The 280,706-nt window shown below is 54.4% G+C and overlaps 4 protein-coding genes and 1 long non-coding RNA gene across 22 annotated transcripts in view; 2 read left to right on the top strand and 3 right to left on the bottom strand.

Moving 5' to 3' along the window:
• Positions 1-723: 723 nt before the first annotated feature.
• On the top strand, positions 724-57,843 carry CA9 (carbonic anhydrase 9). Of its 4 annotated transcripts, XM_074953841.1 has the most exons (13): positions 726-956; positions 23,996-24,025; positions 35,568-35,738; positions 39,144-39,286; positions 40,623-40,715; positions 41,256-41,322; positions 41,891-42,048; positions 42,301-42,442; positions 49,203-49,277; positions 55,869-55,892; positions 56,667-56,702; positions 57,035-57,128; positions 57,501-57,843. In XM_074953841.1, the coding sequence occupies exons 1-13, from the start codon at positions 854-856 to the stop codon at positions 57,565-57,567; spliced, it is 1,203 nt and encodes a 400-aa protein (XP_074809942.1). In that variant the 5' UTR covers positions 726-853; the 3' UTR covers positions 57,568-57,843. The 4 variants fall into 4 exon arrangements, with proteins under 4 accessions (XP_074809945.1, XP_074809943.1, XP_074809944.1 ...); XM_074953842.1 differs by lacking the exon at positions 55,869-55,892 and having other exon boundaries at positions 725-956; XM_074953843.1 differs by lacking the exon at positions 49,203-49,277 and having other exon boundaries at positions 725-956.
• Positions 57,844-59,894: 2,051 nt separating this feature from the next.
• LOC141987129 (gamma-secretase subunit Aph-1b-like) lies at positions 59,895-86,940 on the bottom strand. 2 transcript variants are annotated; one of them, XM_074952184.1, is made up of 7 exons: positions 86,741-86,940; positions 79,612-79,782; positions 65,128-65,201; positions 64,731-64,853; positions 61,099-61,226; positions 60,345-60,468; positions 59,895-60,026 (listed from the first exon to the last, which is right to left on the bottom strand). In XM_074952184.1, exons 1-7 carry the CDS (start codon positions 86,851-86,853, stop codon positions 59,989-59,991), a joined length of 771 nt encoding a protein of 256 aa, XP_074808285.1. In that variant the 5' UTR covers positions 86,854-86,940; the 3' UTR covers positions 59,895-59,988. The 2 variants fall into 2 exon arrangements, with proteins under 2 accessions (XP_074808285.1, XP_074808286.1); XM_074952185.1 differs by lacking the exon at positions 79,612-79,782.
• A 1,140-nt stretch (positions 86,941-88,080) lies between these two features.
• Positions 88,081-108,051, top strand: LOC141987131 (uncharacterized). Its single transcript, XR_012639450.1, has 3 exons — positions 88,081-88,281; positions 91,463-91,687; positions 105,561-108,051. It is a non-coding gene; the product is annotated as an uncharacterized LOC141987131 (long non-coding RNA).
• Positions 106,469-136,536, bottom strand: TPM2 (tropomyosin 2). 13 transcript variants are annotated; one of them, XM_074952176.1, is made up of 9 exons: positions 136,379-136,536; positions 135,151-135,276; positions 119,943-120,076; positions 114,795-114,912; positions 114,106-114,176; positions 112,582-112,657; positions 112,306-112,368; positions 111,152-111,221; positions 106,469-108,496 (listed from the first exon to the last, which is right to left on the bottom strand). In XM_074952176.1, the coding sequence occupies exons 1-9, from the start codon at positions 136,490-136,492 to the stop codon at positions 108,417-108,419; spliced, it is 852 nt and encodes a 283-aa protein (XP_074808277.1). In that variant the 5' UTR covers positions 136,493-136,536; the 3' UTR covers positions 106,469-108,416. The 13 variants fall into 13 exon arrangements, with proteins under 13 accessions (XP_074808277.1, XP_074808275.1, XP_074808283.1 ...); XM_074952174.1 differs by lacking the exon at positions 112,582-112,657 and adding an exon at positions 113,547-113,622; XM_074952172.1 differs by having other exon boundaries at positions 106,476-106,791.
• Positions 136,537-191,465: 54,929 nt separating this feature from the next.
• Positions 191,466-280,706, bottom strand: part of TLN1 (talin 1) — a 129,356-nt gene continuing 40,115 nt past the window's right edge. The window contains exons 2-58 of one of the 2 annotated variants that reach the window (XM_074952186.1): positions 279,157-279,320; positions 258,412-258,509; positions 257,992-258,121; positions 257,402-257,554; positions 257,015-257,157; positions 255,255-255,382; positions 254,753-254,813; positions 251,046-251,150; positions 250,603-250,758; positions 250,085-250,186; positions 249,273-249,349; positions 248,111-248,291; positions 246,957-247,070; positions 246,267-246,375; positions 245,553-245,761; positions 245,354-245,452; positions 245,058-245,108; positions 243,373-243,540; positions 242,400-242,694; positions 241,729-241,895; positions 240,289-240,417; positions 239,776-239,889; positions 236,907-237,020; positions 236,506-236,640; positions 236,264-236,392; positions 235,958-236,060; positions 235,277-235,485; positions 234,960-235,079; positions 234,097-234,294; positions 233,091-233,230; positions 228,155-228,248; positions 227,804-227,893; positions 226,576-226,698; positions 225,642-225,785; positions 224,942-225,103; positions 224,630-224,770; positions 224,117-224,298; positions 223,135-223,267; positions 222,114-222,215; positions 221,821-221,991; positions 220,783-220,932; positions 218,286-218,387; positions 217,951-218,070; positions 217,468-217,614; positions 216,709-216,875; positions 215,048-215,231; positions 214,768-214,893; positions 213,918-214,034; positions 213,167-213,352; positions 212,442-212,549; positions 206,256-206,361; positions 201,920-202,044; positions 201,386-201,511; positions 195,266-195,328; positions 194,483-194,665; positions 192,968-193,096; positions 191,466-191,988 (exon numbers count right to left, since the gene is read on the bottom strand). In XM_074952186.1, coding sequence (XP_074808287.1) covers positions 191,857-191,988; positions 192,968-193,096; positions 194,483-194,665; positions 195,266-195,328; positions 201,386-201,511; positions 201,920-202,044; positions 206,256-206,361; positions 212,442-212,549; positions 213,167-213,352; positions 213,918-214,034; positions 214,768-214,893; positions 215,048-215,231; positions 216,709-216,875; positions 217,468-217,614; positions 217,951-218,070; positions 218,286-218,387; positions 220,783-220,932; positions 221,821-221,991; positions 222,114-222,215; positions 223,135-223,267; positions 224,117-224,298; positions 224,630-224,770; positions 224,942-225,103; positions 225,642-225,785; positions 226,576-226,698; positions 227,804-227,893; positions 228,155-228,248; positions 233,091-233,230; positions 234,097-234,294; positions 234,960-235,079; positions 235,277-235,485; positions 235,958-236,060; positions 236,264-236,392; positions 236,506-236,640; positions 236,907-237,020; positions 239,776-239,889; positions 240,289-240,417; positions 241,729-241,895; positions 242,400-242,694; positions 243,373-243,540; positions 245,058-245,108; positions 245,354-245,452; positions 245,553-245,761; positions 246,267-246,375; positions 246,957-247,070; positions 248,111-248,291; positions 249,273-249,349; positions 250,085-250,186; positions 250,603-250,758; positions 251,046-251,150; positions 254,753-254,813; positions 255,255-255,382; positions 257,015-257,157; positions 257,402-257,554; positions 257,992-258,121; positions 258,412-258,509; positions 279,157-279,286 — 7,680 coding nt within the window. In that variant the 5' untranslated portion in view covers positions 279,287-279,320 and the 3' untranslated portion in view covers positions 191,466-191,856. The remainder of the gene's footprint in view (positions 191,989-192,967; positions 193,097-194,482; positions 194,666-195,265; positions 195,329-201,385; positions 201,512-201,919; positions 202,045-206,255; positions 206,362-212,441; positions 212,550-213,166; positions 213,353-213,917; positions 214,035-214,767; positions 214,894-215,047; positions 215,232-216,708; positions 216,876-217,467; positions 217,615-217,950; positions 218,071-218,285; positions 218,388-220,782; positions 220,933-221,820; positions 221,992-222,113; positions 222,216-223,134; positions 223,268-224,116; positions 224,299-224,629; positions 224,771-224,941; positions 225,104-225,641; positions 225,786-226,575; positions 226,699-227,803; positions 227,894-228,154; positions 228,249-233,090; positions 233,231-234,096; positions 234,295-234,959; positions 235,080-235,276; positions 235,486-235,957; positions 236,061-236,263; positions 236,393-236,505; positions 236,641-236,906; positions 237,021-239,775; positions 239,890-240,288; positions 240,418-241,728; positions 241,896-242,399; positions 242,695-243,372; positions 243,541-245,057; positions 245,109-245,353; positions 245,453-245,552; positions 245,762-246,266; positions 246,376-246,956; positions 247,071-248,110; positions 248,292-249,272; positions 249,350-250,084; positions 250,187-250,602; positions 250,759-251,045; positions 251,151-254,752; positions 254,814-255,254; positions 255,383-257,014; positions 257,158-257,401; positions 257,555-257,991; positions 258,122-258,411; positions 258,510-279,156; positions 279,321-280,706) is intronic. The other variant, XM_074952187.1, reaches the window with a different exon arrangement.

Raw genomic sequence — 280,706 nt, forward strand, 5'->3', positions numbered from 1 at the left:
GGGCTCATGGAGGGTCGGTCCCAGGCCCCGTTGCTATGGGAGAGGAGCTGTGGTTATGGGGGGGTCAGTCCCAGGCCCCATTGTTATGAGAGGGGAGCTGTGGTTATGGGGTTCACAGAGGGTCAGTCCCAGGCCCCATTGTTATGAGAGGGGAGCTGTGGTTATGGGGTTCACAGAGGGTCAGTCCCAGGCCCCATTGTTATGAGAGAGGAGCTGTGGTTATGGGGCTCATGGAGGGGTCAGTCCCAGGCCCCACTGGTATTGGAGGGGAGCTGTGGTTATGGGGATAATGGAGGGTCAGTCCCAGGCCCCATTGGTATGGGAGGGGAGCTGTGGTTATGGGGTTCACAGAGGGTCAGTCCCAGGCCCCATTGGTATGGGAGGGGAGCTGTGGTTATGGGGCTCATGGAGGGTCGGTCCCAGGCCCCGTTGCTATGGGAGAGGAGCTGTGGCTGTGTTTGAGCTGCATTGCTGGTAGGTTGTCTGAAAAGGAAACCCTGTTCAAGCTCCGGGAGCGTCCCTTGGCTCTAGTCCATGTTAAGGCTCAGTGTATGCACACCCTGGTCCCAGCCCAGACCCCCAGCTGGCAATGACATTGAACTTCAGGCAAGCTCCCAATGCAGCATGTATTTCACCCTTCACCTGCCCCGCAGACTTTGCCTGCAGTCTCTATAAAAGGTAAAGGCTGGTGACTCACTGCCCCCTCCCGCTCCTGCCCTCTCTCTCTCTCCCTCTCACGTAGACACAGTTCAGCTCCAGCCGCCCAGCACAGCTTGCTGCGGCTCTGGCAGCCAGAGGCAGGCTCTGCAGTGGAGAAGTGGGGCCGTCCCACTGAACTGGTACTTGTTAGAGGATGAGCTGCACCAGGCTGGGTCTCTCTCTCCTGCTGCTGGCTGCCCTGGGCTGGACTGAGGACGAGCATGGCTCAGAGCATGTTTCTCACCCCAAAAAGAAAGGTGAGTAGATCCCAGACCCCGTCTCTGGTTCCCTTGGCCACACACAGCTCTCTGGTGTCTGGCTGCTCAGTCTAGGGAGAGATGGGACACAGGGTATATGGTGATGGTTCTGCTCCCCACAGGGCTGGCTGGTGTCTCCCTGCTGGTTCTCTAACACATCCCAAGAGGGCTGAATGAAGCATGTCCTGTTTGTGTCATGAGGCAATTGTCTGCTAGGAGGGCAGTGTCACTGTTGCCTGTCCTCAGGCATGGATCAGCCTTTCAGCTGCAGGACCTCTTGCCTGCACTTGTTCTAAGGTAGCTCCCTGCAGCTCCGCATGAGCCATTCACAATCTTACTCATCTTGGCCAACGAGAGCCCTGCTGGAGGAATGCCCCTGCACAGACAGTGCTTCAGTTCCTGCCCCCAGTCCCCCAGCCCAAATCCTAGATCCGCTTCCTGTCTCTCAGCATCTGCTGGACCAGCGCACGCAGCCAGGGCACCCATCACAGCAGCAGCTAAACCCCTGGGGACTCCCACCAAAAATTGAGTCAGTGGGGATGGAATTTCTCCCAGCTTCACCTTGACACCCACAAATGGCACCACAATGCAGGGAAGGTTGCCAGCTGTATTGACCCTGGAGAACCCAGCAGACCTGCAAACTGGAATAGCCTGGTTAGGTGTAACCACAGCAACATCTCCCCACCAGGCATTCTGCCAATTAAACAAGCATTTGTGTACACAGCCGTACTGACCCTCCACCCCCTTTGGCTGAGACCCCATGACCCCCACCATGTATAGATCCTGTGCCCCCTTTCGCTCACCCACCATGTATAGATTCTGTACCCCCTTTCCCTCACCTTAGTCCCCTCCTTATGTGCACAGACTTATAGGTCTTAAAGCCACAAGGGACCATGATAGTCATACAGGCTGACATCCTGCCTAGCACATGGTCCCATTCTTCCCACCATGTACACACCCCTCATCTCTCCTGCTCACCTCGCCCGCTCTCTGCATACAGCTCCTGAGCCATCTCCTGCAGCCCCCCCTTTCTCCTCGCTGGGCCCCACACCCCTTTCCACACATTAATTCCTTTTTCCTTCAGTTCAAAGGGATTAATGTCAACTTGGCAGTTACAGCTCTAACACTCAGGGGAAAGCGATGGCATGTGACTGGTATGGTCAGCAACTCAGACGGCGGCTGGCACAGCTGCCTGGGCAGTGAGGCTGTCAAGATTTATGGCACAGCCACATGGGCAATAAGGTGCTGGGGGGAGGAGAGGCATATGGGGATGGACCTGAAACAGCTGCATGGATATTCCAATGCTGAGCTGGTTAATGGTGCTTTTCATCTGTAGCGTTGGTCTGTTGGCTGTGAGCTTGCTCAGATACACTGCTCCAATAGGGTCAGAGCAGGGCTACCCCCAGGTGCCATTTCACACACACGTCTATGGCCCCTTAGTGCAGTGCTGGGCTATCACAGAACCTGCCTGAATCCCCTGAGAAATCGATGAGGCACCTGGGGAGCAGGAGAGAAAAGTGCAGTGATGTTTTTTTCCAAACAGCATCAGTCATGCTCTGTTCTGCTGGAGGAATAAATTCAGCCACATCTCAGTGCAAGGCCTGGAGGCTGTGATACAGCGGAAGGGCTGTGGTCATGTCTCAGTGATGGAGGCTCTTAGGGACTGTCACACACTTCAGTTCAGTAAGACTTGATTGTCATGACTCACTAGACAAGTGCTGCAAAGTGCAAGGAAGAAACAGTCCACTGCAGTCTCTGTTGGAGGTGGGGATACGATTCGCCCAGGTCAGTGCTTCATGTCTTTGGGGTTTGATCCCCTGGGTCCATTTGTTGTTCCTGCCCATCCCTGCCCCAGGGCAGGTGGTTCCATAGAGTGGGGCTGTTTCTTTCCATCTCCAGGGTTCAGCAGTTCTTCACTCTGGTAAGATATTGCTTAGGATTCCTGATAGTTGGAGTCTAATTTCCGTTTGTTCCTTTGCTGTGAGACATTGGACTAGAAAGTTTCTCTTTCTCTCTCTTCTCTAAAAAGAAAAGGAGTACTTGTGGCACCTTAGAGACTAACCAATTTATTTGAGCATAAGCTTTCGTGAGCTACACTCAATGAAGTGAGCTGTAGCTCACGAAAGCTTATGCTCAAATAAATTGGTTAGTCTCTAAGGTGCCACAAGTACTCCTTTTCTTTTTGCGAATACAGACTAACACGGCTGCTACTCTGAAATCTCTCTTCTCTGTCCACTGGCTGGACAGTCACTGCTCTGTGAGTTTGGCATATGCTTTGTGCCACCTTGTCCTCACCCCTGGTTTATGGTCATTGAGTCTGTGTTTGGTGAGGGCTTGTCTATTTCTGCACATGTAGCTGCAGTGATGTCTGTACCAGTGTGATTGTTCTGTGCAGGGATCTGGGGCTGTTTTGGATTTGTTTTCCCTCGCTGCCCAGTGTATGTTTGCATTCTAGGTGCTGGGCTTGTGTCTGGCATGTTTTCTGGCTGTGGATAAGGGTCTTTGCTCTATCGGTCAGGTGCTGAGAGGGCTGGTGCTGAGCCCAGGGAGTGGGGATGCAGAGGTGTCAGTGCTGCAGGGGGCACGGAGGGGTACTATAGCTGGGGGGTGCTGTCATGTTTCCAGGCTGGAAGTTCCCAGGGGGGTGTCAATACAAGAGTGAGGCTGCAGTTGTGTTGTCCATGTACAGGGGTTTCCTGGGAGCTCAGAGTGCGGCAGCTCTAGATGGGTGAGAGCCAGGCGGGCACTGAGTACACAGCAGTGAGTGCAGTTGGAGAGCCTAGGCAGACTGAGCCATGGGCACAGAGTAGTGAGTCCTGGGCAGGATGCTGCAGGGTGCTGTGCAGTCAGGATCTAGTACTCCCCACATTGTCTTTGTCGCTGTCTCACTCCAGTATGACCCCCCCCTCACCTCTTCGTCATCTTCCCCTCATCACCCCCTGTCACCCCCACCTCATCTCAGCCCCCTGCTGACCCTCCATTGCACCCCCTTACTCCCAACTGGTCCCTGTGTTGCCTCCAGCACCAAGCCCACACCCAGCTCTGTGGCTGGACTAGGCTGCAGCCCCAGGGTCTCTGCATCCTGCCTCTTGTCTCCTAGCACATGCTGCTGGTTGGAAGTGCTGCTTGCATCAGGGCTGGGGTGACTCAGGGGAAGCCGCGGCATGTGGTTTAGTTTTATAGGGTTGTGCTAGCACTCGAGGGATCTGCACAGGCGGCGTCCCGGGGAGCGATTACTCTCCGCAGGTTGCATCATTTCCTCCTACAGTGCCAGGAGATGCACTGAATCGGTGTGGTTTGTGGACGGGATGGTGGGAAGAACCCTGCCCACTGGTGTCAGAGGGGCAGGTCTGGGGCTCTGGGTACAGTGTGTGCTCCAATGGTCAGTGCCAGGGGGAGCTTCAGGCTGAGTGCTTGTAAATCTGCTGCTAAGATCTTGGGGGCAGGATGTGTGTCTGTGCAGAGACCCCACCCTACCTGGGACCACAGTGTGTCTGCTGAGGTCCCCCATCTCAGCGCTTGCTCCATGGGGCAGGAAAGGGCTGAGCTGGGCTGGAATTTGCTGTGGCAAAGGAGCAAGCACTGCCAGGTGCCCTGTCTGTCTCTGGGAGGGGGCTTGGCTCAGGGCTCTGTGTTACACAGTGTAGCAATCTTGCGGGAGGAAGGGGTGCCCTCCTCAAAAGGTATGGCTTGGGAGAGTCAGCTCTGACCTGCCTCCCTGGAGCCTCTGCCAACTGGTCTGAGAGTTCAGTGCTGGAGTGCGAGGAATGCCCTGCAGAATGGATGGGCCCCAGGCAGCAGGGTGGGAAGCTGCAGAGCAGGACCCCTGGCTATGGGGAGAGGGGATGGCTGTACCCACAGCTGAGCAGTGGTTATTGTAGCAGACTGTGCTGGCAGCATGAGCTCTGCCAGGGTTCTTCTCTGCCCCCCCCCCATATACACACACACAGTGCGGGCTCCTCAGCTGGGCTTACCCTGTGTCTGGCCAGAGGCCCCCGTGCAGCTCCCCAGCCCTCGGGGCCCTTCCTGCCAATCCCTCGCCTCTCAGGCATGCAGCCACCTTGCCTATGCCTGGCACAGAGACCTTGGCCCTGATAAAATGGGCAGGGTTGTTATCAAGAGCGATAGGGAGAAATAGCATTTCCCTGGGGGAAGGAGAAGGAGAATGAGATTCCATCTGGGGCCTTGACCCCTCCCACCCTGGAGAGGCTCCCCACGAAGTCTGTCCCGGGACAGTGTTCACCTCCCTCTGTTACCCGCTCTCCTTCTCATCCTGCACCTCCCCTAGGCCCTCCAGCCCCATGTCAGTCCCACTGCAGCTATCCTAGTCCATTCCCCTCCCCATTCCTATCTCCCTGCCCAGACCTGTCGCTGTCCATTCCCAGCTCCATTCCTGGTCACCTTCCACCCCAGTCTTGTCTTGGTGCCCTCTCCCATTTCCCTGCTGGTGCAATCTCCCTCATGCTCACACCTGCAGGAGCAGGGGGCTCCGTGGCTGTCTGGGGATGGGAAAAGTACCTTGGGGCTTGCCAGCCCTCTGCCACCTTCCTCCAGAGAAGCACAGAGGCCGCTGTAGGGAATTGGCTAAATTCCCAGGCACCAGGACCTGTGCCCTCCACCGCCCAGGAACACAAGGAATGTTCCCTGCAGCAGCATGAGCTGCCAGCTGCGGATTAGAGACTGTCACAAAGGTTTGCACTAAAGCAAGATTTCTAAACATGGCCGAGGTTATTGCGCAGTCAGAGCTCAGTCTGGGAAGGAGCGAGGCCTACGTGGGTGGTGCCCAGGGTGTGCACCGGAGAGCCATGCCTATGGGCTGTGCCTGCATGAAAGGGCAGGGGATCCTGGAGAAGCTGAATCTGAGCCATGTGAAGGTGGAGGGGCCAGTGAGCAATGGAGAAGCAGCACCAGATATGGGGGATATGCAGGGAGGGGCCAAGGAACATCAGATGAATAGTGTCTATGGGGCATGTGCCAGGACAGAGAGGTGGAGGGCAGCATGCCCACAAGGAGGAGGAGGGTGGGAATCTGGGAGGTCAGAGCTCCTCATTTTTGGGGAGCGACTGTACAGGAATGTGCCCTGGCCTCAGGGCCAGGCACCCTGAGGGTGGGATTTGGGGATCCCTAGCATTGTCTGTCACTAATGGAGGGGATACGGGGATCCCCTCAGTTACTGGGTGAGAGGTCTCTGGGTGGAGCTGAGGTCTGGGGGGGGTCTTGTGCCAGGGTAACCCAGGTTCAAGTGCTGTGCCTCAGAGCAGGGGGCAAATGGAGTAGAGGGGGACGGGGCTCTGTGAGGGTGGGAGGGCAACAGAGCAGGTACGAGCCAGTCACTGACCTGAGGACGCATGTACCACACCAGCCACCAAGGCCTGGTTTCCGGCACAAACAGGCTGGCTGTTTGCCAGGAGCTCCTGGGAACTGGGGGCTTCAGCTGTTCCATGGTCAGCAGCTTCTTTTCTGCACAGGACTGGTTCTAACCCACAGCCTTTGCAGCACCTCCCCTGGCAGCAAACTGGCTCTGCTTGCACTCTCTTCCTTGCTGGAGCAGTGTGGACATGCAAAGCTGCCTGCCTTTAATGGCAGCTCCTGCCCTAACTTAGCAGTAAGGAAGGAACAGATCGGGCACTCTCTCAGGCACCACCATGATGAGCATCCTCAAAATGCCAGATAGAGAGAGATTTCTGGTGGCACTTGGGTGTGTGCAGTGACGAGGAGAAAGTGGCTGAAATTAACACAGAGGAACTTTAGGCTGAATCTCAGGCTGCCAGAGGAGGGTCTCCCTGGGCAGGGCCCTGTCTTCTGCAGCATTTCTTGCTGGGCTTGACAGAAGCCTAGAGAATGTGCAGGTGGCTGGAGTCTGCCTTGGCTCTGGGGATGGGCTGGGACAGAGTGACAGGCTGTCTTGTTTCTGTGATTCTTTGAGCCCAGTGGCAGCTCAACATGCCTTGTGTGCAGCTCTCTCTGCTGAGTTCCCTGGCTGGGATTCTCACCACAGCAAAATCTTGGCCCTGCCAGTTACCCTGTGAATGTGGTGACCTAACCCGTGGGTGGCCAGTTGAACATTCACTCAAGGCTTTTGAAGTTATCACCACTGAAGCCTCACTCTTCCTGAGAAATAGGTAATGGATAGTCAGTGATCATGTCACCCACCACTGAAATGTGTCCTCCTCTGGTGTGGTACATGGCAGCTGTTCAACAGTGAATAGCAATGCTACTCAGCCATTTCTGACTGGAAGAAAACTGTACCCGACTGCAAGTACAGGGGGAATTTAGGTGGCAGGCCATAATTACCTGCACAGGAATTGGGCCAGGGCCCCAGTGTTACCATCCCTTGTGCAAAGTGCTGGGGGATTGTTAAAGCCCACAAGTGGTCAGGACCTTGCTATTACAGCCTCTCCAGCAGTGCCTCTTTGCCCCACACTGGGGCACTGGGTCAGTGTGGAGGCAGAGAGAGGAGCCCCAGTCACCCATGCCACGATGGGCAGTACCTAGGTGTTCCGTTGAGGTGCCTCATGCAGGTGCTGATCAGGCCCAGCTCTGCATAAGCTTGTGAGAGCTGATGGGATCACAGCACAAGGTGGCCTGGCCAGAGGCTGTGGGAGTTGCCAGATGATGGTCTCCAAGTGAGATCAGTTCTGCTGGTCTGAAGGGACAGGGTGGTAGAGCTCAGGGAAATGCTTATTGCCAGCTAGGAAACATTTTGCTTTGTGGGGGCTGAACAGAAAAGTGTGTTCTGCCTGAATCTCTTTGGCTAAGAATAATTCCTAGGTGCACCTGGAGAACGGCCTGTCGGGCAGAGTCCATCCACCCCCCGCCCAGCACAATGGGGTGTCTGTGTGAAGCCCTTTAGGGACAGCAACCTGTGCTGGGGAGCGTTGGCCTGTGAGGAGCTGGGCAATGGAAATTCCTAGGCTCTCTGCCCGGGCTCCCCCTAGTTCGGGGGGGGGGGGGGCAAACTTTTTGGCCTGGGGGCCACATTGGGGTTCTGAAACTGTATGGCGGGCCGGATAGGGAAGGCTGTGCCTCCCCAAACAGCCTGGCCACCGCCCCCTATCCGCCCCCTCCCACTTCCCGCCCCCTGACTGCCCCCCTCAGAACCCCTCACCCCTCCAACACCCCTTGCTCCTTGTCTCCTAATCGACCCCCCTGGACTCTGCCCCCTATCCAACCCCCCCACTCCCTGTCCCCTGACTGACCCCTGCCCCTTATTCAACCCCCCTGATCCCTGCCCCCTTACCATGCCGCTCAGAGCACCGGGACTGGCAGCCATGCTGCCCAGCAGAGCCAGCCACACTGCCGCGCAGTCTAGAGCACCAGGGCAGGCCGGCGGCTCTCGCAGCCCCGCTGCCTAGCAGGAGCTCGCAGCCCTGCCACCCAGAGCGCTGGCAGCACGGTGAGCTGAGGCTGTGGGGGAGGAGGGACAGCATGGGAGGAGATTGTGGGGCAAAGCTGAGTGAGTGTGTGTGGAATAGACTCTTCCGGGAGCAATGGGAATGCAGCCTCCTGGCCTCTGCCTCCATCACATCCCTGAGTGACTATAGGGCCCAGTGCTCATTGCCAAGGCAACTGGAGCAGGGAGACCTGATTCTTCTCTTTGTGTATGGGCCAGGCAGGGGCCTGGGGGAAGGAGCACAATCATCTCAGGGCACTAGCAGTGAGCAGGGAGGGGCTCGGAGAGAGGACGGGGGCAGGAGAAGGCAGCGTTGGAAGAGTTCTCTAAAAACATCCGCTCAATGTGCAGCGGCAGTCAAAAAAATTAACAGACTGCGAGGAACAGGTAGGAAAGGGAGAGATAATAAGACAGAAAATATCATAATGCCACTATATAAATCCATGGTGCCCTCACACCTTGAATACTGCATGCGGATCCATTCACTCCATCCCAAAAAAGATAAATTGCAATTGGAAAAAGTACAGAAAAGGGCAGCAAAAATTATTAGGGGGATGGAACAGCTTCTGTATGAGGAGAGATTAAAAAGACAGAGACTATTCAGCTTAGAAAAGAGACGGCTAAGGGGGAGGTCTGTAAAATCATGAGTGGTGTGGAGAAAGTGAACAGGGAAGTGTTCTTTACCCCTTCACACAAGTATTTCTTCACACAATGCACAGCCAGCCTGTGGAACTCCTTGCCACAGGGTCAGTGTGGGGAGCAGGGACTGGCAGCTGGGGAGACACTGGAACCTCTCAGTGGAGGGAGTGGTTTGCGTTGTGGCTAAGCACAGCCCTCCAGCATCCCCTGTGGTGAGTTCTATTTAATTTGGGTGGGCTGGGTACCAGGCCCTGGTACCACTGTGGATGGTGACAGGACTGTGCCCTGTGCCTGGAGGTGTTGGATGCTCAGGGCTGAGTTGTGCAGGGGTGAGTGCCTCTGTGTGCTCCTGATGGTGGCTGTGTCTTTGCAGCTCGCTGGGAAATGGCGACGGGTGAGAGAGCTGCCTGTGTAGGCCTCACTTTGTTTCCCATCAGAATGGCTGGGACAGGCTGACGTGAGGCCAGAGGACAGCAGTTAATGGGCCAAGATACCATGTGGATAAGCACAGTGCAAATGCAGGGCGAGTGAACTGCAGGAGCAAGGCAGAAAGAGGGGAGAGAATGCGGAGAGGGGAGAGGAAGGAGCGTGAGGAGGGAGATGCAGATGCAGCTGATACACTGACCCCTGGTGACCCACCCAGGCTCCGCAAACAGCATTTGCAAAAAGAAAAGGAGTACTTGTGGCACCTTAGAGACTAACCAATTTATTTGAGCATAAGCTTTCGTGAGCTACAGCTCACTTCATCGGATGACTTACTGTGGAAACTGCAGAAGACATTTGGACACCCAAGGCCAGACTTTTCCTCCCTTATACATGCTGAAGTCTCTGGGAGCACTTATAGAGTAAGGGTAGCAGAATAGGCCAGAATGAATTACCTTCCCCCTGCCTTAAGAGCCTGAGTGGGATTTCAGAGTTTGGCTCAGGCCCATTGCTCTGAGGGATACAGAGGAACCATTTTGCCTACTATGAAATACAGTCCCCCCTGAGTCAGGGCATGGCAGCTGAGTAACAGCCACACAGCACTCTACACAAGAGTGACGAACAGGAAATGGAGGGGTGTGATGCAGCAGGGAGGGGGGAGTGTTGACCTGGGAATGTGGCAGGGGAGTTTCACTGGGAATGGGAGACCTGAGAGCCTGTAACCTGAGCCAGGAGGGGGAGGGGGAGGTAACACCTCTGCCTGGGAATGTGGAAAAAGGCTGCAGGAGAGAGCCTTGGGGGGCGGGGGTGTTAGTTTCAGTTTGGTGCTGGGTGGTGGAACGCAGGGAACCCCAGGGCTGGGGTCTAAGCTCCCTGCCCCCCAGAAGGACTTGACTGAGGGGTCCTGGGTGTACCCACAGCTCTGTTTTAGACTGTGTTCCTGTTGTCCAATAAACCTTCTGTGTTACTGGCTGGCTGAGAGTCTCAGTGAATCCCAGGAAGAGGGGTGCAGGGCCTGGACTCCCCCCACACTCCGTGACAAGGGGAATCCTGGACTCAGTGAAACTGTAGGCAGGAGCAAGGAATGCGGGACAGGCTCACCTAAGCAGGGACGGGTTGGCAGCAGACATGCCAAACCCGTGAAAAAAATGCAGAAATTGGGCTTGTTTTTGGCTTAATTGGCTTGTGAGTTCCTTGTTGGCTAGTTTTTGGCTTTTAACTTTTTGCTTCTTTTTTTTGATCGGATCCTGGCAAGCAGGGGCAACGAGGAGCAAGCAAGGGCAACGGGGGGAGAGAGTCAGGGGTGTACAGTGGGCCCACCCAGCACGCCGGAGGGATCTAGTCACATAGAGTGTTGGGGTTCTTAGGGATTGGCTTGTTTTGGCCTTGTTTTGAAATGGGATTAGTTTGATTTTTGTCTTATTGTGAAAGTCGGGGTGCTTATTTACAGCGTGAAAGTTGGCAACTGTGGTTGGCAGGCCGTGCTGCTGCCTGGGCAGTTCTGCTGGGGCCAGTGCTGTGAGCCCCGTATCTGTGGCTCTTAGTCTGGTTTCTGTGCAGGCAGCGCCAGGATGAGCTGTGCAGCAAGATGCCTGCCGAACAGTCATCATCTGATAGCAGATAGGAAAGATTTATGTGGGAATTGGACTCTTCCTGGGAGCAGAGGTGAGGGGGAGGTGCCTGGAAGAATGAGGAGAGGGGTCGATGGGGGACTCTGGCAGAGCTGCAGAGAAGAGCGAGGGCCCTGTTCAGTATGGCACGGGGGGACTGATTGGCCTCTGAGGCTGGGAAATTCCCTGGGGAGCCCCAGGCCTCAGAGGCCACCTCTAGCCCAGCAGCTTTAGGGCTGACTCTGCCCTGGGCTAAACATGGCACACATTACATGGATTAAGAACTGGCTAACTGATAGGTCTCAGTGTAAGTGTAAACAGGGAATCGTCATCGAGCAGTGCTGGGGATTGATTCTTGGCCCTATGCAATAGAACATCTTTATCAGTGACCTCGCAGAAAACATTCATTCATCACCAATAAAGTTTGCAGATGGGAGTGGTAAATAGTGAAGAGGGCAGGTCATTGATACAGAGCGATCTGGATCACTTGGGAGGCTGGGCACAAGTAAACAACAAGTCTTTTAGTACAGCTAAATGTAAGTGTACCCATCCAGGAACAAGGAATGCAGGCTATATTTACAGGATGGGGGACTCTATCCTGGGAAGCAGTGACGCTGGAAAAGATTTGGAGGCTGTGGTGAATAATCAGCTGAACAAGAGCTACCGGTGGATTGCTGTGGGCAAAAGGATTAATGCGATCCTTGGATGCATAAACAGGGGAATCTCAAGTAGGAGTAGAGAGGTCATTTTACCTCTCTATTTGACACTGGTGCTTTAATGCTGTGTCCAGTTCTGATGTCCACAATTCAAGAAGGAGGTTGATAAACTGGAGAGGGATCAGAGAAGAGCCACGAGAGTAACCAGACGATTAGAAAACCTGCCTTAGTGACGGACTCCAGGAGCTCAATCTATTTAGCTTAACAAAAAGCAGGTGAAGGGGTGACTCGATTACAGTCTGTAAGCACCTGCTTGGGGAACAAATATTTAATAATGGGCTTTTCAGTCTAGCAGAGAAAGGTCTAACATGATCCAATGGGTGGAAGGTGAAGCTAGACACATTCAGACTGGAACTGGGATGTACATTTTTGACAGTGAGAATAATTAATCATTGGAACAGTTTTCCAAGGGTGGTGGTGGATTCTCCATCTCTGTCCCTTTTTAAATCAACATTGGATATCTTCGAACAGATCTTCTCTGGGAATTATTTTGGGGAAATTCTCTGGCCTTTGTTCTACCTGAGGTCAGACTAGATGATCACAGTGGTCCCTTCTAGCCTCAGACTCTATGAACAAAGTTGGGGGGTAGGGAAGGGTGACAGTCAGGAGCTGCTGGTCAGCAAGTGAGACTAAAAGCTCTGCAGAGCTTTCTCCCCACTCTAGCAACATCACCTGTGTGCAGCCAGCATAGCTGCACCGAATAGATTCCTGCACAGGGAGTGTGGAGCCAGTGCTTCGGGCGGAGGCAGCGCACGGAGCCCCGTGGCCCTCCCGCCTAGGAGCCGGACCTGCTGGCCACTTCTGGGACGCAGCGCAGTGCCAGCCAGGACAGGTAGGGACTAGCCTGCCTTACCACCACAACACTGTCAACTGGACTTTTAACAAAAACTGTACACCTGGTCACCCTCGGTCAGACTGGTCCTAGGGCCTGTGCTGTGCAGGGGGTCAGACTGGTCCTAGGGCCTGTGCTATACACAGGGTCAGACTGGATGGTCACACTGGCCCCTTCTGGCTTCACAATCTGTATTCCATGTCCTCCTTGCAGCCCAGGCCCAAGTACCCCTCCAGCAGAGCTGCTTTTAGCAATTGTGGTGGTCTGATCCAGTCAGATATCTGCACACTTGTGCTGTTTGAGTCCTGCCCACAAGCCGCCAGCCCTGGGCCCACACTACAGAGGGAAGCAGTGGTGGGGCAGCAGTGCCACTGCAGCTATATCTACACTCTAAGCTAGGGAGTGAATGCCCTGCTTCTGTTCACGTACTTGTGCAAGCTCTGCTAGAACGAGCGCATGGAATCACTGCCCTTATACATGGTGTAATGATGCAGCCTTTGGCGGGACGCTACTGAGAGTATCAATCCAGGACAAGTTGCTTAGAGCAGGGCAGTCACAGCCCAAGGCTGGGGTTCCTTTGCACACCAAGCCAGCCAAACAGAGAAGACTTTGGTTTTACCCACTGGCTAACCAGAAGTCATACAAGCAATTCCCTTAGACACTCCAGTTTCCCAGTACCACCAGCAGCACCACTTCTTATGGGGACGAATGGTTATGAAAACCAATACCCAGTAAAAGAAAAAAGGTTCTCCCGATCCCAAAGAGCCAAGCCTCAGACCCAGGTCAATATTCAAGTCCAATCTGACCCACAAATCACGCTGTTGCCAATCCTTTAGAATCTAAAGGTTTATTCATAAAAGGAAAGAAATATAGATGAGAGCTAAAATTGGTCAAAGTAATCAATTACATACAGCAATGGCAAAGTTCTTGATTCAGGCTTGTAGCAGTGATGAAATAAACTGCAAGTTCAAATCAAGTCTCTGGAAAACATCCACAGCTGGGATGGGTCATTCAGTCCTTGGTTCAGAGCTTCAGTGTAGCAAAGTTCCTCCAGAGGTAAGAAGCAGGATTGAAGACAAAATGGAGATGACGCAGCAGCCTTTTATAGCCCTTTTGCCATGTGGAAGGACCCCTTTGTTTTTACTGTGGAAAATCACAGCAAGCAAGATGGAGTTTTGAGTCACATGAGCAAGTCACATGTCCATGTGTCATAAATATAAAGGGAAGGATAAACGCCTTTAAAATCCCTCCTGGCCAGAGGAAAAACCCTTTCACCTGTAAAGGTTTAAGAAGCTAGGATAACCTCACTGGCACCTTACCAAAATGACCAATGAGGAGACCAGATACTTTCAAAGCTGGAGGGGGGGGAGAAACAAAGGCTCTCTCTGTCTGTGTGATGCTTTTGCCAGGAACAGAACAGGAATGGAGTCTTAGAACTTAGTAAGTAATCTAGCTAGATATGCGTTAGATTCTGTTTTGTTTAAATGGCTGATAAAATAAGCTGTTCTGAATGGAATGTATATTCCTGTTTTTGTGTTTTTTTTTGTAACTTAAGGTTTTGCCTAGAGGGATTCTCTATGTTTTGAATCTGATTACCCTGTAAGGTATTTACCATCCTGATTTTACAGAGGTGATTATTTTACTTCTATTAAAATTCTTCTTTTAAGAACCTGATTGCTTTTTTCATTGCCCTTAAGATCCAAGGGTTTGGGTCTGTGTTCACCTATGCAAATTGGTGAGGATTTTTATCAAGCCTTCCCCAGGAAAGGGGGTGTAGGGTTTGGGGAGGATTTTGGGGGGAAAGATGTTTCCAAGCGGGCTCTTTCCCGGTTATATATCTGTTAGACGCTTGGTGGTGGCAGCAATAAAGTACAAGGGCAAAAGGTAAAATAGTTTGGACCTTGGGGAAGTTTTAACCTAAGCTGGTAAAAATAAGCTTAGGGGGTTTTCATGCAGGTCCCCACATCTGTACCCCAGAGTTCAGAGTGGGGAAGGAACCTTGACACCATGCATGATTCAGTTCTTTACAGGTAGAGCAGCCATTGCTCACAGGCTGCCTTGAACATTCCCAGGAAGGCTTCCCATATGTAGATTGGAGTCTCCCAAGGTCCACTGTCAGTGAAGTGTTTCTTGATTGGGCACTTAATCTGAAAATTCCTTTCTCAAGAAGAAAAGGAGTACTTGTGGCACCTTAGAGACTAACCAATTTATTTGAGCATAAGCTTTCGTGAGCTACAGCTCACTTCATCGGATTTCTCAAGAAGCTGACCACATGCCTCACTAATGCTACTAAGAATCAAACACATTGCGATACAAGTACAGAGCCAATATTCATGACTTCAAATACAAAAATGATACACACATACAGACAGCCCTAATTATACCCAGCAAATTACAACCTTTCCATAGACACCTTACTTGACTTCCTTTGTACAAGATTTGGTGCAACTGTAGGGCCTTGGCTGCCACAATGATCTATATGTTCACAGTTTATGTCCATAACGTCATGCATGATGACATGGGTAGTAGCACCGGAGGCACAGTGGGGCCGTGCCAAATACATGCCCCCCATTTCAGGCATGTTTGTACTCAACACAGCTAAGCCAGGCTCTGCTGCCGTTACCCATGCTACCAGCGCTATGCTGTTATTTATGTATGCTTATGAACAGCAACTCACACCCAGCTCATAGTGTAGACATACCCTAAGACAGCCCCTGAGTCCTCTGTAGAATGGGGAGGGTTCTCCCCCCTCCCCCCACAGCAGTGCCATTGGGTCTCAGGGAAATGAACAGCCTCAGGGCTGGGCCTGGGAAAATCGATCTTTCTCATCCATAAACTCACTCTATTAATATCAGGTGTCTTTCCATAGCCATTGCCAAGGGTGGGGCCAGAAAGCAGCGCTGTCAGCCCATCAGGCTCACCTCCTGAATGGGCCGAGTGTGACAACACCACTGCCAGGCTCCCGGCCCTGCTCAGAGTCAGGGCCATGGAGACCCCAGCTACAAGAGCTGTACCTTGTGGGAAGGGGGTGTGACGCAGCAGGGAGGGGGGAGTGTTGACCTGGGAATGTGGCAGGGGAGTTTCACTGGGGATGGGAGACCTGAGAGCCTGTAACCTGAGCCGGGAGGGGGAGGGAGAGGGGGAGGTAACACCTCTGCCTGGGAAACTGGACAAAGGCTGCAGGAGAGAGCCTGCTGGGGGGGTTTTGTTTTCAGTTTGGTGCTGGGTGGTGGAACGCAGGGAACCCCAGGGCTGGGGTCTAAGCTCCCTGCCCCCCAGAAGGACTTGACTGAGGGGTCCTGGTTGTACCCACAAGCTCTGTTTTAGACTGTGTTCCTATTGTCCAATAAACCTTCCATTTTACTGGCTGGCTGAGAGTCACAGTGAATCCCAGGAAGAGGCGTGCAGGCCCTGGACTCCCCCACACTCCGTGACAACGGGTTGTTCTCCGCCCCAGGAATTGGGGACTCCACTGGCCCCTTTCACTGCCCTCCTCTCCAATGTTTGTGTCCCCAGATTCTCTGAACCCACTCACCCCAGCCCCCACATTGCTGCCTTTCTTGTTCCAGGGTCTGCTTGCCCATTTCTAAACTTCATCAACCTGGAGAGAAATGCATATTAGAACCAGCATGGTACATGTCACTGTGATCAGAGCAACTCCCCACCAGGGAATCCTGCCCCTCAGTGACATAAGAACAGCCATACCGGGTCAGACCAAAGGTCCATCTAGCCCAGTATCCTGTCTTCCAACAGTGGCCAATGCCAGGTGCCCCTGAGGGAATGAACAGAACAGGTAATCACCAAGTGATCCATCCCCTGTCCGCTCATTCCCAGCTTCTGGCAAACCATCCCCAGCTGGGGAACAGGGGCCTTGCACCAGGCCTGAACCTCAGCACCCCCAAGGTCTGCCTGCCTGAGATTGGGAGTGAATTCGAGAGGGGAAGACATCCCACACCCAAGATCCTTCAGAATCAGAGGGTTAGAAGGGACTGCAAGGGTCCAGACCTAAGGATGCTGAGTAAGAGCAGGTTAGCTGAGTTCAGTGGCCTATTGACCTCCCCTTTCCTACCTCCCCCCCACCCTTCTGAAGGGTTGCCAACCCTTCAGGATTGCCCTGGAGTTTCCAGGAATTAAAAATTAATCTTTCATTAAAGATTATGTCATGTGATGAAACCTCCAGGAATATGTCTAACCAAAATTGGCAACCCTACCCCTCCTGGAGCTAAGCCGTAAGGCACCTACCTGCTCCTCCTTAAGATCCAGCTCTGCTCCAGGGCCTAAGGGAAAGTGCCAATGGCTCAGGGCTAAGCAGAAGAGCCAGTGGAGAGAGCTGAGAATGATTATCTTGTAGCAGGCCTAGGTAACTCTGCAGTCTTAGCCCTGCTCCCCTCCTCCCTGCATTGTGTTTCTCAGGCTCACTCATTTCTCTCGAGCTCTTTGGGGTGGCTCAGTACCTGTGAGCACTGAGCGTGTCTCTGGGGCAGTACGGTGCTCCAGAGAGGCTCCCTTGCAGCAAGCAGCTCATAGATCTTAAGGCCTGTTGGGAACATTAGATCATCTAATCCGACCTCTTGTATACCACAGGCCAGAGACGTTCATCCAGTTACCCCTGTATTGAGCCCAATCGCGTGTATTCGAGTAAAGCTTTTCCAGAAAGGTACCAGTCTTAATGTGAAGACAAGAGGTGGAGACTCCACTCTAGGAGTTTGTTTCAGTGCTTAAGCACTGTTACAAATTGTGCCTTATTTCTAATTTGATTTTGTCTGGCTTTAACTTGTAGCCATTGGTTCTTGTTTTGCGTTTCCTGCTAGGTTGAAGAGCCCCTTATTACCAGGTATTTTCTCCCTAGGAAGATCCTTGTAGGCTGTAATCAGATCATCTCTGTCTTCCTTTTGATAAGCTGAAGAGATGGAGCGCCTTAACTCTTTCAGTCTAAAGCATTTTTCAGCCCTCACATAATTTTTGAGGCTCTACTCTGCACCCTCTATAATTTATCAACAGCTTTTTAATAATGTGGACACCAGAATTCATCGCAGTATTCCAATATTGGTCTTGCCAATGCTGTAAATATAGAGAGGTAAAACCACCTGCCTAGCCTCCTCCCTACTCCCCTGTTTATATGCCCCATGAGCACATGGTCTGGAGTTTCTTCATCTCATTAGGAATGTAGGGGAAAGTGTAGCCTTCCTGCTAAGCCAAATGTCTTCAGGCTTTACTCTTTGAGAGCACTGACCCAGAAGAGGTAGGGGTGAGGGGTTGGGCTCTGGGAGGGAGTTTGGGTGCTGGGTGCAGGCTCTGGGCTGGGGCAGTGGGTTGGGGTGTGGGCGGGGGGTGAGGGGTGCAGGCTCTGTGAGAAAGTTTGGGAGCAGGGTGCGGGTTATGGGCTGGGGCAGGGGGTTGGGGTGCGGGAGGAGTCAGGGGGTGGCATTTACCTTGGGCGGCGTAGCTCCCAAAGTGACCAGCACACCCCTCTGGCAGTGGCTCCTAAATGGGGGTGTCTTGGGGGGTCTCTGCACACCGCTGCCCGCAGGGGCCACACTTCCCGGCCAATGGGAGCTGTGGAATTGGCGGTTGGGGGGGGCAACACGCAGAAACAAACACACACTGCAGGGCTGCTCCTGAAAGCGGCGTGGAGAGAGGGAGGCAGCGTGGTCAGGGAGTTGCCTTAGTATAGCAACCAGGCAAGGTACTAACAAACTTCCACAGGACTTTATTTTTAAAGTGGAAACCTCATTACAAGCTGCTGCTGCACCCTCGGTAGCTCTCACTCTGCCTCCTCAACTTCCCCCGCCCTTTCCTGTCCTTTCAGACTCCCAACAGCCAGTGCTCCCAGTTCTAATAATTACAAGCAGCATCTAACCACCACATTCCCGCCTCTCTTAAGAAACTCTCCCAATTAAAATAAACATTTTTGTTCTAACCACAGGAACAAATATGAAACAAGACACTATACTGTTGGCAGAAATATTACACTGAAAACACCGTAGATACTATATATCATAGTCTCTAGTCCAGACAGGTGGTCATCTGGGTCTGACAGGCCGTCTCTCAAGCCCCGGTTCCAGTGCAATGTCTTGTTGTGTTGGTACTACAGTGAAGTCATCCCATGCAGACCGGGTGTTGGCATAATCTCCTCTTGGTGCATAGGCAGGTGCAAGATAAGAAGCATTCCATACTCACCCATCAGAAAGTCGATAGGTGTAAGGTCCCTTCTTCTCTATGATTTTAAGAGGAGCTGTGAATTTATGGTCCCCTTTGCGTAAAATTCCAGGTTTTTGTATTCTAACAAAGGAACCGCACTCAAACTTTGGTTCCTTAGCTTGTCTGTGAAAGCCTTATACTTTGCTTGGTTCTGTTCAACTGTTTTTCTCACATCATCCTCGGTTGGGGCATCCGGTCGTGCCTTTAACAATCCAGCAATGTTCAGTTTAGTATTCATCTGTTTCCCATGCAGTAACTCTGCGGGCGATCTTTGCGTGGTGGTATGTCGTGTAGCCCGGTATGCTTGCAAGAAATCAGTAGTGAAGGTTATCCACAATCGCCCTTCCAGTTTAGCTGTTTGCAAAATCTCTTTCAAACTTCTATTAAACCACTGGATTTCCCCACTGGCTTGAGGGTAATATAGGGATGACCTTCTGTGTAAAATGTTCCTCTGTGCTAGAAAAGTTTCAAACTCCAGGGAAGTAAATTGACTACCATTATCTGAAACCAGTTCTTTGGGGTTACCTTCCCTGCTAAAAACTGAAGAGAGGAACTTAATTACTGTAGCAGAAGAGATTTGCGATGTAAACACTACCTCAGGCGATTTACTGAAATAGTCTATTAAAGTGATGGCATAATGGCAGTCACTTGGAGCAGTATCAAAGGGTCCTACAATGTCAATCGCCACTTTTTCCCATGCAGATTCAGGAAGAGGAACAGTCTGTAATGGAGGGGTACATGTCACTGCTGTCTTATCATGCATTTGGCAAGTGACACAGGATTTTAGTCCAGCCTGTGAAATTGTATGCCCCAGAAAGGAGAGCTCAGTTTATCTAAATTTGCATTTGGACCTATTAAGCTTGAGGCCTGCTTTGCTGATGCAGTTTAGTACAGACTGCAGGTTATTGTCATGCTCCTCAGAAGTATTTCCAAACACGATAATATCATCCAGATAGCACTGAACTCCATGTTGATTCTTCAGAATCAATGACATCATTTTTTGGAAGGCACTTGGGGCAGATGCGAGACCCTATGGAACACCTTTAAAACGAAATAGTCCCTCATGTGTAATAAATGCTGGGAGGTCTCTGCTATGTTCATGCAACGTAACCTGGTAGTATGTGCTCTGCAAATCAAGAGTAGAAAACATCTTTGCTCCATGGAGTTCTGTAAATGCTTCTTCTATGTGAGGAAGAGGATGGCTGTCAATCACAATAGCTTTATTTGGCTCCCTTAAATCCACACAAAGGCGAATGCCTCCACCCTTCTTCTGCGTCACTACGACAGGTGAAACCCATTCTGAGGAGTCAATCTCTTCAATAATGTCCTTTTGAATAAGTTTTCTCAGTTCCTCTGAAACAGCTTCCCTGACTGAAAATGGTAAGCTCCGTAACTTCTGTTGAACAGGCATCACATTATTCTATATTTTAACTTTATGCAGAAACCCATAAGCACAGCCGAGTTTCTCCTCAACCTGGTGTTGGGTCCCAGCTGAAACTGGTGTGTGTACCGCAGGAGTGCTTTGCTGATGAAGATCAATTCGTCCATTAACTACCCTGAGATTTAAAGCAGCCAATAAATCTCTGTCAAGGATAGGAGTGCCTTTGTGGACAATGTAGAACTCTGCAGTTACACAGCAATCACCAAAAGTAACTATTGTTGGCAGGCAGCCACATATTGGAATATGGTTTTTCAAAAAGCACACCAAGTGAAGTTTGGGTTCAGTAAGAGGCACATCTTTAAAGTAATGCAAATAGATGGAATCAGGTAGTATAGATACTGCTGAGCCAGTGTCCACCAGTAGCTGAATAGGGTGTGGTTTGCCTGAGGGTATGGCGGAAACGTTTACAGTGCACTTTATTTGTTCTGGAATATGTGCAGTAGTGATTTTGTCCATGCTCAGCACAGTAACATCTGGTATTGTAACTGTATGCACCTGTTGATTGAACTGGCTGCTGTGACATACTTTAGCAAAATGTCCAATCTTTTTGCAATGATTGCACTGAGCTACTTTTGCTGGACATCCTGTGTAGCTTGCAAGGTGTTGTGGGGATCCACAGTGAAAGAATGCTTTTACTGTATTTTGAATTTGCTGATTTGGTGGTTTTTCATTAGTTTTTCTCTTGCAATTGTATGTCTGCAGCGATAGTGAACTTTTCTGCAAAGGAGTCACAGTCTGGACTGTGCCTCCTGTATCCATGCTCATCATTTTGGCTTCAGCTGTAGCTGACTCGATCTGAGTAGCAATGGTTATTGCTTTTTCTAGTGTAAGTTGTGGTTCTAGAAGTAAGCGTTCTCTTACACAAAGCATGGTTGTTTTCTCAATGAGCTGGTCTCTAATCATCTCATCTGCCATATTCCCAAAGTTACAAGTTACAATCAGACTCCTCAGGGAAGCAATATACTGCATTATAGTCTCCCGTGTTTTCTGCTCACGCTGGCGAAATCTGTAGCGATTAGCTACTACATTCAGTTTTGGCACAAAAAAGTTCTTTAATGCAGTGAGTGCAGTCTCATATTTATCATCTGCAAGGGGAAAAGTGTAAAATATACGCTGCCCTTTTGCTCCAAGGCAGTGGATTAGCAGAGCACACTTTCTTACTTCAGAAATCTCTGTAGCACTGATTGCAAGCAGATAAGTCTCAAACATATGGATCCAGGCAGTAAAAGCAATTAGAGGCTCACCTGGGCTTTGCAGAAAGGGTGCAGGTGGGTTCAGAGGCAGAAGATCCATCCTTGTCGCCAAAATGTTGTAGCAACCAGGCAAGGTACTAACAAACTTCAACAGGACTTTATTTTTAAAGTGGAAACCTCTTTACCAAGCTGCTGCTGCACCCTCGGTAGCTCTCACTCCACCTCCTCAAGTTCCCCCCCCCACTTCCTGTTTCCTGTCCTTTCAGACTCCCAACAGCCAGTGCTCCCAGTTCCAATAATTACAAGCAGCATCTAAACACCACACTTAGCTCTGCTGTGCTGCTGCTGGTACGTCTCTGCGCCCCTCTGGGGGGCGAGGGGCAGTGGGTCTCCATGCACAGCCTGGGGAGGAGCAGTGCGTGGAGTCACCTCCGCCCACCAGGGACACGCAGAGATGTGCCAGCCTTCCGGGAGTGGCGTAGGGCTACCAGCCACAGAATACAGGCAGCCTGCCTGCCTGAGCCCTGCTGCACCACCGGCTAGGACTTGGGGGCTGGTTGTCAGATGAGATTTGTCCTGCATTTTGGGGGCCCCCCTATGTAACGATGATGGCTTTGGTGGGACCCAACGGAGAGTGCCAATTCAGGATAAATTGCTTAGAGCAGGGCAGATACAGCCCAAGGCTAGGGTTTTTCCACCTCTAAGGCAAACCAAACCAGCCAAACAGAGAGGACTTTGGTTTTACTCCACTAGCTAACCACAAGTCACACAAGCAATTCCATTAGACACTCCAGTTTCCCAGTATCACCAGCAGTGCCACTCGTTATGGGGACGAATGGTTATGAAAACCAATACCCCAGTAAAAGAAAAAAGGGTCTCTCAATCCCAAAGGACCAAGCCCCAGACCAGCGGTGGGAACACTTTTTGGCCTGAGGGTCACATCGGGGTGCGAAACTGTATGGAGGGCTGGATAGGGAAGGCTGTGCCCCCCAAACAGCCTTGCCCCCACCCCCTATCCACCGCCTCCCACTTCCCAGCCCGACTGCCCCCCTCAGAATCCTCGACCCATCCAACCCCGCCTGCTCCTTGTCCCCTGACTGCCTGCTCCCAGGACCCCCCATCCCAATCTTCCCCCCCTGGGACCCCACCCACAATCCAACCCCCCTGCTCCCTGTCCCCTGACTGCCCCCCGACCCCTAGCTACACCTCCACCCTGTGACAGGCCCTCCCGGGACTCCCACGCCCTATCCAACCTCCCCTGTTCCTCATCCCCTGACCGCCCCCCCCCAAACCTATGCCCCATCCAACTACCCCCGATCCCTGTCTGCTGACTGCCCCCAGGGACCCCCTTACCCTATATCCAACACCCCCTGCCACTGCCCCCTTACCATGCCACTCAGAGCAGCAGGCGCTCGCAGCCAGCCACACTGTCCGCAGGGCGAGCTTAGGCTGCGGGGGAGGGGGGACAGCAGGGGAGGAGCCGGGGACTAGCCTCCCCGGCCAGGAGCTCAAGGGCAGGGCAAGGACAGTCTGGTGGGCCAGATATGGCCCGCGGGCTGTAGTTTGCCATCTCTGCCCCAGACCCAGGTCAATATACAAATCAGATCTTACCCACAAATCACGCTGATGCCAATCCTTTAGAATCTAAAATCTAAAGGTTTATTCATAAAAGGAAAAACATATAGATGAGAGCTAGAATTGGTTAAATGGAATCAATGACATACAGTAATGGCAAAGTTCTTGGTTCAGGCTTGTCTCAGAGATGGAATAGGCTGCAGGTTCAAATCAAGTCTCTGGAGAACATCCACAGCTGGGATGGGTCATTCAGTCCTTGGTTCAGAACTTCAGTGTAGCAAAGTCCCTCCAGAGGAAAGAAGCAGGACTGAAGACCAGATGGAGGAGCTGCAGCAGCTTTCTATAGTCTCTTGCCATGTGGTCTCTGCTTTCTTTGTCCCAAAGACAAGCTGTCCATCCCATGGCCTGGAAACACCTCAGAGTTCTGTCCATAGGCCTGTCCCTGCACACCTTGCTGAGTCCCAAGGCGTATCTGCCTTCTCTCAATGGGTCACTTGTATAGCTGATGGTCCTTAATGGGCCATCCAGCAGGCTAGGCAGAGCTGACACCAGCTTGTCTGGGGTGTCCCCCAGAAGCACAGCACAAGTTTGAACTACAGACAGGATAGAGCCAATACTTAAAATTTTAAATACAAAAATGATACACGCGTACAGACAGCATAATCATAACCAGCAAAGCATAACCTTGTCTGAGACACCTTATTTGACCCCCTTTATACAAGATTTGGTGCCACTACAGGATTTTGGTTGCAACAATGATCTATACTGTCCCAGATTATGTCAATAACGTCACACCCTGTCATTGGGGGCCCCATGCCACTGCACTGTTTGTTTCATGGTAAATCCTCTTCTGCCTGAGTGAGAGGAGGGGGAAGGGTGAGAAACTGGGAGGGAACTGGGAGCAAGTGTGGGGCAGTCCAGCTGGGCGGGGATTGGAGGGCTGCCTGGAACTGGTTTGTTTGCTGCCAGCTCATGGCTTCCACTCATTCTCTCTCTCTCTCTCTTTTCTTTTCAAGGTCCTGACCACGGTCACTGGAGCTATGCAGGTAAATACACTATGGTTACTCTTACCCTTTCATATCCCGCAGCAGGCCCTGGGCCCGTGCCAGCTAGGGTTAATTATTACAGGGCTGCCTTGCTCACTCCCATGCTCTGCCTTGCCCTGCCCCTGTTCAGCAGCAGGGAGGGGGTCTGTACCAACCCCAGAGGGGCTCACAAGCATTTCTGGGGCCTGACAGGCCCAGGGAAAGGTGGGAGCTGCTCAGATTCAAATAAGAGAGAGTGACCCTGTCGGAAGCCATTGTTGGGCCCCATCCTGCCTATCTGTTCTGTGTTCCCACAGGCTAAAAGGTTCATTCACTCACTGAGCTGGACTTCACACACACACACACCCCCGGGGGTCACTGGGAGAACCAGGTTCCATGTTCTCCTTCCTTAGAGGTTTTTAAGGTCAGGCTTGACAAAGCCCTGGCTGGGATGATTTAACTGGGAATTGGTCCTGCTTCGAGCAGGGGGTTGGACTAGATGACCTTCTGGGGTCCCTTCCAACCCTGATATTCTATGATTCTATGATTCTATGATTCACACAGACCTAGGGTTGCTTCCTCTGCTGGAACATCGACCCCTGGCTTAGAAGCACCTCCTCTCTTATGGGGTATTGACTCACCAGTCCTGTGTCCCCCTGCCATATGCACCCCGCTTTGCAGCGAGGCTGGCTGTGCAGCTCCCTGCCCATAGGGAGGTGGCCCAGGGCACAAGCCAGGCTCCTGACCCTGTGCCTGCCTGGTGAACTGGCTGTTCTGCTGCCCGCAGGCACAGCCCAGCTGGATAGAGAGTTCCTCACATCACTGGCATCCCACACCCCTGGGGCCTTTAACTGGGGCTGGGACTGGAAATCTCAGCTGTGCCTACAGGATCTTTGCTTTGCTCTTTGAGCTTCCTGGCTCTCCTGACTCCACCATGCTGGGCTCCTCTGCTTCCTTATTTTCCTTCCATGCTGGGTTTCCCTTCTTCTCTCTCCACCCACCCCATGCAAGCTGCTGTCCTCCCGACATTCACACCAAGGCCCAGGTCACCATTATCCTGAGCCTTGTGTCTCATTTGCCCTGTAAATCAGCGTGGGGACACCTTACGCTCACTTTGCACTGGTGTCAGTGACAACACAAGGTGCAGGGGACTGGTGAATTAGGCCCCAAAATGTGAATTGGGCCCTAGAGAAAGGTCTCACTCAGGGTATGTCTACACTACGAAATTAGGTCTAATTTATAGAAGTCGATTTTTTAAAAAGTGATTTTATACAGTCGATTGTGTGTGTCCCCACTAAGCACATTAAGTCGGCGGAGTGCATCCACAGTACCGAGGCTAGCATCGACTTTCGGAGCATTGCACTGTGGGTAGCCATCCCACAATTCCCCCAGTCTCCGCCACCCATTAGAATTCTGGGTTAAGTTCCCAATGCCTGATGGGGCAAAAACATTGTCGCGGGTGGTTTTGGGTAGATGTCGTCAGTCGCCCCTCCCTCCATGAAAACAACAGCTGACAATCATTTCATGCCTTTTTTCCGTGCGGGCGCCATACTGCTTTCAGCAGACGGTGCAGTAGGTCTGCAAACCGTCGTCATCGAACCACCGCTTCTGCTGCCACTCTGCTCTCCTGCTCTCCTGATGCTATGAATCCACCTCGCAGGTCCTCTACATGACCATCGACATCCATCGCTTCAGCTGCCACTCTGCTTTCCTGGTGGTCTTGCAGAGCCGCTTCCACTGCAACTCTGCTCGGCTGCTCTTGTTGTGCCATACCACAGCAAGCATGCAGCCTGCTCAGCTATTGTGTCCTGGCAGCAGATGGTGCAGTAGGTCTGCAAAACTGGTCATCCAACTACCACCTCCCCTGCAACTCTGCTCTCCTGCTCTCTTGCAGACGCCATATCATGGCAAGCATGGAGCCCGCTCAGATCACTGCGGCAGTTATGAGCATTGTAAACACCTCGCGCATTATCATGCAGTATATGCAGAACCAGAACCTGCAAAAGCAGGCGAGGAGGCGACGGCAGCATGGTGACAAGAGTGATGAGGACATGGACACAGACTTCTCTCAAACCACCGGCCCCGGCAATTTGGCCATCCTGGTGGCAGTGGGGCAGTCTCATACCATGGAACGCCAATTCTGGGCCTGGGAAACAAGCACAGGCTGGTGGGACCGCATAGTGTTGCAGGTCTGGGATGATTCCCAGTGGCTGCAAAACTTTCACATGCGTAAGGGCACTTTCATGGAACTTTGTGACTTGCTTTCCCCTGCCCTGAAGCACAAGAATACCAAGGTGAGGGCAGCCCTCACAGTTCACAAGCGAGTGGCGATAACCCTGTGGAAGCTTGCAACGCCAGACAGCTACCGGTCAGTTGGGAATCAATTTGGAGTAGGCAAATCTACTGTGGGGGCTGCTGTGATCCAAGTAGCCAACGCAATCAGTGAGGTGCTGCTATGAAGGGTAGTGACTCTGGGAAATGTGCAGGTCATAGTGGATGGCTTTGCTGCAATGGGATTCTCTAACTGTGGTGGGGCGATAGATGGAACGCATATCCCTGTCTTGGGACCGGATCACCAAGGCAGCCAGTACATAAACCGAAAGGGGTACTTTTCAATGGTGCTGCAAGCACTGGTGGATCACAACGGACGTTTCACCAACATCAACGTGGGATGGCCGGGAAAGGTTCATGACGCTCGCATCTTCAGGAACTCTGGTCTGTATGAATAGCTGCAGGAAGGGACTTACTTTCCAGACCAGAAAATAACCTTTGGGGATGTTGAAATGCCTACAGTTATCCTGGGGACCCAGCCTACCCCTTAATGCCATGGCTCATGAAACCGTACACAGGCAGCCTGGACAGTAGTCAGGAGCTGTTCAACTACAGGCTGAGCAAGTGCAGAATGGTGGCAGAATGTGCATTTGGACGTTTAAAGGCACGCTGGCGCAGTTTACTGACTCAGTTAGACCTCAGTGAAACCAATATTCCCACTGTTATTACTGCTTGCTGTGCACGCCACAATCTCTGTGAGAGTAAGGGGGAGACGTTTATGGCAGGGTGGGAAGTTGAGGCAAATCGTCTGGCCGCTGATTATGTGCAGCCAGACACCAGGGGGTTAGAAGAGCACAGCAGGGCGCGCTGCGCATCAGAGAAGCTTTGAAAACCAGTTTCATGGCTGACTAGGCTACGATGTGACAGTTCTGTTTGTTTCTCCTTGACGAAAACCTGCCCCCTTGGTTCACTCTACTTCCCTGTAAGCCAACCGCCCTCCCCTCCCCCCTTCGATCACTGCTTGCAGAGGCAGTAAAGTCATTGTTGTTTCAAATTCATGCATTCTTTATTCATTTGTCACACAAATAGGGGGATAACTGCCAAGGTAGCCCAGGAGGGGTGGGGGAGGAGGGAAGCACTGGGTGGGGTGGTGGAGGAGGGGAGGAGGGAAGGACAAGGCCACACTGTACTTCAAAACTTATTGAATGCCAGCCTTCTGTTGCTTGGGCAGTCCTCTGGGGTGGAGGCCCCTCCCACCCCCCGCATTCTTGGGCATCTGGGTGAGGAGACTATGGAACTTGGGGAGGAGGGCGGTTGGTTACACAGGGGCTGCAGTGGCGGTCTGTGCCTTTCCTACACCTCAACCATACGCCGGAGCATATCATTTTGATCCTCCAGTAGCTTCAGCATTGCATCCTGCCTCCTTTCATCATGCTGCCGCCACCTTTCCTCTTGATCCCGCCACCTCTCCTGTTGCTCCCGCCACCTGTCCTCTCGCGCTTCCCTCCTGTCCTCGCGTTCATTTTGTGCTTTCCTGGACTCTGCCATTGTCTGCCTCCATGCATTCTGCTAGGCTTTTTCAGTTTGGGTGGACTGCATGAGCTCAGAGAACATTTCATCGTGAGTGCGTTTTTTTCTCCTTATCTACGCTAGCCTTTGGGATGGAGATGCTAGTCACAGCGTTGAAACATTTGCAGCTCCGGGAGGAAAAAAAGGGAGATTAAAACTGAAAAAGACACATTGGCCATTTAAAAGGAGGGGCTGATGTTTTTGGGTTATAGTGCAGCACAAACCCAACTAACTCCCACCCCCAATTCTCTTTGATGATCACTTCACCCCTCCCCCCACCGCACGGCTAACAGCGGGGATGATTTCTGTTCAGCCACAGGCAAACAGCCCTGCAGGAACAGCCTCCTCTGAATGTCCCCTTAATAAAATTCCCCTATTTCAACCAGGTGACCATGAATGATATCACACTCCTGAGGATAACACAGAGAGATAAAGAACAGATGTTGCTTGAATGCCAGCAAACACACACACTGCCATGCTTTGTTTTGCAATGATTCCAGATTAAGTGCTACTGGCCTGGCGTGGTAAAGTGTCTTACCATGGAGGACGCAATAAGGCTGCCCTCCCCAGAAACCTTTTGCAAAGGCTTTGGGAGTACCACCAGGAGAGCTTCATTGAGATGTCCCTGGAGGATTTCCACTCCATCCCCAGACACATTAACAGACTTTTCCAGTAGCTGTACTGGCCACGAATGCATCCCAAGTCTTCAGGGCAAATTAATCATTAGAATCATAGAATCATAGAATATCAGGGTTGGAAGGGACCTCAGGAGGTCATCTAGTCCAACCCCCTGCTCAAAGCAGGACCAATCCCCAACTAAATCATCCCAGCCAGGGCTTTGTGAAGCCTGACCTTAAAAATATCTAAGGAAGGAGATTCCACCACCTCCCTAGGTAACGCATTCCAGTGTTTCACTACCCTCCTAGTGAAAAAGTTTATCCTAATATCCAACCTAAACCTCCCCCATTGCAACCTGAGACCATTACTCCTTGTTCTGTCATCAGCTCCCACTGAGAACAGTCTAGAGCCATCCTCTTTGGAACCCCCTTTCAGGTAGTTGAAAGCAGCTATCAAATTCCCCCTCATTCTTCTCTTCTGCAGACTAAACAAACCCAGTTCCCTCAGCCTCTCCTCATAAGTCATGTGTTCCAGTCCCCTAATCATTTTTGTTGCCCTCTGCTGGACTCTTTCCAATTTTTCCACATCCTTCTTGTAGTGTGGGGCCCAAAACTGGACACACTACTCCAGATGAGGCCTCACCAGTGTTGAATAGAGGGGAACGATCACGTCCCTCGATCTGCTGGCAATGCCCCTACTTATAGAGCCCAAAATGCCATTGGCCTTCTTGGCAACAAGGGCACACTGTTGACTCCTATCCAGCTTATCGTCCACTGTAATCCCTAGGTCCTTTTCTGCTGAACTGCTGTCTAGCCATTCTGTCCCTAGTCTGTAGCGGTGCATGGGATTCTTCCGTCCTAAGTGCAGGACTCTGCACTTGTCCTTGTTGAACCTCATCAGATTTCTTTTGGCCCAATCCTCCAATTTGTCTAGGTCCCTCTGTATCCTATCCCTACCCTCCAGGGTATCTACCTCTCGTCCCAGTTTAGTGTCATCTGCAAACTTGCTGAGGGTGCAATCCATACCATCCTCCAGATCATTTATGAAGATATTGAACAAAATCGGCCCCAGAACCGACCCTTGGGGCACTCCACTTGATATCGGCTGCCAACTAGACATGGAGCCATTGATCACTACCCGTTGAGCCCGATGATCTAGCCAGCTTTCTATCCACCTTATAGTCCATTCATCCAGCCCCTACTTCTTTAACTTGCTGGCAAGAATACTGTGGGAGACCGTACTTCCCCCGATCGCCATGAGTTTTCAAAGATAATGGCCAATGGCTCTGCAATCACATCCGCCAACTCCTTTAGCACTCTCGGATGCAGCGCATCCGGCCCCATGGACTTGTGCTCGTCCAGCTTTTCTAAATAGTCCCGAACCACTTCTTTCTCCACAGAGGGCTGGTCACCTCCTCTCCATGCTGTGCTGCCCAGTGCAGTAGTCTGCGAGCTGACCTTGTTCGTGAAGACAGAGGCAAAAAAAGCATTGAGTACATTAGCTTTTTCCACATCCTCTGTCACTAGGTTGCCTCCCTCATTCAGTAAGGGGCCCACACTTTCCTTGACTTTCTTCTTGTTGCTAACATAACTGAAGAAACCCTTCTTGTTATCTTAACATCTCTTGCTAGCTGCAACTCCAGGTGTGATTGGCCTTCCTGATTTCACTCCTGCATCCCCGAGCAATATTTTTATGCTCTTCCCTTGTCATTTGTCCAGTCTTCCACTTTTTGTAAGCTTCTTTTTTGTGTTTAAGATCAGTAAGGATTTCACTGTTAAGCCAAGCTGGTCGCCTGCCATATTTCCTATTCTTTCTAGAATTAAACATGCTTGCTTTTAAACTGTGTATTATATTTACAAAGGTACACTCACCAGAGGTGCCTTCTCCACCTTCAAGGTCCGGGAGCCCGGGCTGGGAGGGTACTGTCTCCAGGGTGATAAACAGTTCCTGGCTGCCAGGGAAAATGGTTTCTCCACTTGCCTGATGTGTACTATCTTCAACCTCCCCCTCCTCATCATCTTCCTCGTCCCCAAAATCCTCATCCCTGTTGTGTGAGAGTCCCTTGCAGGACTCCACGTACAGGTGTGGGGTAGTTGTAGGGGCACCCCCTAGAATTGCATGCGGCTCATCAACAGAAGCGGCATGTCTGGGGCTCTGACCCTGAGTGGGCGTTTGCCTCTTGGGTTTTTTGGTAGGCTTGCCTGAGCTCCTTAAGTTTCACGCGGCACTGCTGTGGGTCCCTGCTATAGCCTCTGTCCTTCATGCCCTGGGAGATTTTTTCAAATATTTTGGTATTTCGTCTTTTGGAATGGAGTTCTGATTCATCTCCCCATACAGTGATCAGATCCAGTACCTCCCGTTCGGTCCATGCTGGAGCTCTTTTGCCATTCTGGGACTCCATGGTCACCTCTGCTGATGAGATCTGCACAGCCACCTGTGCTGATCAGTTTGCCACGCTGGCCAAACAGGAAATGAAATTCAAAAGTTCGCGGGGCTTTTCCTGTCTACCTGGCCAGTGCATCCGAGCTGAGAGTGCTGTCCAGAGCAGTCACAATGGAGCACTGTGGGATAGCTCCCGGAGGCCAATACCGTCTAATTGCGTCCACACTAATCCAAATTCGACCCGGTGACGTCGATTTCAGCGCTAATCCCCTCGTCGGGGAGGAGTACAGAAATCGATTTTAAGAGCCCATTAATTTGACAAAAATGGCTTCGTTGTGTGGATGGGTGCAGGGTTAAATCAATCTAATGCTGCTAAATTTAACCTAAACTCATAGTATAGACCAGGGCTCAGACATGCCAATGGTCAGATCTGCCCTCCTGAGGCCCAGCGATGGGCTGGAGGTGGGGGTCCAGTACCTCTTATATCAGGATTGTGCACCAGCCCAAAGAAGGCTAAATGCATCCCTGTGTCTCCACCCATCCTGTTAGCCCATTAGCGCTAAGGGGGGGCGTTCGGCACGGTGCTGAGCCGTGTTGGCCAACGCCCCGTTAGCGCTAAGGGGGGGCGTTCGGGGCGGCGCCGAGCCGTGTTGGCCAACGCCCCGTTAGCGCTAAGGGGGGGCGTTCGGGGCGGCGCCGAGCCGTGTTGGCCAACGTCCCGTTAGCGCTAAGGGGGGGCGTTCGGGGCGGCGCCGAGCCGTGTTGGCCAACGCCCCGTTAGCGCTAAGGGGGGGCGTTCGGGGCGGTGCCGAGGCGTGTTGGCCAACGCCCCGTTAGCGCTAAGGGGGGGCGTTCGGGGCGGCGCCGAGCCGTGTTGGCCAACGTCCCGTTAGCGCTAAGGGGGGGCGTTCGGGGCGGCGCCGAGCCGTGTTGGCCAACGCCCCGTTAGCGCTAAGGGGGGGCGTTCGGGGCGGCGCCGAGCCGTGTTGGCCAACGCCCCGTTAGCGCTAAGGGGGGGCGTTCGGGGCGGCGCCGAGCCGTGTTGGCCAACGCCCCGTTAGCGCTAAGGGGGGGCGTTCGGGGCGGCGCCGAGCCGTGTTGGCCAACGCCCCGTTAGCGCTAAGGGGGGGCGTTCGGGGCGGTGCCGAGCCGTGTTGGCCAATGTCCCGTTAGCGCTAAGGGGGGGCGTTCGGCAGGGTGCCGAGCCGTGTTGGCCAACGCCCCGTTAGCGCTAAGGGGGGGCGTTCGGGGCGGCGCCGAGCCGTGTTGGCCAACGCCCCGTTAGCGCTAAGGGGGGGCGTTCGGCGCGGTGCCGAGCCGTGTTGGCCAACGCCCCGTTAGCGCTAAGGGGGGGCGTTCGGCAGGGTGCCGAGGCGTGTTGGCCAACGCCCCGTTAGCGCTAAGGGGGGGCGTTCGGGGCGGTGCCGAGCCGTGTTGGCCAACGCCCCGTTAGCGCTAAGGGGGGGCGTTCGGGGCGGCGCCGAGCCGTGTTGGCCAACGTCCCGTTAGCGCTAAGGGGGGGCGTTCGGGGCGGCGCCGAGCCGTGTTGGCCAACGCCCCGTTAGCGCTAAGGGGGGGCGTTCGGGGCGGTGCCGAGCCGTGTTGGCCAACGCCCCGTTAGCGCTAAGGGGGGGCGTTCGGGGCGGTGCCGAGCCGTGTTGGCCAACGCCCCGTTAGCGCTAAGGGGGGGCGTTCGGGGCGGTGCCGAGCCGTGTTGGCCAACGTCCCGTTAGCGCTAAGGGGGGGCGTTCGGGGCGGTGCCGAGCCGTGTTGGCCAACGCCCCGTTAGCGCTAAGGGGGGGCGTTCGGGGCGGCGCCGAGCCGTGTTGGCCAACGCCCCGTTAGCGCTAAGGGGGGGCGTTCGGGGCGGTGCCGAGCCGTATTGGCCAACGTCCCGTTAGCGCTAAGGGGGGGCGTTCGGCGTGGTGCCGAGCCGTGTTGGCCAACGCCCCGTTAGCGCTAAGGGGGGCCGTTCGGCGCGGTGCCAAGCCATGTTGGCCAACGCCCGGGTGCATGGCTTTACTCCTGCTTCACACCACCAGGGTTGTACTGAGCTATTTGCAAACAGCGACAGGCTGCGATGTGCTGCCACACCCTAGGCTTGTGAATACCCTGGGTATTGATCCTAAACCAGTCCCCTGGTCTGCTCACTCCATGTAGGGGAGAAACATGTAAACGCTGTCTCATGAGTCCGTCCTACCACTCTTCACTGTGCTCACGCGAACTGCACCTCTCTGAGTGCTCTGCCTGAACCGGTCCCCTGTCATGCCCCCCTAAATATTTCCTCCCTGGATACTCACTCTCAAATTCTCCTAACACAAACCCCAGGCTCTTCCCTACATGCTCATCCTACCCTGTTCCCTGGGTGCTCCTGCTGAACATCTCCCTAAGTGTCCACCCCAAACTGCTCGGCCCTTAATGCTCTTCCCTGGGTGTCCATTGTAAAGCTCTCTTCTCAGTGCGCCCCTAAATGGTTTCACCCGACATTGTTCCTCTCTGGATGCTCGCCATACCTGTTCATTGACGGTTTGCCCTACACTGCTCCTCTCTTGGTCCTTGCCCTAAACCATTCTGTGAGTGTTCACTCTAAATTGCTCCATCTCTGGGATTCACTCAAAAACCATTCGTCCAGCGTTCACCCTAAAGTGCTGCTCCCCACATGCTCACGCTGAATTATTCCCTGGGTGTTTTCCCTTAATTGCTCCTCCTTGGGTGTTCACCCTAAACCAAGCCATTGGTGTTCATCATAAACCTTCCCAGGTGTGTGCCCTGACCAGTTCCCCGGGCACTCACTCTAAGCCACTCTGCCTAGCAATACGCACCATGAATTGTGCTCTGTGGGTGCCACCCATCTCTACTCCTCTCCCAGTGCTCACCCGAAGTGTCCCCCAGGTGCTCAGCCTAACCTGTTCCTCCTTATGAGTTCCAGCTTAAACCTCTCCTGGGGTAACTAGGAGCCAGCTGTGACACACCAGTACTGCTGTTTCCAGCTAAAGCCCTGCTCAGGACTTTTGAATATCCTGCTCCCTCTAGCATGGCAGCGGGTCCTGTGGGACCTGTGGGATCCCAGTCCCTCTGCAGGGGTCTACCAATAAGGAAAAGAGCCCATTCACTGAGCTCAGGCAGGGAAACCCAGAAACCTTTATAGGCACTCAAAATACAGGAATAAGGAACAGCGCAGCCTAACAGGCCTTAAAGCAGACACGTGCCTGGGGAGGAGCTATGTGGGCCAAGGGTCCCCCAGAAGTGATGATGCACACACGCACATGTGTCTTCGGTCACAGCCCCCGTAGACGCACACGCGCACGTGTGTCTTCGGGCACAGCCCCCATAGACGCACACGCGCACGTGTGTCTTCGGGCACAGCCCCCGTAGACGCACACGCGCACGTGTGTCTTCGGGCACAGCCCCCGTAGACGCACACACGCACGTGTGTCTTCGGTCACAGCCCCCGTAGACGCACACGCGCATGTGTGTCTTCGGGCACAGCCCCCGTAGACGCACACGCGCACGTGTGTCTTCGGGCACAGCCCCCGTAGACGCACACGCGCACGTGTGTCTTCGGGCACAGCCCCCGTAGACACACACGCGCACGTGTGTCTTCGGGCACAGCCCCTGTAGATGCACACACGCACGTGTGTCTTCGGGCAGAGCCCCCGTAGACACACACGCGCACGTGTGTCTTCGGGCACAGCCCCTGTAGATGCACACAGAGACTTGGCTCTGTCTGTCTCGGTCTCATGCACACACAAGGGCTTCATGTGTACATGGACACAGGTCCCTGTGTTGCCCAGCTGCGTGGAAATGGGAGAGATGGGACTTGCTCTCTGAGGTGCCGCCTTTGAGTTCCTGGTGCTGCTCACTGTGCAGTGAAGTCCTGTTGCCCACAGGGCTGCCAGCATGTTTCCATTCATGGCCGTAGCTCTGCTGCAGGTCTCTCCCCCCGCCATGTGACTTGCATTAGCAGTTTTGCCTCATGTCTCTGAGCTGGCAGCCAGGCTGCCTCTGAAAGGGCCATGAAGGGCAGGGCAGCAAAGCGTTCCCTTAGTGGCAGAGAGGGAGCAGCACAGCTGCGCCAGGAGCGTGTCTCTCCCTGCCAGGATCAGGCTGTAACTCGTCTTCTCACAGCTTGTCCAGCTGCTCCTTAAAATAGATGCTCCTGGCAGTGCACAGGGGACAGAGCCCTGTCCTGTGACAGCTGCCCCAAGATTCCAGCAGCTTCAGAGCCCAGCACTGTCTGCTGGCAGAGCAGGCCCTGGCCATCGGCTGCTGTCTGGGCAGGAAGCAGCATCGCAGTGCTGCGCCTGAAAAGGCTTCTGAGCAAACCTGGAGGGAGCTAGAGCACAGGGCAGGAGCCCCCCCAATGCATTGTGCTCAGGGCAGGTACCATGAGGCGGGGCAAGAGGGTGCTTGCACTGTCCGTTCCCCGTCCCCCCCACCGCTCCGGGGTAAAATTCAGGGGTAAGTGGCCATCAGTGAAACGGACTGAGTGTGACTAAACACACTGCGCTGCACCCAGGCCAACACAATCCCTGTGGCACATGCTTGTCAGGAGGGAGCAGTGTTTGCAGCTGCGCTCCCCACAGGCCCTCTGGTCTGCTCAGACCTCTGACATCACCATCCTGTGAGTGCTGCAGCCTCTGCGGGTGGGCCCGGAGCCCCCTGCACATTCCTCCTCCCCGGCAGGCTCCCTCACCCACTTGTCTCTCTTTTCCCCGCACAGATAAGGCCCAGTGGCAGTTGGAGTCCCCCTACTGCGGTGGGCAGATGCAGTCTCCCATCAATATTGACACCAATTCCACAATCTTCAGCCCTGAGCTGCAGCCTGTTGTGCTGGCAGGTTGCAACCTGGACCCCAGTGAGCAGCTCAGCCTAATGAACAACGGACACACAGGTCAGTGGCGGGGCTGAGTCGTGTGTGCTGGGCTCACAGGGCATGGAACTTGCTTCACAGGGTGCTCAGACGAGACGGGATATTTTGAGACATTTCCCATAGATTAGTCCTGGCCTCTTCCAGCAGGGGGCGTTGTGTGGAGTGGGGCAGGAGCACTCACTGTGGGACTCACAGCTACTCCAGCCCCAGCCTCTCCCAACAGGGGGCACCCTAAGGAGTGGCGCAGGGCACTGGCTGTGGGGGGAGCTCCTGGCTGCCCCAGCCTTTCCCAGCAGGAGGAACTGCAGGGAGTGGGGCAGGAGTGCTGGCTATTGGGGGAGCTTAGGGCTGCCAGGTGTCCGATTGTTGACGGGAATGCCCGGTCGAAAAGGGACCTTGGTGGCTCTGGTCAGCACCACCGAGTGGGCCATTGAAAGTCCAGTTAGCGGTGCTGCTGGGCTAAAGCAGGCTTGACCCTACCTCTCCTGGCACCACGCTGGGCCCCAGAAGCAGCCAGCAGGTCCAGCTCCTAGGCAGGGGGGGCCATAGGGCTCCACGCGCTGCCCCTGCCCCGAGAACCGGCTCCGCACTCCCATTGGCTGGAAACCAAGGCCAGTGGGAGCTGGGGGAGTGGTGCCTGCGGGCGAGAGCAGTGAGTGGAGCCTCCTGCCTAGGAGCCGGACCTGCTGGCCACTTCTGGGGCGCAGCACGCTGCCAGGACAGGCAGGGAGCCTGCTGACCCACATCGCGCCACTGACCAGGAGCCGCCGGAGGTAAGCCCTGAGTCCCAGCCCTGAGCCCCAACCCCCTGCCCCAACCCTGAGCCCTCCCAAACCAGAGCCCCCTCCTGCACCCCAAACATCTCATCCCTGGCCCCATCCCAGAGCCTGCACCCCAAGTGAGAGCCCCTCACCCCCTCCCACACCCCAACCCCCTGCCCCAGCCCTGATCCCCCTCCTGCACCCCAAACCACTCATCCCCGATCCCACCCCAGACGCGCAACCCCAGCCAGAGCCCGTCACCCCCTCCCACACCCCAACCCCCTGCCCCAGCCCAGTGAAAGTGAGTGAGGGTGTGGGAGAGCGAGCCACTGAGGGAAGGGGAATGTAGTGAGTGTGGGGGCAGGGCCTTGGGGAAGGGGCGGGACAGGGGGCAGGGCCTTGGGGTAGGGGTGGGCTAGGGTGTTCAGTTTTGTGCAATTAGGAAGTTGGCAACCCTAGGGGAGCTTTCAGCTACTTCAGTCCCAGCCTCACCCAGCAGAGGCGCTGTGGGGAGCAGGGGGGCAGGAGCGCTGGCTGTGGGGGGAGCTCCCGGCTACTCCAGCCTGGTCTCTCCCAGCAGAGGGGACGCTGTGGGGAGCAGGGGGCAGGAGCGCTGGCTGTGGGGGGAGCTCCCGGCTACTCCAGCCTGGTCTCTCCCAGCAGAGGGGACGCTGTGGGGAGCAGGGGGGCAGGAGCGCTGGCTGTGGGGGGAGCTCCCAGCTACTCCAGCGTGGTCTCTCCCAGCAGAGGGGACGCTGTGGGGAGCAGGGGGGCAGGAGCGCTGGCTGTGGGGGGAGCTTCCGGCTACTCCAGCCTGGTCTCTCCCAGCAGAGGGGACGCTGTGGGGAGCAGGGGGCAGGAGCGCTGGCTGTGGGGGAGCTCCCGGCTACTCCAGCCTGGTCTGTCCCAGCAGAGGGGACGCTGTGGGGAGCAGGGGGCAGGAGCGCTGGCTGTGGGTGAAGCTCCTGGTTTTACAGTTCCAGTCTCCCCCAGCAGGCCCCACTGGGGTGCCAGGTCTGGGTAAGCTCTGGGCTCACTGTTCTGCCCCTCCCAGTGAAGGTTCCCTGACTGTCCTAGAGTTTCATAGATTCCTGGATTCCAAGGCCAAAAGGGACCATCAGATCCCTAGTCTGACCTGCTCTGTAGCACACGCCCTTGAATCCCACCACAGTCCCCTGCACTGAGCCCCAGAACTTGTTTGGCTAAAGCAGCTTCCAGAAAGGCAGCCAGGCTTGAAGATGTCAAAGAGTCGGGGAGTCCAGCACTGCCTCTGGCAGTGTGCGCCAGGTGTTAATCACGTAAAAACATTCTTCCAAATTTGTGCCTAATTTCTCATTTGAATTCATGTGGTTTCAGCTCCCAGCCATCGGTTCTTGTTCTGCCTTTCTCTGCTCGAGTAAAGAGCCCTTGGAACCTGTTATTTTCTTCCCAGGAAGGTACTTAGGGCTAAGGTACTTAGGTAAATAAGGGTTTGTGTACATGGGGACACACAGGAAAATTAATCTGAATTAGCCAAAGGTATGAATTTAAAGTGGATTAGTTAAACTGTCTTGAACTCCTGTGTGGATGCTCTTATTCAGAATTAGAGTGGCCTTTTTTCAGTTTTGTTTAGTTCACTTTAATTCTGATTCAGAGTATCCACATAGGGGTTTAATATGATTTAACTAATCCACTTTAAACGTTAGTTTCCTGAGTGTTCCTGTGTTGTAGACAAACTCTACACCATAATCAAGTCACCTCTCAATCTCCTTTTTGATTAAACAGATGGAGGTCTCTCACTAGGAGACATTTTCTGTAGCACTCAACTCATTTTTATAGATCTTTTCTTCACCCTCTCTAATTTTTAAATGTGGACCCCAGAACTGGGTGCAAGTTCCAGTGTCGGTCTCACCAATGCCTTATACAGGGATAAAAGCACCTCCCTGCTCCTCTGCTAATCCCCTATTTATACCCCCAAGGATCTCATTAGCCCCTTGTGCCACAGAGTTGCCCCGGGAGCTCCTGTTGCATTGCTGGTGCACTTTAACCCCTAAATCCTCTTCTGAGTTGCTGCTCCCCAGGACGTAGCCCCCAGTCTGTAAGTGCAGCCTGGACTCCTTGTTCTTACATGGAGAACTTGGCATTTGGCTGCATTAAAGCACATTTTGTTTGAATGGGCCCAGCTTACCAAGTGATCCAGATTGGTCTGTGTGGCTGCCCCGTTCTCATCCTTATTGCTCTGCCGATCTTTGTGGCATCAGCAGTGACTTACTGCCAGAGCATTAGTGAAACTGTTGAATAGTGTCAGGCCTTGAACTGATCCCTGCAGAACCTCACTATAGACTCCCCTGATCAGTGAGGATTCCCCATTGGCAGCTGTTTTTTGAGAGCTGTTGGTTAGCTGGGGCATAATCCATTTAACGTGTGCTCTGTTTCTACTGTATAGTGCTACGGTTTTAACTTCGTGTTGTACTGTACTGAGTCTCAGTATGTTACATCTCTACCGTTCCCTCTGTCAACCAAACTCCTAATTGCATCAAAGAATGAAATCAGTTTGTTTGACAAGACCTGGTTTCCATTACACCACATTGACTATTTTCGATAACACACATCTCCGCCTGGTGCCAGCGCATGGATCAGAGCCCACCTCTGACTCCTCTCACCCTTCACTCCCTCTCTCCTGCAGTTGTCCTTCAGCTCCCAGGCTCTCTGACTATTGCCAGCGGCTACCCCCAGGAGTACAGAGCAATGCAGCTGCACCTGCACTGGGGCTCCCCGGAAGGGCCGGGCTCAGAACACACCGTGGACGGACGCCGCTATGATGGGGAGGTAAAGATCCGTCGTGGACCTTCCCCTCTTGCCTGCTGCTCCCCGGGTGTGCCTCAGTTACTGGCGATGATCACATCAGTCCCACCCACTCCAGCTGTCTGCACAGGGTGAGGGCTAGTGCCCTGAGGCGGTTGTGGCACCCCCAGGTCACTGGCTGCCCTTTGTCCACACTGCAGCTCCGTTGGCGGGGAGGTTGCCACCCCTGCCCTCAGTGGAGTGCTCCGACCACGATCTCCGCTCTTGGCTCAGACCCTCTGAGGGCACAGGTCAAGTGCCCAGTGCCCAGCAACCCAGAGGGAGGAATCGTGCGCTTCGGGCTGAGCAACTGAAATCAAAGCAGAGTTTATGACACAGCCTGAAACATGGAAGCAGAGGGGAAGTGAGGCAAAACTCCCCCATGGAAGGGACATTGTGCCAGCAGGGTGCGGGTGGGGAGAGAATAGCCTGGAGCCAGGCACCCGGTGCACAGCGCAGGGTCAGACCCACACGGGGAGCACTCACTCTGCATACAGGATAAACAATCCATACTGCTCTGCAGCCAGACTGCCCTGGCACTAACCAGGTGCTCGGGCCACAGGGAGCCCACCCCCACCTAAGTCCAGGGCCCATCACAGCCCCCTTTAAAATTGCCCGAGAATGTGCCTGGGGGGCACAAGCTACCCCAGGGGACCCAGGCCCTAAGGAGGGGGCAACGCAGAGCTCCCCAGTGCAGGCTGCCCTGTGCTGGAGGATGATTCATCTTTTCCCCAGAACTCTGGCCCACTTCTTGGCATGTGAGGGCCGTGATATTCTCTGGGCCTGGGAGTGGGGACAGCTCGCTGTGCCCTCGTCCTTGGCACCAGCCCAGAGCTGTGTGGTCACAGAGATCCTGGGGCTGTTTGCCGCCTGGGTCTGGTTCCTAACTGGTTCTACCCTCCCTCCCCCATTGCTGTTCACACGGAGCCGCCAGGGCCCAGTGCATCAGGGAGGACAGGAGTTGGAGCTGGCTGCCAGCATGCTGCTGTCCCAGCGAGAGGGGCACCAGGGAGACGACCTTGAGCCCTGCCCCATGTGCAGAAAATGGGGGAGGCTGGTGGCAGGGTGGGCTCTTGGGACAGCAGGGGCTGGCAGCAGCAGCAGTATGCTCAGGTCACCGTAAATGGTTTGGGGAGCTTGCCTGGTGCCAAGTGGTGGGCTCTGGCCAGGTGACCAAGCCCCAGGCGCTGCTAATGGAGAGGCCCTAGTGCTGGGGCTGGCCAGACCTGGTTGGGTCACCCTGGGACCAGTGCAGGTCTGGGTGGTCCAGCACTCACCATGGAACAATGGAGCCTCAGGGGGTTCTGTGCTTTGATTCCAGATCCATATGGTTTATTACAACCCCAGCTATGAGAGCATCAAAGAGGCAATGAGGCAGCCCGGTGGCCTAGCAGTGCTGGCAGCTTTCCTGCAGGTGATGCCAATGGGAGCAGTCACTGGGAAGGTGGGGTGGGGGCAGTGCCAGGCAGGGATGTTCTGATCACTGGGCTGGGCGTGGCAGGGTAGGCGAGGACTGAGAGCATAGGCAATTCTGGGGTGGAGGGGAATAGGGGCAGTGGAGGGCAGGGGCTCTCCAGGAGGGAGGAATGCCCTGTCAACTGGGCCATGCCAGTGCGGAGATGGGACATGCCCCGATCACCAGGCCATGCTGGTGGTGGGAGGCAGAATGTGCTCTGCACACTGGTCCAGGTGAGGTTAGGGGATGCCCTAATCGCTGGTCAGTGGTAGGGTTCATGCTTTGATCCTGGTCAGGGGGTGGAAGGGCCATGCTGGGGGATGCCCTGACCCCAGCCAAGTCAGTCAGGGAGGTCACAGGTCGCTCCTCTGCCTGTGAGAGTGATATTAGTCCCATGTTCGGAGCGATGCTGTGACCCAGCTGCGGGGGCTCAATAGGCAGGAGACTTGCCATTCCTGGTGCCTGTGCTCTCACACCGGCTGAGTCTGTGTGTTACAGGTTGGGCCGGAGGACAATGTGCACTATCAGCCTCTGCTTGAGCAGCTGGATGAGATCCAAGAGGAAGGTAAAGCCTTTGCGTGCCTAATGCCCACCATGGGGACAGCCCAGGGCAGCGAGTGAGCTGCCTGCTGCACGGAGAGGCTTGTGCATGCCAGACAGACAGAGGCAGGCAGCTCCTGTGAGACAGACAGGCAATGAGTGGCCAGCTCAGCAAAGGCCTTTCAGGGATTCCCGCTCAGCACTTGCATGCCTGTCTCATCCCTCGGGATTCTCCGGGCTCCCACTCTGCACCTGTCCCAATGACATGACTTCCCTGGTGCCTTAGGCTCGTCCATCCAGGGCTTGTGCAGACTGGCTGTGCCTGTCCAGCGCATTGTGCTTCTGCAGCGAAGCCAGGGGCAGTTCCCATGTGGCGGAGCAGTGACCGCTCACCGTCTCTGGGGGTTGGCTCCTGGGGACGTGCTGACCAGGATCTTGCTGTCCTGATTCGGATCCCCAGGGGCCTGTGCAGTTCTTGATTGTTGCTGTGCTCTAGTCCGTAGAGCTGTGCTGCTCTAGATCGTGCTGTCTCTCTGTTCTAGAGCATGGAGACATGCTGCTCTAGAGCACCGGCAGTATTTTTTCCCTTCTAGGCAAGGAAACGGCAGTGGCTGGGTTCAATATTGAAGGGTTGCTGCCCGCCAACCTCGGCCGCTATTACCGCTACAGCGGCTCTCTGACCACCCCTCCCTGCTACCAGACGGTGAACTGGACTGTCTTCAACCAGACGGTGTTGCTGTCCAAGGAGCAGGTCCGTCCGGGGGGTGAGGGCCTGCCTGTTCTGCTCTTGGGGGTGGGTGGGGCTGCCCGCAGGTGGCTCTGCCATGCCTGTCACACTAGGAGCTGCGAGCCAGCACCAGCCATGGCAGGGGTGGCCCGTAGGCAACCGGAGACTACCTGAAGCCAGCCCCCCTTGCACCAGGGCACTGAGTGCTGAATCCTGGCTGCGTTCATGAGGCTCCCAGGGGCAGCTTAGTGACTCCGTTCAACCCTCCCTCTCCAGATCTCGCTGCTGGAGACCACGCTGCAGGGAGACGATGACAAGGATCTGCAGAACAACTTCCGGCTAACCCAGAGCCTGCACGGACGGAAAGTCCTGGCGAGTTTCCAGGCAGCCCTCAGCCCGAGGCAGGTCCCGCTTCCTGGTAAGGAGCCGTGGGATGTGGCTGGGTGGTTCTCTCCTGCATGCCACCTTGACACAGACAAGCCTGGCAGAGCAGAGCAGAATCAGGATGCTGGTGTCCCAGGAAGGAATAGCTCACGTAAGCTAGTATCAGTGAGCGCTGGGCCCACAACAATGCAAGGGCCTCTGTGGGGACAGGCAGCTTGGTCTCCAGGGCCCACTCTGTCCTGGCCTCACAGCTGACATGCCAGCAGGGCACAAAAGGAATGTGTCTGAACAAATAGTCACAGCAAGTTGTTTGCAGTTTTCGCCAGCTCACTTTGGGACCCAGGCATTTGGGTGCTTCTCTGTGTGTCCCCAGCCCTGCTAGCCAAAGCCAGGCAGGAGCTGCAGGGGAGCCGGGCTCTTTGAAATCCCAGACCACACCCTCCAGGGGTATTTTGTTACTCCCACTTCTGGGCCTGGCTATGCCTCTGCCCCACTTCTGAAAGAGCTTGGTCAGTTCAGCTTCTTTGAACCCTTCCCTGGAACACCCCTTCCCCAGCTTAGGTGCTTGTTGAGCTTCCTGACCCATCAGTGGTCTAGGAAAGCCGCAGTCTCACTGCCCCACTTCTGAAGCACTCAACGACTGAGGCTGGGCCAAGCACGTGGGCCAAGCCCCGGCATGTCTCTGTGTCTCACCCACAGACAAAGCCACCCTGTGCAGGATACAGCTGGTGTGTAACAGGCGATAACAGAACCATTAACAGCCTGTGATACCGCATTGGGTAAACATTTGCCTGGCGGAGCTCCATAATGTGTCACAAAGTCCTAGTGTTTTGGGCCCAGTTTCAGTTACTGCCTGTAGAGCAGACGATTAACCCACCACCAAGCCGCGTGTGCTGGTGGACGTGCCAGAGCCCTGGCAGAGGCCTTGGAAATTGCAGTCACTGAGCTCGCCCTTACAGCACGTTATGCAGGTGAGGGTGGGTTTCAAGGAGACACAGTGCAGGCGCCCTAGAAAGAGGGATCACATGCTGTGGGCTCAGCAAGCCCTGGGGATGTCAATCCTGCTGCTGCCCAGCGTGAAGGAGGAACCAGGCTCGCTGGAGAAGAACATGTCCCTGACTCTGCCCCACAGGCACCTTGATGTATCTGCACAGACGTAACACGGCTCCCTGAAGCAGTGAGGAGAGGCAGGTCTGGGTGTCCCACCTCCACAGGGGGATATGATCCCCTCTGTCACATGGGGCAGCACGAAACCATCAGTGGGCTCTGGCCAGAGCTGCTGCCCCAAACCAGGATGAGCTGAGCCCTTCTCTAACCCCTTAGCTGGGGCTGCTGTCCCAGTGCCTCCCACACAGCAGCCTGGGTGCCCCAGGGAGACAGTGTGATTGTGCCAGGACAGCAGGAGGGGACAGGGTGACACGCTAACGGGCTGTTCTTCCTCTGCCATCCCAAACATTACCGGTTAAAACAGGCTCTGGAGGGAACGGAGGCTGGGACTCGCAGCCTGACAGGGAGTGGGGCAGAGGAGGGGACTGTAGCACTGTGAAGGGGCTGGCACTATGATGGGCCACAGTGCCTCCTTGCCTGCAGTGACCATGGTCTGGCAAGAGCCTCTGCCTTTGGGCAGATGTGGGAAAGGAAATGGGCTGCAGGCCAGGCCGGGGCTGAGCTGCCTCCGGCTGCATGTGAGACCAGGCAACTCAGTGGTGGCACTGAGCATGTCGGCCGTACCAGGAGGCCCCGGCGCTGCACATTATAAGGGCGGGGCTGGCAAGAGCTGCCCCAGCCATGGCTCCTGGGGTCTGCCCACCCCTTTCCCAGCCAGACTTTGAGTACCCGGGGCACAGTGCGAGTGATTCGTCTTCCACACCCTGGTCAGAGCTTGGCTGCTGCCTTGGGGAATGGCAGAGGACCCTGCAGCTCTGTCCCTGCTAGGTGCTTGCTGGAGTGGGGCGGGGGCGGCTGTCTCTCGCGGCCACACCAGCTCCCTCTGTAAGTGCCCTGGTTGAGGGGGCTCGAAGGGCCCCTTGTGATGGTGTCTTGGGGGGAGGGGGGGAGTGATGGTTAGCACAGGGCAGTGCGGGTGCCGTTGGGCCCCTGCCACCCTCCTGGCTGGGCTTGCTCTGCTCGCTTTGCTGTAGGCGCTGAACCTGCAGTGAGAGCTGAAGCCATTGGTAGCATGGCAGAGGGCCCATTTCCTGTGTGCCTCTTTAATTTCTGCTGGCTGGGCATCCGGGGTTTTGGCCCTCCTGGGGTGGTGCTCATGAGCTGGCACCCTGGTGCAGCATGCACCCACGGGCCAGGGCTCTGCTGGAACAGCTCAGATCCACTGACCCACTCTTGGGCCTCTATGGCTCCCAGAAGTTAAAGGTCCCTGGAGGTGGGGGAGGGAAGTGGCTAGGCCCAGCTAATGCGTCTCTGTTGTCTTTGGGGCAGGTGATGCAGCTCAGAGGGACAGATTCCCTCTGGCAAGTTCCTGGCCCACTGGCTGCTGGGTGGAGAGGTCCCCAGGCTCAGTGGGAGGAGGCCCTCCCAGAGCAGCATCCTCTGACTCCGGCCTAGCCCTGGACATCTCTGTCAGGCTGTAGCAGGGCGTGGAACTTGGCTTGGGGTTGTGTATGCGGGAGGAAGGTGGCACTTGCTGCAGTGTTCAGGGCTTTCTTCGTGGCAGCCTGCAGTTCAGCATGACTCCTCCAGCCAGGCTGGGCCCAGGTCCCTGATCTGAGCCAGACCCCTGTCTCTGCCACCCAGGTGCTGTGGGCAGTGCCCAGGGCAGGGGTGGGCAAACTATGGCCCAGGGGCCACATCCGGCCCTTCAGATGTTTTAATCTGGCCCTCAAGCTCCTGCCAGGGAGTGGGATTGGGAGCTTGCTCCCCACAGCTCCAGGAAGCAGGGGCATGTCCTCCCTCCGGCTCCTACACATAGGGACAGCTAGGGGACTCCACACACTGCCTCCGCCCCAAGCACCGCCCCTGCAGCTCCCATTAGTCAGCAAACGGGGCCAATGGAAGTTGCAGTGGCGGCGCCTGCAGGCAGGGCAGTGCGCAGAGCTGCCTGGCCGCACCTCCACGTAGGAGCCAGAGGAGGACATGCCGCTGCTTCTGGGAGATGCTTGAGGTAAGCGCTGCCCAGAGCCTGCACCCCTGACCCTCTCCCGCACCCCAACCCCCTGCCCCAGTCCGGAGCCTCCTTCTGCACCCTGAACTCCTCATTTCTGGCCCCACCTCAGAGCCCATACCCCCAGCTGGAGCCCTCACTCCCTCCTGCACCCCAACCCCCAATTTTGTGAGCATTAATGGCCACCATAAAATTTCCATACCCAGATGTGGCCCTCAGGCCAAAAAGATTGCCCACCCCTGGCCTAGGGGCACACGGTCCCAAAGGAAGCCAAGTCCCCGGCAGGGAATCAGGTGTAACCCTTCTGCCTGTCAGAGCTGGCAGCAACAAGGGCCGGGTTCAGTATCTAGGGGTTCCATTCCAATAACACAATGCAAAACCGGCTCGAGCCCCCACCCAGTGACCTGGGACAAATATATACCAACCCCGCTGGGCGCCTCCAAGAGGCAATACTTCCCCTGTCGCAAGCACATAGTCTGAGTGTAGCAAAAAGCCTTTTAATAACAGAGAGAAACAATATGACATTATGTTGAGGAAACACCACCAACAGGATTCATAACACGACCCACGAGCAAAACCCACCCCAAGCAAATTGGGGCATGTCCTTTCCCTTTGGTTCTTGAGTCCAGCAACCCAAAATCAAAGTCCCAAAAGTCCAACGACGCAAAAGTCTCTGTCCTTGGTCAGGGCAGCCCCAGAGTTCAAAAGTTTATCTGCAGAGTTTTAACCTCCCAACCTGGGTGGAGATTGGCAGGGGGCGGTGTTAAGGGGCACCTTACGTGGTCCAACACTGATGGCCCCACCTCTCCATGGGGCTCCGCTCTGCCAGCCGCTCTGCTCTGGTTGCCGTCCCGCAAACTGAACTGCTCCACCAGCCGCTCTGCTCCGCGTCCCGCAAACTGCCCCACCAGCCGCTCTGCTCACCGTGCTGCAAATGGCTCTGCCATATGGCTTCAGGCTGCCCCACTGCTCAACACAACACTCCGTGATTTCAGCTCTTTTGTGATTTCAGCTTGTAGTAGGGGAGCCTCAGTGCTGGTGCACCATTGGCCCAAAGTGAATTCAGCTCAGCAGCCTGTAACTAGACTCCTAATGGAATCAACATTAGCTCTGATATTCCACAGCAAAGAGAGGAGGAAGTGCAAGTAGCATGTAAGACCCTCACCCGGGGGCCCATACCACCAGGTATTAATACCTGTCCCCAGCCTCTCTCAATTCATAGAGTTTTGGAACCCATGTCCCTTGCCTAGCGAGTGCTACTTAAAAAGAAAAGGAGGACTTATGGCGCCTTAGAGACTAACCAATTTATTTGAGCATAAGCTTTCGTGAGCTACAGCTCACTTCATCGGATGCATACTGTGGAAAATACAGAAGATGTTTGTTTTTATACACACAAATCATGAAAAAATGTGTGTTTATCACTACAAAAGGTTTTCTCTCCCCCAACCCCACTCTCCTGTTGGTAATAGCTTATCTAAAGTGATCACTCTCCATACAATGTGTATGATAATCAAGTTGGGCCATTTCCAGCACAAATCCAGGTTTCCCCCCCCCCACACACACACAAACCGACTCTCCTGTTGGTAATAGCTTATCTAAAGTGATCACTCTCCTTACAATGTGTATGATAATCAACGTGGGCCATTTCCAGCACAAATCCAGGGTTTAACAAGAACGTCTGAGGAAGGGGGGCAATATGAATAAGAGGCTGCTCGGCAGCTCTCCAACACCACTTTCTACAAGCCATTACCCTCTGATCCCACTGAGAGTTACCAAAAGAAACTACAGCATTTGCTCAAGAAACTCCCTGAAAAAGCACAAGATCAAATCCGCACAGACACACCCCTGGAACCCCGACCTGGGATATTCTATCTACTACAGTTATTCTGAAACCTGTCAGAGTGCTACTTAGTTGATGGTGAGTCCCTCCATCATAACAAAAGGACAAGTGCAGTTCCACTGTCCTTGATTCCCATAATCAGGGTAATAACAATTTATTCTTCCTGCCCCAATAACAGAGACACTGGGGATCCCACAGCAGCCAAAGTGACCATTTGGGCAGCTATGGCCTCATTCTAGGTGGGGTGGGTGTGCCTATGCAAATGAGATCAGCCCCTGAAGTTCTTTTCCACAACTTAGAATCATAGAATCATAGAATATCAGGGTTGGAAGGGTCCTCAGGAGGTCATCTAGTCCAACCCCCTGCTCAAAGCAGGACCAATCCCCAATTAAATCATCCCAGCCAGGGCTTTGTCAAGCCTGACCTTAAAAACTTCTAAGGAAGGAGATTCTACCACCTCCCTAGGTAACGCATTCCAGTGTTTCACCACCCTCCTAGTGAAAAAGTTTTTCCTAATATCCAACCTAAACCTCCCCCACTGCAACTTGAGACCATTACTCCTTGTCCTGTCATCTTCTACCACTGAGAATAGTCTAGAACCATCCTCTTTGGAACCACCTCTCAGGTAGTTGAAAGCAGCTATCAAATCCCCCCTCATTCTTCTCTTCTGCAGACTAAACAATCCCAGTTCCCTCAGCCTCTCCTCATAAGTCATGTGTTCCAGACCCCTAATCATTTTTGTTGCCCTTCGCTGGACTCTCTCCAATTTATCCACATCCCTCTTGTAGTATGGAGCCCAAAACTGGACACAGTACTCCAGATGAGGCCTCACCAATGTCGAATAGAGGGGAACAATCAGGTCCCTCGATCTGCTGGCAATGCCCCTACTTATACATCCCAAAATGCCATTGGCCTTCTTGGCAACAAGGGCACACTGCTGACTCATATCCAGCTTCTCGTCCACTGTAACCCCTAGGTCCTTTTCCGCAGAACTGCTGCCTAGCCATTCGGTCCCTAGTCTGTAGCTGTGCATTGGGTTCTTCCGTCCTAAGTGCAGGACCCTGCACTTATCCTTATTGAACCTCATCAGATTTCTTTTGGCCCAATCCTCCAATTTGTCTAGGTCCCTCTGTATCCTATCCCTGCCCTCCAGCGTATCTACCACTCCTCCCAGTTTAGTATCATCCGCAAATTTGCTGAGAGTGCAATCCACACCATCCTCCAGATCATTTATGAAGATATTGAACAAAACCGGCCCCAGGACCGACCCCTGGGGCTCTCCACTTGACACCGGCTGCCAACTAGACATGGAGCCATTGATCACTTGCCGCACCTCACCACCAGATGTCAGGGTGGAGCTCATCCTGACTCTGCTTACACAGGCAAAGCCGAGCCTAACACAGACTTGTGCTGAGCACACGGGGCACAGCAGTCAGAGCCCTGACTTTACCTGCCTGGCCCCTAATGCAGGGTCCTGCCCCATTAGTGAGGGCTTCGGGCTGGGGCGAGCATTCTAGAAAGAGCCCAAAGCTGCCTGCAGGGTGGTCCCAGGGGCAGGGATGGCATGGGCACAGGATTTGGAGTGTCCTTGCCGCAGGAGTTTGAATTCAGTGAGTCTCTGGGCTGCTTACGGGATGAGGGAGAGACTGTGAGGGTTCCTGGGACATTTTTGGATGCGGGTGCGGGGCCAGGGTTGGGCTGTTCCTGGCTTCGGTGCAGGCATTCCAGGGGAGTTGCTAGGTATACCTGGGCTGGGGGGGTGGCTGAGGGGTGATCACAGGGGGTGCTGGGAGGCCCCTGGATCATGCGTGTTTGAGTCCCTGTATCTCACCACAGACGGTGGAGTTCCCCCCATGACGCCCGCCCCTGACAGTGCCACAGAGGGAAGCACGGACGAAGCTCCCGGAGCAGGTATCGCTTGCCTCCTGGTGGCTTTTGTTATCCCCTCGGGGCTGGTTCTGGCTGTGCCCTGTCCGTCTCCCTGCAGCCAGCACAGCTGGGGGGGGGGGGGGGGGCTCCACCTTGTCTGGGCAGAGTCAGAGCCTCTGCTGGGGCTCTGGCCAGAGGCTTCGGGGCTCTGAGGGGCAGCGTGGCCTGACTCTGCTGGTGGCTGGGTGCGGCTGTGGATCTGTGCAGGTTGAGTGCTCCTGAGGGGCAGGGGCTCGGGACTGTCTCAGTGGCTGGCTGTGGGGGATGGATGGCTCTGCTCTGGGGGGGGAGGGGCAGGGGCGGGGTGCTTGCTGGAGGGAGGGGTGTGGGTGGTCTCAGTGGCTGGCTGTGGGGGATGGATGGCTCTGCTCCGGGGGGGGGGGAGGGGCGGGGGCGGGGGGTGCTTGCTGGAGGGAGGGGTGTGGGGTGGTCTCAGTGGCTGGCTGTGGGGGATGGATGGCTCTGCTCCGGGGGGGGGGGGAGGGGCGGGGGCGGGGGGTGCTTGCTGGAGGGAGGGGTGTGGGGTGGTCTCAGTGGCTGGCTGTGGGGGATGGATGGCTCTGCTCCGGGGGGGGGGAGGGGCGGGGGCGGGGGGTGCTTGCTGGAGGGAGGGGTGTGGGGTGGTCTCAGTGGCTGGCTGTGGGGGATGGATGGCTCTGCTCCGGGGGGGGGGGAGGGGCGGGGGCGGGGTGCTTGCTGGAAGGAGGGGTGTGGGGTGGTCTCAGTGGCTGGCTGTGGGGGATGGATGGCTCTGCTCTGGGGGGGGAGGGGCGGGGGCGGGGGGTGCTTGCTGGAGGGAGGGGCGTGGGGTGGTCTCAGTGGCTGGCTGTGGGGGATGGGCTCTGCTGTACTAGGTATTCCCAGGGGTCTTTTTGGAGGGTGGGGGGATGGGAGTGTCAGTACCTAGTTTGTCCCCTGTATCTCAGACTCTTGCTGGCTGGGGTGTTTTGTTTCTTTTAAACACCGTACGGGGGGGTGGGGGGAGAGAGATAGGCCATGAAGGGCCTTGAAAGGGAAGCAAGGAAGCAAATGTTGGATGTGCTAGAGCCGTGGTTCTCAGCCAGGGGTCCGGGGCCCCCTGGGGGGCTGCGAACAGGTTTCAGGGGGGCCGCCAAGCAGGGCCAGCATTAGACTTGCTGGGGGCCAGGTCAGAAAGCCGAAGTCCCGCTGCATGGGGCTGAAACCCACAGCCCTGAGCCCCGCCACTCGGGGCTGACGCTGAAGCCTCAGTAATGTAGCTTTGCAGGGGCCCCTGTGGTGGGGGGCCCCAGGCAAGTGCCCGGCCTGCTCCCCCCTAACGCCGGCCCTGGCTTTTATGTGCAGAAAACCAGCTGCTGTGGCACAGGGGGGCCGTGGAGTTTTTACAGCATGTTGCGGGGGGGGTGGGGGGGTGAGAACCCCTGAGCTAGAGAAGAGGGTGGCAGGGGAGGGATCTGTGGCCAGAGCGACAGGCTAGGAAATTAGCTTTGCAACAGCATTCCCCATGCATATGAGACACGCATCAAGACTGGTGCAGTAATGGAGACATGAGCGGACGTGTTCTAGCTTGTGGTTGGATACGAAAGGTCGTATCTTAGTGATATTATGCAAAAAAAGCTGCAAGACTCAGACTCAGTCTGGATGTGAGGAACTAGAGAGTGCTCCATGTCAATGATGACACCCCAGTGACAGGCCTGAGTGACAGGCAGGGTTCTGTTGCTGTCCACTGTGGTCAGGAAAGGAGGTAGTGGACTTGTGTTTTGGGGGAGATTAAGAGCTCTGGTTTATAGAATCATAGAATCATAGAATATCAGGGTTGGAAGGGACCTCAGGAGGTCATCTAGTCCAACCCCCTGCTCAAAGCAGGACCGATCCCCAATTAAATCATCCCAGCCAGGGCTTTGTCAAGCCTGACCTTAAAAATTTCTAAGGAAGGAGATTCCACCACCTTCCTAGGTAACGCATTCCAGTGCTTCACCACCCTCCTAGTGAAAAAGTTTTTCCTAATATCCAACCTAAATCTCCCCCACTGCAACTTGAGACCATTACTCAACTTTCAACTACTTGAGAGGTGGTTCCAGAGAGGATGGTTCTAGACTATTCTCAGTGGTAGAAGAGGACAGGACAAGGAGTAATGGTCTCAAGTTGCAGTGGGGGAGGTTTAGGTTGGATATGAGGAAAAACTTTTTCACTAGGAGGGTGGTGAAACACTGGAATGCGTTACCTAGGGAGGTGGTAGAATCTCCTTCCTTAGAAGTTTTTAAGGTCAGGCTTGATAAAGCCCTGGCTGGGATGATTTAATTGGGGATCGGTCCTGCTTTGAGCAGGGGGTTGGACTAGATGACCTCCTGAGGTCCCTTCCAACCCTGATATTCTATGATTCTATGATTCTATACTCCTTGCTTTGTCATCTGCTACCACTGAGAACAGTCTAGAGCCATCCTCTTTGGAACCCCCTTTCAGGTAGTTGAAAGCAGCTATCAAATCCCCCCTCATTCTTCTCTTCCATAGACTAAACATCCCCAGTTCCCTCAGCCTCTCCTCATAAGTCATGTGTTCCAGTCCCCTAATCATTTTTGTTGCCCTCCGCTGGACTCTTTCCAATTTTTCCACATCCTTCTTGTAGTGTGGGGCTCAAAACTGGACACAGTACTCCAGATGAGGCCTCACCAATGTCGAATAGAGGGGAACGATCACGTCCCTCGATCTGCTGGCAATGCCCCTACTTATACACCCCAAATGCCATTGGCCTTCTTGGCAACAAGGGCACACTGTTGACTCATATCCAGCTTCTCATCCACTGTCACCCCTAGGTCCTTCTCTGCAGAACTGCTGCCGAGCCATTTGGTCCCTAGTCTGTAGCAGTGCATTGGATTCTTCTGTCCTAAGTGCAGGACTCTGCACTTGTCCTTGTTGAACCTCATCAGATTTCTTTTGGCCCAATCACCAATTTGTCTAGGTCCCTCTGTATCCTATCCCTACCCTCCAGCGTATCTACCTCTCCTCCCAGTTTAGACTCTTCCCCCTCATGTTATTCTCCCAGGGGATCCTGCCCATCAGTTCCCTGAGGGAGTCAAAGTCTGCTTTTCTGAAGTCCAGGGTCCGTATTCTGCTGCTTTCTTTTCTTCCTTGTGTCAGGATCCTAAACTCGACCATCTCATGGTTCATGCCTCCCAGGTTCCCATCCACTTTTGCTTCCGCTACTAATTCTTCCCAGTTTGTGAGCAGCAGGTCAAGAAGAGCTCTGCCCCTAGTTGGTTCCTCCAGCACTTGCACCAGGAAATTGTCCCCTACACTTTCCAAAAACTTCCTGGATTGTCTGTGCACTGCTGTATTGCTCTCCCAGCAGATATCAGGGTGGTTGAAATCTCCCATGAGAACCAGGGCGTGCAATCTAGTAACTTCTGCGAGTTGCCGGAAGAAAGCCTCGTCCACCTCATCCCCCTGGTCCGGTGGTCTATAGCAGACTCCCACCACAACATCACCCGTGTTGCTCACACTTCTAAACTTAATCCAGAGACTCTCAGGTTTTTCTGCAGTTTCATACCGGCGCTCTGAGCAGTCATACTGCTCCCTTACATACAGTGCAACTCCCTCACCTTTTCTGCCCTGCCTGCCCTTCCTGAACAGCTTATATCCATCCATGACAGTACTCCAGTCATGTGAGTTATCCCACCAAGTCTCTGTTATTCCAATCACATCAAAATTCCTTGACTGTGCCAGGACTTCCAGTTCTCCCTGCTTGTTTCCCAGGCTTCGTGCATTTGTGTATAGGCACTTGAGCTAACCCGCTGATCGCCCCTCATTCTCAGTATGAGGCAGGAGCCCTCCCCTCTCACGCGCTCCTGCTCGTGCTTCCTCCCGGTATCCCACTTCCCCACTTACCTCAGGGCTTTGGTCTCCCTCCCCCAGTGAACGTAGTTTAAAGCCCTCCTCACTAGGTTAGCCAGGCTGCTTGCGAAGATGCTCTTCCCTCTCTTTGTTAGGTGGAGCCCGTCTCTGCCCAGCACTCCTCCTTCTTGGTCGAAGAATCCAAAGTCTTCTCTCCGACACCACCTGCGTAGCCATTCATTGACTTCCACGATTCGACGATCCCTACCCCGGCCTTTTCCTTCCATGGGGGGGATGGACGAGAAGACCACTTGTGCCTCAAACTTCTTTATCCTTCTTCCCAGAGCCACGTAGTCTGCAGTGATCTGCTCAAGGTCATTCTTGGCAGTATCATTGGAGCCCACGTGGAGAAGCAGGAAGGGGTAGCGATCCGAGGGCTTGATGAGTCTCGGCAGTCTCTCCGTCACATCACGAATCTTAGCTCCTGGCAAGCAGCAGACTTCTCGGTTTTCCCGGTCAGGGCAGCAGATAGATGACTCAGTCCCCCTGAGGAGAGAGTCCCCGACCACCACCACCTGCCTCCTTCTCTTTGGAGTGGTAGTCATGGAACCCCCAACCCTAGGACAGTTCATCTCATGTTGGCTGTGTGTGTGGAGGTCTCTCCCATGCTGGAAGGGCCCTGGGCTCTGGCAATGGCTAGTGGGGGGATGGGACAGTTTCTCTGGAGTGGGAGGGGCTCTAGGTACATGGGCACTGGAAGAATAAACAACATTCATATTTTGTCCATGAGGCACTTTCAGGCTGTTTGGGCTTTCTGGGCTCTGGGCACTTCCCCTGCACAGACCCCGAGTTCCAGTGCCTGGTGCCACACACTTGAACTCCTGGTCTTGGCCTTCAAGGCCCTTTATCACTTGAAGGACTCAGTGATTATGGCAGATGTACACTGGCACAGGAGTGCCCAGCGTGATGGTAGCAAAACCTGATCCTTGCCTGCCGGGGGGGTTCTATTACCTCTGCATATGGCATTGCTGAACACTGTGTCCTGCTCCGGAGGCCGCACTTCAAAGGGAATGTTGAAAAATAGGAAAAGGTTCAGGACAGAGTGGTGAGTGTTCAAGATTTGGAAAAGCTGCTTTAGAATGGAGACTAAATAAACTCCATCTATTTAGTTTAGCCATGAGAAGGCTAAGAGGTGACCACATTCTACAATTACCTCCATAGGGAAGAGATGTCTGCTAACAAAGCGCGCGTAATTCTACCAGACAAAGGCAGAACAAGCTCCAATGGCTATCAGCTGCAGCTAGACAAATTCAGACTAGAGATAAGGCACAAATATTTAGCAGTGAGAGTGATTGTGCCACTATTTAATGGTGTGTGACTGTTTGAAAAGGTTAAACAGAATGACCCGGGTAACAACAGGTTTGTCAGGCTGATGTTGTTCCTGGACAAAATAATGGGACAGCTGATATGGGACTTGATTAATAAAGAATTAAAGGGGGTGGGTGTAATATAATTAATGCCAACCAAAATGGGTTTATGGAAAATAGATCTTGTCAAATAAATGTGCTATTTTTTGATGAGATTACATCAAAGGTAAGTACTGATGATGCAATAGCCAGACTTCTGTATGGGATTTGACTTGGTACCACAGGACATTTTGATTAAGAAATTAGAATGATATACAGTTAATATGGCACACGGCTGGATTAAAAACTGGTTAACTTTTAGATCTCGAAATGTAATTGGGAATCATCAAACAGGTGGGTTGTCAGTGGGGTCCTACAGTCATCAGTTCCTGGCCTTATGTTATTTAACATTTTTATCAGTTACCTGGAAGAAAATGTAAAATCATCACTGATAAAGTTTGACACAAAAATTGGTGGGACAGTGGTAAATAGTGAGGAGCACAGGTCACTGACACAGGGATCGGGATTGCTTGGAACCTGGGCACAAGCAAACAGTATGTGTTTTAATATAGCCAATGTAAACTTATACATCTAGCAACAGAAAAATACAGGATCAAAGACTGCAGCCTGTACATACGGGACAGGGGCCTCAATCCTGGGAAGCAGTGACTCTGGAAAGCCTTGGGGTTGTGGTGGATAATCAGTATTTCCCAAGCTGTGTTGCTGGCTGGGTTTTGGCACAGTTCCTGTATGGATGTCCAGCATCCTGTGTGGGCAGCGGGAGTCTCTCGGGAAAGGAGGAAGGGGGCTCTGTGCTCTGTCAGAGGCTAGATTGGTGATGGTCATGGCCAAAGGACTGTCGACCTCCCCTCACTCCCCCAAGGCGGGGGCGGGGCCGAGGGTCTCCCAGTGCAATTGTGTGTGTGACGGGGGCATCGCTGAGGGTGAGAGACGCTGCTGGTTGGGCTCTGGGTTTTCCTGAACTGGAAACTGGTGGGGTGCGGTTAACAAAGCACCGGAGACCCAGGAAGAAATGGAGCAGAGGCCAAGCCCCAGGGAGCAGCTGAGCCATGCTGAAGGACTGACTAGCTGGGTTTAGAGCAGCTGCGTTGCTGGGGCTGGTTCGGTGCAGAGTGGGCGAGTGTCCCTGTTGGAGGGGGAGGGGCAACCATGGGGGGCAGGCATTCGCAGCTCTGCTGGGGGCAGGGGCTCTTCAAAGTTGTTTTACCAAAACCAAATAAAAGGGGGCAGAGGCGCTGTGATGGGACACGCCTGCCCATTGCTGCAGTCAGCCCCCTTCTCTCTCTCTCTCACCGCCCTCCCCCACGGCCAGCTCACCATGTTGCATCTGTTGCAGGTGCTGGCTGCCCACCATGCGCAGGTAAGAGCTGGACCCAGGCCCCACACCCCAAGGATGGGGCAGAGGCGAAAGAATTGGCAGACATCCCCTTAACACCAGCTTGTCGTGGGAGGGCACCAGGGTTAGCCGCCAGGCCAGGGCAGTGCCAGTATGGGGGGTGGTACCTGCTTCCTTAAGGCACACCATGCTGGGAGGGGTTGGGGGAGTGGGAAATGTGTCCACGGGGTGACATGAGTTTACATTTTGGGGGGTGGGGGGGGAGTTGGCTGTGTGCCAGGAAAGAGCCTGGCACTGCACATGGGGGTGGGGGGTACACACACAGATTGGGTGGGTGGGTGCAGATTTCAGTGACCACATGCTGGGATGGGTGGGGGGGGCAATGTTCCCTCTAATTTTTGACAGGCCATATGCACAAAAAATGTCTTATGTGCAAATTGTTGTGCTTCTATGCAAATGTTTGTGTGCATGGTATCTCGCTGTGTGCACGGGGTTTAGTATCTGTGCGCGCGTGCACCCATGCACAGCTTAGAGTGAACGGGGGGGGAGTGGGGGGCTGCACACTGGGCTAGAATGGGGATGGGACAAGGCTGCACACTGGGCTCGGATGGGGGGGCAGGTTTGGTGGCTGCATGCTGGGATGTGGGGATACAATGGTGGGACAGTGGGCTGGGGCACAGGGGGGTTGTACATGGGGAGGGTGGGAGGGGCACGGTGGTTGCTGTGGCATTGGCACCTGTCCCCGCCCAGCCTCACCTGCTGTCTCTGTGTCCTCCCCCCCGAATGTTTCATGTTTAGATTCAGAAAACCAGCTGGGCCTCTCTCTGCAGACAGGTGAGTGCTGCAGGATGGGCTGCCCTGGCCTTCCTGCCAATTCCTTGCCCTAGGGCCACCCAGCTTCTGCTGCCTCGACCTCCTGCCCCAGGCCACACAGCCTCCCCCAGCCTGGGGCTACCTAGCTTCTGTCACCTCCATCCCTTGCCCTGGCTCTCCTGGCCTCTCCCTGCCCCTGTGCTGTGGCACCCCAGCCCTGCTCAGGGCCACTAGCTTCCTCCTCCCCTCCCTGGGAGCATCGCTTGGCTTGGTCCCACTCTCCCAGGCCTTGAGCTCTCCCTCCCCATCTGTGTCTGGTGCCTCACCCCCCCCTTGCTCTCCTGTGTCTGCAGCGGACGTGCTGGCCGGTCTTTTTGGGGTTCTCTTTGCAGTCACGGCTCTGGCCTTCCTCATCTACATCCACAAGCAGCGTAGCCAGAACACAAGGTGAGAGCTGGGAGCCACCGGCATGCTCCACGCCCCGTGCCCTGGATGCAGGAACCACACCCCAACCCTTCTCCCTCCCTCTGTCCTGAAACCCCATTCAATTTATGATTCTCCCTCGCTGCCCCCCCCCCCCCCAGCCAAATTCCCCTTCCCCCCGTGCCCTACCCTGCAAAGGCTGGGAGAGTCACAGCTCACCTGGCACAAGCCACTCCCGTGTGTAGGGAGAGAGTGCCCAGAGGCCGGGGGGGTGTGAGTGGGGAGCACCTGCCCCATGATGCAGAAGGGGGGGCTGCCAGGGAGTTGCAGGCGATCGGTCCTTTCTCAGCTCATTCCAGGGCTCCCTGACACCCCAGCGTTCTCCCTTCCCTGCAGGCCGGACTCTCACCCCAAGCCCAAAGTCATCTACACAGCAGCCACCACAGACGAGAACGCGGTGTAAGCACTGCCCCTGCTGCCCAGCGAGGGCCTCTGGCACATGGAACGGAGACCAGCACACGCATCCTTGGGCTCTGCTGGCTGGACCCTGCCACCCACGGCCAGCCAAACACGCCTTTCCTCCCCATCAAGGGGCCAGAGCAGCAGGGGCCCCTCCTCTGGGGCCTTCACTCCTTGAGGCCCGGTTACCTGCACTGAGGCTCAGCAGAGACTGAGGGGAAAAACTCTGCCCCTTTCAGAGATACTTTTTTTTAAAGATACAATAAAATAAAATGAAATAGAAACCTATTGCTATGCCAGCCCTGCCTCTGCTGCAGGAGCTATCGCCCCTGGGGGCCAGGGCCCCTCCCACCATTGCAGTGATGGCCCTGCCTCTGCTGTGGGATCACCCCAGGCAGATACACCAGGCCAGGGCTAGGAAGCACCCCTGTGTGGGACCAGCTGCCCTCAGCAGCACAGTGGATGGCTCCAGCTAGAGCAGCCAGGAAGCCCCAGATGTGGGAGTTAGCAAGGGGTGCTTGTTACAAGCAAGCAGGGGATGTGTCCCCCCGCTGGGCTGGGGATGCAGGAACCAGAGTGTAGGTCCCATTGCCTGTGCTTAGTGAAGAACCAGTAGGACGTTCCCCAAAGGTCAGGGTACAGGCTCCAGCGGCCTGGGCTAATCCCAACACGGGGGACGCTGCAGCTGGGCTTTGCCTTCCTGTCCCGCCCTGAGCACTCATGTAGCTACTCTGGCCCACACCCCCGCCAGCGGATTCGTTCTTAGTGCACCTTGGGCTGAGCAGCAGGAGAAGTCATTGCCATGGGGCCTGTCACAGATGGGGGGGGGGGGTTCCCATGGCCACTGGCCTGCCCCCAGGGGCTCAGCAGCCAGACACCCTGCATGCAGCAGTAGAGGCTAGAGAGCCACTGCCCAGCTTCCTGTGACCCTCCAGCGGGGTTCGTTACTGTGCCAGCCTGGAGCCCAGCATCCACCTGGCAACATCCAACCAGAGCCCCACTCACCCACTCGATGCCAGTGCCACGGTACTGGCTGACGCCTAGTGGCCATGTGGAGTCCCTGCACCATTTCTGTAAAACAAGGACCCAAGGGAAACAACACACACACACAGTCTACAAACCTCCCCTCCCAAGGACAGTGGCAGTGTGGTCCAGTGGATACAGCACTGGACCAGGGCTCAGAACAGCTGGGTTCTGTTCCAGGCTCTCCCACTGGCCTGTTGGGTGACCGTACACAAGTCAATTCCACGCCTGTGCCTTGGTTTCCCCAGCTGCAAAACAAGGATAATGACCCTGCCCCTACCCATGAAATGCTGCATACAAGCTGGGTATCACCCCAACTTCCCACTCCCAGCATGGCAGATGCACCGCATGTGCAGGACCCATCCCATCCCCCACAGCCACACACAAATTCTCTCTGAGGCTGGTATTTCTCTTTATTGATATAAAAGCCCATTACAAACTCAGTCAGTCCTGGCTCTCTGCCCCGGTGCCGCTGCATGGCTTCCAGGGTCCCTGCTCCCAGTTCCACCTCACATCCCCAGGGCTGGTGCCAGCTCGGGCACCTCATATCCACCCCCACCAGAGAGATGGGCAGGGTCACTGATCCCGCCCCGGATAAACCTCTGCCACCGCCCCTCCTCCCAGCATGTCTGCACGAGGCATGCAGCTACCAGCTGCACTGTGCCAGCACCACCTGCCCATCCCCTTCCCGTACCAGCATCAGCCCTTTGGCACCACTCATCCCCTCTCCATGCCAGTGCTGGGCATCCAGTCAGCCTCATCCTTTGCCACCCACCTGTTCTGCATTTCCCATTGAATGCCACCCACCATCCTTCTCAGGCCAGTACCTGGCAGTCTGTCCCATACCAGCAGCCAGGCACTTGGGGCCAGGGCTGGGAATTCAGCCCCCTGGTACAGCCACTCCTGGGCAAGGGGAAAGGACGTTGCAGCTCCTTAGTGCCTGGCATCCCCAGCTCGGCGCTTTGATGTATCCAGGCAAACTGCTGGCCAGACCACAGACTTCCTGGGGCTGAGAAGGACTCTCCCTGTATGTGCAGAAAGAGCCCACCACACCCACACACTGGTTCTGGAGCAGGCACAGCGAGTTCTGGAGAACCCCTCGCACCATGTTAAACCACGGGTCTTTCAAGGGTGGGCTAAAAACAGTCCAGGTCCACAGCATGGAGAGACAGGGGTTGGTAGGACAGGGTGAGCAGCCCTCAGCTATCAGACATTCTGCTGGCTACTCCCTGGCTGCAGGAGCCCCCAGACACCTGCCTCCGGCAGGGACTGATCGGGGGACTCCCATTCCAGAAGAGAGAAATGATATTGCAGAGAAGGCAACTGTAGGTCCCAGCTGACAGCACCAGAGGGAGGGCAGGGCAGGCAGAGAGCAGCTGAGGGGAGAGCTCCTGATGGACCCTCAGGATCCTGGCTGGGGGCCTGTCTCGCTCCGCTGCCCTATGGAGAAGCAAAGGCAAGGGGATGAGTTCAGGCACCCAGCTCACAGGGTTCCAGAGTAGGTCATTTCCTGCCCCATTCTCACAGAAAAAGGGCAGCACCCTGAGGAATAGCCCCAGATTGGGGTGTTTCCCCACCTGCTAGTGCTAGGAAAGAGTTAACGTCACTGCTGAAGGGGCTCAGATCAGGGCATTCCCCCTGCCCCAAAGCAGGCCATGTCCTCCCCCAATACTGGGGTAGCCCCTCCCAGCATTCCCCTCAGAGGCATGGCCTCGGCAGGGCTCCTGCTCTGGATGTGGGGCTGGAGCAGATACTCACCCCGCAGGGACCGGAGCAGGTTCCGAGTGCAGCCTCCTGACAGGATGTAGGCCCATGCCGCCGTGGCAAACATCAGCAGGTAGGAGGGAACGAGGCTGCCCACGTACAGGGGGTTCCAGAACGTCTGGGAGGAGAGCAGCAAACAGGGTGAGAGCAGGGGAGGAGCTGGGGGAGTCCCAGAGGCAGTTATGCCAGAGCTGGCCTCCCCCCGAGCCCTGGCCTGCTGGCTCAGGCCCCCTCGATGCTCTGATCTCCTTCCCTGACACTCCTGGCTCCGCACCTGGCTGGGGCACGGTGCTCTGAGGGGTATGGGGCTGGTGTGCCCAGGGCACCGGGGTGTCTCGCTGGTCTGCAGCAGGACGGCACTGCCCCATGGAGCTAGTGGGTCCTGCAGACTCCTCTGGAGCATTTGGAGTTTGAGGTTCAGGGGTGCTGCATCTCTCACTCACAGGCTTCAGTACCTGGAGGCTGCCTCTGTCCGTTCACACTCATGCAGGTCTCACAGGTGACTCCCTGGAGCAATGGTCATGGGGAACACCCAGTTCTCCTGGGGGCAGGGACTGTCTTTCTGCATGCGGCACCCATCCTGACAGGGCCCACATCCTGAGGGGTCCCTCGCACACCTACCAGATAGTAATTCCTGGCCCAGAACCACCCACCCAGTTCCCTGCAGCACTCAGGCAGCGGTGACCCGGTGGTGTGGGAGCAGCCTGCCCAGCCGCCCACATCTCCGGTTTGCCCTGCCCACGCTTACCGATCCTGACACAATGAGGTGAGTGAGGATGACGGCCACCATCTCCCACCAGTGCTGGGTCTCACAGCCGTGGAAGAAGAGGATTCCCCAGAAGGTGTGAAGGAAAATCATCACCATGGTCATGAAGGCTGTGAGGAGGAGCATAGACGGTCACAGCTAGGCTGGCAAGGCTGTCCACCAAGCAGAGCCCCGGGCAGAGTCAGGGCCCCCATCAACAGAGGGTGAGGAGAACTGGCTTTACCTGAGGGGCAGCGTAGGGCACTGATGTGGAGAGCCGTGCTGGTGAGGGGATGGGTGGGGTGTGAGCAGGATGTCCGTGGGTGATGGGGGGAGGGGGGCGGCAGTGGGCAGGCAGTTTGAGGGGCTGTGGTAGTGGGGTGCCTTAAGGAGGAGGCAGGGATGAGGGGCAGTGTGGGTGAGAAAAGGGTCGATGGTGGTGTTAGTGGAGACATGGCAGGAGTGGGGGAGCAGACTAGGGTGAGGAAGGGATGGGTTGGGTGCAGTGCGGGAGGGGCAGGGGCTGCTACACCTGTTGCTTAACTGAGATCAGGAAGCAAAGCTGCAAACCTCTGTTGTGTGTGTTCCAGTTCCAATTCTAACAGATCTTTTTCAAGATGGGGCAACCACATCTGCAGGCAGTATTCAAGGTGTGGGCGTCCCATGGATTTATATAGCGGCAACATGATATTTTCTGTCTTATTATGTGTCTTTTTCCTAACGATTCCCAATATTCTGTTCACTGTTTTGACTGCCACTGCACTTTGAGCGTATGTTTTCAGAGAACTATCCACAGTGACTCCAAGATCTCCTTCTTGAGTGGTAACAGCTAATTTAGACTCCATCATTTTATATGTATAGTTGGGATGATGTTTTCCAATGTGCATTACTTTGCATTTATCAACATTGAATTTCATCTGCCATTTTGTTGCCCAGTCACCCAGTTTAGTAAGATCCCTTTGTAGCTCTTTGCAGTCTGCTTTGGACTTAACTTTATCTTAAGTAATTTTGCATCGTCTGCAAGTTTTGCCACCTCACTGTTTACCCCTTTTTCCTGGTCATTTATGAATAAGTTTAATAGGACTGTCCCAGTACAGACCTCTGGAGGACACCACCATTTATGTCTCTCCATTCTGAAAACTGACTATTTATTCCTACCCTTTCCCATCTTTTAACCAGTTACTGATTCCTGAGAGGACCTTCCCTCTTATCCCATGACAGCTTACTTTGCTTAAGAGCCTTTGGTGAGGGACCTTGTCAAAGACTCTCTGAAAATCTGAATATACTATATCCACTGGATCACCTTCATCCACATGCTTGTTGACCCCCTCAAAGAATTCCAGTAGATTGGTGACGCAGGATTTCCCTTTACAAAAACCATGTTGACGCTTCTTCAACAGATCGTGTTCATCTAGGTGTCTTACAATTCTGTTCTTTACTATAGTTTCAACCATTTTGCCCAATACTGGAGTCAGGCTTACCGGCCTGTAATTGAGAGGATCCCCTCCGGAGCCCTTTTTAAAAATACGCATCACATTAGCTATCCTCCTGTCATCTGGTACAGAAACTGATTTAAATGATAGGTTACAAACCACAGTTAGTAGTTATGCAATTTCACATTTGAGTTCCTTCAGAACTCTTGGGTGAATACCATCTGATCCTGGTGACTTATTACTATTTAGTTTTTCAATTTGTTCCAAAACCTCCTCTAATGACACCTCAATCTGGGACAGTTCCTCAGATTTCTCACCTAAAAAGAATGGCTCAGGTTTGGGAATCTCCCTCACATCCTCAGCTGTAAAAAGACCGATGCAAAGAATTAATTTAGTTTCTCCGCAATTGCTTTATCATCCTTGAGTGCTCCTTTAGCACCTCGATCATCCAGTGGCTCCACTGGTTGTGTAGCAGGCTTCCTGCTTCTGATATACTTAAAGAATTTTTTGTTATTACTTCTTGAGTGTTTTTGCTAGCTGTTCTTCACATTCTTTTTTGGCCTTCCTAATTATATTTTTACACTTCATTTGCCAGAGTTTATGCTCCTTTCTATTTTCCTCATTAGGATTTAACTTCCACTTTTTAAAAGGATGCCTTTTTGCCTCTCACTGCTTCTTTTACTTTGTTGTTTAGCCACCGTGGCACTTTTTTGATTCTCTTACTATGTTTTTTAATTTGGGGTATACATTTAAGTTGAGCCTCTATTATGGTGTCTTTAAAAAGTTTCCATGCAGCTTGCAGGGATTTCACTTTTGGCGCTGTACCCTTTAATTTGTGTTTAACTAACTTCCTCATTTTTGTGTAGTCCCCCTTTCTGAAATTAAATGCTACAATGTTGGGCCACTGTGGTGTTTTCCCTGCCACAGGGATGCTAAATTTAATTATATGATGGTCACTATTACCAAGTGGTCCAGCTATATTCACCTCGTGGAACAGATCCTGGGCTCCACTTAGGACTAAATCAAGAATTGCCTCTCCTCTGGTGGGTTCCAGGACTAGCTGCTCCAAGAAGCAGCCATTTAAGGTGTCAGAAACTTTATCTCAGTATCCTGTCCTGAGGTGACGTGTGCCCAGTCAATATGAGGATAGTGGAAATCTCTATTATTGAGTTATTTATTTTAATAGCCTGTTATAAATATATAGGGAAGGGTAACAACCTTTATGTATTCAGTAATATAACATTTCTCCTGGCCAGAGGTTACCTGTAAGGGGTTAAAAAGCTCAAATAACCTAGTTGGCACCTGACCAATGGGGAAGAAAGATACTTTCAAATCTGGGGCTTTGTTGTGCTCTTTGTTTGTGTGGTTTTTTAAGGAGAGAAAGAAACTAGCCCCCCCCCCCCCCCCAAAAAAAAACCCCATCTCTTAAGATCCTGCCTAAAAAGCATCCAAAATTACTAAAACAGTAACTAAAGCCAGAAAAGGCGTCAGATTATTTTTTGTTTTAGCTTGTGAATTTTCCTATGCTGGAGGGAGGTTTATTCCTGTTAAAACTAAGCCTAGAGGGGGATTCTCTGTGTCTTAAATCTTTTTATTTTTCCCTGTAAAATTGCCTTCCATCTTGATTTTACAGGGGTGATTCTTTTACTTTTTTTAAATAAAATTCTTCTTTTAAAAGCCTAATTGATTTTCAGTGTCCTAAAGACCCACAGGTTTGGTCTGTGCTCACCTGTACCAATTGGTGAGGACATTATTCTCAAGCCTCCCCAGGAAAGGGGGGTGTAGGGGCTTAGGGTGATATTTTGGGGGAAATAGGAACTCCAAGTGGTCCTTTCCCTGAATCTTTGTCTAAATCACTTGGTGGTGGCAACATACCATCCGTCCAAGGACAAGGGATTTGTGCCTTGGGGAAGTTTTAACCTAAACTGGTAAAATAAGCTTAGGGCATCTTTCATGCGGGTCCCCACATCTTTACCCCAAAGTTCAGAGTGGGGAGGGAACCCTAACATAGCCTCTCTAATCTCCCTGAGCATTTCACAGTCACTATCACCATCCTGGTCAGGTGGTCAGTAGTATCTCTCTACTGCTACATTCTTATTATTAGAGCATGGAGTTACTATCCCTAGAGATTCTATAGCACAGTTTGGCGGGTAGATGGTGCAGTGGGGAGATGGTGCAGTGGGTTGTAGGCCCATTGCTCACCCGAGGTCAGGAAGTAGAGCTGTGAGTCTCCATGGATTCCCACAGTGCCAGGCCCCAGGGCATCTGCCAGGAGGTTAATCATGGAGAAGGCGCCACTCATGAGCCCAAAGCCCAGGCCAGCTACTGTGGGACAGAGAAAACACATGTTGCTGAGCCCAGGGACGTCAGAGGCAGAGACTCTCAGAGAGACTCCCTGACCTGTCTCCAACCCCCAGAGGCCTCCCCCACAGCCCTGCACAGGGACCCCACAACACTTGCTTCCATTCTGAGGGATCCCTGGTGAGAAATCTCCTTTTCCCAAGAGCCCCCTCCCCTCCTCTATGAGATGCCACCTCCACTCATCTCATATACCCCATCACACAAGCTGGAGTCAGCCCTGCCCCATTGAGGAACATACCATATGCCATCTGCTGGATGGAAATCGGGGAGCAGCCATCTTCGCTGAGGGTCACCAGCCCTTCGACTGCCTTCCTGGACAGAGAAAGGAGAGAGTCCCAGTCACACCCCAGTGTACGGCTGCCCATGATGGGATTACTAGGCTGGTTGATAACAGTAACTGTGTAGACGTACTGCACTTGGATCTTTGCAAGGCGTTTGATTTAGCACTGCACGATAGTCTGATTAAAAAATTACCTCTACGCAATACCAATGAAGCATAAATTAAACAGATTTAGAACTGGCTGACAGATCTCAGAAAGGAGTTTTGAGAAAGTAAGAATATTTTGTTATATTTTTATGAGTCCTGTGAGCCCATTTCCCCTGTGTGCTGCATCATTGCCAAATGGGTGGAAAAGCCGCTATCTGCTCTCAGGACAGGCAAAGAAACAAAGGAGTGGGTGTCATCGAACTGTCTGGGCTTTAGGCCCCACGTCAATGTAGCATCTGAGAAGACAGGGCAAATCCAATCCCTCAGACATTAACACCCAGTGACCAAGGCCCCAGAGGGATCGGATTTCCCACCTCTCAGCAGAGAGGCTGAGCAACTTTCCCCAGCTGGAGAATAAAGGACTGGGGAGATGGGAGATGTGAGATGGGGGGGGGGGGGGCGAAATCAGAGCTGGCAGCTGGGAGGAGCCGGGCTCTCACCTGGAGTCTGACCAAGGAGGTCAGACAGAGACAGATCTTGAACCAAGGGGTTCTCTACAGCTTGGCTGGGTGCTGGGTTGGCCAGACTGGATGACGCTCTAACTGTCAGTTCTCTGGGCTACTCTAAGGGCTCCCTGTACTGTGTCCAGGTGACTAATAAAGCCAACTGTTCTGGCAGTGCTGTGAGAGTGTCACTGCAGATGCTGGGTGAGATGCATTAATCCCTGCAGAGTGGGCAAGTCTCCATCAGGGTCTGTCTCAGTGGGACTTGCTGAGCAGAGCTCACGGGGTGAAGCAGGGGGGCTGCAGGCCCAGAGGTCCAGTCTCAAGAGGTGGTCACACTGGAGAAAGAGTGAGACCCCCCCCAGGGGGTCTGGCCCACTGATGGGCTCTTCCCAGAGACTGTTCCATGGCTCTGTGACAGCTGTTAAGAGGGAATCATAACTGAATGGGGCATTTCTGGTATGGTTCTAAGCCCGATGCCATTCAATTTTTTCATCAAAGGATCTGGAAGTAAATATAAATATCACTGCTTATAAAATTTGCTGATGACAAAGACTGGCAGAATGGTAAATAATGACAAGGACAGGGCAGTCACATAGTATAATCTGGATTGCTTGGTAATCTGGGCCCATTCAAACAAAATGCATTTTAACACAGTCATATGGGAATGCACACCATACCTACAGAATGGGGGACTGTATCCTGTAAAGTAGTGAATTAAAAAGGATTAGGAGTCATAGGGGATAAGCAACTGAACTGAGCTCCCAGTACAAACCTAGAATGATATAAAATTAACATGACCCACATTAAACAAATTAAAAACTGGCTAACTGATAGAGAATCATCTCTAAACAGGACTGTTTCCAGTGGGGTCCCACCAGAACTGGTTCTTGGCCCTATGCTATTTAACCATTTTTCAATGACCTGGAAGAAAACAAAATCATCACTGATAAATTTTGCAGATGACAAAAAAGAATTGGGAGAGTGGTAAATAATGAAGAGGACAGGTCACTGATACAGAGCAATCTAGATCACTTGGTAAACTGGGTGCAAGCAAACAGACACATTTTAATATGGCTAAACGTAAATGTATCCATCTAGGAACAAGGAATGCAGGCCATACCTACAGAATGGGGGACTTTATCCTGGGAAGCAGTGACGCTTGAAAATATTTGGGGGGTGTGGTGGATAATTAGCTGAACATGAGCTCCCAGTGCGACGTTGTGATCAAAAGGGCTAATGCGATTCTGGGTGGCATAAATAGGGGAATCTCGAGGAGGGGCAGAGAAGTTATTTTGCCTCCATCTTTGGCATTATTGGAACCACTGCTGGAATCCTGTGTCCAGTTCTGGTGTCCTCAATTAAAAAAAAATGAGGATAAATTACAGAGGGTTCAGAGATGAGCCAGGAGAATGATTAAAGCATCAGAAAACCTGCCATATAGTGATCGACTCCAGGAGCTCAATCTATGTAGCTTAACAAAGAGAAGGTTAAGTGGGGACTTGATTCCAGTCTCCAAGCACCTACATAGGGAACAAATAATGGGCTCTTCTATTTATCAGAGAAAGGTCTAACTCGATCCAAGGGGTCGAAGTATAAGATAGACAAAGTCAGACTGGAAAGAAGGTACAAATTTTTTAACAGTGATGTTAAACAACCATTGGAACAGTTTACCAAGGGCTGTGGTGGTTTCTCCATCTCTGACAATTTTTAAATCAAGATGGGATGTTTTTCCTCACAGCTCTGCTCTAGGAATTATTTCAGGGCAGTTCTCTGGCCTGTGCTCTGCAGAAGGTCAGACAGATTCACAGATTCTAAAGAGAAGAGTGGACCACTATGGTCATCTATGTATAAACAGGTGATTAGTGAGGAGGAAGTGATTTTAGCTCTTTATATTGCATTGGTTAGGCTGCTACTGCATCCAGTTGTGGGGTTCACATTTTTAAAAGGATGTTGAAAAACTAAGCAGGGTGCAGAGAAGAGCCACAAAAATAATCCAGGAGCTGGAAAAATGCTTTACAGCGAGAGACAAAGAAAGACTGAGAGGAAACTAAAGACCCTCATGGGGAGAAAATACCAGGTACTAAAGGGCTCTTTAATCAAGAGGAGAAAGGCAGAAAAGAACCAATGGCTGACAGTAAATGGCTCAGCACAGGAGTGACTGGATGACAGTAGTTGGCCTGTGCTCTGCAGGGGGTCAGACTAATGATGCCTTCTGGCTCAAACACTATGAATCCTGGGTTCTAGGCCTGGCTTGACACTACCTCGCTGGGCCATGCAGTTTGAGCCCAGGCATGAAAGGGTTTTTGATACCAAACAGGGAGATGCTGTAGTACAGGGTTACTGTGTTTAGAGCCAGCCCTGGCCCCTCACTGCCACCTGGTTTAGGCTTATGAACTTGGCCACATTTAGCAAGATTCCCTGTCCTGGGGTGATCCATCCCCCGTTCCCCCCCCCCCCAACCCCGCTTCTGGCAGTTGGAGGCTTAGGGTGACCCATGGGGTTGCATCCCTGACCATTTTGGCTACTAGCAATTGATGGACCTACCATACTTTTCCAGTTCTTTTTTGAGCCCAGTTATAGTTTTGGCCTTCACAACATCCCCTGGCAAGGAGTTCCTCAGGTTGACTCTGCATTGTGTAAAGAAGTACTTCCATATGTTGGTTGTAAACCTGCTGCCTGTTAATTTAATTGGGGGACCCCTGGTTCTTGTGTTACACAATGAGGTAAATAACACTTCCCTATTCATTTTCTCCACATCAGTCATGATTTGATAGACCTCCCTCGTCTCCCCCCTTAGTCACCTCTTTTCTAAGCTGTACAGTCCCAATATTTTAAATCTCTCCTGGTACAGAAGCTGTTCCATACCCCTAATCATCTTTGTTGCCATTCTCTGAAGCTTTTCCAGTTCCACTATACCCTTTTTGAGATGGGGCCACCAGAACTGCACACAGTACTCAAGGTGTGGGCAAACCATGGATTTATATAGTGGCATTATGCTATCTACAGTCTTATTTTCTATCCCTTTCTTAATGGCTCCCAACATTCTGTTTGCCCTTTTGGCCTCTGCTGTGCACTGAGCTAAAGAGTTCAGGGAACTACCCACGGTGACTTCAAGCTCTCTCTTTTGTGAGAAGTCACAGCTCGTTTGGACCCCATCCCCGCCTATGTTTAGCGGGTACAGATGTATATCGACCACGAGCAGGTCACTTCCTTTCACTGTGCCCCTCTTTGTCGGTTTAGACAGTCAGCTCCTTGGGGCAGGGACTGTGTCTCAGGCTGTGTGTAGCACTGAGCACAAGGCCCCATTCTCATAATCCAAAGGAGGCAGCTTTGTGGCCTGAGAGGCACCTTTGTCCAGCAGGCGGCATTAATCCTTGGTGCCCTCCGACGCCCTGAAGGTAAATGGGAAATAGCATCATAGAACTGGAAGGGACCTTGAGAGGTCATCTAGTCCAGTCCCCTGCACTCAAGTATTATCTAGACCATCCCTGACAGGTGTTTGTCTAACCTGCTCTTAAAAATCTCCAATGATGGAGATTCCACAACCTCCCTAGGTGATTTATTCCAGTGCTTAACCACTCTGACAGTTAGGAAGTTTTTCCTAATGTCCCACCTGATCAGGTGGTTCCACAGTTTCTTTGAGAGTGTGTGACAAGCTGTCAGCATAGTCTGTGTGGTATGCAGATTGTAATGGAGTGGAAATCTATCAACTTCATGAAGAAACTTGTACAGATACAGACAGACATCATCTTCCTTTCCAAATGCAAACAGATGGACATCATACCAAAAGGACTGAAGGTAAAAAATCCATTACAATCTACATACCACACAGACTATGCTGACAGCTTGTGCCACACGCTCTCAAAGAAACTGCGGAATCACCTGATCTACATCCTCTACAGCAAACAGGGAAAGATTAAGAATGAGCTCTCAAAAATGGATACTCTCATAAAAAACCAACCTTTGACAAAAACTTCCTTGTGGCTGGACTTTACTAAAACTAGACAAGCCATTTACAACACACACTTTGCTTCTCTACAAAAGAAAAAAGGACACTAAATTATCTAAACTACTACATGCCACAAGGGGCCACAGCAATGGTTCCCTTAACCCACCCAGCAATATTGTTAATCCATCCAACTATACTCTTAACCCAGCAGAAGAATCTGTCCTATCTCGGGGCCTCTCCTTCTGCCCCTCCACCCCTACGAACATGATACAGTTCTGTGGTGACCTAGAATCCTATTTTCGACGTCTCCGACTCAAGGAATATTTCCAACACACCTCTGAACAATATACTAATCCACAGAGACCTTCCTACCAACACTACAAAAAGGAGGATTCTAGGTGGACTCCTCCTGAAGGTTGAAACAGCAGACTGGACTTCTACATAGAGTGCTTCTGCCGACGTGCACGGGCTGAAATTGTGGAAAAGCAGCATCACTTGCCCCACAACCTCAGCCGTGCAGAACACAATGCCATCCACAGCCTCAGAAACAACCCTGACATCATAATCAAAAAGGCTGACAAAGGAGGTGCTGTTGTCATCATGAATAGGTCGGAATATGAACAAGAGGTTGCTCGGCAGTTCTCCAACACCACTTTCTACAAGCCATTACCCTCTGATCCCACTGAGGGTTACCAAAAGAAACTACAGCATTTGCTCAAGAAACTCCCTGAAAAAGCACAAGAACAAATCTGCACAGACACACCCCTGGAACCGCGACCTGGGGTATTCTATCTGCTACCCAAGATCCATAAACCTGGAAATCCTGGGCGCCCCATCATCTCAGGCATTGGCACCCTGACAGCAGGATTGTCCGGCTATGTAGACTCTCTCCTCAGGCCCTATTCTACCAGCACTCCCAGCTATCTTCGAGACACCACTGACTTCCTGAGGAAACTACAATCCATCGGTGATCTTCCTGAAAACACCATCCTGGCCACTATGGATGTAGAAGCCCTCTACACCAACATTCCACACAAAGATGGACTACAAGCCGTCGGGAACAGTATCCCCGATAATGTCACGGCAAACCTGGTGGTTGAACTTTGTGACTTTGTCCTCACCCATAACTATTTCACATTTGGGGACAATGTATACCTTCAAATCAGCGGCACTGCTATGGGTACCCGCATGGCCCCACAGTATGCCAACATTTTTATGGCTAACTTAGAACAACGCTTCCTCAGTTCTCGCCCCCTAATGCCCCTACTCTACTTGCGCTATATTGATGACATCATCATCTGGACCCATGGAAAAGAAGCCCTTGAGGAATTCCACCATGATTTCAACAATTTCCATCCCACCATCAACCTCAGCCTGAACCAGTCCACACAAGAGATCCACTTCCTGGACACTACAGTGCTAATAAGCGATGGTCACATAAAACACCACCCTATACCGGAAACCTACTGACCGCTATTCCTACCTACATGCCTCCAGCTTTCACCCAGACCACACCACACGATCCATTGTCTACAGCCAAGCTCTATGATACAACCGCATTTGCTCCAACCCCTCAGACAGAGACAAACACCTACAAGATCTCTATCAAGCATTCTTACAACTACAATACCCACCTGCGGAAGTGAAGAAACAGATTGATAGAGCCAGAAGAGTACCCAGAAGTCACCTACTACAGGACAGGCCTAACAAAGAAAATAACAGAACGCCACTAGCCGTCACCTTCAGCCCCCAACTAAAACCTCTCCAACGCATTATCAAGGATCTACAACCTATCCTGAAGGATGACCCATCACTCTCACAAATCTTGGGAGACAGGCCAGTCCTTGCCTACAGACAGCCCCCCCAACCTGAAGCAAATACTCACCAGCAACCACATACCACACAACAGAACCACTAACCCAGGAACCTATCCTTGCAACAAAGCCCGTTGCCAACTGTGGCCACATATCTGTTCAGGGGACACCATCACAGGGCCTAATAACATCAGCCACACTATCAGAGGCTCGTTCACCTGCACATCCACCAATGTGATATATGCCACCATGTGCCAGCAATGCCCCTCTGCCATGTACATTGGTCAAACTGGACAGTCTCTACGTAAAAGCATAAATGGACACAAATCAGATGTCAAGAATTATAACATTCATAAACCAGTCGGAGAACACTTCAATCTCTCTGGTCACTCGATTTCTGACCTCAAAGTGACTATCCTTCAACAAAAAAACTTCGAAAACATACTCCAACTAGAGACTGCTGAATTGGAATTAATTTGCAAATTGGATACAATTAACTTAGGCTTGAATAGAGACTGGGAGTGGTTGAGTCATTATACTAAGTGAAACTATTTCCCCTTGTTTATTCCCCCCCCCCCCCCCACTGTTTCTCAGACGTTCTTGTTAACTCCTGGAAATGTGTGGAAATGGCCCACCTTGATTATCACTTCAAAAGGTTTTCTCTCCCCCCAGCCCACTCTCCTGCTGGTAATAGCTCATCTTAAGTGATCACTCTCCTTACAATGTATATTTTTTTCATGGTCTGCGTGTATATAAAATCTCCTCACTGTACTTTCCACTTTATGCATCCGATGGAGTGAGCTGTAGCTCACGAAAGCTTATGCTCAAATAAATTGGTTAGTCTCTAAGGTGCCACAAGTACTCCTTTTCTTTTTGCGAATACAGACTAACACGGCTGCTACTCTGAAATTAATCATTTTTGTTGCTCGTCTGTACTTTCTTCAATTTGTCCACATCTTTCCTGAAATGTGGCACCCAGAACTGGACATAATACTCCAGTTGAGGCCTAATCAGCACAGATTAGAGTGGACGAATTACTTCTCGTGTCTTGCTTACAACACTCCTGCTAATACATCCAGAATGATGTTTGTTTTTTCTGCAACAGCGTTACACTGTTGACTCATATTTAGCTTGTGATCCACTATGACCCCCAGATCCCTTTCTGCAGTACTCCTTCCTAGACAGTCATTTCCCATTTTGTGCGCGTGCGCAACTGATTGTTCCTTCCTAAATGGAGTACTTTGCATTTGTCCTTATTGCATTTCATCCTATTTACTTCAGACCATTTTCTCCAGTTTGTCCAGATCATTTTGAATTTTAATTCTATCCTCCAAAGCACTTGTAACCCCTCCCAGCTGGGTCGTTCGCAGACTTTATATGTATACTCTCTATGCCATTATCTACATCATTGATGAAGATTTTGAACAGAACCAGACCCAGAACCGATCCCTGTGGGATCCCACTCGTTATGCCCTTCCAGCATGACTGTGAACCACTGATAACTACTCTCTGGGAATGGTTTTCCAAGCAGTTATGTACCCATCTTATAGTAGTTCCCATTTAGGTTGTATTTCCTTAGTTTGTTTATGAGAAGGTCATTGAGACAGTATCAAAAGCCTTACTAAAGTCAAGATATACCACATCTACCACATCCCCCCTACCAACAAGGCTGGTTACCCTGTCAAAGAAAGCTACCGGGCTGGTTTGACACTATTTGTTCTTGACAAATCCATGCTGACTGTTACTTATCTCATTATCTTCTAGGTGTTTGCAAATTGATTTCTTAATTATTTGGTAATTCACTGAGGGCAGGGCCCAGAGACTTTACCCAGATCAGGGCTGTGCTGGCAGCTGGCCAGGGATCTGAGGGTTATACCTGATTTTCAGTGCAGGTTCAACTGCCTGTGAACATGCATAAGAGAACAGCAGCTCCTGGCGTCTGGGATGGGGGGGAGAGTGGGGAAGGTGTCTCTTTAAAATAGGGTTCTTGCGCCTCCTCCATCCTGCAAATCAATGTGAATTTGCCTGAAGCCTCCTCTGGATTCTCCTGTCAGGGAGTGTCTGGAGAGGATGAGGCCAGGCAAGCCACATGAGAGTTGCACTGACTGGAAGCTGTTTATGAGGCCCAGAGCTGAAGGCTCCCAGGGGCTTTGAGATGCACAAATGCAGGGACTTTCTGTACAGATTATACAGGAGGCAGGATGGCCTTCAGGCTAAAGCCCAGGAATGGGAGTCCGATATGGGGTCTGTTAGTGGCTGTGCTCTGACACACGCTTCCTAACTCAGTTCCCCATCTGCTAAGACTGGCAGTTAATAGTGCCCTGCTCCGAGGGGCCGCAAGGCTGAGTTCAACAGCGTTTGTGAAATGCTTCGAGAGCCTTGGATCCGCTGTACTAGAGTCAGGGAAAGAACAACTGGAAGAACCGCAGCGCTGACCTGCTCCATCCACATAGGGAACCAACCCTGCAGAGCCCAGGAAGCAGCACCAGTTCCTGACAGTTTGCCAACAGGGAACAGACATTTGGGTTTTATGCAGGAATCACTGGGCGAGGCTCGCTGGCCTGTGCTATGCAGGAGGTCAGACTGGATGATCATAATGGCCCATTCTGGCCTTGCCTTACCAATCTCTGACTAAACAAAGGGAGGGACCCAATTCCCAGAAGAGTGACTCTGCGCTTCCGGGCCAAGGCCGGGAGAGCCTTGTGCAAACAGGATCAAATCGTTTGCAATCAGAACCCAATCTCCACGGAGCAAAACATGGAACTTTTGTAATACACAATCACCACCTACTGGCTACTGTAGGGAATGCAGTTCAGGAACCTGAGAACCACGTCCTGATGCACACATCTGGGTGTCAGATCAGGTGAAGTGAGGGGCTGCCCCTGCCCACCCTCACCCCAGAAAAATCTGAAGAGACCTTCTATAAAAGTTTCTCTTGGGCTGAGCCCAGCAGAAGTGTGCAAGCAAGTAGAGTTGTGAACCACCAAGGCCATGGTATCGGCCCCTCCAGAGTGGGAGTCATAGGAGCATCTTGGACCCAAGACCAGAATCCAAAAAACATAGAAACTGTCTGCTGATGAGATCCGATCCCAAACTTCTAAGTAACTGCCTCATTGCTCTTTACCTGGGTCTGAGCCTTTTAGTTCAGAATGAGCACAAATGATAACAGGTGGGCATAATACCATCTCAGACATTGCTTGTCACCTCTACAAGCTCAGTCAGGACTTAAGGCAGAGCCCTGAAATCACCTTCAAGCCGTCCCCCCCACTCCATGCTTTTGTTCTATGTACAGATCTGGGCCTGGATTCTGCTGAGCTTGGAGGGGAGAGGAAGTTGGCTGTATACAGCCTTTCCAGTCCCCTGAGACTGGGACTGTCCAGGGATCATAGAATACCAGGGCTGGAAGGGACCTCTGGAGGTCATCTAGCCCAACCCCCTGCTCAAAGCAGGACCAATCCCCAACTAAATCATCCCAGCCAGGGCTTTGTCAAGCCTGACCTTAAAAACTTCTAAGGAAGGAGATACCACCACCTCCCTAGGTAATGCATTCCAGTGTTTCACCACCCTCCTAGTGAAAAAGTTTTTCCTAATATCCAACCTAAACCCCCCCCCCCACTGCAACTTGAGACCATTACTCCTTGTTCTGTCATCTGCTACCACTGAGAACAGTCTAGATCCATCCTCTTTGGAACCCCCTTTCAGGTAGTTGAAAGCAACTATCAAATCCCCCCTCATTCTTCTCTTCCGCAGACTAAACAATCCCAGTTCCCTCAGCCTCTCCTCATAACTCATGTGTTCCAGTCCCCTAATCATTTTTGCTGCCCTCCGCTGGACTCTTTCCAATTTTTCCACATCCTTCTTGTAGTGTGGGGCCCAAAACTGGACACAGTACTCCAGATGAGGCCTCACCAGTGTCGAATAGAGGGTGTTGGCAATGCCCCTACTTATACATCCCAAAATGCCATTGGCCCTCTTGGCAACAAGGGCACACTGTTGACTCATACCCAGCTTCTCGTCCACTGTCACCCCTAAGTCCTTTTCTGCAGAACTGCTGCCGAGCCATTCAGTCCCTAGTCTGTAGCGGTGCATGGGATTCTTCCGTCCTAAGTGCAGGACTCTGCACTTGGCCTTGTTGAACCTCATCAGATTTCTTTTGGCCCAATCCTCTAATTTGTCTAGGGCCCTCTGTATCCAATCCCTACCCTCCAGCGTATCTACCTCTCCTCCCAGTTTAGGGTCATCTGCAAACTTGCTGAGGGTGCAATCCACACCATCTTCCAGATCATTTATGAAGATATTGAACAAAACCGGCCCCAGGACCGACCCTTGGGGCACTCCACTTGATACCGGCTGCCAACTAGACATGGAGCCATTGATCACTACCCGTTGAGCCCGACAATCTAGCCAGCTTTCTATCCACCTTATAGTACATTCATCCAATCCATACTACTTTAACTTGCTGGCAAGAATACTGTGGGAGACCGTGTCAAAAGCTTTGCTAAAGTCAAGGAACAACACGTCCACTGCTTTCCCCTCATCCACAGAGCCAGTTATCTCGTCACAGAAGGCAATTAGATTAGTCAGGCATAACTTGCCCTTGGTGAATCCATGCTGACTGTTCCGGATCACTTTCCTCTCCTCGAAGTGCTTCAGAATTGATTCCTTCAGGACCTGCTCCGTGATTTTTCCAGGGACTGAGGTGAGGCTGACTGGCCTGTAGTTCCCAGGATCCTCCTTCTTCCCTTTTATAAAGATGGGCACTACATTAGCCTTTTTCCAGTCGTCGGGGACCTCCCCCGATCACCATGAGTTTTCAAAGATAATGGCCAACGGCTCTGCAATCACATCCGCCAACTCCTTTAGCACTCTCGGATGCAGCGCATCCAGCCCCATGGACTTGTGCTCGTCCAGCTTTTCTAAATAGTCCCGAACCACTTCTTTCTCCACAGAGGGCTGGTCACCTCCTCCCCATGCTGTGCTGCCCAGTGCAGTAGTCTGCGAGCTGACCTTGTTCGTGAAGACAGAGGCAAAAAAGCATTGAGTACATTAGCTTTTTCCACATCCTCTGTCACTAGGTTGCCTCCTTCATTCAGTAAGGGGCCCACACTTTCCTTGACTTTCTTCTTGTTGCTAACATACCTGAAGAAACCCTTCTTGTTACTCTTAACATCTCTTGCTAGCTGCAACTCCAGGTGTGATTTGGCCTTCCTGATTTCACTCCTGCATGCCTGAGCAATATTTTTATACTCTTCCCTGGTCATTTGTCCAATCTTCCACTTCTTGTAAGCTTCTTTTTTGTGTTTAAGATCAGCAAGGATTTCACTGTTAAGCCAAGCTGCTCGCCTGCCATATTTACTATTCTTTCTACACATTGGGATGGTTTGTCCCTGTAACCTCAATAAGCATTCTTTAAAATACAGCCAGCTCTCCTGGACTCCTTTCCCCCTCATGTTATTCTCCCAGGGGATCTTGCCCATCAGTTCCTTGAGGGAGTCAAAGTCTGCTTTTCTGAAGTCTGCTGCTCTCCTTTCTTCCCTGTGTCAGGATCCTGAACTCGACCGTCTCATGGTCACTGCCTCCCAGGTTCCCATCCACTTTTGCTTCCCCTACTAATTCTTCCCGGTTTGTCGAGCAGCAGGTCAAGAAGATCAGACCAGTCCCTGGCATAAATTCAAGCTGCCTGAGGCCTGCTCTAATTACACCTACTGACCATGATGCAAAGGGCATCAGGAATAGCTGAAGAGGAGAGGTGCTCTGGCCACGTCCCTATATGGGGTCCAGCATAGAGCCACTGCACTTGTGCGTCACCCAGGAATTCTCCTCCTTGTGCAGGGGGGTGCCAATGTAGCCAGTTAAACCAGAATTAGGGGGCGTAAGAACCAGGCCCCAAGTGTGTGCTTTGAGCAAAAGAATCCTGGTGAGCCAAGTACCCAGGGCACCATTAGCTGCTCAGCGCTCCAAGCTTCGGGATGAAACATAGCACTATGGAAGCGTCACAGCCGGGAGTTGCAGCAGACACTCACACAGAGAAGAAAGTGGCCTGTTTCAAGATTGCTGTGGGAATATGAAGAGTCCCTTTAGGAGAAGTCCCCGCCCAAGCTGTAACGTCCACCTCCACTTAGCCGCTTCTCCCCAAGCGCCTCCGCCCTTTCTTCGGTGCGTCTCCCCTTCAGACCTGGGGAGGTCAGCGGTGGGGGGGGGGTCCCTGCAGGACGGGGGGAGCTGGCAGAGGGCAGCGATTTGCTCTCGTCCAGTTACTAGATGGATGGATTCCAAAGCTGGATGGGTGCACTGTAACAGGGAAAAGCAAAACTCCCCACCCCAGCCACATGAGGACATCAGAATCAGCCCCAGCTTCTCAGATGTTCGATACACTTTACCATGTTTACAAAGCTGCGCAAATAACGGTTCCAGCACCTCCCAGCAATGGAGTAATCCACCCGTTCTTGCCACCATGACCTGAACAGTTCCGCCCCTCCCACCCTTACTGCAACACGTATATCCAGCTTCCTCCCTGCGGCGTCCGGCCTTCACCCACCTGCACTCAGCATGCCTAGGCCCAGTACTGAGATGGAAGTTTGCCTACCCTGGGTAGGCCAGGGAGGTGGCCCGTACCATTAGGGAAGCCGTACAATAATCTACATATCAGAGGTCTTGCCTACATATCAGGCAAGACCGCTGTGGCCAGTGCTTGGGATGTAGCATCCTGGCCTGTGACTCAGCCAATCCAACCCTGATCCCTTATTACCCATCACAAATGGTCCACAACAGACTCTGACCTCTTCCACCAGCCCACTGGGAGCTGCATACCGCCCGCTGCACCGTTCACCCTCCCAGTACTGGACAGAGATCACGCGCTCAAGGCAAAAGCGGAGACCAGCTCTCCCATGTCTGTCCTGAATGCACCGGGACAGTCAGCAGCCCCTGGTGAGATAGGCCAGATTTTCACAAGAGCTCAGCTCCCAGGCAGACACCTAGATAATGGTCAATTTCAGGCACACACAAGCACCCAACATGCTGAGCTCTTTGTAACTCCGGCCCAAGGGCTCTCACAGGACTGTACCTACCACAGGCTGGAGATGTGGGGGCAGGTGATACGTAGATTGTACAGCTACAGAATGAGGAATGCACCTCACTGCTGTAGTAGGGAAGCTAGCAGGATTCAGAGGAGTGCTGGGTCGGGGTTGGGTCGTGGCTTGGAGCAGGATGCAGCGTAAGCATTGCCAGATTCTCAGACACACTGGATTTTCCCACTACGCTAATTTCTTGGCTTTCCCCCTTTGTGGTAAAGCAGCACTCGTAAGAATGTTGCGTTAAATGAACGGGAATCAAAAAGACAATGGAGAGGTGACTTGCTTACAGTGTGTCAGTGCCTTCCTGGGAAAGCAATGCCATGTACCAAAGGGTTCTTTAATCTAGCAGAGATGGGCTGAACAAGACCCAACACTGGAAGCTGAATCTGGACAAATTCAGGTTAGAAATTAGGCACAAATGTCTAACAATGAAGCTGATGAACCATTGGAAGAAAGTCCTATGGGCAGTGGTGGATTCTCCATTTCTTGGTGTCGGATCAAGCTTGGATGTCTTTCTGGAAGCTGCTTCAGCCAAACACAAGTTATTGGGCTCCACGCAGAGGGAACTGGGGAAAATTCAATGGGTTGTGCTACACAGGAGCTCAGACTAGATTATTTAATGGACCTTCTGGCCTTAAAACTAGATGAATTTAATCACAGTTATGATTCTATTTACTATTAGTATTGCAGGAGCACCTAGGGGCAGGAGCTCAGGGCTCCTTTGTGCTGGGCACTCTAAACACCTGTAACAAAAACAAGAGAGACAGTCCTTGCACCACAGAACTCACAATCTGAATACGTAATGAGAGACATCAGGTGGATCAAACAGACAAGCGGGGTGGGGCAGCAGGGTGAGTGTAAAGTCCTGGCTTGTGCAATAAGCAGTGCAGTTACAGTTTGGACTGACAGTCTAGAAAGGCAGGTAGTGTGAGGCACCCCACACCACTCCTTACCTGAGCAATTTGTAGTAGAGAAATCGAAAGGCCTCCTGTAGGAGCACGGAGAACAGGACCCCGAATATTAGGAGGCCCTTCTGCAGTGGCTCATCTCCTGGGTCACTGGCTTTAACCGCAATGAACCAGACTAACGATGACAGGAGCAGGGAGACCAGCCAGAAAAAGGCCCTGAAAGAGAGACAGGCCATTTTGGAACGTGCAGCACCATACTGCCTGCCTGCTTCAGACAGCCACCCAGGCTGGGCAGTGTGGAAAGGGCCCCACTATCTGCACATCAGTGGGGTGCAGCTCCAGGCCTGGTCAGGCTCAGCAGAGCTAGGGGTGGGGAGAGGTGTGGATACCTGTGGCAGGACTCTCAGCTGGTGGAAATCTGTGACTCCCATGCACCAGCCCAGAGAACGAATCTGTGCCGACATCTCTCTGAGAGAGCATGACGGATCATGTGCTCGGCCCCTCCAGACAGAGGAGTGGTGCTCTCCTGCCACCGTCCACAACAGCCCCTCTGAGAGCACCAGGATGCAGTGCCCACACCAATGTGGGGCCCAGAAACATGGGAAGTGGCAGAAAAACCCTACTGCTAACCCAACTCAAGATCCTGCAGTGCATGGACAGAGAGCCCCCACATCTGGTGTCCACCCCATGACAGACACACCACTCAAACCACTGAGTGCGCAGGGACTGCGCCCTTAGCAGCAGCTCCAAAATGAGGCCCTTGTGCTCCTCAGCCAGGGAGCAGACTGGGGCAGTTAGTACCCCACCTGAAGCACACGGCACTCAGCAGAACATAGCAAACGTCTGGAACAGCAAGTGAAAGACACGCAGCCCCCATCACTGCAGGTCTCAGGCACGCTGGGTGCAGCAAGGGGAGCCAGGTCCCAAGGCAGCTGGCCCGCAGAGCTGAGGCCTGCGGCCAACACACACAGCACCATACCTGTTAGAACAGAGGGGGGCAAACTACGACCCATGGGCCAAATTCCGGCCCACGGGACCGTCCTGCCCGGTCCTCGAGCTCCTGGTTGGGGAGGCTAGTCCCCGGCCCCTCCCCTGCTGTCCCCCCTCACGCGCAACCTCAGCTCGCCGCGCCACCAGCGCTCTGGCCCGTTGCTCCTGCCAGGCAGTGCAGTGGCGTGGCTGCGAGCTCCTGCGGCTCTGAGCGGCATGGTAAGGGGGCGGGAGGGGGAGAGGTTGGATAAGGGGAACAGGGTTCTGGGGAGCAGTCAGGGGACAAGGAGCATGGGGGGTTGGATGGGTTGGGGCTTCTGGGGGGGCAGTCAGGGGGCAGGAAATGAAGAGGGGGCGGATAGGGGGCGGGGGCCAGGCTGTTTGGGGAGGCACAGCCTTCCCTACCTGGCCCTCCATACAGTTTGGCAACCCCGATGTGGCCTCGGGCCAAAAAGTTTGCCCACCCCTGAGTTAGAGGAAGAGCTGGATTAGGTCCCAGCAGCCACGTCCTCAGGCACGGCCAGGAATGTCTCACTTTGTCTAATATGCCAAACAAAAGGGCTCTCAACATTTCCCTTCCACAGCCACACTCCCCATCCTGTCCATGCGGTACAGAGCGACTCATTCTTCCAGCTCCGATCTTCACCACCCAACATGGCATCGGTGTCTCTTGCTGCCATGTCACCTGTCTGCCCCACACCCTGCTCTCTCGCTGAATGCTACTCTCTCCTGCCCACCGGGACTGGCACTGGAGTTATTTCCCCTCCCACCGCACCCCGGCCCCCAGCTGCCTTTTCCAAGCTGAATCTTTATTTTATTTCCTGCCAATGTCTGCCCTGCCCAGTGCTGCAAAGAGAGCGAATGCCGACGGACAGCATGGCACATGTTTGCACTGCTGTAAATGACAGCACAAGGGAATGGTGACTTGTCCCACAGAGCATGCCCCATGATGGAGCAGTCTGCATCTCCAGTGGTGTCCGGTGGAGCTGCTGTAGGGCTCAGCCCCTGAAATCTGCAGAGGTGCTCAGCTCCTGTTCCCTGAGCTCCCGCATTCTCTCTGACCCAGGCTGCCCCAGATCTTTCTCTTGGGGCACAGGGGACTGTTGCTGGTCTGCCCCATAGAAAATATACCCAGACCTGAAAACTCCTTCTCTCAGGTCCTGCTTTGTTGATCTACCTGGCCCCCATTGTGCACACCTCACACTCTTTAGTGTACAAAAATTAAACAATACACAACAAATGGAAGAAAGGAGAAGGGGATGGCAATGGATTTAAATCAGAAGTTAGGAACTGTAGAACACTGAAACGGGACACAAAGAGAAACCTGTGGCCAGCAGAGATAAGGACAATAAGAGTGTTTAAAATATGTTTGAAAGAACCAGAATCCTGACAATGGATTGGTCTATTACTAGATGGAAGTAGTAGAATTATCAAGAATAATAAGAAAAGGCAGAGAAGTTCAGTAACTATTTCTGTTCTGTTTGTGGGAGACAGATATTGTAGGCTCATCATATGACAATATAACTCTTTCCATTCCACTACTTTCTCAGGAGAATGCCACACAGCAGCTCCAACAGTTAGATGGTATTTTAAAACAGCAGGTCCATATAACCTGAACCCAAGAGTTTTAGAAGGGCTGGCTGAGGCGCTCGTTGGACTGTTACTGCTGATTTTCAAAATGCCCTAGAACGCTGGGGAAAGGTACAGAAGGCTGGAAGAAAGCAAATAGTATGCCAATATTTTGAAAGGGTAAACAGCATGACCTGGGTAATTATGGGCTTGTCAGCCAGACATCGATCCTGGGCAAGATAATGAAGCAGCTGATATGGGACTCTAATAATGAAGAATTAGAGGAGGGTAATATAATTAATGCCAATCAGCATGGGTTTATGGAAAATAGATCCTGTCAAACTAGCTTGATGAGACATGGTGGGTGAGGTAATTTTTTTCTTGGACCAACTTCTGCTGGTGAGAGAGACAAGCTGTCTTCACTCTCAGTACCTTTCCCAGACCTGAAGAAGGGTTCTGTATAAACTCAAAAGCTTGTCTCGCTCACCAGCAGAAGCTGGTCCAATAAAGGATATTACCTCACCCACCTTGTCTCTCATTCCTGGGACCAACATGGCTACAACACCATTGCAAACTAACTTGATATCACAGTTACTATTAACAAGGGGGAAGGAATGCAAACCAAAATAGGGAAAGAATAGATTCAAGACTATTTAGATAAGTAGATGTATTCAAGTCAGCAAGACCTAATGAAATTCATTCTAGTTCCTACTTACAGAACTAGCTGAAGCAATCTTTGAGAACTCCTAGAGGATGGGTGACATCCTAAAGGATTGGAGAAGGGCAAACATAGTACCTATCTTTAAGAAGAGGAGCAAAGAGGACCACGGAATTACAAACCAGTCAACCTAACTTCAATACCTGGAAAAATACTGGAAGAAATTATTAAACAGATCAATTTATAAGCATCTAGAAATAAACAGGGTTATAAGGAACAGCCAGCATGGATTTATCAAGAACAAATCATGCCGAACCAATCTCATTTCCTTCTTTGACAGAGTTACTGGTCAAGTGGATATGGGGAAAGCAGTAGATATGATGTATCTTTATTTTAGTAAGACTTTTGACAGTCCCATGTGACATTCTCATAAGAAAACTAGAAAAATGTGGTCTAGATGAAATTACAATAAGGCAAGTGCACAACTGGTTGAAAGACCGTATTCAAAGAGTCATTATCAATGGGTTGCTGTCAAACCAGGAGGGTGTATCTAGCGGGGTCCTGCAGCGGTCAGTCCTGGGTCCGGTACTGCTCAATTTTTTTCGTTAATGACTTGGGATAATGGAGTGGAGAGCATGCTTATAAAATCTGCAGAAGACACCAAGCTGGGAGAGTTGGAAGCACTTTGGAGAACAGAATTAGAATTCAAAACAACCCCGACAAATTGAAGAATTGGTCTGAATTCAAGGAGATGAAATTCATTAAAAACAAGTGCAAAGTACTTCACTTGGGAAGGAAAAATCAAATGCACAACTACAAAATAGGGAACAACTGGCTAGGTGGGAGTACTGCTAAAAAGGATCTGGGGGTTAGAGATCCTGGGGATCACAAATTGAATATGGGTCAACCACATCATGTGGTTGCAAAAAGGCTGGTATCATTCTGGGGTGTATTAACTGGAACTGTGTATGAAAACCATGGGATGCAATTGTCCTGCTCTCCTTGGCGCTGGGTGAGGCCTCAGCTGGAGAGCTGCGTCTAATTCTGGGCACCACCTTTTAGGAAAGGTGTGGACAAATTGGAGAGAGTCCAGAGGAGAGCAACAAAAATGATAAAAGGTTTAGAAAAACCTGGCCTGTGAGGAAAGGTTAAAAAACACTGGCCTGTTTAGTCTTGAGAAAAGACAACTGGGAGAGAGGCCCTGATAGCAGCCTTCAATACCTTAAAGGCTCTTATAAACAGGACTGTGATCAATTGTTCTCCATGCCCACTGAAGGTGGGACAAGAAGTAATAGGCTTAAACTGTCACAAGGGAGACTTAGGTTAGATATTAGGAAAACTACCCTGATAGTTAGGAAATTTAAGCTCTGGAACAGACTTCCAACGGAGGCTGTGGAATCCCTATCACTGGACATTTTTAAGAACAGGTTGGACAAACCCCTGTCAGGGATGGCCTAGGTTTACTTGGTCCTGCCTCAGAGCAGGGGGCTGGACTTGATGACTTCTCGAGGTCCCTTCCTGCCCCACATGCCTACGATTCCATGATTCTATTATCTTTTTTTGAGATTAAAAGGTTGGTTGCTAAAGGCAATAGTGTTTTTGTAATAAACGCTGATTTCTGTAAAGTGCTTGGTACTGCACACCATTCTGATTAAAAAACTAGAATGATACATGGTGCACATTAAATGGATTAAAAGCTGGCTAACTGTAGACAGGGGTTTATAGTGGAGTCCCGCAGCAATCAGTACTTGGCCCTATGCTATTTAACATTTTTATGAATGACCTAGAAGAAAACAAAAGTAATCAGACAAAGTTTGCAGATGACAAAAAAATTGGGGCAGTGGTAAATAACAAAGAGGACAGTCACTGATTCAGAGCGATTTGGATCGCTTGGTGAATTGAGCACAAGCAAACAACATGCGTTTAATATGGCTAAATGTAAAGTTCTACATCTAGGAACACAGAATGTCGGCCATGCTCACAGGATGGGGGACTCTATCCTGGGAAACAGAGACTCTAAAAAGCTTGGGGGGGGGGCATAGGTGCTGGAACTAGGGGTGTAGGGGGTGCTGCAGCACCCCCTGGCTGGAAATGGGTTTCCATTATATACAAGCTTTACAGTTTGGTTCAATGGCTCTCAGCAGCCCCACTATACAAAATTGTTCCAGCACCTTGGGGGGGATGGATAATCAGCCAAACACGAGTTCCCAGTATGCATCCGATGAAGTGAGCTGTAGCTCACGAAAGCTTATGCTCAAATAAATTGGTTAGTCTCTAAGGTGCCACAAGTACTCCTTTTCAGTATGACACAGTGGCCAAAAGAGCTAATGCGATCCTGGGATGTATAAACAGGGGAATCTTGAGTATGAGTAGAGATTATTTTACCTTTTTATTTGGCAATGGTGCAACTACTGCTGGAATACTGTGTCCAGTTCTGATGTCTGTAATTGGTGATAATTTGGAGAAGGTTCAGAGAGGAGCCATGAGAATGATTAAAAAATTAGAAAAAATTAGTGATAAACTTTTAACAAAGAGGTGGTTAAGGTGTGATTTGATCAGGCTATAAGTACCCACATGGGGAACAAATGTTTAATAATGGGCTCTTCAATCGAGCAGAGAAAGGCATAACGTGATCTAATGGCTGGACATCGAAGCTAGACAAATTCAGACTAGAAATAAGGTGTATGTTTTTAACAGTGAGGGTAATTAACCATTAGAACAATTTACCAAGGATCATGCTGGATACTCCATAACCTGACAAATTTTAAATCAAGAGCAAATGTTTTTTGAAAAGCTCTACTCTAGAAAGTATTTTGGGGCAGTTCCCTGGCCTATGCTGTACAGGAGGTCAGACTAGACCTATAACCAGTGCTATAATCCCAACTGTACATACAAAATGACCGGATCTAAATTAGCCATTACCACTCAAGAGAGAGATCTTGAAGTCATTATGGACAGTTCTCTGAGAACATCCACTCAATGTGCAGCAGCAGTCAAAAAAGGTAACATAAGAACGGCCGTACTGGGTCAGAGCAAAGGTCCATCTAGCCCATTATCCTGTCTTCTGACAGTGGCCAGTGCCAGGTGCCCCAGAGGGAATGAACAGAACAGGGAATTATCAAGTGATCCATCCCCTGTTGCCCATTCCCAGGTTCTGGCACATAATTTTGGGAATCATTATGAAAGGGATAGTTAATAAGATAGAAAATATCATATTGCCTCTGTATAAATCCAGAATATGCCCACACCTTGAATACTGCGTACAGATCTGGTCACCCCACCTCAAAAAACATATATTGGGATTTGAAAAGGCACAGAAAAGAGCAACAAAAGTGACTGAGGGTATGGAACAGCTTCCTAATGAGAAGAGATTAATAAGACTGGGACTGTTCAGCTTGAAAAAGAGATGACTAAGTGGCAATGTGACAGAGGTCTATAAAATCATGACTGGTGTGGAGAAAGCAAATAAGGAAGTGTTATTTACTCCTTCTCACAACACAAGAACCAGGAGTCACCCACGGAAATGAACAGACAGCAGGTTTAAAACAAACAGAAGGAAGTATTCACACAACGCACAGCCAACCCGTGGAACTCCTTGCCAGAGGAGGCTGTGAAGGCCAAGACTATAACAGGGTTTAAAAAAGAACTAGGTAAGTTCCTGGAGGAAAGGCCCATCAATGGCTATTAGCAGGGACGGTGTCCTTGGCCTCTGCTTGCTGGACGCGGGCAAGGGGCGACCGGGGATGGGTCACTGGGGGATTCGCTGTCCTGTTCGCTCCCTCTGGGGCGCCCGGCCCCGGCCCTGACGGCGGACAGGACACGGGGCTGGATGGACCCTTGGCTCTGACCCCGGGGCACACAGGAGGTCCGCCCGGGGCTCCGCCAGGGCCCCCCCCGGGGCCGGGGCCGGGGCCGGGGCCGGGGCCGGGGCCCCCCCGGCCGCTCCCGCGCACTCACCCGGCGACGAGCACGATGACGCGCAGCGGGTCCCGCAGCACGGTGAAGAGGAGCAGCCCGAGCGCCGGCCCGAAGGCGATGAAGCTGCAGCCGAAGAAGACGGGAAGGGTCATGGCGGCCCGGGCGGGGGCCGGCCCGGGCGGGGGGCACCAGGGCTCGGTCAGTCGGTCCGTCTGCCGCTGCCGGTCCCGGCCCCGGCCCCGGCCCCGCCCCTTCCGGGGGCCTGGTGACATCACGTCCCGCAGCCCGGCCGCGTTAAAAGGGCAACGCCGGGGCTGGCGCTGGGCCCCTCCGCGGGTCGGGCCGCGGGGCCGCTCTGGTGACCCCGATGCGGCTGGAGCCCCCGAGCCCCGCCCCGCCCCCTGTCCAGCCTGGGGCTGGGCGTCCCTGGGCCGTAGCGCGCGCCCCGGGGTGCGACGGACGCGCTCAGGCCGGGGGCCCCGCCCCTGTGACCCTCCCTCCTGCCGGGGCCGCGCGGGCTCCCCGGGGGGCGGGGCTTCCTCTGCCCTGCCCGGCACGCGCCTGGGTGCTGGGTGGAGGAGCCGGGTGCTGCCCTCGGGGAGGCTGGGGTCGGCTGTGGGGACGAAGGGCGGGGCAAGGCGGGGCGGGGGGGAGTCTGGGGTCGGCTGTGGGGACGAAGGGCAGGGCGGGGGAGGGGGAGTCTGGGGTCGGCTGTGGGGACGAAGGGCGGGGCAAGGCGGGGCGGGGGGGAGTCTGGGGTCGGCTGTGGGGACGAAGGGCGGGGCAAGGCGGGGCGGGGGGGAGTCTGGGGTCGGCTGTGGGGACGAAGGGCAGGGCGGGGGAGGGGGAGTCTGGGGTCGGCTGTGGGGACGAAGGGCAGGGCGGGGGTGGAGTCTGGGGTCGGCTGTGGGGACGAAGGGCGGGGCGGGGGGGGAGTCTGGGGTCGGCTGTGGGGACGAAGGGAAGGGAAGGGCAGGGCAGGGCGGGGGGGGAGTCTGGGGTCGGCTGTGGGGACGAAGGGCGGGGCGGGGGGGGAGTCTGGGGTCGGCTGTGGGGACGAAGGGCAGGGCGGGGGGGGGAGTCTGGGGTCGGCTGTGGGGACGAAGGGCGGCGCGGGGGGGGGAGTCTGGGGTCGGCTGTGGGGACGAAGGGCAGGGCGGGGGGGGGAGTCTGGGGTCGGCTGTGGGGACGAAGGGCGGGGCGGGGGGGGAGTCTGGGGTCGGCTGTGGGGACGAAGGGCGTGGCGGGGGTGGAGTCTGGGGTTGGCTGTGGGGACGAAGGGCGGCGCGGGGGGGGTGTCTGGGGTTGATTGTGGGGACGAAGGGCGGGGGAGAGTCTGGGGTCAGTTGTGGGGACGAAGGCCAGGGTGGGGCAGGGTCGTCTGGAGCCAGGCCTTTTGGATCCTTCCCCCCAGAGCAGAGCACTGAAGCTCCCTCCCTGAGCTCAAGGGAAGGGCAGGGTGGGAGCTCCAGGAATGAATTTGGCCTGCCAGGAAGCCGGGACACCAACCCTGCCGCAGGCACAGAGTTCAGTCAAGCCAAACCACGTGCGGAGCACAGAGGATGCACCTGTTTCCTGAGGTGGGTGGGTCTGATCAGCTGCTTGGCCAGGCCCTGCCGCTCTGACACCTCAGGGCCGACCCTGCCATGGACCTCACAACCCGAATCGGACATATCGCAGCAAGGGGGCCAGCCAAGAAAGGAGGGAAGCAGCATTTAAATCAACACGGCTGCCCTTCCCACTTTTACAGGGAGATGATTTCCCAGTCTGATATAGTGCCTGGCAGGGAGCTTCCCTGAGATTGCCCTGATTCCTCCATTCCCCCAAGTTAGCACGCCCTGTGAGCCTCCCTGAGTTCCTCTTCCCGCCCCTGCCCCCTCCACAAAAGTTCAGTGTGGACAAATAGTTTGGCCAACTCTGCTCTAGCCTGGCTTTGTCTACACTGAACTTTTATTGGTCAAACTTTTGTCATTCAGTGGTGTGAAAAAAACACACACACCCCCCAATGACAAAAGTTTTACAGATGGAAAGTGCCAGTGTGAACAGCGCTTTGTCGAACAGCGGCTACACTGCGCACCTTTTAGCGGCATGGATGTAGCAGCACAGGTGCCTAGTGTAGACATACCCTGTGTTTACTGTCTGCCTTAGCCAGGAGGCTTAGGCTAAACCTTCTCCCTGCTCTGTCCCACCCAGAGGGCCACAACTTCCCTTATAGGCTGTTAATTGCTGTCTTCCCCGGCCTGGAGACTCTGGGCTAAAGACTGCTTACTGCTCTGCCACGCCCAAGGGGCTAGAGCTCCAGACCGCTAATGACAGGTTTCAGAGTAGCAGCCGTGTTAGTCTGTATTCACAAAAAGAAAAGGAGGACTTGTGGCACCTTAGAGACTAACCAATTTATTTGAGCATAAATAAATGAGTGAGCTACAGCTTATGCTCAAATAAATTTGTTAGACTGCTAATGGTCATTTGCCTCTGCAGGGAGGCTGCGAGCTACAACCTGCTGACTGCTCGGCCCCACCAGCAGGACCCAAGCCCAAGTGCTGCTGCCTGACGTGGCGAGGTGGGGTGGCCTCCCTCCCCACTTGACAGCGAGAGACCACTACAGTCCTGGTCTACGGAGAGCTTGCTTCAGATGATGAGGACGGGGGATTGGGGGTAGTTTGAAGGCCAGAAGAGGAGGTTCAGGAAAAATTTTCTTTCAGGTCCCCATCAGGTTGTAGTCTGATGACATGCCATATGGGTTCCAATGTGGGGTGGTAGGTGACAACTGGGGTGTGCAGTAAAAGGGGTTTTTATTTCTGTGTGGAAGCAGGTTCTCTCGGAGTATTAGCGTGGCTCATTCCATGATGAGATCTACTGCTCTGGTGAAGTGTCCTGGTTTGGTGAAGGCTGTTTCACGTGTGTTAAGGTGCACGTCCTGGACTTTCTCCTCAGAGCACATGCTTTGCTAGCTGAGTGAGACACTGGTCAGACATTGGCGTGTTGTGCCGGCCGAGGCATGCCTGTGTCACAACCAGTTGGCCTGTTGCTGGGTTTGATATATTCTTCCCAGTGACTTGGCTACTGGTGCTGTGTTGGCATACGGTATGTTTGCTGGTCAGGGACTCAGCGTTACTGAGCACAGGAGCAATGATGTGTCAAGAGGAATGGAGCATGTTTCTATTTGGGTTTAGTGTCTGACCCCCTTTGGGTGGGGGTGGGGTTGCTGCTTTAGAAGAGGTGGTCCCAGAGCTGAGTCAGCTCCGTTTGTTGAGTGTCCGGGGAATTGGTCCAGTTCTTCCCAGCAGCTGTCAGCGCTGCATCTCCCACACACAAGGTGCATTCGTGTGAGGTGTCTATTGGGGTTTTATCCCAATCAATGAACCAGTTCAAGCTGGGCCCCAGACGTCACTTGTGCAGAATGGGCTGGACTGTCCCATAGGAGGGATTCACCAAGGTATTTAGGCACCAGGTTCCAGGTTTGGCTCCACTGCAATTCACAAAACTCTGCCCTGTTACCTGCCTGTCAGCATTTGCACTCTTGCCCCACTCTGGGCATCAGGATGCCCCAGCCCTAGAGCAATTCACAAGCCAGGGAGACGGGCAAATGCATGCCTAGCTCACTGCAGGGCCTGATCCCGTAGGGGTGCTAAGAGTCTGCTGACTGGATTGCAGCACTTTCAGAATCCGTCAGGAGGAGATGGTGGAGCTGCCACATTATACCTTCTACCCCAGTGATAGAACCTGTCTGGGCTGTGGGAAACCTAGGAGTCAGTTCCCTCCTGTCTGCCAGAACCTGGGCTCCCACATCTAACCACTGGGCTAAAAACTATGAGAGTATCTCCTCCTCCAGCTGCTGTGTGGTATGAGGCCCCTGCCTAGCTCACTGTCACAAAGCAGCCTGACTCCAGGAGATGGTTTCTGGCTGTGTGTGCCTGCAGCCCAGGCCAAGGCACCAAACTCCCTGAGAGGGATGGGGTATGGACAAATCCCTGTTGTTGGCATCTCCCATTGTTTCAGCCCTGCTCAAGCCCCAAACTCCGGCAGGTATGCTCCATGGGGCTGAAGCCTGGAGACCCCCCTCCCCATTGGGCAGAAGACCCAGCTCCCCGCAGCCAGGCAGAGGACCTGAGCCTCCCCCCACCTGCCCCCATAGGTGGAGAATGGGTGGTGATGTGGGGGGCTCTGTAAGCTTCACTTTACCTGTAAAAGAGCCGCATGTGGCTCACAACCATGGTTTGGCCACCCCTACTCTAGAGCTCTGGCCCTTTGGGGGCAGGACAAAGCAGGAAGCAGGCTTTAGCCTAACCTGGCTAAGGCAGCCAGCAAATACAGTCTGGAGCCTACAGTCTTCTGGTTTGGCCAAGCCACAAGCAATGCACAGGCCTTCTGGCCTTGGAGTGAATAGGCTGCCACCCTGGGATTGGGGTTGGCAGCAGAGGGTAGGGGTTCCAGGCTTACCTTACTCCACAGGGTCCCAGCCCAGAGCCATAACAGTGGTGAATGATTTTACCACTGGGTCAGTGGGGATCCTACTGAAACATGCCGATTCCTTCGGGGGGAGGGAGAGCTCAGTGGTTTGAGCATTGGCCTACTAAAGCCAGGGTTGTGAGTTCAATCCTTGAGGGGGCCGTTTAGGGATCTGTGGCAAAAATTGGGAATTGGTCCTGCTTTGAGCAGGGGGTTGGACTAGATGACCTCCTGAGGTCCCTTCCAACCCTGATATTCTATGATTCTAATAAAACCGGACTAAAGTCTGTTTCCCTTGGGTTACTTCCATAGGTGCTGGAAGTAGGCGTGCTGGGAGGGCTGCTGCACCCCTTGGCTTGAAGTGGTTTCCATCATACGCAAGGTTTGGCTCAATGGCTCTCAGCACCCCCGCTATACAAATTATTCCAGCATCCCTGGCTACTTCGTACCACAGTCTGGGCAGGGGGTTCCGTAGTCCAAGGTCCTCTGTCTCCTCGGGGTACACTGCAGATGGCAGTCCCGGCAACTCCTCTCCAGGTCAGTCTTCCCTGGGGTCAGGGTGCTGCACAGTGCTGGTTCAGCTCCGGAGTTCTGCAGTGGACTGGAGACATCTGTCTCTTTCCCTGGTAACTGAGCTGCAGGGCCCTCCCTTTATACTTCCTGTCCCACCCTGGTACTTCCGATGCAGGTTTGGCTCTGCCAACCAGGGGAAGTGTAGTGGTGCCTTGCTCTCAAGTCCAGAGGGAGGCCATTCCACCACATTACACACCCCACCCCCTCAAGTCCATCTCTAGGAAAAGGCAAAGAGATGGCAAAGTCCCCTTCTCCCAACCAAGAGAAGAAATTGGTATTGGTGTGGTCCCTACCAGTCCGATGACACACCGTGAACGTGTAGGGTTGCAGGGTGAGATACCAATGCATCAGTCAGGCAGACATTTTCTTGACCATGTTCAGCCACTTTAGGGGAACAGTCAGTCAGAAGCACAAAGGGGGTCCCAGGAGCTAATATCTCAAGGCACTCATGGCCCACTTGACTGCCAGAGCTTCTTTCTAGATAACCGAGTAGTTCTTCTCTCAGAAGAGCAACTTGCAGCTGATATATAATATGGGGTGCTCTTCCCCGTTTACCTCTTGGGAGAGGATGGCTCCCAGTCCCACTACTAAGGCATCTGTCTGTAAAAGGAAGTCCCAGTTGAAGTCAGGACTGAACAGCAGATGGCAGTCCTTGACTTTAGCAAAGCTTTTGACATGGTCTCCCACAGTATTCTTGCCAGCAAGTTAAAGACGTATGGGCTGGATGAATGGACTATAAGGTGGATAGAAAGCTGGCTAGATTGTCGGTCTCCACGGGTAGTGATCAATGGCTCCATGTCTAGTTGGCAGCCGGTATCAAGTGGAGTGCCCCAAGAGTCGGTCCTCAGGCCGGTTTTTGTTCAATATCTTCATAAATGATCTGGAGGATGGTGTGGATTGCACCCTCAGCAAGTTTGCAGATGACCCTAAACTGGGAGGAGAGGTAGATACGCTGGAGGGTAGGGATGGGATACAGGGGGCCCTAGACAAATTAGAGGATTGGGCCAAAAGAAATCTGATGAGGTTTAACAAGGACAAGTGCAGAGTCCTGCACTTAGGACGGAAGAATCCCATGCACCGCTACAGACTAGGGACCGAATGGCTCGGTAGCGGTGCGGCAGAAAAGGACCTAGGTGTTACAGTGGACGAGAAGCTGGATATGAGTCAACAGTGTGCCCTTGTAGCCAAGAAGGCCAATGGCATTTTGGGATGTATAAGTAGGGGCACTGCCAGCAGATCGAGGGACGTGATCGTTCCCCTCTATTCGACATTGGTGAGGCCTCATCTGGAGTACTGTGTCCAGTTTTGGGCCCCACACTACAAGAAGGATGTGGAAAAATTGGAGAGAGTCCAGCTGAGGGCAACAAAAATGATTAGGGGACTGGAACACATGACTTATGAGGAGAGGCTGAGGGAACTGGGATTGTTTAGTCTGCGGAAGAGAAGAATGAGGGGGGATTTGATAGCTGCTTTCAACTCCCTGAAAGGGGGTTCCAAAGAGGATGGCTCTAGACTGTTCTCAGTGGTAGCAGATGACAGAACAAGGAGTAATGGTCTCAAGTTGTAGTCGGGGAGGTTTAGGTTGGATATTAGGAAAAACTCTCACTAGGAGGGTGGTGAAACACTGGAATGCATTACCTAGGGAGGTGGTGGAATCTCCTTCCTTAGAGGTTTTTAAGGTCAGGCTTGACAAAGTCCTGGCTGGGATGATTTAGTAGGGAATGGGTCCTGCTTTGAGCAGGGGGTTGGACTAGATGACCTCCTGCGGTCCCTTCCAGCCCTGATATTCTATGATTCTATGAGCACTGGCTCTTGGCACAGATGGTCTTTGAGGGTCTGGAAGGCCCGTCCACACATCGGGAACTGTCTTTTTTCAGGAGCCACAACCAAGGCAAAATTGGGGACAAAGTAGTGGTAATATTCTGCTAACCCCAGAAATTGCCACACCTGTCTTTTTGTGGTAGTGGCTGAGTAGGCCTGCAGACCCTGGAGCTTTCCCACTAGGGGCCATACTTGGTCTTGCCACAGGATGTATCTCCTGCCACCCAGTCTTGCACTTCTTGGGGTTAGCAGTCAGCCTGGTGGTGCGCAAGGCTCTATAGACAGTGGTGACCTGGTTGAGGTGGTCTTCCCAGTGGCTGCTGTAAATCACTGTCTCATTGAGATAGGCAGCGGTGCAGGCATAATGGGGTTGTAGGATCCAGTCTATCAGCTGCTGGAAGGTGGCCGGGGTGCCATGGAGATTGAAAAGCATCCAGGTGAATTGGTACAGCCCGGTCAGGGTAGTGAATGCAGCCTTCTCGCTAGAGCTTGGCTCCAGTGGAATTTGCCAGTACCCTTTGGTGAGATCCAGGTTGTTCCTGGGCATCACTGAGGGAGTCTAGCTGCTCATTGATCCATGTCATCAGATAAGCATCGAATTTAGAGATGGTGTTGACTCTCTGGAAAATTAAGGCAGAACCCAAGGGTCTCATCAGGCTTAAGGACCAGAACCAGGAGACTCCGCTGGTTGGGAGGCATGAGATGCACTGTCCTGAGATGGGGGGGTTCCACAACCACCTCTCCCAAGAGAAGGAGGCGGGTGGTGGTGGTCGGGGACTCTCTCCTCCAGGGGACTGAGTCATCTATCTGCCGCCCTGACCGCGAAAACCAAGAAGTCTGCTGATGCCAGGGGCTAAGATTCACGATGTGACGGAGAGACTGCCGAGACTCATCAAGCCCTTGGATCGCTACCCCTTCCTGCTTCTCCACGTGGGCACCAATGATACTGCCAAGAATGACCTTGAGCGGATCACTGCGGACTACGTGGCTCTGGGAAGAAGGATAAAGGAGTTTAAGGAGCAAGTGGTGTTCTCGTCCATCCTCCCCATGGAAGGAAAAGGCCAGGGCAGGGACCGTCGAATCGTGGAAGTCAATGAATGGCTACGCAGGTGGTGTCGGAGAGAAGGCTTTGGATTCTTTGACCATGGGATGGTGTTCCATGAAGGAGGAGTGCTGGGCAGAGACGGGCTCCATCTTACGAAGAGAGGGAAGAGCATCTTTGCGAGCAGGCTGGCTAACCTAGTGAGGAGGGCTTTAAACTAGGTTCACCGGGGAAGGAGACCAAAGCCCTGAGGTAAGTGGGAAAGCAGGATACCGGGAGGAAGCACAGGCAGGAACGTCTGTGAGGGGAGGGCTCCTGCCTCATACTGAGAATGAGGGGCGATCAGCAGGTTATCTCAAGTGCTTATATACGAATGCACAAAGCCTTGGAAACAAGCAGGGAGAACTGGAGGTCCTGGTGATGTCAAGGAATTATGACATGATTGGAATAACAGAGACTTGGTGGGATAACTCACGTGACTGGAGTACTGTCATGGATGGTTATAAACTGTTCAGGAAGGACAGGCAGGGCAGAAAAGGTGGGGGAGTAGCACTGTATGTAAGGGAGCAGTATGACTGCTCAGAGCTCCGGTACGAAACTGCAGAAAAACCTGAGTGTCTCTGGATTAAGTTTAGAAGTGTGAGCAACAAGAGTGATGTAGTGGTGGGAGTCTGCTATAGACCACTGGACCAGGTGGATGAGGCTTTCTTCCAGCAACTCGCAGAAGCTACTAGATCGCACGTCCTGGTTCTCATGGGCGACTTTAATTTTCCTGATATTTGCTGGGAGAGCAATACAGCGGTGCATAGACAATCCAGGAAGTTTTTGGAAAGCGTAGGGGACAATTTCCTGGTGCAAGTGCTAGACGAGCCAACTAGGGGGGGGAGCTTTCCTTGACCTGCTGCTCACAAACCGGGAAGAATTAGTGGGGGAAGCAAAAGTGGATGGGAATCTGGGAGGCAGTGACCATGAGTTGGTTGAGTTCAGGATCCTGACGCAGGGAAGAAAGGTAAGCAGCAGGATACGGACCCTGGACTTCAGGAAAGCAGACTTCGACTCCCTCAGGGAGCGGATGGGTAGGATCCCCTGGGGGACTAACATGAAGGGGAAAGGAGTCCAGGAGAGCTGGCTGTATTTCAAGGAATCCCTGTTGAGGTTACAGGGACAAACCATCCCTATGAGTCGAAAGAATAGTAAATATGGCAGGCGACCAGCTTGGCTTAATGGTGAAATCCTAGCGGATCTTAAACATAAAAAAGAAGCTTACAAGAAGTGGAAGGTTGGACATATGACCAGGGAAGAGTATAAAAATATTGCTCGGGCATGTAGGAATGAAATCAGGAGGGCCAAATCGCACCTGGAGCTGCAGCTAGCAAGAGATGTCAAGAGTAACAAGAAGGGTTTCTTCAGGTATGTTGGCAATAAGAAGAAAGCCAAGGAAAGTGTGGGCCCCTTACTGAATGAGGGAGGCAACCTAGTGACAGAGGATGTGGAAAAAGCTAATGTGCTCAATGCTTTTTTTGCCTCTGTCTTCACTAACAAGGACAGCTCCCAGACTGCTGCGCTGGGCATCACAACATGGGGAGTAGATGGCCAGCCCTCTGTGGAGAAAGAGGTGGTTAGGGACTATTTAGAAAAGCTGGACGTGCACAAGTCCATGGGGCCGGACGAGTTGCATCCGAGAGCGCTAAAGGAATTGGCGGATGTGATTGCAGAGCCATTGGCCATTATCTTTGAAAACTCGTGGCGAACGGGGGAAGTCCCAGATGACTGGAAAAAGGCTAATGTAGTGCCAATCTTTAAAAAAGGGAAGAAGGAGGATCCTGGGAACTACAGGCCAGTCAGCCTCACCTCAGTCCCCAGAAAATTCATGGAGCAGGTCCTCAAGGAATCAATCCTGAAGCACTTACACGAGAGGAAAGTGATCAGGAACAGTCAGCATGGATTCACCAAGGGTAGGTCATGCCTGACTAATCTAATCACCTTCTATGATGAGATTACTGGTTCTGTGGATGAAGGGAAAGCAGTGGATGTATTGTTTCTTGACTTCAGCAAAGCTTTTGACACGGTCTCCCACAGTATTCTTGTCAGCAAGTTAAAGAAGTATGGGCTGGATGAATACACTATAAGGTGGGTAGAAAGTTGGCTAGATTGTTGGGCTCAACGGGTAGTGATCAATGGCTCCATGTCTAGTTGGCAGCCGGTGTCAAGTGGAGTGCCCCAGGGGTCGGTCCTGGGGCCAGTTTTGTTCAATATCTTCATAAATGATCTGGAGGATGGTGTGGATTGCACTCTCAGCAAATTTGCGGATGATACTAAACTGGGAGGAGTGGTAGATACGCTGGAGGGCAAGGATAGGATACAGAGACCTAGACAGATTGGAGGATTGGGCCAAAAGAAATCTGATGAGGTTCAACAAGGACAAGTGCAGGGTCCTGCACTTAGGACGGAAGAACCCAACGCACAGCTACAGACTAGGGACCGAATGGCTAGGCAGCAGTTCTGTGGAAAAGGACCTAGGGGTTACAGTGGACGAGAAGCTGGATAGGAGTCAGCAGTGTGCCCTTGTTGCCAAGAAGGCCAATGGCATTTTGGGATGTATAAGTAGGGGCATAGCGAGCAGATCGAGGGACGTGATTGTTCCCCTCTATTCGACACTGGTGAGGCCTCATCTGGAGTACTGTGTCCAGTTTTGGGCCCCACACTACAAGAGGGATGTGGATAAATTGGAGAGAGTCCAGCAAAGGGCAACAAAAATGATTAGGGGTCTGGAACACATGAGTTATGAGGAGAGGCTGAGGGAACTGGGATTGTTTAGTCTGCAGAAGAGAAGAATGAGGGGGGATTTGATAGCTGCTTTCAACTACCTGAGAGGTGGTTCCAGAGAGGATGGTTCTAGACTATTCTCAGTGGTAGAAGAGGACAGGACAAGGAGTAATGGTCTCAAGTTGCAGTGGGGGAGGTTTAGGTTGGATATTAGGAAAAAAAATTTCACTAGGAGGGTGGTGAAACACTGGAATGCGTTACCTAGGGAGGTGGTAGAATCTCCTTCCTTAGAAGTTTTTAAGGTCAGGCTTGACAAAGCCCTGGCTGGGATGATTTGATTGGGGATTGGTCCTGCTTTGAGCAGGGGGTTGGACTAGATGACCTCCTGAGGACCCTTCCAACCCTGATATTCTATGATTCTTGTAAGCTTCTTTTTTATGTTTAAGATCCGCTAGGATTTCACCGTTAAGCCAAGCTGGTCGCCTACCATATTTACTATTTCGACTCATAGGGATGGTTTGTCCCTGTAACCTCAACAGGGATTCCTTGAAATCTCCTGGACTCCTTTCCCCTTCATGTTAGTCCCCCAGGGGATCCTACCCATCCGCTCCCTGAGGGAGTCGAAGTCTGCTTTCCTGAAGTCCAGGGTCCGTATCCTGCTGCTTACCTTTCTTCCCTGTGTCAGGATCCTGAACTCAACCAACTCATGGTCACTGCCTCCCAGATTCCCATCCACTTTTGCTTCCCCCACTAATTCTTCCCGGTTTGTGAGCAGCAGGTCAAGAAAAGCTCCCCCCCCAGTTGGCTCGTCTAGCACTTGCACCAGGAAATTGTCCCCTACGCTTTCCAAAAACTTCCTGGATTGTCTATGCACCGCTGTATTGCTCTCCCAGCAAATATCAGGAAAATTAAAGTCGCCCATGAGAACCAGGGCGTGCGATCTAGTAGCTTCTGCGAGTTGCTGGAAGAAAGCCTCATCCCCCTGGTCCGGTGGTCTCTAGCAGACTCCCACCACTACATCACTCTTGTTGCTCACACTTCTAAACTTAATCCAGAGACACTCAGGTTTTTCTGCAGTTTCGTACCGGAGCTCTGAGCAGTCATACTGCTCCCTTACATACAGTGCTACTCCCCCACCTTTTCTGCCCTGCCTGTCCTTCCTGAACAGTTTATAACCATCCATGACAGTACTCCAGTCACGTGAGTTATCCCACCAAGTCTCTGTTATTCCAATCACGTCATAATTCCTTGACATCACCAGGACCTCCAGTTCTCCCTGCTTGTTTCCAAGGCTTTGTGCATTCGTATATAAGCACTTGAGATAACCTGCTGATCGCCCCTCATTCTCAGTATGAGGCAGGAGCCCTCCCCTCACAGACGTTCCTGCCTGTGCTTCCTCCCGGTATCCTGCTTTCCACTTACCTCAGGGCTTTGGTCTCCTTCCCCCGGTGAACCTAGTTTAAAGCCCTCCTCACTAGGTTAGCCAGCCTGCTCGCAAAGATGCTCTTCCCTCTCTTTGTAAGATGGAGCCCGTCTCTGCCCAGCACTCCTCCTAATGGAACACCATCCCATGGTCAAAGAATCCAAAGCCTTCTCTCCGACACCACCTGCGTAGCCATTCGTTGACTTCCACGATTCGACGGTCCCTACCCAGGCCTTTTCCTTCCACGGGGAGGATGGACGAGAACACCACTTGCTCCTCAAACTCCTTTATCCTTCTTCCCAGAGCCACGTAGTCCGCAGTGATCCGCTCAAGGTCATTCTTGGCAGTATCATTGGTGCCCACGTGGAGAAGCAGGAAGGGGTAGCGAGGAAACAAAGGGTAGAAATAAATGGTCAGTTTTCAGAATGGAGAGAGGTAAATAGTGGTGTCCCCAAGGGAAGTTCTGGGACCAGTCCTATTTAACATACTCATAAATGATCTGGAAAAAGGGGTAAACAGTGAGATGGCAAAATTTGCAGATGATACAAAACTACTCAAGATAGTTAAGTCCCAGGAAGACTGCGAAGAGCTACAAAAGGATCTCACAAAACTGGGTGACTGGGCAACAAAATGGCAGATAAAATTTAATGTTAATAAATGCAAAGTAATGCACATTGGAAAACATAACCTTAACTGTACATACACAATGATGGGGTCTAAATTAGCTGTTACCACTCAAGGAAGAGACCTTGGAGTCATTATGGACAGTTCTCTGAAAACATCCACTCAATGTGCAGTGGCACTGAAAAAAAACGAACAGAATTCTGGGCATCTGTAACGATGCTGGTTCTGGCAGGACCCAACTGAGAGTGCCAATTCAGGACAAATTGCTTAAAGCAGGGCAGTGCAGCCCAAGGCTGGGGTTTTTCCACCTCTAAGGCAAACCAAACCAGTCAAACAGAGAAGACTTTTGTCTCACCCCACTGGCTAACCACAAGTCACCCAAGCAATTCCCTTAGACACTCCAGTTTCCCAGTATCACCACCAGTGCCACTCGTTATGGGGACAAATAGTTATGAAAACCAATACCCCAGTAAAAGAAAAAAGGTTCTCTCGATCCCAAAGGACCAAGCCCCAGACCCAGGTCAATATACAAATCACGCTGTTGCCAATCCTTTAGAATCTAAAATCTAAAGGTTTAGTCATAAAAGGAAAAAGATAGAGATGGGAGCTAGAATTGGTTAAATGGAATCAATTACATACAGTAATGGCAAAGTTCTTGGTTCAGGCTTGCAGCAGTGATAGAATAAATCAAGTCTCTGGAGAACATCCACAGCTGGGATGGGCTATCAGTCCTTGGTTCACAGCTTCGGTGTAGCAGAGTTCCTCCAGAGGTATGAAGCAGGATTGAAGACCGGATGGAGGAGCTGCAGCAGCTTTTTATAGTCTCTTGCCATGTGGTCTTTCTTTCTTTGTTCCAAAGACAAGGTGCCCATCATATGGCCTGGAAAAACCTCAGAGTTCTGTCCATCATCAGGTCCCTGCATACCTTGCTGAGTCACAAGGCATGTCTGCCTTCTCTCAATGGGTCAATTGTATAGCTGATCGTCCTTAATGGGCCATCAAGCAGGCTAGGCAGAGCTGACACCAACTTGTCTGGAGTGTTCCCCAGAAGCATAGCACAGGTTTGAAATACAGACAGTATAGAGCCAATATCATAACTTTAACTATAAAAATTATAAACACATAGACAGCATAATCATAACCAGCAAACCATAACCTTGTCTTAGACACCTCATTTGACCCCCTTTATACAAGATTTGGTGCCACTACAGGACTTTGGTTGCAACAACGATCTATATGGTCCCAGCTTATCTCAATAACGTCACAGCATCATTAAGAAAGGGATAGATAATAAGACAGAAAATATCATATTGCCTCTATATAAATCCATGGTACGCCCACAGATGCGTGCAGATGTGGTCGCCCCATCTAAAAACAAAGATATATTGGAATTGGAAAAGGTTCAGAAAAGGGCAACAAAAATTATTAGGGGTATAGAATGGCTTCCATATGAGGAGAGATTAATAAGACTGGGACTTTTCAGCTTGGAAAAGAGGTGACTAAGAGGGGATATGATAGAGGTCTATAAAATCATGAGTGGTATAGAGAAAGTAAATAAGGAAGTGTTATTTACTCCTTCTCATAATACAAGAACAAGGGGCCACCAAATGAAATTAATAGGTAGCAGGTTTAAAACAAAAACAAGAAAGTATTTTTTCATGCAACGCACTGTCAACCTCTGGAACTCCTTGCCAGAGGGTGTTGTGAAAGTCCATACTATAACAGGGTTCAAAAGGGAGCTAGATAGGTTCATGGAAGATAGCCATTGATGGACCTATTAGCCAGGATGGGCAGGAATGGTGTCCTTAGCCTCTGTTTGCCAGAAGCTGGGATTGGGTGATAGGTTATCATCAAGTGATCCATGCCCTGTCTGTTCATTCCCTTTGGGGCACCTGCCATTGGCCACTGTCAGAGGACAGGATACTGGGCTTGATGGACCTTTGGTCTGACCCAGTATGGCCATTCTTATCTATTCTCTGAGATGCATGGGATGGATATTGAGGATTGATGGTGTCGCATCCTTCATGGTGTCTTGGGCCGGGCCTGGGTTAGTTCCTTTGGCTCTGGATCCTCTCTTCTCTGGCGCTGGCCATCATCAGGGCCATTGGCCCCAACAGCAGTCTCTGCAGCCAAAGAGCCCTCCATGAAGGCCATGGCTGCACTCAAGGTTGGCGGCCAGTGGCAAAGGCCCCAGGTTCTTCCTTGCACTGGGAGGACATGTATGACCTGCTCAAGGATGACTTGTTCAGTGACTTCGGCACCAGTACGCTCTTAGGGCTGTAGGCACTGCCAGCACACATCCTTTGGCTGTTGGGCTACAACCCTCGGTTAGGCCTTGGGCGGGTAGGTCTTCTCCTGGAGTTGCTGCCAGAATGTCTCTGGTGTGATCTTGAACGCATCGAGAATTGCAGGCTTCAGCTGACCTGAGTCTTGGGCTTCCCCTGCCGAGAGCCCCCAGTAGGCATCCTGAGCCAGGCCCGTCACATAAGAGGCCAAAAGGGTGGCCCACTGCTTAAGAGGCCACTTAGCTGCCGAGGCGACCCTCTCAAAGGCATTGAGGAAGGCACTGGGTTGTCCTCAGGGCCCATTTTTGCCAAGCACACAAGCACAGCGAGGTCAATTGGGGCCACTGCTCCCCTGGGGTTGGAGCCCCCAGGGGTCAGTATGAGTGCATCAAGCTGATGCGAGCAATGCAGTTGTCTATAATGGTGTTGGGCCCCTGGCTCTCAGACCAAGTGCTGTTGCTGATTCTCAGCTGTTGCATTTGTTGTTGCTGCCACTGGAGCTGCGCTGCCCGCTGTTGCTCCTCAGCAAGCCATTTGATCAATTTTTTTTACCTCCATCCTTTCCAGACCAGGTGAGAGGGGGGCCGATTTAATGCTGTCCTTATCTCAGGGCATGGATGATGCCCGCATTCTCCACCAAGTGTTGTGGTCTCTCATGCACAAATGGGAGAGGGAGGCCACCCTGCCTCGCTGCATCAGACAGCAGCACCTGGGCTCCTGCTGGCAGGGCCGAGCCATAAGCAGTTCACAGGTCGCAGCCTCCTCGCAGAGGCAAACAACCATTAGCAGGCTGGAGCGCTAGCTCCCTCGGGCAGCGCAGGGCAGGAAGCAATCTTTAGCCCAGTGTCTCTGGGCTAGGGCTGTCACCAATCAAGAGTCTGGGTTCTGGCCCTCTAGGTGGGGCAGAGCATGAACAGTCTTTAGCTTACAGTCTCCAGGGGTGGGCAGACAGAAATCAACAGTCTATCCAGGCAGCTCTGAGCCACTGGGCGGGACAGAGCAGGGAGCAGGCTTTAGCCTAACCTGGCTACAGCAGCCAGCAAACACAGTCTGGGCCCACAGTCTCCTAGCTGGGACAACACACAAATAATGCACAGACCTTCTGGCCCAGGGGTGAATAGGCCAGCACCCCAGGGGCCTGGGCCCACCCTATTCCACCAGGTCAAAGCCCAGGGCCCAAACAGCAATGAATGGTTCTACCACTGGGTCAGTGGGAATCCTACATCGGGTTTCCCTGGACTACTTCCTACCACAGTCTGTGTCCAGGAAGTAGTCCAGGGTCCTCTGCCTCCTCATGGTACAATGTGGATGGCACTCCCAGCAACTCATCGCCAGGATCGGTGTTCCCAAGGGGCAGGGTGCTGCACAGCACAGGTTCAGCTCTGCAGCAGGATGGCAACATCTGCATCCTTCCCTGGCTCCCACCCAACCAAGTTGCAGGGCCCTCCCTTTATACTTCCTGTCCTGTCCCAGTACTTCCTGCACAGGGGGTGGGGCAGTTTTGGCTCCACCCAGCAGCGGGAGTGTAGTGCTCTCTTGCTTTCAAGTCCAGAGGGAGGCCACTCTGCTGCACTACAAGGACACACCAGATCCTGCCAGTACAACAGATGCCAAATCTGCAGACATATCACCACTGCTACAATGATGAACACCAACCCAACACACCTTTCAAGATCCATGGGTCCTACACAAGCCTTTCACAACATGAGGTGTACCTTATCCAGTGCACTAAATGCCCCAGTAACAACTACGTGGGTGAAACCAGACAATCACTATGTTCTTGATGAACTCTCACAGGAAAACGATATGGTTGAACGTGTTTCACAAAGTGATCACTCAGGCCTTAGTCTCAAAGGAAACCTGCACAATATTTTCAACAGATGAGCATGAGAGCTTAAATTCATAACTTTGCTAGCCCCTAAAAATCATGGACTGACCAAAGACACTGGATTTATGGCTTATTACACTAATCTGTAATCCACTAACACCCACCCCACACAGAACTTCCTTCTTATCTCCCCCTTTCCTTTCCCCCCCCAATTAATGGGCCACTTCACCATGAAGGTCCCTTGAAATACATTACTACTTACGCTAAACAATTTCTTCCACCTTATATTTAGCTGTGAGTTTCCCAGACCTGAGGAAACTCAGTGTAACTGCGAAAGCCTGTCTCTCTCACCAACAGAAGTTGGTCCAATAAAAGATATTACCTCACCCTTCTTGTCTTGCCCAGCTTTGCAATACTTGACCAAAGGTGTGGGGGAGGGTCACATGTGGTTTTTGCCAAAAGCTAAGCACTAGCTGATCGTCGTGGTTATTGCCAGACGTTTCCATGGGAAGTATTTTAGGAGCTCTGTAAAACATAGGATCTGAGGTTCCAAACAACTGGAGCTGAAGCAGGTGACCTGGGATGGTTTGATAAATGAACAGGGGGAGGGTAGCTTCCTTTTATGGACCCAGACAGCCAGTTAGCTATAAAATCCCTCTTGGTAACTGTTCTCTACTTGCTTTACCTGTAAAGGGTTAAAAAGTCTGACTGCATGCATAGGTAAAAGGAAGTGAGTGGGCATCTGGCCAAAAGAGCCAATGGAAAGGCTAGAACTTTTTAAAATTGAAACAAGGCTCCCCTTTTGTCTTTCTGTTGTTGTTCTCTGGAGGGAGGAGGCACAGAGCAGGAACAGGGCTGAACTATGCTGTAGGAAGCTTTAAGCCAGGTATGAAAAACCATCAGATCATACCTAGAGACTACTTATCTGAAACCCCAGATATGTAAATAAATCAGGGAATGGCTAGGAAGACGCGATTAGGGTTATTTCTTTTATTTCTTATTGGCTTGTGGCCTCCTCTGTGCTAACCCCCAAATGCTTTTGTTTTGCTTGTAACCTTTAAGCTGGACCTCAAGAAAACCATTCTTGATGCTTAATTATTATATTTGGTCTTTTAAAATCTAGCAATAGCCTACGTTCCAGATGGATTTTCCTTCTTTTTGTTTTTAATCAAATTTACCTTTTTTAAGAACGGGATTGGGTTTTGGGGTCCTAAGAGGTTTGTGCACATGTTGTTTGATTAGCTGGTGGCAACAGCTGATTTCCTGTGTTTTTCTTTCTCAGCTCTTCCCCAGAGGGGAGGTGAAAGGGCTTGAGGGTACCCCACAGGGAGGAATTCCCAAGTGTGCCTTTCTGGGTTCTCAAAAGGGGGTTTCTGCACTTGGGTGGTGGCAGCATCTACCTATCCAAGGTCAGAGAGAAGCTGTAACCTTGGAAGTTTAATACAAGCCTGGAGTGGCCAGTATTAATTTTTAGAATCCTTGCGGGCCCCCACCTTCTGCACTCAAAGTGCCAGAGTGGGAATCAGCCTTGACAGGTGGGTTAGGGCTCAGCTAACGCAACCAAGAGTGAGAACACCCAGCATCTGTCAAGCCAGCCCGGTCCTGGGTTTCCATCTGACCCATACACAGGCCTGAGCAGTGACAAAACCAAAAGAACCCCAAGAAAAGACTCTGAGCAGAGGACCCTGAGATCTGTGCTGAAGTGAATGAAACGCCCAGGTTAGGAAAAGAGCCCAAACCTCTGGGACTGTCCAAGCGAGGAAGCAAGGGCACAAGGCGTTAGCATTATGGAGGTGACACCTTGCCAGTATGCATCTCATGGAAAGTGGACCCAGCTCTCTGGCCTGGACAGGCACTGTGTGGACTGATTGGGGGGTTAGAAATACTTAAATAGACAGGACAGGCACTTGTTAATAAGTAAAGGCCACAGACTGGGTTTTATTGCTTTTCTTTTACCTGTAACCTTATGTTTCCAAAGCCTTTTACTTACTTTTATTTGAATCTTTATCTCAAGCTCCATTAAATAAACTTCAAATTTGTTTTACTAGAGCCACGCCCCAGAGCTTTGTGCTGAGGCATGTATCGAACTGGGTGAAGCCTGTGACCTGGGCTGCCCTGCTTCCACAGAGGCAGTGGATCGGTGGACGTTGCAGGTGTCCAGAAGACAAGGAAGTGAGCATGCGACTGTAACAAGGTGGGCTGGGTAAATTGCTAGCCTGCAGCAGGAAAGAGTGGGGCTTGCAGTATCCCAGAGTGGATCACCTGTATTGCCTGCAGCCGGTAGCTTTGGGAGAACTTCCCCTGGTGGGCACAGACAAGACGCCCTCACACCATAAGCAGGTGGTAGCAAATCACCCTGGACACCTTCATTAACCCTGAAAAGTGTCACACTGGCTCCAGCTCCCTGCACAGAATGATCGTGGAAGCACAGACCTGCAGAATTCTGGCAGCCTCTCAGCAAATCCAGACTCAGAGACTGTGCACTGGGGGTGGGCTGGGGAGGCACAAAGCACAACAAGCGAGGAGCGACAGCGCAGCCAAGGGGACAGAGAGATTCTAGCCCAATGTCCCAGATGTGACGGAACAAGATAAATTTATTTGCTCAAACTACCAGGAATCCGAAGTGACGTCTCTTCAGAGTGAGAAGGAAAAACTCCCTGCCTTTGGGAGATGGAGAGAGATGGCTCCGTGCTATGGAGGTGCCTGCTCTGGAGCAGGGACAGGCAGCAATGACAAATTGACGCAGGAGATCAAACCCCGAAGACAGGAAAGCCCTGATGTGGGCAAGTCCCCCCCTCCCCTCAGCAACAGAGACTGGAGGGGGCTGGCTCCTATACTTTGGCAACATCTGTCTACCCAGTCAGGCCAAGAGCCCTACTGAAATGAGCTGGGGAGGGGGGCGCAGAGGCTCCCAGCTGTGGGCAGCTTCTCCCCACCCCTGACCCCCCTTGGCTAAGGACCAGACACATCTGTCTATCTTGTTAAACTTGCTTTAATATTTGGACATGAAGACAGGACAGAGCCGATCTGGCTGTGCACAGACAAGATGCCCCAGGGCCAGGGTATGGGCCGCAGGGTTTCCCTTCTCATGGATGTGTGGCTTTGGCCATGACGCAGTTCACTTGGTGACCTCCAGAGGGTGCCAATGGGGTTCAGGTGCAGGGGCAGGTGGATAGAGTGGGGCTCTTCAAGCGGCTCAGAGGTTGTTCAGCTCCAGCAGGGTCTGGTCTAGAACTTGGTGAATGCCAACGTTCTCCTCTTTGGCACTGGCCAGATTCTCTGTAAACACAAAGGACATCCAGACACACATCCAGACAGACAAACGCAGATGCCAGCCACACGTGATCAGCCACACGGATGGACAGACAAACGGACACAAATCACACACAGACAGACACGCATGGAGACAGGCCCACCCATGCACAGGGACAGACCGACCGAGCCACCCGCCCAGACAGACCAAGCCAAGACACACACACGGAGACAGACCCATCCATACACAGGGACAGACAGACCAAGCCAAGACACACACACGGAGACAGACCCACCCATGCACAGGGACAAACAGACCGAGACAGACAGGATCAAACCCAGACACACAGACACAAATGGACATTTCAGTGTCGCTGGGGAACAGCATTTCCACACAGCACCATAACGTACCCCAGCTCCAAGCCAAGGCCCTACCAGGGACACGGCCCGACCTCACAGAGTAGCAATAGCTCAGAGGCCAGGTAGGGTGCTTAGACCAATCAGATCCTGGCAGCCTAACTTCACACCCACGGCTTCTGCCTGTGCTCCCTGCAGGGTGCTACTGCACATGGGGCTGTCAGATGGCACAGCCCCATTTCCACAGCCATGTGCTTCCAGCAGAGCCAGGTCCATCCCCAGAGAGTCCTGCCCACGGACCGATGAAAGGTGCATAGCACTGCCCAGCTGCTCTGTGACTCAGCTGGGAGCGGTGATCCATGGAGCGGTGGCAAGGCAGCAGCTCAGGAGGAGAGAGGACAGCACAGAGGGAAGAGAGACCAGCACTAACGAAACTGCAGGAGCCAGTTCTTCCAGCCCTCGTGTACAGAACATGCTACAGGGGAACCTGCCCACAGCCAGCGCTTCTGCGCTGTCCCCTACATCACTTCCGCTGGAATGAGACTCGCCATGACACCCTCAGCTGGGAGCTCACCCTTCCAGTGCCTCTGTCCTGCTGCCTACCGGAGCCTTTGCTGGGACAGGCGTTTCCATGAGGTCCACCTGCCAATGCCGCTGCCCTGCTGCCTAGAGCACCTGCTAGGAGAGGCTGGGGCCGGAGTAGCTGGGCTCCCGCCCTGGTCCTTACAGTTCCTGGAGCTGGAGAAGCTGGACCTGCAAGAGCAGTATCCAGACGGCCTTTGCCTGCAGCAGTTGAGTGGTTTAGGAAGAGTGGTTTCCTGGTAGAGCTGGTGGGGGGCTGGCTATCCCCTTGCCTTGAGGAGCACTACAATGTAGGGAGGGAGTAGGCAGGGTTCAGGTGGCTCAGCCCATCACATGGGCACTCCCTCCCCAGCCTGGGCAGCTGGCGCTGGCTCAGCAGTGCCCCTGTGGGGAAGGTGGGGGCTCTGGGTCGTGATGGCAGCAGGCTGCCCCCTGGGCAAAATCAACCAGCTCAGGAGGCAGGAGTCTCCAGCTGTTCAGAGCAGGCTGGTCACTCTGAACTGCAAGGCCAGGGGGTGAGGGTCCATGTGCCAAGTACCCAGCAGCAGGGTGAGGGCAGGGACTCCCCAGGCCCAGCTGGCCTGGTGGAACCTGTTACCAGGACTCGGAGCTGCAGGGAATGTCCTGGGCAATGGAGGGGGCGGGCGATGGGGCTGGAACACCCCAGGAGACACAGGCTACATGACATAAGCAGGGCATGGTCTGAGGCTGGCTCAGTTGTTAAGTTCGTTAAGGATGACCCGCAGTTCGTTAGTGAGAATACGGTTTTTCTCCGCCTCCTGCTCGGAGCGCGCTATAGAAAACAGACGTCAGCGGCAGCAGAGGGAGAGAGAGAGAGAGAAAGGAGAGAGTTAGTGCAAAGAGAAAGTCAGGTCAGCACAGAGACGCTATCAGCGTAGCTGAACCCCGGGGGCGCATGTCCCGAAGCCCATCTGCCCAGTGCAGGAAAGAGAAATGAACTCAGGTCTACAGGCAGAAGGGGAGCAGGCTCTGGTCTGGCTAGGGGATGGTGCAGCAAGGAGGCCATTTGAGAAGGAAAGAGGACATGGTTCCAGGAGCTGGGGAGATTTGTAGCACAAACTGGGGTGAGTTCTGAACCAGAAACATAAGGCTCTTTGAAGGGGAAAGTCAATCAACCTCCAGGAAGGAAAGTGCTGCCCTACTCAGCTACACACCAAGCCAGGAAGCCAGGTCAGGGCTGTGAAAAGGTGTGTGCGCTGGGGCAAGTCCAGGCAACGAAAGAGAGACAGGGTCGGATCTAGCTCAGTTCAGGCTGGGACCCAAAGCCCGAAAGAAGCCCAAGGACCAGGAGAACTTTCCTCTCAAATGGAGCTAGCCGTGCGTTTGTCCCTCTCCCTCCCCCGATGCACCGGCAGGGCTGAGCTCAAGGACTTCCCACAGGGTCTGTCCAGGTTCTTATGCTCGGCCCTTCCCTGCAGGGTCAGAGCACCTGTGGCTGTCTGTGCTGTAGAGCACACCTGGTGGGAGAACTCCCCATAAAGGGCCATGTACAGGCATGAAAATGAGACATGGCTAGAAAATGAGTGTGAAGGTGAAAAACCAAAGCAGCATGAAGAAAACAAAGGCGAAACCAAGGAGAGAAAATGCTTTATTGAGACCAACGCATCGACCCAGAAGGACAGAAAAGAAAGTAAGTCATGAAATGTGAACTCAAGAGTAACGTGCGAAGGACAGGAAGAATGCAGAGCAGGGACTGGGAAGCAGTAAGGGCTGCCAAGCCTCCCACGTGTTTTCCTTCCACCCCATGGGAGTGACCCTCTCCTCGCCTCCTGCCCTCAGCTTTGGAGAGGCTGCTTCCAGCTGGGAGGAATCCCCTCCAGGGGGGTGTCAATGGGGAGCGGAGCCCAGGCAGATTTGGTCAGAGGACGTGGAGCCCACGCTGTCCCTCCCAATCCCAGCACTAGCTACTCCCTTCTTGTTCCCAGCAGCTGGGCTAAACGCGCCTGTCTCTTGGGACCCGACATAAGTAAAGCTTCCTTTGCACCAGGGCACGCCCCTCCGTCTCCTCCCCCTGAGGCCTGGGGTCCTGGCCCGACAGCTGCCATCTTCCCCGGGCGTGTTAGAACTTGGCAGCCCTTTGACACAAAGCATGCCCCATGGAGCAGGTGAGGCAGAAGGGAGCCAGACGGCTGGTACCCTGGGGAACCCTGGCTGCTTCTCCTGGGCTGCAACAGGAGCTTTTCTCTATTTTACCGTCTGCACCAACTGCTCTTAAGGAAAGAGAGAAATCCAAATCTGCAGCCGTCCCCCCGCCCATGCCCACGGAGCAAGGATCAGCCCAGGCCAGCAGACAGAGACCCAGCATGTGGGGTGAGATGGGACCATGCACCTTCCATCCTCAGACCCCACCCCCAGGCAAGAGGTCAGCCCACTGTGTAACTGGACACTTCGCTGCAGCTCGGCAGATCAGGCTAGCTGGCCACACGCAGCACCCGAGCAAGGCCTATGCATGGCACATGGCAGACGGGCTGATCCCGGACCAGGGATGCTCCCCAGTCTGGGTTATGGGCTGGTCCCTGCTCAGGGACCCTCCTCTTCTGCAGCTTTCACTGAGCAAACTACAGCCACCCAGCAGCACTGGAGCTTGCGGGGACAAAGAGGGGAATGGACAGACAGACAGAGGTGGTGGGGAGCAGAGACCAAGGGATAGATGGAGGCAGGCAGACAGGGGCAGCCATGGCGACTGAGGTCACAAGCAGGCAGGGTGGGAGGGGGTGGGCAGACAGCATGAGTGGAGTGCCATGGTGCTGGGACCGCTCAGGGGCTCAGAGGGAGGTGATGTCGTTAAGTGCATTGTCCAGCTCCTCACTGATTGCCTTATACTTCATCTTCTGAGCATACACTTCGTCTGCAGGCAGGAGGGTGTGCGGGGGGCGGCCCGTGGCAGAGAGCAGAGCAGGGCAGTGGGGGGGAGGGAGAAAGAGAGAGTGAATGTGAGAGAGAGAGAGAGAGACAGACCTTGCTGCCATGGGAGGGTGCCGGGTAGGGTTCACACAGGTGCATGGGCCTCTGATAGGCCAGACTGGTTCCTCCCACCCCTGCCCTTACCTCATTGCTCCAGGGTTTCGCTTGCCCCTTCTCACCAAGGGACTCTCCTGGCCCAGCCTGAGCTCCCTGGCCACTCTTCCTCCCCTCCCTGGCTATTGTGCTCCTGGCCAGCCCCTTGTCCTGGGACGCTTCCTGGCCCATGCCCATCGCACAGTGATCCTGCCTCCCCTCCCTTCAGACTGGGATTCCCACCTGGGGGACAGCTCGTTCTGTGAGACCCACCCAGGCTCCCTGTCCCTCCCTCCTCTCCAGATCCCAGCACTCAGCCACAGCCCCACGGCCGGAGGTTTCGGCTGAGCAGACCCTGAGGCACGTCCTGGGCCTCCTAGGCTGGCTGTGCTCTGTGGGGAGGGGGGCAAAGGGCAGGTGGGGTCTCTACCTTCTAAGTCGTCAATGGTTTTCTCCAGCTTGGCCACGGATCGCTCAGCAAACTCCGCTCGGGTCTCAGCCTAGGGTCAGGAAACGGGGCGTTAGCTATGGTACCGACTGTCTGATGGAGAACCGGGCAGGAGGTAGCATCTCCTGGGCCAGAACTCTCCACAGGCAAAGGAGGGCCAGATGCTACCCTGCTTGGCCCCATGGAGGCCCCCTTACTGGAGCTGGGACATGGCGAGCTGCCGAACCTCCTGTTGGACTCACTCCCCCAGCATTTCTGCAAGGCTCAGCTGGCCTACCTGTCAGCTGCTCTGCAGTGACTCCAGCCCTGCAACACGGGGCCCAGGCCATGGCTGGAGGAGCAGCAGCATTCAGAGCCATGTGTCTGTCCAAAGCAGAATCTGCCTTTGTACTGCTAATTTCAGCTCCGCTCCAGGAATGACTGTCTCTGCCCCACCCCTAGCACCCCGGGGCCCCTTAAGTGCATCAGAACCACATAGCTGGGCAGGGGAAGGGCAGTGGGGACTGCTCAGGTTTTGGGGCAGGGTGTTAGGGGAAGCCGGCCGTCTGCACAGTCCTGGAATCCTGCCCAGGCTGATGGTGGCTTTAGCCATTCAGGGGAGCGGGGCAGTAGACTCAGAGTGGGTCAAGGATGACCCCAGGGGTTGTGCCCACAGAACAGGTGCCGACTCTCCAGTGTGCCGGGGGGGTGCTCGACCCCCGGCTCTGCCTCACGCCCTGCCCCCACTCCACCTCCCCCAACTCCCCACCTCCGCCTCACCTCCTTCTGCACCCCGCTCCACCCCTACCTCTTCCCGCCCAGTTCCGCCCCCTCCCCGAGCACGCCACAGCCTCGCTTCTCCCCCCTCCCCCCAGTGCAGTGAAACAGCTGTTTGCGGCGGGAGGGTGGGGGAGGCGCTGATCCGTGGGGCCTGCCAGTGAGGGGAGAGTTGATGGGGGGCTGCTGGTTGGTGCTCAGGACCCATCATTCCCCCCCTGGCTGCTCCAGTCCCAGAGCACCCACGGAGTCAGCACCTGTGGCCCACAGCCAGTCCCACTCTGACGGGTGGCAGCAAACCTGTGTACCCTGTAGAGGACGGGGCGATTACACAAGGCCCTGCCCTCCTGTCAGGGTCCCTGATTCTGGGCGTCTCTCACCTCCTTCAGTTTGTCTGTCAGCAGCTTGATCTCCTCCTCGTACTTATCTTCCTTGGTGGAGTACTGTGAAGAAAGACAAGTGAGTCGCTTCCCAGTCCCTGCAGCACCCGCTGGGACCCTCTCATAGTGACAGGCTGGCAGGCCCACCCCTAGGTGCCCCACTATTGCCCAGATCCCAGGGCATCTCCCAGGAGAGCAGCACTCTGCTCTGCTCACTTCTCGGGCCCTGCTCCTTGCCAGCCACAGGGCCAGGTGCTGCACTCCTCCAGTTCCTACCTTATCAGCCTGGGCCTCCAGGGACTTCAAGTTGTTGGTGACAATTTTCAGCTCTTCCTCTAGGTCCCCACATTTACTATTCCCAGCAGGCCAGGGCGCGCGGAAGAGAGAAGGGTGCAGGGTGGGGGGAGGAATGAAGGAAAGGAGAGAGAGAAAAAGCTCAGGAGAGAGAAACAGCAGTTCAGATGGAGAGGAAGCAACAGCGAGCCTGGCCCGTGGCCCATGACCTCAGGCAAGCCACCATCCCTGCTGACCTACCCCGGTGGCAGTCACACAGCTCCTAGGAGAGTCCAGCTGGGACGCAAGAGGCAGGCTCAGACCCCCAGACTGTGCCCAGGCAGCGAAGGGGTAGAGTGAATCACCTGCCTGAGCAGGCTCGGCAGGTAACTGGACCTAAATAAGGGCCAAAAGTCCAGAGCAGAGATGCCAGAGTGAGAGGGCCACCCAGCCCAATTTGCCTCTGCCAGCTCAGCCCCACCTGGGGCCCTCACAGGACCGCGAGAACTCCTCCTGCAAGCAGCACAGTGGGAAGTAATTGGGACAGAGACTCTTGCGGTGCTGAGACAGATGGAGACAGGGAGTGGGAGAAGTCTCACTCCCCGCCAGGGCCTGCCTCGCGCCCGCAGGGCCCTGGCCCCGGCCAACGCTCAGCTCACCCTGTGGCACAAGGAGTGGCCCTGTGATGCAGGCAGCCAGGGAGAGGTGTGGGTCGAACCAGGCAGCAGCCAGACCAAGGGCTGCCCAGCTCGCCTCCAACCCCAGCCCCTCAGTGCATCGAGCCCCATCTGTCTCAGCCCCAGAACTAGGACCAGACCCAAAGCCGCACAGGATGGTGAGGGAAGAAGGAGAGGGCTCAGAGTCATCTCATAGGAACGATGGAAAGGAGACAGCACGTCCAGAGGGTCAGAGAGGCGGAGAGGGACAGAGAGGAAGCTGCGAGTCTCCCCAGTTCCCTGCCCCAGTACCTCTTCCTCTGAGGCCATCAGGGATTTGAGGGTTTGGTCCATGGTGCGCAGCTCCTCTTCCAGCTGTCTCACTCGGCTGGGGGGGTGAGAGGGGGCATCCCAGGGGGAGTGTTCAGCCATGGGAAACCGAGCAGAGAACAAGATCAACCATTCCCATTCCTTGCACCCCCACCCACCTGGCTGGGCCCGGTAGGGACAGGGGACAGTGACTGGGCAGGAGCCGGCTGCCATTCAGCCTGATCAGAGACAGAGAGCCAGGGGCCCCCCTAGGATTGGACCACCTGCTCCGTCAGCCCCATAGAAACCTCACCGCGCTGCACCTGAATTCTGTGCCTCTAATGGGGTCAGTGTTGCCCCCTGCTGGAGAACCAAGGGAAGGGACTCACCCCAGCCATGGGCTCTGGCTGCCCGCTGAGTGCCCTACGTGGCTTAGCTCCCCGAGGGCTGCATCCCAGGTCAGCCTCATCTGGGGGTGGGGGTAGAAGCAGAAAGTAGGGGCCCAAGAAACCCCATCCCCATGCCCTCCCCCAGTTGCCCGGAGGGTAGAGACAGTACTCACCTTTCTGCAACCTCCGCCCTTTCCTCCGAGCGCTCCAGCTCCCCCTCAATGATCACCAGCTTACGGGCAACCTGGCAGGCCCGGCAGAGGAGAGACTGTCAGCCTGGTGCAGGCCCCGCAGGGTGGCAGCTGCGGGAACACAGCTCGGCAGCAGCCCCCTGCACTGCGGTGGTGGCTGCAGAGAGGCGCCTCGGGGTGGGGGGGCGGGTAGCCGGCAGAGGGACCAGCTGGGAGGTGGATGGTGGCCCCTGCATGTAGTGGTGCTGGGAGGCAGAGGACATGGCACGTGGGGTGCTGCCCAGTGTGGCATCAGGCAGGGGGTGGGGTGCTCCCCAGAGCCAAGTGGCAGCAGGGAAAGAGCCTGGTGGGGGGGCACCCCCCCAGGGTGGCAGTGGCAGCTGGCAGAGGAGATGCCCCCCAGAGACAATGGGAGCAGGCAGAGAGCAGAGGGTGGGCAGGGGCCGCAGCAGCAGGACCCACTTGCTCATGCTCCATTCTCCTGGGACCTCTCCTACGAACGGGGGTGTTGCCAGGAGCTGCCAGCCCCCAGAGGCATGCACCCCTCCCCCATGGCAGTGCTCCAACGCACTAGGCCATCCTCGGTGTGAGCCAGCCAGAGCGTTGGGTGCTCCTGGGGGTGTCAGCAGGAGCCCCAGGAACGATGGTCATTGGGAAGGGCTGGTTCTCACCTCCTCGTATTTGCGGTCGGCCTCCTCAGCTATGTGCTTGGCCTCTTTCAGCTGCATCTCCTGGAGCTCCATTTTCTCCTCATCCTTCATGGCCCGGTTCTCGATGACTTTCATGCCTCTGAAGAAAATCCAAACCACAGTGTTACGGCTGAGATCTAGACTGCCCCGAAATTCAGGTATGATCTAGAGCACCCAACTTGCGTCACAGCAAGCTAGAGCACCCCAGCTCTGCCCCACGCCAGAGCGTCCCAGCTCTGCCCCACGCCGGAGTGCCCCACACCTGCTGCAATCTGGCACATGCGCCCTCTCTTTTTGCAGCCCTGCGCACCCCACCCCTCCCAGTGAATTAAATCATTCCCATGTTCCAGATCATCTTCCGGTCTTGGGAATTAGCCTCACACTTATCCCAGTGCCCATCCTGCCACATCCCTCACCCCTCTCAGATCATTGCCACATGGAGTCATATACTCCTAGCATTGAGCTAGCAGCCCCCTTCAGCCCCATCCTAGCTCACACTCAGCGCTAGTTCTGCACCCTCTGTGTTAGGTATCTGTCCTGCCACCCATCACCACAGCATCTGAGTGCCTCCTTCAGAGTCAGTAGTAAGAGCGAAACCACTAGTGGACATGGGCCCCTCTGGGACAGTGCAGATGACAAAGCCCAGCCCAAAGCTTGGGAGAGCTGGGAACACAGCATTCTCCATCAAGGGAAGCCAGCTGCAGAAAAACCTCCCAGTGGAGATCAGGCAAATTCAGTCTGACCATCTTCAGGACACCCTTACACCCTCCTCTCCCCCACTAGTGATACTCACCGCCCTGACACCCCATCTGCCCAAATAGCGCCCACATAGTACACAAAAGCTTACAGCAAAGGATCAAATCATCCAAACGGGCTGGGAGCCCATGGAGGGACAGGAGCAGGGGCCCCCTGTGCAGACAGCCAGCAGTAGCCCTCAGCTGTGAGCCTCTGAGCCAGGTTGACAAGCTCGGGCTCCTGGGGCCCCTGATACACTCTCAAGTTGCAGCTCGGGCTCTAGTACGGGCTCAAAGCCCAGCCCCACCCTAGGTTTCAGAGCCCGAGCTCCAGCCGAGCCACGTCGACCGGCTAGTGTTAGCAGGTAGCGCAGGCCCTGCCAGCTCAGTCTGTCGACTCGGATCAGCAGCTCACTGGTGTGGGCAATGCAGACCAGTGCCTGGACCATGGAGAAGGCAGGCAGCCAAGGGAGCTACAGTGACCCAGCCTTGAGTGATGGACACAAGGGTCATCGGGCCCAGGCCCTCGGCCAGGGGGAAGGGACAGAGATTCCTAGTGAACTGGAGGTGAAATAAGGCATTTTTAGACAGCTACTCCCTGGTTCCCCAAAACTTAACAAGGAGTCAAACAGGACCCCAAGGCTTTGCACAACTCTGGTGAATGGAAGGTGGGGACAAAATCTTTCCAACAGCATCACTTTGGTCTTGTCTGGGGTCTCCAGCTGCAAGCCAACTGCCCTCCATCCAAGAACCGATCTCTGGGACGTACTGTGAGTGACATCTTAGTCGTGGTGGTGGCTGCATCGGTGGTGAACTAGTAGATAGTTGAGTGTCGTTAGCAACTGAACCCTGGTGTCTTCCTCTGTCTCCCAGTGGAGTCACGTAGACATTGAGGAGAGGCCTCATGGAGCAGGTCCTCAAGGAATCAATTCTGACGCACTTAGAGGAAAGTGATCAGGAACAGTCAGCATGGATTCACCAAGAGCAAGTCATGCCTGACTAATCTAATTGCCTTCTATGACGAGATAACTGGCTCTGTGGATGAGGGAAAAGCAGTGGAAGTGTTGTTCCTTGACTTTAGCAAAGCTTTTGACACAGTCTCCCACAGTATTCTTGCCAGCAAGTTAAAGAAGCATGGGCTGGATGAATGGACTGGAAGGTGGATAGAAAGTTGGCTAGATTGTCGGGCTCAACGGGTAGTGATCAATGGCTCCATGTCTAGTTGGCAGCCGGTATCAAGTGGAGTGCCCCAAGGGTCGGTCCTGGGGCCGGTTTTGTTCAATATCTTCATAAATGATCTGGAGGATGGTGTGGATTGCACCCTCAGCAAGTTTGCAGATGACACTAAACTGGGAGGAGAGGTAGATACGCTGGAGGGTAGGGATAGGATACAAAGGGCCCTAGATAAATTAGAGGACTGTGCCAAAAGAAATCTGATGAGGTTCAACAAGGACAAGTGCAGAGTCCTGCACTTAGGATGGAAGAATCCCATGCACCGCTACAAACTAGGGACCGAATGGCTAGGCAGCAGTTCTGCGGAAAAGGACCCTAGGGGTGACAGTGGACGAGAAGCTGGATAGGAGTCAACAGTGTGCCCTTGTTGCCAAGAAGGCCAATGGCATTTTGGGATGTATAAGTGTAGGGTCATTGCCAGCAGATCGAAGGACGTGATCGTTCCCCTCTATTCGACATTGGTGAGGCCTCATCTGGAGTACTGTGTCCAGTTTTGGGCCCCACACTACAAGAAGGATGTGGAAAAACTGGAAAACATCCAGTGGAGGGCAACAAAAATTATTAGGGGACTGAAACACATGACTTATGAGGAGAGACTGAGGGAAATAGGATTGTTTAGTCTGCGGAAGAGAAGAATGAGGGTGGATTTGATAGCTGCTTTCAACTACCTGAAAGGGGGTTCCAAAGAGGATGGATCTAGACTGTTCTCAGTGGTAGCAGATGACAGAACAAGGAGCAATGGTCTCAAGTTGCAGTGGGGGAGGTTTAGGTTGGATATTAGGAAAAACTTTTTCACTAGGAGGGTGGTGAAACACTGGAATGCGTTACCTAGGGAGGTGGTGGAATTTCCTTCCTTAGAAGTTTTTAAGGTCAGGCTTGACAAAGCCCTGGCTGAGATGATTTAGTCGGGGATTGGTCCTGCTTTGAGCAGGGGGTTGGACTAGATGACCTCCTGAGGTCACTTCCAACCCTGATATTCTATGATTCTATTATTCTAAGCCTTCGGAGCTACCCATCACCACTCCCCAAGTCCTGCTGGAGAGGAATGATCGCTCACTGGAGTGCTGGGCCATCGGCTCCTCTGTCACGTAGGTGAGTTAGTACCTGTGGTCCACTGCAGTGCGGCAGCATGAGCATGGTGACCTTACCTGCATCCATGGCCCAAGGCAATCTCTCAGCGCCACTAGAGCAGTCTCTGTGTTGTGCACTAGTCTGAACCCAGAATCCCGTGCATCCACAATCACGGTGCATGTTGGAGCCTTGATTATTTTACCATGGAACAGGAGGCTGGAGAGGTCTTCAGGGTTCACTGGTGGCTTCTAGAGGACAGGGCAGACTACTGGGCTTTCCAGGAGACTACCCTGCGCTACACTAGTGCTGAATTTGCATATCTGACCAGTTCCCTGCTCTCCACGCTGGTTTCCCATAGGAGAGAGAGTCCGGCTTTGGTCCTTATTTCCAAGATGCTCAATGGCCTGGGTCCAGCATATCTAAAAGGACCTAAAGCTCCAGGATGAAGCCCTGATCACCAATTCTGCTCCTTGGCACAATGGGACTCTCCCCCTGGAGGCTACAGTGCATCTGGGTGCGAGACAGAGCTTTCTGGGACCAGCTGAGACTGTGAAAAGAACTCCCTCAGGAGCCTAGTACCATCACAAACTCCCCACCTTCCAGTCCCAGGGCCAGTGTGCTTCTCCAGCTCTCCTTTGCTGACACAGACACTGGGCAGCATGGACGTGTTCAAAAAACCTAATAGCCCTACCAAAATCAAGCCCTGCACTGCACAACTGGGTCCTCACCTGGGGAGAGGACAGGCACGCGTGACAGATGTTAGCCACAGGGCTTAACGCGCAGCTGGAAGGTGCCAGAGACCTCAGCAATCAGCGTGGGGAAAGAAAGAGTTTCAGGACTGATGAGCCCTGCCTGAGACAACAAGTATCACCTAGAGCAGGACTGTCACTTGCCCCCTGGGGAAGGCCTAAGTCCCCTTTTAATTATGGCCCGCAGGCTGGGTATATATTCTGAACTCTAGACACTCAGCCATGAATGGCGGAGCCCACTCAGGGGTCACTAAGAATTTGCATAGAGCATGGGGGAAACTCTATTTGTTATCTGCTCAGCACCTTACAGCCACACCCAGCATCACCCAGCGGGAACACGCTCCCCTTCAGGACCATTTCTGGGAGCTGTTTCTGTCCTCTGCGTCTCCCTTCCCCAGCCACGTTTGCCATCCGCTCCCTTTCACTACCTTTGTGTGTGTGTCTCCGCATTACCTCCCTTCTGCCCCCTCCTGAAGGCCAAACGATTAGCAACTGACTAATTAATTAGGACATTGCAAAAGTGTTATCATTAGGCTTTAGAGTCAACACCTTGGTGAGGTCCCCAGCATGTGGGGCAGTTCACACCTCCCAGAGCTCCTGTCCCAGTCGCTGTGATACTTGAAGTCTAGAGAGCTAGACCCTAGCTTTTGAAAAGCCCCATGAAATCTTAGTGCTGGCACAAGCTGAGCCTGCTCCAGGGGCCACGTGACCCTGCCGAGCAAGAGAGAAGAGGCCGGAGGTGCCCCTGTTTGAGAGCAGTAACTGGCACTTTCAACTGTCCAACATACCGCTCATGGCAACCGAGAGCACAGCCGGCCTCGGGCAGGCTGCTGTCGTGCTGCAATCTTATCTGCAGCCTGATCTCCTGCCCCAAACTGCCCCCGTCCAGGGATGCCAAAAGGGGCAGCTAGGGGGCCATGGCCCCTGCACTTTTAAAAGTGGGAGGGCTAAACACTTCCCCTAAGAGCGAGAGACGGGGGAGGAGGCCAAAAGGAGTGGAGAAGAGCAAGCGGGGTGTTGGGGGCAAGAGGCAGCATGGGAGCGGGGCCTTGTGGGAAGGGGCGGGGCCTTGTGGGAAGAGTGCCTGTGGGCCCTCCACCTTCAGGGCGCTTCCACCGCTCCTGCCCCCATCTCGCCCTGACATGGAGCTTAGCATGGGGCCCAGCTGCCCGTTGCTGTCTGTGACACCAGCAGGACCCCACTTCCATGGGACGGGGGCTTGGAGCAATCCCGGAGCAATCCCATGGGGGCAAGCGGCCACATCCAGGCCAACCCGCGCCCTCCCCCCGCAGCTGCCAAGCCCCATCCCCCTCCATACTCCTCCCTTCCCACCAACCACACACCTCTCGCTCTCATCAGCTGCTTTCTCAGCCTCCTCCAGCTTCTGCAGCGCAGTGGCCAGGCGCTCCTGGGCTCGGTCCAGCTCCTCTTCCACCAGCTGGATACGGCGGTTCAGGGAGGCCACATCAGACTCAGCCTGAGGGAGAAGCAGCACCAGAGTCAGTCCCACCCCAGAGCTGGAAAAGGGCCGAGAGCCACTGAAAGTGCGTGAGCCCTTCAGCACTGGGACCCTGCGCAGAGGCCACAGGAATCACTGCCTGGATCAGCCAGGGGTCCATCCTGCACAACCGCCGGCCTCTGAGAGGGGCCAGCATCAGATGCTTCAAATGTTCGTGCAAGATGCCCACAGTAGGGAGAGGTGGAGTAATCTGCCCCCACACCAAATCTTGTCCTGGTCTCGAATTCTTTGAGATTGGCTCAAGCCCCTGAAGCACGAGGTTGAGTATACTTGCCAGAATTTATGGTAGCAGTAACTAGGATAGCCCTGGATATTCTTATCTATATAAGGATCCAATCCTTCTTTGAATTGGGCTAAATTTTGGCCTGAATGTCTTGTGGCAGTGAGTTCCACAGGATAATTATGAATTGTGTGACAAATCATTTCCTTCTGTTACTTTTTAATTTGCCACCTTTAAATTTCTTTCACTGACCCTGGGTTCAGGGACAGCAGAAGTTCCCAATCTACATTCTCTAGATCAGCAGTTCTCATATTTTTGTATTGGTGACTCCTTTCACACAGCAAGCCTCTGAGTCCGACCCCCCTTATAAATATTTAAAAAGTGTTTTTAATTTAACACTATTATAAATGCTGGAGGCAAAGCGGGGTTTGGGGTGGATGCTGACAGCTCGTGACCCCCACATAATAACCTCGCGAGCCTCTGAGAGGTTACACCCCCCAGTTTGAGAACCCCTGCTCTAGACCATTGATTGTTTTAGATGCTTTTGTCATGTCCCCCTCTTATTTGTCTCTCTAAGGTAACAATCTTGATCAGTGCACTCTCCCCTCACAGGAGTTTTTCCAGGCCCCTGATCATTCTCATCGCCCTTCTCTGAACCCCTCTAATTCTGCAATATCCTTTCTGAGACAGGGTGCCCAAGGGAGGCCAAACCATTGATTTACATAAAGCCATTCAAAATTCTCCATCTTACTCTCCATCCTATTCTGTATTCCTGACATCTCATCTGGGTTTTGGACCACACAATCTAGCCAGCGCTTGAGTCCAGTGAATCCTGCACCTCTCCCCAGAGTCCAGCTCAGCCCCAAGGAACCGCCCCCAGTGGACCCTGCACCGTCCTCCCAGACATAGGCGCTGACTTCTAGTTTTCCCGGGTGTGTGTGGGGGGGGCACTCTCCATCCTTGCTCCGCCCCAAGGCCCCGTCCTCACTTCGCCTCTTCCTGCCCCTGCTCCACCCCGAGGCCCCACCCACCTGCTGCTCACTGCTCTCGGCCCTCCCCCAAGCCTCTCCCCCAGCCATCAAACAGCTGTTTGGCAGTGCTCCTGATTAGCTCATCAGAGGCACTGCCAAACCACTGATTGGCGCTGGCGGCACTGAACAGCGGGGGCTGGCGGGTGCTGAGCACCCTCTATTTTTTTTCCCGTGGGTGCTCCAGCCCCAAAGCACCCCCGGAGTCGGTGCCAGTGCTCCCAGAGTCCAGCCCCGTCCTAAGAACGGATAGACAGACGGATGGATGGACAGATAGACACACACCCCCACCCCAAGCCAAAGCCCAGTCCGGTCAGCATGCCAGCCTGGGCAGATAGACTTGTGCGAGCAGGGCCTTCACACCCGGCCGATGTTGGCTCTGAGCTCAGGGGGCCGCAGTCTCCACACTGCTCGTTTAGTGCCCAACCTCGGGCCCCACCAGCGCACGACTGTCCCGGGCTCGGAGGCTGGCTCCCCGCTGCAGGGCAGACACAGCCCAGGAGCCCCCCCACATGCCCCTGTGAGCCAGAGCCCAGCCCGGTCAGTCCTGGCTGGCCCCCACCGGCCCGCTGAGCCCGGCGAGGGAGGTGGCAGTCTTCCCCGGCAGGGTGGTGCGGGGCAGCGTTTGGGTTTGCAGAGCGGTGAGTAAAGGAGCAGGAATGCCCGGCACAGATTCGCTCCCAAAAAGGAGATTGGAACAACTTGTGGGTTTCCTGTTTACTGAAGCCAGCAAGGCTGCCCGTGCGGGGTCCCCTCCCCCACCCCGGCTGCCGGAGGCAGCACTGGCTAGGCTGGGGAGGGGACCTCGAGGCTGGGGGGCCTGCGGATGCCCTCGGGGCCCCGGTCACTCTCTGCCACCTCTGGCCGGAGATTGGCTGGGCTCCTCAGCCAGGGGGGGCAGAACTGGGCCAGGCCTGAGCCCTCCCTGATTTACAGTCCCCAGGGACGGAATCCGGCAAAGCGCCTCCATGGGGCTGGCCCACAGCCAAGGCCAGGCTGCAAGGAGCCCCAAAGGCCAGAAACCAGCATATTCCCAGGCTCCAAGCACCACCCCTTCCCCACAGGCTGGGTTCCCTGGGGTGAAGGGAAGGGGGTAGGCGAGCCAAGGCAGAGGAGACTGGGGTGGGGCGGGGCGGGGCGGGGAGTGGGATGAGAGCATGGGCAGTGGGGGGCGGGGGGAAGAGAGGCCAGAGAGAGCTCTTGGCAGGGGGTGTGGGGAGTACAGGCACACTCCTGCAGCGGGAGCCAGAGCGTGGACTGGGAGACAGACCCCTGCCGGCCCCATGGACAGACCCCCCCCCCCAGCCCCGCACCAGCCTCCCATGCCATATGCCAGCTCCCCAGCCCCACGCTAGCTCCCCCAGCTCCATACCACTCCCCCCTCCCCTCCCTCCCTCCAGCATCTGACCAGCTTTTCTTTCCATTTGGTAACTCTCGCCTTGCTCCTACTCTCGGAGGCCTGAGCTCTGCCCCGGAAATGCCTCCAGCGGGTGCAACAGCCCCCAAGCGCTGAACTCTGCGGGGAGAGGAGAGCGTGGCTCAGTGCTACTCAGCACCCCCCAGGGCACAGGCCACCAGGCACCGTCACCCCAGCACTGGCTACTGAGTGCCCTGCCCAGGAGGCTGGGATCTGCGCACCAGGACCCAGAAAGCAGAGCACACAGAACAGGGGTGAGCCTGCAGAGTTAGGGACACCCCCTCATGCCATCATGACCCTGCCCTATGTCCCCTTCCCTGGCCTCCCATGTCCGCAGGAACACCCCCACCACCAGGCAGGGGTGCTGGAACTAGGGGTGCTGGGGGGGCACACCCCCAGCTTGAAGTGGTTTCCATCCGTACAGGATTACAGATTGGTCCAATGGCTCTCAGCACCCACACTATGCAAAGTGTTCCAGCAGCTCTGCCCTCAGGGACAGACAAACCCTCCAGAGACCTTGCCCCCTCCCCAGTTACAGGCAGACCCAGACCTGCCCTTCGCTGGCTGTAACTCCACAATGCCACCTCCTCCCCGGCCAGACACCAAGGCAGCAGGGAAAGGGGGTGGGCTTGGCTTTAGAAGGGGCTTTGGGCAGAAGGCCCCAGGGAGCCCACAGTGGGCTGCTCTCCTACCCCAACCCTCTCCCCCTGGAGCACTGTGCTGCCATGCTGGGGTCCGGGCTGGGTTCGCTGGCTCCACATCATGCCACAAGGGCTGGGAAGGCTCCCAAAGAATAGTCCCTGCCTGGCACAAGGCACAGCAGTGATGGGACTCCAGTGGGGCCCCCCCAGCACCAGCAGGTGTTAGCCAGGCCACAGAAAGCTACCTGACCCCACAGGGCCTGCAATAATGTACTTGGCCTATGTTGGTTACAGGGACTCAGGGGGTGGGCAGAGCCCCCTTCTCCCGACTGGGGCCCCCTTCCCCTCCAGCCATGCTCACTCCCCGGCATGCCAGGGTTTCCCTGCAGCATGGTCATAGAACAGAGGAAGCCAGGAACAGGGCAGGACTTAGCACACACTAGTAGGGAGATCAGAGGAGACAACCTCCCCACCCCCACCCCCCACCTCCACCTGGCCAGGTTCAGCCCTTGGGACGCGCAAGCCAGGACCGGGCCCTTCCAAACCGAGGTCCCAGGTCCCTTCCCTCCTGGAGTCAGGGCAGGAAGCCACGCAGCGCAACTGCTCTATTGAGAGTTTCCGGTGGCTCCTGGCCCTCAGCCAGGCCCAGCGCTGGAATGACCTGCCAGGCTCTCTCCTAGAGATCATGTTACTGGGCAGGGCGGCCCGGCTTCCCCTGCAGCCAATGAGCACCACAGCGTGAGCAGACTGGGGCTGCGGGAACAATAGGAAAGCTCCCTGCAGGGCACCCTGCCCAGGAAGCTCCTGGCAGAGTCTGCTCCACCCAGCCTCAGGTACACGATCCCAACAACACAGCCAGGAACAGGAGCACTTGGGCCTGCTAGTGCTGCCCCAGGAAAGCAGCCTCTAGCCCAGCCGCACCCAGCCAGGGAATGCCCTCCTCTGCCCAGCTGAACTCCTCCCAGAGTCAGATCAGATCAGCAAGGCCCAGTCCTGCATGTGAAGTTCCCTGCTGGGACCCCCTCCCAGGGGACTCTGCCCAAGACACCCGTAACCCGCCTATAGGGCTCTCTCTCTAACCCACCGATAGGGCTTTCTCCTCTCCTCTCCTCCTCATGCTACTTATGGCAGGAGCAGCTTCCCTGAAGAAGGCCTCTCTGCTATGGCCTGAAGCAGGCCAGACTCCTGATTATCCAGACTTCCTCTGGGAACATGAGCTCCCCATGTGATGCTGTGGCGAAAAAGGCTATGGCAATCCCTGGATGTATAAACAAGGGCTAGCAAAGGGAGTAGGGAGGTGGCATTAGCGAGACCATTCCTGGATCCCATGGCCAGTTTCGGGGGCCACACTTTGCTGACAAACTGGAAGGGTTCAGAAGAAAGTTACAAGGATGATGCGAGGTCAGGCAAGCTAGCCCGACAGCGAGAGACTGAAGAAGCTCAATCTAAGAGAAGTCAAGAGGTGACTTGACGATGTTCTACAGCTACCTACACGGGGAAGGGCTGCCTGGTAGCACAGGGCTCCTGCCCCTGACACACAAAGGCAGAGGGAGAGCCAGCGGCTGGCAGCTGAAACGAGACACATTCAGACTAGAACTAAGCTGCAGTTTTTAACAGTAAGGGCTCGGTGGGTTCTGGATTCTCTCTCCCAGACCCACCCCACTGGAACGGATGGGCTGGAGGTGGCAATCGCTGGGTGACATTCTCTGGCCTGTGCTCATAATGGCCTCTTTGGGTCCCCACATCTCTGAGTGTCTGAGTCTAACCCCTCTCCTGGCAGGCAGCCCTGCACTCCCCAGCAGTGGGGATACCATGGAAAGTATTTGAGGCACCTGTCGCTCTGGCATCCGGGAGCGCATTACAAATGGAGTGCCTTTTCCGCACCCCCCCCGCCCCCCCGGCACTCAGCTACTGCCCTTACAGGGCAGGGCTAGGGAGAGCGCTTGCAGCCAGCGGAGGCCTGGACACCTGCGTCTCACTGCTCTGGAAGTGGCCAGGCTTGGCCACACACATATTTCCATTGGTGAGAATCCCAGAGGCAAGGACGCCACCCCGAGAATGGTTGACACCCCTCCTGCAAGTCCCTGCAAGAGAGGGGGCCTCTGAGATCACTGGGGCCTAGGCCAGCTAGTGCTTTTGGATCCTTGGGGGTCTTTCTGAGCAGAACCAGTCCCAAGCTACCCCTTCCCCCATGGCTCGTCCCTACAGCTGAGTGCAGCACCGAGGGGGCGGTGGAGGCGAAGGCTGCTGGGAGAACCAGCAGTGTCAGCAAGGGCGGCCGATCTGTCCCTTGCTGTGAAACGACAGAGCTGGCCACCAAGCCTACCGCCGTTCCCAGGGACGAGGCCTAACTGATCTGGGTCGAGCACAGAGCCCTGGATGGGATCATGTGCTGCTGGAGCTGGTCCACTCCCACCCGACTCAGGGCCGGGTCAGGCAGTTACACCAGCGTTCGAGGATGGCTTCCCAGGCCAGATCCAGCCCGACAGGCTTTCAGAGCTGCCTGCCCCTTGCCCCCCTTAGGCGGCCCAGCACTGCCCACTGCCTGTCCCCAGCCCCACAGGGCAATGAGCCAGCTCCCAGGGCCTCTCGAATCCCTGCTCAAGTAACTGGCTGTGACTCCACCGGGGAGCACAGTGGGACTGTCCCTTGGGCTGCCCTGAACCCTGGGAGCCAGTTGACACCGAGAGCCGGTCGGGTCAGCTTGGGTTAATCGGGGCCGCACAGATGCGGCGCAGCAAGGGAGAAGGCAGCCCCTTCAGCTGTACCACTGCTCCTGCACCCGCCCCACGTCATTGCCAATCATCCAGCCCCCACTCCCACCAGCAATGCCTCCGGCTCTTCCCCTCACCTCCTCTGCCCCAAGGCAAGGGGAAGCCACAGTGAGCCCGGAGGGAGGGAGGGGTAGATGGGGACACAGCTCTGCATCCTGTGTACCATCCCGGCGGGGCCAGGACAGCAGAGGCTGCAGCCTCAGCTTGGAGCAGATGTTCCCTCCCCGACAGAGAGCCCGCTGTACCTCCAGCCAGACCCAGAGCACGGCCAGTTCTGGACTCGGGGCTCAGCAACTGACTGAGGTGAGCGCGTGGTGCAAGGCCTAGGCAGTGAGTCAAAGCTGCCGGAATGGGCACCCAGTCCACCAGGATGGTCAGTTGGGGCAGCCAGCGGTAGGCCTGAAACTGACGCCACAGTGATGGGGACCCCAGAAGCACCCAGGGTGCAAGAAGGGCTTCATCCCTACTGGGGGGCACTTTCCCAGCTGGGTCTGGCCACTGTCCGAGATGCAGGCGCAGCCCGTAGCTGGACAGAGAAACTGAGCCACACAGGGCCTGCTAAACCCACAGCCAGGTCAGGGGGCACATGGATGGGGATGGGCTTTCCTGGCAGCCAACTGCATCCAGAGTGCCATGAGTCTGGCACTTGGGTCATTCTTGGCTGTTGCCCTGCCCTGGCATCACCACAGGGACAGGCACCGGATACCCACCTACTAGACCACACACCTGGGACCAGCCCATGGGGAAAATCCCCCCACACCCAACTCTATGTAACCCCCAGGCCTGAATTACAGCACCAGGCCCCATCTCCCAGCTACTTCCCAGACCCCTCCCCCCGAGTCCTAACCTTTCCCTGGCTGCATCCTTGACCCAGTCTGCTCCCCGCCTTCCCCAGCTAAACCCCAACAGTGTACACCCCGGCCCCTCACTGGGTGCATCCCAGACCCCCATCCCAGCTCTCCCTGCTGCAGCTCAGGCCCTACAGCCTGCTGCCCCGGCGGCTGGTTCGTTCTGCCTGGAGCAGGTGAGGAAAGCCCTGGCTGAAGAAGTTGGGAGTAAGTGGATCTGAGCGCCTGGCCGCCCTTTTCTTTTCCTCTTGGTCTGCCCCACCCTCCCGTGAGGGATGAACGGAGAAACCTCCAGTGCTGCCTCAGACTCTGGCTGGCTCTGAAACCCTTCAGCCCCCACCCCGGAGCCCTGAGGCAGGTGTGATCCCTGCTGGGGGGCCCTGTTTGCATCGGTACCCGGAGAATTGAATCCACGCATGCTGGGGGCTCCTGGGCCCACTGCACAGCCAGGGTAACCCTTGGCAGCCTGGGTCTGATCACCACAGACACTGCAGTGCCCAGGGCTGGGGTCACCACACAGAGCCAGCGGGGGGGGGGGGGGGGCGGTATTACTTGCGGGAGACAAGGAGAGCAGGGGGACAGGCGGGTGGTGGGAGGCTGGGATTGGGCCAGATGGGGTGTGAGTGCAAGGAGAAGCTCCCTGGATGGGGAGTCCAGCATCAGGCAAGAAGGGTGCCCGGTGAGCCCAGCAGGGCTTGGGGTGGGGCTGACTGGGCCTGCCAGGCCCTGACACCACAGGGAGTGGAGGGGACGTCAAACCCAGACTGGCACCCAGGCCTCTGGGGGAGCGGGGCAGGAAGGGCATTGGGAGGAGCTGGCTGGGACCTTCAAGCCCTGGACCGCCTTACCCGCTCCCTGGCCTGTCTCTCAGCATCCACCTCCCTCTGCAGATGCTCCGCACGCTCCTCTGCCTCATCCGCCACCTGCTGCAGGCTCTGGATCTTCTTCTTCACCGCATCAATGGAGGTGCTCCCGGCCATCGTCCACCCCGGGGCCACGCCCAAGGAATGAGGCCTGAGGGTGCTGCTTGGGGACCTGAGCAGGACAGAGGCGTCCCCGGCTTGCCTGGGGCAGGGTCTGTGGCCTGGGGCGCAGTCTGAGCTCCAATGCAGCCTGGTTCCAACCCACTGGGTCCTGCTGGCTGTCCCTAGCCAGCTGCGTGCTCCTGCCTGAGCTCGCTGGGTCACTGACTCTGCCGGTGACAGCTCCGCGGCAGCCTCCCCAGCGCACTGTGCTTCAGCCCTTTGTGGGACTACCACTCCCGCTCCAGCAGGAAGAGCTCAGGATGCGAACTCTCCCCTCCCTGCCTTCATCCCCTTTCCTGCTCCTCCTCCCCCTCTCCTGCATCTCCTCCTCAGGAAACCCAGTGTCAGAGCTTGCACACTTCCCTCCTCTTAAAGAGGCAGCACCAGGCATCCAAGCTGCTTTTCCCACTGCAGCTGCGGGGCTCCCCTCCCTCCCCCAGGGAACCAGCCCTCACCCTCCCCACGCCCAGAGAGCGTTGCAGCGGGGTGGGCCCACAAGCGCCTGCTCTGCGTGCCTGTGTGTCCCAGGGAGCAGCTTGGCCTGCAGAGCCCAGAGAGGAGTGCCCAAGCAGGGGCTCTGCTGTAGGGGTTTGCTCTGTCTCTTTCAGGTGGGGCTGAGCAGAGAGGCCCCTTTTTGCATTTGCCACTGCTGTAGCCATGGGCATGGTTTCTGGACCCTACTTCTGCTCTCCATGGAGTCAGGGGGCTGGGAAATTGGGAGGGCTCCTTCCTGCCCCCTGGTGGGTCCTGCGCACAGCACTGAGGCCCTGGGGGGTGCAGGAAGGGGGAGCCGGGAAGTGGCGAGAACAAAGTTTCCCATAAACATATGTCCGTGAGTCAGGGTTTGTGATGTGTAAGAGAGGAGCAAAGCCCGAGCAGGGGGGACTGGAATGAAGGCCCAGGCGCAGAAGAAGGGAGACACATCAAGGGAGCTCCTGGAAGAAGCAGCACCTCCTTCCCCTCATCCAGGCTGCTATCGCTAGTATCTTTCTGAAAGGTCTCTAGCTTGCCCAAAAGTGAGGGGCTGAATGCAGGAGTCACCGGGTCAGATCTCTGGCCTGGAGGGTCCTCCTGGGCCCTATGAAATCATTGCAGGGCCTCCCCATCCGACCAGGGGCTCTGACCTTAGCCATTAGAGGGGCTGCTGAGACTGCAGCCCCATGGGGGTTCTCAGACACTTCGCATTCATTTCTCGCTGGGAGCTGTGCACCCTTGGATGATCCTGGCCGGCTGCAATGCATCAAGTCCAAGAGCCAGAGCCAAGGTGCGTGGCTGCTCCAAATGCCAATGGAAGGGAAGGGTGTCTGGGAGGTTTAAGCCCCATTTGCCCCAGGTTCCAGCACTATTTCAGCATCCCTGCACTGTGGAACAACTGGAGTAGAACCCCGCGACAGGCAGGAACCACGGGGCCTGCGGACGTGAACCGCACGACAGCCTGCTGCATGCAGTGACTCCTAGAGCACAGCTGGGCCTTTAGGGTCAGCAGCCAGATATGAACGACTTGAGCTTCTGCCTGTGCTTGGACCACATCTCCATGGGAAAGGGTCTCCAAGCCCCACGGTCCTGATACCATCCACCCCCTTGCCTGGGATCTGCAAGCCCCTTGGACAGACCTGTGGATTTCATGTCTGCAGCACCGGTCTCTACTCTGCACAGGATATAAGAAATCGCACACACAGCTCCCCAGTGCTCAGACACATTTGCTATCTTCATCCCTGCTTGTCTTGGAGTGCATCACTGATGCTATCTGGTGTCAGGGGATATGCCCTGGTGTCCCATGCTCTGGGACATGGTCTGATCCGTTACAAGGAGAGCCCTCCTGGAATTACACTCAATCCCTCCTTAATGAACAGCGACAGACAGCAGGCAGCTCAGCTGCACTTCACGCCTGCATTTAAAGAGCTCTGCCAGCACAAGGATTCCTGGGCTCCATATGCAACAGCTGAGCCCAGCCGCTGACCCCAGCCAGCACTTGAGGGACCCCAGCAGGGCCTATGTCTTCACTGCTGAGAAGTCTGTTTTCCTTGCAGGCTAACAGGCAGGTGAGCTGTCCCGGCTGCACTGTACCCCTGCCTGGGGCTGAGCTCGGCTCATTTACCTCAGGGTACAACCCAGAGCCTTGGCTCCACTCGCTCACGCATTAGTCACCCCTGGTCCTCAGCCGTGCAGGCAAGGCCTATGCAGAGCCCGGCTGCAGGCATAGCACTTTCACACCAGCCGCAGGACAGGGCAGGGAGTCAGGGCCTGGCTGTCAGGAGTGGGGCAGGTTCAGGGGCCAGAGAGACAGTTCTTTGAGCAGCTGCTCTGCTAAGTGGCCTCTGCTCTAGCCACACCCTGGGACGCCAGCCAGCTCCCTCCCACTGGCTCAGGGAATCACCAAATAAGAGCAAAGTCTGCACTAGGAGGTGGGCTGGGGCGGATCCTGTCACAGCCTCACTGGGAACTTTCAGGATCACAGTCCTGGAATCCAGCAGCTTCTTTCTCGGCACTCTCGGCCCCAGAGACACACACCAGCTCTGCTACTGCAGCTCCTGGCACAGCCCGCTTATGGGCACCCAGACCAGCTCCTGCCCCAGGGACTCGGAAATGGGAGAGACTGGAGCAGCAGCTGGGTGCCTCCCACACAGCCAGTTCCACTGCAGGTTATTGGGCTCGCAGTGTTAATTACAGAGCAGGCAGGAATAATTCCCTCCACGGCCAGAGTCACTGGGTGAGGTTCCCTTGCCCATGCTATGCAGGAGGTCAGCCTACAAAAATCTATGAATCAGTGCTCCCGCCCTGCACCCACAGCGCCTCCTGCTGGGAGAGGCTGGCACTGGAGAAGCCAGGCACGGCCCCCCCAGTGGCCAGCACCCGTACACTGAGCTCTGACATGCCCCGCTCTTGGGATTGGAGAAGTCAGCCCCCCCCAGCCAGCACCCCTAAACCAAGCTCTGACGCGCCCCACCGTTGGGATTTCAAGGACCTGCGAATCCCTGAGCCTGCCACACTTGGATTTATGCTGGAAGCTGACACCCCTCAGCGGGGTGTGCAGGACGGGGCTCACATTAACACCCATTAGCACAGACCCAATTACATTAGCATGTCGCAACCCCATCTGCAAGCAAGCCGCACTCCCGTCTCCAGACAGGCTTGACAGCTCAGGCTGTGGGCCAGGGGCACGTTCCCATTGTCCCCAGACGAGCACTAGAGAGGGTTAGTTATTTTAATGTATTTGTCAATATTTCTACAGAAAGCAGCTGCCTCTCTGGCTATCGGGGCCCAGGGAGCTGGGAGCAGCCCTGTATGGGTCAGGCGCTCCTGTCTTGCCCTGTTAGACTCACAGGAACGGAGCATCTTTCCATCTCCGGAGGTGCAGGCTCCGCAGGCTCCAAGGGAGGAGCTGTTCCAGATTCTCAGCCTGGAGGTTTATTCTCCTCCTTTCCCAGGTGCCCTCCAGCTCCTGCTGCACCTGCCCCACCATCTCCTAGCACCATCCTGCCCTTGGATTCACTCGCTGGTGATTAGGCAATGAGAGATCCTGGAAATAAGCTCCAGCAGTTATGGAACAGAGTCCTCCCCTGGAATGGGGCTCCCCCAGAACAGAGCTCCCACAGAACAGAGCTCCTCAGGGGCTCCCAGAGAGAGATCCTGTTCAGACAGGCTTGGTCCCTGCACTTCATTGTCCAGGGTTCTGGTCAGTCCCGAGCAGTGGGGCTCCCAGCCCCTCGCTGGGACACAGGTCCCCAGCCAGCTTGGTCCATCTCTAGCACCCATCACCGCAGGGCCTCCACTCTTCAGCTCACTCCCGGCAAGTTTTCCCCAATATTTCTTTCTGTTTTTCCTTTTCTGAATGGGACCCCATTCCTCCTGGTCTCTCCCTCTGGTCCCTGAGCAATTCCCGTCCCTCCTGGAGGGTCACATCTCTCAGATATGTGGAGAGAGGTCGCAGGACTCCCCCTCGCCCCCGTTGTCAAACTAGGTAGGTTTGTCCAGCCCTCCTTGAGCCTTCCTGTTACTCTTCTCTGAGCACCCGCCAGTTTGCCAACACTAAGCACAATATTTCAGGGGTCGTCCCAAATCAGAGCCACATAACGAGGGACTCCCCCTCCCCCCAGCCGCGCGGAGCATGCACTGCACATCACGCTGCAAACTACACTGCGAACTCTGCATCCGCCCAGGCCTCTGACATCCCCTAGGGCCATCCCCTTTGCACTGCCACCCATCTGCAGCTCAGTTGGACTCCCAGCCATTTGCACTCCGCGCTAGTCCACACCACGGGGTAATCTACATGCAAATTTGCAAAACTTTAGTTAAAGCAGTGCTAACCCCTCGGTGGACACTTAGGCTGCATCTACACGGAAGACCCCCCAAAACCCTGCAGCGGGAAATTTCAGAGCCCTGGGCCACAGCCTCTGGCTCACGGGGCTCCTGCTACAGCTCGGCCCAGAGTTCGGGCTCTGAAACCCGGTGAGGGGGGTGGCGCTCAGAGCCCAGGCTCCAGCCTCAGGGGGAATGGCTACACGGCTATGTCTAGTGCCCTGCCTACAGGCTGAGTCTGTAGATCTGGGTTTGAGATGCGCTGTCGTGGGGCTTTATTTAGTGGAGACTTACTTTAAAAACTGCTCTTAATCTTCACCAGCCAAACTGAAACAAGCCTGTTTGGAACCAGAGTGTCTGTACACAGGTTTCTCCACTGGCTTAACTAAATCAGCATACAGACAAGCACCAGGCCCCAGGCAGACCCATGTTCCGGAGGCCCCTTCCCCCTTCTCCGCCAGAAGAACAACTGATTAATAGATTCCTAAAGTTTTAGGCCAGAAGGGTCCCCTGTGGTCACTTTGTCTGCCCCCTGTGGAACCCAGGCCAGAGAACTGCCCTGCATTAATTCCCATTTGAACTACAGCAGATAGACATCCCGTCTTGATTTAAAAACTGCCAGGAATGGAGAAGCTGCCCCGACCCTATGTTCCAGTGGTTAGCGACTGTCACTGTGAGCAATCTGCCCCTTAGTTCTAGTCTGAACCTGTCTAGTTTCAGCTTCCAGACTTTGGGTCGGGTTAGATCTTTGTCTGCTAGAGACGGACGAGCCCATTATCAAATATTCGTTACACACTGGGATCAGGTCACCCCATAACTTTCCCTTTAAGCCAAGCAGACGGCGCGCCTGAAATCAATGGCAAAACTCCCATGGACTTCAGTGGGCCCAGGATCTCATCCCAGGACCACCCCAGAACAGCTGCCTCAGATTAAAGGGAGGTAGAGGCCAAGAGGAGCTTCTCCTCGTCTCAAGTGCCTGGTTGCAGATTTCGCCCCCAGTTCTGCTGGGCTCTGATGCAGGGTTTGGCTCATGCTCCAAATGGAGCAGACCGTCCCAGAGCCAGAACAGCCAGAGAACAGGGAGGAGGTAACAGCCTCCTCCATGCCGCCTTTGTACCTGGAGCGCTCGCGGGGACCAGGGCCACTAGGCCACCACCCTGCAGCCCTCCTGGCGAACTAGCACCAGTGCCTTGCCTGTACGGACTCCGCCAGCTAGTGCTGGTTCGAGTGACAGGAGTAGGTGCAGGGCACTTGTGCGCTGGGACTGTAAGCTCTTTGAGGCAAGGTCCGTCTCCCTGCATGTTTATTCAGAGCCTCGCACAGTGGGGCCCTGATCCTGGACTATCAATATGTTTGTGGGATGGGAGAGTCCTTCTGCCTGAACTCAACCAGGGCTTTTTGCTGCTCCTGGGAGTGGGGGAGGGGACGTATCGCCCTCCCACAGCCTTGTCCTTCTCCGGACTCCCCTGTCCTTGGTGGCTGCCTCGGAGATTGGACACATCTCCCCCATTTAGCTCCACAGACCAGCTGGGATTGAATTTTTGCTCTTGATCCTAAAAAGCTTGGCCCTTCCCCCACTGGCTGTGCTCCAGATGGCTCCCTTCAGCTTCTCTTCCACTTGTCATGGGTGGTTTTCATCAAAGAAGGGCTGGCTATGAAAAGGAGGATTTATTTATAGGGTGTCAAATACCCTGGGTGGCACAGCGGGTCACTACACCCCATTCCACTCCCTGGAGCAGCCGGGGGCTGCACACAGCTGTTCCTCACTGTGCCCTGCCCCGACACAATGTCTTCCCCGAGGCAGGAGCTGCTGTCTCAGGAGAGAGAGAAAACCGCTCCAGGCCTGTCCTTCCGAGGGGCTGGGATGGAGCCCTCAGCCCCTGGTGCTCATGGAGGAAAAGGATTTCCCCAAGCCCAGCTACAACCTCCTTCCTTCCAGCCAGCCACTCTCCAGCCCCCCCTCGTCCCCCCCAGCCCTGGGTTTCTTTCAGACGCACAGACACGAGCGGTGTCTGATCCCTCCCCTTGGCTCCCGGCTCTCCTCAGCTTTCCCAGAACAGGCTAACAAGCACCCTGGAACTTTATGGGAGGCCGATGAGCTGGTCTGTGTCCCGCAGATACCAATTGCCGATTTGAAGATACTCAATATCGGCGGGTGCCGTGACCGCTCCAGTCCTGGCAGGGCCGTACCACTACTAGAGAGGTGGGCCCAGCCCGCTGGAACGGCAGAGGCCTGCAGAGCTCCAAGCGTATCTAGTGTTGTCAGCAATGCCTTCCATCCATGAGCAAACTCCAAACAGCGTCTCACCTCCCGCAGATCGGAGCTCACTGCCCCCCATCAAACTGCACCCCTCTGCCCCTTGCCCCTCCTGACTGTGCCCTTACCTCCCTATCGCCCAGCAGACTGCACCTCAAACTGTCTCCCCCATCGCCCGCCAGACTGCACCCCAAACTGTCTCCCCCGCCCTCCGTCTCCTGCCAGACTGCACCCCAAACTGTCTCCCCCGCCCTCCGTCTCCTGCCAGACTGCACCCCCTCGCCCCATCCCTCCCATCGGGCTGCACCTCCCCACTCCAGGGGTCAGGCCCCTATTGTCCATTTTCTAGTGTTTAGTCCAGTTTAGTGTAAGTGTCCCAACTGATGGGATTTTGACTGCTTCCACCAGGAAAGGTTTCTCAATGGGGCTCCCACCCCTTAAACCCCCCGTGACAGGGCCCCACCCCTCCCACATGAGATGCTTCCCCGTCTCATGGGGAGAGGGGCTGGCAGTAGGTACGTACGTCTGCTGCCTTCTTCTCCGCCTGTTCCAGCTTCTCCTGGGCTTCTTTGACGGACTCGGAGTATTTATCCACCTCATCCTCAGTCCCCTTCAGCTTCTTCTGCAGGGCCTGCTGCTCCTCCTCCAGCTGGGAAGGGGGATCAGAGCAAGGGGGTTAGGGGCCCGGACAGAGGTTCAGCGGGAGCCAGGCAGCATGCTAGATAACAGGAAAGGGGCAAGGCGAGCTTGGGTGGCATCCCAGAGTGACTGCCCCAGGACTGGCCCCAATACAGAGCTCGGTTCTTGGCACCCGAGGCCAGTGGGAGAGTGCTGGGCAGAGTCTCCAGAGACAGTGGCTCCCAGGATTGTCTCCTTGGGCTTCCAAGAACCAGGGGAGCCCAGGGCAGCCTCTCCCCGGTCCTGGCACAGACGTGGGGAAGTGATGTTCTCGCCCCACATTTCTGGTGAACCCGCTGCGTGGAGGAGAGAACCCCAGACTCAGCCCGAGATTCTGGCTCCATCCCAAGGGCCTGAGCTGGTAAGACAGGCAGTGTCCAAGGGGGGTGGGGCAGGATGTGCCCAATGCCTGGATGTGCGGGGGGGGGGGGGGGGGGGGAAGGATGCCTGTTTGCAATGGGTCCCCTACAAGTCTAGCTCCAGGAAGGGCCAACGTGATACCTGGTCAGGGGATGGAACTGGGGGTTCCTGAAGTGGTCCCCAACAGTGCAGTGACTTGGTCCTCACCCTATCAATGGGGGTTTAAGGGGGAGGTGCCCTGAGGGAGGGGGGTATCGGTCCTCACCCTGCTTAATCTGTCACTGGATGGGGATACTGGGCAGGGTTAATCCCAGCTGGGGGGCTGAACAGGGGGCAGCCTGGAAAGTAGAGGGGCGCTACTCGGGGGGGGCACTGGAGGGGGCTGCCCGGGTGTGTGCGGGGGGGGGCTTCCCAGGGACTGGGGGGGGGAGCTGGAGGGGGCTGCCTAGTGACTCAGGAAGGCTGCTGCCCAGGTGTAGGGTGGGCTGGGGAGCCTGGGGACTCGGGGAAGTGTTGGGGCTACCTGGGGACTGGGGACAGTACTGCCAGGGTGCTGGGAGGGGCCCCGTTGGGGTTGCTGCCCAGGGACGTGGGGAGCATGGGGGGGGTCCCAGGTCTTCCTGGAACTTGGGGGGGGGTTGCCTGGGAACTGGGGGGCTGCCTGGGGACTCGGGGGGGGGGCGCTGACGGGGGCTCCCGGACACCCCCCACACCTGCTTGCAGCGATCCTCCGCCTGCTTCTTGTCCGCCTCCGCCTGCTCGGCGCGGTCGATCGCGTTCTCCTTGTCCAGCTTCAGCATCTGCATCTTCTTCTTGATGGCGTCCATGGCTGCGGCGCGGGGCGGAGACCGGGCTGGGAGCGGGGCTGGAGCGGGCCGGGCGGAGCGGGGCCGAGCGGGGCTGGAGCGGGCCGGGCGGAGCGGGCTCTGGGGCTCGGGCGCCGCCGCCGCGCCTAAAAGCCGGGGAGGGGACGGGAGGAGCCGCGGGACCCGGACCCTCCCCCGCCGGCCGCCGAGCACCTTTTAGGGACAGGCTCGCGAGCCGAGCCGCGGGGAGGGCGGGATCGGCGAGCAGCGGCAGCACCCCGGGAGGGACCGGCCCGGCTGCGCCCCAGGGGCCGGAACCGGAGACACCCCCCTGCGCTCCCACCCCAGGGACCCCACCCCCACTGCACCCCCAGAGGGACCCCACGCCCACTGACTCCCCAGAGAGACCCCCAACTCCACAGAGATTCCCCAACCCCACTGAATCACATTGATCTCCCGCGAGACCCCCCTAATCCCACTGAAATGCTCTGCACTCTCCAGAGGGACCCCCAAACACCAGAGACCCCCATCCCCAGAGACTGACTCTGTTAGCCCCAGAGATTTCCATTTCCCAAATACAGAGGAAGCTACTTAAACAGAAATCAAAAGGAAAAGGCATGAGTGCAATGCCTGGAAGCTGCATGGAAACTTTAAAAAAACACCACAATAGAGGCTCAAATTAAATGTATACCCCACATTTAAAAAAATGATACCATGGCTCAACAGCAGAGTAAAAGAGGCAGTTAAAGGGGAAAGGGCATCTTTTAAAAATTGGAAGCCAAATCCTACTGAGGAGAGTGGAAAGGAGCATCACTCTGGCAAGGGAAGTGTAAAAGTGTAATTAGGCAGGCAATAAAGAATTTGAAGAGCAACTAGCAAAAGACACAAAAACGAAAAGCAATTTTTGTTAATGGCATCAGAAGCAGGAAGCCTGCCAAACAATCAGTGGGGCCACTGGACAATAGAAATCCTAAAGGAGCACTCAGGGGAGACAAGGCTGTCGTGGAGAAACTAAATGAATTCTTTGCATTAGTCTTCATTACAAAGGATGTGAGCCATACTTTTAGGGGATAAATATGAGGAACTGTCCCAGACTGAGATGTCAGTAAAGGTGGTTTTGGAACACATTGATAAATTCAACAGTAATAAATCACCAAGACCAGATAGGATTCACCAAACAGTTCTGAAGGAACTAAAATATGAAATTGCAGAACTAAGAACTGTGGTATGCAACCTTATCATTTAAATCAGCCTTGGAACCAGATGATTAAGGGGGAGGAATAGCTCAGTGGTTTGAGCATTGGCGTGCTAAACCCAGGGTTGTGAGTTCAATCCTTGAAGGGGCCATTTGGGGAAAAAATGGGGGATTGGTCCTGCTTTGAGCAGGGGGTTGGACTAGATGACCTCCTGAGGTCCCTTCCAACCCTGATACTCTATGATTGGAGAATAGGTAATGTGATGCCAATTTTTAAAAAAGGTTCCAGAGAAGATCCTGGCAATTATAGGCCAGTAACCCTGACCTCAGCACTGGGCAAATCGGTTGAAACTATAGTAAAGAACAGAATTGTCAGACACATAGATTAACATGGTTTGTTGGGGAAGCATCAACACAGCTTTTGAAAAGGGAAATCATGCCTCACCAAGCTATAAGAATTCTTTGAGGGGGTCAACAAACATGTGGACAAGGGGGATCCAGTGGGTACAGTGTCCTCAGATTCTGAGAAAGCCTTTGACAATATCCCTCATCAAAGACTCTTAAGCAAAGTAAGCTGTCATGGGATAAGAGGGAAGGTTCTCTCATGGATAGATAACTGGTTAAAAGACAGGAAACAAAGGGTAAATGGTCAGTTTTCAGAATGGAGAGAGGTAAATAGTGGTGTTCCCCAGGGATCTGTACTGGGACCAGTCCTATTCAACATATTCATAAATGGTCTGGAAAAAAGGGTAAACAGTTAGGTGGCAAAGTTTGCAGATGATACCAAAACTACTCAAGATAGTTAAGGTCAAGGCTGAATCATAGAATATCAGGGTTGGAAGAGCCCTCAGGAGGTCATTTAGTCCAATCCACTGCTCAAAGCAGGACCAACACCAACTAAATCATCCCAGCCAGGGCTTTGTCAAGCCAGACCTTAAAAACCTCTAATGATGGAGATTCCACCACCTCCTGAGGTAACCCATTCCAGTGCTTCACCACCTTCCTAGTGAAAAAGTTTTTCCTAATATCCAACCTAAACCTCCCCCACTGCAACTTGAGACCATCACTCCTTCTTCTGTCATCTGCCACCACTGAGAACAGCCGAGCTCCATCCTCTTTGGAACCCCCCTTCAGGTAGTTGAAGGCTGCTATCAAATCCCCCCTCACTCTTCTCTTCTGCAGACTAAACAATCCCAGTTCCCTCAGCCTCTCCTCATAAGTCATGTGTCCCAGCCCCCTAATCATTTTTGTTGCCCTCCACTGGACTCTCTCCAATTTCTCCACATCCCTTCTGTAGTGGGGGGACAAAAACTGGACACAATACTCCAGCTGTGGCCTCACCAGTGCCAAATAGAGGGGAATAATCACTTCCCTTGATCTGCTGGCAATGCTCCTACTAATACAGACCAAAATGCCATTGGCCTTCTTGGCAACAAGGGCACACTGCTGACTCATATCCAGCTTCTCGTCCACTGTAATCCCCAGGTCCTTTTCTGCAGAACTGATGCTTAGCCAGTTGGTCCCCAGCCTGTAGCAGTGCATGTGATTCTTCCGTCCTAAGTGCAGGACTCTGCACTTGTCCTTTTAACCTCAGATTTCTTTTGGCCCAATCCTCCAATTTGTCTAGGTCCCTCTGTATCTTATCCCTACCCTCCAGCGTATCTACCTCTCCTCCCAGTTTAGTGTCATCCACAGACTTGCTGAGGGCGCAATCCACGCCATCCTCCAGATCATTACTAAAGATATTGAACAAAACCGCCCCCAGGACCAATCCCTGGTGCAGTCCGCTTGATACCGGCTGCCAACTAGACATCGAGCTGTTGATCACTACCCATTAAGGCTGACAATCTAGCCAGCTTTCTATCCACCTTATAGTCCATTCATCCAAACCATACTTTTTTAACTTGCTGGCAAGAATACTGTGGGAGACCGTATCAAAAGCTTTGCTAAAGTCAAGATATGTCACGTCCACCGCTTTCCCCATATCCACAGAGCCGGTTATTTCATCATAGAAGGCAATCAGGTTGGTCAGGCATGACTTGCCCTTGGTGAATCCATGTTGACTGTTCCTGATCAGCTTCCTCTCCTCCAAGTGCTTCCAAATGGATTCCTTGAGGACCTTCTCCATGATTTTGCCAGGGACTGAAGTGAGGCTGACTGGTCTGTAGTTCCCCAGGTTCTCTTTCTTCCCTTTTTTAAATATGGGCACTATATTTGCCTTTTTCCAATCATCCGGGACCTCCCCCGATTGCCAAGAATTTTCAAAGATAATGGCCAATGGCTCTGCAAACACATCAGCCAACTCCCTCAGCACCCTTGGATGCATTAGATCTGGACCCATGGACTTGTGCATGTCCACCTTTTCTAAATAGTCCTTAACCTGTTCTTTCACCATTTAAGGCTGCTTACCTCCTCCCCATACTGTGCTGCCCAGTGCACCAGTCTGGGAGCTGACCTTGTCTGTGAAGACTGAGGCAAAAAAAGCACTGAGTACTTCAGCTTTTTCCACATCATCTGTCACTAGGTTGCCTCCCCCATTCAGAGTAGCAGCCGTGTTAGTCTGTATCCGCAAAAAGAAAAGGAGTACTTGTGGCACCTTAGAGACTAACCAATTTATTTGAGCATAAGCTTTCGTGAGCTACAGCTCACTTCATCACTTCACTTCAGCTCACGAAAGCTTATGCTCAAATAAATTGGTTAGTCTCTAAGGTGCCACAAGTCCTCCTTTTCTTTTCCCCCCATTCAGTAAGGGTCCAACACATTCCCTGACCTTCTTCTTGTTGCTAACATACCTGTAGAAACCCTTCTTGTTACCCTTCACATTCCTTGCTAGCTGCAACTCCAATTGTGCCTTGGCTTTCCTGATTACACCCCTGCATGCTCGAGCAATATTTTTATACTCATCCCTAGTCATCTGTCCAAATTTCCACTTCTTGTAAGCTTCCTTTTTGAGTTTATACTCACCGAAGATTTCACTGTTAAGCCAAGCTTGTCGCCTGCCATATTTGCTATTTTTTCTGCACATCGGGATTGTTTGTTCCTGCACCCTCAATAAGGCTTCTTTAAAATACAGCCAGCTCTCCTGGACTCCTTTCCCCCTCTGTCACAGAGTCCCCGGGCGATGCTCTGGAACTGCTCCCTACGAAGCCAGGCAGGACTCTGGGGAAGTCTCCTATCTGTGAGCAGACTGTCTGTAGAGCAAAAAGCTCACACAGCTTCCACCTTCCTGGGTCTGACCTCGGAGCATTCAGCATCCTCTGCCCCTCCCTGCGCTTCCCACAGCGAGTCCGCTCAGGCGGGGTCCTGGGGAAGCCAGAGGGTCCTGCTCCCCAACTCCGCAGTCAGACGGGACTCTCACCCAGCCAGTAAAACAGAGGTTTATTAGATGACAGGAACATGGTCTAACACAGAGCTTGCAGGTGCAGAGAACAGGACCCCTCAGCCGTGTCCATTTTGGGGGGCAGTGAGCCAGACAACCACGTCTGCACTTCACTCCATCTCCCCAGCCAGCCCCAAACTGAAACTCTCTCCAGCCCCTCCTCCTGTGGGCTTTGTCCCTTTCCCTGGCCAGGAGGTCACCTGATTCCTTTGTTCTCCAACCCTTTAGCTCTCACTTTGTAGGGGGGAAGGGCCAGGCCATCAGTTGCCAGGAAACAGGGTGTCGGCCATTCTCTGTGTCCAGACCCCTGCACACTCCTGCCCTCTAGGGCTCTGCAATGATCATACACCCTTACCCCACCCCCTAGATACTTAAGAACTGCCTAGGGGAAACTGAGGCACCCCCACAATATTCAGAGAAAACATTAAGAACAGACCCACTTTGTCACACCCTCATATTAGCCTTCCAGGGGATCCTGCCCATCAGTTCCCTAAGGGTGTCTAAGTCTGCTTTTCTGAAGTCCAGGGTCCATATTTTGCTACTTTCCTTTCTTTCTTTTGTCAGGATCCTGAACTCGACCATCTCATGGTCACTGCTGCCCAGGTTGCTACCCACTTCTACTTCCCCTACCAATTCTTCCCTGTTTGTGAGCAGCAGGTCAAGAGGAGCACGGCCCCTAGTTGGTTCCTCCAGCACTTGCACCAGGAAGTTGTCCCCAACACTCTTCAAAAACTTCCTGGATTGTCTGTGCTCTGCTGCATTGCTCTCCCAGCAGATGGCAGGGTGATTGAAGTCTCCCATGAGAACTAGGGCCTGCGATCTAGTAACTTCCATGAGTTGTCCAAAGAAAGCCTCGTCCACCTCTTCCCCCTGGTCTGTAGCGCACACCCACCACGACATCACCCTTGCTGCTGTCGCCTCTCAATTTGACCCAAAGACTCTCAACAGGCTGTTCTCCAGTTTCAAACTGGAGCTCTGAGCAATCATACCGCCCCCTTATATACAGTGCAACTCCCCCACCTTTCCTCCCGTCCCTGTCCTTCCTGAACACTTTATACCCTGACTGCGAAGAGTTACAAAGAGGAGAGTCTGCCGAGACTCATCAAGCCCTCGGACCACTACCCCTTCCTGCTTTTCCACGTGGGCACCAGTGATACTGCCAAGAATGACCTTGAGCGGATCACTGCAGACTACGTGGCTCTGGGAAGGAGGATAAAGGAGTATGAGGCGCAAGTGGTGTTCTCGTCCATCCTCCCCGTGGAAGGAAAAGGCCTGGGTAGGGACCGTCGAATCGTGGAAGTCAACGAATGGCTACGCAGGTGGTGTCGGAGAAAAGGCTTTGGATTCTTTGACCATGGGATGGTGTTCCAAGAAGGAGGACTGCTAGGAAGAGACGGGCTCCACCTAACAAAGAGAGGGAAGAGCATCTTCGCGAGCAGGCTGGCTAACCTAGTGAGGAGGGCTTTAAACTAGGTTCACCGGGGGAAGGAGACCAAAGCCCTGAGGTAAGTGGGAAAGCAGGATACCGGGAGGAAGCACAGGCAGGAACGTCTGTGAGGGGAGGGCTCCTGCCTCATACTGAGAATGAGGGGCGATCAGCAGGTTATCTCAAGTGCTTATATACGAATGCACAAAGCCTTGGAAACAAGCAGGGAGAACTGGAGGTCCTGGTGATGTCAAGGAATTATGACATGATTGGAATAACAGAGACTTGGTGGGATAACTCACGTGACTGGAGTACTGTCATGGATGGTTATAAACTGTTCAGGAAGGACAGGCAGGGCAGAAAAGGTGGGGGAGTAGCACTGTATGTAAGGGAGCAGTATGACTGCTCAGAGCTCCGGTACGAAACTGCAGAAAAACCTGAGTGTCTCTGGATTAAGTTTAGAAGTGTGAGCAACAAGAGTGATGTTGTGGTGGGAGTCTGCTAGAGACCACTGGACCAGGTGGATGAGGCTTTCTTCCAGCAACTCGCAGAAGCTACTAGATCGCACGCCCTGGTTCTCATGGGCAACTTCAATCAGCCTGATATCTGCTGGGAGAGCAATACAGCGGTGCACAGGCAATCCAGGAAGTTTTTGGAAAGTGTAGGGGACAATTTCCTGGTGCAAGTGCTGGAGGAACCAGCTAGGGGCAGAGCTCTTCTTGACCTGCTGCTCACAAACCGGGAAGAATTAGTAGGGGAAGCAAAAGTGGATGGGAACCTGGGAGGCAGTGACCATGAGATGGTTGATTTCAGGATCCTAACACAAGGAAGAAAGGAAAGCAGCAGAATACGGACCCTGGACTTCAGAAAAGCAGACTTCGACTCCCTCAGGGAACTGATGGGCAAGATCCCCTGGGAGAATAACATCAGGGGGAAAGGAGTCCAGGAGAGCTGGCTGTATTTTAAAGAATCCTTATTGAGGTTACAGGGACAAACCATCCCGATGTGTAGAAAGAATAGTAAATATGGCAGGTGACCAGCTTGGCTTAACAGTGAAATCCTTGCTGATCTTGAACACAAAAAAGAAGCTTACAAGAAGTGGAAGATTGGACAAATGACCAGGGATGAGTATAAAAATATTCCTCGGGGATGCAGGAGTGAAATCAGGAAGGCCAAATCACACCTGGAGTTACAGTTAGCAAGAGATATTAAGAGTAACAAGAAGGGTTTCTTCAGGTATGTTAGCAACAAGAAGAAAGTCAAGGAAAGTGTGGGCCCCTTACTGAATGAGGGAGGCAACCTAGTGACAGAGGATGTGGAAAAAGCTAATGTACTCAATGCTTTTTTTGCCTGTGTCTTCACAAACAAGGTCAGCTCCCAGACTACTGCCCTGGGCAGCACAGCATGGGGAGGAGGTGACCAGCCCTCTGTGGAGAAAGAAGTGGTTCGGGACTATTTAGAAAAACTGGACGTGCACAAGTCCATGGGGCCGGATGCGTTGCATCCGAGAGTGCTAAAGGAATAAAGGCTAATGTAGTGCCAATCTTTAAAAAAAGGGAAGAAGGAGGATCCTGGGAACTACAGGCCAGTCAGCCTCACCTCAGTACCCAGAAAAATCATGGAGCAGGTCCTCAAGGAATCAATCCTGAAGCACTTACACGAGAGGAAAGTGATCAGGAACAGTCAGCATGGATTCACCAAGGGAAGGTCATGCCTGACTAATCTAATCGCCTTCTATGATGAGATTACTGATTCTGTGGATGAAGGGAAGGCAGTGGATGTATTGTTTCTTGACTTTAGCAAAGCTTTTGACACGGTCTCCCACAGTATTCTTGTCAGCAAGTTAAAGAAGTATGGGCTGGATGAATGCACTATAAGGTGGGTAGAAAGTTGGCTAGATTGTCGGGCTCAACGGGTAGTGATCAATGGCTCCATGTCTAGCTGGCAGCCGGTGTCAAGTGGAGTGCCCCAGGGGTCGGTCCTGGGGCCGGTTTTGTTCAATATCTTCATAAATGATCTGGAGGATGGTGTGGATTGCACCCTCAGCAAATTTGCGGATGATACTAAACTGGGAGGAGTGGTAGATACGCTGGAGGGCAGAGATAGGATACAGAGGGACCTGGACAAATTGGAGGATTGGGCCAAAAGAAACCTGATGAGGTTCAATAAGGATAAGTGCAGGGTCCTGCACTTAGGACGGAAGAACCCAATGCACAGCTACAGACTAGGGACCAAATGGCTAGGCAGCAGTTCTGCGGAAAAGGACCTAGGGGTTATAGTGGACGAGAAGCTGGATATGAGTCAACAGTGTGCCCTTGTTGCCAAGAAGGCCAATGGCATTTTGGGATGTATAAGTAGGGGCATAGCGAGCAGATCGAGGGACGTGATCGTTCCCCTCTATTCGACATTGGTGAGGCCTCATCTGAAGTACTGTGTCCAGTTTTGGGCCCCACACTACAAGAAGGATGTGGATAAATTGGAGAGAGACCAGCGAAGGGCAACAAAAATGATTAGGGGTCTGGAACACATGACTTATGAGGAGAGGCTGAGGGAACTGGGATTGTTTAGTCTGCGGAAGAGAAGAATGAGGGGGGATTTGATAGCTGCTTTCAACTACCTGAGAGGTGGTTCCAGAGAGGATGGTTCTAGACTATTCTCAGTGGTAGAAGAGGACAGGACAAGGAGTAATGGTCTCAAGTTGCAGTGGGGGAGGTTTAGGTTGGATATTAGGAAAAAATTTTTCACTAGGAGGGTGGTGAAACACTGGAATGCGTTACCTAGGGAGGTGGTAGAATCTCCTTCCTTGGAAGTTTTTAAGGTCAGGCTTGACAAAGCCTTGGCTGGGATGATTTGATTGGGGATTGGTCCTGCTTTGAGCAGGGGGTTGGACTAGATGACCTCCTGAGGTCCCTTCCAACCCTGATATTCTATGATTCTATGATTCTATGAATTGGCGGATGTGATTGCAGAGCCATTGGCCATTATCTTTGAAAACTCATGGCGATCGGGGGAAGTCCCGGAAGACTGGAAAAAGGCTAATGTAGTGCCAATCTTTAAAAAAGGGAAGGAGGAGGATCCTGGGAACTACAGGCCAGTCAGCCTCACCTCAGTCCCCAGAAAAATCATGGAGCAGGTCCTCAAGGAATCAATTCTGAAGCACTTAGACGAGAGGAAAGTGATCAGGAACAGTCAGCATGGATTCACCAAGGGCAAGTCATGCCTGACTAACCTAATTGCCTTCTATGATGAGATAACTGGTTCTGTGGATGAAGGGAAAGCAGTGGATGTATTGTTTCTTGACTTTAGCAAAGCTTTTGACACGGTCTCCCACAGTACTCTTGTCAGCAAGTTAAAGACGTATGGGCTGGATGGATGCACTACAAGGTGGGTAGAAAGTTGGCTAGATTGTCAGGCTCAACAGGTAGCGATCAATGGCTCCATGTCTAGTTGGCAGCCGGTATCTAGCGGAGTGCCCCAAGGGTTGGTCCTGGGGCCGGTTTTGTTCAATATCTTCATTAATGATCTGGAGGATGGTGTGGATTGCACCCTCAGCAAGTTGGCAGATGACACTAAACTAGTTGGAGTGTTAGATACGCTGGAGGGTAGGGATAGGATACAGAGGGACCTAGACAAATTAGAGGATTGGGCCAAAAGAAATCTGATGAGGTTCAACAAGGACAAGTGCAGAGTCCTGCACTTAGGACGGAAGAATCCAATGCACCGCTGCAGCCTAGGGACCGAATGGCTCGGCAGCAGTTCTGCAGAGAAGGACCTAGGGGTGACAGTGGATGAGAAGCTGGATATGAGTCAACAGTGTGCCCTTGTTGCCAAGAAGACCAATGGCATTTTGGGGTGTATAAGTAGGGGCATTGCCAGCAGATCAAGGGACGTGATCATTCCCCTCTATTCGACATTGGTGAGGCCTCATCTGGAGTACTGTGTCCAGTTTTGGGCCCCACACTACAAGAAGGATGTGGAAAAATTGGAAAACGTCCAGCGGAGGGCAACAAAAATGATTAGGGGACTGGAACACATGAGTTATGAGGAGAGGCTGAGGGAACTGGGATTGTTTAGTCTACGGAAGAGAAGAATGAGGGGGGATTTGATAGCTGCTTTTAAGTACCTGAAAGATGGATCCAAAGAGGATGGATCTAGACTGTTCTCGGTGGTAGCAGATGACAGAACAAGGAGCAATGGTCTCAAGTTGCAGTGGGGGAGGTTTAGGTTGGATATTAGGAAAAACTTTTTCACTAGGAGGGTGGTGAAACACTGGACTGCGTTACCTAGGGAGGTGGTGGAATCCCCTTCCTTAGAAGTTTTTAAGGTCAGGCTTGACACAGCCCTGGCTGGGATGATTTAGTTGGGATTGGTCCTGCTCTGGGCAGGGGGGTTGGACTAGATGGCCTCCAGAGGTCCCTTCCAACTCTGTTATTCTATGATTCTATGATATCCCAAAACTGGGTGACTGGGCAAGAAAATGGCAGATGAAATTCAATCTTGATAAATGCAAAGCGATGCACATTGGAAAACATAATCCCAAGCATATCTACACAATGATGGGATCTAAATGAGCAGTTACCACTCAAGAAAGAGATCTTGGAGTCATCATGGACAGTTCTCTGAAAACATCCACTCAGTGTGCAGTGGCAGTCAAAAAATCTAACAGAATGTTAGGAACTATTAGGAAAGGGATAGATAATAAGACAGAAAATATCATGCCTCTAGCTAAATCCGTGTTATATCCACACCTTGAATACTGTGTGCAGTTCTGTTTGCCCCATCTCAAACAATATATATTAGAAATAGAAAAATACAGAGAAGGGCAATAAAAGGATGGAACATCTTCCATGTGAGGAGAGATTAAAAAGGCCGGGACTTTTCAGCTTGGAAAAGAGATGAATTAGGGGGTGTATGAGAGAGGTCTTTAAAATAATGACTGATGTGGAGAAAGTGAATAGGGAAGTGTTATTTACCCCTTCACATAACACAAGAACCAGAGGTCACCTAGTGAAATTAATAGGAAGCAGGGTTAAAACAAACAAAAGGAAGTACTTTTTCACACAACGCACAGTCAACCTGTGGAACTCACTGCCAGGAGATGTTGTGAAGGCCAAAAATATAACTGGGTTAAAAAAAGAACTAGATCAGTTCCTGGAGGACCATCAGTGACTATAAGCCAAGATGCTCAGGGTTGCAATTCCATGCTCTGGGCGTCCCTAAAGCTCTGACGGCCAGATACTGGGAATGGGCAACAGGGGATGCTGGGCCCAGCACTGCTCTGGAGAGTCCTAAGGGGAAAAAGCAGCAGAAAAAGCCTTTAAAAACAAACTAAGCAGTCAACCCTCCCTGTGCAGCGTGAAGCAGCCGAAAGGCAGCCAGGCTTTGCCTTCACATCACTGCTTCAGGGAGGGATGCAAACCCTGAACTCAGCAACAGAGCGCATATTCCAATTCTCACCCCGAAAGCGGTTAACACCATGAGCTGACTATCTGCCCTTGTACTCCTCCTGCAGTCCACCTCTCAGAGACCCCCCCTGCTGCCAGTGTGGCCCACAAGGCTCACTGCACAGCGCTCCGTGGCTGCATTCTGCTGTGGACATGCTTCCCAAGGCAGTACCGATGCCGCTGCTGTGGTTCACCGACCCACCCATGTTCTAGGACTGTGCTGAACTGCAGCAGGCAGTAGGTTGGCAGCTCTCCTGCACTCCAGACACCCTGCCCCACTCCCTCACCCTGCAAGGGCCAAGGCACCCTGAATGCATTCTGCTCAAAATCAATCATATGCAACAGGCTACACATGTAAAACCCCCAGACACAAGAACTTCTAAAAATCACACACACTGAACAGCTCATAAATGTGTCCAGTGTGAGCCAGGACAAGCCAGTGCTTGGGCCGTGTGGGCGCGCAAGGAGGGGCTGGGGCCACGGCAAGAGAAGAGGAGCTGGGTGGGAGGCTGGAGGGCGGGACATGATGGGGCTGAAGAGTTATGGCAGCGCTGGAGTGGTTGCTGGTGGAGTGGGCTGAGTGGGGGTTCCCCAGGCATGGATGGGTTAAGAGAGGACAGCCAGGGTGCAGCCATTAGGGATGGGAGTGGGGTGGTGATGCATTAAATGCAGCTAGAGTGGGCGGGGAGAGAAGCTGTGACGGGGTTATGTCTATAACTGGTGTTTGTGATCATAGAGCAGGAATAGCCCTGCCAGGTTCCCTCCAGCCCATCTCCAGGGCCAGGGCAGGAGTCTTCCCTACAATCCATTTTCCAGGGCTCTGGCCAGTCCTATGCTGTGGGGTGCCCCACCTGGATCCACCCCCTCACCCCACAGGGAGCAAGGGGCTCCTGACCCCTCCCCGGAAGATGATTCCTTAGCTTGATACATGTCGCTGCTGGGGAATGTGCCCTAAGATTCTGCCTACAGGTTCATTATTCACTTTTAATTTCAATTTAATTCCGACCCCTTGTACCAATCATGCCTCACCCTTCCCCAGGTCCCTGCCCCTCTGCTCCAGAGTAACCCTGTCCCTTCAGTTAGCTCAGCTACCAGTATTTACCTGCCCACAGCCTGCGCAAGGAGTGCCCTCCCAGACCAGCATGCCCTTACCGCCTTCCAATACCTCCTAAAAAGTCACGTCTGCCACGAGGGCCACAGGGGAAGGAATTAGAATTAAATTATCCACTGAGCAGCACATAAGACACTCCAGTCACTGCACTGTCTGATGTGCAGCCCATCCCACCCAAACCCGCCTGGGCTGTGTTCTCCCTCGCTTGGGCTATGTCTAAAGGCCAGTTCCTCCTGGCACACCTTTGGGTGCAGCACAGAGACGGAAATCCAGGATTGGTTCCAGTCCCAGCATCATGTTCGTTGCTGTCTGAATTCCTGAATTCTTCGCCAGGTGTTCGCAGGCTTCTCGTACGGAACCGAACATTGTGTTCAGGGCAATCATCACAAACCTGCATGCCTGGGGGCTATCAGCAACAGTCTCTACAGCAGCAGCTCCAAAGCAATAGCAGGCTGCAGACTCCGGCCTCATTTGCTGTCCCCTCTGCTCAGGCACACGGAGAGGGGTGGGCAAGAGAGACGCTGTTTCCCTGGCTGATTTACTGGCATTCAGTTGCCCAACAAGCTGCCAACATTTCTTACCTTGCCAGGTCCCTTTGGATCATTTCTCTCTCCTCAGCGCTGACCACAGCTCAGCCCCGCCTACCAGCATCCGTAAACTCCATTGTGGTGGTGGGTCCCCACCTGTCCTAGCTCATTGCTACACACGCAGTGGGGGGGAGTGGGGGGGCTGGCTGCCAGGGCTGCAGAGGTAGCGGGGGGCTGCATTTTCAGGCAAGATGCGTAGGTGGTTGGGGGGGAAGTACAGGACAATGAAAGATGGGGTGATAGTGAAAGAAGCCTGAGCTAGTGCTGGGCCCATGCACAGTGCAGACTCAGGGCTGACGGGTTATTGTGGTCAGAGCAAGCAGGCAGGAGGAGGGGGTGGTAAATAGGGAAGCTTCACACCACTTCACACATTTACAGTCAGACGGTGAGGGAAATGATCCAGGATATTGCTGTGCAAAAGGAGGAAGCCGTCTCCTCCAGAGCTCTGCAAAGAAAGAAGCGTTGGGGCGGGAAGGTGAGCAGAGGAGCCGATTTTAAGAAAGGGATGGAGAGTGCTGGGAAAGCACTAGAGGAACTGGAGCAGACAGAAAAGGATGACTAGTGGCACCTTAGAGACTAGCCAATTTATTTGTCTCTAAGGTGCCACAAGTCCTCCTTTTCTTTTGGCGAATACAGACTAACAGGGCTGCTGCTCTGGAGCAGACAGTGAGAATAGTGCAAGGAGCAATGGGGATGGACAGACGCATCAGCCTGTCTCATTGCTGCCAGGCCTGGCAGCTCCCTTCTGATCCCCAGGGAGTTACAAAGACCAGGGGCTCAGGCTGGAACTTGTCACGCAGCAGGAGCCCGGAGACTCACACGAATGCGAGCTCTCTCGCCCATTAACACCCACGCCACCGGAGTGCCCAGAGCAGGTGCACTGGAGGGCTGATACCGTAGGGATATTCCCACCCCTGGCGTCTCGCAATACAGCAGCCTGCCCAGAGCAGAGCCCCCACGACTCCGGCTGCTGCCCGGATGGAACTGCAGGGTTATTCTCAGCACGGGAGCCCCAGAAACCGAGCTTTCAACAGCACCACATTTGTCTGGAAGCTCCAGCTGGCTGTGGCGATCATGGGGTTGCAAGGGCAGCTGGGATTTCTGATCCTGGTACATTCCTGCTCTTGCTGTAGCAGCCATTCACAGGCTGGAGTAAAAGCTGCTCTGAAGGCCAGTCAAAGGGGATAACTGAGAATGACCTGGGGGGTCCTTCCCCCCACACACAGAGCCTGATACCCGAGCCCCTGCCAGCTCAGGGAGAAGTCAGAAGCTGGGGTGGGATCCTTCCCCTTCCGCCACAGGACCACCAGAGACAGGGGCTTGCAAACTACTGGTCTTCAAAATAATCAGTACACGGAGGTTGAAAGGGACTGATGCAGGCTCTGTGCGTGCACCCGCACCCCCACCCCCACTGTGCAAACACGCACGTGCACAACCTCCCTCCCCACACGTACTCCGAACAGTGCAGCACAATTCAAAACTTCACTCTTCAGAGAGACACAGGACCAAGGTTTCCAGAAGTGGGGCCTAAAGTGAGGCTGCGTGGCCCATATTTAGGTGCCTGACAGCTGGTAATCAATAGGGACTTAGGAGCCTAACCTGAGGCACCTGGATTGGAACATCTTGGCCACTGCAGCTATTCAAACCCGCCCACAATTCACGTTCGCTCAAGTGCGGGAGCTTTACGGAGATTCAGCTGTAGCCGGAATGCAGCATTTGCAGTGGATGGAAGGGCAGCTTGTAGCAAAGTCTTGTCTTATTTCCTGGCTGCAGTGTTCTTGTAACCATGTTGGCCCCAAGATACTAGAAACATCAGAGAGACAAGGTGAGTGAGGTCATATCTTTTACTGGACCAACTGACCTCACACCCTCCTTATCTTCTTTACTGTAATGTATTTATTCCTGTTTCCTTATGGTGCCCAGCCCCATAATCTCTGGGTTCACTGGACAGAGCCGAGCATCTGAGTGACATAGGTCCAGTGCCCGTGGGTAGAGAGCTAATCCCCAGGTAGCTGTAATGGACAGACAAAGGGTTCGCGGAGAGCAGCAGGGGGAATTGGAGGCAGCCTGTGGAAAGCCTGGGCAGAGCAGCCACTCTGACAGCACATGGCCAGATTGGGGTACAGGTGGATTGCTGGGGTGCTGAGCTCCAGAGGGGACAGTGCTCTGGCGCTGCTTCCCGTGAATGTCCCAGCTGCTCATTCTGCCAGACCTGTTCTGTGCTGCCCATTCCACACTCTTTGCCCTTGGTGCCGTGGGACGGCACAGAGATCGCAAGGCCAGCAACAGCCCCGCTCATGTCTGAGGCATGTGTCTATTACCTGGATGACACCCTGACGCAGCGTCAGGGCAGAGCAGATTGCTGGGGACAGCTGGGGAGCGCTTGGCATTCCTGACCAAGAGGAAAAAAATCCTTCCTGCAGCCAGGCCCCTGGAGAGCGTCCCTCAGCTCTGACAGGCAGGAGGCCACGTCAGCCCTGCTGTGCCTCCCAGGGACCAAACTGGGGAAGGTCAGGGGGTGGAGAGGCACCTTAGCTCCCGACCTGCCCCCCATCCTGCCTGTGGTTACCTTCCCTTGCCTGGGACCATTACGCTGCCGTGGCTGCAATGCTCAGAGCAGAGGCACATGGTGGCAGCCTGTCAGAGGCTCCCTCTCCTGCTTGCCCGGTTTAGATGAGAACAGTCGCCATCCCCCTGGCATGCAGACCATTGACTATGTGACGACTGTGTCGGCTCCGGGCAGCTCCAGCTTCTGCTGCCAGTGCAATGGCTGCAGGGCAGACTTACCGTCTCCTCGTTTAAAGTCCCACAACAAGGTCTGGGAGGCCAGAACCCCCCTGCTCCTCTCTCCCCAGAGGGGGTTAGACGGACTCCTCAGTGCTCGCCCCCCACAACAATCCCATTCCCTGTCTCCCTGTGCTTGGGGTGCAGCATGCCTCCTTGCTACGGCACCTAGCCCTGGTGCTGAGGTGCAAGTGGGTGGGGGTCGTCGGGCAGGACCAGCCAAGCCTCCAGCTGGCCTGCTCCGCTCTTCTACCGACAGATCTCTGGCCGCGGTCGGGCTTTGTTGACGGAGTTGTTTCTCCAGGCCCAGATTTAGCTGCCTTGGCTCCAGACCCCCATCCCCGGCTGCATGTCAGCTGAGGGGACAGCTGAAAGACGAATCTTTCGCTGCCAGGTTAACTGAACGCCCAAGGGGGCTGGTTCAACCCTTGGTTATGTCTAAATGGGAGATCTGGCCTCTAGGCAAGTCCAGGAGCCATCTGCAGCAGCAGCTCCCATTCAGCTGGGCATTTCAAGGGGATGTTCTCGCACCTTGCCTTCCCTTCACCCCCTTCTTCCGCTCTAGCCTCCTTCTGCACCACCCTGTATGCCTGGGACATCAGCCTCCACCCTCACCTCCTCCCACCCACCAGCCACTCGCTTCTGCAGTATCATGGTCTATGTGGACCAACCGGGTGGGACTCAAGGACCTGGACTGGTGTGTGTGTGGGTGGGGGAAATACTAAAATCCATCACTAGTCAGCCCTTCCCCAGATCATACGCTCTGTAGGGAGTCAGCTTCTGACTTCTCCTGGTTCCTTTGGGGCTAGGAAGGTGTCTAGCGTGGCCCTGGTTGCACTGCAAATGATAATTAATTAATACAGCTTCCTCTGGGGCAGTGCTCCTCCCCAGCTCTCTGGCTGGACACAGCCCCACTCCTGCCTGGGAAAGGGCCCAGAGCAGGGTGAACAATAACACTGCACCTCTGCACCCAGGAGTTCACACCTGCCAGGGCAAATGGGAGACAGGTCTGCTGGCTGCAAGCTGCCCACCAGACAGCCCTGGACTATGCGGGGGCTGGGGTCGCAGTGTGTCAGGGTGTCATGGAGTCCCTGGGCGATGCTCTGGAACTGCTCCCCATGAAGCCAGTCAGGACGCTGGGGAAGTCTCCTCTCTGTGAGCAGCCTGTCTGCAGGACACACAGCTCACACAGCTTCCACCTTCCTGGGTCTGACCTCGGAGCATTCAGCCTCTTCTGCCCCTCCGTGCGCTTCCCACAGCGAGTCTGCTCAGGCGGGGCTCCTGGGGGGGCCAGAGGGTCCTGCCCCCCAACTCCTCAGTCAGACGCGACTCTCAGCCAGCCAGTAAAACAGAGGTTTATTAGACGACAGGAACATGGTCTAACACAGAGCTTGTAGGTGCAGAGAACCGGACCCCTCAGCTGGGTCCATTTTGGGGGGCAGTGAGCCAGACAACCACGTCTGCCCTTCACTCTATGTCTCCAGCCAGCCCCAAACTGAAAACTCCCTCCAGCCCCTCCTCCTCTGGGCTTTGTCCCTTTCCCGGGCCAGGAGGTCACCGGATTCCTTTGTTCTCCAACCCTTTAGCTCTCACCTTGCAGGGGGGAAGGGCCCAGGCCATCAGTTGCCAGGAAACAGGGTGCTGGCCATTCTCTGCGTCCAGACCCCTGCACACACCTGCCCTCTAGGGTTCTGCAATGATCATACACCCTTATCCCACCCCCTAAATACTTAAGAACTGCCTAGGGGAAACTGAGGCACCCCCACACTATTCAGAGGAAACATTAAGAACAGTCCCACTTCGTCACACAGGGTTCCTTCCCCACTCTGAACTCTAGATGTGGGGACCTTCATGAAAGACCCCCTAAGCTTATTTCTACCAGCTTAGGTTAAAATTTCCCCAAGGCACAAATTCTTTGCCCTTGGAGGGTACACTGCCACCACCAAGTGATTTAACAAAGAATCAGGGAAAGGACCACTTGGAGTTCCTATTCCCCCAAAATATCCCCCCAAACCCTTACACCCCCTTGCCTGGGGAGGCTTGAGAATAATATCCCAACCAATTGGTTACAAAGTGATCACAGACCCAAACCCCTGCGTCTTAGAAAAATAGGGAAATCAGTCAGGTTCTTAAAAGAAGGATTTTATTTTTAAAAAAGGTAAAAAATCACCTCTGTAAAATCGGGATGGAAAAATAACTTTACAGGGTAACAAAAGATTCAAAAACACAGCAGAACTTCCTCTAGGCTTAGTTTCAAAGTTACAAAAAACAGGAATAAACCTCCCTCCAGCAAAGGAAAAATTCATAAACAGAACAAAAGATAATCTAACACCTCTGGCCTGGCTTTTACTTACAATTTTTGTAATATGAGAGACTTTTAGGATGGTTTATAGGAGAAGGAGTTTTCTGACCTGATGCTTCTCTGCTTCCCAAGAGAACACACACAACAAAGCCTCCCCCCCCCCGAGATTTGAAAGTATCTTCTGTCCCCATTGGTCCTTTTGGTCAGGTGCCAGCCAGGCTATTCGAGCTTCTTAACCCCTCACAGGTAAGGAGGGGTTTGTGGCCACCCTCAGCTGTAGGGTTGTGACACAGTGTGTGGCCCATAACGGGCGGGGGTATTGGAGCTAATCTGTGCCTGATGGGCCCAGCGAGGAGGCATTGGGGGGAGGCCCCAGGGTCAGAGCAGAGGGGGGTTGGCAGATAGGGAGTCGGAGAGGTCAGAGCAGAAGGGGGTTGGTAGATAGGGAGTCAGGGGGGTCAGAGCGGAGGGGGTTGGCAGATAGAGGGTCGCGGGGTGGGTCAGAGCAGAGGGAGGATGGCAGGGGAAGAAAGGGGGTTGTTGGGGGGGTCCAGAGTCAGAGCAAAAGGGGGCTGCAGGGGGGAGCTGGGGAGCCCTGTGGTCAGAGCGGAAGGCGGTTGTAGGGGGGAGATGGGGGGTTTGTGGGGGGCCCTGTGGTCAGAACAGAAGGGGGCTGCAGGGGGAAAATGGGGGGTCTGTGGGGTGGCCCTGGGGTAGAGAAGAAGGGGGCAGAAGGATGGAGATGGGGGCTGCAGGGGGGGCCCTGTGGTCAGAGAAAAAGGGGGCTGCAGGGGGGAGATGGGGGGTCTGTGGGAGGGCCCTGGGGTCAGAGCTGAAGGGGGCTCCAGGGCGGAGATGGAGCCTGCAGTGGGGGGCCCTGTGTTCAGAGAAGAAGGGGGCTTCAGGGGAAAAATGGGGGGTCTGTGGGAGGGCCCTGGGGTCAGAGCAGAAGGGAGTTGCAGGGGGAAGATGGGAGCTGCAGGGGGGGCCCTGTGGTTAGAGAAGAAGGGGGCTGCAGGGAGGAGATGGGGGTTGGTGTGAAGGACATGGGGAGGGTGCAGAGGGCGGGTGGCAGACCGACAATGTGGAGGGAGTCCAGAGATGAGTGGCAGAAATATTCCGGGGGCAGGGACCTGCGTTCCGAGGCAAGATGAAAAGAGCTAAATCTGTCCAGCTTGGCTAAGCTGTGGCTAAGGGGCGGGGGGTTAGACCAGTCTGCAAACATGGGAAAGGTGCAAGCCCCGAGGGGGCAGGGCAGATGTGGGGGATACTTAGGCCTGGGCTGGGCTGGAGTCAGCAGGAGATACCTGGGCAGCTGGCACAAAGAGCTCTCCAGCTGTGCCGTGTACCAGACTGGGGAGCAGCCTCCCGGGGGAATGGATGGCATGCCAGCTCGGGGCAGTGTGTCTCCTGGGGGCGAAGGGACAGCACTGGGAATCCTCTGGGCTGTGGGGGAATCATCCCAGGGGTGGCCCCATCGCTGGCGGATCAACGCCCAGACTGAAGGGGGAGGGTTGCTGGCAGGAGTCCTGCTGCTGGGCCCTGGACAGGACCATGGCAGGTGTGCTGTGGAAGTGCTCCCACCCAGTACCCTAAGCCACCTGCGGGACGGGCGGGAGCCACTCCCAGCCCCGTCTGCCTCAGCGCCCTGATCCCGCGCCTATCAGCTGCCATCCTTTCCCCCGGGCAGCTAACCACAGCCAGGCCCCCGAGCTCTCTGGGCAGCCTGGCAGGCCAGGACCCCCGCAGTGCCCACGGAGCCCTGTCCCACCCCGCCGAGCGGCTGGACGCAGGGATCCGTGGTTGGGTTTGGCTCTGGCTCTGCAAAGGCCAGGTTGGGTGGGCAGAACCGTCCTGCCGGCCTTAGCACCATGAATCTAGGCCGTGGCATGGCTGAGCGTGGCCTGTTGGCTGGTCTGTGACCAGTTGGGGGGGTGTCAATGGGAGGGGTGGGCAGTGGCTAGCGGGGGGGGTGTCAATAGGAGGGGTGCGCCACTGACCAGTGGGGAGGAGGGGGTGTCAATGGGAGGGGAGGCCCGGTGACCAGCAAGGGGGGTGTCAATGGGAGGGGGCGGTGACCAGTTTGGGGGGGTGGGCCAGTGACCAGAAGGGCAGGGGTGTCTGGGGGGGCGGTGACCAATGAAGGGAGTGTTAATGGGAGAGGTTCCGGTGACCGGGGAGGTGTCAATGGGAGGGGGATTGCTGACCAGGGGGGCGTCAATGGGAGGGGGGCACAGTGACCAGCGGGGGGCTGTCAATGGGCGGGGTGGGCTGGTGACCGGGGGGGTATCAATGGGAGGGGGGTGCAGTGACCAGCAGGGGGATGGGCACTGTCTGGAGGGGCCATTGCCCAGCCCTGGGCTCTGGTCAGGGTGATCCTGCTGCCAGCCTCGGCTGTATTTGCAGCTGCCCTGGGGTGGGGGCATGGCTGAGAGGGACCCCGTCCGGAGGGCAAACTCCCAGCTGCTCCCCAAAGCCTCCCCGGCAGAGTGAGCTGCCCGCCTGCCCCCGCTCTGACCCCTGGCAGGGGGTTCTCCTGCCCCCAGGCCTGGGGTGGCTGGTCCCTGCGCCGCGGAGGGGGCACATCGGCAGCCAGCTCCCCAGGACACAGGGTCCAGCCCCTTCGCTCACGCCCTAGGGCAGCGTTGACTCCAGCCCGGGTCCCCCTCCGCCGCACCCCCAGGGGCCTGGGCTCAGCTCAGGAGGTACGGCCCAGCTGTCCTGGGTGCTCACTGCCAGCTGCCCCCTTCGCAGGCCCTGCCCGCCCTTCCTCCTGTCATCCTCCCTGCCCCCCTGTACGCCGGGGGGGAGTGTCTCCCTCTCCACAGCTCCCGCTCCCCAGGGCCAGAGCCGCCTCCCTATCTCCTCACGTTTCCCACCCAGCGGCTACCTGCGCGGCCCCCCCCCGCCGCACCCCCCACCCTCCAGCAGCAGCAGCCTGGGACCGGCAGGCCCGAGCGATGTGGGGAACTCGCCTTCCTGCCTCCTGTTCCCTCTCGTTCCCCAGTGACAGGGTGGGAACAGGTGCCAGGGAGCGCTGCCCTTTCTCCGCAGCTGCCGGCCGTCAGCTTGGCCCCTGGGCTCTATTTCTAGGCGTGAGATCAGTGCAGGCAGCTGGGGCCGCGCTGGCCCCACATTCCGGGCCCCTCGCAGGCCACGTGGGTCCGTCTCGCGCGGCGCTGGCCCTGGCTGGCTCGGACCCGCACTTTATTTAGACACAACAGGCCAGAGTCAGGGGGAGGGGGGAGAAGTGGAGCCCGCCTGCTCCCCTCCCCCCCGCAGACAGAGGGGCCCGAGCGGGGCCCGCCTGCTCCCCTCCCCCGCACAGACAGAGGGGCCCGAGCGGGGCCCGCCTGCTCCCCTCCTCCTGGCAGAGACAGAGGGGCCCGAGCGGGGCCCGCCTGCTCCCCTGCCCCCCGCAGATGGAGGGGCCCGAGCGGGGCCCGCCTGCTCCCCTGCCTCCAACGCGGGGAGGAGCTGGAAAACAAGGGCCCAGTGCCTTTGAAATTAAACACACAGGGGGAGATTGATGATCCTGGGCTGTGCCGAGTCCAAAGATGGAGCTGCTGCATGGGGCGGGGCTGGGGACGCAGGAATGCAGAGCCAGAGTCCAGCTAGGGATCCTGGCAGCCGCTCTCCCACAGGGCTGGAGACTGGGGTGATGGGCACACAGAGAAGACAGAGACAAGGGAGACTGGCCCCAGCACTGTGGGCAGCTGGGGGGATGAAGCTGGGGAGAGGGGCCCTGAGGGAGCCTGTAGCTCCATTCCCGTTGGGGAGGGGGCCAGGGTGGGGACGGCCCTCTCCAGTCCCAGCTCCCCCGTTCGAGGGTGGGAGGCTGCCGGACAGGGAGCGGTTACTCCCTCCTCGCACTTACCTCACTCTGATTCACGGCCTTTCCGCTGGCACCGGCGCCGACTCTTGCACTTTCCTGGCTCTGCCTGCACCAGGCAAGGCGGGCACTGAGCAGGGGGCCCAGCCCGCTAGGTGCGCACCCCTGGGTCCCTGTGATCTCTGCAAGGCACCTGGCTGCCAGCCAGCGAGGTCCAGGGCCTCGCACGCAGGCCTGGCTGGAAGGCTGGGCAAAGTGTGGGGCACTGGACATGAGCTGCTGTGCACAACTGCCGCTGGGGCTGTCGAGACCTCCCAAACCCACCCCAGGTAGAGCCGCAGCCAGCACTGGCCAGTGCACGGGGGGGAGCAGGTGGGCCCCTGTCAGGCCCCTCTCTCTGCAGTGGCAGGTGGTCACAGTCACTTGGGGCGAGGGAGGTGGAAGGTGAGTGGGTGTGCAGTGGGGATATGTCTAGTGTGCCAGCACCAGGGTGAGTATCCACACACCCAGCATAGTCAGTTGGAACTGCAGTGAGCGGGCTATGGTGAAGGCCGCCCTGTTCTGGCCCTGCAGTCAGGCTTGCTGGGCTCAGCTCATCTGCCCCCATGGTCTAGGAAACAGGGCTGTAAGGAACAGCCAGCCTGGCTTAGTCAAGAACAAATCATGTCAAACCAACCTTGTTTCCTTCTTGGACAGGGGTACAGGCCCATGGCTTGGGGTGTGTGCTGGGCTATGCACCCCAGCCCAGCCCTGGGAGGGTTAATGACAGCCTGAGACACCAGTTTAGGTGACCAGGCATGACCTGTGCGAAGGGTTAACTGAGAATGAAGCACTAAAAGCAGGAAGCTGAGGGCTGCAGGGAAAGGGGGCAGCAGGCACTCCCTGGGAGGAGGCTGGCTGGCTGGCTGTGAGGGGCGAGCAAGCTTTGGGTGCCTGCCCTGGAGTAGGGCATCTGAGCCGAGGGTAGGAGGGGTGCAGTAGCCACGGGGATGGAGTAAGCTCCCGGGGGGCTTGGTAAGAAGGGCCCAAGGGAAACAGGGAAATGGGGACAGAGGAACTGGACTGTTGGTGACAGGGACCCTGGACTGGAACCTGATGTCATGGGTGGGCCTGGGTTCCCCTGTCAGCCACTGATATAATGGCACAGAGCCCGAGCTGGGGCCAAACGCCATCTGGAGATGGCATGTGGACAGGGGTTCACGTTACCGGAAGCAAGGCTATTGCAGAGCGAGCAAGGAAGAGCAAGGGGACACCCGACGCAGCGAGAGCTCCAGTCCCCGACTTAGCTGCAAGGAGGCGTGCTAGTGGTGAGTGGCAATGCTGTTACTGGGGAAGCTGGAGATGGGGGGTATCTTGATTGTAATAAGGCTTTTGACGCATTCCCATGTGACATTCTCTTAAGTAAAGTAGGGAAATGTGGTCTAGAGGAAATTACTATAAGGTGGTTGCACAACAGTTATCAATGGTGTGCTGTCAAACTGGTGGGGTCCCCTGGAGTCAGTCCTGGGGTGGGCACTAGTCAGTATTTTCATGAATGACTTGGATAATGGCATGGAGAGTCTGCTCAGAAAATGTGCAGACGACACCAGTCTGGGAGGGCTGGAAGCACTTTGGAGGACAGAATTAGAATTCAAAACAACCCCGACAAATTAGAGAATTGGTCTAAAAGCAGTTGGTTTGGCAAAATTTGAAGATGATACAAAAACTACTCAGGATAGTGAAGTCCCAGGCAGCCTGCGAAGAGCTACAAAGGGATCTCACAAACCTGGGTGACTGGGCAAGAAAATGGCAGATGAAATTCAATGTTGATAAATGCAAAGTGATGCACATGGGAAAACATCATCCCAACTAGCCATACAAAATGATGGGGTCTAGATTACCGGTTACCACTGAAGAAAGATCTTGGAGTCCTTGTGGACAGTTCTCTGAAAACATCTGCTCGGTGTGCAGTGACAGTCAAAATAGCTAACAAAGTCATTAGGAAAGGAATGGATAATAAGACAGAAAATATTATAATGCCACTAGACAAATCCATGATAAGCCCGTATCTTGAATAGTGCGTGCAGTTCTAGTCATCCCATCACAGAAAAGATCTATTGGAACTGGAAAAGTTTCAGAGAAGGGCAATAAAAATAGTTGGGGCATGGAATGGCTGCTGCATGAGGAGAGATTAATCAGACTGGGACTGGTCAGCGTGGAAAAGAGACGACTCGGGGGGGATGTGACAGAGGTCTGTACAATCGTGACTGGTGCGGAGAGAGTGAAAAGGGAATGTTATTTACCCCTTCTCATAACAAGAACTAGAAGTCACCAATGAAATTTACAGGCAGCAGGTTTAAAACAAACAGAAGGAAGTATTTCTTCACACAATGCACAGTCAACCTGTGGAACTCACTGCCATGGGATGTTGTGAAGGCCAAAAGTATAACTGGGTTCAAAAAAGAATTAGAGAAGTTCCTGGAGGATAGGTCCATCAGTGGCTATCAGTCAATATGATCAGTGGCTCAACTTCATTCTCCGCGTGTCCCTGAGTCTCTGATTGCCAGATTCTAGGACTGGACGACAGTGGGTGGATCATTTGTTGATTACCTGTTCTGTTCATTCTCTCTGAAGCACCTGGCATTGGCACTGTCGGAAGACAGGATACTGGGCTAGGTGGACCTTTGGTTTGACCCAGTACAGCCGATCTTATGTTCTTATAAAGAGGATGGTGATCAGTTGTTCTCCACTTCCACTGAAGGTAGGACAAGAAGCAATGGGCTTAATCTGCAGCAAGGGAGATGTAGGTCAGATATTGGGAAAAGCGTTCTAACTCTCAGGGTAGTTAAGCTCTGGAACAGGCTTCTGCTGGAGAATGTGGAATCCCTGTCACTGGGGTTTTAGAGAAACTGTCAGGGAATGAACCGGATGACTTCTCAGGGTCCCTTGCAGGCCTACGTTTCTGTGATTCTTTCCCCCGTCAGGCCCATGCACAGAGAACACCCAGTCTCACTCTGGGATGGGCTGCAGCACCCGGGGAGTTAGCTGAGTGGGCAGGAATGGCCCGATGGAGCAAGGGCTCAGCCTTCTCCCTAGGCCCAGGCCTGATGCTGGCCCAGATGCACAGGAAGGGAGCTGGCAGAGGCGGCGAGTGCTGCTGGCCTGCTGTTTCTCAAGCTGCCACGTTCTGCGTGTTGGGATTTCCAGGCTGCCAGCCCCAGGGGCAGAGTCCCAAAGCTCTAGCCAGGGCTGCAGGGACACAAACAGCCAGACCACTGGGCTGGGCTAGATCCTCTCTGGGGGAGGGGGTCCTGGCCTGGAAAGAGGCGTCTGGCACAGTTGTTGTTTTCTGGGCTGTCACAGAGTCCCTGGGCAATGCTCTGGAACTGCTCCCCATGAAGCCAGTCAGGACTCTGGGGCAGTCGCCTTTCTGTGAGCAGCCTGTCTGCAGGACACACAGCTCACCCGGCTTCCGCCTTCCTGGGTCTGACCTCGGAGCATTCAGCCTCCTCTGCCCCTCCGTGCGCTTCCCCCAGCGAGTCCGCCCAGGCGGGGTCCTGGGGAAGCCAGAGGGTCCTGCCCCCCAACTCCGCAGTCAGATGGGACTCTCAGCCAGTCAGTAAAACAGAGGTTTATTAGACGACAGGAACATGGTCTAACACAGAGCTTGCAGGTGCAGAGAACAGGACCCCTCAGCTGGGTCCATTTTGGGGGGCAGTGAGCCAGACAACCACGTCTGTACTTCACTCCATGTCCCAGCTAGCCCCAAACTGAAACTCCCTCCAGCCCCACCTCCTATGGGCTTTGTCCCTTTCCCGGGCCAGGAGGTCACCTGATTCCTTTGTTCTCCAACCCTTTAGCTCTCACCTTGCAGGGGGGAAGGGCCAGGCCATCAGTGGCCAGGAAACAGGGTGTCGGCCATTCTCTGTGTCCAGACTCCTGCACACACCTGCCCTCTAGGGCTCTGCAGTGATCATACACCCTTACCCCACTCCCTAGATACTTACGAACTGCCTAGGGAAAACTGAGGCACCCCCACATTATACAGAGGAAACATTAAGAACAGTCCCACTTCGTCACATGGGCGTCTGGGATCAGCACTTTGGGCTTCTTTGGTGAGCGGAGGGCAGGTGCATAGAATCATGGAATCATAGAATATCAGGGTTGGAAGGGACCTCAGGAGGTCATCTAGTCCTACCCCCTGCTCAAAGCAGGACCAATCCCCATCTAAATCATCCCAGCCAGGGCTTTGTCAAGCCTGACCTTAAAAACTTCTAAGGAAGGAGATTCTACCACCTCCCTAGGTAACGCCTTCCAGTGTTTCACCACCCTCCTAGTGAAAAAGTTTTTCCTAATATCCAACCTTAACCTCCCCCACTGCAACTTGAGACCATTACTCCTTGTTCTGTCATCTGCTACCACTGAGAACAGTCTAGAGCCATCCTCTTTGGAACCCCCTTTCAGGTAGTTGAAAGCAGCTATCAAATGCTCCCTCATTCTTCTCTTCCGCAGACTAAACATCCCCAGTTACCTCAGCCTCTCCTCATAACTCATGTGTTCCAGTCCCCTAATAATTTTTGTTGCCCTCCGCGGGACTCTCTCCAATTTTTCCACATCCTTCTTGTAGTGTGGGGCCCAAAACTGGACGCAGTACTCCAGATGAGGCCTCACCAGTGTCGAATAGAGGGGAACGATCACGTCCCTCGAGCTGCTGGCAATGCCCCTACTTATACATCCCAAAATGCCATTGGCCTTCTTGGCAACAAGGGCACACTGTTGACTCCTATCCAGCTTCTCGTCCACTGTAACCCCTAGGTCCTTTTCTGCAGAACTGCTGCCGAGCCATTCGGTCCCTAGTCTGTAGCGGTGCATTGGATTCTTCCGTCCTAAGTGCAGGACTCTGCACTTGTCCTTGTTGAACCTCATCAGATTTCTTTTGGCCCAATCCTCCAATTTGTCTAGGTCCCTCTGTATCTTATCCCTACCCTCCAGCATATCTATCTCTCCTCCCAGTTTAGTGTCATCTGCAAACTTGCTGAAGGTGCAATCCACACCATCCTCCAGATCATTTATGAAGATATTGAACAAAACCGACCCCAAGACCAACCCTTGGGGCATTCCACTTGATACCGGCTGCCAACTAGACATGGAGCCATTGATCACTACCCGTTGAGCCCGACAATCTAGCCAGCTTTCTATCCACCTTATAGTCCATTCATCCAGCCCATACTTCTTTAACTTGCTGGCAAGAATACTGTGGGAGACCGTGTCAAAAGCTTTGCTGAAGTCAAGGAACAGCACGTCCACTGCTTTCCCTTCATCCACAGAACCAGTTATCTCGTCATAGAAGGCAATTAGATTAGTCAGGCATGACTTGCCCTTGGTGAATCCATGCTGACTGTTCCTGATCACTTTCCTCTCCTCTAAGTGCTTCAGAATTGATTCCTTGAGGATCTGCTCCATGATTTTTCCAGGGACTGAGGTGAGGCTGACCGGCCTGTAGTTCCCAGGATCCTCCTCCTTCCCTTTTTTAAAGATGGGCACTACATGAGCCTTTTTCCAGTCGTCCGGGACTTCCCCCGATCGCCATGAGTTTTCAAAGATAATGGCCAATGGCTCTGCAATCACATCCGCCAACTCCTTTAGCACTCTCGGATGCAGCGCATCCGGCCCCATGGACTTGTGCACATCCAGCTTTTCTAAATAGTCCCGAACCAGTTCTTTCTCCACAGAGGGCTGGTCACCTCCCGCAGTGCACTGTGCTGGGGAGAATCTGCAACAACAGAGATCCTCCCTGCCATGCCTGCCCTGGCCACGGGGCTGCTGCCCCTGTCATCCACATCAGCATGAGGGTCCGGCTACATAGCTGGCAGGACAGCGTGCAGGGCATGCCTGGCATAGTTTCCATGCTGTCCAAGCACTGGTGGATCATTCGTGCCCCTCCACCCACCCTGCATGAGGACAGTCTCCTATAAAGCCACCCCTGGTGCTGTAGGGGAGAAGAGAGCCTGGGGGGAGGGGGGAGAGTGGAAATGTGATGGGGGATCAGGTGCATTTCCCCACACACACACCAGGGAGAGGATTTCAGTGGGGGACCCCTGTGACGGGTTGGATCACAGAACCTCCCCGGGAGCTGCCACCTGAGGTGCCAAAACTACTTCTACCCCTGCTTTCCTGCCCAGACAGCTTAGGACTTCAGTGCCCTGCTTGGTTTGAGCCAGACCCGCTAGCCTGCTGCAAACCCACACCCAAGTCTGAACCACATCCCCTAACAGCTGCAGGCTTAACTGAAAGCAGCTTACAGAAGTGTGCCTGTCTTTAACACTCAGATGCCCAACTCCCAGTGGGGTCCAAACCCTAAATAAATCTGTTTTACCCTGTATAAAGCTTATACAGGGTAAACTCATAAATTGTTTGCCCTCTATAACACTGATAGAGAGAGATGCACACCTGTTTCCCCCCCCCCCCAAGTATTAATACATACTCTGGGTTAATTAATAAGTAAAAAGCGATTTTATTAAATACAGAAAGTAGGATTTAAGTGGTTCCAAGTAGTAACAGACAGAAGTGAATTACCAAGCAAAATAAAATAAAACACGCCAGTCTAAGTCTAGTACAGTAATAAAACTGAATACAGATGTAACCCTTCTGCCCGTCAGAGTTGGCAGCAACAAGGGCCGGGTTCAATATCTAGGGGATTCATTCCAACAACACAATGCAAACCGGCTCGAGCCCCCACCCAGTGCCCTGGGACAAATATATACCAACCCCGCTGGGCGCCTCCAAGAGGCAATACTTCCCCTCTCGCAAGCACAGAGTCTGAGTGTAGCAAAAAGCCTTTTAATAACAGAGAGAAACAATGTGGCATTATGTTGGGGAAACACCACCAACAGGATTCATAACACAACCCATGAGCAAAAAAAACCCACCCCAAGCAAATTGGGGCATGCCCTTTCCCTTTGGTTCTTGAGTCCAGCAACCCCAAATCACCCAAAGTCCCAAAAGTCCAATGACCCAAAAGTCTGTGTCCCTGGTCAGGGCAGCCCCAGAGTTCAAAAGTTTATCTGCGGAGCTTTACCTCCCAACCTGGGTGGAGATGGGGCGGGAGGTAAGAGGCACCTTACATGATCTGAAGCTGACCGCCCTGCAGCTCCATAGGCCTCCGCTCCGCTCTGCTCCACCAGCTGCCCCACAAACTGCTTTGCTCAGCTCCGCTCCGCGGCCCACAAGCAGCTCCCGCCATCCCACGAACTGCTCCACCAGCCAGTCCACGAACTGTTCCACGTCCCACAAGCAGCTCCCACCATCCCACGAACTGCTCCACCAGCCTGTCCACAAACTGCTTCGCTCGGCTTCGCTCCGCGGCCCACAAGCAGCTCCCGCCATCCCACGAACTGCTCCACCAGCCAGTCCACAAACTGCTTCGCTCGGCTTCGCTCCACGGCCCACAAGCAGCTCCCGCCATCCCACGAACTGCTCCACCAGCCAGTCCACGAACTGTTCCACGTCCCACAAGCAGCTCCCGCCATCCCACGAACTGCTCCACCAGCCTGTCCACAAACTGCTTCGCTCGGCTTCGCTCCACGGCCCACAAGCAGCTCCCGCCATCCCACGAACTGCTCCACCAGCCAGTCCACGAACTGTTCCACGTCCCACAAGCAGCTCCCGCCATCCCACAAACTGCTCCACCAGCCTGTCCACAAACTGCTTCGCTCGGCTTCGCTCCACGGCCCACAAGCAGCTCCCGCCATCCCACGAACTGCTCCACCAGCCAGTCCACGAACTGTTCCACGTCCCACAAGCAGCTCCCGCCATCCTATGAACTGCTCCACCAGCCTGTCCACAAGGCACTCCAGCCGTCCCACAAACTGCTCCACAATAGCTCTTCAGGCTCCCCCACTACTTAACACAATGCTCAGTGATTTCAGCTCTTAGTCAGTTCAGCCCTTTGGTGAATTCAGCTTGTAATAGGGGAGCCTCAGTGCTGGTGCACCATCAGCCCAAAGTGAGCTCAGCAGCCTGTAACTAGACTCCTAATGGAATCAAAATTAGCTCTGATATTCCGCAGCGGAGAGAGGAGGAAGTGCAATTAGCATGTAAGGCCCTCACCAAGGGGCCCATGCCACCAAGTATTAATACTTGTCCCCAACCTCTCTCAATTCACAGAGTTTTGGAACCCATGACCCTTGCCTAGCGAGTGCCATTTAGTTGATGGTGAGTCCCTCCATCATAACAAAAGGCCAAGTACAGTTCCAAGCACAGTTCCCATAATCAGGGTAATAACAATTTATTCTTCCTGCCCCAATAACAGAGACACTGGGGATCCCACAGCAGCCAAAGTGACCATTTGGGCAGCTATGGCCTCATTCTAGGCGGGGTGGGTGTGCCTATGCAAATGAGATCAGTCCCTGAAGTTCTTTTCCACAACTTGCCACACCTCACCACCAGATGTCAAGGTGGAGCTCATCCTGACACTGCTTACACACATAAAATCTCACCCTTAGAGATGTTTCAATAAGATTCTTTCACAGACTGGAGCTGGACACCTTCCTAGTCTGGGCACAATCCTTTCCCCTGGTACAGCCCTTGTTCCAGCTCAGCTGGTAGCTAGGTGATTCCTCATGATGGCTTCTTCCCTTGTTCTGTTCACCCACTTATATATCTTTTGCATAAGGCGGGAATCCTTTGTCCCTCTGGGTTCCCACCCCTCCTTCTCAGTGGAAAAACACCAGGTTAAAGATGGATTCCAGTTCAGGTGACATGGTCACATGTCCTGTGAGACTTTAAGCCTTCATCCCTCCCAGTCTGACTCACAGGAAGGCCTGCCTGCAAACAGAGCCATCCACAGTTAATTGTCCTGGCTGCTGGGAGCTATCGGAGACTCCAAACCACTATGAATGGCCCACACTTTGCATAACTACAATAGGCCCTCAGAGTTATATTTCGTATTTCTAGTTTCAGATATGAGTGATACATTTATACAGATAGGATAACCACACTCAGTAGATTATAAGCTTTGTAATGATACCTTATAAGAGACCTTTTGCATGAAGCATATTCCAGTTACATTATATTCACACTATATATATAGAGGGCGTCTCAACCCCCATTCTCAGCTGTAAGGTTCAGAGAGCCCTGGTGGCTCCCCTATGCCGTGTGAACAAGCCTGATCCCTGAGGCTGCATGCCGATAACAGACAGTCTGTATGGCAGAAGCACAGCCCTCCGGCCGGGCCTGGACAGAGTCCTAGAAGCACCGGGCAGGGGCTGCAGGAGCCAGCATCTGTCACCGTGTGTCCTGTGCAGGAAGGGGAGGGCTGGGCTGGGCAGCCTGGGCCAAACCCCTAGCTCCTCCTGCTATAAAGGAGACAGCTCTGGCCAGGGCAGGACCAGCTAGAAAACTGGTAGTAAGGTGCCACGGAGTATGGGGGAGTCAGGGCCCTGCACCCTTCTCTTCCTGCAATTCACCATGACTCTCAGCCAGCCAGTAAAACGGAAGTTTTATTGGAGGACAGGAACACAGTCCCAAACAGAGCTTGTTGGTACAACCAGGACCCCTCAGACAGGTCCTTCTGGGGGGCAGGGAGCTTAGACGCCAGCCTTGGGGTTCCCTCCGTTTCCCCAGTCCACTTCCAACTCAAAACTCCCTCCAGCTGACTCACCGCCGCGAGTCCACCCAGGCGGGGTCCTGGGGAAGCCAGAGGGTCCTGCCCCCCAACTCCGCAGTCAGACGGGACTCTCAGCCAGCCAGTAACACAGGTGGTTTATTAGACCACAGGAACATGGTCTAACACAGAGCTTGTAGGTGCAGAGAACAGGACCCCTCAGCTGGGTCCATTTTGGGGGGCAGTGAGCCAGACAACCACATCTGCCCTTCACTCCATGTCCCCAGCCAGCCCCAAACTGAAACTCTCCCCAGCCCCTCCTCCTCTGGGCTTTGTTCCTTGCCGACTCACTGAGCCTCCCCCCGGCTCCTCCTCCAGCCTTTGTCCAGCTTCCCAAGGCAGAAGGTGTCACCTGGCCCAAACCCCCTCCTGGCTCAGGTTACATGCTCGGGTATTGTCCCTCCAGCGAAGCCATCCCCTGCTATCCCATCCCCAATGCAGACAGTCCCAGTAAAACTCCCCTGCGGCATTCCCAGGTCCATCTGTCCCACTCCCTGCTCTGTCACATCTCTCCCCGCTTCGAGACTGAACTGAGCAGGGTCACTCTGACCAGTGACCTGGGGAAGTTCAGGGCCCCCTCTCCGGGACAGCGCATCCGCTATCAGGTTGGCATTTCCCTTCACGTGGACCACGTCCATCTCATAATCCTGCAGGAGCAGGCTCCACCTCAGGAGCTTGGCGTTGGCTCCTTTCATCTGCTGCAGCCAGGTCAGGGGAGAGTGGTCGGTGTACACGGTGAAGTGTCGCCCGAAGAGATAGGGCTCTAGTTTCTTGAGGGCCCACACCATGGCCAGGCACTCCTTCTCGATGGCCGCGTAGTGTTGCTCCCAGGGTAGCAACTTCTTGCTCAGGTACCCGATGGGGTGTCTCTCCCCCTTTTCATCCTCCTGCATTAACACCGCCCCCAGTCCCATGTCTGAGGCATCGATGAACACTATAAAGGGCTTGTCAAAGTCTGGGTTTGCCGGAACTGGGCCCCTGACCAGAGCCTCCGTCAACGCACAGAGCGCCTTCTGGCACTGCTCGGTCCAGACCACCTTGTCTGGCTTCCCCTTCTTGCATAGTCCAGTGATGGGGGTGGCTGTGGTGCTAAAGTGGGGCACGAATCTTCGATAGGACCCCGCCATCCCAATAAAGGCTTGGACCTGCTTTTTGGTTTGGGGAGCAGGCCAGTCTCTGATCACCTCCACCTTAGCTGGTTCCGGCTTTATGCAGCCGCTCCCCACCCGATGGCCCAGGTAAGATACTTCAGCCATCCCCACCTTGCACTTCTCCGCTTTTACAGTCAGCCCAGCCCCCTGGAGTCGGTCCAGCACTTGTCTAACCTGGGACACATGGTCCTCCCAGGTCTGGCTAAAAACACAGATGTCATCAATATACGCCACGGCAAAACTCTCCATCCCCCTCAGTAGCTGGTCCACCAGGCGCTGGAAGGTGGCCGGCGCTCCCTTGAGGCCGAAAGCAGGGTCAGGAACTCATAGAGCCCCAGAGGGGTGATAAAGGCCGATTTCAGCCGGGCATCTGCATGCAGCAGCACTTGCCAGTAGCCCTTTGTAAGGTCCATGGTGGTAAGGTACCGAGCTCCTCCCAGCTTGTCTAGGAGCTCATCTGACCTGGGCATGGGGTAGGCATCCGATACAGTGTTGGCATTGAGCTTCCGATAGTTCACATAGAACCGGACCAACCCGTCCTTTTTGGGGACCAGCACCACCGGTGAGGCCCAAGGGCTGGCCGATGGCTGGATCACCCCCAAAGCCAGCATGTCCCGGACCTCTCTTTCCAGGTCCTGAGCAGTTTTCCCCGTGACTCGGAAGGGGGAGCATCTTATCGGCGGGTGCGACCCTGTCTGCACCCGGTGGACAGTCAGATTAGTGCGTCCAGGCTGGTTGGAAAACAGCTGTCGGTACGGAGGCAGCACCCCTCTGATCTCAGCTTGCTGGGCAGGGGTTAGCTGATGAGAGAGGGGAATTGCTTCCAGGGGGAGCCAACTCCTGTCTCAGGGAATATATTTACCAAAGGGTCGTCTCCCTGCTCCTCCCACTGTCCACTCACGGCCAACACCACATTCCCCCTGGCATAATATGGCTTCATCATATTCACATGGTACACCCGGCGGCGGTCGGCCCGGTTCGACAGCTCCACCACATAGTTTACCTCATTTAGCGGCTTGACAACCTTGAAAGGGCCCTCCCAGGCGGCCTGTAGTTTGTTTTTCCTCAGGGGGACGAGAACCATCACCAGATCCCCGGTGGCGTAGGCGCGGGCCTGTGCCGTGCGGTCATACCAGACCTTCTGCTTCTTCAGGGCTCTGGCCAGATTCTCCCTGGCCAGGCCCATGAGTTCAGCCAGTCTCTCTCGGAAGATCAGGACATACTCCACCACTGACTCTCCATCGGGAGTGGCCTTCCCCTCCCATTCGTCTCTCATCAGGTCCAGGGGGCCCGTCACCCTCCTTCCATATAACAGTTTGAAAGGCAAAAATCCGGTAGACTCCTGGGGCACCTCCCTGAATGCAAACAGCAGGTGAGGTAAGTACTTGTCTCAATCCTGCGGGTGCTGGTTCATAAAGGTTTTCAGCATCATCTTTAGCATCCCATTGAACCTCTCCACCAGCCCATTGGACTGGGGGTGATACGCTGAGGCCCAGTTGTGCCGGACCCCACATTTCTCCCGTAAGCACCGGAGCAGAGCCAACATGAAGTTGGATCCTTGGTCTGTCAAGACTTCCTTGGGGAACCCCACTCGGCTGAAAATGGTCAGGAGCGCATCTGCCACGGTGTCTGCTTCAATGGAAGCTAAGGGCACTGCCTCGGGGTAGCGGGTGGCGAAATCTACCACCACCAGAATGTATTTCTTCCCCGACCGGGTCATCTTGCTGAGAGGCCCCACGATGTCCATGGCCACCTTCTGGAAAGGTTCCTCTATGACAGGCAAAGGTCTCAAAGTCTCTTTCCCCTTGTCCTGGGCCTTCCCTACCCTCTGACAGGGGTCGCAGGATCGGCAATACTGCCGGACAGTGGTAAAGACCCCGGGGCAGTAAAATATATTTTCTGTAGCAGCCTCTGCCTGGTGCACCAGATGGGTGCGACCTAGTTACAGGGCCATTCTCCTGAGCAGACACTAATTTAGGACCAGTCCCTTCCTGGGCTTTAGCTGAATCTAGAACCAGCTCTGAGACAACTGCACTATTCTCAACAGTCACAGGCTGAAAGGCCCCTTCTGTCTGCTCCACAGACAAAGAAGAGCCGGACACACTTTCTCCTTTCCCAGACACCCAGCTTGGGATCTCATTCCCCTTGTCCCAGCACACAAGGCTGGTCACAGACAACTGCTTGGAGACCAGGGTAGCTCCCTCCATAGGCAAGTCAATACCCCTGACAGACACAGGCACATTTCCTTCACTGTCCCAATTCTCCACCCAGCTAACAGGTTAGGTCGAGGGACACTCATCTTCCACTCTCCTCGCCTTCCCACCCTGCTGACTAGACAAAGCCATCAGCTCACAAGGCTGCCTAGGTTCAGATGTGACGAAGTGGGACTGTTCTTAATGTTTCCTCTGAATATTGTGGGGGTGCCTCAGTTTCCCCTAGGCAGTTAAGTCTCTAGGTGGTGAGATAAGGGTGTATGATCATTGCCCATCCCTAGAGGGCAGGTGTGTGCAGGGGTCTGGACACAGAAACTGACTGACACCCTGTTTCCTGGCAACTGATGGCCTGGTCCTTCCCCCCTGCAAGGTGACAGCTAAAGGGCTGGAGAACAAAGGAATCCGGTGACCTCCTGGCCCGGGAAAGGGACAAAGCCCAGAGGAGGAGGGGCTGGAGGGAGTTTCAGTTTGGGGCTGGCTGGGGACATGGAGTGAAGGGCAGACGTGGTTGTCTGGCTCACCGCCCCCCAAAATGGACCCAGCTGAGGGGTCCTGTTCTCTGCACCTGCAAGCTCTGTGTTAGACCATGTTCCTGTCATCTAATAAACCTTCTGTTTTACTGGCTGGCTGAGAGTCACGTCTGACTGCGAAGTTGGGATGCAGGACCCTCTGGCTTCCCCAGGAGCTCGCCTGGGTAGACTCACTGTGGGAAGCGCAGGGAGGGGCAGAGGATGCTGAATGCTCCGAGGTCAGACCCAGGAAGGTGGAAGCTGTGTGAGCTGTGTGCCCTGCAGACAGACTGCTCCCCGAGAGGAGACTTCTCCAGAGTCCTGCCTGGCTTCGTAGGGAGCAGTTCCAGGCTGTCACCCGGGGACTCTGTGACACCCCAGGCCAGTAAAAGTTCTGTAGCAACCTCTGCCGGGTGCGCCGGATTCCCTGGTGCCCTGCGAGGGGGATGTCATGGGCCAGGTACAGGAGCTTGCGGCGATACTTCTGGGGGACCCCCAGCTGCCTCCTGATCCCACAGGACTCCCCTTCCCTTGGGGGAGCCCATTCTCGGTACAGGAACCCCTTCTCCCACAGGAACCTCTCCTGGCAACCTCTCCTCATGGTCCGTACCACACTGAGGTCGGCCAGGTCCCTGAGCTTCCGCAAGGAGGGATCTTTCCTTAGCTCGGCCTGGAACTCAGCGGCTGGGGAAGGTATGGGGACCGGCTCCCTCTCACTGGCCGGGTCTGAGGCCACAGCCTCTCTGAGCCATGCCCCTCGGCGCTCCCTCCCCACCAGAGTAGGGTCCTGCGCCTCCGGTCTGGTACCCTCCCCAAGGTTGGGGCGCAGTGCCCCTCGCCGGCTCTGGCTATGGGTCACAACCAGGGCGGTCTGGGTCTTGCTTGGCCAGTCCTCTAGGTCTCCCCCCCATCAAAACCTCAGTGGGCAAATGGTGGTGTACCCCCACATCCTTGGGGCCCTCCTTGGCCCCCCATTTCAGGTGTACCCTTGCCACGGGCACCTTGAATGGGGTCCCGTCCACCCCCGTCAGGGTCAGGTAGGTGTTGGGCACCACCCGATCTGGGGCCACCACCTCGGGCCGGGCCAGCGTCACCTCCGCGCCCGTATCCCAGTATCCATTGACCTTCCTCCCATCCACCTCCAGGGGAACAAGGCACTTTCTCTGCAGGGACAGCCCCGCACCCACCCTGTAAACCGAGCACCCTCAGTCCAGTGCATCCAGCTCCCCAGAGGAGCTGGCCTGGGAAACTCCTCCCTCCTGAGCAGGTGGTAAGCTGGCAGCCCCCCTTGCCTGGGTCGTCTGCCCCTCGTCCAGCTGGGTCCCAACCCAGTTAACCCTGTGCGGGTTCGGTCTGCTCAGTCGGTCCTTGAGCTTGGGGCACTGGGTCTGTATGTGGCTCTCTGGCCACAGTAATAGCAGCTCATGTCCCTTCGGTCCCCTCGAGCTGGTCGGTTGGTCCTGAAGCCGGATGTTCCCCTTGGAAGGGGGTTTTCCATGTTCCCCCTTTGGGAGGTGCCAGGGTGACTCTTTCTCTGCATCATGTTCTTTTGGGACTCCTCCCTGCCACCCCCGACTGGCTGGTCACAAACTCGTCGGCCAGCTGCCCTGCCTGTCGTGGGTCCTCTGGCTTTTTGTCCACCAACCACAGCCTGAGGTCGGATGGGCACTGTTCATACAGGTGCTCCAGTACAATTAGGTTAAGCAGGTCCCTTTGAGTCTGAGCCTCATCTGCCCACTTGCGGGCACATCCCTGCATCCGGTTGACCAGTTGTAGGTAGGTGACCACAGGGGTTTTACGCTGACTCCGGAACCTTCTCCGGTACATCTCGGGGGTCAGCCCAAACTCACGGAGCAGGGCCTGTTTGAACAGTTCATAGTCCCCTGCCTCCGCCCGTCATTCGGCTGTACACCTCCACGGCTTTGGGGTCCAGTAAGGGGGTGAGAAACTGGAGCCTGTCTGCAGGGTCAACCCTGTGCAGCTCACAGGCATTCTCAAAGGCATTCAGCAAGTCAGCTATGTCCTCTCCTTCCTTACACTGGGCCAGAACGCACTTATCAAAGCTCCTTGCTGTCCTGACTCCCCCCGCTCTCACCACAGCTGGGGCCTCACTGCTCCTCAGCCTGGCCAGCTCCAGTTCATGCTGTCTCTGCTTCTCTCATTCTTCCTGCTCCTCCTTTAGTTCCTGATGCTTCAACTCTAGCTCTTTCAGTTTTATCTCCCTCTCCCATTCCAGCTGCCTCTGCTCCAGAGATGGGGAGCTCCGCCGGGAGGATACCCTGGTGGCAGCGGGGTCACGGTGCCCTCGGTATTCGCCGGGCTCCTCCCAGCCCTTCCCCTAGGCATAGGTAGGAGGGGTCCCAGAATGCCCTCGGTAGCTGTCTGAGCACTCCCAGCTGGGACAGACACTGGTGCCCACCTTGCATCTGCCGGGCTGCTTCCCTCAGAGGCAGGGATCGGTGCATCCGAGCGATCCTCCTCCTCCAGCTGGGCAATCAGCTATTCTTTGGTGCACTTCGCACTGTGCAGCCTGTGACGATGTGACGCAGCAGGGAGGGGGGAGTGTTGACCTGGGAATGTGCCCTGGGGACGGGAGACCTGAGAGCCTGTCACCTGAGCCAGGAGGGGGAGGGGGAGGTGACACCTCTGCCCAGGAATGTGGATGGAGGCTGCAGCAGGGAACCTGCTCGGTGGGTTTAGTTTTCAGTTTGGGGCTGGGTGGAGGAACACAGGGAACCCCAGGGCTGGGGTCTAAGCTCCCTGCTCCCCCAGAAGGACTTCACTGAGGGGTCCTGGGTGTCCCCACAAGCTCTGTTTTGGACTGTGTTCCTGTTGTCCAATAAACCTTCTGTTTTACTGGCTGGCTGAGAGTCTCAGTGAATCCCAGGAAGAGGGGTGCAGGGCCTGGACTCCCCCACACTCCGTGACAACTGGTGGCAGCGGTGGGATCTACTGCACCCCGTGAACGGCGCTTCCTGCAGTAAGTGACTGGGGAACAGTAAAACGAAGGGGGATTGACGGGGACCAGGCGTGCTGAAGATTCAGAGAGAGACGGTTTCAGGGGGCGGTTAACCCCTGGGAGTGTGTCACCAGAGAGAAGGACTTTTGCAGTAACAGGGTCCCCCGGGGGATTGCAGCGAGCGGTCCCAGGGGCGGAGGAGTCTGCAGCTCGACCCTGGCAAAGAGGTGGTGACCTCAAGAAGGACTGGCACACTAGGGGCTTTTCCTGGAAACCGTGGACAGCTGCCCGGCCTGCGAGTGGCCAGCCGGGAGATGTACGCTAAACGCCTTAAGAGCGACCTGGTGGAGCTGTGCAGGCAGAGGGGGCTGCGCATTGGGAGGTCCACCAAGGAACAGCTGATTGCCCAGCTGGAGGAGAGGGATCGCTTGGATGACCCGATCCCTGTCCCTGAGGGAAGCCGCCCGGCGGACGCAGCGTGGGCCCTGGGGCCTGACCAGGCTGGGAGGGGTCAGACTGCTGCCCAGGACACCCCGAGACCCTTCCTACCTATGCCTGGGGGAGGGGTTGTGGGAAGCCCAGCGAATACCGAGGGCCCCCTGACCCCAGCAGCCAGCAGGGGATCCTCCCAGCGGAGCTCCCCATCCCTGGAGCGGATGCGGCTGGAATGGGAGAGGGAGAGGAAAATGAGGGAGCTGGAGGATCATGAAAAACAACGTCAACATGAGGAGAAACAACGTCAACATGAGCAGGAGGAGAAGGAGAAACAACGTCAACATGAGCAGGAGGAGAAGGAGAGGGAACGTCAGGAGAAGGAGAGGGAGCGTCAGGAGAAGGAGAGGGAACGTCAACATGAGCAGCAGGAGAAGGAGAAACAAAGACAGCATGAACTGGAGCTGGCCAGGCTGAGGAGCAGTGGGGCCCCGGCTGCGGTGAGTGAGGGGGGACCCAAGACTGCAAGGAGCTTTGATAAGTGCTTCCTGGCCCAGCGGAAGGAGGGGGAGGACATAGATAGCTTCCTGACGGCCTTTGAGAATGCCTGCGAGCTGCACAGGGTTGACCCTGCAGACAGGCTCCAGTTCCTCACCCCCTTACTGGACCCCAAAGCCGTGGAGGTCTACAGCCGGATGACAGGGGCAGAGGCAGGGGACTATGAACTGTTCAAACAGGCCCTGCTCCGTGAGTTTGGGCTGACCCCCGAGATGTACCGGAGAAGGTTCCGGAGTCAGCGTAAAACGCCTGAGGTCACCTACCTACAACTGGTCAACAGGATGCAGGGATATGCCCGCAAGTGGACAGCGGGGGCCCAAACTAAAGAGGACCTGCTTGACCTGTTTGTACTGGAGCACCTGTATGAACAGTGCCCTTCCGACCTGAGGCTGTGGCTGGTGGACAAAAAGCTCGCGAACCCCCAGCATGCAGGGCAGCTGGCCGACGAGTTTGTGAACAGTCGGTCAGGGGGTAGCCGGGAGGAGTCCCAAAAGAACAGGCCCCCCCCGATGCAGAGAGAGAGTCACCATGGGGCCTCCCAGCGGGGAAATAGGGAGAACCCCCTCCAAAGGGGAACGCCTGGTGTCGGGCCCCTCCGACCCGTTCGAGGGGACCAACGTGACCTGAGCTGCTATCACTGTGGCCAGAGAGGCCACGAACGGGCCCAGTGCCCCGGGCTCAGGGACAAACTGAGCAGACCCAACCTACCCAGGGTTAACTGGGTAGGGACTCAGCTGGACGAGGGGCAGGCGACCCAGGAAAGGGGGGCTACCAGTTTGCCACCTGCTCAGGAGGGAAGAGTACCCCCAGCCAGCCCCGCCAGAGGGCTGGAGGCTCTGGACTCAGGGTGCTCGGTTTACAGGGTGGGTGCGGGGCTGTCCCTCCGGAGAGAGTGCCTTGTTCCCCTGGAGGTGGATGGGAGGAAGGTCAATGGATACTGGGATACGGGCGCGGAGGTGACGCTGGCCCGGCCCGAGGTGGTGGCCCCAGATCGGGTGGTGCCCAACACCTACCTGACCCTGACGGGGGTGGGCGGGACCCCATTTAAGGTGCCCGTGGCAAGGGTACACCTGAAATGGGGGACCAAGGAGGGCCCCAAGGATGTGGGGGTACACCACCATTTGCCCACTGAAGTTTTGATGGGGGGAGACCTAGAGGACTGGCCAAGCGACCCCCAGACCGCCCTGGTTGTGACCCGTAGCCAGAGCCGGCGAGGGGCACTGCGACCTGACCCTGGGGAGGGTACCACACTGGAGGCGCGAGACCCTACTCGGGTGGGGAGGGAGCGCCGAGGGGCACGGCTCAGAGAGGCTGCGGCCTCAGACCTGGCCACGGAGGGGGAACCGGGCCCCATCCCTTCCCCAGCCGCTGAGTTCCAGGCCGAGTTGAGGAAAGATCCCTCCTTGCAGAAGCTCAGGGACCTGGCCGACCTCAGTGAGGGACGGACCATGAGGAGAGGCTGCCAGGAGAGGTTCCTGTGGGAGAAGGGGTTCCTGTACCGAGAATGGGCTCCCCCAGGGGAAGGGGAGTCCTGTGGGATCAGGAGGCAGCTGGTGGTCCCCCAGAAGTACCGCCGCAAGCTCCTGTCCCTGGCCCATGACATCCCCCTCGCAGGGCACCAGGGAATCCGGCGCACCCGGCAGAGGTTGCTACAGAACTTTTACTGGCCCGGGGTCTTTACCACCGTCCGGCAGTATTGCCGATCCTGTGACCCCTGTCAGAGGGTGGGGAAGGCCCGGGACAAGGGGAAAGCGGCGTTGAGACCTTTGCCCATCATAGAGGAGCCTTTCCAGAAGGTGGCCATGGACATCGTGGGGCCTCTCAGCAAGACGACCCGGTCGGGGAAGAAATACATTCTGGTGGTGGTAGATTTCGCCACCCGCTACCCCGAGGCAGTGCCCTTTGTGACGAAGTGGGACTGTTCTTAATGGTTCCTCCGAATATTGTGGGGGTGCCTCAATTTCCCTTATGCAGTTCTTAAGTATCTAGGTGGTGGGGTAAGGGTGTATGATCACTGCAGAGCCCTAGAGGGCAGGTGTGTGCAGGGGTCTGGACACAGAGAATGGCCGACACCCTGTTTCCTGGCAACTGAGGGCCTGGACCCTTCCCCCCTGCAAGGTGAGAGCTAAAGGGTTGGAGAACAAAGGAATCAGGTGACCTCCTGGCCTGGGAAAGGAACAAAGCCCAGAGGAGGAGGGGCTGGAGGGAGTTTCAGTTTGGAGGCTGGCTAGGACATGGAGTGAAGTGCAGACGTGGTTGTCTGGCTCACTGCCCTCCAAAATGGACCCAGCTGAGGGGTCCTGTTCTCTGCACCTGCAAGCTCTGTTTTAGACCATGTTCCTGTCGTCTAATAAACCTCTGTTTTACTGGCTGGCTGAGAGTCCCGTCTGACTGCGGAGTTGGGGTGCAGGACCCTCTGGCTTCCCCAGGAGCCCCGCCTGAGCGGTCTCGCTGTGGGAAGCACACGGAGGGGCAGAGGATGCTGAATGCTCTGAGGTCAGACCCAGGAAGGTGGAAGCCGTGTGAGCTGTTTGCCCTGCGGACAGGCTGCTCACCGGAAGGCGACTGCCCCAGAGTCCTGACTGGCTTCATAGGGAGCAGTTCCAGAGCATCGCCCGGGCACTCCGTGACACCCTTAGCTTCCATTGAAGCAGACACCGTGGCAGATGCGCTCCTGACCATTTTCAGCCGAGTGGGGTTCCCCAGTGAAGTCTTGACAGACCAAGGCTCCAACTTCATGTCGGCCCTGCTCCGGTGCTTGTGGGAGAAATGTGGGGTCCGGCATGACTGGGCCTCAGCGTATCACCCCCAGTCCAATGGGCTGGTGGAGAGGTTTAACGGGACGCTAAAGATGATGCTGAAAACCTTTATGAACCAGCACCCGCAGGATTGGGACAAGTACTTACCTCACCTGCTGTTCGCGTACAGGGAGGTGCCCCAGGAGTCTACCGGATTTTCGCCTTTCGAACTGTTATATGGAAGGAGGGTGAGGGGCCCCCTGGACCTGATGAGAGACGAGTGGGAGGGGAAGGCCACTCCCGATGGAGAGTCAGTGGTGGAGTATGTCCTGACCTTCCGAGAGAGACTGGCTGAACTCATGGGCCTGGCCAGGGAGAATCTGGCCAGAGCCCAGAGGAAGCAGAAGGTCTGGTATGACCGCACGGCGCGGGCCCGTGCCTACGCCACCGGGGATCAGGTGATGGTTCTCATCCCCGTGAGAAAGAACAAACTACAGGCCGCCTGGGAGGGCCCTTTCAAGGTTGTCAAGCAGCTCAATGAGGTAAACTATGTGGTGGAGCTGTCGAACCGGGCCCACCACCGCCGGGTGTACCATGTGAATATGATGAAGCCATATTATGCCAGGGGGAATGTGGTGTTAGCTGTGTGTGGTCAGTGGGAGGAGCAGGGAGATCACCCTTTAGTAGATCTATTCCCTGGGACCAGAGCTGGTTCCCCCCTGGAAACAATCCCCCTCTCGGATCAGCTCACCCCTGCCCAGCAAGCTGAGGTCAGGGGGGTGCTGCATCCGTACCGACAGCTGTTTTCCAACCAGCCTGGACGCACTAATCTGACTGTCCACCGGGTGCAGACAGGGTCGCACCCGCCGATAAGATGCTCCCCCTTCCGAGTCACAGGGAAAACTGCTCAGGACCTGGAAAGAGAGGTCCGGGACATGCTGGCTTTGGGGGTGATCCAGCCATCGGCCAGCCCTTGGGCCTCGCCGGTGGTGCTGGTCCCCAAAAAGGACGGGTCGGTCCGGTTCTGTGTGGACTATCGGGAGCTCAATGCCATCACTGTATCGGATGCCTACCCCATGCCCAGGCCGGACGAGCTCCTAGACAAGCTGGGAGGAGCTCGGTACCTTACCACCATGGACCTTACAAAGGGCTACTGGCAAGTGCCGCTGGATGCAGATGCCCGGCTGAAATCGGCCTTTATCACCCCTCTGGGGCTCTATGAGTTTCTGACCCTGCCTTTCGGCCTCAAGGGAGCGCCGGCCACCTTCCAGCGCCTGGTGGACCAGCTCCTGAGGGGGATGGAGAGTTTTGCCGTGGCGTATATTGACGACATCTGTGTCTTTAGCCAGACCTGGGAGGACCACGTGTCCCAGGTTAGACAAGTGCTGGACCGACTCCAGGGGGCTGGGCTGACTGTCAAAGCGGAGAAGTGCAAGGTGGGGATGGCTGAAGTATCTTACCTGGGCCATCGGGTGGGGAGCGGCCGCCTAAAGCCGGAACCGGCCAAGGTGGAGGTGATCAGAGACTGGCCCGCTCCCCACACCAAAAAGCAGGTCCAAGCCTTTATTGGGATGGCAGGATACTACCGAAGATTTGTGCCCCACTTTAGCGCCATAGCCACCCCCATCATTGAGCTATGCAAGAAGGGGAAGCCAGACAAGGTGGTCTGGACCGAGCAGTGCCAGGAGGCTTTCCGGGCGCTGAAGGAGGCTCTGGTCAGTGGCCCAGTTCTAGCAAACCCAGACTTTGACAAGCCCTTTGTGGTGTTCACCGACGCCTCCGACACGGGACTGGGGGCGGTGTTAATGCAGGAGGATGAAAAGGGGGAGAGACACCCCATCGTGTACCTGAGCAAGAAGTTGCTACCCCGGGAGCAACACTACGCGGCCATCGAGAAGGAGTGCCTGGCCATGGTGTGGGCCCTCAAGAAACTAGAGCCCTATCTCTTCGGGCGACACTTCACCGTGTACACCGACCACTCTCCCCTGACCTGGCTGCACCAGATGAAAGGAGCCAACGCCAAGCTCCTGAGGTGGAGCCTGCTCCTGCAGGATTACGACATGGACGTGGTCCACGTGAAGGGAAGTGCCAACCTGATAGCGGATGCGCTGTCCCGGAGAGGGGGCCCCGAACTTCCCCAGGTCACTGGTCACAGTGACCCCGCTCAGTTCAGTCTCGAAGGGGGGAGAGATGTGACGATGTGACGCAGCAGGGAGGGGGGAGTGTTGACCTGGGAATGTGCCCTGGGGACGGGAGACCTGAGAGCCTGTCACCTGAGCCAGGAGGGGGAGGGGGAGGTGACACCTCTGCCCAGGAATGTGGATGGAGGCTGCAGCAGGGAACCTGCTGGGTGGGTTTAGTTTCAGTTTGGGGCTGGGTGGAGGAACACAGGGAACCCCAGGGCTGGGGTCTAAGCTCCCTGCTCCCCCAGAAGGACTTCACTGAGGGGTCCTGGGTGTCCCCACAAGCTCTGTTTTGGACTGTGTTCCTGTTGTCCAATAAACCTTCGGTTTTACTGGCTGGCTGAGAGTCTCAGTGAATCCCAGGAAGAGGGGTGCAGGGCCTGGACTCCCCCACACTCCGTGACACAGCCCCCTCTGCCTACACAGCTCCACCAGGTCATTCTTCACATACATCTTCCTGCTGGCCACTCGCGGGCCTGTGTGCTCGCAGCTCCCCACGGTTTCCAGGAGAACCCCTAGTGTGCCAGCCCTTCTCCAGGTCACCACCTATCTCCCAGGGTCAAGCTGCAAACTCCTTTGCCCCGAGCCAGCTCGCCGCAGTCCGTTACTGCAACAGTCCTTCTCGCTGGTCACACACTCCCAGGAGTTAAGAGTATCTCCTCTGCTCCCCAAAACTGCTCCTCTCTGACTCCTCAGCCCGCCTAGTCCCCATCAATCCCCCTTCATTTTACTGCTCCTTAGTCACTTACTGCAGGAAGCGGCGTCCACGGGTTGCAGTAGATCCCACCTCTGCCACCAGTTGTCATGGAGTGTGGGGGAGTCAGGGCCGTGCACCCTCGTCTTTCCGCGATTCACCGTGACTCTCAGCCAGCTAGTAAAACGGAAGGTTTATTGGACGACAGGAACACAGTCCCAAACAGAGCTTGTTGGTACAACCAGGACCTCTCAGTCAGGTCCTTCTGGGGGGCAGGGAGCTTAGACCCCAGCCTTGGGGTTCCCTCCATTTCCCCAGTCCACTCCCAACTCAAAAGCCCTCCAGCCGACTCACCCAGCCTCCCCCCAACTCCTCCTCTAGCCTTTGTCCAACTTCCCGGGCAAAAGGTGTCACCTGGCCCCAACCCCCTCCTGGCTCAGGTATCGTCCCTCCAGTGAAGCCACCCCCGCTATCCCATCCCCAATGCAGACAGTCCCAGTAAAACTCCCCTGCGGCATTCCCAGGTCAATCCACCCCACTCCGTCACATAAGGGCAGTATTGTCAACCCCAAATGTGCACAAATCAGGAGATGGGCTTTAAAATCATGAGATTCTATAAAGTATTAGATGTGGGGCTCGATTGCCTTCTGCTTTTTGAGCCTTCAGGGTGCCCTGGGGTCCCATCTGGAAGCTTTCTCCATGGCCTTGGGGACTATAAACTTACTTTTTCTTTAAGAACAACGGTTGAAATCATCACAGACCCACAGACACCAGGAGCTGGGGCTTTATGGAAAACAATAATTATTATGAGAATAGGTAACACTGTGGAAGTGCAAGGCCAGGGGGGAAGCCTCATTTGTGGCTCTGGGGTGAGAGCTGGGGGGCAGAGGGCACTGCTCCCCTACAGGGCTGGGGGTGTCTGTTAGACTGGCAGCTGTTCTGCAGTGAGGAGCCCTCGGGTGCTGCTTCAGGGGATTGGCAGAGCTGTGCTTTCTACTCTGGATGTAAAAGGTGTCATGTCACTGGAAAACTCATAACGCACTGCTCATTAACAGTCTTGCTGGATGTACATACAGAACAGTATGCAGCTGGGCTGAAATTATGTGACTAAATGGTGCTTAAATCAGGCATGTCGGGGAGTCCAGAAATAGATTTTCTTCAGATACAGGAAAGAGGACAATACCTCAACCGCAGGTGACCAAGTTCCATGCGTTACTGCAGGAACAGCTGGTGTCTGTTGTAAGCAATCCCACGTGGGGAGAAGACAGCCTGCAGTCTCCACTAGGCCGCCTGGCCGCCACCGCCGGCAGGGAAAAGGAACGTGGCAGGGAAACATTTCAAAAGACACCGTGCAAGCGTTCACTGGAGTGAGCTTTCACCCGAGGAGAGGAGGAAAACCAGCTCCTTGGTCTCTGGGGGACCTCGCCTAAAAGCTCGCCAGCCATTGCTGGCAAAGGGACATTGCTCACGGCAGGGTCCTCACCAGGCCCGAGCTTGCCTTAGCTTCCCCAGCATGGTTTTGTTTTTGTTTGTAACCCTTTAGTCTTTATACCTCAGCCCACTGCAGACCTGGCTTCTTGCCTGAATGAACCTGTTTGACTTGTATCTGACCCACCCCCTGCATTGAGGGGATTGGATAACTCCAGTCAAGAGAACCACCTGCTGTTTCTGCCTCTTCAAAGCAGCGGCAAACTTACTAACTTCTGCGTGTTCCTGGAGGACGCTGGGAGACAGTTTAAGGCAGGGGTGGGCGAACTACGGCCATGGGCCACATCCAGCTGGTTTAATCCGGCCGAGCTCCTGCTGGGGAGCGGGGGTGGGGGCTGGCTCTGCTCATGTGCTACAGCCAGGGAGCGGGGTTGGAGGTCACTCTGTGTGCACGTGCCGAAGCTCCCAGAAGCAGCAGCATGTCCCCCCTCCAGCTCCGACGTTTAGGGGCATCCAGGGGGCTCTGTGGGCTGCCCCCGCCCCAAGCGCCACCGCTGCGGCAAATGGGAGCTGCAGGGGCGGCGCCTATGGACGAGGCAGCACGCAGAGCCGCCTGGCCGCACCTCCATGGAGGAGCTGGAGAAGGTACATGCTGGTGCTTCTAGGAGCTGCTTAAGGTAAGTGCTGCCCAGAGCCTGCTTCCGACCCCCTCCCATGCCCCGACCCCCTGCCCCAGCCCTGATCCCTCTACCACACCCCAAGCCCCTGCCCCAGCCCGGAGCCCCCTCCCACACCCTGAACACCTCATTTCTGGCCACACCCCAGAGCCCACACCCCCAGCCAGAGCCCTCACCCCCTCCTGAACCCCAATCCCAATTTAGTGAGCATTCATAGCCCGCCATCCAATTTCCATACCCAGATGTGGCCCTCGGGCCAAAAGGTTTGCCCATCCCTGGTTTAGGGGAATCCTGGGACTGGGAGCGTCTCAGTGTCACTCTGCAAATGGTAACTGGGCAGTGGGAGCCAGGGTGTGACTGTGCATGGACATTGGCAGGCTGCTGGTGTCCAAGCTGTGAGCCATGGCAGCACAGCATCGAAAGCACCCAGAGGTGCAGGGCAGGTGGCGACACAACCTCCCACTGGTCTGGGTTCAACCCCAGAAGAACAACTGCCAAGGATCGCACCAGCCTTTTGGCCATGGTGTCACACAGGGAGCTCACGTCCAGGTAATTATCCACCCCCAAATTCTTTTCAGAGTCACTGCTTCCCAGGACAGAGTCCCCCAGCCTGTAAGTGTGGCCTACGTTCTTTGATCCTAGAGCTGTGCAATTAGCAAAACACAGTCTTTTCTTGTTCCCAGCTTACCAAGAGATCCCAATCACTTTGTATCAGTGACCTGTCTTCACTATTTACCGGCCCCCAAGTTTCGGGCCATCGGCAAACTTTATCAGTGATGATGTTATGTTTTGTATCAGGTACAATTATTAAATAGTGTAAGGCCAAGAACCAATCCCTGTCACCAGGGACATCGAAGGGGTGGGCCTTGAAAAGGGGACGCTTGTGCACACCATCATCTGCTCCAGCCACCACCAAAGGGCTGAAATTACCAATGGCAGAAGTGTGATCACCTTGTCCAGAGGATGTTGGTCTGGTATGTTTGCTGACACCCACCATAACTCGAGTGGCCTCAGACGAGTCCTGCGCGTTGCACCACATAAGTACAAGACACAAGGTGCCCCAGAACCTTCAAGCAGTTTCCTGCCATGGTGATGGGGGAATCTCTCAGACCATTTATGAGATTTGATGACTCTGAATCAGCCTTCCGGGAGGAAGGCTCTGGTCCGGCTCGAGTTGAGAACTGTCCCTGTGAACTCTGTTCTCTGAACTGGTGAAAAGGTGGACTTTTGCGTATTTATCAACAGCCCCAGGTTCTGAAAGGCTGCCTGTTCCAGTTGTATATGTGCCTCCGCCTGATCCCTGGATCGACCTTTGATCAGCCAGCTGTCCAGGCAGGGGTACACCTGCACCCTCGGCTCCTGAGGCAGTGAACACCCAGGGGACGGCTGACCGGCTGAAGGGTAGAACTGTGAACGGATAATGTTTGTGGCCTACTACGAACGGTAGGTATTTCTGTGTGTCCCTGAAAGGTGGCGATGCTCTTTAAGTCGAGGGCGGCGTACCAGTCCCCTGGATTCAGAGAGAGAATAATCAAGGCCAGGGAAACCATGTGGAACTTTATCCTTTCCATGGGTCTGCTGAGGTTTCGCAGGTCCAAGATTGGTTGAAGGTCGCCATTGGCTTTTGGGATTAGGAACACCCAGCCCCTTGATTCCAAGTGGAACCTCCTCCACTGCTCCCGCCCTTAGGAGCGACTGCACCTCCCGGGCCAGAAGACTCTCATGAGAAGGGGCCCTGAAGAGGGAGGGTGGGAAAGAGGGAACTGGAGGGTGTATCCAACTTCTACCATGCGAAGTACCCAGCAGTCCATAGTAATGTGAGCCCACGCACAACAGAAGTGGGACAAGTGGCCCATGAATATAGGGGAGATAGGATCCGGAAACTGTCCTGGTATGCCATCCTTGTGTATAATCTTAAAATGCCTGTTTTGAGCCTGTTGCATTCCTTGAAGGGGCCTGTGTCTGGGACGATGCAGAGTGAGTCGGACGCCTCATCTTGTAGCCGGTTTTTCCTGCTGCCATACTTCTGTCTTGGTTGTGGTGGATAGAATCGGCCCAACAGCTGTGGCTTATAATGTTTCTTCCCACGGCTGGCTTATGCAGACCCAAGGACTTCAGGATAGCCCTTGAGTCCTTCAAACTGTGGAGCTTTGAATCCATTTGCTCCAAGACAAGAGAGCCCTCTTTGAACGGCAGATCCTGAAGGGCCTGTTGGACCTCGTAGGGCAGCCCTGAAGCCGTGAGCTCCATCTCACGGGGAGGTTGGGGGAGGTTTAGGTTGGATATTAGGAAAAACTTTTTCACTAGGAGGGTGGTGAAACACTGGAATGCGTTACCTAGGGAGGTGGTAGAATCTCCTTCCTTAGAAGTTTTTAAGGTCAGGCTTGACAAAGCCCTGGCTGGGATGATTTAATTGGGGACTGGTCCTGCTTTGAGCAGGGTGTTGGACTAGATGACCTCCTGAGGTCCCTTCCAACCCTGATATTCTATGATTCTATGATCTCATAACCACCACGGAGGCCATGGATTGGGTCAGGGTATCCAATGCATCTAAAGCTGCCTGGAGGGAGCTATCTGGGCCACCCTGCATAGAAGTTCTTGATGCGCCACATCACAGGCGCGGACTTCACAAAGTGCCGGGGGTGCTCGCCCCCTGGCTCTGCCCCAGGCCCCACCCCTTCCCCCGAGGCCCCACCCAGCCCCCACCTCCTCCCGCCCAGTTCCGTCTCCTCCCCCGAGTGCGTCGCGTCCGCGCTCCTCCCCCCAGCCCCCTGCACACCACGTAACGGTGGACTGTGGTGGGCGGGAGGCGCTGATCCACGGGGCCTGCCAGTGGGCAGGAAGCGCTGGGCGGTCGGGGGGCAGCTGATAAGGGGGTGCTCCAGCCCCAGAGCACCCACAGAGTCAGCACCTATGTGCCCCATAGTCGTCCTGTGTGGGCGCTATAGTGGACCCTGCCATCTTCCTCCTCGTCCAGGGAGGAAGATGGCAAGGCTTGTACTGGCACCGGGTCCTGGACTGCCTCCTCTGCCGGTGGGTCCCTTGGTGGTATGTCCTGCCCCTCAGTACCCACTTCGGCATCGGGGACCGATCCCTGTTCTGAGGGGCACGGTGGGGGAGCTCGGCCTCTGATGCTGCCGGAAAGGAATGCCACGATTGACACCGCAGAAACTGTTGGAGCCCCCAAGGGTTACACATTGGCCAATGTCTTGGCATCTGCCGTTGTACTGGCGGCCGTGGTGTTGGCACCATACTTTGCACTGAATCCGCTGCCCAGTATCTGTGGTCGGATCGATGTTTACTCCTATGAGGTGCAGGGTTCTACCTCCGAGTCTGTCTCGCATCTGGATGAGCACAGTGGTGCTGTGGCGGTCGGTGCCGTGCAGAAGAGCAATGCTGCACAGGAGAGGAGCTGTACCATGCCATCACGGCCAGCTTGCCCCTTGCAGGTTTTTGCTTTGGTGCCGAGGTACCCGCGGAGCCGGAGCTGCTGCTGACAGCTCACGGCCGGCTGGAGATGGTGGCATTGGGAGGAAAAGGAGGTCCCTCCCCCCTCGAACACCTCCATGGTGTGGCCAGGATGGCACCAGCCTGGTGGCTCTCTCTGTGGGGAGAGTCCACCAGCACTGGACTCGACAATACCCTTCCGGGGGCTGGAGTCAATGGTGCCATGTGTGCCGATGGTGTTTCCGAGTGGTCTGGCACGGGCCGTGTTCTCTCTGTGATCCTATTACTCACTGGTCTTGGGGTCCGTGAGTGTTCCCGGTCCATCTGCCGTTGCTCCTTCTTTGGCACTGGTGATGGTGAACAGTGCTCAGGAGTCAGTGCTGGAGTCGTCTTCCCATGCACCAGGGAAGAATGATGGTAACCTTGCCTTTGGCGCGGAGTTTTTCCTTGGCGCTGGGGAGGCAGAGCGGCACAGTGCCTCTCCCAGTGACAGCAGGGCGCTCCTGACCGAGACCAGAGTGCTCGGTGCCGCCTCCATCAGAAGGAATTTTAATGTTGTCGTCCTGCTTTTTGGTCTTGGGCCTGAAGTTCTCACAAATGCGACACCGTTCTTGTACATGTCTCCCCCACAGGCACTTTAGGCAGCTAGCAGGCAGGTCACTCACTGGGATGGGTTTGACATGCCACACACAGTTTGGAGCTCTGCGACCGAGGTATGCCCTGGAGCCCAGGGTGGATTAGCCCCACGGAGCGGGGAACCTACTAACTAACTACTTAACTACATCCTAACTTAACTCTAAGATAACTATATACAATTTATTGACAGAAAGTCCACTGAGAACAATGCTTGCAAGCACAAGAGAGCAGTAATATGCCAGCGACCGTCATGGGCAGTAAGGAACTGAGGTGGCGGCGGGTCAGCAGGTCCCTATATACCACGCCACGAGGGCGCCAATCCAGGGGACACCAGAGCCAACCCAACGGATACCACTGCGGGAAAAACTTTCTGGAGAGGGTGCGCGTGTACACACGCCAGAGCGGAATGGACATGAGCAAGGCCTCAGAGAAGAGCTGAAGCTATTCAGGAAATTCAGGCAAGGCACTGGTGCTAGTTCTCTGGGAGGGCTGCAGGGTGGTGGCCTTGTGACCTTGTTCCCACGAGCGCTCTAGGCGTACAGGTGGCGTGGAGCGAATCTGCTTCCTCCTCCCTGTTCTCTGGGACGCTCTGCTCTCCAGGCCTGGTGCCTGCTCCATTTGGAGCGTGAGCCAAACCCTGCATCAGAGCCCAGCGTAACGGGGGGCGAAATCTGCAACCAGGCACTTGAGACGAGGAGAAGCTCCTCTTGGCCTCTGTCTCCTTTTAACCTGAGGCAGCTGTTCTGGGAGGGTCCTGGGGTGAGATCCTGGGCCCACTGAAGTCCATGGGAGTTTTGCCACTGATTTCCACAGAGCCCGGAGTTCACCCTGGTGGCTCTTGGCAGAGGCTCCCCTGGGCTTTGGGCAGCTGGAGCCAGGCTGTGCAGCATTAAAGGACTGGAAAACCTGCCTGATCATGAGAGACTCCAGGCGCTCCATCTGCTTGGCTTAAAGGGAAAGTTATGGGGTGACCTGATCCCAGTGTGTAACGAATATTTGATAAGGGGCTCGTCCGTCTCTAGCAGACAAAGATCTAACCCGACCCAAAGTCTGGAAGCTGAAACTAGACAGGTTCAGACTAGAACACGCAGATTGCTCACGGTGACAGTCGCTAACCACTGGAACAACTGACCTTATCTGCTCTAGTTCAAACCAAGTAATTCGGGGAAGTCGCACAACCTGTGTTCGTCCAGGGGTGAGACCAGATGATCAGGGATCCATTCTGGACTTACGACGCTAGGAAACTGGGTAGTGACAAAACAAGGGCCCATTGAGGCTACAACCCATGGCAGAGACTAGCCAGGCTCTAGCCGGCTCACAAACAGCTGTGTGGGTGTTGCAGCTCCAGCAAAGGCTCGGGCTAGCCACCACTGACCACGGCTAGTGCAAGCTGGTCTACCCAGGCTGGGAGGCTGTTTCCTGCAGCAGGGCAGACATACCCGCAGGCCCGCCCAGGGTGTCACCCCCAACCCAGCATCCCAAGTTCCCACTGTCCAGCGGGTGCTCTTGCCCTAAGCACTGGACACACGGCCAGCTCAGAGGGTGACGTCCCAGCACGGCGGCACCACCAGGGTAGGACGGCCATTCAGGGTCTAGGCCCCTCACTGCAGGGCTGTCTGCACTTGGACCTGCACCCTCCAGCAGCAAGTCCAGCCCTGCTCTGGCCCAGCACCTCCCTGCCCAGCCGGGGGTGGGGGTGGGGGAGTGCGACTCCCCGGTAGGTGTGGGCACAGAGCAGCTCTTTGGGGGAGCGGCCAGGGGCTCAGGTTCAGCTCAGCAGATGGAGCACATGGGGGAGGCCTCACTGCATCAGGGGTGAGGGCTACAGCCAAGCGTCAGCACCTGGCAGCATCGAGCTGTGCCCTGGGGAGACACAGGTCGAGGGAGCAGCCCCTGGGGAGGCTCTAGTCCATGTTAGCTAGGGGAACGGCTGTGGGGTCTGGCGAGCTGATGGGACAGGTGCCAGAGGGGAGGGGGCAGTTTAGGGCCAGGATTCAGGGAGCTCTCTGTGAGATGTGGTGGGAGGGGTTTGGGTGATGCTGGACAAGGACCCACATCTTCACCCATGACTCGGGTCATGCCCTGCCTTGGACCAAGGGCTGGTCCTTGCCCAGAGCAGGCTGCGGAGCTGGGAGGCAGGGATGTGGGAGCCCAGTGTTTGCTCCTGGCTGGATATAGCCTCTTAGGTTGCTGTTCCTTCGAGGGGGGGGCTGCCTGCGAGCTGAGGGGGAAGAGGGAAAGCAAAGGTGGTGGCCCTGCCCTGGGCACTTTGGCCTCACCCCTCTCCCCGCACAGTCTGAAGGGAGATGGGGAAGGCCCCAGCTGGTGCAGGCTTGGAACCCACAGGCCAAGCTCAGCCCAGCCCCTGGGAGAAGAATGAATATTGGGCTGGTGGCAGGAGAACCTCCCAAGCAGCAGGACCCTCCCAGTGATGGGCCAATGCCCAACAAGCAGGCAGGCTGCTCCAAGGGGCTGGTGCGAGATCTGTGCTCAGAGCCGCGTCGGCTGCTCCTTCCTCTGCTTCCTTGGCTGAGAGCAGCTGGCTGGGGGCTTCAAGGGCAGCACGGGCCCAACTGCCTGACAGGGAGGGAAATTCAGTCCCCACTCTGCTAAAACCAAAGAGCTGCTTCTTGTTCTGGCAGGATCGAGACCCGGCAGCCTGTGTAAGGTCACCCTAGTCTTGGGCCCACTGAGCTTTTCAGAGGGGAAGGTTTATAATGGGGCAGATTGAGCACCAAAGGGTCTGAAACTCTGCCACCTCTATGCTTTGGCTCTAAAAGCAGTGGGGAAGGAGGGGGCACCCAGCAGAGAGGAGTGCCCAGAAGAGGCCCCTGGGATCTCACACACAGGGAGGGAGCAGCTGCCCCCAGCAGAGAGGAGTGTCTGGACAAGGCCCCTGCGGTCTCTCCCAGCAGCCTGGGGAGAGCGGACTCAGCTGAGTTGTGGCCACTGATGCAGACCAAAGAAGCAGGAAAGCTGGTTTTATTGATGAAGAATCCTTTGCAAGGAGCTGTCCCATTCCCCACCCCGGGAGTGGCAGGGCAGCCGCTTTCCCTTCATGATTAAGAGTGGAAGCTCAGAGTATCAAAATAAGAGAGGTGAGAGAAGCCTCAGCGAGTGCAGGGTTGGGGGGTGGCGTTCAGGGTCCCAGAGCAGAGGAGGGGGAGGGGGATGCAGGGCTTTGTGGCCCAGGGCAGGAGATGCTGGGGGAGGGGGGTTAGTGGCTGGGGGAACAGGCGAGTAAATGAGCTTTGAGACCTACAGACTCAATACTTCCGAAATTCAACACTACAAAAATACTGGCAATCTTGGATGCACACCCGCAGGCACTTGGGAAGAAGGAGCAGCAGGGGGCGCTGGCTGGGGGCTGCTCCAGGGGCAGGCAGGTCCCTGCAAGGAGGCAGCACAATGGGGCAGGGGGGGCAAACCTAGAGATTAAGCCCTTGCACCCTGGAGCAGACACACTGGGTGACAGGGAAGGTGCAGCCAGCAATAAGGCATCAGAGGTGAGGGGTGGTTTGGTGCAAGAGTCACCAGGGAAGCAGTTTCTGTCCCCACATTGCACGACTGGCCCCAGAGTGGAGCTGGGTGAGAACCGTCTCCACGCTTGACACCCAGAGACGCGGAACCCACAAAGGCACAAAGGAAAACGCCTGAAAGGTGTGGGTGGGTGGGGGAGGGGTGGAGGGAGAGCTGGGGGAGGTGCAGCCCCAGCCCTGCAGGGCTCGAGGCAGCTGCATAGGTGAGCCCCAGCCCAGGCCTGCAGAGCGCCAGCCTCCTCCTGGCCACGGAGCACCCGGCACTGTGCCCGTGCCCCAAGCAGAGTTCAGAAGCGTGTGCCCGTGGCGCTCCGGCTGCGCGGTGAAGCGGGGAGTTGCTGGTGCAGCCCCCCTGGCGGCAGCGGGGGGCAGTGTCAGACTCGGCCCCAGGGCAGCAGGCCAGTCTGGGTGATCCAGGCAATCCTTGCTCAGGGCAGGCCTGTAGTAAACAGGAGGTGGGGGCAGCAGTCTCTGCGGTGAGTGGGGGTGGGCAGGCTCCGCTCATGGCCACGCTCCCCTCAGTTCTGCCCCTCGTCCCGCAGCTCTGAGGGCAGGAACTTGTACTGCTGCTGCCGGATCATGGCCAGCTTCTTCCGGGCCTCCTCCAGCTCCCGCTCCTTCCGCAGCATCTCCTCCTGCGCTGCAATGATCTGCCAGGGAGAGACACAGCTGAGAGCCCGCCCCGCCCAGGGGCTCCGGGGCCCTGCGGGCACCGGCTGCAGCCCGCCATCCCCCAGCTAGTCAGGGCCACACTAGAGGTGTGTGACTGCTGCCTTGCAGCTGAGGGCAGCGGGCTGGCCTCTTATTCCCGCATCCTGGCCCCAGCATCAGATGCAGGGCTACGTGGTATTCCCTGGTTTACGCTGAACCTCTGACTCCTCCACCTGACCCCGTGCCCCATGGCCGGAGTCCCCCATGGGGACAAACATTCATTCCATGTTCCGGGCATCCTGTGAGAGCTGAGAAGCGGGTCTCCCCGCGGGCCCCGCAGAGCCGCCACCCGGGCTGGGGTCTCTCCCTGCGGGCCCCACAGAGCTGCATTCAGGCTGGGGAGCCAGGGTCTCACCCATGGGCCCCACAGAGCTGGCTCTTGGTATGTAGCTACCACAGATATCCAGCTACAACAGTTACTGCTAACATTCTGGCAGGGATATTCAATCTCATGCTCAGGGCTGGAGCCAAACTCCAATGGTCAGAGCCCAGGAGGCCTGATGTGGGGCAGATTTCTTGCACCCGCCTCTGAAGTGTCTGGTGCTGGTGCTCCAGGCACGACAGGACCCCAGGCCTCACCCTGTCTGTCAATTCCTGTCCTAACATCCAATGCCATGTCTCGACCCCAGCCTCATTATCAGCCCCCGCAGGGGTGCAAGCAGCGTCTCGCCACAGCAGAGACGTTTCCAAGGGGGAAGGCAGAGGTTTGGGCAGCTCTTGGCCCTGAGGCTGCGAGGGAAGCATACTCTCTGGCTGTATCCACTTAAATAAGCAGCAGTGACACAGTTTTAAGGGATAGGATAGAGTTGTCGTTAGGTTTCAGAGGCAACACTCCCTGGAAGGAAGAGGGCATTTCTCCTGCTCAGGGCTGCTGTTTCAAGCTGCCTGCAGACTTCAGGCGTGACCCCCACTCCTCACCTGCGCAATTCCCCCGACCATTTTCTCCTTCACCACCACCGTCTCATTCTCCTGGTCCTGGAAGGCGGCTGCTTTCTGGGCTGCCTTCACCAGATGGTCCGATGCCCTCTTCACGGCGTTGCCAGCGGCCTGGGCAGAGAGAAAGGGAATGTGGTGCAGACTCGGCAAGGGACATGGTTCTGTGACCTGCGAGTGGGCAGCTACCACCCAGGATGGCAATAGCAGGGCTTACTGGGCTCCTGGGGGAAGGTTGGGGTAGGCTGGCTAGGGGACACGACGGGGGCCGAGGGCTGGTGGGGGCATGGTGGAGGCTCCAGGCGTCAATGAGGGGCAATAGGACCCGTGCTGGTGGCTGAGAGGATGGGGCAGCCAGTGGGATGTGGTGACTGCAGGGGGGTGTGGGGAGGCCAAGCTGGGGACTTCCTGCAAGCACACGGTCAAGGCAAAAGGCGGTGGCCTGGGCACCGGGGGCTGCTGCCGTGAAGGTGGCTCTGCTCTCGTGCCTGGGCCCCCGAGCTGCGGGTCGTGCAGGTGCTGGGAGCTGCCAGGGATTCCTCCGTGTGGCCAGCAGCGCAGAGCGGCGGAAATGCTGCTCATGGCCATTTCAGGGCCAAAGCCAGGCGGAGCCGGGCCCCGAGTGGGGGCTGGGCAGGACAAAGGTCTCTGTACTCTGGGAGGGGGCTGGGGTGACAGGGCTGCCAGGAAGGCCTCTGAGCTGGACAACAGGCACCCCATGCCCCCGCGCCAGGGCCTTGCCCCCCCGTAACTCCTTGAGCACCAGAGCCAGGAGCTGCCTATGAGCATGCCCCCCGTTAGCCTCGCAAGTGCCAGAGCCAGGGTCTCCCTCGCTCTCCCCAGTAAACCCTTTGCGTGCTGGAGCCCATGTCCTCCCCCACACAGCTAACCTTTCCAGTGCCGCAGCCTGAGGGTTTGCACCCACCCCTCTCTGCCCCCGCATTAACCTCGCATCCTATGCTTGCTGGAGCAGAAGTGCTCCAATTCACCCAGTCATCATTAACTCTTAGGGTCCTAGACAGCGTGGGGGTAAAGCGGGCGTCACCCCAGCCCTGGTAACCCTGGAGTCCGTGCCGTGGAACAGGTGACCCAGCACAGCCCAGTGCAGCTGGGAAGGGAACTGTTCTCAGTTGCTGGCAGCAGCCTTGGGTTTGGTGCCCTGGGGGTGTTAATTCCCCCAGGATGAATCATGCCTTATAAAGACACGGGCAGGCCAGGTTACAGTGCGGCAGGGCTGATATTTCACACCCCACTCCTAGGCCCAAGACCTGCCCCACCGCCCTCAGCGCACAGGCCCTGACAGGGTGGGGAGCACCACTCACCCCACGCCCTGCGGTGGGAAGGGCCCTGCCAGCACCAGGACACCAGCCCTGCTTGGGATGCCCCATCCTGTGCTGTGCATGCGCCCCAGCTCCAGAGAGCCCCCTGCTGTCCCCGGGGAGCCAGCCCCCCCGACCCAACCCAGGGGGCCCTTCCGGGGCAGTGGGCTCAGGGACTCACCTGCAGCCGCTTCATGGCCTCAGAGTCCTGGTCAGCCTTCACCTTACAGGCCACCAGGAGCTGCGCCGTGGAGGCAGCCACCTGCTTGGCGGAGGAGATGAGTTTCTCCTCGCTGGCGTGGCCCTGCACCGCTGCGTTCGCAGCCTCACACAGGTTGTTGGTGGCAGCAGCCACCATGCGGGCCTGGCAGGGAGAAGGAGATGGAGTGAGTGGGGAGGAGCCTGGAATGGCAAGATCCTGGGAGAGAGCAAGGAAGGGGCGGGGCACATGGAAGGGCGAGGTCCTGCGGGGGGGAGGGGACAGGGTATGTGGGCGGGTGGCAAGGTCCTGGGGGGCAGGGTGTGTGGAAGGGCAAAGTCTAGGGGGGCAGGGTGTGTGGGGGGCGAGGTCCTGCGGGGATAGGGATGAGGCTCGTGGGGGGGGGCATGTGGAAGGGCGGGGCGCGTGGGGGGGGCAAGGTCATGGGGGGGGTCGAGGTCCTGCAGGGGAAGGGATGGGGGGGCGGGAGCGTGGAGGGCAGGGCATCTGGAGGGGTCCCAGGGTGGGGGGCAGATGGGAGGAGGGAAAGGAGTGACCTCTGTGCCCTACTACAGCTGGTTTGAAGAAGGAAGGGGAGGAAGGGGAGCAAGGGGCAGGATCTCACGAGAAGAGGCTCCCCACAGAGAAGGAGATGGCACCCCAGTCCCAGGGAGGGAGAACATCAAGCAGGGAGGAACCTTCCCCCCACCCTGGGGCAGGGCCCGGGGACAGTGACCTCGATACTAAAGGGCCTTTGATACTCACGGCTGAAATGAGCCCCTGGGACCACTGGCCATCGTCCACTGCATTGGCAGGGATGGCACCCACCTGCGGGAGCAAGGACAGGTGAGTGAGCCCTGCTGTGCCCGGCCCCCTGCCAGCCACGGTAATGGCGCAGGGTCCAGCGAGCATGCAGCCCTTCTCTGTCCCTGGCCCCAGGACCCCATGGGCACAGGAAACCCTGGGCCTTGACCTGCTCTCCAGAGCATCCAGCACTCAGGGAGGGGTACCTCTGCGGCAGGGCACTCCAGGGCTGTCTGCCCCCTCCCACTGAAGGCACCGGGCCTGGACAGCGACTCAGAGCCAGACACTCCAAGGCCAGATGGGACCATTGTGAGCATCTTGTCTGATCTGGATACCACAGGCTATAGGACTAGTCTGACCCCCTGCATAGCACAGGCCCCTTACAGGGCTTCCTTGGATTAATTCCCGCTTCAAAGCCAACTACCCACACCGGCACCTTATTGCTGGCTTCAACTTCCATCCACTAAATCTTTTGTCGCTAGACTGAAGAGTCCACTGTGACACCCAGGCACTCCCTTATTCACCACGGTCAGATAATTAGGATATGTTCTGCACAAACTGTGCCTTTTGAAGTATCATTCTAAAAGTCTGGATCAGCTAGACAGTAATATCTGGTTGGATTGTATGTGCCATCGTTGTATGTGAAGTTATGAAGTTTGGCTTTGTATGTGTTACTGGAACACGTTGTGAGGTTGAAAACACCCACAAGCAGCCTTTCAGGTACAACAGTAAAAAGGCCAAACAATGTTAATGGCTTAAAGGTTAATGGTGTAAAAATATAATTAGGAAGGCCATAAAAGAATTTGAAGAACAGCTAGCCAAATACTCAGAAATACTAGCAAAAATTTTTTTTAAGTGCATCAGAAGAAGGAAGCCTGCTAAAAAACCAGTGGGCCCTCTGGACAATCAAGATGCTAAAGGAGCACTCAAGGATGATAAGGCCGTTGTGGAGAAACTAAATGAATTCTTTGCATCGGTCTTCATGGCTGAGGATGTGAGGGACATTCCCAAAGCTGAGCCATTCTTTTTAGGTGAGAAAGCTGAGGAACCGTCCCAGATTGAGGTGTCATTAGAGGAGATTTTGGAACAAATTGATAAACTAAACAGTAATAAGTAGGGCTGTTGATTAATCGCAGTTAACTCATGTGATTAACTCAAAAAATTAATTGCAATTAAAAAAATTAATCTCGATTAATCGTACTTTTAATTGCACTGTTAAATAAAATACCAATTGCAATTTATTAAATATTTTTGAATGTTTTTCTACATTTTCAAATATACAGATTTCAATTACAACACAGAATACAAAGTGTACAATGTTCACTTTATAGTATTTTTATTACAAATATCTGCACTGTAAAAATGATAAACAAGGAAATAGTATTTTTCAATTCACCTCATACAAGTACTGTAGTGCAATCTCTTTATTGTGAAAGTGCAACTTACAAATGTAGATTTTTTTTGTTACATAACTGCACTCAAAAAACAAAACCACGTAAAACTTTAGAGCCTACAAGTCCAGTCAGTCCTACTTCTTGTTCAGCCAATCACTAAGACAAGTAAGTTTGTTTACATTCACAGGACATAATGCTGCCCACTTCTTATTTACAATGTCACCTGAAAGCGAGAACAGGAGTTTGCATGGCACTTTTGTAGCCAGCATCGCAAGATATTTACGTGCCAGATATGCTAAAGATTAGTATGCCCCTTCAAGCTTCGGCCACCATTCCAGAGGACATGCTTCCATGCTCATGATGCTTGTTAAAAAAATAATGCGTTCATTAAATTTGTGACTGAACTTCTTGGGGGAGAATTGTGTGTGTCTCCTGCTCTGTTTCACCCGCATTCTGCCATGTGTTTCATGTTCTAGCAGTCTCGGATGATGACCCAGCACATGTTGTTCATTTTAAGAACACTTTCGCGGCAGATCTGACAAAAGAAGGTATCGATGTGAGATCTCTAAAGACAGCTACAGCACTCGATCCAAGGTTTAAGAATCTGAAGTGCCTTCCAAAATCTGAGAGGGATGGAGGTGTGAAGCATGTTTTCAGAAGTCTTAAAAGAGCAACACTCCAATGCAGAACTATAGAACTGAGCCACCAAAAAAAGAAAAATCAACCTTCTTTCTGCTGGTGGCATCCGACTCAGATGATGAACATGAACGTACGTTGGTCCGTACTGTTTTGGATCATTATCAAGCAGAACCAGTCATAGGCATAGATGCATGTCCTGCAGGAGGGTGGTTGAAGCATCAAGGGACATATGAATCTTTAGCACATCTGGCACGTAAATATCTTGCGATGCCGGCTACAACAGTGCCATGAGAATGCCTCTTCTCACTTTCAGGTGACATTGTAAACAAGAAGCAAGCAACATTATCTCCTGCAAATGTAAACAAACTTGTTTGTCTGAGCGATTGACTGAACGAGAAGTAGGACTGAGTGGACTTGTAGGCTCTAAAGTTTTACATTGTTTTATTTTTGAATGCAGTTATTTTTTGTACATAATTTTACATTTGTAAGTTCAACTTTCATGATAAAGAAATTGCAACACATTATTTGTATTAGGTAAATTGAAAAATACTATATCTTCTGTTTTTTACTGTGCAAATATTTGTAATCAAAAATAATAATATAAAGTGAGCACTGTACTCTTTGCATTCTGTGTGGTAATTGAAATCAATATATTTGAAAATGTAGAAAACATCAAAAAATATTTAAATAAATGGTATTCTGTTATTCTTTAACAGTGTGATTAATCGTGCAATTAACCGCAATTAATTTTTTTAATCGCTTGACAGCCCTAGTACTAAGTCACTAGGACCAGATGGTATCACCCAAGAATTCTACAGGAACTCAAAATGTGAAACTGCAGAACTACTAAGTTAGTTTGTAACCTATCATTTAAATCAGCTTCTGTACCAAACGACTGGAGGAGAGCTAATGTGATGCCAATTTTTAAAAAAGGCTCCAGAGGTGATCCTGGCAATTACAGGCCGGTAAGCCTGACCTCAGTACTGGGCAAACTGGTTGAAACCACAGTAAAGAACAAAATTGGCAGACACATAGATAAACATAATTTGTTGGGGAAGAATCAACAGGGCTTTTGTAAAGGGAAATTGTGCCTCACCATTCTACTAGAATTCTTTGAGGGAGTCAACAAGCACGTGGATCCAGCAGATAGAGTGTACTTAGACTTTCAGAAAGCCTTTGACAAGGTCCCTCACCAAAGACTTTTAAGCAAAGTAAGCTGTCATGGGATAAGAGGGAAGGTGCTCTCACGGATTGGTAACTGGTTAAAAAGATAGGAGACAAAGGGTAGGAATAATTGGTCAGTTTTCAGAATGCAGAGAGGTAAATAGTGGTGTCCCCCAGGGATCTGTACTGGGACCAGTCCTATTCAACATATTCATAAAGGATCTGGAAAAAGTAGTTAACAGTGAGGTGGAAAAATATGTAGATAATACAAAACTATTCAAGATAGTTAAGTCCCAGGCAGACTGCGAAGAGCTACAAAAGGGTCTCTCAAAACTAGGTGACTGGGTAACAAAATGGCAAATGAAATTTAATGTTGATAAATGCAAAGTAATGCACATTGGAAAACATAATCCCAACTATACATATAAAATGATGGAGTCTAAATTAGCTGTTACCACTCAAAGAGATCTTGGAGTCCTTGTGGATAGTTCTCTGAAAATATCCACTCAACGTGCAGCGACGGTCAAAAAAGCGAATAGAATGTTGGGAATGATTAAGAAAGGGATAGATAATAAGACAGATAATATCATATTGCCTCTATATAAATCCATTGTATGCCCACATCTTGAATACTGCGTGCAGTTCTGGTAGCCCCATCTCAAAAAAAAAAGATATATTGGGATTGGAAAAGGTTCAGAAAAGGGCAACAAAAATGATTAGGGATATGGAACGGCTTCCATATGAGGAGAGATTAATAAGACTGGGACTTTTCAGCTTGGAAAAGATGACTAAGGGGGGATATGATTGAGGTCTATAAAATCATGACTGGTGTGGAGAAAGTAAATAAGGAAATATTTACTACTCCCCATAACACAAGAACTAAGGGTCACCAAATGAAATTAATAGGTAGTAGGTTTAAAACAAACAGAAGGAATTATTTCTTCACAATGCACAGTCAACCTGTGGAACTCCTTGCCAGAGGATGCTGTGAAGGCCAAGACTATAACAGGGTTCAAAAAAGAACTAGATAAGTTCATGGAGGATAGGTCCATCAATGGCTATTAGCTGGGATGGGCAGGGACGGTGTCCCTAGCCTCTGTTTTCCAGAAGCTGGGAATGGGCAACAGTTGATGGATCACTTGATAATTCCCTGTTCTGTTCATTCCCTCTGGGGCACCTGGCACTGGCCACTGTTGGAAGACCAGATACTGGGCTAAATGGACCTTGGTCTGACCCAGTCTGGCCATTCATATGTTCTTACTGAGGAAATACACACACTCACAAGGATTACCCCAGGAACTGCATACAATGGAAACCTCTCAGACATAGCACCACAGAATGGGAACTGTTGACCCAGGTCACAGCAAAAGATCTTTCCAGCAAGTTGGAAAAAGATATAAAAGGAGGGAGTGACCTCATGACAGGACCTCACCCCCCCCCAGAAGAGAACACCTGGAAACTGATAGCTGCTTTCAACTACCTGAGAGGTGGTTCCAGAGAGGATGGTTTTAGACTATTCTCAGTGGTAGAAGAGGACAGGACAAGGAGTAATGGTCTCAAGTTGCAGTGGGGGAGGTTTAGGTTGGATATTAGGAAAAACTTTTTCACTAGGAGGGTGGTGAAACACTGGAATGCGTTACCTAGGGAGGTGGTAGAATCTCCTTCCTTAGAAGTTTTTAAGATCAGGCTTGACAAAGCCCTGGCTGGGATGATTTAGTGGGGATCGGTCCTGCTTTGAGCAGGGGGTTGGACTAGATGACCTCCTGAGGTCCCTTCCAACCCTGATATTCTATGATTCTATGAAACATCCAAGAAACAAAGACTGAACTGGGGGAAGTGCTGGTCCCAGGCAGGAAAGGAAGTCTGTCTGTGTAGAAAACCTTGGTGGACTGTTTAAACTATCTAACAGGGCGAGACACTGCTTAATTCAAATCCTATCTAGTATATTAGGCTTAGATTGTGGTTTTATTTTATTTCTTATGGTAATCTTCTTTGATCTGTTTGACCACTTAAAAGCTATCTTTCTGTAGTTAATAAACCTCTTTTATATTTTACCTAAAACACTGTTGTCTGAAGTGCAAAAGGGATAAATCTCAGCTCATGAACAAGAGCTAGTGCACCTCCACTTTCCTTTGTAGAAGTGGTGGACTGGGTAATAAATTCACACTGGTCAGGTTTTGACCAGAGCAGGACGGTACAGCTCTGGGGTCCTAGGCTGAAGAGCTGGGGAGTATTTTGGCTGGAGCCTTTCCACTGTGGGTTCATGAGTGGCTGGCCAGAGCAGTCATGAACACAGCTGGGTGGGGTCCCTGCTTGTGGATGTTGGAGAGAGTCCAAGCTTGGAGGGCTTTGCAGTGTGTCACGACGCCACAGTGCAAGAGAGAACCCAGGTTGGTAAGGCAGAGGGCTCAGCTGTACCCCAGTTCCAGGTGGCACCCCGAGGGGACCTATCACACCCTCAGTGATCAAATATTGGTTCTTTCTGGAGGTCCTGACCCGCTGTGGGGGAGTCACCCCATAACCTGGTTGAGAGGCTAAACAGACTGAGTCCTCTGAGCAGGTTTGCTATTCCTTGGATCATTCGCGTGGCTCCTCTGAGCCCTCTGCAATTTATCAACATCCTTCTTGAACTGTGGGCACCGGAGCTGGGCACAGGATCAGTATTGGTCTCACCACTGCTGTGTGCAGAGGTAAAATTCCCTCCCTGCTGCCCTGTTTGTATACCCAAGGGTCGCACTAACCCTTCGTACCCCAGCATCGTGCTGTGATTGTGCTTGGAGAGGATGTTTGTGCAATACCCAGAGCGGGGCTCCGAGCCTGGCCGGGCTCCTCGAGTAGCAAGTGCCACAGGTCTCATGGCCTCTCCCCCACTCGGCAGCATTACCTTTCCTTGAGCCACCAGCTCTCTCTGGGCCGCTGAGGCTGCCTTCACTAGGGCACTGGTTGCAGCAGCGATGGATTTTGCAGCCTCCAAGATCTGCTCCTCAAAGTTGAGACTCTCGTCCGCCTGCTGCAGATGGAAACAGAGGATGTGAGCCCTGGTGGAAGAGGAGGGGAGCGTCGGGGACAGGTGGGAAGGGAGCTGAGCTGAGAGGTGGGAGGGGACAAGCAGCACACAGGGCAGAGAGCGGGCATGTATACAACACGGATGGATGGAGAAGGAACAGGCACCACTGTGACCCAGGGAGGGAGCTCCGTGGTGCCAGGCAAAGGGGCAACGGGAGCAAGTGACACTGGAGAGCTCTCCCTGGGGAGGGGGTGGGGCCCAGCTCTCCCCACAGTGAAGGCCTTGGAGCCACAGATATTGATGGGGGAACCCTTGGCCCGGTCAGGGCACAGCAGCCTCCAGGGGGCCTGGCAGGGACTGGCGGATCCTGGTCTGCTAAGCCTGGCGCAGGTAGGGGCAGGGCAGCCGTACCTTGGGTTTGGCCCTCGGCTTCAGCTGCTCCAGTTTCTTGGCTGCAGCCTCAATGGCAGCTGCTGCTCCCAGAAGCTCATTCTCAGCAATGACCGTGGGATCCTCTGGGTCGACCCACTCGGTTCCTGTGGTGGCGAGAACCGAGATGTGGGACTGAGAAACCATTCCTGAGAACACAAGCCAGACCCCACAGCACCAAGGGCTGGAGATAGGACCCCAGAATCCTGGCTCCCAGCCCCCTTGCTCTAACCCACTAGATCCCACTGCCCTCCCAGAGCCGGGCATAGAATCACAGGAACATAACAATGGTCACACTGGGTCAGACCAAAGGTCCATTTAGCCCTGTCTCCCGACAGCGGCCAATGCCAGGTGCCCCAGCGGGAATGAACAGAACAGGGAATCATCAAGTGACCCATCCCCTGTCGCCCATTCCCAGCTTCTGGCAAAGAGAGGCTAAGGACACCATCCCTGCCCATCCTGGCTAATAGCCATTGACGGACCTGTCCTCCATGACTTTACCTAGTTCTTTATTGAACCCACTTATACTTTTGGCCTTCACAACATCCTCTGGCAAAGAGTTCCACAGGCAGACTGCGTTGTGTGAAGAAATACTTCCTTCTGTTTGTTTTAAACCTGCTGCCTATTCATTCCATTGGGTGACCCCTGGTTCGTGTGTTACAACACATCCTTATTCACTCTCCCCACCCCAGTCATGATTTTACAGAGCTCTGTCACATTCCTCCTTACTCGTCCCTTTTCCACGCTGAACAGTTCTTCAGTCTTCATATGGAAGCTGTTCCATACGCCAATTATTTTCCATTTCTAATGTATCTTTTTTGAAATGCAGCGACCAGAACTGTACACAATATTCAAGGTGTGGACTTACCATGGTTTATATAGAGGCATTATGATATTTTCTGTCTTATTATCGCTCCCTTTCCGAATGGGTCCTACAATACTCTGTTCGTTTTTTTGACTACCACTCAACACTGAGTGGATGTTTTCAGAGAACTATCCACAAGGACTCCAAGATCTTTCTTGAGTGGTAACAGCTAATTTAGATGCCGTCACTTGCTATGGCTAGTTGGGATTATGGTTTCCAATGTGCATCACTTTACATTTATCAACATTGAATTTCATCTGCCATTTTGTTGCTCAGTCACCCAGTTCTGTGAGATCCCTTTGGACTCTCTGCAGTCAGCTTTAGACTTAACTACCTTGAGTAATTTTGTATCATCTGCAAATTTTTCCACCTCATTTTCCCACATCATTTATGAATACATTGAACAGCTCAGGTCCAAGTACAGATACCTGAGAGACCCCACAATTAACCTTTTGCCACTGTGAAAACTGACCATTTATTCCTACCCTTTGTTTCCTGTCTTTTAACCAGTTACTGATCCATAAGAGGACCTTCCCTCTTACCCCATGACAGCTTACTTTGCTTAAGAGCTGTTGTCAAAGGCTTTCTGAAAGTCTAAACGACACTATATCAACTGGATCACCTTTGTCCACGTTTGTTTGACCCCCTCAAAGAATTCTAATAGATTGGTGAGGCATGACTTCCCTTTACAAATGCCAAGTTGACTCTTCCCCAACATAGTGTGTTCATCTATGTGCCTGATAATTCTGTTCTTTACTGTAGTTTCAGCCAATTTGCCTGGTACTGAAGGCAGGCTTACTGGCCTGGAATTGCCGGGATTGCCTCTGGATCCTTTTTAAAAAATTGGCGTCACGTTAGCTATCTCCCAGTCATTTGGTACAGAGGCTGACTGAAGTGATAGGTTACATACCACAGTTGTTAGTTCACCAATTTCATATCTGAGTTCCTTCAGAACTCTTGGGTGATACCATCTGTCCTGGGGACCTTCTACTGTTTAATTTATCAGTTTGTTCCAAAAACTCCTCTACTAACTGTGACGGTCTGTATCCCCATGTTCACCCTTTTTACAAAGCTATAATGGATATTGTACAAAGTATGCCTTGTAAGGTATCATTTGAAAACTCATAATTTGCTGATCATTACTGTCCTAGTAAAATATGCATGGCAACACTGTATGTAAAGTTATAAGATTCTAGTGTTTAACATTACTGAGACATTCCAAGTTTAGAAAAGCAGGCACAAAACAGTTCCTCAAAGATAAAAGGCAAATTGATGCTTCAGCCAGGTGTCAACAAAATCAAATGGACTATCACCTGGTTAAGTGGCCATTCTCTTGAGGAAAAAGGGTGTGAGTGAGAAATTTACACCTTGGCAAATAAGTTGCAATCTCCCCAGACTTTTTGTTCCCTGAACCCCAGCTGGAGATGATTCTCAAAGAAGAGGAAAAGATATAAAAATGGGGAACAGACGCCCCAAATAGTCTCTCCTGATCCCTCTATTCATGGTATCAACAACACTTGAAGGACAAAGGAAGCATCACTGGACTGGGGGAGGGATCCTGACTGCAAGATTCTGCCATTAAGACTGCTGAAACATGTGGTGAGAAAGACTTTTTGCTTTGAATTCACTCAGCTTTTTAAGTTAGGTGTTCATTGCATTTTATCTTTTACTTCTTCGTAACCAATCCTGACTTTCACGCCTCATCCCTTGTAATCACTAAGCATCTTTCTGTTGTTAATACACTCGTTTGATTGTTTTATCTAAACCAGCGTGTTTGGATGGAAGTGTTTGGGAAACACCATTTGTGATAACAGGATTTGTGCACATCATCATTTTCTATTCATGAAATGACAGACTTTCTATGAGCTTGTGTTGTCCAGAAGCAGAGAGCTGGGCAGTACAAGCTGCACATTTCTGGGGGAAAGTCTGGGACTGGGAGTTTGCTAGTGTTGCCCTGAAGAGTAATTCATGGGTGGCTGGCGATAGCACTCACACAGGAGAGGTGGGAGTGGTTTATGTGCTGGAGGCTGCGTGTGACCAGACCAGCTGTCATAAAGGGTAGCCTAGAATTTCTTCTTACCTGTAAGGGGTTAAGAAGCTCGAATAACCTAGTTGGCACCTGACCAAAAGGATCAATGGGGAAAGAAGATACTTTCAAATCGGGGGGGGGGGGGGGAGGCTTTGTTTGTGCTCTGTGTTCTCTGGGAAAGCAGAGAAACATCAGGTCAGAAAACTCCTTCGCCTAAAATCATCCTAAAATGAGTCTCAATATTACTTTTTGCAAGTAAATATGGCAAGGCACATTAGATTATCTTTTGTTTTAAGCTGTGAATTTTCCCTATGCTTAGAGGGAGGTTTATCCCTGTTTTTTGTAACTTTAAAGTTTTGCCTAGAGGGGAATCCTCTGTGTTTTGAATCTGATTACCCTGTAAAGTTACCTTCCATCCTGATTTTACAGAGGTGCTTCTTTTACTTTTTTTTCTTTATTATAAAGTTCTGTTTTTTAAGAATCTGGTTTAACTATTTGGTTGGTATATTATTCTCAAGCCTCCCCAGGAAAGGGGGTGAAGGGGCCTGGGGGGATATTTTAGGGAACAGGAACTCCAAGTGGTCCTTTCCCTGAATCTTTGTCTAACTCACTTGGTGGTGGCAGCAGTACCCATCCAAGGACAAGGAAGGATTTGTGCCTTGGGGAAGTTTTTAACCTAAGCTGGTAGAAATAAGCTTAGGGGGGTCTTTCATGCGGGTCCCCACATCGGTACTCTAGAGTTCAGAGTGGGGAGGGAACCCTGACACCAGCATGGCTGCTCTCCCAGCTAAGCAGTGTAAAAGGCACCCAGGCTGGAGAATTGAGGGGACACAGCTACTCAACAGTCCAGATTGTACCCTGGGGAATGTCATCTGACTCATCATTCTGGGACAGTTCCTCAGATCTGTCACCTAAAAAGAATGGCTCAGGTGTGGGAATCTCCCTCCCATCCTCTGCAGTGAAGACCAATACAGAGGATTCATTCAGCTTTTCTGCAATGGCCTTGTCTTCTGTGAGTGCTTCCTTAGCGCCTTGCTTGTCCAGTGGCCCCGCTGATGGTTTGGCAGCTTCCTGCTTCTCACGTATTGAAATTTTTTTTTTTTGCTGCTAGTCTTTGTGCTCTTAGCTAGTTTTTCTTCAAACTCTTTCTTGGCCTGCCCTGTTGTACTTCTACACCTGACCTGCCTGAGTGATGCTCCTTTCTATTGTCCTTGCTAGGATTGGACTCTCTGTTCTTAAAGGGCGTTTTTTTGCCTCTAATCGCCTCTTTTACTCTGTCATTTAGCCATGGTGGCCTTTTTCTGGTCCTCTTACTGACGCCCAGATCCCTCCTAAGCACTAGGTCAGAGTCCCAGCTGAGATCCTAGCCACTGAGATGGAGCCAGTGACCAAAGAATGAACACCGCTCCGGAGCTGGACTTCACCTTTCATGGCTTCTGCAGCCTGGATGAGCTCGGTGACGGAGCCAGCCACTCGCTTGGAATATCCAGCCAGCTGCTGCTTCAGCTCGTGACTCGGCTTCTGCAGGATCTGGGGAGGGAGAGGACTGTGAGCAGAGGCAGGCTGTGTCCCCAGAGAGAGAGCCCCTGGGGACATGGCTGGCAATATCTGGGGTTACTCCATCCAGGACCTTTCACAAACCTAGGGTTGTGCCAACTCCCACCCTCCCGGGCTATCCCCTTATTCCCCAGAATAATACCATTTGGAACAGGAACTGGCAGCCCAAGGGCCCATCTATCCCTGCCTCTGGTCTCTAACAGTGCATAGGACCAGCTACCACAAGAACCTCTCAGTGTCCATTCTGGAACAACAGGCCTGTGGGGGAGTTTCCCCTACTCCTGGCAGGTGGGGCGGGCTTGTGCACTGAGGTGGTATGTCCATTGTTTTAACCCCTTCTACAGAGACTTTAGTTAGTCTCATTCTCCACAGAAATGGCTGATCATTTCCTGAACCCAGCTGAACTGGTAGTCTCAGTGACACCTTGTGGCGGTGAGTTCTGCAGGTTAAGGTGATGCCCCCTTCCTCCACAGTGGAATTATCCAATACAGAATCCCTTCCTCCAGAGTCATGACCTTGACCTCCCCTGCCCTGGGTTCCTGGAGCTGAGACCCTGCCCCCACTCCCGTCTGTCTGTGTGCCAGGGAAGGCTGCTGGTCCCACACCTGGAGATGCTGAGGTCTGGCCAGGCAGGTGCCGAGCCGCCATAGGAGTGCAAACAGCACAGTGCAGGAGATGCTCGGATCCCGTATTGCAACTGGGGCCCAGCTCGTCACATGCGCAGCCTGGCTCTGCAGCTGCTGGGCCAAACTGCGGGCACCTGCTGCACTGCGAAGGGCTGGGTGCGGGCCGGCCACACGTCTGTGGTTAATGCACATGGCCACGTGGCTCAGCGAGTGCTGTCACTGAGGAAGGGATCTCCGAGGGGCGACGTCCTGGAGAATGGGGCTCAGAGAGCACTGCAGTGACCCCCACGCCACCCAGGGGGCACACAGACAGTACACCCCTATCCCGGGTCACTGGCACATGCGCATGGGCAGACACACACACACACACAGAGCATGTCCCTGCTCCCGGGTGACCCAGCGCACACGCGTGCACACACAGAGCGAGCCCCAGGCCCACGTCACCTGGAGCATATGCACATGCATGCACACGCAGCACCCTCCCAGAACGAGGTCACCTGGCACACGTGCACGCGCAGCACACACCTAGGCCAATGTCACCGGGAGCACGTGTGGACACATACAGTGTGCACACACTGAGCACACCCCTACCCATCACGCAGAACGTGTGCGCATCAGTATGCGTGTGCACTGAGAGCACACCCCGGCACGTGCTCTCACATGCACCAGCAACACAGCCCTAGGCCATGTCACCTAAAGCACGTGTTGTGTCCCACACCCAGCCCAGCTGCGTCACTCGGTGCTCACACGCACGCACGTGGGCTGTGACCAAGGCTCATGCTGGGGCAGACACACGGGGTCACTCCAAGCACCACTGTACTCACCGGCTGAAAGGGTGGAAAGAACAGAATATAGAAAAGAAGAGAGTAAAGCAGTGAACAGCCTGCAGGGGCAGTGCCAGTCAAACGCCCTGAGGGGCTCTGAACATGTATGTGGAGACAGGGCCTCATCCCGTGGGAAGAAGGGAGCCTGGGGGGCAGGGGTCTGCCTGGGAACGGGTGAGGTTGCCAAGGGAGGAAGTGGTGTGCGCAGCGGAAGTAAGGGCGAGTTCTGTATCATGGATGAGCCATTTGGACCATCTAGTCTGACTTTCTGCACTGTGAGCGCCAGAGAACCACCACCCCTCCTCCAGGGATTCCTGCATCAAGCACAACACCTCCTGCTTGAGCTTCAGTGTGCCTCGGGTGGGTGGGTGGGGGAAGCAGGGGCGGCTTTGTGTGCAGCCTGGGCAGCTAAGGGATGGAGAATACACCACAGCCCTAGGGCAGTTGTTCCAGTGGCTCCTAATGATCACTGCACCTTATTTCAAGTCTGAATGAGTCTAGATTCAGCTTCCAGTCACTGGATGATGGTTCGCCTTTGTTAGATTGAAGAACCCTGGCTAACAACAATCTCCTCCCCAGGCAGGTAACTGTAGACAACGGTCCAGTCATCTCCCACGTAAACTAAACAGATAAGACTTCTTCAGCCTCACAGTGTCAGGCCGGTTTTCCAGACCTCAGATCACTCATGCAGCTCTTCTCTGAACCTTTTCCAATTTATCAACATCCTTCTGGAAGTGTGGACCCCAGAACTGGACACAACATACAGTACCGGTCCCGTTAATGCCACAGACAGTGGCAACACCACCTCTCCACTCCTACTCTATATTGTCCTGCACATCCATCCAAGGATCACAGCCACTCTCTTAGCTCCAGCATCGTGCTGGGAGCTCATATTCAGCGGGCTATCTAGCATGATCCCAAAGTCCTTTCCAGGATCCAGTCCTCCATCTCATAAATGTGACCTGTGCTCTTGGTTCCTAGACTCATATTTTAAGGTCACACAGGCCCATTAGTTTATCTCATCTAACCTCCTGTATAGCACAAGCCAGGGAATCTCACCCAGTTTCCCCGGATTGAGCCCAGTAACTTGTGTTTGACTAAAGCACCTGTCAGAAAGGCACCAGTCTGGATTTGAAGCCGTCGAGAGATGGCTTCCTGCTTCGCTTGGGAGTCTGTTCCAAGGGCTAATCCCCCACTCTGATAACAACGTGTGTCTGATTTCTCATTTGAATGTGTCTGGTTTAATATTTTTATGAGCCTTTTTTGCGCTCTGTGTGCTGCATGGTTACCCAGGGGGTGGGAACAGGCTGTTTGTTCTCAGGGCAGGCGAAGAGACAGATCTGGATGTCGCCCGGCTGTCTGGGTCTTGGTCCTCACATCAATAGAGCCTCTCTCTGAAGATACAAGGGTAGATCCAATCACTCCGACATTGACACATAGCAAGCCAATGCCCCAGAGGGACAGGGACTTCCCACCTCTCTGCAGGAAGGCAAAGTGGCATTTCCCCAGCTCAGGTACTGCAGAGGTGTGAGGTGGGGGATAAGTGCTGGCTGCTGGGAAGAGTTGGGGGTCTCACCTGGAGTCTAATGAGGAGGTCAGCTGGAGAGACAGACAGAGCTTGAACAATGGGGTTCAGTAGAGCCTGGCTGGGCTCTAACCTTCAGTTCTCTCTGCTAACCTAAGGACTTCCTCTGCTGCGTTGCCTTTGATTAATAAATCCGACTGTTCTGGCAGCACTGTGAGAATGTTGCTGCAGATGCTGGCAAGGTGCATTAGTCCCTGCAGAGCGTACAAGTCTCCACTGGGGTCTGTCTCAGTGGAACTCACTGAATGGAGCTCATGGGGTGAAGCAGGAGTGTTACAGGCCTAGAGGTCTGGTCTAAGGAGGCGGTGAAGCTGCGTGGCTTATGCAGGAGGAAGAGTGAGATCCCTTGGGGGTCTAGCACACTAAAGCTGGGGCCATAGCACCAATCCTGTGGATCCGTGACAGGTGGTGGCAGGGTGGGATGCTGAATTCTCCAGTAGCATTCTGCTATAAGTGATTTGCAGCAGTAAAACCAGGCTAGTTAGAGGAAGCAACAAGAAAATGGTGTATAACCGCCTCCCTAAGAAGGGCATTGCAAACCAGTGCAGGGAGAGAGGGTTAAGCGTTGGGAACCTCAACAAACGCAGCAGATTGCACGGCTGGAGAAGGATGATCAGTCCAAGAAGCAGGTTCCAGACCCACACAGGGTTCCAAGAGGGTCTGAGAGTGACAAAGGCAGCAGCAGAGGGTCCTGAAGACCCGGTTCCCCGTCCAGCAGGGGGTCTTCATGACCTGACTCCCCATAGATAGATTTGAAGTGGTGGGAGTTGGAACTGAAAGCAAAGGACTGGCTTGAGGCCCAATCAGCACAGAGCTACGGCCCATGTAACATCCTCAGGGCCTCCAATGAGTGCAACTTACCAACTGATCCTGACTGCTCTGGATAAATGACAAGTCCCCAGCATCATTTGCCAAGCCCCTATTTTGGGGCAGCTCCAATTTTACCAGTACCGATTTTATATGTTCTTCCAGATCACTGATACAGGCATTGAATGGCACTGAGGCAAGAACAGATCCCTGCAGGACCCACTAGAAACCCCCTCACTGGATGACATTTCATGCTTCCTAAACTGATAGGTCAGTAGACTAGTTCTTAAAGCAATTTCAGATGGTGTAACAGGGTGCTTGGAGAGCCGGGTGGCCTAGTGGTTGGCGCACCTGCCTTCCCGCCCCTTGCTTCCCGGGCCAAGGTGTCTCAGTCCTTAAGGGACCCGGGCGCTCCCTCTCCACTGGGTCCCAGCCCAGGGCTGCGTGTGAAGCAGCCCCCCGATAGCGAGCTCCTGGCAGAGGGTCTCAGTCCACTGCCCTGGGCTGCTCTCTACTCCAAACTGTTTTAGAGGCTTAACTCAAGTAGCGCTCCCCCATGGACCTTGGGCATCCTGCCATGGCCTCAGGTTCCTCCGGGCAGAGGGCTGTAAGTTTGCAGGGACTGAACCCCAAAACGCTCTACTGTCCAATCACCCCATTTATGCAGTTGCTGGGTGCTCCTTGGTCTCCTCAGCCGACTCCCTTGGTCAGGGACGCAGTGCTGCTGGCCCGGCTGCCAGGCTCCTAGGGACTCTGCCCTCAGGTGGGGAGGTAGCTGGCTCCTGCCTCTTTGCCCATCCACTCTGAACTGAGCCAGGTTCTCTCTTTTTCTTCCCCTCCAGGCCTGGTGTTGGCTGCAGCTACAGCGGGGCAGGTCCAGCTGGGCCCACAGGCTCTCCCGCTTTTTCTGTGCTAGTGTGAGGTTTCGCAGCTTCATCACACGTGGGTTACACTGACTGTGCATAGTGCTTGTTTTTAGTCCAGTGCCTTGGAGAAGTCTCAGTACGTTAACCTATAGTTACCTTTAGCATCCAAACTTGTGACCTCAAAAAATACAAGTTTATCTGACCAGACCCGTCTGCCATAGAACCATGTTAATTGGTGTTAATCATGCTATGGTCCTTCAGTTCTTTACTGACTGTAACCCGTATCAGCCTTCTTATGATTTTGTCAGCCTGTGGTTCCCTGGGTCATCCGATTTACTCTTTTTAAATCCTAGCACAACACTGACTGTTTTCCAGTCCTTTGGCACTTCCGAGATTTGATAAACAACATTAATGGTTTAGAAAACTCCTCAGCCAATTCTTTAATACTCTTGGATACAAGTTATCTGTCCCTGATGATTTATAAATGTTTAACTATAGTAGCTACTGCTTAACATCCTCTCTAACTCCTGATGGAACAGAAACTATTTCATTGTCACTCATACGAATAGAACATCCGGCTTCTTTCCAAATACAGGACAGGGACAGCTGTTGAATACACCTGCCTTTTCTGCACCATGATAGATTGTTATGAGACAAGGATGGTAAAACTGACCTAGACCACTGCTAGGATTTTGTTTGTCCCTGATATTTGTTTTTTTAAAAATTGTTTTTATTTATACTGGCCATAAGCTTTTCATGATACCGTTAGCTTTCTTTATCAATTGTCTGCCTTTCCTAATTGCTGCTAAGAGGTCTCCACAGGGACGGTTCATAGATTCACAGAGTTTAAGGGTCCATTAGATCACCTAGCCTGGCCTACTGTATATCACAGACAAGAGAACGTCACCCAGGTACCCCGGCACTGAGCCCAGTGACGTGTGTTTGACTAAAGCATAACCCGTGGAGGGTGAGAGAGTTCTGGGTGTACGAGGGGAGAGCTCCACAGGAGGAGGGGAGGGGAGAGTTGAGGGGGGATGGGGGGGAAGGATCCCAGAAGAAGAAACACTGGAATGCGTTACCTAGGGAGGGAGTGGAATCTCCTTCCTTAGAGGTTTATAAAGGCTTGAGAAAGCCCTGGCTGGGATGATTTAGTTGGGGATCGGTCCTGCTTTGAGCAGGGGGTTGGACTAGATACTTCCTGAGGACCCTTCCAACCCTGATATTCTGTGATTCTAAGGTGCTACAGAGTGAGCCCTGTATCCATGGGGTGGCTGAGCGTCGTGTGCCTGGGCTCCCCTGGGATGCCGCCAGGAGATGGAAGCTGGGAGGGGATGGGGTCACTCACCACCAGCACGTGCTCCAGCAGCTCCAGGTAGCCGTTGGCGCACTCCTTGCCGTAACGCAGCGCCCGCAGCCGCACGTCCGCGCTCACCTCAGGGTGGTAGGCGGCTTCCTGAAAGCCAGAAAGCGTGAGCAGTGCTGAGTGCTGCCCCACACACAGCACCGGCCACACAGCCCCGCCCGTCACCTAGGCCAGTGCCATGGCGCCCACACCCTCCAGTGCCTGAAGGACCCACTGCCCCCTAGTGCCCCCGGTGCCCGCCCGCAGCCTCCGGCCCCGGCCCCGGCCCCGGCCCCGGTGCCCGCCCGCAGCCTATCGCCCTCCTGCCCCGCCGAAACCTCCTACCCCGCCCCCGGTGCCCGCCCGCAGCCTATCGCCCTCCTGCCCCGCCGAAACCTCCTACCCCGCCCCCGGTGCCCGCCCGCAGCCTATCGCCCTCCTGCCCTGCCCCGCCGAAACCTCCTACCCCGCCCCCGGTGCCCGCCCGCAGCCTATCGCCCTCCTGCCCTGCCCCGCCGAAACCTCCTACCCCGCCCCCGGTGCCCGCCCGCAGCCTATCGCCCTCCTGCCCTGCCCCGCCGAAACCTCCTACCCCGCCCCCGGTGCCCGCCCGCAGCCTATCGCCCTCCTGCCCTGCCCCCGGTGCCCCCCCGAAACCTCCTACCCCGCCCCCGGTGCCCCCCGCAGCCTGTCGCCCTCCTGCCCCGCCCCGGCACATCTCCGCGTACCTTGCAGGAGCGCAGCATGTCAGCGATGGCACGGCGGCTCAGGTTGGCCGTGGCGATTACATCCTCCTGCCGACATGAGTTGCCAGCGGCCACGGCCTTGGCTGTCGCCATGGTGATGCCTTTGGTCATGCGGATAAAATCCTCTGGCGTCGAGGTCTTGGCTGGAGGCACCTGGGCGCAGAAAACCTGAGACACGAGCAGAGGGGGTGAGACCAGGACGGGCGGGGGCAGGGGGCACAGAGTTAGGGCTGCGCAGGTGCCGCAGCCCGGTCACTGCCTGGCTTCCCAGCGCACGGCCCGCAGCCTCCGCTCGCCCGAGGCTGACCCGCGACATCCTGCTCCTTGGAGGCAGGTGCTGCCAGTGGGCAGAGGGGCCCCGGGGGGGGGGGGGGGGGAGAGCGGGGGCTGCCGGCGCGCAGAGGGGCCCCGGGCGGGGGGGGGGGGGGGGAGAGCGGGGGCTGCCGGCGCGCAGAGGGGCCCCGGGGGGAGGCTGCCGGCGCACAGAGGGGCCCCGGGCCCCGGGGGAGAGCGGGGGCTGCCGGCGCGCAGAGGGGCCCCGGGGGGTGGGGGGGGAGCGGGGGCTGCCGGCGCGCAGAGGGGCCCCGGGGGGTGGGGGGGAGCGGGGGCTGCCGGCGCGCAGAGGGGCCCCGGGCCATTTCACTCCACCCCTGAGCCGGGTGCTGGGTGCAAAGGCAGCTGGTGAGGAAGGGGCAGCTCCGAGCAGAGGGGCGCTGGCCCGGCCCGTGCTCACCGCCAGCTCCTGCCGGATGTGCTCTATCGTGGCCTCCAGCGCACGGGTCCCCTTTGTGGCCTCGTCCTCCACGGCCTTCACCGTCTTCAGCAGGGAGGTGACGTTGGTGACCATCACCTGGCAGACAGAGAGGGAGTCTCAGTGACTCGGCGAGGGGAGCCCCCAGCTCTCCTCTGCCCCCCACAGCCCCTGCCCCGTATCCCTCCACTCCGCCCCCCACCGCCCCTGCCCCATATCCCTCCACTCCACCCCCAGCTCTCCTCCGCCCCCCACGGCCCCTATCCCTCCACTCTGCCCCCAGCTCTCCTCTGCCCCCCACGGCCCCTATCCCTCCACTCCGCCCTCTGCCCACCACAGCTCATAACCCATGTCTCTCCGCTCCGCTCCGCCCCCCACGGCCCATATCCCTCCGCTCCGCCCCCACCTCTCCTCCGCCCCCCATGGCTCATATCCCTCCACTCCGCCCCCACCTCTCCTCCGCCCCCCACAGCCCCTGCCCCATATCCCTCCCCTCCGCCCCCCACAGCCCCTATCCCTCCCCTCCGCCCCCAGCTCCCCTCCGCCCCCCACAGCCCCTATCCCTCCGCCCCACCCCCAGCTCTCCTCCGCCCCCCACGGCCCCTATCCCTCCGCCCCGCCCCCAGCTCTCCTCCGCCCCCCACGGCCCATACCCCATATCCCCCCAAGTGACCCCCTACTCCCCAGCACCCCCACACACACCCTGCCCTGCCAGTGACCCCCTTCCCTAGTTAACCCCCTACCACCTGATTTTCTTCCCCTGCGCACCCTGCTCCATCCCCGCCCGCTATGTGCCCAGCTCCGCTCTTCCTCCATCTGCCCACACACCGACCTTGGCAGAGTTCTTCAGCTGGTAGACGGAGGGGTCATCCCCGGCTTTGCCGGCCGCCGCCTTGGTAGCACTGATCAGGTCCCCAAGTGCCTTGGCCACATCCTTGACTGCATTGATCAGAACCACCTGGGAAGGAGCAGGGCCAGGTCAGTGGCTTGGCTGGTGCCCTGCAGTGTCGGGCGTGGAGGGGGCAGGCTGAGACGGGAGCGAGCTGAATGTGCCGGGTCACCAAAGGCCAGGCCCCACCCCAGCCCAAACGCCGTGTGGTACCAGATCTTACCTGAGTCTCAGGGTCCTCGGAGCCCAGGCTGGCAGCACCCAGCTTCACCACTTCTGCAAGGCGGGTGATGGTGGCCACGGACGACTGGGCAGCCTGGGCCAGCTTCTCCTGGCTGGCAGTGGCATTCTGCACCAACACCTTGGTGTCCTCCACCAGTGCCTTGGCTGTCTTCAGGATGCCCTCCCTGTGGGAGACCCATGAGTCAGAGACCAACGGCCTGCACCCGTCCTCTGCGGGTGAATCACAGAATGTCAGGGCTGGAAGGGACCTCAGGAGGTCATCTAGTCCAACCCCCTGTTCAAAGCAGGACCAATTCCCATCTAAATCATCCTCACCAGGGCTTTGTCAAGCCGGGCCTTAAAAACCTCTAAGGAAGGAGATTCCACCACCTCCCTAGGTAACCCATTCCAGTGCTTCACCACCCTCCTAGTGAAATAATGTTTCCTAATATCCAACCTAAGCCTCCCCCACTGCAACTTGAGACCATTCCTCGTTCTGTCATCAGCTACCATTGAGAACAGTCTAGATCCATCCTCTTTGGAACCCCCTTGCAGGTAGTTGAAAGCAGCTATCAAATCCCCCCTCATTCTTCTCTTCCGCAGACTAAACAATCCCAGTTCCCTCAGCCTCTCCTCATAAGTCATGTGTTCCAGACCCCTAATCATTTTTGTTGCCCTTCGCTGGACTCTCTCCAATTTATCCACATCCTTCTTGTAGAGGATGCCCGAAACTGGACACAGTACTCCAGATGAGGCCTCACCAGTGCCGAATAGAGGGGAATAATCACTTCCCTCAATCTGCTTTCAATCCTCCTACTAATGCAGCCCAATATGCCATTAGCCTTCTTGGCAACAAGGGCACACTGTTGACTCCTATCCAGCTTCTCGTCCACTGTAACCCCTAGGTCCTTTTCTGCAGAACTGCTGCCGAGCCATTCGGTCCCTAGTCTGTAGCGGTGCATGGGATTCTTCCGTCCTAAGTGCAGGACTCTGCACTTGGCCTTGTTGAACCTCATCAGATTTCTTCTGGCCCAATCCTCTAATTTGTCTAGGGCCCTCTGTATCCAATCCCTACCCTCCAGCGTATCTACCTCTCCTCCCAGTTTAGTGTCATCTGCAAACTTGCTGAGAGTTCAATCCACACCATCCTCCAGATCATTAATGAAGATATTGAACAAAACCAGCCCCAGGAGTGACCCTTGGGGCACTCCACTTGACACCGGCTGTGAAACAGACATGGAGCCATTGATCACTATGGGTGTGTGCGGCACAGACAGGTGGGGCCAGAGTGCGCCCCCCATGGCCTGCCCCACCCTTTCTGGGGGGAAAACGGGTCACAGAAAGCACTGCCTGCCCTGTGTGTGCATGTGTGACAGCTGGTAGGGGAATATGGGGGGGTGGGGGGGAGGGGGAAGAGCCCAACCACGCAGCCCGCACCCGCTGTGTGTGAGAGAGAGAGCGAGAAAGAGAGAGAGAGTTGTGCCTGGCCTGCCACTTGCATCCACCCCTTCTGAGGGGGTGGAGTCAGACAGCATGGTGGGCACCCAGCCCCACCCTCTGGGCAGAGTCATGCCCAAGGGACATGTGAAGGAAGGATCATGTAGCCAGCCCCCCGGGGGCTGTGTTTGGACCGCCCAGTGGGCTCCCCGTCCACCCCGGTACCGGTGGTCAGCGAAGGTCTCGGCATTCTCCCGGTTCAGTGTCCCCGCGGTGGCGAACATGATGGTGGTGTCGAGGTCGGCAATGATCCCGGAGACGGCACTGGCTGCAGTGATGCAGGCCTGGGTCCCGCGGTTCCCGGCCTGCAGGGCTGCCAGCACGTGGGACACCTGCGGAGAGGAGGCTGGGATGACCCTGAGACCGATGGTGAGTGTAGGGATCCCGCTCACTGCTGTCCCTGTCACAACCCATCACTGTTTCGGCACCAGCAGACACCACCAGCTGAAGCCGCTGGGCATCCGCTCTGCCATGCAAACTAGACCCTGTGCCACCGCATAGGCAGGTCTGGAAGGGCAGCAAGCAGCTGGCACATACCAGGGACCAGAAAGGGAAGTGCCAACATCAGACTCACATGGATAGAGAACATGAGAGAGTCCAGAAAGCAATGCAGAGGAGTTGGGGGGCATACGCCAGGCATAGGGGTCTAGCGGGCACAAAGGGGCTGGGGGGGCACATGCCAGGCATAGGGGTCTAGCAGGTATCCAGCAGGCACAAAGGGGCCAGGGGGCACATGCTGGGTACAGCGGGCATGGGGTGGGGGCACGCCCAGGCATAGGGGTCTAGTGGGAATCCAGACAACACAAAGGGCCGTGGGGCATATGCTGGTCCAACCCCACGCTCCGTTCTCCCACTAGTTTTTCTGCCCATGCCCCATTCCTCTCCCCCCCGCCAGCCACTCCACGCGCACTCCTGCCTCATCACCTTCTCGGACACTTTGCGCGCACACTCGATCAGCTCCTTCTTCGTGTAGGCGTCGCTGGGGCTGCACTGCAGGGCTCCGGCCTTCGTCACCAGGGCAGCGCAGCCGTGGCCCAGCTCCTGCACCCGGTTCTTGATGTGGGAGCCAATCTAGGAACCAGTGCATAGGGTGGCGTGACCCAGAGCAGAGTCACCACCACCCTCCACAGGGGAGCTGAGACCACCTCAATATCCAATGGGAAATCCCAACTGCCCTGCCCCACGGAGACTCACCGCTCTCACCCCAAGGGAGACCATGCCCTTCTCCAGCCCCCAATGGGAGATCCCAGCGCTGCCCATTCCAATGCTCCCCCTGCCCCAGTCCCCAGTGAGAGATCCCAGCACTGCCCATTACCCCCGCCCCAGTCTCCAGTGGGAGGCCCCCGCGCTGCCCCCATCCTCAGGCCCCAGTGGGAGGCCCCCGTGCTGCCCCCCAGCACCCCTCACCTCATCGTTCTCAGCAGTGATGGCAGCAGGCTTGGCCTGGTGAGCCAGCTGCCCGTAGTCGCTGGTGAGTTGGTTGGCCAGCGTGCCCAGCTCATCCGGGTTGGTGGTGGATTTGGTGACCTGCAGGCAGAAGACGCGTGAGAAAAGCCCATCACACCCACGAACCACTGGCCCTGCAGCATCAGCGAGCCAGCCCAGTGCTGCCCTCGCGTCCCTGGAGAAGGCCTTGCAGGGACTCGTGCAGCAAGGCTGCACGCGGCCCCTGCCATCTTCCCCAGACAGAGAAGGGGTGAAATGGGGAGGCCCAGAAGTCACTGTCTGCCCCCAACACTCACCATCTCCTGCACCGTCACTGCAATGGCCTTAGCTGTCTTGACCATGGTGGTCTGGTAATCCACAAAGGTCCCCTCCGGCTCCCCCATGGGCCCCTCATCCAGCTGCCAGAGAGAGAGAGAGCGCCGTTAATGGGGTTCAGCCTGCTCACCACCTCCCTGAGCACCCCCTGGCAGGCAGGATCCCACAGTGCCCCAGCCTGGGCCTCCCACATTTCTCCAAAGGCTTCCCCGAACATGCCCTCCCTGGACTGTGCCACTGGGTACCGTGGGCAGCCTGCTCTGGCTGGACAGAGGGGCGCGTGGCCCTCCCTGCCCCTCCTCATTCCCAACCACACTCAGTGCCAGGGTCATAGCCAAGTCTGAGGTTCGTAGGTTCCAAGGCCAGATGGGACCACTGTGATCATCCAGGCTGATCTCCAGCAGAGCACAGCCAGAGACCTGCCCCGAAACTATTCCCAGAGCCCATTGCTTAGAAAACCATCTGATCTTGAGTTAACTGTTGTTGGTGATGGAGAATCCACCACCCCCTGGGTAAGTTGTTCCAAAGATTAATTACTCTCCCCGTTAAAAACGTACCCCTCATTTCCAGTCTGAGTTTGTCTCGCTTCAACTTCCAGACACTGGATCATGTTAGACTTTTCCTGGCTAGATTGAAGAGCCCTTTAGCAAATTTCTGTTCCCCATGTAGGGACTTACAGACTGGCATCAAGCCACCCCTTCACCTTCCCTTTGTTAAGTAAACAGATTGAGTCCTGGAGCCTTTCACTACGGATGTGTGTGAATAGCCCCCGCTCGGCTCGTGGTAGTGCTCTAGACCAGAGCTTCTCAAACCGGGGGGCACAGAATGTATTCCGGGGGGCATGAGAAGCCGCTCTGCCTTTGGAGCTGGGCGGCTGGGGAGTGGCAGCTGCTGGCTGGGCACCCAGCTCTGAGCAGTGGAGAAGGGTGGCAACACCACAGCCTGCCACTCATCTGCACTGCTGCTGGCGCCGCTTTCAGAGCTGGGCGCGCTCCACTCTGCTTCAGAGCAGGGCAGCCGTACACGGGGGAGCGGGAGCTGGTTCGCACCGGCTCACAGGAACCTGTTAAATTTTGAAGCCGTTTTAGACCTGGTTGTTAACCCGCTTCCCTGCAGGGGGCGCTGAGGCTTTGATGGGCCCCGGCTGGGAACTCATGCAATTCCTCCTCCGGCGCCGGGGGCGCTGCGCTGCGGGAGCCACGTGGGCTCCCCCCTGGCCCTGGGGCTCCCGCTGCTGCCGGGTGGGTCCCCGGCTGCTCTTAGCCGCTCTGCCCTTGAGCGCCCACCCCCCTGCCCGCAGCCAGCCCCGCACGCACCCCCTGCCCTGCCCGCAGCCAGCCCCGCACGCACCCCCTGCCTCCAGCTAGCCCTGCCCCATGCCCCTGTCTGCAGCTGGCCCCACGTCCACTGGTGCCCTGCAGTTCCCAGGGCAGTAACCCTGCACACCTGCTTCAATGAGGGGGGCAGGGAGCAGCTGGGACCCACACATGTGCACACCCTAGGATGACCAGGCAGCAAGTGTGAAAAATCAGGACGGGGGTGGGGGGGTAATAGGAGCCTATATAAGAAAGAGACCCCAAAATCAGGACTGTCCCTGTAAAATCGGGACATCTGGTCACCCTAGCACGCCCCCAGGGAATGGCGAGGACCCACACCTGTGAAACGGAGCTCATTTCTAGGTCAGGCCCATCTTTTTAACAAAACTTTAGGCAGGGTTAACACACCCGTATTTTCCCGGCCTTGTCCAGCTTTTTGGTTCTTAAATCGCCATGCAGGAGGAATTTTTAAATTTTAAAAATTCCTCCCGGGAAAATACAGACGTATGGTAACCCTGTTGGTACAAAAAAATACATACTGGGGCACATCCCTTACATCAGAACTTTTTATAGGGAACCGATTGTTAAGATTTTGGCAGCTCATCACTGGCCGTATATGTACTTGTGTGGCGGGCGCGGGTGGAAATTACGACAGACACAAGGATGGGGGCACAATCCAATCAATTTGAGAACCACTGCTCTAGACAGCTGCGTAGACAGCACTCTGCAGCTGTGGCTTGGGCCCACCTGCCTCCCGAGGACTCAAAGCCCAAGCTCCTGCCCCAGCTTCGAAGGCTGACTACATAGCGATCTGTCGGGCGCGAGGGCGAGCCCCACTAGCCCACGTCTGTTGACCCAGGCTGGCACACCTGCTACCGCAGGCTGTGCAGACGTACGCTAAGGTACGTTTTCCAGTCCTTTAACTGCTCTCAGGGCTCTGCTCGGGAAGGAGTAGCGCCTGGGATGGGCCCATCTCATGCCACGTGATGGAGGAGGCAGGGACCCCAAATCCACCCAGCACTTTGTCCCTGAGCCTGTGGGCAGAAGTCCCTGGATTCTAGGGCACAAGATGGCAGCCATCAGGAAACCGCACCCGTCCCTGCCCAGGCCAATCCTTCCCCTCCTCTCGGCCCCTTGCTGTGCATTCTATGCTCCCCCTTGCCTGGTTTATGGCCTGGGTGATGGAGTCCACCATGCCCCCGACGACGCCGGCAGCGCTGGCAGCCTCATTGAGAGTGGTGGTCAGGTCCTCCACAGCTTCCTTCATCATCTGCACCGCCTCCTCCAGCGCCTCCTGCGTGTGCGCGGCTTGCTGCAAGCAGAGGCCTGCGTCAGGCCGAGGCAGCCACCGGCAGGGTACGGTGGCGGATGAGAACCAGTGACCGGGAGCACTTGGGCCTGTGCTCATGGAACCCTCCTTGGTTGCCTCACATGTCGTGTTACACACACTCGTTGCTGGGGACATGCCTAAAATGCCCTACTGCGGGCCGCCCCACCACAGGCTCTCACCTGGCATATGTGCCTGAAATCACACACCAATGCAGCGTGTGAGCCTCGCATGGGCCAGGAAGGATTAATGAGCTGTGGTGCGCTCTACCAACCCTGCCCCTCGCCCCCGCATGAGCGGTCAGGCATGGAGGGGGCGGTAAAAGTGGGGAGCTGGCTCTAAAGGCTGGGCAGTGACCAGGAAGAAAAGCAGTCTGGCTGGGCCAGCAGCTGACTGAAGGGCTGGCCTGCAAGAGGCAGGGCTGACCCTGCCTGTTACTTTGCTTTGCTACCAGGAACCCACTGGCAGGCTGCAGCTGGGGCCTGCCTGAAAGGAGGCGGCTGAAAGCTGGGCCCAGGAGGGCGGGGATTCCTTTGGTTCGTGTTTATGTTGCACTTCGACTTGGGGATTCTCCAGACTGGGCTGGCCTCCCAGTGACTGGGCCGGGGGCTAAGCTACATGTGCTGAGGTGTCCACTGGGGAAACTGAGGCACAGCTGCTGCAGTGGTGCACTGCACCATGAGGGGGTGCACAGGGATGGCACTGCTGCTACACGCGCGCACACGCAATACGAGACCCTGCTGCAGGTGTGCACACCGCCCTCACACACGTGCACACAACTGGAGATGGGCTGCACCACTCCTCCGCCCCCACACTCAGACCTGCTTTGGGCAGCCCCCCTCCTGCTCTGGAGGGAGTGCTTCCTGCTCGCACCTTGGGGTTCCCGCCGGCCTCCTTGGCCGTGTACAGCATCTGCAGGGCAGACTCGGACAGCGTCTTGGTCTGGTCCAGGAGGTTCATCTGCTGCTGGTGGTTGAGCGTCTTGGAGGCAGCACCGACAGCGGCCAGGATGAGCGGCTCGAAGTACTGAGCCATCTGGGACACCTGGGGAAGAGCAGCATTAGTCCCAGGGCGGCTTGAGGCTAGTCCTCCTCGCCAGGCGCCCCAACACAGGCCCCAGCCCCCACGTCCTCCTGCCCCAAGGCACCCCAGCTCCAGTCCGTTACCTTGTGTCCCAGCTGCGAGGCCTCTGCTCTGGCAGCACTGGCCACAGGCTCAATCAGATTGCTGATCTCCTGAACAGCAGTGATCATCTGGTTGTGCAAAGCCTGGGGGAGACACCGAGAAATAAGGCTGCCCCATGGCCAGGCCCTGGGGGCTGGAGTCACAGGGCCTGGCCAAGGGACCTAGAGGGGGAAGGGGGATGAAAGCCCAGGCTACTGGCCTGCCCCAGGAGCAGGCGGCAGTGACTTGGTCACCGGACTATCCCAGCAGGGCTGGTTTGGGGCCTGAGAAGTTAGACCCCCCACCGGGGGTCTGTCTAAGCCACACCCTTTGGCATGTCAGGGCAGCCAGGCTGGTGCTGGCCACTGCCTGCCCTATACAATGGAACCCCGCTCCACGTGATCACTGGGGTGCACAAGCGTGTGACCACGTGCCCCACACAGGAGGGGGCAGTTGGTCCCCAGAGTCACTTGGCAGGGACCCAAGAGAAGGGCAGGTCCCTGTGGGACCCGCTCTGCAGGATGCCCTGCACCCGTCACACAGGGCGGGGAGCCAGGCAGGGGCTGCGGGGAACTGGTGTGTGACCGCCAAATCCCAGCATCTCTCATAGCAGCAAAGGGGGGCTCAGCCAGGAAGCAGCCGCTGCATCTGCCCTAGGGACAATCCCGGGATCTGTGGGGTGCAGGCGCAAGGCAGGGTTCCAGGAATGCTGAGGGAGCAGAGCCCCCATAGGGGTAAGGCAGATTTCCAGACTCTGTGCTGAATTTAACAGCAGTTCGGTCAGTTTCCCCAGGTGTCAGGCTCCTGCTGGGAAGGGGAGCCCCTGACTTTGGGGGGTGAGGCTGTGCAGGGAGCTCTCTCTAGAGAGCAGCCCCCAGCCCCAAGCATGGCAGCCACTTGTCTCTGGCCTTTCCCCTAAGAGCAGGTGACAGAGGCACCCTGGCTGAGAGGGGCTGGGAGCAGCCTGCGCTGGGGGAGTACAGAGCCCCCAGACAAAGGGCCCATGCTGCCCCCCAGACTCACCTCCTGGGAGATGCCCTCTCGGGGGGCCAGCTGCTGGCTGATGGCAGCCAGGGAGGCCTGGTCCACATCCCGCATGCACTTGTTCAGCACCTCGATGGCCTCATCGCACTCCCGCTGCCCGGGGGCCTTATCCCTGTGTGACAGCTCACTGTCAGCAACGCCTGGGCCAGGACACAGCCTCAGCTTCCCCCAGGGCAGAGTGCAGGGAAGCCACGGCCCAGGGGAAGGCCAGGCTAGCACCCCAGGCTGTTCACCCCTCCATTGCCTCCTCCCAGAGCCACGGGGAACCCAGCCCCAGGCCCACCCACTGAGCAGCTACCCGTCCTGAACCAAGACAAATGGCCCCAGCCCTGCTGCGCGGGAGCAGGAACAGGAGCATGGGGCTGGAAGTGTTCATGGCTTTCCTCCAGCTCCATCCCAGCATGCATCGCTGCACTTCACTGAGACTGGTCTCCCCATCTCTGGGCCAGCACACTGCCATCATCCTTCCTTGCCCAGCGGCTGCTGTGGACACTGCCAATCACACCCTCCTTTTCCTGGGCTCCCAACTCCCTGTCCCCTCCCACACAGATCCCTGCTTCAGCGCCTGGAATGCCTTGCTCCCACCCAGGCAGGCGCTGCCCAGCCCTGGTGCACAACCGGCCGCCACGGAGACGCCCAGCAGGGAAATGGCTTGTGAGGACGTTCAGTCCTGGTCTGGGCTCCAGCAGTAACGCCCCATGAGGTGAATGTGGCTGCTGCCTGTTTCGTAGCCCAGCTGCCTGCAGACCCAGGCAGACGGCCCTGCGTCCCTCCCACTTGTGGCATGTTTCCAAGCCAGGCTAGAGGCTTTGCGTCTAAATGAGATCTGAGCCGTGGCTCCAGGATCCCCAGCCCAGCCCGCAGCTCCAGGCAGTGGTCTGGGGGGACGACAGACAGCGCTTGGCAGCTGAGAGGAGAGCAGACTCTGGAGGTGAGACCCCAGCAATCGGCCTGCACTCACCGCATGTTGGTGATCAGCTTCTTGATGGAATCGGAGACGGTGCGGGAGTGACCGGCCAGCACCGACCACTTGGGCGGGTCCTTGGGGTTGACAGCCAGAGAGCGGGCTGTCTGGATGAGGCCTGCCGAGCTCTCCAGCATGGTCTTGGCAGAGGTGATGATGGGCTCCATGGCTCTGCGCCCCTGCCAGGGAGAGATGATGGCCTCTGTGACGCAGAGGCACTGCCTGCTCTCTGCAATGAAGTCCCCCTGTCCTCAGCGATCTCCCCTCCCCCTCCAATTCCCCCCATATCTGACCTCATCACCCTCTTCCCATATCCCCTCCAGTTCCCTGAGACCTACCCCATCCCCCTGCCCACACACTTGATCCAGGAAGCCACCCCAATCCCATCCCCCAGGGCCTAGGGCTCTCGCAGTCTGAGCTAGGAAGAGGCAGTCCCTGACACCCCCCGTGCCCAGTGGCTGTGAGCCCCATGTAGGGCACGCTCCATGCCCGCCCCGTGGCGGCTCTCACCTCAGGGCTGATCTGGGCAGGGATGGTAGCGAACTCTGGGTTGGAGGCAAAGGCTGTCAGGTTATCCACGGCCTCAATGAGGGGGGCGGTGGCTGCCCGGCATCGCTCCCGGTTGTCCTCGTTAAAGGCTCCGTCCAGCGCCTGAGACAGTGGGAGAGACCAGCTGGTTACTGCAGTGGGCCCAGACGCCAGCCCTGCTGCCCCCCCCATACCCCTGCTGCCCACTCCCCAGTGCGGTCACCAGGGACCCCCTGAGCAGCCAGCCAAGGGGGTGATGCTTCTCTCCCACGTCGCGCAGGGGTAGAGAGGTACCTTGATGGTCTTGACCAGGTTGGCCGTGCTGTTGGCCACCTCCTTGGCGGACTGGACGAACTGGCGCTTGGCTACGGGGTTAGCGGTGCGGGAGGAGGCCAGGCGGCAGGTGTTGCACAGGGCTGAGGTGTGCTTAGCTACGATGGTGGCGGCTGATAGCACCTGCAGAGAGGGGCAGGGGTCATGCGCCATCCTGTCCAGCCCTAGATCCCAGCTCCAACCCCTCCTGCCACCAGGGGAGAGGGGCCTCCCTGCACTTCCCCGCCTCAGCCCTGCCCGTCCCCGTGTCCTGCTCCTCCCACAGAGCAGAGACTCCCTGCATCCTGCTCCCTCACCCCCACAGAGCAGGACCAGAGGGGTCACCCAGCATCCACTCCTTGACCAGCCCCCCACAAAGTGGGGACAGGAGGTGCCTGGAGTGCCCATTGCCACAGCCCCATCGAACCCCCAGGTGACAGACAGGGCCTGGCTGAGCCAGCAGGGACCCACGCCCGAAGTGCCTGGAGCCGTGTCATTAGCCAGCTTGGTTCTGGCCCCAGCCACAACACTGGGCTCTGCCTCCCAGTCACAAACCCCCAGGGCTGGTGCCACGCCATGCCCAGGACCTGGCCCTTCTAGCTGCTCCTACATTCCCTGCCTGTGAGCGCGGGAGGGAGCCTGGTGCCCAGACAGCCTGCTCCTTCCCAGTGCCCTCACTCACCTGGGACTGCGTGCAGGCCGGGTCCACCAGGTTCTGGCAGGCCATCTGGATTGCTTGGTTGGCTCTGGCAAACTGGGTGGGGTCCACTAGGCCTTGCTGTCCGGCCTGGCTGTTAGGGTCCGAAACAGCCACCAGATAGGCAGCCTGGGAGCACCAGAGAGAGGGGAGAAGTTGGGAACAGAATGAGGGCCAGACAGGCCTAGCAGTCGGGGGTGAGGCAGCGTGGGGAGGGGCTCTGGGGGATGGCACAGGGGGTGAGGGGTGGGGGATGAGGCAGCGTGGGGAGGGGCTCTGGGGGATGGCACAGGGGGTGAGGGGTGGGGGATGAGGCAGCGCGGGCAGGGGCTCTGGGGGACGGCCCACAGGGGAGGGACGGGGGGGATGAGGCAGCGCGGGCAGGGGCTCTGGGGGACGGCCCACAGGGGAGGGACGGGGGGGATGAGGCAGCGCGGGCAGGGGCTCTGGGGGACGGCCCACAGGGGAGGGACGGGGGGGGTGAGGCAGCGCGGGCAGGGGCTCTGGGGGACGGCCCACAGGGGAGGGACGGGGGGGGTGAGGCAGTGCGGGCAGGGGCTCTGGGGGACGGCCCACAGGGGAGGGACGGGGGGGGTGAGGCAGTGCGGGCAGGGGCTCTGGGGGACGGCCCACAGGGGAGGGACGGGGGGGGTGAGGCAGTGCGGGCAGGGGCTCTGGGGGACGGCACGGGGGGGGTGAGGCAGTGCGGGCAGGGGCTCTGGGGGACGGCACGGGGGGGAGGGAGAGGGGCTCTGTGGGGCGGTGGGAGTGGGGACAGGTTTGGGGACACAGGTGGCAGTGTAGGGAGGGGCTCCAGGGCACGCAGTGGCCATGCAGGGACGGGGGCTCCGGCAGCCGGCCCCAGCGCTGTTGCGAGGGGCTGAGGCCAAAGGCTGGGCTGGGCTGAGGTCTCTCTCACCTGAGCAGCGGCCTCAGTGAACCCACAGAGTGCCTTGGAGGCTGTGCTGATCGATTCCCCGAACTCGGGCAGTTTGCTGTTCTTGGCATGCTGGGAAATTCCAGCCATGGCTTCGCCCAGAACCTGTCGGAGAGAGAGGTGTCCAGACACCCCACAATGCCCCCTGCGAGTGAGCATGAGATGGCTTGGCGGGGTGGACAGAGAGACAGACAGACACACTGCCCCCTGCTGTGTCCAAGGTCCACATTGTCCAGCCTTCAGCACCACCCACCTCTCTCTGCTCACACTGCTCATACCATGGCCCTGGGTCCTGTTCTGACCACCTCCCTCCTCTGCCCCCCCATCTCAAGGGCATCATGTTCAGGCTTCCTCTCCTCCCCGTCCAGGCCCTTCACGGCTCAACTGGCCCCACTCACCCACTCTTATGCCATTGCCGCCCTGCCTGGCTACTCCTTCCACAAACCTCTCCACTGCTCTGGGAGGCCAGACCCTCTCCCCTTGTGCCCTGATGGGAACCAGCCCGCTAATGCGGGGCTGCAAAGAGCCCAGGAGGAGAGCTAGGCCTTCAGCACAAACTTCTCTGCAGAGGTCTTATCCCTCCCTGCACTACATGGGTGGGTGGGGTACCAGGCACACTGCGGGCACTTCGGGGAACAGCAGGGACAAGATGCCCTGGCTAGAGACAAGCAGTCCACCTAGAGGAAACATGCGTCCCTGCCCTGGAGCTCAGTCAGGCCATGGGACCAGCAGCCCAGACCCTATGTTCAATGGGTGGAAGGGGTCCAGGCACCCAGGAGCACAGGGCAGGGGAGACCTCAGACACCGACTGGCATGAGGAGAACAGGAGAAAAGCCTGCCCGGCACTGCGGCTGGCCCAGGCCACGATTGGCCAGAATCCTGGAGATGTTGGTCTCTGCACAAGAACCCGAGCCCCTGGAGCATTCCCCTGGGCAGGGCCCTAGAGAGACCTGGGCTGCCAGGGACAGGCAGAGCCAGCACGGGCGAAATGGCATACGCATGGACATAGAGTGAGAGCAAGTCACTGCACCTGGCAAGCAGGAAGGAGCGGGAAACGAGCTGGGAGTGACTAACTCAATGGGCCTTCCCAAACAGACACCAATACCCACCCTCCCCCACCAAGCCCCAGCTCCCCACGAATCACCCACCCGCTCCCCCCCGATCCAGCTCCAGCCACGTGCCACCTGTGCCTCCATATCCCCAGCCTCACCTTGGAGTTCTCCATGACGCTGTCCAGGCAGTTGAAGTAGGACATGTCATTGACGGCCTGGGTGGGGTTCTCCAGCAGCTCCCGCACCGTCTGCAGGGGGAGACGTGTCAGAGCGAGCAGCGGGGGGACTGAACAGTGAAGCTGAAAGTCCCCCCTTATCCTCCATTCCCGAATGTTCAGAGCCACAGCCAGGCCCCCACAATGTGATCAGTAGGAAGGGCTCAGGGATACCATTCTCCGCATCACCCCCAGCGCGTCCCCCCGCCTCGGGCTGCCCCCCGCCACCCTCAGCGCGTCCCCCCACCACCCCCAGCTCTCCCAGTGCATCCCCTGCCTCGGGCTGCCCCTCACCTCCAGCTCCCGCAAGGCGTTATCACACTCCTTCTGGCCCGGAGCCTGCTGGGTGCACATTGTGATCAGCTGGTTAATGCTGTCGGTCACGGCTCTGCAAAAACAAGGGGGTACTTTTCATTCTGCCAGATGGAAGCAAGACTGCTCCCCCGACCTCACCGGGACCACCAGCACAGGCCATCATCCGCTTCCCAAAGCTGGAGTAACTATCCCTACTGTGAGCACCAACAAAACCCTCACTGGATGAGTAAACTGGCCCAGCTGGAAGCAATTCTCCGACTGCTACGACACTGGGATCCCGCATGACATCTCTATTGACATAATAGGCATCACAGAAACCTGGTGGAGTGAGGACAATCAATGGGACACAATCATTCCGGGGTATAAAATATATCGGAAGGACAGAACAGGTCATGCGGTGGCTGTGTGTGTGGGGAGGGGCGGGGAGTGGCGCTATATGTGAAAGAAAATGTAGAATCAAATGAAATAAAAATCTTAAATGAATCCACATGTTCCATAGAATATCTATGGATAGTAATCCCGTGCTCTAATAAGAATATAACAATAGGGATCTATTATCAACCACCTGAACAGGACAGTGATAGTGACGATGAAATGCTAAGGGAGATTAGAGAGGCTATCAAAATAAAGAACTCAATAGCGTGGGGATTTCAATTATCCCCATATTGACTGGGTACGTGTCACCTCAGGACGAAACGCAGAGACAAAATTTCTAGATACTTTCAATGACTGCTTCTTGGAGCAGCTGGTACAGGAACCCACATGGGGAGAGGCAACTCTCGATCTAGTCCTGAGTGGAGCACAGGATCTGGTCCAAGAGGTAACTATAACAGGACTGCTTGGAAAGACCCTAATATAACAACATTTAACATTCCTGTGGTGGGAAGAACACCTCAGCAGCCCGACACAGTGGCGTTTAATTTCAGAAAGGGGAACTATGCAAAAATGAGGGGGTTAGTTAAACAGAAATTAAAAGGTACAATGACTAGAGTGAAATCCCTGCACGCTGCATGGACACTTTTCAAAGACACCATAATAGAGGCCCAACTTAAATGTATACCCCAAATTAAAAAACACAGCAAAAGAATTAAAAAAGAGCCACTGAGGCTTAACAACCATGTAAAAGAAGCAGTGAGAGATAAAAAAGCATCTTTTAAAAAAGTGGAAGTCAAATCCTAGAGAGGTAAATAGAAAGGAGCATAAACACCGCCAAAATTAAATGTAAAAAGCTAAAAAGGAGTTTGAAGAACAGCTAGCCAAAAACTCAAAAGGTAATAAAATGTTTTTTAAGTACATCAGAAGCAGGAAGTCTGCTAAACAACCAGTGGGGCCCCTGGACGATCGAGATATAAAAGGAGCACTTAAAGATGAGAAAGTCATCGCAGAGAAACTAAATGAATTCTTTGCTTCAGTCTTCACGGCTGAGGATGTTAGGGAGATTCCCAAACCTGAGCCATCCTTTGTAGATGACAGATCTGAGGAATTGTCATAGATTGAAGTGCCATTAGAGGTGGTTTTGGAATTAATTGATAATCTTAACAGTAACAAGTCACTGGGACCAGATGGCATTCATCCAAGAGTTCTGAAAACTCAAATGGGAAATTGTGGAACTATTAACTATGGTTTGTAACCTGTCCTTTAAATCAGCTACTGTACCCAATGACTGAAAGATAGCTAATGTAACGCCAATATTTAAGAAGGGCTCTAGAGGTGATCCTAGCAATTACAGACCGATAAGTCTAACGTCAGTACCGGGCAAATTAGTTGAAACAATAGCAAAGAATAAAATTGTCAGACACATAGAAGAACATAAAAATTGTTGCGCAAAAGTCAGCATGGTTTCTGTAAAGGGAGATCATGTCTTACTAACCAATTAGAGTTCTTTGAGGGGGTCAACAAACATGTGGACAAGGGAGATCTAGTGGACACAGTGTACTTCAGTTTCCAGAAAGCCTTTGACAAGGTCCCTCACCAAAGGCTCTTACGTGAATTAAGTTGTCATGGGATAAGAGGGAAGATCCTGTCATGGATTGAGAACTGGTTAAAAGACAGGGAACAAAGGGTAGGAATAAATGGTAAATTTTCAAAATGGAGAGGGGTAACTAGTGGTGTTCCCCAAGGGTCAGTCCTGGGACCAATCCTATTCAAGCTGTTCATAAATGATCTGGAGAAAGGGGTAAACAGTGAGGTGGCAAAGTTTGCAGATGATACTAAACTGCTCAAGATAGTTAAGACCAAAGCAGACTTTGAAGAACTTCAAAAAGATCTCACAAAGCTAAGTGATTGGGCAACAAAATGGCAAATGAAATTTAATGTGTATAAATGTAAAGTAATGCACATTGGAAAAAATAACCCCAACTCTACATACAATATGATGGGCGCTAAATTCAGCTACAACTAATCAGGAGAAAGATCTTGGAGTCATCATGGATAGTTCTCTGAAGACGTCCACGTAGTGTGCAGCGGCAGTCAAAAAAGCAAACGGGATGTTAGGAACATTAAAAAATGGATAGAGAATAAGACGGAGAATATCTTATTGCCTTATGTAAATCTATGGTACACCCACATCTTGAATACTGCGTACAGATGTGGTCTCATCTCAAAAAAGATAGACTGGCATTAGAAAAGGTTCAGAAAAGGGCAACTAAAATGATTAGGGGTTTGGAATGGGTCTCATATGAGGAGAGCTTAAAGAGGCTAGGACTTTTCAGCTTGGAAAAGAGGAGACTAAGGGGGGATATGATAGAGGTCTATAAAAATCATGAGTGGTGTGGAGAAAGTGAATAAGGAAAAGTTATTTACTTGTTCCCATAATATAAGAACTAGGAGCCACCAAATGAAATGAATGGGTAGCAGGTTTAAAACTAATAAAAGGAAGTTTTTCTTCACTCAGCGTGCAGTCAACCTGTGGAACTCCTTGCCTGAGGAGGCCGTGAAGGCTAGGACTATAACAGGGTTTAAAAGAGAACTGGATAAATTCATGGAGGTTAAGTCCATGAATGGCTATTAGCCAGGATGGATAAGGAAGGGCGTCCCTAGCCTCTGTTTGTCAGAGGGTGGAGATGGATGGCAGGAGAGAGATCCCTTGATCATTACGTGTTAGGTTCACTCCCTCTGGGGCACCTGGCATTGGCCACTGTCGGTAGACAGGATACTGGGCTGGATGGACCTTTGGTCTGACCTAGTATGGCCATTCTTATGTTCTTACCAAAGCAGCATACTGGTGTTCACAAAACCATTTACAAGCTGCCACCAAGTCCCTCCCAGGAGGTTGTTACAAGTCCCACGCTCCCTGCCTGGGTGAGGAGTGTGCAGAACTCCTCAAGCAACATGAAGCAAGTGGTGATTCAGATATTCCCACGTGTCTTTAGATAACGTGAACATTTCTAGCAGAGCAAGATGAGAGCAGGGTACCATGGAACGGAACACGTGATGTCCAGCTGCAAAGGGCACCATAAGAGAGGCTGGTGCTGCTCAGAAGCCTCCAGCTAAGTGCCACCACCCAGTCTCTCCAGACAGCTTTGCTGCCACCTGGCACACACCACAGAGCTGGATAAGGACAGGAAGGATGAAGGAGAGGTGAAGAAACAATGGCGGTAATACAAACAGCACTACCACAAACTGAAGGAGACTCCCAGCCTTTCACCGAAGCAGAAAGAGAACGGATGATCCAAAACAATGCAAACAGGTACATCTCTCCTGAACTCCTGGAGAACCTGGGCAAAGCTATGGCGATTCAGCTTCGTATCTAGAGTCAGTCAGCAGAACAAAACACCAGAAATCTGGAGCAGAGGAAAAGCAACAGCCTTGCCAACACCTGAGAAAGATCCCTGACTTGCCACCACGTACTGCCCCACCTCTCTGCTAAGCTGCTGGTACAAATATCCCTCACAGAGCTGCCCCCACCCTCGCTACCCCGAGTGCAGATCAGGCAGGTTTCAGATCAAATTGAAGTGCTGGCACTCAGCACCGGCCCTGAAAATGGCTTCCAGGCCTGGCAGACCACAGGTGCGGTATTCCTAGATTTTCCTGCTGCATAGGACAGGATCCGGCACACAGGCCTCCTGTGCAAACTGTCACTGGTCCTACGGAAGTGGGTTGTCTGACTGTAGGCCTGTTGCTGAGAGGCAGCTGGTTTCAAGGTTCACTTGGACAAAAACACAGCTTCTGGGAGTCCAACAATGGTCTATCCTCAGGGCCCGGTTCTAGCACTGACACTTCCAGTGACCATCCCAGCACCACTCCCCGGCACTTTATTTACACAGACCACAGCTGTCTGGCAGTGCCGGACAGGGACTGCAAGCATCTAGAAGTCCTGAACGCTATGTGACAGAGACAGCCTAGGATTGTGGAAAGGGGAGACTTAACCTAGTACCAAAAAAACAGTTTCAAGCTGCTTCCACCTACACCAAAACAGCCAACAAACAGCTTCCTGGAGGGGGACAGGCTGGTCTATGACCCAGAGCCTGTGTATCTAGGTGTTATGCTGGCCTGAACCATGACTGTCAAGGAAAACTTCACCAAGACCTCACTGAAAATAGAAGAAACAAACTGAGGACCAGCCAGCTAGGTCTGTGTGGGAAGCCCAGGCGCAGACCCTGCCTTGTGTTGTCCTGGAGCAGAGCCCGTCTCCCCACTGTGGCACTAGCGGACACACTGATGAATGAAGCCATACGTGCAGGCTGCACCTGTCGGCAAGGGCTGCCTGGTCTCTCATGGCCTTGTACAATGCCCTTCCCCCAGTGATTCAATGGCTCAGACAGACTATCCGACTGTCTATGTAGATGCAAACACAATATATACATACAGGGTGCTTGATTGCCCAGCCAGAGGGCCCGGCACTGCAGGCACTCGCCCATCTCCCCCCCTAAAGGGCTGGTCAGCAGGGCACTAGACTGTGAATGGCATCTCCTACCGTGCAGCAGCCGCCAGCTGGTTCTTGAGGTTGGGGGCAGTGGGGTCTGCGGAGAGCGCCTTAGCGGCCAGGAGCAGCTTGCTGGAGGACATAGAGATGCTCTTCAAGTTCGACACCACCTGTGCCTGGTCCTCCTTATTCTGCAACCAGCCAAAAGAGCCACCAGTCAACCCTGCAGGTCACTCAGCCAGCTCCGCTCAGCCACACCTCCTGGCTCTGCCCACACCCCCAGCAGCCTCTGCCAGGCTCAACCCACCAGGTGCCCTCCCCAATTCAATCAGAACTCACTGGTGCCCTCTACCACCAGCCAGCCACCCCCTTCCCAACTCCACAAACAGCCGAACCGCCAGTCAGCTAACCCAGCAGTCACATCCCCACCTGGCCCAGGCACTGAATAGCCAGCCAGGCACTGCATCAGCCTCTCACACCAAACCCCCAGCCATCCCACCTACAGCCAAATGGCTCTTCAGCCACCCGGCCAGGCACTGGGGAGCCAGCCAATCCCCCAGCCAGCCACTGCATCAGCCACCCACACCAACCCCGCAGCTAGCCAAAGACTGTATCAGCTGCTCACGCCAACCCCCCAGCCAGCCACCCACCCAAGCCAAACCGCCAGCCATCCCACTTTCCTGCCAAATGGCTCTTCCGTCACCTGGCCCAGACACTGGATAGCCAACTGACCCCCCCAGCCAGTCACTGCATCAGCCACTCGCCAACCCCCAGACTAGCCAGCCACTGTACCAACCACCCACACCAACACACCAGCCATCCCACCTATCTGCCAAACACTCTTCAGCCATCCAGGCCAGGCACTGACTAGCCAACCATCCCCGGCCACTGTAACAGCTGCTCACCCCCCAGCCATCGACTGCCAATCAGCACAGCCGGCCAGCCACTCACCCCAACCAGACACCTATTGTACTAATTGCTCCCGTAACCCCCCTGCCAACCAACCCACCCATTAAACACCCCCTGGGCTGGTCAGCAGCAAGGCGCCTGCTCTTACCGGGGACTGGCCAGCCATCTCCACGCCAGCCTCCAGGAACTCATTGAAGTCCTGCCCGAATTTGCCGGAGGACTTGGCCAGGTCCTGGGGGGTGCCCCGGGAGGCCTGCACCAACTCGTTGGCAGACTGGTTCAGCCCAGCTGCTGCCTGGTTCAGCTGGCTCTGTGCCTCCTGGAAGCTCTTGGTGCTGGGTGGGAGCTGGGAGCAGAGACAGAGGGGTTGTGAGGGGGCGACACGCAGGAGGCGGGAGGTCACGGCCACAGGCATCCAAGCCCTGCTCCCTCTGGGCAGTGCAAGGAGCCCTAGAGATGGGGCACATCAATTCCAACAGCGGGGCTGGCAGCAGCACAGAGAGAGCCTGCCAGCGCCCACAGGCTGCCACCGCCTGGCATGCCAGGAGCATGTCGCTGTGCCAGGCAAAGCAGCCATGCTGCTCAGACTGAGCAGTGCCTGGCCAGGCGGGGCACTCGCCGGTCAGAGGGGGGCTTAGCAGGGTACGTTACTCCTCGTTCAGGGAGCTTCCCACTGAAAACATCCCCTGAAACATGGCCCGGGGGCATTCATAGAATCCTAGAATACCAGGGTTGGAAGGGACCTCAGGAGGTCATCTAGTCCAACCCCCTGCTCAAAGGGGCCCCCCGCAGGACTTGGGCTGGGCACTTCAGACCGCAGGCTTCTTGGTGCTGTGAACGTGTCGCTGTGGAGGCGAAGTGGGGCTGAACCTCGGAGAACGGGTGTCAGAGTGAGCAGCCAGCTCACGTGGGGTGGGGGCCCCTCCTGGACTGGGCTGCAGGGAAGGATCGATCCAGCCCCATGGTGGGAGGGATGCAAGGAGCATCTCCATCTCATCTGGCTGCACTCACCGACTGGGCCAGCAGCTTCTTGCTGGCCTCGCTCACGGTGCGAATGGCGGCGTCCACATCCCGCTGCCCCGGGAGGCAGTTCACGCAGCGGTTCAGGGCCTGAGACACCGCCTTGGCCACCTGCCAGGAGAAAGGGACAGCCAATCACATGTGCACACGCCTGCTCCTCCCTGGTACCCCCTTCCCCACAGACCTGTCCCTCGAGCGTGAGTGGTGGGCACCTTCCCTCAGCCCCACTGCTGGGGGGACTGGGGCTGGAGGGTGCTGCTGGCTCTCGGGGTGGCCAGGTTGGGGGACGCTGGGGGCCCCACACTCACCTGGGCCAGGCGCTGCTGGCTCTCGGGGTCACCCGGCTTGCCCACACCCTTGCGTGCCTCCTCGATGAGGTTTCCGGCTTTATCCATGACGTCGCCAGCACACTCCAGCATGGCACTCTGCACCTGGGGGTCGGACGTGTTGGCTGCAACGCCGCGGGCAGCCTGGCTGAGTGAGCGCAGGGCCTGGGCCACATCCCGGGCAGCGATCCCTGGGAGAGACATGAGCCACTGACCCAGCCTGCAGGGAGCTTCCCTGACCCACAGTCACAGACATTGGGGAAACCCCTCCCCAGCTCAGACATCCCTTGTGCAAGCAAGGATCGGCCTCTGCCTTCAGCGGCCCAGAGCCGGACAAGCCTTCCCATTTCTGGGCCACAGGGCCGGCCCCACTTCTCCCCCGTTTCTTCCATCTGGGCCCACATGGCTGGCCCCTTTCCCCTGCCTCTCCCATCCAGGCCAGGGGGCTGGATGGTATTCCTGCCCACAAGCACTGGCCACAGCCGTTACATTTGCCTTCCTGCTGTCACCCTACACTGCCACGACAGGCTGTCAGCCCCAACGTGAGCCACTGAGGGCACGTGCGCACAGCACCCATCACCGGGGCAGGGCTGTACAGGGCCACAAACAGAAGGCAGGCCTGCTCCCGCTCCCCTGCCCCTTTGGAGGGCTCTGCCCTGGTACCTGTATAGTTCTCGTTGCCCTGGGCCACCTCCCCCAGCAGCTGGGCGATGGCAGAGCTGACGGCCTTCGTGCTGTTCCCCAGGTCCTGGGCGCACTTCTCCATCTGGGGGCAACCAGAGAGGGTTCACCCATCACCCCACAGGTCACCCCGCATCCTCACCCCCTCCCCACTCCTTACCCCAGCCCCCACGCACCCATCCTCTTACCCCCACTGCCCAATCAATCCCGCCACCATCTCACAGCCCACCCACTGTCCCTCCTTCTACCTGGCCACCCACGCACCCATCTACCTCCCGGAGCCCTTACCGTCTCCCCCGGTAGGGGCTTGAGCTTGCCATCTCTGGCAGCAGCCTTGGCTTCCTGTAGGTCTCGTTCCAAGCTCTGCACCATGCTGAGCGCTGAGTCTATCTCCAGGGGCCCACAGGTCTCCTGAGCCTGCAGCAGGAGAAAGGAACTGAGCCACATGTGCAGCAAACCCTGCTCCTGGCATCTCTACTCTCCTTTCTCAGTTAGTGCCCTCAGGGGCAGGCCAGGGAGGAGCCACTTACCTTCTGGGCAGCTGTCCGGAGCTCAGCAAGGGCTGCGGCCAGGTTCTTGGCACACTGGCTGAGCTGCATGGCAGAGGCCTGGTCCGTGATGGTGGGGACAGAGGCTTTGGCTGCAGCTACCATCTTCCCACCAGGCTGTTGGGTGGAAAGGATAAACCATGAGAACAGGACAGAGGGCGGCACTCCCATCCCATGCCCAGCAGAGCCCCCACAGTTTGGAGGGGCAGGCAGGGAGATCCCAAATTCAGGGGATGGAATCCACATGTGCTAAGCAGACAGAGCCACTCAGCTTGCCACCAGGGTCAGGAGAGCAGAGGGTGAGGCCAGCCTGCACCAGAGACGAGGTGAGGGGAGTGCCAGGGAGCAGGATCCCGTGCCAGTGGAGGGAGCCCGGCTGGTACCTGCAGGAAGTTCTGGCTGGCCGCAATGAGCGCAAGCTGAGCGCTGGGGCTATCTGGCTGGGACTGGCTTCCTCGCACACCCTGTACCAGCATCGGGATCTGATCCGCCACCACCTACAACCAGACAGAAGAGTGAATCAGTGGGGAGCCCAGAGTGGGCAGCGGGACAGGGAGAGAGGGGGGCATGAGTGAAACGCACCGCAGGGTCAGGGAGTGGTCCCTATGACAGGCCTGGGGGCAGAGCTGGGCTCCCTGAGGACAGGCCATACAGAAGGGTGAGCTGGGACACATTGTGTGGAGAGCAGAGTTGGGACCCCATTCCCTTTCCCAGCCAGGAGAGGCCACTCCGAAGCAGGGACTCAGAGCTGAAGGCCAGGAAGGGACCAGCAGATCCCCTAGTCTTATCTACTGTGTGGCACAGGCCCTTGAATGCTGCCCTGGCCCCCCTACCTGGAGCCCCAGAACTTGTGTGTGGCTGAAACAGCTTCTGGGAAAGGCAGCCAGGCTGGATCAAGAGACAAGAGATGGAGAATCCAGCATCACCCACTGTGGGAGTTTGCTCCCAGGGTTAATCACCCTCACTGTTAAACATTTGAGCCTTATTTCTAATCTGAATATGTCTGACTTCAGCTGCCAGCCAGTGGTTTGTGTTCTGCCTATCTCCGCTAAGAGCCTTTTCTCCCTGGGGAAGGTAGCTACACACTGCAAGCAAGTCACCCCCTGACCTTTAAGCAGATTGAGCTCTTTGAATCTCTAACTAGAAGACTTTTTTTTTCTAGCCCTTGACTCTTTTGTAGCTCTTCTCTGCACTTTCTCCAATTTTTCAATATTCTTTTCAAAATGCAGACACCAGAACTGGTCACAGGATCCAGAGTCAGTCTCACCAGAGCCACACACACAGGGGTAAATTCACCTCCCTGTTCCCCTTTTTATACACCCCAGGGTCACATTAGCCCTTTGTGCCACAGCATCGCACTGGGAGCTCCTGGACAATTGTCCACTGGGACACCGAAATCCTTTGCAGAGCCACTGATTCCCAGGGTACAGCCCCAAGTTCTCAGAGGTCTGGCTGCACTCTTTGCTTCTGGATGGAGAACTTGGCATTTGACTGTATTAAAACATTTTCTTTGAGTGGGCCCAGCTTATGAAGTAACCCAGATCACTCTGTATGGCTGTCCTGTCCTCCCCATTATTCACCACTCCGCCAATCTGTGTCATCTGCAGATTTTATCAGCAGTGATTTTATACTTACTGACAGATCATTAATACAAATATCAAATAGTGTTGGGCCTAGAACTGATCCCCACAGAACCCCACCAGAAACTCCCCCATTCAATGATGATTCACCATTGACAACTACTCTTTGAAATTCACCCGTTAGCCAGATCTTAATCTAGTTAACATGTACTTTACTGATATAAGAGGGCTAATTTTTAATCAGATCATGTGGTACAAAGTCAGACCCTTACAGAGGTCTCAGTATATTACATCTACACAGTTACCTCTCTCAATCAAACTTGTAATCCCAACAAGCAATGAAATAGGGTTTGTTTGACAAGACCTGTTCTCCTCAAACCCAAGCTGGCTGACATTAACTATGTTCCTGCCATTCATTTCTTTACCTGTTGAATCTCTTATCGCTTTTCCACCGTTTTGCCCAGGATTGAGGTCAGACTAAACACTTGACTCAAGCTCTGAAATTTCCCCAGTATTCCAAGGTTTATTACAAATCAAATCAGCAACGCCAGAGATCTCCTCAGCCAACTCTTCTAGGACGCTTGGGCGCAGGTTATCTGAGCCTGCTAATTTCAACAGATTCGTCCCTACTGGATGTTGCTGAACATCCTCCTTAGTTATTAAAGGATTAGAAAGTACTTCCTCTTCCTCGTGTGATACGAGTACATCGGCCGGCTTCTTACCAGATACAGAACATGTCTCCCTCTTCTGCATCATTCACTGTTTCACCATCTCCATTTACTAATGGGCCTATGCCACTGCTAGGCTTTATTTTGCTTCCGATAAGTGAAAAAATTTCTTACTGTCAGCACTGCCACCCATAGATTTCTCCCTGACTTTAGCTTCCCTTATCAATGTTGTGAACTTTACAACTTACTATTTATACTGATTGCTATCTACTTCTCCTTTCTTCCAGTTGTTAATATATACATATTATTTCTAGTTGTTGCCTTCACTTGCCCCCTTAACCAGGACAGCCTTTTAACCCAAGTTGTCTTCTCTCATGATCATGGAATTGTGGCTTTTTGGTTATCTAATAACGCCCCCCCAGCCAACCAGCGAGAGGGTGCTCCAAGAGCAGGGTCCTTCCCCATTCCTGCCAACGTGGGAGAAGCCATTCTGAGAGCAAGGATACCCCCCACAACCCTGGAGAAGTTCCTCCCATCCCGAAAGGAAGCACTCCAAGAGCAGGGACCCCCCACAATCCCTCCAAACTGGGAGAGGCTGCTCCCATCCCCCTGCCAACCTGCGAAAGGTCACTCAGAGTAGGGATCTCGCCCACATTGGGAGAGGCCACTCCCACCAACCCCCCCCCCATGTGGGGGGAGCCGCTCTGGGACCCCTAAGCAGCCCCAGGGCTTGGGCTGCAGGACTAAGATCCTGGCACCGCATGCTACCTCCCACAGTTGGCAGTGAAATGCTTCCCATGGGGCACTGCAGCTCCCCATGCCCCTTGGGGCTGCTCCCGTTCCCAGCTCTGACACCAGGGGGAGCACGGGCTCAGAGTGTGCCAATGTCGGGCAGAGGCAGGGCAGCAGGCAGGGGAAGGGCTGGGTGAGGTGACCCTGCACTGCGACTGCTGGGACAGGGTGGGGCGGGACACGCAGGCGGCCGGGAATGCCCTGCTCCTTACCTTGCAGCTCTGCACCAGCTGCTGCTGCGCTGCTGGGTTCTTGTTGGAGGCAGCAGCATGCTGCGCGGCGGCGATGGTCTGCGTGGCGGAGGCTGCAGCCTGCTTGGCTGTGTGCTGGCAGGGAAGAAGCAGCAGGTCCATCAGAGCTGCCTGATGCCCAGGCTGCAGGGCACAGGGAAGGGGGCAGCCCGCCCAGCAACCCCAGCCAAGGGCTCCCTCCTGACACTGGGGAGCAGGAACCGCCCTGTGCAGCTCTGGGGGCCTGGCCAGCACAGACCCCGCACTCGGGGACACCACACCCCAGCCAGCTGCGGGTGAGATGCAGACACCAGCAGAGAAGCTTATTCCCAGAGCCACCCCAGGCCCTCTGGTCAGGGAGCCGAGAGCCCATCCCAGCGTGGCGCGTCGAGAGAAGGGGACTCTCTGCTCCAGAAAGCCCACTCCTTACAGGCTCGCTTGTCATCGGGCCCCTCTGCCCTCCCTGCCCCCTGGCGGCACCCCCAAGCATCTCACCTCCAACTTGTGCACCAGCTTTTTCTTGATGGCATTCTGAGCTGCGGCGTTGGTCGCTATGCGGAGCCCCTCAGCTGCTTCCCGGAGCCGCTGCTGCTGCTCCTCGCTGTCTGGGTGGGCTGCAGCCCCCTGGGCAGAGCAGGAAAACCCATCAAGCAAATGCCTCCCAGGCGGCACCCAGCAATCTCCCCTACTCTGACAGCAGCGGCTGCATCTCACCCTTAGCAGCAGAGCCCCCCCCAACTCGGTTCGCGCAATCCGAGCCCCGGAGGAGCATGATGCTTCTCCTAAAGTGGTCAGTAATGAAAGTAGTATCAGCACTGCTATTCAAATGTCAGCATTAGGTTTCAGAGTCAACAGCCCTATTGAGATGCATGGAACCGGCAAAGAGAACCTCAAGGACTGAGAAACAGGAATCAGCCCCTGCCTGGGTGTAACAAGGGGGCTGCTGTTTTACAGCTTTGGAATCCCCTCCATGGTGCAGCCTACAAAGAGAATACCTGTATATGTTTATACAAAATACTGATATGTAAGTACGCCCAAAAATCTATTTCTTAAAAATACCCTTGACAGTCATCAAGTGAAGCCTAATACAATAGAAGTAAAGTGAAGTGCGACAATTTAAAGGCAAGTTAAGAATAAGTTCAAACATGTTTCGGTTCAAACTGGTCTTTACAAGTGTTTTAAAGTTTTAAAAAATGTTCTGTATATTAATAGTTATTAATACGGTACTTATGCAAATGTAAATTAAAATAATGCTTAATGTTAAATGGGCAATAAAAAGTATAAAATGTAATTATATTAGCAAAAACAAATAGAGTAAAAAGTAAATTTAATGGTAATGAATTAAAGTAAGTTATAATTAATTATATGTAATTTTAGATTAGGCACATACATCCATCTGCCATCAAAGCAATGTTAAAAAAAATTCGCCCCATTCTCCTCATTTAGGGACTAACTGCCCCTAAACACATCATTTCATCTTAAAATGTAAGTATAAGGTTACCTTATAAGACCTGCCTGCTTACCTAACTACTTAATGGAAAATAGCTTTTAACTTTATCACTCACTGTCACTCACAGCCACCCCCCCAATGTAATTGTCTGTAACAGCCCCAAAAGCTCAAACCTTGAAACATTCAGTTTAGTTTAATTTTAAATAACTACAGACATTACAGGGGCACTCAGGCCTGCAGATCTGCACAGAGCAGGTCCTGGGGTACTTGTCTCTCTGCCCTATATGCTGAATGCCTCACAGACCCTGCCCTGCCCTCCCCAGGCCGCGCCATGCCTGCCCTCAGCCTTAGAGCCGCAGCTACTCTCTGCTACTCCTGGCACCAGGTCAGGGCTGTCTGCCCTGCACGGGCCAGGAGCTGCACTGGATTTCCAAAGGAAATTCTAATCCTGTCTCCCCGCCGGCTCCGCCCAGAGTGCTGCAGACCTTCGCTGCCTCCACCATTTTGGCTGTGGCGTCGGCCAGCATCTTGGCGGCACTTAGCAGCTTGCGTGAGTTCTCCAGGTCCGTCTCCCCCTCGGCGTCAGCTTTGATGGCATTTACGAGGTCAGAGGTTGCCTGAGCCAGAATACGAGCCTGGCGCACCATTTCCCCTGGGGACCAAAGGAAGAGCTGCCTGTCAGTAAGCCCTGGGCATCCCCCACTTGCACACCACACGGAGCTGCAGAGGGGTCAGCCAGTGCCCCCCCTCCCCAAGGCGGGGTCAGCCAGCGCCCTCTACCCCGTCCTGGACCGCGGCAGGGTCAGTCAGCACCACCCCCTGCACCCCTTGCAGCACTGTCAGCTGGCACCCCACACCCGCACCCCCTGGGACTGTGGCAGGGTCAGTCGGTGCTGCCCCCTGCACACCACGCAGCAGGGCCAGCTGGCACCCCCCGCCCGCACCCTCACTGGGAGCTCTTCATGTCCCTGCTGGTGCTGGCCTGCACCCCCTCCGAGGCCATGGCAAGGTCAGTGCAGGCCTGGCAGAGACGGACCCCTTCACCTTGTGAGATCACAGCGTGGCACGGCTCTAGGTCAGCCCCCTACGCACAGCCACAGTGGGCCACCACCCTCAAAGATGCGGTTACTCTGTGATGGCCTCTCCGGCCCCTCACCTGCGTCGCCCATGGAGCTGAAGATGTTCTCGGTGACGTTGAGGATGGTGTCAGTGGCCTGGTCGTAGCGCCCGATGGGCTGCCCGCCGGTGGCATGCCGCTTGATGTGCTGCAGCAGGTCGTTCAGGGCCTGTGTCACTGCTGTGGCTGCCACCCCCACCTGCTTCAGCAGCTGGTCGTCGTCGGTGGCTGCCTGGGAGGCCTCCACACAGCCTTCTGCTGACTTCGCCACCAGCTTGCCAGCCTCAATCAGCTGCTCCTGGCACACAGGGGAGCTGATCGTGGGAGCCACCACCTGCAGGAGAAGGGAGAGACTGCCAGCGCCCTGTTACTGCCCCCGGGCCTACGTCCGCCAGCAGTGCAGCACACACAGAGTTAATACTGCCCCCCTGGGTCCAGCACTGCAGCGCAGAGGGGGTTAATGCTCCCCCCTGCCCCGCAGTGCAGAGGGTTAATGCTGCCCGTCCCCTCACTGGCACTGCAGCGCAGAGAGGGTTAATGCTCCCCGCACACACGTGCGCAATGCAGCACAGAGAGGGTTAATCCCCCCCGGGGGTTCATTCAGCGTGTAAGGGCTTGGGGCACAGGGACAGTAACGGACACAACAGAGGCCACGGGGCAGGGAGCTCTGCCAGCCCTGCAAACCCAGGGCCAGCAGACAGAGCAGCAGCTTGGTGCATCAGCCCCAGGTCCCACTCCCTCCCATGAACGCGGGGCAGCAGAAGGGGCTGGGAGGTACCCAGGGCCCAGCCAAATTACAGCGAGCAGCTGGCGGACACTGAGAACTGGCCCTGGGAATAGCTCCCCGGGGCTGCCCCAGCTGGGCTTTCTGAGCAGCTCTGCAGAGCGTGGAGCTCTCGTCTTTCGCACTGTGCCAGCTCTGCAGCACTGACCTGAGGGTGCTGGGCACAGAGCAGGGGAGGTGTGCAGGCAGGCAAGGGTTAAGCCACCTGGCTTCTGAGCCAGCTCTTACCTTGGTGCAGGCCACCAGCTGGGAGGTGGAGAGGGCGCACTGCGTTGCAGCTGCGATCACCTGGGTCTGCAGCGCCGAGTCCTCTGTCTTCTGGGCCACATTCTTGGCTTTCAGGACCAGCGCAGCGGCTGCGCTGGCCACGGCCTTAGCCAGTTGCATGAGCATGTCCTGGGGGGAGGCAGAGGGTCAGTGCAGGCCCCGGGGCACAGAGCTGCAGACCAGCTGGCAGGCCCACCCAGAACCTCGTGAAATATTCAACAGGGAAACAGGAGTTCGTAGGACCTTCTCATCTAACCAGCCCCAGGGAGGGCTCAGAGTCAGCAACACCTGCGTGCAACAATGGGCACTGCCCACTGCAGGCTGCGGCCAGTACTGAGGCACGGCACATGGGGCAGGCTCCGAGCAAGTGTCACCGCCCGACGGGCACAGCTCGGGTAACATCACCACCAGTCACACTCCAGGCAACCGCCTGCCCCTCAGCAGGCCCATGGCTCTGACAGCACACAACAGACAACCACCCACAACACGCTGCAGGCAACACCAGGCAGCACACGCGGCAATCAACAACTCCACAACCCCCCCCACAGCGCTCCACATGGCAGCCTGCAGGCACAGGCCACGAGGCCCTGGCCTTGCACACATGGCTGGCCACACCACACCCTGCCCTGGCAGTCCAGCTCCCTCACCCAGAGCCCCTGCTACAGACAGCTCCAGCCCCGATAGGCCTTACCTCCCTTGCTCCTCAATCTGCTGCAGTCAGAGGCTGCTTTCCCCCGACCCATCACCAGTTCCAGCCACAATCACAAGCCAGAAGACATGCACCAAGCTCATTAGTTCCCAGTCCCAATCACACCCAGATTAACTGTCTGCAGCAGAAGCGACCCCGACAGGAGAATGCGGGAGGCAGGAAGTGGATACACTCGGGTCTGGCTGCTGAGTGGCAGAGCCTGGCAGATGGAGGTCAGGCTGGGGCTCGGACTGCACAGCTCCCCTTGGTGTGTGTCTGAACGGCTACATGCCAGTCACTGTGCCTGACCCAGCCCCTCGGCCTGCAGCGCAGACAAGAGCCTCAGGGCCTAGAACGGTAAGTCCTGCGAGCGGCTGAGACAGACCAGTCCCATCACTCTCAGCCCCTTGTTCCCTGCTGGCTGCCTCTCTCTAACCTTCCCTTCATGGACTCCTGCAGCCCGCTCCTTGCTCCGAGCACCTCTCAGCTCCATCTCCCCTCTGTGCTCTGCGCCAGCCCCTCCCCAAGCCCCACTGGCCGGGTGCCCACGAGAGCACTAGACCTCTGTGCGGCCCCAATGCCAGCTTGAGCCCAGGCAGGAGGGCCCTGCTGGCCCAGGAACGGCCAGTGCTGGGGGAAGGGGCGGGTCCACAGGAGCAGAGGGGACTGGGCGGGGGACAGATGGAGGACTGGGGGACAACAGTGCTATGGATTTGGGGGTGCAAGGCAGAGCTGTGAGTGGTCACTGGAGCAGAGGTGAATGGGGGGGCCAGTGCTAGGGATTTGGGGGTGTGGGAAAGAGCTGTGAGTGGTCACTGGAGCAGAGTGACCTGAGTGTATGGACTTCCAAGATTCAGTTACAGGAAAAGCAGATTTTGGCAAGTTCCCTTCCCAAAGAACCCAGCTGATTGTGTTCCTGAGAGGAAGGCTGGGAGCCCCTGCGCTCCCCACCCTTTACCGTCTTTGGCTCTGAGGTGGGCAGGGTCCGAGCGCGGCGGCTCTCTGGGATCTGCACGGGAATCCACAAGAGAAGAAGCGTTACTCTGTGGAGGCTCCAGCTGGGGGCAGGAGTGGCCCTGCCCTCTGTGTACCTGGCACAGCCGTCGTCCACAGGGCCCAGGCTGGGGCAACCCACACCGCCTGCCCCGGCCTCCATGCTGGGAGAAGGGACCCGCAGGACAATCCTGGGAAAAGGACCTGCTCCCATTAGTGTCCATCCACCCCGCCCCCTCCACTGGCCAGGGCTGCACTCACCTGGAACCGAGGATCAGTGTCGCTCTCTCCAATCTGCTGCAGCAGCTCCCCGCTTGTCTGGCCCACGGTGCCGGCCGCTTGCAGCAGGTTCTGTCGCGGCTGCAGGGAACCAGGGCAAACACATCGTCAGCCCTCGGAGCCTCACCCCGCTGCTCCCCTCTGTTCCTCTTTTCCCCTTCCCTCCCCGCCCCACACTCACCTCAGCACTGGCTGGCTGCGCAGTTTTCAGCAGGTCTGAGACGGCGCTTGCCAGGTTCTTGGCAGCCTGCAGGAGCTGTCGTCCATTCCCACCTTCGTCTTCCATGAGCGCGGCCAGCAGCTTCACACCCTTGGACATCTCGGTCAGGTTGGAGGAGATGGTGGTGACGGCACAGCCCACGGCCGTGTAATCCGTGTCGGCCGGGTCCCCTGCGCAGGGCGGAGGCAGGAGTAAGTGGGAGCAGCATGGGCAGCAAGTAGCCCCCACAGCCCAAGGAGACAGGGGAGCACCCACCCTGCCCCAGCTCAGCGACTGCCTGGCCCGACTCCCCTGCCCATCCTGGAGCCAAGGGGGCACAGCCCAGGCCTGACATGCAGCTGGCATGTGGAGCACTGGGCTGGGAGGCCAGCGCCCCCATGGGAACTGTGTGATACACTCACATTCAGAGGGAAAGCAGCAACTCAGAGCAGGGGCGAGGCCGTGGGAGCCGAGCTCCTCGGGACCCAAGAGGGGCACGGGGCAGAGAGCCCTGGCAGCAGGTGGCAGGGGGCAGTGTGGCTAGGATTTCTGCTGCGTGGGGGCAGGGTCCGGGGCATGGGCCTTGCTGGGGGAAGGGGCAGACAGTCTCTACCCCAGGGTCCAATCTTGGGTCACACCAGACACAAGGTCCAAGCACTAGGCAGGGATCCCTTGCAGCCCAGCCCCAAGACACACCTGCAGTCAGGTTCACCACGGAGGCAGTGCCGGCAGTGATGGCGTCCACCTGCGAATGGATCTCGTGCTTCGACTCGTCCATCTTGTTTTTGCGCCAGGCTTTGGAAGCCTGAAAAAGCGAGAGCAGAGTCAGCCCAGGGACCCTTCAGCCCTATCTGTGAAGGGGCGGGGGGTAGGACACACACAACACACACCACCCCCAGGGCAGCTGTAAGAGGGGCAGGGGACCCACCCCCTGGGCAGCTGGTGCCTCCTCAGCCCCTCCCTGAGCTCAAAAGAGAACTAGATAAGTTCATGGAGGATCGGTCCCTCAGTGGCTATTAGCCAGGATGAACAGGGATGGTGTCCCTCGCCTCTGATTGCCAGAAGCTGGGAATGGGCAACAGGGGATGGATCACTTGATGATTCCCTGTTCTGTGCATTCCCTCTGGGGCACCTGGCTTTGGCCACTGTCGGGAGACAAGAGACTGGGCTAGATGGACCCTTGGTCTGACCCAGAAGGGCCACTCTTATGTTTGGGATCTGGGTCCCCTAGACCTGCCCCTCATGGGACAGACCTCCTCAGGGCAGAAGTCACTCCCAGAGACCTGGCCCCCTCATCCCTGGGGACAGGCAACCTCACAGAAGAAGGTCCTCCCCAGCAACTCCATACCCTGCCCCCCCGCCGGGCTTGGGTATTCGAACACTCACAGCATCCTGCCCCAGGGGTGGCAGCGTCTCAAAGTCATCCAGGGTGGCCTGTGCCGCGTGCACGGCCTGCATGCTGGAGTTGATGGTGCCGGTCAGGGCCTGCTGGGCTGAGGTCTGCAACACACGAGGGGAACTGGGCTCAGGGCACTGCAGGGGCTGAGCGCCCGCTCGGTCCCTGCCCCGCTCAGCACTCTGTGGGTGCTGTGCTGACCCATGCAGAGGGACAGGAAAGCAGCTGCCGATGCTGAGGCTTTGGGCAGGTGTTTCTGCACAGAGGACACAGCCAGCATTGTGTCCAATGCGTGGCATGAAAGCCACTCCACAGTGACGGGGAGGGAACACGGCCTGCCCAGAGCCCCCAGCTGGGCTGACCAGTGCAAGGTGCCTACAGGTTGCCCTGGGATCCAGCTGGGAGCCAGATGAGGCCTTCCCAGACAAGGCCAGCACCTCTCGCCAAGCCCTGGGCAAAGCCCGGAGCCAGGGCCCCTACCTGGACAGACCAAACAAGAAAAGATCTGGAGCTGTGTGTGACACCCACCCCGAGGGCGACATTTGGGAACACAGGCAGCTCAGGGCTAGCCACATCTTGGGCCAAAGGAGATGCACGAGGCCGGTGTCAGCAAGTCTGTGTCATGCCTCCCCCACCTGCCCTCCATGAACACAGCACCAGCCAAGCAGGGCCCCTGCTGGAGTGGGAGGGGGGCGCATCCAGCTTCTAGGGCAGGGATTGCTGCCCCACATGGAGCACAAGTGGGGTAAGGCTGCTGAGCCAGGTCAAGGAAAAGCCCCTTGCCACACACACAGCTGGCAGGGGCCACCAGCCTGGACAGGGCCAGATGCCACGGGTGCCGACAAGCTGCTGGCAATGCCGAGCTGGAAGAGGTGCCCAGCTGCAGGGAGCTCAGGCTGAAAGGAGGACCCAAGCGACCGTGGACAGGGGGATCCAAGAGCGGTTTGGAGGGAATGGTGCAGTGCAGAGAGAGATAGAAAAGGGGTCTACACGGGGATGTCTGCGAGAACGCCCAAGGGCAGCGTGCCAACTAACTTGGTGTGACGGACATCCAGCCCAGGGGAGAATGGCCCATCCCAACACATTCCCCACGATCAGCCAAAGACAGGCAGAGCCAGCTGTCTGTGGCAGAAGCAATTCTTACCAGGGGGGGCATGTGCCCTCGGTGCATCTGGCCACTGGTGATCTGCTGCTGTGCCTGTGGCATTGTGCCAACCTGGAAGTTCTCTGGCCCGCCGGCCCCTGAGCGCATGATGGCTGGCAGGGCTACGGAGCCGTGCTCCACCTTGCCTACGCGGTTAAACTGCTGCTGCAGAACAGTCGACCTGCAAGAGAATCAGCACCACCGGCTACAGCTCAGCTCACAGGGCCCGGAAGGACCATGGTGCTTGGTAGGTCTCACCCTCTGCACAGCACAGCCCAGAAACCGACCCTGAGCTAAAGCAGGCCTTTCAGAAACACATCTGATTGCTTTCAGTATTGTCAGGGATGGAGAGCCCAGCGTGACCCTTCGTTGATGGCTCCAACAGCGAACGACCTTCCACCAAACATTTACACTCTGAATGTGTCTAGCTTCAACTCCCAGCCACGGGATTGGAGTTCCACCGTCCTCTGCTAGACTGAAGAGCCCACTAGTAAAAAAGCGGCTCCGTAACTGTTCTTCGAGATGTGCTGCTCATGCCCATTGCATTCTAGGTGTGCGCGGCCATCTGAGATTTTTGCCTTAGCGGTATCCGTAGGGCAGGCTGTGGCGCCCCCCACCCCCGGAGTGCCACGCTCATGCATTGGCATATCAGATGCTGTCAGCCCTACACCCTCTCAGTTCCTTCTTACCGGCGACTCTGACAGAGGGGCAGGAGGGCGGGTCACGGAACGGACATGAGCAACACATCTCGGAGAGTCTAAGTACATCTCATCAACACTCACCTTTGCCATCCAGGCTCGAAATCTCATTGAAACAAGATGTCGAGTTAGTCAGACAGAAGCTATGACTCTCCTTTAGTACTCGAGTCCTGTATCGGCTGCTCCATTACCTTGCCCAGGTTCAGTGTCAGGCTGACAAGCCAGTAATCGCAATGCTGTGGGGGGGAGTTCTCCTGCCCCGCTCCCCACTGCTCAAGGAGCTGGCAGCCCTCACATGCAGCACGGTGAGTTTGGCCAGAGAGCCCCGCTCACACTCACTGTAGAACAGCCAACACATCTGTAGGTTTTGTGCTCTACATGCTTCATGCACAACCCTGCAGCCAACCCGAGGGACTGAGCTCTCCTTCCCCAGAGCCCTCCCCGCCTGTTGCCCAGAGCCATACTTCTTTGGAGAGACAGAGTCTTCCAGCATGGTGGACTCTTCATCTCCCTCCAGCCCAAAGTGATCTTTGCTCTTTTTCTGTGGGACACGAGAGAGAGAGAGAGACCATTAGTCAGCATCAACCCCAGGGGAGTCCCACAGAGGAGGGTGCAGAGACCCGGCCTTGGGACAGGCCCAGCATGGCTTCCGAGCCCTGCTGGGGGCTGGTTGAGGAGGGGCCAGGAGATTTTGCAGATAGTGGGATCCCCCTGTGACTGCAGGAGTGTGACGGCGAGGGGGAGGGGAAGCTGCTGCTCTCCCTGCTTGATCCCATGCAGCAGCTACAGGAGGCGGGAGCACCAACAACTCTGCTATTCCTGACTCCTGAGCACTAAACCGTGCACCTCCATGAGACCCTACGGCTGGGCTGGCCTCAGCCCCCCCCTCCGCCCTCTGCTCCTTGCAGCAGCGTGACTCCTTCCAGCCCAGCAGAACGGGAGCCTTTCCCTGGGAGTTCAGCACAGCCTATACAGCTGCCCCCCTTCTCATGGCAGCACTGCCCCCTGCTTGCCACGCTCACCCTCCCCCCCGGAGCGCTCACCCCCCTCCCGCCCAGCCTCGCCCCCCCGGAGCGCTCACCCGCTCCCCCGTGCACCCCTCTCCCGCCCAGAGTGCTCACCCCCTGCGCACCCCTCTCCTGCCCAGCCTCGCCCCCCGCATACACCCCCCCCCGCGCAGCCTCGCGCCCCCCGGAGCGCTCACCCCCCCCCCCCCCCCCGTGTACCCCTCTCCCGCCCAGCCTCACTCCCCGGAGCACCCCCCCTGCAGCCTCACCTTTTTCAGGATGATGTCAATATAGCCGGCGATAAGCTGGGCGATCTGCTCCCCTTCTGTCGTCTGCACTGAGTAGTACCCATCCTGGTAATCCCCGAAATCCTACAGCGACAGGGCACTGGGCAGCACCGGAGCAGGCACCTGCTGCCCTGCTCAGCTTGGCTTGCACCTCAGCGCCATGCCAAAGGTACTGCTCTGCCCCACAGTGAACCCACGTGCCTGAGGGGGAGGGAACCCAGAAGGCAAGGAGAGGTGTGGGAGGCATGGCTTGGCCAGAGGTGTTGGAGAGGGGCAAGAGTCCAGGCCTTACCCAGGGGAAGCTCTTGGCAGACGCTCCCCAGCACTGGAGGCTGGTGCGGTCAGGGAGGAGGCAGTGCCGGAACAGGAGAGTCAGTGGGGCAGGACGCTGTGGGACAGGCCCTTACCAGGGTGATACTCTTGGGCGAGGCACCCCAGCCCCAGAGGCAGATGTGGTCTGGGAGGGGCAGGCTGGAGGGTGCTGGGGGACAGGCCCTTACCAGGGTGAAGCTCTTGGGCGAGGCAGCCCAGCGTTTGATGTTGGTGAGGTTCCACTCCTGAATCACCTCCTTGGTTTTCTCGTCCACACGCATCACACACTCTTTGGTGATCCCCAGCAGCCGCGGCACCAGCTTGTTCTTTCCCTTCATCTTCTCCTAGCACCAGGACAGGGAAGGGTTACAACTGCCCAAAGCAAAGCCATCAGCAGGGCAATGTCCCATTAGTGAGGGCACAGCCCCACGGGCCCCACTCCGCTGGATGATGCCCCAGTGATGAAGGAAGGAGAGAACACGTGAGAAGAGGCAAGAGGAGGGGAGCCCTGAAGGCGGGTGTGGGGAGGGATGTTGGGGGGGGGGGGGGGGGTCGGGGTCGCATGGACCCTGATAGCTGGAGGGGTGGCAGGGACAGGAGGCCCGGGGCACATGGGGAGCCGCTGGCTCACCTTGACCAGGAAGAAGGAGACTCCGTAGGTTTTCAGGGAGCGGGCGAGTTTCACGTAGCGAACTTTGGCCTCAATCTCGCTCATGTTGCCGCAGTTCTTGTGAGCCTGAGAGAGCAGAGCCGATCACCCCAATGCCATGGCTCCCCCCAGCATGCCCCATCCCTTCCTGTCCCCCCTCTGCCCCGGCCACCCGGTCACGGTCCTCCCAGCCACTGGGGCCCTCCCGCCTCCTATCCACCGCTTCTCCCGGCCACCCGGTCACAGCCCTCCAAGCCATCGGCCCCCACCCAGCCCTCGTCCTGCTCTCTCCCACCCTGCCTTCCGCCAGCCCTCCATGAACCTCCCCTCACAGCAGCTGTGCTGGCCAGCCTGAACCACTACCCAGCCTCTCCCGCAGCCGGTGTATCCCCTGCCCCTCCCAGCAGGCGTACCCCCACCCCTCCCCCCGTTATGGGCTCTCCCAGGAGCTATAAGGTGGACAGAAAGCTGGCTAGATTGTCGGGCTCAACAGGTAGTGATCAATGGCTCAATGTCTAGTTGGCAGCCGGTATCAAGTGCAGTGCCCCAAGGGTCGGTCCTGGGGCCGGTTTTGTTCAATATCTTCATAAATGATCTGGAGGATGGTGTGGATTGCACCCTCAGCAAGTCTGCAGATGACACTAAACTGGGAGGAGAGGTAGACACCCTGGAGGGTAGGGATAGGATACAGAGGGACCTAGACATATTAGCATGACAAATGGGAATGAGGATATGGAGGTAGACTTTACCATATTTAAGGTAGAAGCCAAACTCAAACAGCTTAATGGGACTAAACTGGGGGGCCCAGATAATCTTCATCCAAGAATATTAAAGGAATTGGCACATTAAATTGCAAACCCATTAGCAAGAATTTTTAATGAATCTGTAAACTCAGGGGTTGTACCGTATGATTGGAGAATTGCTAACATAGTTCCTATTTTTAAGAAAGGGAAAAAAAGTGATCCGGGTAATTATAGGCCTGTTAGTTTGACATCTGTAGTATGCAAGGTCTTGGAAAAAATTTTGAAGGAGAAGGTAGTTAAGGACATTGAGGTCAATGGTAAATGGGACAAAATACAACATGGCTTTACAAAAGGTAGATCGTGCCAAACCAACCTGATCTCCTTCTTTGAGAAAGTAACAGATTTTTTAGACAAAGGAAACGCAGTGGATCTAATTTACCTAGATTTCAGTAAGGCATTTGATACCGTGCCACATGGGGAATGATTAGTTAAATTGGATAAGATGGGGATCAATAGGAAAATTGAAAGGTGGATAAGGAATTGGTTAAAGGGGAGACTACAACGGGTCCTACTGAAAGGTGAACTGTCAGGCTGGAGGGAGGTTACCAGGGAGTTCCTCAAGGATCGGTTCTGGGACCAATCTTATTTAATCTTTTTATTACTGACCTTGGCACAAAAAGTGGGAGTGTGCTAATAAAGTTTGCAGATGATACAAAGCTTGGAGGTATTGCCAATTTAGAGAAGGACAGGGATACCCTACAGGAGGATCTGGATGACCTTGTAAACTGGAGTAATAGTAATAGGATGAAATTTAATAGTGAGAAGTGTAAGGTCATGCATTTAGGGATTAATAACAAGAATTTTAGTTATAAGCTAGGGACGCATAATTAGAAGTAACGGAGGAGGAAAAGGACCTTTGAGTATTGGTTGATCATAGGATGACTATGAGCTGCCAATGTGATATGGCCGTGAAAAAAGCTAATGCGGTCTTGGGATGCATCAGGAGAGGTATTTCCAGTAGGGATAAGGAGGTTTTAGTACCATTATACAAGGCACTGGTGAGGCCTCACGTGGAATACTGTGTGCAGTTCTGGTCTCCCATGTTTAAGAAGGATGAATTCAAACTGGAACAGGTACAGAGAAGGGCTACTAGGATGATTCGAGGAATGGAAAACTTGTCTTATGAAAGGAGACTCAAGGAGCTTGGCTTGTTTAGCCTAACTAAAAGAAGGTTGAGGGGAGATATGATTGCTCTCTATAAATATATCAGAGGGATAAATACTGGAGAGGGAGAGGAATTATTTAAGCTCAGTACCAATGTGGACACAAGAACAAATGGATATAAACTGGCCACCAGGAAATTTAGACTAGAAATTAGACGAAGGTTTCTAACCATCAAAGGAGTGAAGTTTTGGAATAGCCTTCCAAGGGAAGCAGTGGGGCAAAACATCTATCTGGCTTTAAGATTAACCTCGATAAGTTTATGGAGGAGATGGTATGATGGGATAACATGGTTTTGGTAATTAAATATTCATGGTAAATAGGCCCAATGGCCTGTGATGGGATATTAGATGGGGTGGGATCCAAGTTACCCAGGAAAGAATTTTCTATAGTATCTGGCTGATGAATCTTGCCCATATGCTCAGGGTTTAGCTGATCGCCATATTTGGGGTCGGGAAGGAATTTTCCTCCAGGGCAGATTGGAAGAGGCCCTGGAGGTTTTTCGCCTTCCTCTGTAGCATGGGGCACGGGTCACTTGCTGGAGGACTGTCTGCTCCTTGAAGTCTTTAAACTATGATTTGAGGACTTCAGTAGCACAGATATAGGTGTGAGGTTTTTTGCAGGAGTGGTGGGTGAAATTCTGTGGCCTGCGTTGCGCAGGAGGTCAGACTAGATGATCATAATGGTCCCTTCTGACCTAAATATCTATGAATCTAGAGGATTGGGCCAAAAGAAATCTGATGAGGTTCAACAAGGACAAGTGCAGAGTCCTGCACTTAGGACGGAAGAATCCCATACACCGCTACAGACTAGGGACCGAATGGCTCGGCAGCAGTTCTGCAGAAAAGGACCTAGGGGTTACAGTGGACGAGAAGCTGGATAGGAGTCAACAGTGTGCCCTTGTTGCCAACAAGGCCAATGGCATTTTGGGATGTATACGTAGGGGCATTGCCAGCAGATCGAGGGACGTGATCGTTCCCCTCTATTCGACATTGGTGAGGCCTCATCTAGAGTACTGTGTCCGGTTTTGGGCCCCACACTACAGGGATGTGGAAAAATTGGAAAGAGTCCCGCGGAGAGCAACAAAAATGATTAGGGGACGGGAACACATGACTTATGAGGAGAGGCTGAGGGAACTGGGATTGTTTAGTCTGCAGAAGAGAAGAATGAGGGGGGATTTGATAGCTGCTTTCAACTACCTGAAAGGGGGTTCCAAAGAGGATGGAGCTCGGCTGTTCTCAGTGGGGGCAGATGACAGAACGAGGAGTAATGGTCTCAAGTTACAGTGGGGGAGGCTTAGGTTGGATATTAGGAAAAAATTTTTCACTAGGAGGGTGGTGAAGCACGGGAATGTGTTACCTAGGGAGGTGGCAGAATCTCCTTCCTTAGAAGTTTTTAAGGTCAGGCTTGACAAAGCCCTGGCTGGGATGATTTAGTTGGGGATTGGTCCTGCTTTGAGCAGGGGGTGGGACTAGATGACTTCCTGAGGTCCCTTCCAACCCTGATATTCTAGGATTCTACCAGGCTCCAACCCAGCTGCAGCCGCACACCAAGTGACCGAAGCCCCAGATGCCCCATCTGAGTGGCCACGCCAGGCTGCTGGCTCATCTCCAGGGACTGGGCGCTGCAGCCTCGGGAGAGGCAAGGGCCTGGCTGTGCCCAGGCCAGGTGAAGAGATCCCAGGCCAGGCACAGGCAGTGGCCTGCCCCAGCTCTGAACACTCACCATGAAGATCTTGCGCTCGCCTTTCTGCTTGATGTACTCCTTGGGCAGGAAGTCCTTCAGGCTGCAAGGAGAGCAGAACCGCTGTTACCGGCAGAGCCTGGCGCAGGCCTGTCCGGCCCCCAGCATGGGCCTGGGATAAGCCCCAGTGCCAAGTCCTGGCATCAGCCCCCATAGGAGCCCCAGGCAGGGCACGAGCAGGGAGAGAGCCCTTGGGGCATAGCGGACATGGAAGAGGCCGAAGAGGGGAACCAGGGTCCTGCAGCTCAGGGCTCCGTCAGGACCCTCATCCCCAAAGCAGACCCCTCCGCACTGCAGAGGTACCCAGAGCCTGAACGGCTGCAGCCCCAGTACCCGAGCAAGAGCTCCCTAGAATGGGGTGTGGCAGGGAGCAGGCCGGGGGCTCTGCCCTCACAGCAGCGCTGAGCCAAGTGCTGCACTGGGGGGACATGGGGGGTGGGCTGGCCTGCGGGAGGCGCCTCAGCAGGCTCCTTGGGACACTCACTCCAGAAAGCCCGGCTTGTGCTTCTGCTCATTGTGAGGGCCAAACTGGATCTGACACTGGAACCCAGCAAACTCACAGGCCTTGTCGAAGGAGACAGGGTGGGAGCCGTTCAGAATGTCATCACGAGCCTGCGGGAGAGGAGAAGGGTGAGTCTGGGGCATTGGGCTGGGGGAGGGGGAGCCACACACTGACTGGGGTGTGGGGAGGAAGAAGAGGGGATGGGGATTGCACACTGGCGGGGGGGGGGAGGGAGGGGAGCCACACGCTGGCTGGGGAGTGAGGAGGAAGGCGAGGGGAAGGGAACCGCACGCTGGCTGGGGAGTGAGGAGGAAGGCGAGGGGATGGGGGTCGCACAGTGGCTGGGGCAGGAGGGAGGGGAGCCACACGCTGGCGGCGGGGACGGAGGAAGGAGAGGGGAAGGGAACCGCACGCTGGCTGGGGGGGAGGGAGGAAGAAGAAGGGAAGGAAACCGCACACTGGCTGGGAGGGAGGGAGGAAGAAGAGGGGATGGGGGTCGTACACTGGCTGGGGCAGGAGGGAGGGGAGCCACACGATGGCGGAGGAAGGAGAGGGGAAGGGAACCACACACGGGCCGGGGGGCCAGTTCCTGCACTGTGGCTTAACATGACTGTCTGCAGAGACTGTTACGGAGCCTGTTCCTGGCCAGCGCTCTGAAGGTGACCGTTTGCTGCCTTGGGGCTAAGCTGCTTTGTGGTTTTGCCAGGAGCTAGCTGGGGCCTAGCCTTGCACAGAGTGTATGGGGGGGAGGGAAAGATGCATTACTAGCAGCTCAAACACTTCTCCTTGGGGCTAAGAAGCAGCAGCCCCTGAGGGACAGGAGGTGCCAGACCAGGGCAGCCCATCTCCCACCCGCACACAGGGCAGCAGCCTGAGCTGCCCCCCCGACCCCGCGAAAGCACAGACAATGCTAGTTCCCCAGGGGAAGGGCTAGAAGGGAGCAGGAAGCTGAGCGGGGCCCCTGAAGCATGGCAGGGCAGGGCAGGAAGGACCCCAAGAGCTCAGCCAGTCCAGCCTGCTGCAGCAGGATTAACTGACACCAAACCATCCCAGACGGGGTTTGTCCGGTCTCCTCCTAAAACCCTGCAATGACGGGGACTCCCCAGCCTCCTTAGGTCACCTGCTGAACCATCCCTGCGGGGAGAGAGCCAGGCCTAACGTCCAGACTCTGGCCACATCGACAGTGGCGAGCTGAGAGTGGCCCAGCCGTACCAACGCAGCTGCACTGCTATCAGGTCACTCATGTAGCCGCTCTCCCGGCGACATCATAAAACCAACTCCCCGAGCGGTGGTAGCTGTGTCAGGGGAGAGCATCTCCCGCCGACCTAGTGCTGGGCACACGAGCGCTTTGCTGGGGGAACTTGTGTCTCTCAGGGGGTGTTTTTCACATGCCGAGCGACATGACTTTTGCTGACATAAATGCTAGTATAGACAGGGCCTAAATCTCTCTTGCTCCAAACTAAGCCAAGTCCTTCCTAGTCTCCCATCGGCGGGCATAGAGAGCAATCAGCCGGCAGAGCGCTGGCTCCCAGCCACGGAGAACTGCCCTGAACCAGGTAACAGCGTGCAAGCCACACTGCAAAGCCCCAAAGCATCGTGGCCAGAGAACCCAGGACACCAGCCCTGAGCAGCCCGGGGCTGAGGCTGGAGAGGACCTGCATGGCCTGGGGAGGGGGAAAGGGTCACTAGCTAAGCTTTGGTGGCAGGGCTCCAGTCGAGAGGCAGGCTGGGGGGCAGGGTACCTGCACGTAGAGCAGGTTGAGCTGCACCGGGTCCCTGGAGTCCACGTTCTGATCGGAGTAGAAGAACTTGCGCCGTAGCAGCAGCGTCTCGTTGTCATCGATGCCCTGCTCGCGCAGCGTTCGCCCGTGATCCAGCCAGTTCACTGCCGAGAGCACAGAACGTGAGCAGGGCCGAGTGCCAGCCCCACAGCCAGTCCCCCCCAGGGCGTGGGGCAGACTGACTGACCCAAGGCACTGAGAGACACTAAGCAGGGACAACCTCCCTCCATCCACAGCACCGGCCGCCCCCGGGACCGACCTCCCTCCACGGCGTCCACTTGCCCACTTGCTGCCCGCAGTGCAGGCTGGCCCCACCCCTTGTGCCCCCAACACAGGGCAGGTCCGTACACTCATCATCCGTGTGCAACTTCTGCTTGAGTTTCTCCATTTTCTTCTCATCCCGCAGCAAGGTTTTGTCCTTCTTGAGAGTGCCAGTGATCTCCTCCTTCTTCTCCTCCATCATCTCCCGCACCAGCGAGTACTCATCATGATTGGTGATGCCTGCAGGGGCAGACAGCACAACGCCCATCACAGCCTGCCCGGCACCCCGGGCCGGAGAGCCCCTGGAGAACACGGAGCTCCCCCTGCCCAGCTCAGCATCCCTGCAAGACGCCCTATGGGGCACAGACACCCCCTGCCTGGGCAACATCCCTGAACGGCAGCACCCCCTACCTGCATGCAGGCACTGCCCCCCACTCTCCCCGACCCCCTACAGCCAGGCAACGTCCCCTCTCCCCATCCTCTCGCCACTGTGCCCCAGCCAGGCAATACCCCCACACCATCCTCTTACCCCCTCACCAGGCAACATCTCCTCCCCATCCTCTCGCCACCCCACAGCCAGACAATGTCCCCTCGTTCCTCCTCGACCTCTCCAAGCTGGATATCGCACCCTCCCATCCTGCCCCCAGCTCTGGCCTGCACGGTGCTCCCTCCCTTACCGATCCGGGCACAGATTGTCATGAGCATGTCTGTGACCGTTTTGGAGTCGTCCACCATGACTGTTTTAACTGTCCCATCCAGCATGCGAATCTTGAGCGGTCGTTGCTTCTTCTTGTACTCCATGGTGTCCTGCAGCACAGACGCTCAGTGTTACCGCCAGCGAGCGGTCCCACCCGCAGAGGCATGTGGTCACCACACCCTCCCCTCTGTACCAGGGAACCCCACCTGCCCCCGAGGAACAGCCCTGCCAGGGAGACGGAGGGAGTACCCAGGGCTATGAAGCAGGCTGCACCAGGCACTGCAGAGCATAAGGAATCCCATGCTGGGGCTGGGGCTGGGGCTGGTAGAGCACATACCGCACTGCAGGGCATGTCCTAGTCCAGAGCTTGGGGAGGGATATGCAGGGACTCTGCACTTACCCCATTGCGGAGCATGTAGTAGTCCAGAGCCTTCCCAGCTTCCAGCCAAATCCCCTTCTTCGGGTCCTCATCCGAAAGGAACAACCCAAAATCACTGGCTGAAAAACAGAGCAGACTCTCCAAGCACCGGCCCATGATCCTGGGTCCCTAGTCTCCCAGCATGGGCCCCTCAGCGCCTAGGCCCCTGGCCCCAAGAGCAGGGTCTCTCCTAACAGAACGTTACATTACAGAGGTGCAGGGATGGATGGAGGGGCTGTTCTGGGGGGCAGAGGGGGGCAACAGTAGAGAAGAGACCAGGGGAGGTGAAGGGGCTTTTGGCAGAACAGGGAGGCCGAGGGGGACAGGAGATGCAGGAGGGTGGAGTTGTGTAGAGCTTTAGAGACTCCCCCCTGAACTTCTAACGTGCAGCTACACGGCTCAGAGAGATGGAGAATAAGGTGCATGCTGAGGTGTCCAGGGAATGGAGGGAGGAGGGGAGGCAGCCAGACCCAAAACTATTATGAACAGAGGTAAAAACTTGCACTGAAGTTTGAAGGTGCACAGACGTGGAGAGAGCTCTCTCCACCCCACGGCCCGTTGCAGGAGAGAGCGCAGGACCACCCTCCTACTTGCACGCAAGTCCCGTACCCGGCATCTCCCTCTCTGAGTATTGTGTCAAGGAAGGATGGACTCTGCGTTAGCGATTTGCCCAGGCTTCCCCACTCTAGCTCTGGCTGCTGGTAGCCGATTACACAGAGTCATCTGCTCAATTGCTCTCCATCAGTATCAGGAGTTCCTGAAGCATCAGCATTTTGCTCATCTAGGCTAGCGGCTGTTGGATCGTTCCTCTGACAGGATCCCAAATGGCATGAAAGTCACCAGTCTTGTCTTCATCTATTTGCTCCAAGAAAACTCCACAGAAGAAAATGCATCACTGCAGAACGCAAGGAACTCAGCCAGGGAGGAGCCCTGACTATGGGTAGTGAGGAGCTGCCTGAGAGAAGGAGAGTGAGAGGGAAACTGGACACTTTGACCAAGCTGACTAAATTAAACACAGCGAGGAACACGGCTGCGCAGAGGGCTTAGATTGCAGGGGAACAAATGCTGGGGAATTCAGAGACCTAGGGAATAAAGGGCCTTGGGAGGCAGTAATAAAATCCACCAGCGGGGAAGGTGGTGGGAACTGAACTGACAGCACAATAGCCTGCGAGGTCTCTTCCTGTACCAGAAGCAGGAACTACCAAGGGTTACAGAGCCAGGAGAGACTGGCCCGGAAAGAGATGGCATCAGGAACGTGGTAACAGATGGTGGCAAAATCTTATTCTCAAAATTAACTGGACGGGAATCATGTGGCCTGTGCACCAGCTAAAGGGAAATGACAAAGGGTGAGCAATGGAATGAGTTACAAAGCAAGGAATGGAGGACTTGTGGCACCTTAGAGACTAACAAATTTATTTGAGCATAAGCTTTCGTGAGCTACAGCTCACTGAATGCATCCGATGAAGTGATCTGCAGCTCATGAAAGCTTATGCTCAAATAAATTTGTCAGTCTCTAAGGTGCCACAAGTACTCCTTTTCTTTTTGCGGATACAGACTAACACAGCTGCTACTCTAAAGCAAGGAATGAGTTACAGCTGACAAGGAATGTTAGAGACAACAGGAAGAGGGGCGGGGGGGGGGGGGGTCTTCAAATCTGTCAGACACAAAAGAGCAGTCCAGGATGGTGTGGTGCACTGCTCAGTGGAGAAGGTGAGCTGGTGATGGTAGAGGAGAGGAAGGCAGAGCTACTCAGTGCCTATTTTGCTTCAGTCTTCTCACAAAAAACACCAGGTGATCAGACTCGCAGCAAAGTTATTACAGACAATAAATGGGAAAGCATGCAGATCAGGACAAGTAAAGAACATGTCAGATCTTCTGACTCATCTGAATGAATTCAAATCAGCGAGGCCGGATGCTATTCACCTCAGGGTACTGAATGAATTAGCTGAAGAACTCTCGGAGCCCCTGGCAACAATATTTAGAAGCTCATGGATGACCGGAGAGGTCCCGGAAGCCTGGAGAAGGGCTAACGTAGGGCCCATCTTTAAAAAAGGGGAAAAGGAGGAGCCAGGGACCTATCGACAAGTCAGCCTCGCCTTGATACCTGAGAGGCAATTAGAACCATGTATGAAACATTCACTTTGCGCATACCGGGAGGACGGAGGGGTGATCACTAGCAGCCAGCCTGGATTTACCAAGAACAAATCATGCCAAACCAGCTTGATTTCCTTCTTTAAGAGGGTAACTGGTTTGGTGGCTGGGGGGAAATGCAGTGGACATAGTATACCTGGAGTCTTCAGCAAGGCTTTTGACCCAGTCCCAGGTGACATTCTGACAGCGAAGCTGGAGAAATGTGGGCTCGACAGAACTGCTATTAAGTGGATACATAATTGGTTAAACAATCGCAAACAAAGAGTAGCTATTAATGGAATGTCAGGAGGTCTCAAGTGGGATTCCACAGGGATCTGTTCTGGGTCCAGTGTCTAACATCTTTATTAATAACCTCGAAGTAGGACCAGAGAGCAGACTGATCAAATTTTCAGATGAAGCAAAGCTAGGGCGGGTTGCCAACACTTAGAGGATAAAATTCAGAGGGATTTTGATTAACTGGAGAAGTGGGCTATAGAAATCACAATGAAATTCAGCAAAGACAAATTAAAGGTGCTACACTAAGGGATGAAAAAACAAGGGCGCAAATATAGAATGGTGTAAAACTGACTTGCTCGTGGCACTGCAGAGAAGAATCTGGGCGTTGTGGTGGATCACAACCTCAACATGAGTCAGCAATGCAATGCTGTTGCAAAAGCAAATGCAATTTCAGGTTGCATTAAGAGAGGTACAGCATGCAAGTCACAGGAAGTGATCGTATCGCTCTGTTTGGCGGTTGTTAGGCTGGGGAACTGTGTCCAGTTTTGGTCACCAATGTATAGAAAGGATGTAAAGAAACTGGAAGGGATCCAGAGGCGAGCGACAAAGATGATCAAAGGGATGGAATGCAAGCTATATGAGCAAAGGCTGAAGGAACTGGGTATGTTTAGTTTGGAAAAGAGAAGATGGGGTGGGGGGGGGAACATGACAGCGGTCTTCAGATAGTTAAAAGGCTGCCATAAGAAAAATGGAGAAAAGGGGGCAGGACAAGAGGCCATGGGTTCAAACTACAGCAGAACAGATTTAGATTAAATCTCAGGATACATTTCCTACCTGTAAGAACAGTAGGACAATGAAACAAACACCTTGGGAGGCTGTGGAAGCTCCTTTGCTGGAGGTTTTCAAAAGGAGCCTGGAGCCATCTGTCTGGGATGGTTTAGACGCAACAAATCCTGCACTCTGCCCGGGGGTTGGATGAGATGACCCTGGCAGCCCCTCCTAGCCACACGGTTCTCTGAACTGGGCAGAGGCACCTTGAGGTACTGCATGGTTAGGGCCAGGTCAATTTATCAACTGCAGCAGGAGTGAAGCCCTGTCCTGGGGTGGCCCTCTGGAGAGGCAGACACCCAGACCTCCTGTGTCAGGCTCTGCTAAGGAGAACAAGCCAAGCCAGATCCACCTGTGGATGGCTGACTGGATAAGTAGCTGGCAGCTAGCTCAAGAACACCTGGTCCTCAAAGGGTTAGGATGGCTCAGGCCGGAGCCTAGAACAGAGAAAGGAAGCTACTAGGAGCTAGATAGGCAGCTACTCCCAGGGGCTCCTGGGGAAAGGAACAGCCCCAGGACACAGATGGGATGCTCCAGAGGACAGCACTACAGAGCTCTACAGGCTCTCATGAGGCCACAGGGGAGGGACTGCAGAGCCCAGGGAGCGAAGCCTGGGGACTGACAGCAGAAACAGAAGGCGTGTTTCCCTACCACGTCTGGCAGTTGATTCAATAAACTAGAGCCCTTGTATGTATTGTTCACCGTGTACAAGCCTCACTGAGCTTACTAAAAGTCCATTAGGGGAAACTGAGGCAGAGATGTAACTCTGGTTCCACACTGGATGCCAGGGAGCCCTCCAGCAGGGTGTGCCCGCCGTTACAACATGGTTCTAGGAGTGGGACCTGAGACCACTCCCATCAAGGCCGAGGACGACACAGAGCAATGTTAACAACTGTCTCAAGCGTGAGATGGCCAATATCCCAGATCGGCACATGGAGCAATGACAACCCTAAGACAACCTGTCACTGACTGGACGGAAAGCGGGGCCACCATGACAGCAACCAGACAGGCTCAGCCATTGCACACAGGAAAGGAAAAGGAGTCAGGTGGTCCTGCCAACTGGGGGTGGGTGCCATGGGCAGGACTGGTCTGCCCGTGGGTGTCAGAGACAATGGGGATTACTAGCTGGCACAGAACACTCAGGCACCTGCGGAGGTCTGGGTTACGAAGGACACTGAGTCTCAGATACCAGAGACCACAATGGCTGATCAAAGCCAAACCAAGGACTGAGGAGAAACTGTTCAGGGCTGAGAAGCGTGACGTCCCAGGGGTAACATGCTGCAAGTGTGAAGAGCTGAGGCACGCTAAGAGACTCATGTGAGCCCCAGACAGATGGAGCATTACTAGGGGGGTGACTGGGCATCCTGCAGCACACTAGTCAAGACAGCAGCTTCGCTAAGGGGTTTACCCCTTCCCCCATTTATCAGGGTCTGAGGCTTGGAAAGGCCAGGGCTTAACACAGAGTCAAAAACACATCCATTAGAAGAAGGGCCCATTACTGCAGGGGAAAGAAAGCAGGGTCCCCGATTGAGGAAACTCATGGTCCCAGGGTTCCCAGGAAATGTGTGTGATAAGAACATTGGTAAGGGAAGCAAAGGGACATGAGGAGAAATCTATGGCTGGCAGAGTTAAGGACAGTAAGAAGGATTATTTAAAAGTATATTAAGAACAAAAAAAAACAAACCCTAACAGTGGTATTGGTCCATTACTAGATGGAAATGGTAGAATCATCAATACTAGCAGTGCAGAAAAGGCAGAAGTGTTCAATAAATATTTCCGTTCTATATTTGGTAAAACACATTGTGGTCATATAATATGAAAACACTCTTTCCATTGCACTAGTATCTCAGGAGGATGTTAATCAGCAGCTGCTAAGTTAGACTTCTTTAAATCAGCAGGTCTGGAGAACTTCCATCCAAGAGTTTTAAAAGAGCTGGCTCAGGAGCTCACTGGACCATTGATGATGATTTTTCAATAAGTCTTGGAACACAAGGGAAGTTCAAGAAGTCTGGAAGAAAGCTAATCTGTCAATATTTTAAAAGGGTAAATGGTATGACATGGGTAATTATAGTGCTGTTAGTCTGACATCAAACTCAGGCAAGATAATGAAGTGGCTGATATAGGACTCATTAATAAAAAATTAAAGGAATATGACAATTAATGCCAATCAACATGGGTTTATAGAAAATAGATCTTGCCAAAGTAATGATCTTTTTTATGAAATTACAAGTTTGGTTGATAAAGGTAACAATGCTGATGTAATATACTTAGATTCTTAAGTATATTCCTAAATATTCCTAATCTAATATACTTAGATTTGAGTTGGTACCACAACATTTTGATTAAAATACTAGAATGATATAAAATTAGCATGGCACACATTAAATGGATTTAAAGCTGGCTAACTGACAGGTCTCACAATGCAATTGTAAACATGGAATCCTCATCAAATGGGTGTGTATCTAATGGAGTCCCACATGGCTAAGTTCTTGGCCTTGCAGTATTGAATATTTTTATGAATGACCTGGAAGAAAACAAAATCCTAACTTATAAACATTGCAGATGACATCACAAAAATCTGGGGAGTGGTAAATAATGAAGAGGACAGGTCACGAACATAAAGCAATCTGGATCACTTGGTAAGATGGTGTGATAAATAAAGGTGGGAGCCCTTTGATGGACACCCAGCCAGCCAGCTAGCTATAAAATCCCTCTTGGTAGCTGTTCTTTAATTGCTTTACCTTTAAAGGGTTAAAAAGTCCCCCCAATTAAAGAAAAAAATTGGAACCTGACCAAAAGAGCCAATGGGAAGGTAGAACTTTTTAAAATTGGGAAAGAAACTTTCCCTTCATCTGTTGTTCTCTGGGCTGGAGGGACAGAGCAGCCATGCTATAAGCAGCTTAAGCCAGGTATGACCATAAATTATCAGATCATGCCTAGAACCACTTATCTGAACTCCAGTGTGTACGTAGATCAGAGAGTGTCTAGCTAGACGCGATCAGGGTTATTTCTTATTGGCTTGTGGACTCCTCTGTGCTAACCCCAGATGCTTTTGTTTGCTTGTAACCTTTAAGCTAAACCCCCAAGAAAGCTATTTTGGGTGCTTGATTTTTGGAATTGCTCTTTTAAAATCTAGCAAAAGCCTAAGTTCCAGATGGATTTTCTTTCTTTATTTTAATAAAATTTACCTTTAAGAACGGGATCGGGTTTTCGGGTCCTAAGAGGTTTGTGCATGGTGTTTGATTAGCTGGCAGCCACAGCCGATTTCCTGTGTTTTCTCTCTCAGCTCTTCCTTGGCGCAGGGGTGAAAGGGCTTGAGGGTACCCCACAGGCAGGAATTCCCAAGTGCTCCTTCCTGGGTCCAAGGGGGTTTTTTTGCATTTGGGTGGTGGCAGCATTTACCAAGCCAAGGTCAGGGAAAAGCTGTAACCTTGGGAGCTTAATACAAGGTGGGAAATACTAATTTTTAAAATCCTTGCGGGCTGCACTTCTGCACTTGGAGTGACAGAGTGGGGCTTCTGCCTTGACAGATGGGCACAAGCAAACAATATTCGTCTTAATATGGCTAAATGTGTACATCTAGAAACAAAGCATGCAGGCCATGATTTCATGATGGGGCTCTCTACCCTGGGAAGTGGTGACTGAAAAAAAGGTTTGGGGGGGTGTGGTGGATAATCGGCTGAACAGGAGCTCCCAGAGAGACACTGTGGTCAAAAGGGCCTAATGCGATCCTTGGAGGCACAAACGGGAATCTCGCGTGGGGCAGAGAGGCTATTTGACCTCTGTATTTAGCACTGGCGCGACCACTGCGGGAATCCTGTGTCCAGTGCTGGTGTCCACCATTCAAGAAGCATGTTGAAAAATTTGAGAGGGTTCAGACAAGAGCCACAAAAATGATTTAAGGATTACAAAACCTGCCTTTTTGTAATAGACTCTAGGAACACAATCTACTTAGCTTAACAAAGAGAAGGTTAAGGGGTGACTTGATCAGTCTGTAAGTATCTACATGCAGAACAAATGTTTAATAATGGGCTCTTCAGTCTAGCAGAGAAAGGCAAAACATGATCTAGTGGCTGGAAGTCAGACTCAGATTTTAAGGCCAGAAGGGACCATCATGATCATCTAGTCTGACCTCCTACACATTACAGGCCACAGAACCTCACTCACCCACTCCTGTAAAAGGCCCATAACCTCTGGCTGAGTCACTAGCATCCTTAAAACTTGATTTAAAGACTTCAAGTTACAGAGGATCCATCATTTACTCTAGTTTAAACCAGCAAGTGACCCATGATGAAAAGGAAAGTGAAAAAGTCCCAGCATCTCTGCCAGTCTGACCTGGGGGAAAATTCCTTCCCGACCCCAAATATGGCAATCAGACTCTGAGCATGTGGGCAAGACCCACCAGTCAGACACCAGGAAAAAAATCCTCTGTATTAAGTCAGGGCCTTACCGATCTAGAGTCCCATCTCTAGCCATTGGAGATATTTGCCAACAGCAGTCACCGATGGGCCACATCTCATAATTCCATGCAGTCCATAAACTTATGAAACTCCGTTGTAGCAGTTCAGTTTTCTGCCCCTACTGCTCCCCTGGGAAGTCTGTTCCAGAAGTGCACTCCCCTGATGGTTAGAAACCTTTGTCTCATTTCAAGCCTGAACTTGTTGATGGCCAGTTTATACCCATTTGTTCTTGTGTCCAAACTGGCACTTAACTAACTCCTCTCCCTCCTTGGTGTTTATCCCTCTGAGGTATTTATAGACAATCATATCTCTCCTCAGCCTTCGTTTGATTAGGCTAAACAAGCCAAGCTCCTTAAGTTTCCTCTCATAAGGTAGGTGGCTCTATTCATTGGATCATCCTAGTAGCCCTTCTCTGCACCTGTTCCATGCTTAAGAGAGATGAATTCAAACTGAGGGACCAGAATTGCACACACTATTCCACATGAGGTCTCCCCCGTGACTTGTATAATGGAAGTAACACTTCCCTATCACTATTGGAAATACCTCGCCTGGTACATCCTAGGACTGCATTCACCTTTTTCATGGCCACATCACATTGGCAGCTCAGGGTCATCCTAGGACGGACAAATACACCCAGGTCTCCCTTTCATCCGATATATCCCCAGCTTTCAGCAAAAAAAATCTTGTTGTTAGTCCCTATTAACATGACCTGCACTTTGCACTATTACATTTCACCCCATTTCTATTACCTTTTCAAAGTTTTCAAGGTCATCCAGATCTTCTTGTACGACATTTTGGTCCTTCTCCGTATTTACAATCCCTCCCAATTTTGTGTCATCTGAAAATTCTAGTAGCACATGCCCACTTTTTGTGACAAGGTCATTAATAAAAAATGTTGGATAAGATTGATCCAGGACTGATCCCTGAGGAACTCCACTGGAAACCTCCCTCCAGCCTGACAGTTCACCGTTCAGTATGACCTGTTGTAGTCTCCCCTTTAACCAGTTCCTTATCCACCCTTCAATGCTCCTTCTAATCCCCATCTTCTCCAATTTAACTCATAATTTCTCATGTGGAACTGTATCAAATGCCTTCCTGACATCAAGGTAGATTAGACCTACTGTATTTCCTTTGTTGAAAACATTGGTTATATTCTCAAAGAAAAGATCAGGTTGGTGTGGCATGATCTACCTTTTGTAAAACCATGTTGTATTTTAGCCCAATTACCGTTTACCTCTATGTTCTTAACTACTTTCTCTTTCAAAATTTGTTCCAAGACCTTGCGTACAACTGAGGTCAAACTAACAGGCCTGTAGATCCCTGATCACTTTTTTTCCTTCTTAAAAATAGGTCCTATGTTAGCAATTCTCTGGTCATAGGGTCTGACCTGAGTTTACGGATTCATTGAAAATCCTTGCTATTGGACTTGCAATTGCATGTGCCAATTCCTTTAATATTCTTGGAGAGAGATTATCCTGGCCCCCCGATTTGATCCCATGAAGCAGTCCGAGTTTGCCTTCCACCTCGTATATGGCCATTTCTACTTCCATATCCTCATTTCCATTAGCCTCCCTGCCACTGCCCCCAAGCTCCACATTATCTTCACCAAAAACTGAAGCAAAATACTCATTTAGGATTGGGCCAGGCCTACATTGTCTTTAATCTCCAGCCCATCCTCAGTGCTTAGTGGTCCAACTCCTTTCCTTGTTTTTTTAATATATGACTATAGAGCCTTTTGCTACTGGTTTTAATTTCCTTTTCAAGGTATAACTCTGCTTGGCTTTTGGCAGTTTCGCCCCCACACTTTCTGACCTCCAAGAGGTATCTTTCCTTGCTGATCCCTCCCATCTTCCATTCCTTGTAGGCTTTCTGCTTTCTCTTAATAAGCAGTTTGAGCGCTTTGTTCCTCCAGTTTGGTCTGCAACCTTTGCCTATGAATTTTTTCCCCCTGCTTGGGATGCAGGCTTCTGATACTTTAAGCAAAGTTGCAGAAACTAATTCCAAGTCTCCTCCACATTCTGATCCTTGTGTTATTCAGTCCAGTCCAGTCCCCTTCCCCAACACTTTCCCCCAGAGTCATAACGAGACAGTTGTCTATCAAGGGTCATCAGCTGTACAATGAACCCAGTGCAAGGCCAGGACTACACTTTGTGACACAGCAGGGCATGCTTATGGATAAAACTCTAAGGCTTTTCCATGCCATGTGCTGTAAAGCTTGTGTTTGGGACACAGGAAGTACAAGCCACATGGCAAAAGGAATATAAAGGGCAGCTGCATCATCTCCATTTTGTCTTAATTCCAGCTTCTTACTTCTGGAGGAACTTTGCTACACTGAAGCTCTGAACAAAGGACTAAATGACCCATTCAAGCTGTGGATGTGTTTCAGCTGGACTTTCAAGCCAGGAAACTCACCAATACTGCTAAGAACCTCATGTGTAAACTCTGAAGTCTCTGTATGGATCTGTTTCAGAGTAACAGCCGTGTTAGTCTGTATTCGTAAAAAGAAAAAAGAAAAGGAGTACTTGTGGCACCTTAGAGACTAACCACTTTATTTGAGCATGAGCTTTCGTGAGCTACAGCTCACTTCATCGGATGCATAGCATATCGTGGAAACTGCAGAAGACATTATATACACACAGAGACCATGAAACAAAACTTCCTCCCACCCCACTGTCCTGCTGCTAACAGCTTATCTAAAGTGATCATCAAGGAAGGCCATTTCCAGCACAAATCCAGGTTTTCTCATCCTTTCCCCCCCCCCCCCCCCCCCACAGACACACATACAAACTCATTCTCCTGCTGGTAATAGCCCATCCCTCTTTGAAACCTCTCTTTATAATGCGCATGATAATCAAGGTGGGTCATTTCCAGCACTAATCCAGGTTTTCTCACCACCACCCCCCCACACACACACACCCCCCTCCAAAAACCACACACACAAACTCACTCTCCTGCTGGCAATAGCTCATCTTACAATGTGCACAGCAATAATCCAAGTTTAACCAGAACGTCTTGGGGGGGGGGGGGGGTTTGTAGGAAAAAAACAAGGGGAGATAGGCTACCTTGCATAATGACTTAGCCACAGTGGTGTGTGTGTGTGTGTGAGTGAGAGAGAGAGGAGTTAACCACCAGTCTTTGGGAGAATCTGCTCTCCCTTTTGCAACCTGTCCTGACCTTGGCATTTTCAGTGAGGGCTGCCCCAGGCACCATAGGTCACAACATCTTAGGCCTCAGAGAACATTTAGTCTTTGAAGCATTTTCTTAGATTTGTAGACTGTAAAGCTAGAAGGGACCATTATAGCCATGCCATCTGAGTTCCTGCAGAATCCAGGCCAGAGAACCCCACCTTCATGCATCCAGCCCAACAGCTTGTGGTCGAGCTAGGGCAGATCTTTAGGAAAGAGATGCCTAATCTTAATTTAAAGACTAAGTGACAGAGAATCTACCACATTCCTTGGTAAATTGTGTCAATAGTTAATTGTTCAAATTTTCTACCTTATTTCTAGTCTGAATTTATCTAGCTTCAGCTTCCAGCCGTTGGGTCTCATTATGCTTTTGTCTGCTAGATCAAAGAGCCCTCCGTCAAAAATCTTCGCCCCCTGCACATACTTGTAAACTGGGATCAAACCACTTCTTAACCTTCTCTTTGTTAAAATAAATATTTGAGCTTCTTCAATCTCCCGCCGGGGGGAGGGTTTTCCAGACCTCTAATCATGCTTGAAGCTCTTTTCTGAACCGTTTCCAATTTGTCAACATTCTTTTAAAAGTGTGGAAACGAGAACTGGACACAGTATTATAGGGACACGGGAGCATTGCATCATGACATCTGTTTAAAGGTCAACTGGTCTAAGTCTTCTAAAGTGAACATGCTTAGTCAGATTTCTTTGAAATTTCGTGTGCCTCACAAGGGTACAGGATGGGGTTAGTGACCCACATGTGGAGACATTTGAACCAGGTGTTCTAGATTTATAAGCCCCCCCAAAAGTCATTTTTTAAAAAGCTCTTCTTTTTGTTCAACTTTATTAATGATCTGGATGATGGGATGGACTGTACAATCAGCAAGTTCGCAGATGACACTAAGCTCGGGGGAGAGGTAGATACACTGGAGGGTAGGGATAGGGTCCAGAGTGACAGACAAATTGGAGGATTGGGCCAAAAGAAATCTGATGAGGTTCAACAAGGACAAGTGCAGAATCCTACACTTAGGACGGAAGAATCCCATGCACCGCTACAGACTAGGGACCGAATGGCTCGGCAGCAGTTCTGCAGAAAAGGACCTAGGGGTTACAGTGGACAAGAAGCTGGATATGAGTCAACAGTGTGCCCTTGTTGCCAAGAAGGCCAATGGCATTTTGGGCTGTATAAGTAGGAGCATTGCCAGCAGATCGAGGGACGTGATCGTTCCCCTCTATTCGAATGGAATGGAATGTTCCCTGGAATGGGTTACCTAGGGAGGTGGTGGAATCTCCATAGAATCATAGAATATCAGGGTTGGAAGGGACCTCAGGAGGTCATCTAGTCCAAACCCATACTCAAAGCAGGACCGATCCCCAATTAAATCATCCCAGCCAGGGCTTTGTCAAGCTGGGCCTTAAAAACTTCTAAGGAAGGAGATTCCACCACCTCCCTAGGTAACGCAGTCCAGTGCTTTACCACCCTCCTAGTGAAAAAGTTTTTTCTAATATCCAACCTCAATCTCCCCCACTGCAACTTGAGACCATTACTCCTTGTTCTGTCATCTGCTACCACTGAGAACAGCCGAGCTCCATCCTCTTTGGAACCCCCTTTCAGGTAGTTGAAAGCAGCTATCAAATCCCCCCTCATTCTTCTCTTCCGCAGACTAAACAATCCCAGTTCCCTCAGCCTTTCCTCATGAGTCATGTGTTCCAGCCCCCTAATCATTTTTGTTGCCCTCCGCTGGACTCTTTCCAATTTTTCCACATCCTTCTTGTAGTGTGGGGCCCAAAACTGGACACAGTACTCCAGATGAGGCCTCACCAGTGTCAAATAGGAGGGGAACGATCACGTCCCTTGATCTGCTGGCAGTGCCTCTACTTATACACCCCAAAATGCCATTGGCCTTGTTGGCAACAAGGGCACACTGTTGACTCCTATCCAGCTTCTCGTCCACTGTAACCCCTAGGTCCTTTTCTGCAGAACTGCTGCTGAGCCATTCGGTCCCTAGTCTGTAGCGGTGCATGGGATTCTTCCGTCCTAAGTGTAGGATTCTGCACTTGTCCTTGTTGAACCTCATCAGATTTCTTTTGGCCCAATCCTCTAATTTGTCTAGGTCCCTCTGTATCCTATCCCTCCAGCGAATCTCTCTCTCCTCCCAGTTTAGTGTCATCTACAAACTTGCTGAGGGTGCAATCCACACCATCCTACAGTTCATTTATGAAGATACTGAACAAAACCGGCCCCAGGACCGACCCTTGGGGCACTCCGCTTGATACTGGCTGCCAACTAGACATGGAGCCATTGGTCACTACTCGTTGAGCCCGACAATGTAGCCAATTTTCTACCCACCTTATAGGCCATTTATCCAGCCCATACTACTTTAACTTGCTGACAAGAATACTGTGGGATACTGTGTCAAAAGCTTTGCTAAAGTCAAGGAACACCATGTCCACTGCTTTCCCTTCATCCACAGAACCAGTTATCTCGTCATAGAAGGCAATTAGATTAGTCAGGCATGGCTTGCCCTTGGTGAGTCCATGCTGACTGTTCCTGATCACTTTCCTCTCGTCTAAGTGCTTCAGAATTGATTCCTTGAGGACATGCTCCATGATTTTTCCAGGGACTGAGGGGAGGCTGACTGGCCTGTAGTTCCCAGGATCCTCCTCCTTCCCTTTTTTAAAGATGGGCACTACATTAGACTTTTTCCAGTCATCCAGGACTTCCCCCGATCGCCATAAGTTTTCAAAGATAATGGCTCCGCAATCACATCCGCCAACTCCTTTAGCACTCTCGGATGCAACGCATCCGGCCCCATGGACTTGTGCATGTCCAGCTTTTCTAAATAGTCCCGAACCACTTCTTTCTCCACAGAGGGCTGGTCACCTCCTCCCCATGCTGTGCTGCCCAGGGCAGTAGTCTGGGAGCTGACCTTGTTCGTGAAGACAGAGGCAAAAAAAGCATTGAGTACATTAGCTTTTTCCACATCCTCTGTCACTAGGTTGCCTCCCTCATTCAGTAAGGGGCCCACACTTTCCTTGACTTTCTTCTTGTTGCTAACATACCTGAAGAAACCCTTCTTGTTACTCGTAACATCTCTTGCTAGCTGCAACTCCAGGTGTGATCTGGCCTTCCTGATTTCACTCCTGCATGCCTGAGCAATATTTTTATACTCATCCCTGGTCATTTGTCCAGTCTTCCACTTCTTGTAAGCTTCTTTTTTTGTGTTTAAGATCAGCAAGGATTTCACTGTTAAGCCAAGCTGGCTGCTTGCCATATTTACTATTCTTTCTACACATCGGGATGGTTTGCCCCTGTAACGTCAATAAGAATTCTTTAAAATACAGCCAGCTCTCCTGGACTCCTTTCCCCCTCATGTTATTCTCCCAGGGGATCCTGCCCATCAGTTCCCTGAGGGAGTCAAAGTCTGCTTTTCTGAGGTCCAGGGTCCGTATTCTGCTGCTTTCCTTTCTTCCTTGTGTCAGGATCCTGAACTCAACCATCTCATGGTCACTGCCTCCCAGGTTCCCCATCCACTTTTGTTTCCCCTACTAATTCTTCCCAGTTTGTGAGCAGCAGGTCAAGAAGAGCTCTGCCCCTAGTTGGTTCCTCCAGCACTTGCACCAGGAAATTGTCCCCTACACTTTCCAAAAACTTCCTGGATTGTCTGTGCACCGCTGTATTGCTCTCCCAGCAGATATCAGGGTGATTGAAGTCGCCCATGAGACCCAGGGCGTGCGATCTAGTAGCTTCTGCGAGTTGCCGGAAGAAAGCCTCGTCCAACTCATCCCCCTGGTCCGGTGGTCTCTAGCAGACTCCCACCACAACATCACCCGTGTTGCTCACACTTCTAAACTTAATCCAGAGACTCTCAGATTTTTCTGCAGTTTCATACCGGCGCTCAGTCATACTGCTCCCTTACATACAGTGCAAGTCCCCCACCTTTTCTGCCCTGCCTGTCCTCCCTGAACAGCTTATATCCGTCCATGATAGTACTCCAGTCATGGGAGTTATCCCACCAAGTCTCTGTTATTCCAATCACATCCTAATTCCTTGACTTTGCCAGGACTTCCAGTTCTCCCTGCTTGTTTCCCAGGCTTTGTGCATTTGTGTATAGGCACTTGAGATAACCCGCTGATTGCCCCTCTTTCTCAGTATAAGGCAGGAGCCCTCCCCTCTCACACGCTCCTGCTCATGCTTTAGAGGTTTTTAAGGCCCAGCTTGACAAAGCCCTGGCTGGGATGATTTAGTTGGGGATTGGTCCTGCTTTGAGCAGGGGGTTGGACTAGATGACCTCCTGAGGTCTCTTCCAATCCTGATATTCTAGGATTCTATAGGCGTCTCAGATGATGACCCAGCACATGTTCATTTTAAGAACACTTTCACAGCAGGTTTGACAAAATGCAAAAAGAAGGTACCGACGTGAGATTTCTAAAGATAGCTACAGCTCTTGACCCAAGATTTAAGAATCTGAAGTGCCTTCCAAACTCAGAGGGACGAGGTGTGGCGCATGCTTTCAGAAGTCTTAAAAGAGCAACACGCTGATGCAGAAACTACAGAATCCAAACCACCAAAAATCAACCTTCTGCTGGAGGCATCTGTCTCAGATGATGAAAATGAACATGTGTCAATCCACACTGCTTTGCATCATTATGAAGCAGAACCCATCATGAGCATGGACGCATGTCCCCTGGAATGGTGGTTGAAGCATGAAGGGACATATGAATCTTTAGCGCATCAGGCACGTAAATATCTTGCAACTCCAGCTACAACTGTGCCATGCAAGCGCCTATTCTCACTTTCCGGTGACATTGTAAGTAAGAAGCGGGCAGCATTATCTCCTGCAAATTGTAACTAACGCTGTTTGTCTGAGCGATTGGCTGACCAAAAAGTAGGACTAAGTGGACTTGCAGGTTCTAAAGTTTTACATTGTTTTATTTTTGAATAGTTTTTTTTGTACATAATTCTACATTTGTAAGTTCAACTTTCATGATAAAGAGATTGCACAACAGTACTAGTATGAGGTGAATTGAAAAATACAATTTTTGTTTTTACAGTGCATATATTTGTAAACAAAAATATAAAGTGAGCACTGTACACTTTGTATTGTGTTGCAATTGAAATTAATACATTTGAAAATGTAGTAAACATCCAAAAATATTTAAATTAAATGGTATTCTATTGTTGTTTAATCACATGATTAATTTGTTTAATTGCTTGACAGCCCTAATTTTTATACAACGTATGTGCCAATTCAGAAAAACAACTACAGGGTTTCCATTCCTGCCATTTTATATACTTCAAAAGCTAAAGTCTTGCACATGCTCTAAAATCCAAACAGTTCCTCTGATTGCTTTGAAAGGTGGTGTACCTCAGGGAGTGCGGGGTAATGTTAGTGATCCAAATCTAGGGTCATTTCACTCAAAGGTAGGGAGGCCATTTGTCCAGTTTAAAGACTGAAAGTTCTAGTTTTGTAGAGCATTGTCCTTGTCTGGCAGGGAGTTAGCACCTGACGCGGCTTTGTCTGGTGAAAATGAGTAGAGAGGAGGAGACTGTGGAAAAAGTTTGATGGCCGCGGGGGCGGTGCTTCCGTACAGAGTGAGGCAGCAGGGATGGGCCCATGCCCCATGCTGTTCTGCCATTCACTTTACGCAGCTGCCCTTCCCTCTCATTGGCTACAGGAGGCTGCAAACCAAGCAGCCAGCCACTACTTTGGTAGGGCCAACGGCAGGTTAGACTCTGCTGCAGGGGCTACACTGGCTTGTGCAGTAGCCTGTCAGGGATTGGAAAGCCAGTGAAAACGAGGTTACAGTAATTAAAACCTGAGATGATGATGAGGGACAAGAGTTTTTGCAGGATGTACAGAATCAAAAAGAGCAGATTTTAGAAACAGACAGGAAAACACAGCCTGATGTGGGGGCATGGGAGAGGGAAGATTCAAAGACCAATGGAACTCCTTGCTAGAGGATGTTGTGAAGGCCAAGACACTAACAGGTTCAAAAAAGAACTAGATAAGTCCATGGAGAATAGGTCCATCAATGGCGTCCCTAGCCTCTGTTTGCCAGAAGCTCAGAATGGGCGACAAGGGATGGATCACTTGATGATTGCCTGTTCTGTTCATTCCCTCTGGGGCACCTGGCTTTGGCCACTGTCAGAAGACAGGATAATGGGCTAGATGGACCTTTGGTCTGACCCAGTGCGGCCGTTCTTATGACTCACAAGTTAATGGTCTGAGTGACTTATAGGTAAGATGTTTCAACAGTGAAGGAAAATGCAGGAAGGGCTTGAGAGGAATGTTACATTTCAGATCAAGGGAAGACACCTAGGAGGGGCACCAGAGAGGGCGAGGCTGAAGCACAGGGGATGAAAACAGAACGGATGGAGAGAAATCAGAATCAAAAAGGTAACTTTGTGAATCAAAGCCAATGGAAGGGTTTTGGTGGCTGAGGGGGAGGCTGACATGCTGTTCGAACTGAAGATCTCCTAAACTGAGGGCCTGCTATTAAAAACAATATCGGACTCCAGCAGGAACCCATGTCTGTCTGTCCGTCCCTGGTGTGCACCAAAAAGCTCTGTGAAGAAAATAGTGACAGACAGTGTGCTTAAAGACTCCTCACCCCACACTCCAGAGCCTGCTACACCTGACTCTCCCAGACAGAACACGGGGCTCCATCATCATTGTATCATGGCCTTGTGTTTATCAAAAACACCAGCAATGTTCATGCTGTACAAATGTGTCGAGGAGAAATGTACACAGTTTACAGCTGACTCGTGGCCTCAATATGCAGCCAACAAGGAAACAAAGTCCCTCTCCAGCAGTACACTGGGGCTAGTCTGAAAATGGAGGGAGAAGCCCTTCTTAGCAGAACCTCTGTGCCTGGAGTCAGCACTTGTGTGGCACCACTGTCTCCGTAGCTAGGCAGGGCAGTGGTGGAAGCTGCACATTACAGAACATGGCGGTGTGCCAGAATAACCCGTTTACCTTAAATGCATATTACTGAGGCCTTTCAAGAGCAGCTGGACTGTCTGGCTCATGCTATGATCACCTCAATGAGCCCCACATGAAGGTTCCTCATTGCAGAAAAGGCAGTGAGTAGCAACATAACCAAAGGACTGGGGAATTCTAGATTTGCTAACATTGGCTACTTCAGTCTCGCTGAACCATGGGAAATCGGAGTCTTGATAAAATCCTGATACTTGGTGGAAAATTAACAATCAGGGTGACTACACTGCTCTACAGATAGACTGTTCCCTCAAACACCGATTCATGGTCAGTTCTCTGTTGTGGTGGATAAGGCCAAGATCTCGGAGTTGATGTATAGTCGCTAAGCTGAAACACAAGACCATTGAATCCTGACGGGCCAAAAGGACATGAGCTCATTGCTCAAAGTAGGAAAGGAGAGCACCATGCATGCTGCAGCCTGTGTAGGCGTGACGTAGATGTCAGCAATCATGGACAAGGAGATTTGAATCAGCACATTTCTTCTGAAAATCACAAACAGAACTCATGTAGTGCAGCGGCTTCAAGTAACACAGGTTCTCTTCAAAGTTAGCGTGTCACCTCCTCATGACAATAAAGGGTATGCTGCTGAACTTTGCAAACTGTTCCATGCTGTCATGCAACACCATTCTTACTGAAGCATAAAAGTTAATGCAACTATTTACTAGGACTGGTCTGTGGCTGAAGACATGACTTGCAGAAAAAACAAGGCAAGAGTAGTGAGTGAGACCATTTTAACCTCAGATCCAGTTCAGAAGCATTTAGACTATATTAACGCTAATGATCTATAACTCTCTTTGGCCACTGATGCTTCAACTACGGGAGCGAGAATTTTTTTTTCTGTAAGTATTTTATATGGGTTTTTTTTGTTTTTTTGTTTTTTTTTTTTTTTAAAGGGAGTCAGTACTTTCTCTTGGATTTTTACACTGATAGGACACTGCACAAGACATTGCCACAGAAATATTTGAAAAACTCTAGGCCTTTGACCTCAGTCTGAAGAAGCAGTCAGCACTTGCAGCTGATAATGCCAGTGTAAATTATGGAAAGCAGAACAGCATTTATGTCCAAAGAGGACATTACAGCAGCCAGCTGCTTAGCGCACATTCTTACTAAGACACAGAGAATCTCCATTAAGAGCTCCTCCCCAAGGGATGTCTCTGTCCAAACCACGTGCTCCTCTGCACCTGTCGGCTTTCCCCAGCCCATAGTTTAAAACCTGCTCTGTGACCTTTTTAATGTGAAGTGCCAGCAGCAATCTGGTTCCACTTTGGTTTAGGTGGAGCCCATCCTTCCTGTATAGGCTCCTCCTTTCCCAAAAGTTTCTCCAGTTCCTAATAAGCCTAAACCCCTCCTCCCTACACCATCATCTCATCCATGCATTGAGACTCTACAGTTGTCTGACTGGCCCTGTGCATGGAACTGGGAGCATTTCAGAGAATGCACAAGGCGGTGAAGCTGCGTGGCTTACCCTGGAGAAAGAATGAGACCCCCGGGGGGTCTGGCCCACTGACAAGCTCTAGCACCAATCTGTGACACACCCCAACCCCCGTGACCCTAGCTGCGCCAGCGCACCACAATGCCCATGCCCTCAACAGCTCTGCCAGTGGATCCCAGTCCTCCCATACCCAGCCTTCTTGCTCTTCAACACAATTTTGCTTTTACATAGTTGCCATTTGCTCTAGGCACTGATGTGATTTGGGTTATAGGACTGGGGAGGGGGGAAGTAACGGTAATAGAAACATTTGTACACAAGGGAGTGAAGACCTCAGGGAGATGCATTCCCTGCTTGCAGCTGGGAGGCGGGAACACTTTGAATGGGTCAGAGGAATGGCTGAGGAGGGGGGCTGAAACAAGGCTGGTGGGGCCCAGCTGATGTATGTATATGTGAGGACATCAGCAGCTGACTCAGCATGCTAATTGCAGGACATGATATGTACAACTGTCTAAACAGGACTATTAACTGCTAACAACAACATATCTTTTCCTGTTAAAAATTCAATGGTAAAAAACTCTGAACGCAGAATGACGGTTGCTTGGTGGTATGTCGTCCCCTGCAGAATACTAAGCTGAGCTACCTCAGACCTCTCTAAAACCAGGAAATGCAGAGTTTGCCCATGCAGCAGTGCCACAATGCACCCCATTGACTAATAACCCCACAGCTGCTGAAATGTACAAGCTCTTCGCCTCCTTTTACAACCCATTCATTCTCAGCCACAGGATTCCCTTGAACACTATTAAGGGACGAAATGTGGGGGCAGGGGAAGGCTTCCTGTGCCACTTCAAGCTGACAGTGGCCAATGGGAATTATTTGGATACCCTCTGTCACAGATGTGTGTGAATCCATGATTCACAGGTCTGGTGCTCTCTCTGAGGTTCTGTAATTGTCCCAGAGAGGACCCCTTTAGAGTGTGAACCCCCTGAGAGTCCCACTCTCTTGCTGGGGTAAGCCCCTTGGCTTCACCATTGTTTTTGGCCGTAAAATCCAGTAATAATGTCACTCATGCCACATGGGATACATGAAAATAGGGGACTGAACCTGCCCAAAGCTGCAGAGCCAGTCACGGAGCCAGGACTAGAACTCAGGGGTTGCAAACGCTAAACCTCAGGCTACAGGTCACAGCACTGACAGGAGTCTGAGGGGCGTCACGCCCCAGAAAGACTTTGGATTATTTGGGGTGGTATCTGGGGGCATAACGAGGAACAGGTGGAGTTAAGGGGAAATTCAGCTGGAGCAGCAGCAGCAAGGTGTCAGGCTGAGGATTGGTCTTCCGGCCGGGAAGGGAGCCCTGCTGCTGGGGATAAGTACCCCTGGCAAAGTGATGGCTCTGGCTGGGGACAAAGACCAGATGGGACTTTTCCATCTCTACCCACTATGCCTCTGGGGGTCCTGTCACTTACGCTGCCCCATCTGTGCCTCAGGCACACGCTCCCGGATGATCCGACAGGCGTCGTACACCATGGTGGAGGGCTCAAACTGCATGGTCTTCACCACATTGCCAATGCTGATCTTCAGCGATAGGGCAACCATGGTGGCGGCTGGACGGTCCCTGCTCCTGTTTCACCTGCCAAAAGAAAGTCACAGCCAAATCAGTTCCCATTACTGCTACCCAGACCAATGCCAGCCCTCACAATGGTTCTAGGGACTGCCCCCCTGCCTCCCAGCACTGCCTCCCCCCGGGAACCAGCTACAGGAGGCTATAATCCTACAGGCTCATGGAGAAGAGCTCTTTCACAGTGCACAGACCCCTGCAGCGCCAGGGTGCAGTAAACAAAGGATCACCTACTTTTCCCTTCCCCCCCTGGGGGGACCCTTTGATTCCTGTCCTCGGGGGAATGGCTCCCCAATTACAGGCAATGGTTGTGCCCTTCATGTAAGAGCCCGTGGAAAGGGGTTGCTTTTTCCCTCCAGGGGCAGAGGGTCCTGTGAGCTGCTCACACCCAAACAGATTCTCTCTAGGACCCAGCTGGCAGCCTGGGTAAGGGATCCAGCCCTTCTCCAATTCATGCCAGGGCCCAGAGAGCCCTGCCCCTGTACACCTTGGTGGGGTGGGGGCAGCAGGGCTGCAGCTCATCATGCTCAGAAGGTCCTTCACAACCATAAGGACTGAATGGTTTTAGCAGAAGCCCCGAATCTGCAGGAGTACAAAGGGGCAGCTTTGCCAAAGCTATTGGGGGCCATCTGTCCTGGTCAGGATCATCACCTCCACTGTACAGACGGAAGCACAGAGTCCAAGGAAAGGGAAGGAACTTGCCCGCAAGGTCACCAAGTGAGCCATGGACAATGACTGTCACTTCTGTACGGGGAAGGAGAATGACTGTAGTGTTTACTTGGTAGTGACACTGTCATCCTGAAGGAAGCGATTGCACAGGGAGTACAGGCCGATAGGATGGGGAGGGTGAGAGGGAACGAATTATAAATAAAAGCTGCCATGACACAGAAACCACAAGAGGAAAACCAAGCTCAAACCATGAGCCAGCAGGGCCCTGCCTTCCTTCTCAGGGGTTTCTCAAAGGTCTCCCCATGACACCCACCTGTGCTAAGGAGTCACCAACAAGAGGTGTTGTGGCCTCACACCCATTCCCTGGAGCACGTGCAGCATGCAGCCACATCTCCCAGAAAGGGAGGACCCGGAGAGAGAGAAAACCCTGTCTGCTCAGAGATGGGATGGGAGGGAAGGGAGTGATAAGAGAGCTGGTGAACAGGGCGCCCTACCTACCCTCTCTGCTAACATGGGAACAAGGGGTCAGTCACCAAAACTAAACAAAGAGGAATTTAAAACTGAGCAAGGAAAATTATTTTTATACAGTGCATAGTTTACCTGTGGAACTCTCTGCCACAAGAGCTCATTGAGCCAAGAGAACGAGAACAGTCAGTTACATTCAATAGGATCAAAATAACGAGCTGCAACTCCTCCTAACTCAAGGCATGAGGAACCCCTAATGGCTGG

This window comes from Natator depressus, chromosome 5 (genome assembly GCF_965152275.1).
Source record: "Natator depressus isolate rNatDep1 chromosome 5, rNatDep2.hap1, whole genome shotgun sequence".
Lineage (NCBI taxonomy): Eukaryota > Metazoa > Chordata > Testudines > Cheloniidae > Natator > Natator depressus.

Excerpts from the sequence above, each read along its gene's own strand:
- CA9 (XM_074953841.1), top strand. The coding sequence starts at position 854 with ATGAGCTGCACCAGGCTGGGTCTCTCTCTCCTGCTGCTGGCTGCCCTG. Across the intron at positions 957-23,995 it reads TTCTCACCCCAAAAAGAAAG|GTCCTGACCACGGTCACTGG; the intron begins GTGAGTAGATCC and ends TTTCTTTTCAAG. Across the intron at positions 42,443-49,202 it reads GAGGCAGGTCCCGCTTCCTG|ACGGTGGAGTTCCCCCCATG; the intron begins GTAAGGAGCCGT and ends ATCTCACCACAG.
- LOC141987129 (XM_074952184.1), bottom strand. The coding sequence starts at position 86,853 with ATGACCCTTCCCGTCTTCTTCGGCTGCAGCTTCATCGCCTTCGGGCCG. Across the intron at positions 79,783-86,740 it reads GTCATCGTGCTCGTCGCCGG|GGCCTTTTTCTGGCTGGTCT; the intron begins GTGAGTGCGCGG and ends TCTCTCTTTCAG. Across the intron at positions 60,027-60,344 it reads CCTGCTCCGGTCCCTGCGGG|GGCAGCGGAGCGAGACAGGC; the intron begins GTGAGTATCTGC and ends GCTTCTCCATAG.
- TPM2 (XM_074952172.1), bottom strand. The coding sequence starts at position 136,492 with ATGGACGCCATCAAGAAGAAGATGCAGATGCTGAAGCTGGACAAGGAG. Across the intron at positions 120,077-135,150 it reads CGGAGAAGAAGGCAGCAGAC|GCTGAGTCTGATGTGGCCTC; the intron begins GTACGTACCTAC and ends CTTCTCCCTCAG. Across the intron at positions 112,658-114,105 it reads AGGGCGGAGGTTGCAGAAAG|TAAATGTGGGGACCTAGAGG; the intron begins GTGAGTACTGTC and ends TGCTGGGAATAG.